Source organism: Scleropages formosus, chromosome 6 (genome assembly GCF_900964775.1).
Source record: "Scleropages formosus chromosome 6, fSclFor1.1, whole genome shotgun sequence".
In the NCBI taxonomy this organism is placed as follows: domain Eukaryota; kingdom Metazoa; phylum Chordata; class Actinopteri; order Osteoglossiformes; family Osteoglossidae; genus Scleropages; species Scleropages formosus.
The window spans coordinates 27756779-28004308 of NC_041811.1; the positions used below are offsets into that span (position 1 = coordinate 27756779).

The 247530-nt window shown below is 38.5% G+C and overlaps 4 protein-coding genes across 6 annotated transcripts; 2 read left to right on the forward strand and 2 right to left on the reverse strand.

Annotated features, from left to right (window-relative positions):
- Nucleotides 1-2480: 2480 nt before the first annotated feature.
- wdr91 (WD repeat domain 91) lies at nt 2481-10989 on the forward strand. Its single transcript, XM_018748349.2, has 16 exons — nt 2481-2558; nt 2881-3013; nt 3218-3397; nt 4053-4260; nt 4520-4602; nt 4725-4831; nt 5572-5737; nt 6107-6262; nt 6709-6881; nt 7106-7256; nt 7804-7898; nt 8308-8467; nt 8630-8738; nt 8863-8975; nt 9903-10100; nt 10594-10989. The coding sequence occupies exons 2-16, from the start codon at nt 2891-2893 to the stop codon at nt 10756-10758; spliced, it is 2187 nt and encodes a 728-aa protein (XP_018603865.1). The 5' UTR covers nt 2481-2558; nt 2881-2890; the 3' UTR covers nt 10759-10989.
- A 1049-nt stretch (nt 10990-12038) lies between these two features.
- On the reverse strand, nt 12039-16785 carry c6h18orf54 (chromosome 6 C18orf54 homolog). Of its 3 annotated transcripts, none has more exons than XM_018748360.2 (8): nt 16738-16785; nt 15166-15479; nt 14143-14946; nt 13875-14028; nt 13310-13403; nt 12705-12895; nt 12349-12407; nt 12039-12116 (listed from the first exon to the last, which is right to left on the reverse strand). In XM_018748360.2, exons 2-6 carry the CDS (start codon nt 15422-15424, stop codon nt 12752-12754), a joined length of 1455 nt encoding a protein of 484 aa, XP_018603876.2. In that variant the 5' UTR covers nt 15425-15479; nt 16738-16785; the 3' UTR covers nt 12039-12116; nt 12349-12407; nt 12705-12751. The 3 variants fall into 3 exon arrangements, with proteins under 3 accessions (XP_018603876.2, XP_018603884.2, XP_029108988.1); XM_018748368.2 differs by having other exon boundaries at nt 15166-15438; nt 16738-16774; XM_029253155.1 differs by lacking the exons at nt 12039-12116; nt 12349-12407; nt 12705-12895 and having other exon boundaries at nt 13315-13417.
- Nucleotides 16786-24749: 7964 nt separating this feature from the next.
- LOC108932651 (netrin receptor DCC) lies at nt 24750-177568 on the forward strand. The gene is made up of 29 exons (XM_018749194.2): nt 24750-25146; nt 84914-85237; nt 98033-98320; nt 98894-99044; nt 99924-100060; nt 113451-113605; nt 113866-113986; nt 131148-131304; nt 131790-131944; nt 134469-134617; nt 135459-135597; nt 138145-138194; nt 144381-144522; nt 145036-145146; nt 145637-145831; nt 151745-151840; nt 153566-153804; nt 154282-154420; nt 155535-155642; nt 156429-156623; nt 157387-157419; nt 160146-160211; nt 162748-162910; nt 164106-164329; nt 165160-165276; nt 167283-167432; nt 169200-169415; nt 174754-174896; nt 176953-177568. The coding sequence occupies exons 1-29, from the start codon at nt 25053-25055 to the stop codon at nt 177040-177042; spliced, it is 4347 nt and encodes a 1448-aa protein (XP_018604710.2). The 5' UTR covers nt 24750-25052; the 3' UTR covers nt 177043-177568.
- Nucleotides 177569-201116: 23548 nt separating this feature from the next.
- Nucleotides 201117-239556, reverse strand: mbd2 (methyl-CpG binding domain protein 2). Its single transcript, XM_018754084.2, has 7 exons — nt 237622-239556; nt 221486-221645; nt 213965-214102; nt 208088-208178; nt 207749-207926; nt 206126-206261; nt 201117-201525 (listed from the first exon to the last, which is right to left on the reverse strand). The coding sequence occupies exons 1-6, from the start codon at nt 237735-237737 to the stop codon at nt 206138-206140; spliced, it is 807 nt and encodes a 268-aa protein (XP_018609600.1). The 5' UTR covers nt 237738-239556; the 3' UTR covers nt 201117-201525; nt 206126-206137.
- Nucleotides 239557-247530: the final 7974 nt, after the last annotated feature.

Genomic DNA, 247530 nt, shown 5'->3' on the forward strand with positions numbered 1-247530 from the left:
ATATGGAAGTGGAAAATGTGTGTATAACTTTAAAGTTATAAAAGATTTATTAGGATAGGTGCCCAATTTAGAAGCAGATGAAGTTTCCATGACAACTGAAACTGTAATCTGTCTTTGCTGCAGTAAAAATATCCGTTATGAGCACCTTAAAAATCTATTTAGCTATTGCCATATTAGAAGTTTTTTTTTAGTTGTGAGCATGTCTCTCAAGTTCTGTGTTACTGAACTGACCAGAGAAGTGTTATGAATGGACTTTTAATAATTGTGTTCATTTTTGTAAGCCTCAGTAAGGTGATGCTACTTTGATCCAAAATATATAAATCAGATGTGAGATCTGTATATCAGCACAGTACATCTGTATGTAGTGAGGTGTAATGGCTTGTGTACTGCTTTCCCACTAACATTTATTGGACAGGACAGTACCATTCCCCCTGGCTTTGTGAGCAGTTCAAGTTTTTTTTTTTCTTTTTTTAAGTGTTGTGAGTCAGACCATACTGAGTTGAAAAACAGACTGCTCCCTCAAGTCATGTTAACCCACATTACTAGGCTATGATGCATAGTCATGACAACATACTGATACATTCTCAACCTGTACACTGGGTCCTCCATTTATAAACACATTTTTGGAAGCCAAAAATCTATAAAAATGTAATACAGACATCAATTTACTATTTAGGTTTTGCAAAAGCCTAACGTATACTTAGAAAGATAAAGTTAAAATGAATTAAATATTTCCTGTAAGACTATTTTTCATCAACAGATGATCCTACCATATTAAAAAGAAATTTTTATGCATGACAATGATAAAACTAACATAGTTTAGAATATTTGTAATAAAACAAGCATTTCTAACTTGTCCTGAATTGCTACATTTTCATTCATTCACACACACACATTTTCGGAACCGCTTGTCCCATACGGGGTCGCGGGGAACCGGAGCCTACCCGGTAACACAGGGCGTAGGGACACACCCAGGACGGGATGCCAGTCCGCCGCAAGGCACCCCAAGCGGGACTCAAACCCCAGACCCACCGGAGAGCGGGACCAGGTCCAACCCACTGCGCCACCACACCCCCCTTCATTCATTCATTCATTTTCAATAACTTCTTGTGCAGTGCAGATTTGCGGAGATGCTATCATACAATCTACAAACTATGAGCACAATATGGTTCCAGTTGTTTTTTAGGTGTTGTAATAAAAAACATCAAATCTAAGACAAGTTTCAAAATTTCTAGTACTCAAGTCCTAGAACACTTGTATGCCCTAGAACAGTGGTGACTTAACCTCAAGTCTGAGTATAGCCAAAAGCAAGTCATCCAAATCCAAAGTATATATCAATTAAAGTTCAAGTCTGTGTTCAAGTCAGCATTGTCTATGTTTTAGTTTGTAAGTCTGTTTTTTTTTCAGTTTTCACTGAAAAAAGGAAAATATTTCTGTGTGGAACTACACGAGGAGAGGAACTAATGATTTATCATCTTTCTATATGCAGAAAAATTTTGCTAAAAATTATAATTAGGAAGGCACAGTGGTGCAGCAGGTAGCATGAGTGCCTCACAGGACCTGGTTTGTGCGATGAAGATGTCGTTTCAATCTGTGTGGAATCTGCATGTTCTCTTCATTTTCATGTGGCTTTACACCAGGCACTTTGGCTTTCTCCCACATTCCAAAGACATTTTTCAGATGAAAAGATGACTGAATTCATATTCAAGGTGTACTCTGCTGTACACTATGCCTCTGAGATGGCTCCACACAGCTGGAACCCTGTGTAATAAGAAGCATGAATATTAGCAGTGAAAAAACTTAAACATTATTTTAATGCCCTGTGTGCCAGTTGGCACAAGAGAATTTACAGAACTGAATGTCATGTGACTCACCATTGACACCAAGAAGATAATTCGACTAATGCCTAAGTAATCGGATGTACAGTTGTTTTTTATTGTTTGAAATTTTTCGAAGGTGAAATGTCCTGGAAAAAGCATTTATGTGGTTGGTTACAGTGTCCATTTGTCCAGTTCAAAATTTTTCATAATCATTCATATAGCTTTTTTGTAAGGATGAGAAAAATTTTACCAGCTAGCAAATTGCTGCCGTGATCATGTGCGTCATTTTCTATTCGATTATACACGAAAATGTATGCACACTAAGATTTCACCGTTACAAAATTATTAAGAAAATTTTAGGCTGTGGCGCTTTCCTCAGAAGCCAAGGCAAGACCATCTCTCGTGGAAAACTACAATTTTTCGTGACTACTACGTTCGTTTCCTTGAATAACGTTACAATGATTTTATTTTTTTAAAGAAAATTAAAGCACATAGCCAAAGTAAAATACTACTTGGACAAAGTACACTACATTCTAGAATAAATAAAAACAAGACAGAAAAAAAAAAAATCCTATTACAGAACAAAAGACCACAGACGCCTCAGCCTCCTCGTTCACGAGCTGTGCACGAATTCGACCACTGTCACGTGAAGGAACATGGCTTCGATCACGTGACAAGCACGAGCGCAGAAACGGGAAGTTAAAGATTCCAAACAATTGGGAGCGCTCGCAGAATCGGGTGAGCTATGATTTTAAAATATAAACTGCGCCCGTATGTCAGTCGAGTTATGCCTATGGTCTTTGTTTCTCCTGTGTTCCGTGCAGTTGTATAACGCATGGCATGCCTGCGGGAGTGGCAGTGCTGATCGTGGATGACTGCAAACAAAAATGTGCCAGTATCTTTTAGAACATTTTTGTGTTATGGACTGTACACGTTTTGCTTTGCATTTTTTTTAAAATAATTTTAAAGATATAAGGGTTCTCTACCTTGTTGTGTTTGTTGTTACTCGATCATGCGCATTCAACATTAATTGTGTGTGTGTGTGTGTGATTAAACTAAGGGATGACACAATGGGCTCAGCGGTGGAGAGAACGGATGATATGGTGAGGGAATACCTGACGTTCCGGGGCTTCACCAGCACTCTCAAGCTCCTGGATGCTGAAATAAAAGCTGACAAGGAGAAAGGATTCCGAGTAAGTTTTTTTTAAATAAAAAAAAGTTAAAAACCCTCAGAGATGCTACCATGACATGTCACATACATAGTGGTTGTTTTACTGGCACTGCTAGATCATGTTAAGATCAGTCTGTCTCTTTGTGTGAGCAGTGATGAACAGTTTTGTTTTGTACTACACTAGTAGAGTAGTGCATTGTAAAACCTAATGCTTTATTCTATGTAGGTGGATAAAATCATCGATCAGCTCCATCAGTTCATCCAGGCTTACGATCTGTCCGCGCTGAAGGAGTACTGGGGTTACCTGGACCGGCGACTTTTCTGTCGGTTAGAAGACGTGTACCGACCCACAGTCAATAAGCTCAGAACAAGTCTGTTCCGCTACTACCTTGTTCATACAGTGCAGGTACTGTGGTTTCCCCTGGCAACTGCATAACAGTGCAGCATTCTGGCAAGCACAGTGACACTGACTTGTATGGTCTTCTACTTCATTATGACTTCTGGTTTTAGCAACATTTCGCATGTCTGTGTGTGATGCTTTTCGCTAAATGCTTGTGTGAAAGTTGAGTTCTGTAGGTCATATGGAGCCGCCTATCATAAAACTTAGTAACGCGTGTAGTAACTTGCTGTGTGCTACATTAGCTCGACATTTAGTGTCCTTCAGGTGGTCGGCTTTTTCCCATAATTTGAAGACTTTATATATAATTTAGTGGATTGCGCAAGACCTGGAAATACAGTATATCCCCCACGAGTACAGTTTATTATTAGCATATCCAGTCAAATTTAATTCAGCCGATATTCGTAAAATCTACCATACGTTCTTTTTGGGATTAATGCTTACATTTCCATTTACTTTATCAGAAAACAAGATTACACAGCTGTATTTGCAATGACTGAAATAAGTTGTAAAATAGGTTCACGCAGGAAATGGGGAAAAATGGAATAGAGTAATAACTGAAAAACAAAGATCCCAATAGTCTGCATCAGGTCGAATTTTGTATCATGTAAGCCACTTATATTTACATTCATATTTTAATTTTATTTTATTTATATTCCTCCAGTCAAACCGCATTGAAAAAACCCAGGAGTTCTTTCATAAGCAAGGTCTCGAGCTACAAGGACATGCCGAGTGGCGGGATTGGTTTATCTTGCCCTTCATACAGTCTCCTGAGCAGAATCCTGTGTTCTCGCCCTATTTTACTCGCCAGTGGGCCGACACCTTTCTGGTGTCATTGCACAATTTCCTCAGCGTGCTTTTCCAGTGCATGCATATCCTTTTTGTCCTTTGTTAGAAGTTTCACTTGCTCTCACTGCACTGAAATGACAACTTGTCTTATATAAATGCTTGTTTTACTTGACAGTATGTAATCCATTTCACATGTTTTTTTTTTTTTTTTTTGGTCTTTGGAGAACGTCATTTTCAAGAAGTTCATGTTTTTGTGGTAATTTAAATAAGTCATTGCTTCATTTTGATACTGGAGCAACTTTTGCGAAATGAAAAGACAACGTAATGCCTTGACAAATTCACCCCATCCTGTACTTCTGAGCTTTGATGCTGAAGTTCAGAGGACCATCAGTCTGCAGGAGGAAAACGAACAGTTGCGGCAAATGGTAAAGTGCGTGATAACGTGATATCGGTAAAACTGCCAAAAAGAAAACGTTGATGACTTCTGCATGTATAAAATCAAGGTATGTAAAATATAAATTCATGCCTTGTCTCCTCTGTCCGTCAGCTGTTTGCTCTGCAGGTGGAACCACGCATGAAGAAAGATGAGGAGATAGTGCATCACAAACTTCCTCCTTATGTACAAAACATGGATCGACTGGGCGACACTGAGCTGTGAGGATTGCTTTTAAGAATGGACTCACTAATGTGGTGGAGGGTGTTGCAGTATTTTACACTGTACACTGGAAAATTCACAAAATGGACTCTGTGCACTTTTATGCATTACAGAAGCTCACATTACAAGACAGGAAACTTGTCATTTTAATATTTGTTGCATTTCCCAATAAATGAGGGAAAATAGCTTAAAAGTAACTTTTTTTTTTTTAAGAAACGTTTTTAGTATTTCTGTCTTCATTTATCTTTTAGATCTTTCATTAGTAAAATCTCTAACTTGTAAAAGTAAAAATTTCACGCATAAAACCTGTCCCTTTTTTCCCTATTTGTCTTGTACATCTGATAATATTTATCTAAAGTGCACATTTTTATCTTAGTCAAGCACTCTGAAGCCAGATACCATTTCATGAAATAAACAACTTAAAGCAGGAAACATGTTTAAAAAAAAAAAAAAAAAAAGGGTGAAATAATACATCATTTGTTTCAAGCCTTTGTTATTCTGTCCAAGCAAGATAACTGTTATACAGGTAAATGTTTAAATGAAGCACACAAAGGTATTTTAGGTCTTTGGCTAATAAGTCAAAGAAAGATTTCATTAGAACCATACCAGTTAAACATGTCTTGCTGTTGTCAGGGAAACCAATTTGTGATATTAAAGCTTTAAGTTCAACACAAGATGATGAAATCTGAATAAAAATGTCAGCCTCAACAGCTCTGTCGTGCTGGTTATTTTACTGCAGGGATCTGGTGTCTAGCCAGCACAATGTCAGCGTGACCACCCAGTCTCGGAACTTCCTGTCCACACTACTCCCACAAGGAAAGCGGGCATCTGGCAAAATAGCCCAGGGGCCTGGTTCTTCACCAACACAGTCCTCCGTCGGGAGGAGTGACACTGGGGCCGGTCAAGTGAGTATGTGAGATCTGCAGAACAGGGAACCTTTCATGGTGAAATCATATGGGTAACAATATCAAGTCAAGAACAATATCAATATCTTGACAACAATATCTTGAGTGTGTGAGGAAGTAAATTGGGAGGTGGTAGTTTAAAAGGCTCAAAAAATTATAGAGTATTTCCTCTGAACTGAGAGCAAAATCTAAAGCAAAAGTGAAACTGGATGTAGAATTTTCTGAATTGTAACAGTATTGAGATTGAATGATAAGTCTTAAGATGGAGATTAAAAGTATTGTTTGGATCTTTTAATATTTAATTTACTGTGGGAATAACTTAATTTTAAGGAAGAATACCTTGGGTAAAGGAACTTCCTCTAATTTTAGTCATTGAAGGCCAAGGAAGTTCCGCTGCCTAAGGAATCCAAAGTTGTGTCCTGTTCAGGAGGAGCCAGTGACCAGCCACCCATTCACTCTAGGCAGCGAAGATACCAAGATCATGAGAAGGAAAGGAAAGAGCTGTTCTCCAAGCCTCTCACTCAGGTGTGACCACCTGTCTTCAAGGAACATGGAAGCAGAGCAAAATGCTTCATATATTCTTGGGATTTTAATGTAGGGATGTTGAGCAGATCACCTCCACACTATTAAGAGTATTTGCATCAACTCAGAATGGGGAAAAAAATTGCAGCTACATAAATTAGTATTCTGAGGAGCCTGTAGATAATTTCAATAACTGTTCCATCCTTGTCTATAGTCAGTAATCTAGTCTTTTTATGTAATTTACATCACACAAGCATGTGAAATTGATGCTGATGGGTTATGCTGACAGGAGTCTATAGATAGTGAGGTAGCTTTAGCTTTGGGATGGAACTATCACACTTGCATGTCTGTAAGACAGCTATAAAGTTGGTAAACATGCAGTTGCACTCCCTGCAAGAATACTAACAATTCATTATGTGGTTTTTATTTTTTTATGGTATCCTCATTAGAAGGGAGAGAGTACTGATACCGAGCCCCAACCAGAGGGTGCAGCTGACACTCCGGATGTGCCAAGCAGTCAAGTTCAAGCTGTTGCAGAAGGTGCTGGACTTGTTGAGCAGCCCTTCATTAAGCTGAGTCAGGAGGAATATGGAGAACATCACTCATCCATCATGCACTGCAGGTGGGTATCAGTGCATAAGACAGTGTTTGAAGAGACTCATGCTCAGATACCCAAGAAGATTCATTATTTTCAGATCTTAAATCTGTCTTGCACAATATTGCCTGTTTGTTTTTAAGAAGAATTGGTCTTATTATTCAGTCTTTGCCATGATGGATGATTCATTCTCTGTCTTTCAAGATTTTACATACTTCAGGTTTTAATACTCCCTTCTATATGTTTTTCAGGGTGGACTGTTCAGGAAGGAGAGTGGCCAGTCTCGATGTGGATGGCGTCATCAAGGTGTGGTCTTTCAATCCGATGATGCAGACTAAGGCCACCATCATGTCCAAATCTCCACTTTTGTCTCTGGAATGGGCCACTAAACCAGACAGACTGGTATGTGTATTACTTGGCCGTCTGTTATCTAGGTCTCATTCATTTGTTCATTTTTTTATAATTCCTCATGTAGTGTTTTGTCAGTCCAGAATATATTAAATCATATTTTTTTATAATTTTATGTTAATACCTCTCAGTTCAAATATATATATTTCAACAGTGGTAACCAAAATATTGTCATGGAAAACATCTTTCCCAGAAAAACTGACTACAGAAGGTCACCTGGGATGACGGTGACAATAGGCAGCATCAGCGTTGCTTTCTATTAGAATGAGTTGCACTGTATAAAAAAGGATATAGCATAACTTTTACATCACAATTTCTGGAAAATATGGTAAAGTACTATTTGACAGCTGAATGTATTTCACAACTCAGTTACATTTTAATCATATGCCACCTGTTTACTGTACCTAAATGTTACTTTTTGTGAGTTCTTGAAATTTTCCAGTTATTTGATTATAATGAATTTTACCATTAATGGTGACACTGTGAAAATTTTGTTATGTTTTTGGTCTGTGGTGCTGAATTTGTTTTTATTTGTGGTCAGCTGTTACTGGGCAGCGGTGTAGGGACAGTACGCCTGTATGACACAGAAGCTAAAAAGAATCTGTATGAGTTGGCTGTAGAAGAGGGATACCCACGGTAAGCATGCACGGTCATATCAAGTTTGTTATTCCACAGTGTGAATCTAGATCAGGAAACTGGTTCACGTTTTTATTCAGCACATCTGTCCAACCTTGATTGTATCCCAAAACAATAAAAAAAAAAAAAAAAAAAATCTGGATAGAAGCCAACAAAGAATGCAAGTTTTTACACTGTTAATGTTACATTTTGAAATGAGCTGGGAGACAAATTATAGATTAACACGTGAAGGGATTTGAGATTGATTGAGTCATTTTCTTTTTTCTTAGGTTTTCAGTGTTTCTGTTCTTCCCTGCTATTTGGAAAAGAATACTATAAAGTTCTTGGCAGCTACATCTTGCTCTAAAAATGTTCTATATCACATAACATGCAATACTGACACACTGCAGTGATTCTTGTGCTTTGTCAGGATCTTATCCCTAGCCTGTAGCCCCAGTGGGACATCCTTTGTTTGCTCTGCTGCTGCACATGCTGCCCGGTCAGGTAGTCTGCTGGAGGGAGCGAACCGTCCCGTTGCTCCAGTGTTAGGAAAGCTTCTCCTGTGGGACACCAAGACTGTTAAACAGCAGGTACTCAGCAAGAGTGGGCATATAAACTGAGAATAAGACTGGATATTAATGAAATAATCCTAATATTACAAACTATAATACCAACTTCGATGCAACTTTTTATATTTGATTATAATTATTTTTCCCTTTGTTGCAAATTTCTGTACTTCAACCCACTCTTAGCTTCAGTTTTCTCTTGAACCTGGGCCTGTGGCCATAAACTGCACAGCCTTCAATCACAATGGGAACTTGCTGGTCACTGGAGCAGCTGATGGAGTCATTCGGTTGTTTGGTAAGATAGATGAATGTATATAAAGGTTTTCATAAGAGCTTTACACCTTGTGAGGAAGAGTCACTCTTGAGGGTTGGGTAAGGTCAAGACCTGAGCGTTGCTCATTCTTCTGCTTGATCCTCAGATATGCAACACTATGAAAGTGCAATGAGCTGGAAAGCTCACGATGGGGAGGTATACAGCGTGGAGTTCAGCTATGATGAGAACACAGTTTTCAGCATTGGCGAAGATGGAAAAGTGAGTAGGAGTCACACATCTCATTCTCTAAGAGAACACAGAAGGTATACATTTCAGAACCTTTAGATAAACATAATCAGTGAAATTGGTTGGCTAGTGTAGACATTTCCTGAAAATCAGTTATAGGGGTCTTGTAAGTCTTTAGTTATTTTCTGTAAACTGAGTGGAGTTGGTGATTATACCGTAAGGTTACTATTCATTCTGAGATGAGGACTAGTGTTTTTGAGAAAAGATTAAAAAAAAAAAAAAAAAAGTTCTTAAAGACGTGAGGGAATTGTTAATGACACATCTTTTTCCTCCTGATTATAAGATCTGTTTTATTACCTACATTTATTCATTTAGCGGATGCTTTTCTCCAAAAATAATATAAAAGTACATTACATCAATGGAAAAACTTGATTAACAAGAATGGAAAATAAAGAAACCAAATCCATTAACAGATATACACATTCATGAGAAACACACACTTACAAAACCATGTTTCATGTATACCTTTACATTTAATTATTTAGCTGATGCTTTTCTTCAAACTTGCAGTGTTAAGCTACATAGAATGATTTGCACATTTATACATCTGGGTAATGCTGACTGGGGAAATTTAGCTTTAGTACTACAGTACAGGAGTTGGGACTCGAACCTGTATCCACTGAGTGGAAGATGGCAGTTCTGTGTTATTCCACTGTGCTACCGCCTGCCCTGTTTCTGTTAATAAATACACAAAATCAACATTATGTCGATGAGTTTGGATATTGAATGGAAATGAAATTTACTATACAACAGTTTAGTTACCTTGTTTTTCTGTGCTTTTTTTTTTTTGTCAATTTCTGTTAGCTGAATCTTGCATTAAAAAACATAACTTTAAAAAATGAGAATCCTCAGAAGTACAGACTTATTTGCTTTACAGCCAGGAATTATTTTTTGCTGCAGTTCATCCAGTGGAACATCCACCGTTCTGGGGTGAAGCAGTCAGAGTACTCTCTGCCCCAAGATGCCACAGGACCCTTTGTGTTGTCTGGCTACAGTGGTTACAGACAGGTACAGGTGCCCCGTGGGCGTCTGTTTGCCTTTGATTCAGAGGGACAACATGTGCTCACCTGCTCTAGCACTGGAGGCCTCATCTATAGGGTAAGATTGTCTTCAACTCTTGTAGTGCTTCTAAAATTGCATTTCCATTAATAGTTTTCTACTGCATCGCTCGCATTTTAATTTTAGTGTATGAGCCTTCATTTCAGGATTCTGCAAGACAAGATGCCAAAGATGGCACAGGAGATATCCAGCCACTCACTGCTATTAGTTATATATACTGTCAGAGCCATGACATGATTTTTGGAAGTCTACTGCTTCAGCATCATGCATTTACTGTATGTGAAATAAGTGATGCAGTTGTGCTTTCCTCATTGTGACTACAGGGCTCATTTGGGTTGAAGGTTATTCTTAAGCTGTGTATACTGCTAGAAATTGGTAAAAGTCTGAATTCTTACTGTTGTAAAATTTATGGTGCTTCAGTAGAGGAGCCGGCGTATTACTGTGAACTCTCTAGCCTCAGTTATGAGTGCCACTTGAAATACATCGTATACACTAAAAAAGTCCTAACCAAACTGTCTGATCCTGCTTTCAGCTTAATGAAGGCGAGAGTGGCCTGGAGAGCATCCTGTCCCTTGGGGGACATAAAGCACCGGTGGTTACTGTTGACTGGTGCTCTGCTGTTGACTGTGGCACCTGCCTCACAGCCTCCATGGATGGCAAGATTAAACTGAGCACACTTTTGGCTCAGAAGAGTTGAGGTTCTTGGGGATCACCAGGGAGAGAGAGCCTAAGTGTGTGCGTGCGTGCGTGCATGCAGCACAAAGCAAAATAGAAACAATGCTTTATAGCAGCAGCCCTCCTGCTTTTAGGTCACCTTTAACCTTAATTTGAACTACACATGCAATTACCACACAACTTTCCTTTTTTTTTTCCCCCCCCTCAATGAGGTTTTCAGTAATAGGGTAATAAAAATGATTGCATAGATACCAGCAAGGATGTCTGCTGTGCATCTCCAGTATTTATTTCTGTATCCTTTTTCCCTACTGTTTTAAAATACCAGATTTTATTACATCTATACATGAGTCACAATAGGGAAACAAGTAGAACAAGATTGATTGTATACAACACACTGCTTATGGCAAACATTAGCCACTGAAGTGATAGAGAATTGCAATTATTAAACTGGTAAATAATTGGTGTCAGCTCCGATCCTGTTAATTTCCTGTTAAAAAAAAAAAAAATCATCCTCAGTGTTTCCATGTCTTTGGTTTATGTATTGTCAGAGCTTATGAATGGCTGTTACTACCCCTTTTCCAATTAGTTTTAATGTGACAGTATTTATACATAGCTATATAGTCTTGTCTGTACTTACATATACACATAAGTTCACACACCTCCTCTGATGTACAAGCAGTGAGCAAACTCATTTTTTTCACTTTATAGGCTCTAAGCTCCACCAGATAATGTCAACACATGGGGAGGAAAAGGCAGTTCACTTGATTCCACCTGTAGGTGTCCCACCCAAGTGTAGTTGAGTACTGGGAACATATGGCAGCTTGGTTCAGAAAAAAGATGCATCCATGTCTTTATAACACTGATCAATATCACTTCACATTCTAATGTCACCGAACAATTGCACTGTTCAAAACAGCACTTACTTGAAAAAGTGGTATTAAAGCAGTTGAGAATACTACATAGCAATTAGGACAAACAACATCCTATGCAAATGCCACTTTGGCAACAGTATTATTTCACTGTAAGTGTAGAATTTTATTGACATCTTGGCAGTCAGTGGACTGGAAGTATTTATATAAGTGGTAGTTGATGGCACAACTGTTCTTTGAAAGATTTAAGACTGTTCATTTGCATGGAATGATAGTTGAAGACAGAAAGAAGAAATGAAACTCAGTTGGTATGCAGTTGATGCCAAGAAAATACTTGCTTCCTGAGGTGTTTCACTAGTGGTATGTTGCTCTGAGTAAACACTGCAACTCAGCTGAGTTAAATCTCTCCTAATTAGGACTGAATTCTACATCATCTTTCTCTTGCTGCAGCACTTTCTTGTTATTCATATCATCAACGAGGCACTTAAGTCTTCCTAAATGATGTAGGGCCCTACAAAAAAGATGCCATTTTAATACCACATTTCAGTATTAAGACACATGAAGCAGACTTACTGAGATACATAACTTTGTAAAGGTTATGGTGCTTCGGTTAACTGGTGCTGATTATTCTACCAATTTAAAAGGGTTAACGATCATTTCACTAAAACTGTACAAAGCAGTAGCTGTAATGGGATACTACTTCAAAAGCTGTACATATAATCACATCAGGAAGAAATATGTACCTTTGTAATGACTGACCAGAAGGAGCAATTTCATAATCATCAATGATTTTTTCAGATTTCTGCAACATGAAAGAATTGGCAAACATGTTGAACAATGCATTTACAGATGTTTAACCAGAGTTTCTGATACACAGTGCTAAAGTAAACCATATTCAAGACTAATCCATCTGAATGAAAACCTTTAAAAAACATAAATGTTCCACTGCAGGGCATTACATTTGCATACCATTCCCACCCTTTTCCTTCAGGACAGGCTCTGAACCACTGTGACCCTGTACTGGACAGGCAGTTATTGATAATGGACACATTCCAACATCCCTACTTTGGCTACAGTATCAGTATAATAGGGTCCTCACCCTTTGTTCCTCCTGATGTGACTCCAAGGAGCCCGAGACTGGTGTCTCTACACTGTGCTGGTTTTCCTTCTCCTTTTCCTCCGGGTGACCTGCTGCTCCACACCCTGAAGGCTGAACAACATCTGCTTTAAGGCCTCCACTGGACCCGGGTGTTTCCTGCTGCTGTAACCGGATGAACAGGAGTGCACAGCCTGTGGCACAGAATGATGACAGTATAAAGACAGTCATCTGGTGTCATCAAATTAGCAATTTAATTTAGGACCATTACAAACCTTTACGTATAAGGATGTAAAATGTTGGAAGATGATTTTCATAGTAAAACAATTCATGAGATAAACATACATAATTTCATAATCCATGGTTGTCAACAATAGTTCAGTGCTGTCACTTAAGACTTACACGGCAGTTTGAAATATACTTAGCCTTTAAATATCAATGCGTATTTATGGGAAACTTATTTTATCCAAAGGTAATGACATAGCTAACACCAAAATTCAATCAGTTATCACATTAGTATACAGTTTGAAAGAGGCAGAATGAAGATAGAATCTAATAAAAAATAAACTGTCATTTCTCAGGTGTTTTCAAATTAAAAATGGCTTCACCTCCGCATCTGACAGGTCGTTTTCTGGCTGTCGACGCACGGGCGTCTTGACATTAAGGTGGTCTTCAGCACCCCCTATTGGTACTGGAGCTTTACTACAAAGAATTCACTTTCCATGAATAAACAAATCAGTTTAGTGAGCAAAACTCATTAAATAAATTTTATACAATAGATTCCACTCCTTATTTAGATGGATTTTCCTAAAAGCAATAAAGAAAGGATTTCTTTCACTGTAAGTTTCAAGACCACAAATATGTTCACATTTATAATTTAGTAACATTATTTTTAGGCTAATGTCTAAGCATGAATTTGAATCACCAGTTATGGCTACTTCACATGAACAGCTCTGCAATAAAAGAACTTTGTACAAACAATGAAATGTTCTGTAATTTTCTGTGGTCTGCAAATTCTCCTGCAGGCTGGTGTATACCATGTTATATTTTGGGGTGTAATAAAAAAGCTAATTTTTCTTTTGATCCATTACATTTTATACAGCTCAATCTGCAGCATTCTATGTGACCCAAGAATTACAATACAAAGTTAAAACTTAACACGTGGACACTTACAAAGTAACTGGAGGATTGTCCCAGGGCCTATCTGCATCGAGAACATCCTCAGTGTGTGGGCTGCTGACAGATTTTGAAGTAAGGCTGGAAAGTCCTAAAGACGGAGACTTCAGAACCTTTTCTGCCTTCAGGATCAGAGACTCAATCTTGTCATCTAAATGAAAACGGACACAATTTGAAGCCCAATTTGTGCATTATTCATTAATACAATGAAAAATATAATTCAAGATAAACCATAATATAAAAGGCTGCAATATGATTTTCTAACCACAGAATGGCTTGTTATACGTAGTTGAATTTTCTTCAGCTGTGGCCACCTGCTCTGCAAAGTCCCGTCTGAGATTCCTCAAAGTCTGATGATCAGCTTCCTCACAATAAGTGCGTAAGTTTTTCTGCTTGTCTCCACTCTGACTCCACTGTGAGTTTTTCCAAAGTTCACTGTAAGAGGCCTCTAGCTCAGCAAGCCAGGAGGGGACTTTAAGGGGAGAGCCCATTGTGTCAGTATGCTGTAGTTTCTTTTGTGTAGTTCTGTAGTCATTTGAATCAGCAGGCATGTCAAAATCCTTCAGCCACATTGGGTAGGTCAAGCTTGGGATGCTGGTGACACCAGAGAAATTCATAAGGGACTTTCCACTGGTTAGCCATCTGGGGTACTGGTAAGAGGTGTTGGCACCGGTAAGTTTCCTTTGACCAGAGTGCAAAGGAGACATAAAACTGGTTTGGAGGTTCAGCCTCTTTTTTGCTCTGTCTCTCAAAGGATAAAAATCCTTCCGGTCTTGGTCTTTACAATGACTCCTTCGTTCCACAGTCTCCTTGGACACCAAGAGGTTCTGACTCTGTTGTTGTAAACAACTGGAACTATTATAAGACCTGGAATAGGACCTGTGGCCCAGTGGGTAGTTTTCAGACTCTGTTAGAAATGCTGAGGTATGGGTGATAGGCAGAGACCCATCTGATGGAAGGACAAGCAGGTCATCAGTTGTCAGGCTTAAGCAATCTGATTGCCTCTTAGGAGACCCAACAGGAAGATTCAGATAGTCCAGTTCCAAATCTGTCAGCTTTTCTTTAAGAACTGAAAATCAGCAAGCAGTACAATCAGTTAAAAGCATAAACATCCAAGCGGAGTATTTCTAAATACAGAAAATGCAGGGTTATTTCAGATGAAACACACAATTATACATCGTACCAATGTTATTAATATTAGGTGCCCTCACTGGAAAAACAAAATCCTACATAAAAGCACTGATCTTGAGATATTATTTTGCTAAGAAAGTTAAGGCATCTGGTTTACCATCCTTGTTTCTGTAACTAGCCTGTGTCAGAACAGATGTACTGGCATCTTTCCGAAGATATATTTCCCCCATGGTAGACTCTGTGGTACCCAAGCTCCTCTGGAAGTCTTCGATGTATGCGTCCAAGGCCTCTGTTGCAGACTCATATTCTCTGTCCTTGTATCTAATGGTTTTGGTCGAGTCATTGAACAGGGAGCTCTTCAGGCGCCCAGAGCTGGCCAGCAGCAGTGTAACCGTAGATTCAGGTGACGATGCCATAAGCAAAGCCCCTTCTGTCAAAGGACGGGAAAGGACATCATCTTATTCCCAGAATCTGAAAGAAACAAGGAAATAAGCAGCAGGTAGAGCAGTGATTATAGATGTCAGTGTGTACAAAACCTGCTACTGCTGCACTGCCCGCTTGGTCAGATGCTATCCTGGAAGTGACGCAAAAAAATCACTCTCTTGACAAGACTAGTTATGTACAATTATCCAACCAACTCCCAAACTGCTACTTTTGTTGATCTCTCAAACTTATGTGTTTTCTGCAAAGTTGAGGAAGAAACTTTGCTTCATTTATTCTACTATTGCAGTATGGTTAAATCTCTTTGGGAGGACTTAAGTTGTTATTTATCTGCGTATATAAAATTTGATTTTAAGTTTTCATTGAAAGATATATTTCTTTATTTTTTTGGCAGTGGCCATGCTATTGATCTTGTTGTTCATTTTTTCGTGTTGCATTGTAAATTTTTTATTCACAAAAAACAAATTTCTCAAGACTTTGCCTAGATTTGATGTTTTTCTTGCTGAGATTTCCCTTATTGTAAACTCTCAAACTCATTGATAAACAATAAGAATAACAAGTTTATTAAGAATTATGATCACATTTCGTATTGAATGAGATGCTGTTATTTTTTCTTCCTTTTCCTTATTGTATGTTATTGTATTTCAATGCAGTGCTGTTCCTTTTCTGCAATAAAATAGAGAAAAAAAAAAAAAAAAAAAAAAAAAACATTTCATAAACCATCTCTCAACACAAAAAAAATAGTTACGTACAATTACAGTACTAGTCTTGTAAAAACGCCAACAGGTAAGTAATTGTACGTAACTAGCTTAGTATACAAACCCGCCCTCAAAACGTGTACTTTGAATCACTTAACATTTTTTTCACACTTTGCAGCTGCTCATCTCACGTCACGTTTAATATTATTCAACTTCAAGTGAAATACTAAGCAGGCAGTCATGATTCAGCAGAACACGGCGCGTCTCCATACTAGCTCGTCTGCAGTTTCTTTAAAGTCAACAAAATGTTCAGTTAGAGCATAAGGAATTTAACACTGACTGATAAACAAGACTAACTTTAACTAACATCGTAACAAACGACAACCCCAACAACTCAGCTGCCCAGAAGTAGCTACGAATGCTACTGCTAGCCTAGCATGAACACTGACTGTCAAACCAAAAACGGCACAATACTCTAAGGAATATAATAATGACATTTCCATGTTAAATAATCCACGCTACTTTTCTTAGAGGCTAATGGTGTATTTAAATATAAATTTACACTTAAAATAAAATTAAAAAAACTGTACCTCTACTTTTTCCGCCTGTGCAAGGAATGCCTGAATAAAGAACCAATCAACCCGAGAGTTTGAAAGAACCCGCCTCTGAAAGCTCTTCTGCTATTGGTCTGTCCACGTTACGTCAGACAGGAAGTCTTTGATCGACATGTTAGGAAACTTCCGACTCGGGAAGTGTACAGCATTAAAACAACTACCCACAACAAACAAACAAAAAAAACAATCCGGCTGTAAATATATGTCTATAGCCTTTTATATTGTAATGTTATTGGGATGGTGTACTCTGCTTATTATTCTATTTTACAGATTTTGCATGTGATGTTTGTTGATGAGGGGGGCGCGGTGGCGCAGTGGGTTGGACCGGGTCCTGCTCTCTGGTGGGTCTGGGGTTCGAGTCCCGCTTGGGGTGCCTTACGACGGACTGGCGTCGCGTCCTGGGTGTGTCCCCTCCCCCTCCAGTCTTACGCCCTGTGTTGCCGGGTTAGGCTGTGGCTCCCCGCGACCTTGAATGGGACAAGCGGTTCAGAAAATGTGTGTGTTTGCTGATGATAATATCAAACAAACTGAGAATCATCGACTGCATTTATGTATCTTTCCCTGCTAGTGAAATGCAATATTCTTTTCTCTCAGTTGTACTTTGCTCTGGGGAAAAGCACTTGCTAAATTAATATTTTGTTTGCATGTTCTCCCTGTGTCTGCGTGGGTGCTCTGGTTTCCTCCCACACTCCAAAGACATGCTGTTCAGGTTCCCCCATAGTGTGTGAGCGACAGAGAGAGTGTGTTCCACTGATGCATGGATGAGGGACCCCTTGTAAGTAGTGTATCTAGCAGTGTAAGTCACCATGGTGAATAAGGTGTGTGGGCTCATAGCACTACATAGAGTTCACTGGAAGTTGCTTTGGACAAAAGCATCTGCTAAATAAGTAAATGTAAAATTATACAATATCTAATAATACACATGATTATATAATAACTATTTTGATACTGTTGTATTATAGATTACTTATTTGATTCATCTAATTGAAAATATATAAAATAGAAATAAATACAAGATGTAATCTAAATATATTTTGCCATTTGTTTTTCCTTTAAAGAAACTATGGAAATTTTACTTGAGCATTGTTTTTGACTACCCACTTCTAAGGGCTTTGAACAGAGAGCCAGTGTAACTCAAAACCTGTTTTTACCCTTTACACCCATCACCTAAGCTAGTGACCACACCTGGGGAGAGTTTGTTCTGTAGAATGGAGCACCAGGTGTTAGCCGAACCAATTAAAGACTCTTTTTGAAGGTTGGAGGTTTGCTGTTGGATTTCGAACACTGAACTCGAAATGAAATGTGATCCAGGGCACAGTACTCATAAGCTAAAGTCCATCAGCAGACACACCATGATTGTTGCTAACAAACTGCAAAACTCTACTGCCTGTCCTAACATGGCACTTCACAGACAATAATACAAGTAAGAGACATGTCAATGATAATGTGATGAAATTACACACTTAATCACAGTGCTAGTAGAATTCGCAAAGGCTGTAATGACAAATTCTTGCAAAAATGGCTGGTCATGCCCTGTGCAACATCAAGAAAAAGGACTGATTTTAGATAAAAGTGGTAGTGTGGTGTAGTGCAGTCCAAAATCTAGTGAGGCTTTGATGTTTTTGCCTGTTTTGCCCATTGTTAGCTTCCTTTGTATGGAATAATAAAAGCCCTTTTCTTTCTTTCTAAGATGCTGTCTGGTCTCCCCATGAACATTAACCTACTGGAATTTTGTATCAATAGCTTTAAATTAACACAATTACCTGCATGTAGATAAATATTACTATGAAAAACATGCTATTAAAATCTCAATTTTTCCTTATCTTCTATGTTCTTTATACATTACTGTTAGATTTCCTCTTAATTTACATGAATGAATGAAGGTTCATTAATCAGTTTTGACTATTTATCTCACCCACCTGCTCCTAGCATACTTTGGTGCCTCTTGTGATGAAGGGTGAACAACATTATAAAATATTTGTAATCATTTTTAAATTTTTGATAATGCAGCATTTCATACATATTTAGATGGGATGTAATAAATAATGTGCATCATCTATCTTGCCATGACCTCTTTTTCAAAGAAGATCAAAAGTCTAAGCAGCATACATGTGAACTGAAAAAAATAAACTCAGTACAGTATTTGCATTTATACTTTAGCATTTTCTCCTAAGCACTGTACAACAGAATAAACAAAAAGAAAAACTATGCCAACTTAACTAAGGTTTTTCAGATACCAGCGTCACACTTTTTGTTAGTCTCCTATTCCACAGCCTTTCGGGGTTCATTTCATGTCTTCATTTGAACTGGTTGAAGCTGTTCTGTCCTTGAAACATCCCCCCTCGCTGTTAAAGAGGGTCTCAGTCAGATAATATCCCCTCCAGTGAATCAAGGCTCCTACAAGGCCATACAGCTGGAAATCTGATGTCTTTTGGTTGGTGTCTCCTCACATGACCTAATGTGAGCAAAGTTCTGGTGGGTTTTTAAATTTTCCCTATTTTTCTGTTCTTATGATCATGGTCTTTTTTGTTCCAAACAAAAAGACCCTTTCCTTACTTGCCAACCTGGTGCTTCAGTCCTTCCCGAGTGCCCATCTCTACATCCAAAGCTGCTATAATTCGATGTGTTAACGCACATGTGGCATTATGGGTTCTCTTTAGAGGTTTTTCTAAGGACTTGTACTCCTGGTACAGGCTGGGCAGAAGAGATCAGTCCCAGTGCAGGTGGACAGTAGAGATTTCTCTTATTCAGGTGGTGAAAGGGAAATTTCTTCAGGCACTACATGGACAAAGACTGTGGTACAGAAGGAATCCGTACACACTGGCCAAACCACGACATGTTAAAGGTGAGATGAAGATTACTGAGGAAGGTAGGGTGGAACAAAGTGTAGAAAGAGGAAATCCAAAGAATAATACAATCTGTATTGGAAATGGTACTTGTTCAGGCTGGACAGAAAACCTTAGACTCACTACACAGCTTTCTTCAGTAGGATCATGGAACTGCAACTTATATTACTTTGAAATTACTTTAGCTTCAAAAAGAACCTGAACAAATGCTTCCATTAAGGCATTTTCTTCTGACTGAACAGAAAAGCACGTACTCCACAAAGTATTATGCATTTGCCTAGACATCCCTATAATTAAGGACAGAACATGTGGCAAGACCTGTAAATCACTTAACTCCAGGCTTTATATTGCACTGAAAAAACAAAATAAAGAATATAAATTCCACCAATACCTCCTTGCGTGCAACACTGCTGACCTGTCACTATGTGGACATCAGCAAAACTGCAGTATGAGCTGTAAAAACAAAGGTGTTACAGAAAGGCCTGGGGTGTGTCGTGCTTTTGCCATGGACCACTAATGGTTCTCTGCCAGCTGTCTGACATTAACGAAGCTGAGCAGAGAAAGTTTTGCGTTAGCACTACAAATAACGTAATGTACACAGATTACAAAGTGGAATATAAATCTAATTCTACTTATTTGGTTTAACTAATGCTTAATTTTGTACCTGCACTACTGTTTTTCTACTACACACGAGTTCCTCTAAACCAACATATGGAACTGTTAATTACACACAATTATAGCAGATGAGACTCATGAAATAACTATTTTGTGGTAAAACTAAGGAACACAGGGGGTTCACTTTCTTCAAGCACCACTGTATATATATTGTACATATCCATTAAAAAAACATGAAACTGAAAACCGGTAACCATATCTGTGCAAGAATATCTTTGTAGAAGCATATTCATATATCAGTACAAAGGTAGCTGCACCTATATAACATAAAAGAACATGAAGGTTATCACCAAAAATTATCAAAAGTTTGTCACCAAAAAATGTTAGTAAATCCACTGACACCGATCAGCCAAAACATTAAAATCACCTGCCTTATATTGTGTAGGTCCCCCTCGTGCCGCTAACACAGGACCCATCGAGGCATGGACTCCAAAAGACCTCTGAACGTGTCCTGTGGTATCTGCCATCAAGACGTTAACAGCAGATCCTTTATGTCCTGTAAGTTGCGAGGTGGGGCCTCCGCAGACTGGACTTGTCTTTCCAGCACATCCCACAAATGCTCGATCGGATTGAGATCTGGGGATTTTGGAGGCCACGTCAATGCCTTGAACTCTTTTTCATGTTCTTTAAACCATTCCTGAACAATTTTTGCAGTGTGGCAGGGTGCATTACCCTGCTGAAAGAAGCCACTGCCATCAGGGAATACCATTGCCATGAAGGGATGTACGTGGTCTGCAACAATCTTTAGGTAGGTGCTACGTGTCAAAGTAACAGCCACATGAATGCCAGGACCCAAGGCTTCCCAGCAGAACATTGACTAGAGCATCACATTGCCTCCCTTGGTTTGTCCAGGTTTGACACTCATGTTCCCATTGTAGGCGCTTTTGGCGGTGGACAGGGGTCAGCATGGGCACTTTGACCAATTTGTGGCTATGTAGCCCCATACACAGCAACCTGCGATGCACTCTATGTTCTGACACCTTTCTATCGTGGCCAGCATTAAGGTTTTCAGCAACTTGTGCTACAGTAGCTCTTCTGTGGGATCAGACCAAATAGGCTAGCCTTCGCTCCCCACACACATCAATGAGCCTTGGGCGCCCATGACCTTGTCATCAGTTGTCCTTCTTTGGACCACTTTTGGTAGGTACTAACCACCATATACCAGGAACACCCCACAAGACCTGCCATTTCAGAGATGCCCTGACCCAGTCATCTAGCCATCACAATTTGGCCCTTGTCAAAGTCACTCAGATCCTTAGGCTTGTCTATTTTTCCTGCTTCCAACACATCAAATTCAAGAACTGACTGTTCACTTGCTGCCTAATATATCCCATCCCTTGACAGGTGCCATTGTAACGAGATAATCAATGTTATTCACTTCACCTGTCAGTGGTTTTAATGTTGTGGCTGATCGGTCTATGACAGGTCTTTCTGACTGCAGAAATAAAAAGCCTTAAAAAGATATCCCCATGATTCTAAAAATCAATTCTATTTTACATGAAAAAATAATGCAGACAGAGGATTTTAACACCATCCATTACAATTGTTCATTCAGTTGTTTGATTTATGAGTTCTTAAGTGAGTGATTATTTTTTATGAATTTGTAGCATAAAAAATGAATTTTAAGCAATGAAAAGTGCACACAGTCTGAAACCACTTGTCCTAAAGGGGGTTGCAGTAAACCAGAGCCTAACTTGGCAGCACAGGGCTGAAGGCTGAAGGCGGAGGGGACACACCCAGGACAGGATGCCAGTCTGTTGCAAGGCACCCCAAGCGGGACTCAAACCCTAGACCCACCAGAGAGCAGAACCTGGTCAAACCCACTGTGCTGCTGCACCACCACACCCCTCTCTGGAATGAAAAGCAGTCTCGGTTTTTAAGCTACCAGTCGTCTTGGTAAAGCAGGTACTTCTAATACAGTGTTAACTCACATAACTCACATAGTAATAAACTATGTGCAAATCATTTACCATTTAATCTGGATACTATGTCTTTAGAACAATATAGTGGAATATCCCTGTGAACATGAGGAAAAATGGTAAACTTCACAGATAGGGCCACAAGTAAAATACTCAACCCTGGAAGTAGGAGTGAATCCGCTGAGCCACTGTATACTCATCTTCCTGCATATTGAAAATTTAGTATTGCGGTTCATCAAAACAGGCACCCTCTTTTGCATATAATGGCTCTTCTGCTCACTCTAGAGGGATTTTTCCCGTTATAGACTGATGTTGTGGAGACATTATCCAGCAGCACATTAATTTTTTCCGCTAAGAATGCTAATTATAATGTCCTCCAAAATTATGGGGTGATTTCACTGATGAAATTTGTCCCCATTAAGTGGGGGGAACATACTACACTATACACTGCTAAATGAATTCTCTGCTTGCTTTAAACCAAATGCCTAAAGAAAATTAACCTATAGCAAGGAGTACCTGTGATTTAATTTAGCAGCCAAGAAGAAGCTGAATATGCACATAAGCTTAAAACTCACACTATTGTTTTCTGCAAATAGTGAGACTTTTGATTTAACAAAGTCTTAGGTAGCTATATGTGAATATTCATCTATCCATCCATTTTCATTAGCCGCTTGTCCTGGTCGGGTTGCAGGGGGTCCGGAGCCTATTCCAGAATCACTGGGTACAAGACTTAAGAGTGATACATGCTGGATGGGATGCCAGTCCACTACAGAATATACATATGAACTGAAAAATCTGAATAATGTTACACTAGCACAATAAATAAAATACTCATTCATCATGTTGTTACAATTTTTTTTACAGATTCAAATATTACGTTTCTTCACTTATCCATTTTCTAAAATTTGTTGGTATGGGACTGAACACCAACATGTTTACCAGTCAAGTTGAGACATTGCAATGATGTGCACCGACACATAGCAGGAGTGAGGGAACAGTTGAATTTAACTCTCTTCCACATTGTTCACAGCTGAGGTCTGGTGTTCCAGAGTATTGGTGATTGTAATACAGGAGTACCAGTAAGAACAGGTGAATGGTTACCATGGTGACCAAATGTGGAGCTAATGAAGTTGAAAGGGAGAAAACAACAGAAGCTGCACATGCTTAGGGAATGGATGAGTCAACAAGGACCATTGAGCAGTAGCTGGGATGCAAGGTATTATTTTCAGTCTGGTTAGTACATTTAAAAAGTCTGCTTTTTAATTTATTGTATTTGTGGGGCAGAGACAGCCACAGGACAACACTAAGGCACAAGGCAGCTGGGTTTCAACAGCACAAAGTGGATTTATTGAACAAATGAGGCCCTTCCGAGCATATGGCAAAAAGTAGGGTAAGAACCAAACTCAGACCACCCAAATAAAACAACCTTCTTTCTCAAGGCAAGGCACTCAGCCTCCTCCCCTCAGATGCTACTCTCCTGAGGCCTCAGGCCAGCTTCCTTTATAGTCCCAGGAATTGGTCCTCAAGGGCCAGCAGGTGTCTGTCATCATTCAGTTAGGGCAGGGACTACCCCCTGGGAGCTCACCATCCCAATGCTCATGTCTCTTGCCTTGCCCTGCCCTGGGTGGACCATGTATATACTGTATATGCATGGCTACAATGAGTAAAACAGCAGCAACAGCTGGCAGTGTAGTAATCACAGATACTGCATTTGGTTTGATTCCCTGCCTCTGGCTGTAGTACCCTTGAGCAAAGTATTTACCTTAAAATTGCTCCAGTAAAAAATTGCCTAGTTGTATAAATGGGTGAATAATTGTAAGTTGTTTTGGAGAAAAATATCTGCTAAATAAATGTAAAGGCAAAGGCAGCAGCCCTACCCACTATTTTACCAGCTGTCCATAATAGTGGGTAGGGCTGCTGCCTTTGTACCCAAAGGTTGCAGGTTTGAATCTCACGTCCAGCTGTAGTACCCTTGAGCAAGTTACATACCCTAAAATTGCTCCAGTAAGAAATTACCTAGCTGTATAAACAAGTAAATAATTGTAAGTAGCTTAACACAGTAGATCGCTTTGGAGAAAAGTGTCAGAAAAATGTACAAGCGCTCCTTTTAAATTCTTAATTTTGACTGAAATGATTCAAAATAACATTACATGGTGTTGTAAGCCCATTCATTTCTAAAGCACGTACAGCTATTGCATAAGCATATGCAATTCTTTTGACGCATATGAGTATATGTGACTTGTGAGTTACGAACAAAACGAATTGCGACCAAAACAAGTTACAAACAGCCCCCCCCCTCTCAATTACGTCTCTAAACAGAGGAGCGTGAGTAATAAATTCGCTTTCAGTGCTGCAAATGCACATGCGCTTCACTTTTTAGGTTCGGACGTGAGATGGCAGAAGAGCGCAGCGCTCTCCGTGCAGCAGCCCGGCGACGACCCCCCGCCCCCCCCCCCCCCCAAACACTGTGTGGATCCCTGCAGGTTCAGTCCGTTCCGGGGAAGTTCTCCCCGTCGTTTACCCCCAACCCCTCCAGATCAATGAAGCCGCGTCTCGCGCTCCCGCATGCACAGCGTCCGTGGACAGCTCCCGTAACAAGTGAGCCCCTCATGTCCTCCGCTCGAGCCGCTCGCTTTATTCCGCTGCTCCGCGCTCGGGATCCCCGCCAACATGGAAAATAATCGCAGTTAAGTCGCGGCTGCATCTTTCACTCGGAAAGTACAGGAGCTTCGCATTGTGCGCGCAGCCGAGCCAGGAGATTCTTTCCAAGTGCTTCTCCCTCCCTGTTCGGCGCTCATGAACTGATGAATTGAATCCCATTCCCAGTTTGTCTGGAGCAAGGTGCGAGACCATGGAGAATACAGTTGGATTTATTTACCCGAAAATAGTACTTCTTTTTCTGTGTGCGTGGCTATCTCTTCTCAGTCTTTCTGGAAAATCCTATGGTAAGTCACTGATCGATTTTTTTTTTCTTTCTTTTTTTTTTACCTTCAGCCTCGAGATATGTGACATGATGTAATTGCGAGACCGCTGTTTTTAATTCCCTTCATTTATTAAAGTCCCTCAGAACAAGCGGACACTTTTGGGGTAATAACTGCACAGAGGAATTATCAATGGAACCGCAATCTGGATGGTGCGATAATAGTGCGTGTGCTGTTAAATTGATCAACGTGGCTGAAAAAGCACCATTTAGATTCTCCTCCGCCAGCACTGCAGCCCCACTGTGATGCTTTTCATATTTACTCGTTAATTTCTATCATCTGTGATGATTTTACTTTGCTTAATGATTTCATATCGACGCGTTTTTTAATTAGCAGATAGGTTCCCCTTATTTGTAGAAACCGAAAAGACAGCATAGTTTTTTTTTTTTTAAATTGTATATACATTTTTTTAGACATGATGTCTAGTATTATTAAATATTTCACAAAAGATATCTAATACAAGTCGGTTATCGATGACTATGCTGTTCCATTTAATAGACTATGAAGGTCAGGGTTTAATCAAAGTATAAATCAAAGTATAAACTGTTCTGCCGATGTATTGCATATTTGACTCTTACTGGTGAGTCGAATCGGTGTCAAAGGTTTACCTGGAATAACCTATGTAGATATTCGGGCTTCCCGACTGATCAGTGAATCAGTGACAGACGTGATTCGCGTTTGTATTTTAACTTATATGAGTACTTCCGAAACCAACGTTATAAACAGGTTTTCCACAGAAAAATTAAGGGTCGCAAAGTAGCATTCCAGAAATTCTAGGCTTCGTGGACTGGACGTTTCACATGAAATAAACTGCAACCGTGGTGATTATATATATACTAGTAGCTCTATCCGTAGTTATTAATGTACTTTGTGCTTCATGCCTGGCTGGTGGCATCTCATTTTTTTTCAGTCCTTTTGCAGTCCTTCTAATCACCATCCACTGGCAGTGCAGGTGGTTATCATGCTGATAAGCTTCACCTAATGACAATTAATTGCCTTTTTTACAGTACAGAAAATGAATGGAACAAAAATCAGAAACACGCAGCACTCTGCATAAACTGATGCTGGGCCCTTTTTAGTCATCGATATCCATTTCTTAGACACGGCCATCGGACAGCCTGTGAACCTCAACACGTTATCTGTATGGTATTGTACCGTGTTCACTGATACAATGGGCCTGGCCACTAAATGGCTGTCACTGTGTGCTGCATTAGTATTCTCCTCTGATACTAATACGCTGCAGATGCTGAGAACTCGTATGGAATATTACTTTACTGGCCATTTAACCATATTCAGGGTAGATGTTTCTTCTTTTGCTCTGAAGGGACACAGAGTAAACCAAAATAACACACAGATTTAAATTGAGTAAACAATTAAAAAACGCCTAATAATAATAATCCTATGCAGTGTTGTTCCAGGCTGCTGGAAAATTAAGCGTGCATGATTCAATTCACCTGAGAATGTTAAAAACAGAATTGCACATAACTGCCCATTAATATTTTACATATTACAAGAATGGCAGTTTTAAGAGAAGACGCGGGCCGCAACGCAAGTCTTTGTGTGTGTGTGTGTGTGTGTGTGTGTGTGTGTGTGCGTGCGTCTGTGCGTGTGCGGGTGGGTCGTTTTCAAATCCAGATGCTCGCCGTGTGTGTGGGCTGCGCCCTTCCGCCGGGCGAGCTGGGACGGGGCTGCTGTGCGTGGCGGGGCCGGGCTACACCCCGCGCGGCCACTGGCGCACTGCAACTGCGCTCCCGCTCTGCGGACGCAGCTTCCGCTCGACTGCGCAGAACCGACCTGGACCTGAGCGGCGCTCGGGAGCCCCGAGGAAGCCTGCTTTTGTAGAACGCGCGGTGGCAACTTACGCGGATTTCGGGTGGAGGAAAGGAGGACGGGGTTCATGTCGCCCGGTGGATTGATCGAAAGCGCTACTCACGTGCGGAGATCCATTTTTTTGCCAAAATATCGGGGGGGCTGGGGGTGGGTGTGCGCAGGGGGGCAGCGCGTGAAGCTCAGGCCGCCTAAGTCAGGTGCGCGTAAGAGATGTGACTGCGCTCACTCAGTGTGTTGCGCGCGGCCGTTCCCGTGCCGCACGCGCATCGCGCTGCACAACTGAACTGTCTCGTATTTGTGCGTCCTCGACGCTGCTGCATACTTTCGTTGTGTTTATAATTGCGTTCAGCGTCGCTGCATTGCTTCACTTGCGCTCCGCGGCACTTGCAGGTGTCAAGTGGTGAGTGGTGATTTCATTGGTTTTTTCGGGACCCTGCAGACAGCGGCCCGTTAATTGGACCTGCACGCATGTCGTCCGCTTTACCCTGACACAGTGTAAACGCGGTAAGGCTCCCAGTGCCTGCCCCGCAAATACGGGCAACAGTTCCTTTTATTATGCTTTCCCCGGCGGTCATTAAAGTGTGGAAAATATAGAACCATTACAACTCCATTACGAAATAACAGAAACACGATGATTTATGGCTTTGGACATCCCGAGTGGAGTGAACTGTACTGCCACAAGAACACGTATTTCTGTAAAAAAAAATGCCATGTGGTGGTTTTTATAAGTTTGCAACAGAAAGTTTATCTCTCCTGCCTCTGGGTTATGCAAATATTGATGTTTGGTACACTTCTAACATTCAAACCCAGATGATGGTTGAGGTCCTTATGGGGCCTTATGTTTAAGTGGGAAAAACAGTAGCGACAGAAAAGAAGATACATTTTTCAACATGCAAGAGGTGGCAGGCCTTCTATAAAAATAAAGTATATTATATAAAGCAAAAAACTGGGGGGCTTCTCAGGTAGTACTGTGTTTAAGGAGGAAACCTTGTAAAACATGCAACATAATCAACCTAAGAACATACATGTCAGCAGAGGAACACACCACATGCAACATGCAAACATTCTGCATTGCATAAATTTATGTGTATTAACCATTTTGGAGGATATACATGCATTCTGTACGGGGAGGCACGAAAAACGATGCACTCTCAAAAGAGCACAGCAGTATTAGTTTAGTGTAGGTCATTCAGTGTTTAGTGTAATCTGATCACCAGTGTAAACATTTGGGATCAATAGATCCTAGTGGAGGGGTGCGGTGGTGCAGCGGGTTTGACCGGGTCCCGCTCTCTGGCGGGTCTCGGTCTCGAGTCCTGCTTGGGGTGCCCTGTGACAGACTGGCATCCCGTCCGGGTTGTGTCCCCTCCCCCCTTTGCCCTGCGTTGCTGGGTTAGGCTCTGTCTTGCTGCAACCCCGCTCGGGACAAGTGGTCTGACTGTGTGTGTGTGTGTGTGTGTGTGTGTGTAGACCCTAGTGCAATATCCCTGCTTAGGATGCCTTTCCAGTTTTTATTGTGCACAAACCTGTTGCAAATGTAATTTCCTGCTGGAAAATATAGTGTGAAACACTGGGGGACAAATTTGTTTTGAACTTCCACAATGCTTAATATTTTTGCTTGTTGATTGATTGACTGACTGACTAACAGATTGATTGACTGCTTACATGTCTGCATTGTTATGAAATATTTAACACTATCTTGACACACTTCTCTCTTTACGCTCCCTGTCAGAGAAAAGTGGGGAAGTGGTGTCATACAGTTCAGCAACTTTCACTCCTGAGCTATTTTAGCCATTCACTTTGTGTGCTGGTTAGTTTGAATAATTTTTATTTTTAATTAATTAACATTAACTGGGCTGTTCATTAAATTAATTTCTTCATTTAATCAGTGATAATGACATTCATTGTCTGAGGACTGGCTCAGTTTACACTCTAACCCAAATTCCTGAAAATATGCTATGAATGTTTAATAACAAATCCAACACACAAAATAAAGCACACAAGATGAATCTCACATTTAAGCAAGCTTGCACACCGTTTTGCAGGAACTTGAGAACTGAGACAGGAGGAAGGTGCTAGCGTGGTTGCTTTGATGTATCTTGCATCCTTTGTGTACATCTCAGCATCGTGGAAGATGGAGATTTGATGGCTCTGATGTTTCTTCCATCCTTTGTGTATTCCTCCACTTCTTAAAAGATGGGAAAGTGGTGGCTGTGTTCTTTCTTGCACTCTTTGTGTATCATTCCTCATCTTTTGTGCTGTCCCAAAGTTAGATTTTTTTGCTTGCAAGATGTTTCTCAATGCTTTGTGCTATACAGCACATAAATTGAACATTAGGCACAAACTGCACTTGCTGGTAGGAGTGAAGTCTTATTAATCTAATGCTCCTGCAACTATTGTTGGAAGTATGTATATAATCTGTGTTTCTACTGGTGTGGACGACAATTATTTAAATTTTTTTAGAAGTTTGGTATAGGTTGGAGTGTAGAGTACATTTACATTTACTTTTACTCATTTAGCAGACGCTATTCTCTAACGCGTCGTACATCTCCTAGAAAATACAATGCGTGCATTACATTAGGAGAAAGAGACATAGTTGCAGATGTGTGATTCTTAAATACAGTTAGTTTGTTTCTTTCCATCATATGAACCAATGTTCATCACAAGAGCAGCTGCATAAAACTCAGAATTTCGACGATTCCTGATTACCTTGCTACTAATTTTTCTTTTTTTTTTTTTGAGAGTATTTGAATGAGATTTTATTTGTGTGATGAAGAAATGGTCTGGCAGCAACACAACAAACAAAAACTAACCTACTCTGTACCTATTCCTTTATATAGAACTCTCATATGACCTGCATTTGTTAGAGCTGAATTTTTCTTCACAAAAATAGTACTTTGTTCATAAAGGCCTACAGAGCATTTTTTTTTTTTTTGGAAGAATGAACAAACAGTTTATTTCTATAAATTCTCTTTGTCAGGATATTTCATACTAAATGTTTGCTACAGCAATCACCACTAAATCCAACCAGTTATTTCCAGGGATTGGTTCATTTCAGCATCTCATGGTAGCTGCTGTGAATTCCAGCCTTAAAAGGTCACTCTGCTCTAACTGGTTTTGAAAATAAAGGCCTGTTTCACACCTTATTGTGGTTCAATATCCTTTTTCGGATTGTTTACATTCTTGTAAAAATACCAGGATTTCTTCATGAGCAATACTCTATACAGGGACATGGACTGGATCTGGCTCGTGGGGTACTAGTTGTTGACCCCAATTTATCGTTTCTCCATATTTTTTCCACCATTTGAAAAATCTACAGATATCGTTGTGGTTGTCTTTACTGAGCTGACTTTTAAGCTTAACTCAACATTAAAAATATTTATTCATTTACTCTTTAGTAGAATGCTTCTCTACCCTTTTCAGGGAAGGTTTGCCAAAAAAGTATCAGTAGGAGCAGTTAGCTAACAGATGCCTCCAGGCTTCCTTCAAATTCTATATGGGATGATATTTTTGAAACCGAGACAGAAACAGAGTGTCAGTGTCCACAGCGTGGAGGTATGTTTACTCTTTCCTTGTTCTATGGATCCTCTTACACCCTGGTTTAAAGACTGTGCTCAGCAATATTGACTTTTCACTTTGTAAGTGCATGAAATTGGGGTAAATCTTCTCTGACCAAGTAAATTTGGTGAGCTGCCCTCTCAGATGGACAACCAGTCCAAGCGAGCAAACACAAAAAGAGCTGTGTGTTCTGCTCTGATTCGATCCGTAACTGGTTCAAATGGGTAAATACACAAAGAGCTGTGCGTACAAAAGTGATGTCCTCTCAGTTTATGTGAAATGATGGTTTGTATTCTGTACACATCAATATTTTCAGGGTTTCCATGTAACAATGAAACTTGTCATGAAATTTTCATTCTGCTGGCAGAAAATCCATAACCCCATAACAATGCTTTATGAAACTTGATAATAGGTGCAGCTAATTCATTAAGGAGGACATTCTTTATAATATAATAAGAATGATAATGAGGTTCGAATAATATTACTGATGATGGTGTATATGTGGGTCGTTTTGGGTGAGCTTGTGTCAGTCTAGGACTGGATTAAAATGCTTCCCATAATAGAAATACTGGGAACAGCATCTTTTGAATTTGGACCCCTGCCTTATGAACAGATTTTCAAGGAAAAAAGAGGATTTGATTCTTGGGGAATATTGTACAAATGTCAGCGAAAAGGCTGTGATTATTACACACGTCTTCTGATGTACCTGGGAGCATAATCAGTGACATTACCTGGGGTCAGTAGGTGTTCCAGGTCTTTCAAAATCAGAAGCCATCAACCAAGGTTGATCAGACCCCAGTCTATATCCAGGTAGCGCTACCTGAAACCCACAGCTCACTTCTCCTCATCCGCAGACATCTAAATACCCTTGTCGCAGTCTGAGTAATACCCTTCCTACTGTGCACTGTCCACAAGCTGATCAATTCTATCACAGCCTTGAGCACCTATGTGTGATGCCAATGTTCACACCCTTCACTTAGCACTCTTGTAAAGCTGTTGAGGATGTCCACCAGTGTCCTTCTCTTTGGACAAAGTAAGCATGAAGGAGAATCACCTTTTCCCCAGCTGAACAGGTTACATGGACTCAGAAGCACGTCACAGACTACAATCATCAAGAACTTAGTACACTGAGGCGCTGCTGTCCCAAGGTCCTCCTAGCTTGTTCATGCTCACTGCTGATGCCTCCCTACCATCCTAGTCATCAGTCCTTCCTCAGTCGCTAATAAAGCGCACTTTCCCCTGAATTAGCTTGTGCTCCTCCTTTCCCTGGGTCTTGCCAAACCTCTGTGAGGGAACACTGCCCAAACAAGCCCTTCCGCTGAGCCCACCATCACACTATGCTATGCTGGAGCCAAGACCCAGCCTGCTGCACTGCTGCCAGCGCAGTCCTTACTTGTCCGAATTTCAGTGGCAGCTCCCAAAACCCTTGGATAATTTGGGTCCCTGTACTGCAGCAATTCCCTTGCCTGCGTTACCCTAAACTCCTCCTGTATGCTCCCGAATGGTAACTTCAGCTTGTTCCTCTGCCCACGCAAGGCAATTAATTTTTAACAGTAACACACCACTTACAGATTAATTCAACAGTTTACCACAAGGTTAAAAATAAAAATTTTGATGGTATATGTGAATGGCTTCTTCAGGAAAAAAGTAGCCTAATTAACTGGTAGTGTGTACTGACGGCATTGTGGATAGAGCTGCTGCCTTTATATTCAAAGGTTGCAGGTTTGAATCCACTCCAGCTGTAGTACCCTAGGGCAAGGTACTTACCTTAAATTGCGCCAGTAAAATTAGCCAGCTGTCTAAATGGATAAATAACTGTAAGTCGCATTACAGAAAAGCATCAGCTAAATGAATAAATATGTCTCATTACAATATCTTTTGCTACATGAACATATTGGAGTGCATTTTCTGCATTACTGACCTTAAAGCAGTTACTATGGCTTGTGTTTCATCCATATTATATTTGTGTGAATTTCACCAGTTATAATAACTGCGAGAGTTATATATTGAGTGCTCATGTTGCTTAAGTTTTGTTGAACAAAAATTCAGTTTTCCCAAGTTCTCAGGCTATTTACACATTATGTCATGTCATCATCTGAACTGCTTGTCCCATTCAGGGTCGCAGGGAGCCAGAGCCTAACCTGGCAACACGGGGCGTAGGGCTGGAGGGGGAAGGGACACACCCAGGACAGGATACCAGTCTGTTGCAAGGCACCCCAAGCGGGACTCGAATCCCAGACCCACCGGAGAACAGGTCCTGTGGGACTAACCCCACTGTGCCACCGCACCCCCCCCCCCCCCCTATTTACACATTATTTCATAGAAAAAAATAGTTGTATGAAGGTTTGTGCACAATTCCTCAGATGTGCAATATTTTTTCCATCTATAAATCCTCGTATCAAATACCCTCTGCGTGACCTCTTCTGCTATCAAGCCTGAACAACATGTTTCAATTTATTCTTTGGTTGTGCACATCAGAGGATTAGGGATACAGGGTCAACTCTGATTTAGTGTGTGTGATTGCTCCACGGAAAGCCGCAGTGCTTAAAAACTTTATTTTAATGCAACTGTGCTCCAAATTTAATAAGCATTTTGTTCCGTTTAACTTTCTGGGATGCTGAAAAACAAAGTCCTCGAGAGTGCAACTTGTATTTTAAAATGTGTTGTTGTAACCCAACTTTGAATAAACATAATTTTGAAACACAATATTTCTTTTCCACATGAGTTGTGGAACATCCAAATATCTAACAAATGTTCTTTTGTTAGATAATGTTTTTCCGACTTTGAATTTCATTTTTTCTTTGCTTAATTGACTGATGACTTTAGTTTGATTTAATCAAATATATTACGATGTGTGTACTAACAGTAATTTCATAATCAAGAGCCAAGTTCTAAAGCCTTGCCAGCAACTGTACGCATTACTTGCGATGAAAGGTCCAGTATTTAATAACAGGAAGCCAGTGAATTCCTGCTACTATAAACTTGAAGCTGAAATGAAACCTAATCAACCACAGAAAAGTTATGGATGAATTAATGTAACATTTATAATGAGATGATGTCCAGCTTGTAATTACAGTGTTTAAGCTCAAAAAATCAAGTTCAAAAGTTCCATGCTTTTAAAATAAACATTGTTTGACAAAGTTTTTGGTAATTATTCACATGCTCCAGAAAGTGTAATTCAATTCAATTTATTTTTATAGAGCGCTCTTCTCACGCGGTAACACAGAGTGCCTTAACACAGGCATAAGGCAAGAAAAACAAATACATCAAATAAAGAAACAAAGAAGACATCTTACTACTGACTATCATAATATAGTACTTTTATAGAACTATAAGTATGCCTGCTGGCCATGGAGGAAAGGAACAAAAACTCCCAACCGAAAATCGAGGTAGAAAAAAAACCTCTGGGGCTCCAAGGGCCAGTGGCTGCCCACCCCTCCTGGGCATTCTAGATTAAATAAGACTTCTAAGCCAGTTTACAAGTAATAATTATAGTGTTGTTGTATGGTAGCTTGAATTCCCAGCTCAGCATGGTACATCTCACATCGTACGTCTCTAATTCTGGCGCTTTCGCTATTTTTCATACCTCGTATATTTATAAACCTTATTTGAGTGTGCTTTAATAGGCTGGATAATTTTTATGTATGCTGCTTGTACAAAAATATATAATAAGCTACTTCCTTTGCCTGAAATAATTATTGTAATTAAATACTGGTCACATTTTTTGAATAGGTTTTCCAGAAATATATTCATTTTGCTGACGCTTTTCTCCATACTAATGTGCAATGATTATTAACTAATATGTGGTTGACACCTTTATCCACTGTGACTTAACACTGATACATGCGCTGCACTAAACAACCTGCAATGATTTGCCCATGTATACTGCAGAGCAATGTAACACACACACTCACACACACAGCAAGCAATTTAGTCCCCATTTTACCTGAAACCTGTCTTTAGAATGTGGGAGGACACTCACATAAACGGGGGGAGGACATAAACACGCCACAAAAAAACTGAGCGGAAATTGAACAGCACGTCACTTTTGGGGCTCAGGAATGCATGAAAAATCTTACCGTTGAAACTAAGTAGTAATTGCTTCTTTGTGTTGTGAGAATTTGTCTTTCAAAGGGAGACTGTACATATCACTGAAATCCAGAAAATAATGTTTGCTTTATGTGTGAGACAGATGTTTAGTTTAGAGCCCATCAATATTTGTTCAGCTTTTTTGCCACATCACACCCTTTCGCACAAAGCATCATTATCCATGACTACAAAAGTGAGGTAGTAGTTACAGTAATCAAATTCAGTGTGCAGTGAAAAGCTATGCTCAGTCATGATGGAAATTACTCTATAAACTCTAGAAACTGAACTAGAAACACCACACAGTGTTCATTGGAAGTCGCTTTGGAGAAAAGCGCCTGCTAAATAAATGTAAATGTAAATTTTGATAAATTTGAGAAGATCCCACTTTTCATCCATCCATTGTCAATAACTGCTTGTTCTAAGGCAGGGTTGTGGTGGTCCAGCACCTATGCCAGAAGTGCAGGGTATAAAGCAGGTTACACTTATGTTTATGTATAAAACAGTTACAAACGTTTTGGAAATAAAAAAAAAGCTTTAATCATTGTTCATTGCATAGTCAGAGTTTTTCACGACAAGCGCATAGTAATTAAAAACCAAGTAATTAATCTGAAATATCTGGTGTGATTTCAACACTCCCATAAAAGCACAGGTGTAGAAAAGGTTGAATTCTCCTCTGAAGAACACATATTTGACATCAGACCTCCACTGTGTATTAATGTGTGAAAAGGGTTCCTGTGTGTGATTCCTAAGTGTCAATCTCAGGATAGTGTAATATCCTGTAAGAATGTTGGCTTTTCTGGTCTATATATGTGGTGGATATTCTGCTGGTAGAGTACAGGTTTATTTTTTATTTTTGTGCTCCTTAAGGTGTTCAGGAGAGCAGGGGAGACAGATTGTTTTGAGGACATCTTGTCTGAAAGCTTTATACAGTGCACCAAAGGCATAGCTGAGACTTGGGTTGCAGTCCACATATAAATGTAAACTTGTCTGCTTTTGGGGGGACCAAGAAATATTGTAATAGTACTTAAAGGAGTTATTTACAAATACCGCAGGGAGCAAATCAAGATTGCTTGGACACTGGGGGGATACTCCCTGCCTTGTTATCCCTATGAACCAAATATTACGTAGATATAAAAATCCGTTTCATTTTGTGCATTAGATACAGGTATCCCCCTGTTATATGGATCTAATTCATTCTTGAAAACAGTCCATATAGCAAGAGTCTGTAAACTGGCCTTGGTGTTTATGTGTTCCTGGATTTTTTGGACATGGCCAAATATTTCCACAGATACCCTCCAAACCCTCGAAAACAGTCTCAAGAAATAGTAAGCAAACCATTAGGATAATAGGATATTGAACATAATCAAAATTTAAATTAACAAAGACTAAATTAAGGCATAGAATATATTTTTTACTAAACTACTGTACAGTAAGTACATGTAAACATGCAAAAGATACATACAGTATATTTGAGTTTACATTTATTCATTTAGCAGACGCTTTTCTTCAAAGTGATGGACATCTCAGAGGGCAATACAACAGTGCATTACATCAACAGAAAGAGAGATCTGGATGCAGAAACGTGTTTTTTCAGTATGAGACCAGGGGAGAAATGAGTCCAGAAGAGGTGAGTTTGGAGACCCCTCTTAAATGTAGACAGGTACGTGACCAGAAAAAAGTTCAAGAAATAAAAAGAAAACATTTCCCAAAACTGTAATAAAACAACTTCAAACACGTTGCAAAATTAAAAAAAGGGTTATCATACATTGTTGAAAAGTCTGTGCCTGATTGACTCATTACTTCTGCATCATCGGGGTAAAGTCTGCCTGAAACACCGAAAAAGTGTGTAATACCGGGAGCAGTTGGTGTGTAGACTGAACATGTGTACATTTTTTCTAGGGCCATTGTTCTGGAAATCTGTAAACCAGGAGTCCGAATACCTCGGTATACCTCTGTTGTTTATGCTTTCTGTTTTTGTGTATTTATATATTTGGATCTTAACAAAATAACAAAATTAACGAAAATGGAAAAATCACTGAAATTAGGTTTAGTATTTTCACTAATGTGCTCATACTATTATGGTAAATGTTGAGAATGTATTTGTTAATAAAGTTTTGAATTAAAATGTTAGCCGTAAATAAGCATCACCCATAGCCAGACACTAAACAAGCAATAGTGAATTAAAAATGATAATAGAATGTATAAGATAGGATATCGGAATTCAGGAGTAAGTTCTGCAGTCACCCACAGTCGAGTGTATAAATGGGTAAATCAGTGCTAGTAGTTTACTGTAGTATATCTAGCTCTGCAAGTCACCTTGGATAAATAAGGTTAAAATACTTCATATGTTCTAAATAAAAAGTGCTAAATACTATGTAATAATCATTGTACATTGCTTTGGAGGAAATTTATTGTAATTATTCTGAATTTGTATGTTAGTATGGCGCATACTGATGATTATGGTGATTTTCTGCATCTCTCCCAACAAACTGACAACGTGGGATATTTTCAATAACTCTTATCATAGCACATTCTAATTGCTGCAAAAGTCTTAGAAAAATGAATCTGTGTTTGCAATATCCAAGAAGGTTGCCTGGTTTGGCAAAAAAAGCAGCAAGAATGTGAGAAATGTACTGGTTCATACTGACAAGAGGACAGTAACTCCAGATGTCTGGATTCACTTGTCTTTATTCTGGGGCTCTTAAGCTGGGTGAGGTATCGGCGAAAAGAATCAGAACTGGTTATTCACTGTCTGTCACTCCAACACAAGTCCTTTCTAGCTATCGAACAGGGGCTTAACAGGGGAGTCATGGCAAACAGATGTTTGTTAACGATAAATGGGTGTATGTACTAGGGCGGCATGGGTACCAGCATGGTAAGCAGGTATAGGTGAGCGCGCGTGCCTGTGTGTATGTGTGTGTGTGTGTGTGTGTGTGTGTGTGTGAGATGTTGGCTGATAACACTACATAGAGTTCGTTCTAAGTCACTTTGGAGAAAAGCGTCTGCTAAATAAATGAATGTAAATGTAATTTTCCATACTGTACATGGTAATGGTAATGTGTTATGCTTTTATTTTTTCATTGTTAAACAGGGGCTTAAACAGGGAAGTCATAGCAAATGATTTTTAATGATCCTGGGGCTTGAATCTGTTGAGACTGCCAAGTGATCCTCCACCAACTGGATCCCTTCAGCCAGAAATATTGTCTGTTAGTAGCGTAATCAGTTGGTGGTCTTCTTTGGGAGCACTGAGACAAACTGATCCGGTACCTCGAGTTCAACAATCCGACACCCATCTGACATTTCCCGCTGCAGCCACCTGGTGCAGGAGTTGCATAGCTGCTGGGTGAAGATAAAGGATTTTCCAACATCTTTGGATGGATGGCCCCTCAGCTTCTCCCTGTAGCGTTCAGCAGTCAAACCCACTTTCTCTATGATCACAGCGTGGAAGGCCCTGCGGTCATTGGCGACCGTGGCGAGTAGCTGACTGGCTGCTATCAGGGCTTTGCTGGTGACCAGGGGGGTCAGGCAGAGGGCCCATTCTTCCTCAGGCCAGTTGCATGTTAGGGTGATGCTCTCAAAGACATCAAGGAAGGTCTCTGGGTCACCTCGAAAGACATTGATAGCTGCACTGAGGTGCCACCCATTGGTCAGCAGGACCAGCATGTCCCTGATGGTCTGATGGTGTTCCTCCAGTACTGATTGTCATTGCGCTTGCTGAGAAGGTATAAGAGAGAAGCATTGTTCATAGTGATTATGTCACTCACGCATATTTCGACACCATTATGACAAATGTGCAGGTTTGTAGCATAGGAGGGCACTGGAGTCTGGATATCTGGATTCAATACTTACATATTCGGGGGCTCTTAGGGTGAGTGAGGTGTCAACAGTGGAGGATTCAGAACTAGTCCCTCTCTGACTCACTGCAGAACAATTCCTTTGCCTTTGACAAGCAGGGGCTTAATTAGGGAAGTCATGGCAACTGGGCACTTGTTAATTGTACCCAGGTATGTGTGCTAGGGTAACATGGTTACCAGCATGGTAAGCAGATGTAGGTGTTGGCGTGTGTGTGAGATGTTCAATATATGATAATGGTAATGTGTTAGGGTCATTTATGTATGTGCACCTCTGTATTCTCTGTATTTTGTAGGCATCCATGCTCTGCCACAAAGGTGCTTCAACCTGATCAACTCATCAAAAGTTAAACACGGTTTTAGACACAGTAAATGCTGTCTGTAAGCCAGTATGGTAAAACTGCTCACAAATCCAATGTATATCAGCATACAAATGTTAACTGTGAAGTCGCACAAATGCAGCATTTTCATAATATGTTTCCATTCAGATTGCATTAACAACAGAGTAAAGTGTGCTTCCAGAAGGATTACGTACCAAGTACTGTACCAAGCACGCTATTCACTGTGCCTTAACTCCTTTGAATTGAAATGAATGTTGTAAAGTTCCCTCAGCTATGTACTGCCATTATTTTAAAATGGGTCAAACACACACACACACACACACACATTTTCAGAACCGCTTGTCCCATACGGGGTCACGGGGAACCGGAGCCTACCCGGGAACACAGGGGCGTAAGGCCAGAGGAGGAGGGAACACACCCAGGACGGGACGCCAGTCCGTCGCAAGGCACCCCAAGCGGGACTTGAACCCCAGACCCACCGGACAGCAGGACTGTGGTCCAACCCACTGCGCCACCGCACCCCCCTATGGGTCAAACAGAGAGGTTATATTACATTTGTGGATCTGTAAAACAGAAGATAAAAATCTGACTTTCTGTAAAACATGTGAAAAGTTAGTTTTACTTTTCCGGCCTTCTGATGTACTTGAAAATCAAATAATTGTTTTGTGGATTAAGTGTATAAAGTGAAAAGGGGAGTACTCTGAATGAATAAGCACCTCACTATTATAAAGGCATTATACGTGCAGTATATGGAATGGTTTTAATAGTTTCGGTACGTGTTCACTTAACAAGGACCCAAAATAATCCAGTACATTTGTTTAAATGCAACAGACATACAGGGCAAACCCATTTTAAGTATGAAAGGCTGAGTTGAATAGCCAACACACGTCTTTGTGGGGTAGCAGAGGCAGTTGATGACACTAGAAAGAAAAAGCAGCATGTGTTGGAGGGGTCAACCTCTCAGCTCAAATTTCCATGACAATAGCTTCTCATTCGCCCATCTGTCCTCCCAGGATTTCTGATATAATGGGGCAAAGCACTGCCACCCCATAGGGCTGTGGCCATGCCGGACGCCTCAGGAAGCTCTAAGTCTGAGAGGACCCCTACATCATGGTTTGAGAAGCACCGTTTATTAAGTGAAATGTTAATTCTCCATCTGATGATTAAGTATGAGCTCAGTACTTGAGGTTAATTTGACTGCAGCTAGAACTTCATGCTCCATAATTACGTTGTGCACCGCTTAAAGAGAAATGGCAAGCACATATTTAGAGCTGATGTTCTTGCTTCTGTTACTAGTAACATAACCATTGACCATCATATATAGATGTTAAACTTAAATACGTAGTTCTTTTTATACCTATTGTTTTTTTTTCTTTTAGATTAGTTTGGATTCTGTAGCCCCTATTATGCTATTTTATATAAACTGACACAGTCAACAATTTAAAATTATATTATTTTACATAGTGAAGGTTATGAGTTTCTGAGTATTACCTTAAAACTTAATTCATCATACATATAGTAATATGTAACGTTTGCCAGTTGTGTTTTCTCAAACCATTCATACCTAACATGACATGTTACCTCGATCCTTAATTACCCAACCCATTTGCTAGATTCTCGAGTGCTGCTTGTTCTACCCATGACGGCAGCTGTTCTTTACTAAGTACAGCAAACCCGTGTCCTGAATGTGCACTCTCAACATGTTGAAAACCACTTTTTTTCAGAACTATTGTTATATTGTGAACCATTTTTATCCTGCGGTAGAAGAAACACAAAGGTTATGTACCATCTGGGATTTAGCTGGCTCAGTGGGAAAGGTGGCTACCTGAATGTCAAAGATTGTCAGTGAGTGAGCTTTGATTCGGGGCCTGGATTGCTTATCTTTAGGATAGGTGACTGGGGTTTGGTTCTTGCCTTGGGCAGCTCTTTTATGTCACTGCAATATTTCAACAGAAGATTTGTGTGTTTTTTTTTCTATACCAAGTCATTATTTATTATGCAATTAAGACAGTGCTTATTGTTTCATGAAACATTAACAAATGGGTGAATATTCAATTTTTTTTGTCCTACCTCCTGCTTTAGAAAATACCACATTTTTATTTCTTTCCGCCTTTTCTATAAGTAGTAATTTGTTGGTCAAGTATTGTTTTCTTTTAAGATGAGTTTTTTATCTGACAGGAATGTACTCAGTACTCTGTTCAGTTTTAAGGATATTTTTATTTTTTCAGCAATCACACTCTTATATACCTTTGCAATTTTGAGTTGATTAATCATGCTTCATGGTTAAATGACATAACATAGAGTATTTATAAGAACTATCCATCATGACAAAGTCTCAGGTTGTACACCTAATGTTTTACCATGTTCAGATCAGTTGTTTGATTATTGCTGGTACCACTCTTTGGTAACCATTTATGGAGATATCTGCATGTCACTTGTATAACACCAGATGGCTTCCTGGAAATGATCTTTAAAGTCTTATATAATTCTCACACTGCCATCCTAAAGTTGCAAAGATTAATTAATTTTTCCATCCTAGATTATTTATCCTGGGTTCACAGTTTGAATGCATGGATGAATATCACATCATTTAAAATTTAGAGCTATTAAGTATTGCTCTATACATTTTACACTGTAATAATTTTAATTAGGCTTTTCTAATCTCTTCAGGAAAGTAAATGGAAAAAAAAAAAAAAAACTGTTTTTATGGAAATGGGGGATGTGGTGGTGTGGCGGCATGCCAGGTTTGGCCTGTGCCTGCTCTTTGGCAGGTCTGGGGTTCGAGTCCTGCTTGGGGTGCCTTGCGCTGGACTGGCATCCCGTCCTGGGTGTGTCCTCTGGCCTTGCGCCCTGTATTGCCGGTTTAGGCTCCGGTTCACTGCGACCCTGCTCGGGCCAAGCAGTTTCAGACAGTGTGTGTGTTTTTATGGAGGCCGTCTAGTCACACAATGTCACAGTATTTTTAGTGTAGCAGTGTACTAAGACACTGTAATATAACCAATTTTGTAAATATGTTAAAATGTTCAACAGCAGGGGTTGATACAATAAATGTATTTTATCTTCTTGTCACACATATGCATACCATGCATATAAACAGACATGTACACACAGTTCTGTACCATCTGGGTCCATAGGAAATAAATCAGATACATAGGCTGAAAGGTGTGGATTTTGCATCAGGTGTGACAGTGTGGCATTATTAGCTCACATGGCTTTTGTAGTAAATTCAGACTGTGATGACTCACTAGTCCAGCTAATAATTGGTGCAGTGCCTTTTTAATGTGCTGCTAGTAGCATATGCGACCCCTTTGTAAGAAAGCACTTAGTTTCAGGGCACTCATTAAGAATCCCACGTAGGGGCAGACCCCATGTGGTCTTTCATGCCGGACTGATCATACAAAGGCTCACTCTAGCCTAATCTTTTAGGCCATATTAATAAAGATGAAAAGGTTTCTGGATTTTTATATTCCAAAACAGGTTTACCTCTGTGATAAATTTTATTGTCAGTTCTGCCCTTGAAGGTGATCATTTTGTAACATTCCATATTGCGCAATCCATTGTTTGCTTGTAGTCCTATAATTTTGTTAAAACTCTTTCCACACAGTGTGATGTACATGTTTGATGCTTTTATATACTTTTACACTTTTGATATACTTTTGAAATTAGTGCACTAATATTTTTGATATTGAGAAAGATTTCCTAGAAGGACAGGTCATATTTTAGAACAAACTAGTTTCCACATATTCAGTTGTTTGAAAACTCAACTGATTAGGTTACGTATAAATAGGCAGGACACAGGAACAAGGACCTTTAATATTTTGGAGAACACCTGCTGGCAACAGATGCGTGTCTAAACCACCAGTATCTTCATTCTACGTTATACGTATTTTCAAACGAAGGAATGCAAACAGAATCCTGTATATCTATGGCAATACTTTTAAAAAATCGGTAATATGCATAATGATACTTGGGGCAGCAGGCAAATAAACCCAAATATTTTGTTCTTCCGGGTGCTTAGACCAGTCCTCAGCTGATAGTGTCAAATTAATTGAGTTATTATGCGTCAAAGGCAATTAATATTAATCCTGCTTCACAGTCCCAATCCGTGCAGTTGTAGCCTGCAGGGAAGAAGAGCACCACCCTGGTAGTGGGTAAAATAAATTGCCTTAATACTGCCATCCCACAGGAGGCCTCCAATGACTCCTGGAGGTAGAACCAAACAACCAGAATGTATCTGTATCCCCAGACAGAAAGGTTTCCATCTGGGGAAGACATGTGTTCCATTCTTTTATTTCATTTGGCACTCCTGAACTCCCCAAGGCTTACCATTGCTTGCTTTGATGTCAAGAGCATGGTATCAGCTGGACCTCCGCAATCATGCCTTTTCTATGTGGTACAGGCAGCCTCCAGTGCACAGTAAAAATTTTTTTATCTACTTTCGCATGCTTTGGTTATTTTTTTACAATTTTTGGACTACGCTGGGCTAAGGATCAAAGCTTAGGTTTCTGTCTGGCTAAGACCAACATATTGAACTGTGCTATCCTGTACAGTTACACTTACCGCACTGCATAATTAAATACTCTCATAACTAATTTTATCTTCCCTGCCTCAGGCTTGGGGAAGAATGAATTATACAATTCATTATTTTGCTGTTATGTTTTGCTGGTAGCTCAATCTCAGTGGTATAGGAATTAACAAATGACTTTGTAATTCACTTAGGGAACAATCAGAACAGAATCAGTTTTAGCTGCATTAGGAAGGAGCAGAGCGAAGCTGTGGGTGTCATCCATGGAGAGGTGAGAATTTGGACTCGGTCTTCAATCAACACGTGATTAATTTGCTCTTTTCTCTGTTGCCCTAATACATTTCAGTGACGAACGAATGCACAGGAAACTTAGAAAGTGTCATGCCAGTTCAATCAACACTCTATTTGCTAGTTACTTCAGCTTCTCTCTGACTGTGCAGTATTCCCACTGATTCTTGTAGCCACAGTTAATAAAGCCTGGGAAAAAATAGTGATGAATAGAACCGCTGTTTGAACGAGGATGCTTCATGGAGTTGGATTTTATTCCAATTTAAATGTAGCACATGTATCAGTGTGTTGCATTAACAAAGCATACAGGCAAGAAACATGCAAACATTCCCATATAACAAGGAATTACTGTGTTTAACTGAAAGAAACATTACCTGTTATAATTCTTTAATGATTTTTATTTATTACATTGTCACTCAGCACTGAAGTAAATATAGTAAATATACTTGTTAATGCCCAGGTTTGTTCTTTTAAGGGAAACTCAGATAGCAATGTTACGTTTTTCAGCGGCAAAAACACATTTATGCAATTTATTTTGCTCATAAATGCACTTTTTATTAGAACAACAGGAAGCTCAGTGGTTTGGGGCCTAGACTCATTAGTTCAGATGCCTTTTGTTGACTTTTTGATGATGGCACTTAACCTTAATTCATTAAAAAGATCCAGCTGTATATATAATCATTTGCGTGTGATTATTGCTAACTACATAATTATATGATTTTTCATGTCTTTGTGATTTCTGAATTTTTCTGTGTGAAGTGTTTAGCATTAAAAAGCAGAAGCAAATAGAGTGTATATATAAGGTAAATATTGTAAATATTTGATTATGTCTGCATATAAATTAGGGTATATTTAAAAACTGAAAAGATGGGATGAGGTAGGAAATGTTTTGTCTCATAATTCCCTATAAATATCTAAGATTTACCCTTTTTTAGCACAACAGGATGTCCAATCATATGATGTCTTAGCTTGTACCTATATGGCACTGTACTGACATCAGTGAGCTTGTGCACTTATGGCTGTTTTTTGGGCTGCTTTGCAGATGTTAAAGTTTTCTTGCACTTTTCTCAGGGATATCCAGCAGGGAAAAAACCTTTAATTAAAATTACCCTAATGCTCATGCCCGTCATCCTCTTCTGTAGCTATAATGTTCAGTCCATTTTCTTTAATTTACCAAAAACTGGGTCTACGTATAAGTGATGTAAATGACAGCTTGAAGCCCACAGACTGGTTGGGAAAATGACCCAATCTTATGCTTGAAAGTAATGCGAGTCTGCCATGGAACTACTCTTTCTTCAGGCTACATTGAGGATAGTAGAACACTGGATCACTTATACACAGAAATCTACAAAAATCCTGGTTATTTTATGCTTCACTTCTGCATTAATCTTTTATCCGACATTATTGCCTTATTTTGTACAGACACACACCCAGTCTCTCACTTGGTTTTAACAAAGCCCCGAAACAGTATACACAGTGCTGCAGTATTAATAATTTTTAAAAAAAATAATTTCCTTAATGAACACCAGTTATATGGTGGTAGAAATTATACAAAAAATTGGGAGAAATTCTGAATAATATATAGACTAGTGATTTATTCGCTGCGGAGACGGTGTCCGACTTAGAGGTTTCTGGAATGCTCTTCTCTTAATGATATCATTTCATAGAAAGAATTAAACCCATTATGTAAGGAATGTGTGCGAATCATTTAAAAAATTTCAAGTTTGTTTAAATGAAGATTTCCTTTAAAAAACAGTGTTTACTAAGATATTTATGAAAGTTTTGGTGGAATGTCAGAATCAAAATTTTATTGATGAATTTTACATAGCTGGGGCTCTTCTTGTCACTTTGCCTAAGAGAGATTTCTGTCCATTACAGACTCCCATTTTGTCCACAGCCATCAGTACTTTGTAGAGGAGAAATGCTGGTTTAGCCTTGTTTGTCAGGTGATTAGAGACCAAAGGAAACAGCCTTTTACAAGGTCCAATAAATGGCTCAGAAAAGACTGGAAATCAGTTAAGGACATATTTTTGATTGTCTGCTTGAAAAAAAGAACGATCATTATAAAAATCTGCCATCACTCGTGAGATGCATATCTTTAGGAAGACTGGTATAGTGTGACCATTCAATCCACAAAGAGAACTGCTGCTCAAGAATCCTTCTAATTGACCAGATGTCCCTCTGTTTTTACTTAATCTTTGTGTGTGTTGTCAATGGACAGTCTGTTGCTCCTGGCCCCTTACTGACATGAACCATGCCAACAGCAGTGCTTTTTAAAGCCTCTGAGACACAAGTGAGGCTTCACTTTTGGCAAATCTCAGTCTGGCTTCATCTGGAACAAGTGTTGGCTGATATTCTTCAATAATTTAAGGGAATTTATAGGTATTTCAGTAACAATAGCAGATGTATCATGCATTGCACTAAATGCACTACTGAATACATTTGTAATGAGTCTCAAAGTAGTTAAGGTATATTTTAGTTTATACTATACATTTTACATCCTGTTAAAGTAACAACTTGCTTCAGTCCATCCATCCATCCATCCATCCATTTTCATTTACCACTTGCCTTGGTCAGGATCATTTTAGTTCAATCAAGTCAAATTACTGCAACACACAATTAGAAAAATTAAATGCGAAACCCCAACAAAGAGTAATTTTGTGACTAACATAGTTTGAAAAGGTGAAATGGAAATAATTCAGGAAATTTCAGTAAATCCAGCTCACATGCTATTTTTATAATTGTTGAAGATATTTTGGCAGATTATTCCTCGAATAGCTTAGATAAGTAATTGTATTGCTGTCTTCTTGACTGTTCATAATTGCTATTTGAGAGGTAATAAGTGACACACAGTCGTAACATGGTTAATGTGCTGGTTAGCTAACTGTAACAAACAATGGCTTGTTCTTTGTGGGAAGATGGGCAGACGGACTGGAAATAGCTATAGTAAAAACAGCAAAAAAAGGTTTTATCATCAGGAGTCACTGGCATAGAGCTCTGAGACCTTGAGTCCTGGTGGTTAACACAGCACAGGGAAAAAGAAACTCGTCACAATACACTGAAATTAACATAACCGGAGCAAAAGTGTCTCTGAATAATTTTCCAACTGTCCTTACTCTCTCTTTAGAGAATTTAAATCAAGCTAGTTGCAAATCTGCATGTACATAATTACTGATTGCTCCGATGTGCACAGTTTGCCTTGACTGCACTGTCGTGCTTTTTCCTGCCTATGCTTCCACACAGCACTTGCTACTCCAAATGTACATATCTAAATATAGACACATTTCCAGTTCCTTACAGAGACTAAACAGAATAAATGTCCATGTGGTTAAATCTCATTTGCCAACAGCATTTGTTTATGCTGTTTAAAAATGAGAAGAAAACAATTAATAGACTTATGCCATTTTTTGACAGTTGTCTTACCTGCTGCTCTTTTGTATTAAAAGAAAAATCCTTTGGGATTTACACGAGAGTGAAATATTAAGCTTATTAGCGACTTATTAAATGTTTTCAGAAGGTTAAAAATGTTAATGTGATTTAATTGCATCAATTTAATTGCAGTCCTTAGGACAGCAAAGCCATGCCACTTATGAGCTGCATTGACTTTTAAATTTGACCCTGCCTAGTTATTTGAATTCCCAATTATAATTATCCTTGCCACCTTAGCAGTTTTCTAAAGGTTCAAAGTAGTGCACATGGTGCAAGTGTGGTTTTACTCTTGAGTTCTTTGTTACCTTGGAGAAAGTGTCTGCTAAATGAATTAATATTAATACAGTATCGTCATAATAATGCAATTAATAATTAATTAATTTACAATCACAATACAATTACAATTACTGATTTATATCAATAGTATAGTGAATAACAATCACAGGAGAAATTCTACGCACAAACAGCATTAATTACACTTTGACAAAGACTGGTGCATTCGTGTGATGATTTGGATAATAGAACTATTAAGATTTGATTTTGCACCACTGCTGGAATCACTAAGGCAGCGAAGAATGTGAAAAACCAGTTTTGTTTGTAACTGGAAAAGAAAATTCTTAGACTGGATGCTTTTTTGCTTTTATAGGAATGGAAAACTGACAATGTTCTGTTGAGGTAGGAGAAGAACATGTGTTTCAAGAGGTGTAACAGCTGGTTAGGTATTGAGGAGTCCAAAATACAATAATGGAGGCATGCATATACAGTATTTTGGGGGGACACATTAGACTTACTTGGAAACATCACCATTAAGGCTGTGGTGTACGTAGCTAACATAATACACGCGTACACACTGTCCAAAACTGCTTGTCCTGTGCGGAGTCTCGGTGAACCGAGCCTAACCTGGCAACACAGGGCGCAAGGCTAGAGGGGGATGGGGCACAACCAGAACGGGACACCAGTCTGTCGCAAGGAACCTCAGGCGGGACTTGAAACCCAGACCGACCAGCGAGCAGGACCCGGCCAAACCTACTGCGCCAACATAATATAGGCAACCCAAATGCTCCCATTCTAAGAATAATATCTGACTTTAATAATTGATTGAAAGTACGATGAAAATTAAGAGAAGTGAAAAGGACATTTTGGAAAAAGTATTTGAAGATCTGTTTCCTGAGTCAGCATTGCAGCTATAGCTGAAATCAGTTCACTCACAATTGGCTAAAGTTTTAGGAACGGTTTATTAGTGAATTTGACATTCACTGAAATACTTTACCTAAACAGAAAGCTCCAACAATGGCAAACTTGCCAAACTACAGGCTTTCTAATTTTTTTTTTTTTTTTTTAAATGAAAACTGATCAAGCTATTGATCACTATAACAGAAGGATTCTGGTTAAACAGACTGGCAGATTTCGATGACGAATATTGTACTGGGCTAAGAACTGGAAAATGTAGCATCTGAGCTAGACACCAGAATATGTACATCACTGAGATTTCATAACAAACTAGAAAGGGCGGATCACAAGGATTTATTTCTGAATGATTTTTCTGTTGGTAAAATGACCATTTAATATCTTTTCTGTGTTTTGGCACTGATGCAGTACACAAGACTGAAATCATTCATTGCAAGTCTCTACATTTTTTGAGTGCAAGGAATGCATTTTTTTGATAGCAGCCCAAGACTTTTCTCTCCAGTGCAAAGGCAACAGTTTTGTATTTCCATAATCTGTGACATTTGCAACAGTTGCTTGGCCAGTCCCTTACCTGAATGGAGACTTTTAGGCTTTACCTGTAGGTTTTCAGATGAGTAATATAATACCATTTCAATTAAAATTCTGCTTCACAATATACTGTCTTATTACAGAGACTGTATGTTGATTTCATGTTTCTGTATCAAATGGGCTCACTAACATATTTCTTATTACATTGATGTTTGGTCAGTGAGGTTTGGTATATGATATAGCCACAATGACTATAACAGATCCACATGAATGGTGATAGCTTGCATCCCCATTAAGTGAATTTAGGTAGGAGACTTTCCATACTAAAAATATGGTCTTAAATGTTTATTTCAATATATAGTACAGCTAATCTAAACTAGATTATGTTCTTTATTACAGCTATGTTATAGTTTCCCTTGAATTCATAAATGAGTTCTATAAAAAACACTTCAGTTCAAATAACAACCTGTGCCAAACAGAAATATTAATATTACAAAGATTTTTTTTTTCAGAGAAATGTACCGCCAAACTAAAACACACACACATTGTACATCCAGAGAATTTCTCCTAAAGAGTGAAATTCCTTTAATCTTCTTAAGACCTTAAACGTATTAAGCATTCCCATAATTCCATAACACTAGGGAAGCATCTTGATTTATGAATAGTTTGTTGAATCATTTACTACATAATACCTTCAGAAATCCTGAATGCAACTATCAATACTGACAATAAAGAGAATGCTATTTTCCAAACTGTAGTTTTCAAACTACACAGACATGAAGATTTTCACACAAAACTTTCATGTTGTATTTCAGTTCTGCACATTAATGCAATTTGTACATAGTATAACATTTTAATTTAGTTCTACAGGAGTACATTGTTCGTCTAATTTTTTTCCCATTCTTAAAGTAAGTTTAAGATTTTGTTGTAAATACAAGGTAACCCTCAATACAGTGTAAAGCTTATTAAATCTGGTAATTCATAGGTTGCTGAAAATCTGCTTAATGAAACATAAGTAAATAAGCATTTGGTTTGCACTTTGAACATATTTGAGGTTGCACTGAAGTGAAACTGATTTACATTTCTCTGACACTTTTCCTTAAAGCAATTTACAGTTACTGACAATTATTTACTACTTTAAATAGCTAGGTCATTTACTGGAACAGTTTACAGTAAGTACCTTGTTCAAAGGAACTACAGCTGGAGGTGGAATTTAAACCTGCAATCTGTGAGTCCAAAGCAGCAGCTCTAACCACTGCAATACCAGTGCAGAACACAAAGTTTTTAGGAAATCAACATAATATAGTTAAACATTAGCTTTTTCCTTCCTTTCATTTTGATATTTTCAGTTACAGTGCAATAAAGGCTTAAATGTGCAATTTACATGTTTTACCAAAATTATTTATGCATTTTCTTATGAACATGGCTATAACCAAGTTAGTTTTTAAACTTCTCTGGAAATTGGTACATACGTTCACTAGTTGCTGTTAACGATGAGCCAAACTGTTAAAAAATTAATAGAAAGAAAGACCTCTGAAGCTAGACTTTGCTCTTATGGTATTACTAAACAAGAGAGTTTGGCTGCCTGAGCAGCACTACTCAAGGTCAAAGAACTGATCTAGTTCCCTAGATCCCAAGGTGTCTTATTCTGGGTCCAAGCTTGTGGTGCTGGCATAAGCTGAGGCCACCTGCTCATATGGGAAGACTGCTGAGTCTGCAGAAGGCTGCCAGGGGTCTGAGCATCACTTCTTGCCTTTAAATCCTGCCAGTTTCAGCTTCCAAAACATGGTTCAGAGGGGTAAACATAACCTTGTTTCTTTAAGTCAAAGAAAAAAAAATTAATGGCCATTTGTTTTTACTCTGAACAGAACTCATCTGATATTCATTCATTTGATATAACAACAGAAGCTTCATTTTATGCCAAATAATATGTAGAAAATTGTAGTGGTACTTATACTGTGCAGCCTGGAGGTAAATCATAAAATGAGAAAACGCAAATTAGTAAAAATAATTTGTGAAAATTTGCAGCATGGTGTCACCAATTAAATGTAAATGGTAATTTGACTCAAATACTACATTATAGTCTTCATCTTTATAAGGCAATTATTTTTCCAGAAAAAACCATTTTAAGGGAATTTTTAAAAGTCTAAGACATAATTTCCATGTTTCATTGGTAAATATTTGCATGAGTTCATATTTTTTGCTTCATTAATACAAAGAAACGTTTTGTAAATTGAAGCAGGTGTATTAAATGACACCATTCATAACGCTGAGTACCGGTGAACCGAATGCTGATGTCTTGGGGGATGACTGTACCCATGTCTACATTTATTCCTTTAACAGATGCTTCTCGTCAAAGTGACATGGAACACAGAGTAAATAGAAGTGCATTTTACAAGCAGTGAAGAGCTTTAGATCCAGATATGCAGCTGTCAAAACACAGTTGGTTTTTCTGACCCAACTGTTTTTGCTGACTCACATTACATGATTAGCTGCCTGGAGAATTGAGTGTGATAAGAAATACAAAGACACTTGTGATGGGGTAATGCAAATTTACGGAGGTGTTATGAAATCATAAGAGAGGTTGGTCCAAAAGAGATTTGTTCTCAGACCCTTCATAAATGCTGAGATGGATTTAGCAGGGGAGAGAAAGCATTCATTTCACCATATTGGAACCAAAACCAATAAACTATGGACTTTTGATTTTGGAACTCTTGTGAGTGGTACTACCAAATGGCTAGAGGTGGAGTAGTGTAGCAGTGTTGCTGTAATATAGAGAGTGATCAGATGTTACAGGTATTCTTCAAAAATCTTATAGGCCGTAATTGCAATCTTAATCTTGATACAGGAGGCCACAAGATATCGGTGGGGAGACATGAGGAGGGGAGATGCATGAGAATGCTTTGACAAGTCAAAAAACTTATGACAACTCATGATACAGCATTTAAATCAGCTGGAGAGACTTGATGGCAGAGGCAGGAATACCAGACAGGAGCCAGGTGCAGTAGACCACAAGGGACATCACCATGGCCTGGATCATTTCTGCAGAATGTGTTGTGAGATATAGACGGACTCTATAAAAAGTAACTACAAGAGTAGGTTATGGCTTTGATGTACTGAGAGATGCAGATACTTAAGTTAATTGTTATTCTCAGGTTCTTGACTGATGAAGCAGAAGAAATGAGCGAATTTTCCAGGTTGATTGAAAGTTCCTGACAGGTGGCGGGACCTACTGGGAGGTAACAGATCTCATTCTTGGAATGACTGAGTTGTAGATGGTGGTCAGTCATCAAAATAGAGGTATTGGAAAGGCAAGCTGTGATGTGAGAGGGTGCATCTCTGGAAGCTGGGGGAAAAGAGAAATGTCCTCAGTATAACAGTGATCAGGACAATCTGTGAGAGGCAGGGACAGGGCAATGAAAAAAAGTATGAAAGGAGAAGTATAAGGGGCCCAGCACTGAGTCCTGCATGACACCATCTAAGAGAGACTGAGGAGAAGACAGGGATGCCAAAATCAGCCATGCCAAAACCACCTGGTTACCTACCCAATAGGTAAGACTCAAACCGTTACAGCAATGATCTTTTCAATCCAAGCTCTTCTATAGAGGAAGGTAGGGTCTTCTGGCTGTCAGTGTCAATGCAAAGAGCTCAATCAGAATGAGGATAAGCAAATAGGAGACAGCTGTAACTTATTGGAGAGCTTCTATGACTGCATTTACAGTAACATTTTACATTTATTTTTTCAGCTGTCGCTTTTCCCCAAAGCAAAGCACAACTGTAATAAAACCAAAGTACATTTCACCAACCCTTAAAAATAGAGATGCAGACACACTGTTGTTGAAGTACAGTCAGTTTGTATGATGTCACCGTTTCATCCATCATACATTACACTTGTAGCTGTAGAATTGGTTGGGAATGTAAAATTTTTTAAACAGATATGTGGCATCATACAGAATTAATAGGCAGCAGATATTACATGGGTAGTAGCAAATAGAATTGGAAATGCAAAGGTAATTGTGAAAAATACAGAAACACACACACACACACACACACACACACACACACACACACACACACACACTGGCTGAAGCCACTTGTCCCGAGTGGGGTCATGGTGAGCCAGAGCCTAACCCAGCAACACAGGGCGTAAGGCTGGAGAGGGAGTGGACACACCAGGATGGGACACCAGTCCGTCACAAGGCACTCCAAGCGGGATGTAAACCCAGGTCCAGCCAGAGAGCAGAATCCGGCCAAGCCTGCTGCGCCACCACGCCCCCTTGTGAAAGATAATGTAATGTAAATTTATAGCGTTGACAGGTGATCTGGAGAGAAATAAGCCTGAAAGAGATGTGTTTTGATGAGACCCTTCTTGAACACTGAGAACAGTTGACTCAGCAGTTCTGAGATGATGACGATCATCCACCACATTGGAACCAGAGCCTACAGGTTTTTGACATTGTGTCTCTTGTGCATGGGATCACCAAGTGGGCAGAAGTAGAGAAGCATAGGCATTGGTTAGGACATAGTAAGTGATCAGGTCCTGTAGGTATCAGGGAACAGATCCATTGATGGTCTTGTAGTTTTTAACAAGGGTGTTAACCTTGATACAGGCAGCTACAGATAGCCAATGGAGAAAGATGAGGAGGGGAGATGCATGGGAATGCTTTGACAGGTCAAACACAAGTCAGGCATAGGCATTCTGTATCAGCTAGAGGCATTTAAAGGAGGAAGCCATGAGGCCATGCTGGAGAGAGTTACAGGACCCCGGGCAACATATCACCATGACCTGGACTATAAGCTGCATAGACTTAGCACTGGGATAAGGGCAAATCCTGAAGATGTCATGAAGAACAAATCTGTAGGACTAAGCTCTAGTACAAATGTGTTGAGAGATGCAGAGATGTAGGTCCATTGTTACTCTCAGGTTCTTAATGGATGAAGGATGGTGAAATCAGCGAGTTATCCAGTTTGATAGGACTGTCTGAAAGGCTGAGTTGTAGATGGTGATCAGTCATCCAAGCAGAGGTGTCAAAGAGGCAGGGAGTGATTTGTGAGGATACGTCTGTAGCTGCAAAAGATGAGGGAAGAAGGGCTGGGTATCATCAGTGTAGCAGACATATAAGAATCAGTGAGAGGAAATGACAGACCCAGTGGAAGAGGTTTAGATGAAAAAGAGTTGGGGGCCCAGCTCTATACCCTCTGGAACACCAGTTTAGAGAGGCTGAGGAGCTATGTCAGACCACCTAGTAAGAGCTACTGATACATAGGGCTCAAACCATTTTAGTGCCACTGCTTTGAGGTCAAGCTGTCAAAGATGGGAAAGTACAATTCACTGGTTCACAGTGTCAAATGCAGCAGACAGGTTGTGCAGAATGAGGATCAAAGAAAAGGAGGCAAAGAGGGCAGTCTCAGTAGAATGGCCAACCTTGATTTCAGAATATCCATGAAAGAAATCATTCTGGCCAAGGAATGCAGCTGGTTATAAGCTGTATATTGAAAAGCTTAGGAAGGAAAAAGGAGATGAGAGACTGGTCTGTAGTTCTAGGATGAGTCTGAATCCAGAGAAGGTTTGTGGGCAGTTTTCAAGGCAGATGGGAAGCAAACAGAAAAGAAAAAGGACTTGATGATGGGAGAGATCAAAGGAATAAGTTATGGGGAAATGGACTGTAAGGATGGAAAAGGGATGGGCTCAAGGTAGCAGGTGTTGGCTTGATATGAGAACAGGAGTTCAGATGTTTCATTTTACTAAAGGGGGTTGAGATGCAGGAAATGAGGCTTTGCTGGGAGTCCTGGCATGGACTGGGGTGGTAGAACAAAGTAAAATTGTCAGCAGTGAGAGTGGAGGAAGGAGAAAGGGAGGAGAAGTGATGAAAAGTTAAAATTTTCTGAGGATAATGAGCTGTGAACTGTAGTTTATTATGAAAAAAATAGTTTTTGCTGAGGAAACAGCAGTGAAAATATGCAAGGTGTACCTTACTGTATAAGCTGTTATTGACATTTTGAATTTTGCCATTTCTGTGCAGCAGCACACAGAATGTGGCCTTATAGTTTTGTGCTAGGTGTGGTAAGGAAGGATGTGATTGTGTTTTTGTTGTTCTGACGATATTAGGCTTTGCTGAAGGATCAGCAATTTTACTGAGATTACAAGGTAACATTGATCAAACATCTCTTTATTACATTTTCAATAGCAATAACAGATGTAGTATGAAAGCACGGAATGGTTTTGCATTGCAGTACACTAATTAGTGTTTAAAATGTTACTTTCCATCGTGTTAAGTAGAATAGACAGGTACTGTTATGACTGAATACAGATTGTGACTTTTTAACATGTTCTCATAAAAACACCTAATTAAGACATTTTATTAGAAGTCTAGAGTGCCTGCGTTTCTCGACCAATTGGATCTGAGTGCCAAAATTTTGTTTCTATACACACTAAAGCAGGAGAAACATAACACTGCATATATACATACACGCACAGACACTGTCTGAACCGCTTGTCCCATACGGGGTCGCGGGGAGTCAGAGCCTAACCTGGCAACACAGGGCGTAAGGCTAGAGGAGGAGACGCACCCTGGACGGGACACCAGTCTGTTACAAGGCACCCCAAGCGGGACTTGAACCCCAGACCCACCAGAGAACAAGACCCGTTTCAACCTTCTGCGTTACCGTGCCCCCCTCTAACTCTATATATTGAATGAAAAATACTTTTTGGAAGGATATACAAACTTCTGTGACAAAGTGTTTTAATGTACTTTGTAATATCTAATGCTGTTGCTTTTGAGGTAGTACTACAGTATTTCAGTAATTGAGAAGCTTATTGTGTTATGACTTTTTTAAGATAATCCATGCCAAAAAGGATTTTTGCCTTCAAAACCCCCAATGGGAAAGTGTAAATATGTGCTTAAAAAGGATGGAGCTTTAAGTGGACAAAGAATGTGAAGGTATATAGTTACTTTAGGTAAGTAACATGCTTATAACATGTAATCCGGATGAGAAAATGGCAATATATGCTCGTATTCGAGAATAAGAGAAACTGAGAAATTAAAAACCATAATATAATTTTTTTTTTTTTTTCTGGAAAGGACAGGTTTTAGTGGAACCAGGGCTTTTTCTGGCCCAGTGTTAGTCGTGATTATTTCTACTGGCTCAGATCTGGCTTCATGCTGGCTCAATTGGGTCTGGCCTGGCTAAAGTCCAGCTGTTGGATTTGGGCCATTGAGCTCTTGCCAGATCTGAACCGTTATTCAGTTTGACACTGGGCTGACGAAACTGCCACATTTGGCTCAGAACTGGGCAACATCTAATGTACAGGTTGGGTAACTTGAAGTTTACAAAATGACAACAGTATGTGAACCAGTGCGTACTGGAAAGAATAGTCATAGTATAGTAGAGGTCATGGCTGTCTTTTAGGAATCCATTGCCTTGTCTAAAATTTTTCTTAAACTCCTTCTGCTCTCCATGAAAAATGTGCCAAATATGCCCATGATGTTATGATAAAAATATTTTGTTGTGGTTTGGTCACAATTCCAGGAAAACAGTAATAAAACACCATATTTTACATACTGGGTGAAAATGTGAATATTCAGTTGCAATTGTTTTAAAAGGTTGACCATATGAACAGATCCAGATTTTTTTTAACTGGCAGGTTTATATGTTACAATATATGCATTTCTTAACTAATTCTTTTGTTATTTTCTGCACTTTAGTATCTTTAAATATTATTTTTTCTTTATTTAAATTAATTACTTCTTAATTTATGTTCTAAATAATTTATATCTGGAGTTATTATTCTCCCTCAAATTTCTTGGTACTTTTTTGTGTTGTGTATAGCAGTAAGTACTGGAGATGAGCAGACATTTTAAAATGTGAAATCTTTTTAAAAGGAATTTTAAAACCTAGAGAGCTGTTCTGCAAACAACATGACCTATATTCAGAGTTCCTCTGTTTAACCAGCAAGAATTTCCTCCTGTTAATCCACAACCATGTAAAAGGTTCAATAGTATACATTAAAAAATCCCCTGAGAAAAAAGGGCATCAATGTGTTGAGAAGTCTGAGAAGCATAGCTAAAGAATTAAATAGAATCAGTGTTTAAAAGCATAGTTTACAAATATATTTACAGCTTATCTGTACAACAATTGCATATCAAGTGGCGATCCTTGTGTTTGGCCTCATTTTTCAACTTTTTTTGAAGCTGACAATGTAAAATATAAAATCATTGAGTCATTTGACATGAGGAAACTCATCTGCATTAGGAAAAAAAATGCCCATTAATAAAATTAACCCAAGATATGTATGGCTGTGAATGTCAGATTAAAACATTTCAGGTGCTTAGTATATGTTGTAGGCTTTTCAATATATTTTATTCATATGGTGGCTATCCAAGTAGAAAACTACTTCTTTGTGTAGTTTGTATTCAGCTTCATATTAAGAATTTGATTGGAAATGAGGATTATACTGAATCCATCCAGCTTTGGAATATTATAGATACTATCTCACTTTCACTGTTTGTAATTACTTTCAAAGTATGGTTCTTTAATATGCAATATAAGAAAATGTGTCAAAAAAGCTGTCATATGACACAATATTATTAAGTTATGAGAATTAATTTTTAAAAAACTAAAATTTAATCTCTTTTCTGAAAATATTCTTTAAATGTGGTTTTGCTTCTTTTCGTTTCTCAGAATTGAAATACTTCATGAATGGGACAAACTTTTCGTAAAGTGTAACCCTGTTATGGACTGGTGTCCCATCCAGGCTGTATCCTGACAAGCCTGGCACCATGTGTCTCTGGGATGGGCTCCTGAGCACAATGACCCTGACCTGGACCAATGGTTACTGATGAGTGAGTGAGCGAGTACAAAGGTCCTTGAGTTAAAGTAAAAGTCTCCTTCTGTGGATTTTTGCTACTTTACTGATGATGTAGGAGTTCATATATATTAATGCATATGCACATTTTTCTTCAGAACATTAAGGAAGGGAGATTTTTATTTCAGTATGTAAAATTTTAGATTAAGTGATGTGTTACTTCAAATATTGATACACCTTGTTAAAGAAACGTAAACAGGCCAATGTTGAAAAAAGAAGATATTTTAGAACTGTCCTCAAAAATATCTGCATATCTAGCATTCACTTTGTTTTAGGGATCATGAGTTCCCTCCTTTGAAAAGCACTTTTGATGCACATGATTACATTTGCCATCCAGTATTTTGGCAAATAAACACAGATGCAATAACCTTTCTGGCCATCCTTTCTGGCCATCTTCACAGTCCGGAACAAAGTCATGTTCGGCTTACCTTTTTGGCACTCCACCAGTAATACCATTTCTGTCATTTTGTGAAAGTGGCATATATGATGAGGACATGTGCAAAATGTTTTTGGCTGTTGCTGGTTGTTAGTGCGGAAATTTTTATCATCAAAGCAGAGCCATTATCCTACAAGAAGGAATGGGACATATGTGATAAAGTACTTTCATTCCAAGGAAAAAAATGAATGTTGCCTTACCTTTGCAGGGTTGAAAGCCAGTTCTGTTGTGTCTCATCCATTTGAACATTAGCAAACTCTACCACCAGGGAGATTTTGAATTGGTTTGACATCATACTGGATTGAGAGGGTCGGGCCACTGTGATTTTACCATTTTATTTTTCTAAAAACATACATTCACAGACTGCACTATTTACCATTACTATTTATTGTACTTGTATTTATCTGTACTTGCCTTTTTGTACTTGTTATTTGTATTGCCTTACTTATTTTCAGTACGTCCTTGTCTAAATATGTGTTTGTTCTTGTTTGTTCCCGTCTAATACGAGCCTCGTCACAAGCATTTCGCTGCCCAGTGTACGCAGTGTAACTGTGCAAATGACAAGTAAACGACTCTGACTCTGACCTACTTTGAGACTCATTCATATAGACCATTTATTTTCTTCATACCAATTATTTACTGATCATGATACCTGATAGGCAATAAAATATAAAAGTAGCTTATAATTGCTTGTCTATTTTTTATTTTTATTTTACATGTGCCTGTGGCAGGCTTCTACAGGAAACACATGTTGTTACAGTTCCATACTACCTAGCTTTAGAACTAGTCTACCTGCTGCCTGAATGTCTTTTTCCTCGAATTCCTGGGTGTTTATACTTTGATCCATTAAACGCCATATTGAAGTACTGTCTCTCCTTGAGCTGTCGTAGGGGAGGTGTGAGCTCTAAGTAATCTGAACACACCTTCTAAAGCCTCTACTTGCTGACCTCTTGTGTTTTCTTTTATTCTTCTTCTCAGTGAGGGAACTGATGGCAGGTGTGGGCAGCTGGTGCAGGTGTTGTTTGGCACACATCTCCCGCAGGCTTTAGCCTGCCACCAGAACCCACTGGTGTGCGTTGTAATTCTCTCCTGGTGCGTGTTGTATGTCTTCAACATATGTGAGAAGCAAGGTGTTGTTTCAGTGTGATCATACCAGACTGATTGGCACTGGCAAAATCTGAGTTCTGTGCTTTTTTTTTTTATTTTTTAAGCTGGACACTGATAATGTGCTCTGCATATCACAAAGAAACCATTGGTATTAAACTAGCATGCTCATATATGTAGTGTAGTGGTTAGAGCTACTACCTTTAGACCCGAAGGTTTGAGGTTTGATCCCTATCTCTGCCTGTAGTACCCTTGAGCAAGGTGATTGCTCTGGTAAAAAAAAATTACACACCTGTATTAATGGGTAAATAATTGTAAGCATGTAATAATTATGACCTTAACATTGTAAGTCACTTTGGAGAAAAGTGTCAGCTAAATGAATAAATGTAGATATATAATCAATAGAATGCAACTTACACCTGTAGATATTCTCTTGCACTATCTATATTGAAGGCCCCTCTCAGAAAAGGAAAGATTTACTGAAGTTATTTCTAGGCAGTGAAGGGCTCACACTACCATTTAACATAAGTCCACAGGAAAGGAAACATCCATTCGTAATCCTGGTACTAAATTCAAATTGTCAAATTCAAATTCAAATTTTATTTGTCACATACACAACCATATACAGTACGACGTGCAGTGAAATGCTTCATACAGCTGTCCGACATAGCAATCTAGAAAGACAAATAACAGGTACTAAAATCTAAAGAAAAAAGATATATCCAGTCTTTTTATGCATATGTAAGACCAAAATATATCAATATCTAATTATAAAAATTTGTGCGGCATTGTACTATTGGTTGTAGATATTGTATAATATGTAGAAAATATGTAATGTTATATGTTATAAGCAACAGTGCTTCATTAATTCCTCACACATCACCATCTTCCCCTCGCTGGCCTATTCTATGCATTCTTCCTAAGGAACTGTAAATTATACAGTATGTATATAATATGTATAAATTGTATAATATGCTGTGTAGCTGAACCTAACTTTTTTCCATTTGTGAGTGACAGTAAGGTATAGGTATAAGGAATATGCGTCACATTAATGTTCAGAAATGTAAACCCTTAGCCCATCTCTGCTTATCATTTGTGGGCCATTTGTTCGCGAAGCTTGTTCAGCAAGCAGCTTTGGAGCTGATGACACATGGTGTCTGAAATAGCTGACATATTTTTGCAAGGATAATCTGCTTATAGACAATACCAAGATATTTGATTTAAAAGTTGCTCTCCTCATGCTAACGTCTCCCAGTTAAATCCTGTGTGCGAGCACAGCTTGTGTCTGGATAAACATTTTTTCACCATCAGTGTGACTTTCAAAATCAGATGCAGCTGATAAAATCCCTTAGGTCCTCAGGAAAATGCTTGTGTAAATGAAAAAGTAGAAACCTGCAGCCCAAAAAAATGAAAGGAGAACATTTGGGGGAGATCGATGAATTTAAGAGAAGGCAGAGTAATAATACAGTAATAGTTGTAGAAACAGTGGTATAATGATATTTCACAGTTTGTTAGTGGAACAAATTCAACTTATGGAGATAGGTGTAGGTGCAATGTAAATTAACATAAGATTAACATTTGCTTTGTTGATAACATTACTTTCCCTCCTCTTGTAACACACCTAGACATGTATCCTGCTGTCACTGGCTGTTTCAAGCCTTTCAGTATCAGACACCCTCCCCATGGTAACTTGATCAGGGTTGATTAGACACCAACCTACATCCAGGTAGCACTACCTTAAACTCATGGCTCGCCTCTCCTGATGCACAGCCATCTAGATGCCATCTCTGCGTTCTCAGTAACAGCTTTAATAGTCTTCCTCCTCTGGCTGCCTGCGATTCCCAACGCAAGATAGTGTTCTGAGCAACACTGCTTTGTTAATTCCTCACACATCACCATCTTCCCCTCACTGGCCTATTCTATGCATTCTTCCTAAGGAACCGTAAAGTCCAGCTGGATGCCTGTTTTAGATGTTTCACATAGTAGGACAGTATCTGGCCTTAGCAATGTTTCTGTGATGGTGGCTGGAAATCTGAGTTATTTTCCTAAGTGGACCGTCAGTTGCCAGCCTTGCTCCTTCATGAGACAGGTGGCAGCTCTGATGTCATTTGTGTGCCAAGTGTTCCTCTTCAACGTGAGGGATGGTGGTGCGGTGTGTGAAAGGAATTTTTCCTTTCCCGCTCAGCCGTAGGAGACTCTGAAAGAAATATGTTCAGACACACAAACACTTTTCACGACAACATCGGCTGATGGGAGCGCCCTGGAAAATTTTCTGCAAGCATAGGATAAGTTTTTCTGCAAGCAACGGTCCCAGCGACCCATTCACTCAACCGTTGCATGACCTCTAGTCTACTAATGCCTCTAAGTTCAGTGCACTTAGTTTAATTCCACAGGTGGCTCTGATGTTGCTCACACACTCTACAGCACTCTGTGTCATTCAATTTAAGATGAAAAATTCACTTGCGTTACAGCAAATTCTTGTTCATTGGGTAATGGTATATTAGAGCAAAACTCCTTGAACTGAAAGTGAATAAACTTGAACTTGTAGTCTTAAGCAGGCCCACCATCTTCTATGTTCTCTTGGTAATCGAATTTATCTCAGTATTTGGCCCTTGTTTTGCTAGTTAAGAAGCAATAATATTGTTCTGTCGAGTTATAATTTTAAGTGGCCAGAATTACTTTGAAATTTCTGAATTTGTGTGATAGAAAATAATAAATAAAAAACTTCCCCATGATAACCTTGATTTAAGATTATTAAGAAATTTTGAGTCAAGATTATTTTGAATTGCTCAAACTTGTTTTCAGTAATGTAGGAAAAAAAGACATCATTTATTTATAGGGCAATGTTTAAAGAGGTAGGGGTCCAGTGGTGCAGTGAGTTTAGCTAGGGCCTGCTCTGTGGTGGATCTGGGGTTCAAGTCCTGCTTCAGGTGCCTTGCAGCAGAGTGGTATCCTGGCCAGGGGGGCTCTCCCCCCTCAGCCCTGCACCATGTGTTGCTGGGTTAGGCTCCAGCTTGCTGCGACCCTGCTCAGGACAGGCAGCTGTAGATGTTGGGTGTGCATGTGTTTAAAGTAGAATGCATCATGTCAGGTTTGCAGAGGGTAATATTGATTTTGTGTCATAGAACATTGTTGTTATTATTAACTCATTGCTTAGCTGATGCTTTTATCCAAAGGAGGTCTTTTTACTGACGTATTTCAGGGTAATTACCTTGCTCAAGTATACTAGACCAGTAGCACAGAGTTGGGCTTGAATAGGCAACTTTCAGGATATGAGTTTGTGTCATTGAACACTACATTACCCACAATTTGAGATGTTAATGAAATCACTGTGAGGGATTAAATGGAGGAGGCAAACACGTGATGTAAAAGTTGGAATGGAACACTGACCATGTCATCGTTTATGAATGATATACCCCAGATTTGAACCGTGATCTGAGCGTGAAGATTTTGCTCATGTGGAATGTGCCTCAGTTGAATAAATAACTCGGGAGCCTCATGCACTACTTTTACAGTATAATAACGGAATATGATTTATTCTTTTACAGTATCTGATTTTCTTCACCCAAGCATATATGGTTTATGTGTTGTTTTATCCTTGATGGAAAAGGCAATTCTTTACAGTTAACTGGTTTTCTAAAATAAAAACTTATCCTTTCATTTTTCTATTAAGTGAACACCTTAAATTCAATTTTTCAGTTCGTAGTTGTTTTCCCAGTAGCTCTGATCTCAGTTTGCCATCAGGCTCTTTTAAAAATAATGGGTTTTACATAGCCTATAGCAGAAAAGGTTTCCAATCAACATTTACAGGCAGCTGACCGAAAGGGCTATGAATTGTTTAGAGAGAAAAAGTTAACGTAGCTTGTCCCTAGGGCAAACTTTCAGGGCCTACTGTGATTCATTTCCTCCTGGCTATGCTTATTGCATGTGTGTTTGTGTCTGTGTTTCAGCTGTATTCATTTCATTCTCTTACATTGATTTTTCTGTCAAGTTTTCCAGTCTACCTAAGCATACAAGACATTAGTCAGACCACATTACAGATGCCTGATGGCTGCTGTGTTTTTGAGCTTTCGCAATGTTTAGTCCAGGGAACATTATGATGCAGGTCACCTCTATTGTGACATAAATTCTTTTCAATTAAAATGTAATTTAATATATGTACTTGTGTGAAGTTACCTTGACATAATTTAGTGTTCATGATAGCTATACATATGATCGTATATGTGAGTCATACAGAGGTTATGCATTTTCTCAGTGAATACAGGCATGAACTGGCATTCATTGCCTAATATTTCCATTATTAGAGTAAGGATAGAAACACAGAATCCTATACTAAATACTGTACGTGCAAAACCTCAAGTGTAACGATATACTTCTAATGTAACATGGATATATATATCAACTAGTCCTCATTTAATGCCTTTTGTATAACATTATTCAAATTGTGCAATTTATTCAGGGAACAGCTTGAAATAAGACAACTTAATTAACAGCTCAGTTTCAACAAAAGCCAGCTTTCATAGGGGGTCCGCAGGACTACGATTGAAAACTGCTGGGATAGACATAACACTGACAATGCCCAGGCAGTGGTGGGTCAGGCACACTCCATCACCACCAGACATAAAATAATTAATTTTGCGGAGTTTCTCTACTGGCTGTTATGAGCTACATACCTATTGCAGCAGAAGCCATTGGAAAAAGCAGTCATGCCCACAGTTACTTGCAATAGTAAAATATGGCAGAAATGGCCAGAATAAGATATATTCATATTTATATTTATAATGGAAAAAATAATTAGGTTAATTAAGTCCCTCTTTTGAGGAGGGCGTGGTGGTCAGGCAGGTTTGGCCAGTGGTGGGTTTGGGGTTCGAGTCCTGCTTGGGGTGACTTGCAACGGATTGGCATCCCGTCCTGGGTGTCCCCCCTCCCCCTTAGGCCTTGCTCCCTGCGTTGCCGGGTAGGGTCCTGCTCGCCGCAACCCAGCTCATGGCAAGGGGTTGTTGACATTGGTTGATAAATCCTTAATTTGAAATTATTTTAATTACAAATTATGTTTTCCCATTACTATTCTTCGCAGCTACATGCAACATAATTCTTATGCATTTTTCTCTTTCAGTTTCAAACATGTATCCAGTTTCAAATGTACAACACGTCCTGCCCTATTCCTTTCTGGAATAGGCTCCAGACAGCCATGAGTCTGCATTAGGACAATCGGTTATCGATAACGAATGCATGGACGAGTTAGAATTTAAAGAAAGGCTGTGCTGACGGCTCCATTTAAGATGTTAAAGTGGAATAGTTTCTCCATCTGAAAACAGCAATATAAGGTTCTAGTCCATTTTATCTATGTGATGCATTTTTTGAAAAGGGATTTTGAATGATACTTATTTTATCAACAATTTTTCACAAGTAAAGGAATTTTACAAAAACCATTTTTCATCATTATGCTTGGAAAATTCTACCTCAACCTGAAATTGAAAATGTCTAATCAAGTGTCTTCATTTTAGTTATTTGATAAAGAGTCAGTCTATGGAATATTTTGCCACATAATTTAATCTGCCATATATAATGGGACCTGCTATATTCCCTTATATACTTGTTCCTGAGCCACAGGTAACACACTGGGCATGAAAATAATTTTACCTGAGAATTCTTATTAAAGTACATTGGTTTGACTACTAAGTAATAGGTAGGTATATTGTTTAGCATAATGAAATAGATGGATCTGAGTAGGTCAACAGTTGATGACCAAAGCGTACTCCTAGCATTATTCCCAAGGGCGCTTAGGTTAGCTTACTGACCCCTGACCTTATTCTGAGCTCCAAGGGAAACTTTCATTAATATTCATGCTGATACCCCGGCTAGCTGACGGAAGCTTTGCTCACTACAGGGCGTTACCAAGGGCAACACCCCTCTGTACAGCCTCTCAACGTTACGCCTGACTGACTCTGAACTCCCTCCCCCACAAACCCATTGCTTACCACCCCCTCGCTTACGTGAAGATAAAAATACAAACATTCTTATAATATATTTTTACATTTAACACATAGTGTACATAAATTTATACCTACATTTGTTTTACCTCAGAGTAATAGGTGATAAATACAACACTATGGTAGATGTGTCCACTTGTAGAAAGACAATATGGTTAGATCCCTTTGTTTGTTGATTTGTCTGACTGTCAGCAGCTCTTGGCTAAATCATAATGTGGTATTCCCCGTAGAATGGAGTCCATGTTTATTCAGCTGTGGGGTGGAAAATTAAAGTATCACGAACACACAAATTAGTGACCTGCAAACGTTCTTACTACCAAGCTTTTCTTTCTTGAGGCATTATTAATTTTACAAGGTATATGAAATACATAATGGCAATTGTCTCAGAAGCTGAAACACTGACGTCCCAGTGTTTATAATTTAAAAATGGGCAGCCTAAACCAAATAAATTGAACTTTCATAATATTTGTGCTGAAACCTGTGCAAATTAATGAAATAGAACCTTGAAAAGAAATGCAGTTTTAACTGACAAAAATATGCATGCATATTTGCTTCTTTAAGTATTAGATCATCATTTAATTAAGACAAGTTCAACACCAAAAGAGTTCAGTCAGATGGGGAATTGTTTAGATAATCACAAAAAAATTGTTACTTAAGACAATGGATTCAGTTCCATCAACACCTTTTCCTACATACATGTCAAAATGAAAATGATTTCTGGTATGAGGGAAATATGCAGTGGCTATAATATTATACGCCATCTTGTATTATTTTTCATATTGTGCTACAATATGAAATCAATATGTTTAATTCGGATGTTTCAACACCGATCAACACACTTGTGGAGATCATTAAAATTATTTTTAAATTAAAAACAGAATACTTACTTCATAGCAATTCATTTCTTCTGCAGTGACCTTCCTAAAAAGTTTGTTTTTCAAAATTGTCTGCATATTTTCATTTAAGGTGTTTGTCATAACTTCTGGGATGCATTTCTGTGTCTGGGAGTTTCTGCAGTTGGTTTTGCAAAACTCCCAACAAAAGTACATCATAAAAATTGAGCAACATTCAAAGCCATTGTGGGACATAGTTACTAAAAACCATTAGAGAGGGAAATGAAATAAGAAAATTTTGAAGGCAAAAAATAAAAAAATCCCCAAAAGCACAGTAAAGTCTATTTGAAAGAAATGGACTGAAAAATATGGCATGACTGAATCCATGTAGAACTGGGCCGCCATTAAAACTGAATACACCGGCTAGAAGGATATGTCATGGGAGTCACTACGATTATTAAGAAAATTCTGAAAGACTTATCTTCATCCATGGCTGATATGGAAGAAACTGCATACAACAGCTGGTTGGGTGTTTCACATACATGAACTTCAGGGTAAAGCTATGAAAGTAAAGGAGCTGGGGGAGGGGGCAAAAAAACTACCTGCTGGAAGGCATTTGGGAAACTGTGAAAATACTATAGACTGATGGAACCGAAACTGACCTTGTTGGTCTATGTTTGTTGGAAGCATAACAAACATGGACTCGAACCAAAGAATACCATCCATACCATGACGTATGCTGATGGCAGAAACATCTTACAGTGATGCTTATCTCTAGTTTTCAAAGAAAGGGCTAAATGGGTACCATGGAAGAAAGAAAAATCCTGGAAGAAAAAAAAAATTCTAGTGTACAAAAGATGTGAGCTGTTTAAAGAAATATGATCTTAAAGTAAACTAGTGAACTATAAAGTATCGCTAAAGCTTCCTTGAGTGGCTAAGTGAAGTCCTGGGCATCTACCCAGTACCCTTGCTATAGGTTGCAGAATGATGGCTCCTTTAAAATGAATTGTGGACTTTTTTGGAAAGACAGAAGAATGAAATTTAGTATCCAGATATCAGAAACTGGTAGAGTCTTGTCCTAAAGGCTGTAATGTCTACCCAAGGTCCTACCAAAGGTTGTTCTACTACATATTATCGTAAATTATATTCTTATTGTCAGATCGGTTTTTTTTTGTCTCCACAATTAATTGTTTGTACAATTAATGCAATGAATAAAAAAAAAAAAAGTTTTTCACTGTCAGTTTGTGTATCAACTGTGAAAAATCCCAATTATTTATGGCCAATATTTAATTGTAGTTGAAAAGCAGTTATGTATAAATATATATATATATATATATATATATATATATATATATATATATATATATATATATGTAACTTTTTCATTAAATGAAAGATGTCACCAGAAAGTGAGCAGTTTTATTTACCATGACAGATTAACATTGCCTTTGTTTAATTTATGCATATCTTTTCTGGCTGATAATTGGAAAGTCAGACACGCTTTGACCTGTGACCAATCGTCTCAGCAGCCACAGGCTTTCCAACTGCTGTGCAAAAGGCGTCTGAGTGGCTGGATAGAAGGGCTGACAGATTGTGTCTTTATGGGCCAAAAAATTGGTAAAGGGAAAAGCAATCCATGAATAGTGCTCTTTGTAGTTCATCAGTCACAGCTCTTACTCAGTGACCAACATAAGGACCTGAAAGTAAGCACAATGACCTAGAAGGCTGACAAGAGAGGTCATCTGGCATCTTGACCCCCACTAGTAGATTTATAAGTTAGATTTTTGAAATGAAAGGAAAAAGCCTACATGGATATTACTGAAGAGGTAGGGACATTGAGTTAATACCCTCTAATCTTGTGCTTCTCAACCCTTTTTTTGTCAACTGCTCACATAAATATATTTTCTCCTTTGGCAGTGACCTAAACCTCATAATAATAGATGTTCTTAGTGTGCTATTCACAGATTAATATATATTATTTACTATTCCAGGAGACTAAAGGTTTAGTATTCTGATACTGTGAGTTTGAATTCTTTACCCTCCCAGAAAAATCAGGATGTTTTTATATTATTATATATTAAAGTAACTTCAACCCACACACTGTTAACAAACATGCTGTGGAATAGTGGCACAGCAAGTAGAGTTGATGCCTAACAGCTCCTGGGTTATAGGTTCAAGTGCAGTTCACTCAGTGTGATTTGCATGTTCTCCACATGTTTTCATGGCTTTCCTCTGGGTGCTCTGCTCCAAGTAAATTGGTGACTTAAAATACCCCTTAATGTGTGTGCATAAGTAAATGAGTGTGTGATTGCCCTGTAATAGACTGGTTTCTCATCCAGGGTGAACCCTACCTTCCTCCCTATTGAGATAGAACCTGCTTGTCCACTGCAACCCTGCACAGAACATCTGGTTATTGATAATGAATACTGTAGACGTATTTCATGTTTCAAAAAAATAAATTTTTGACAGCAACTTTTACTTTGAATGTTCCAAATGATGATTATTGCTATAGCTACATTTTAATATTAATAATGGAGTCTTGGATCCCAGCTGAGATCTTGCTGTGAGAAAGTAATTTGAGAATTGTTTTCAATCACTCAGTAACTTGAATGAAAACAAAAGCACAAAGATACAAAAGCACAAATTATTTAAAAAAAAAAAGAAAAAAAGAACAATTTTCAACATGGATATTGTAACGACCCCACGTCACTGTTTTAGGAGAGAAACTCCAAAACGTAAATAGTTGCATTGTGGGAAATAATGTTAAATGTGGCTGTGTAACCACTGGGGGCACTTAAGGGGAAAATGATGGGGTGACTGTGCCTACCAGTATGATGGGGAGAGAGCCTGGGGGTGCTAAGTAGGCTGGTTGTAGGCTCAGGTCCTAGTGGAAATAGGGTCCTTGTACCAAGAGCATTATTTCCCTTGTGTTGGGGTTCTAATAAGTTGTTTGTAATGAATGCCATTTCTGTGTCCTTCTTTGCCCCATCCAAACCTAGAGTGCTGTATGCCACAGTAGGTTGCCATGTTTCACATTTGTACTGAAAATACAGTATATACTATTTTTCTGTATTTTGAAAATATATTGCAGATACAGCAATAAAAAATGTAATGTTTATATTGCACTTCATATAAAAAGGGTTCATTTTTGTTTTCATTTGACATAGTGGATTTAGTTATCTGTAGTATAGAAGACATTCATTCCCTGTTGCACAGTATTTAAAGAGTTCTTTTGTTTTACAGACAAACTGCTACTTACGTAAATTCGATTTATGTAAATCTGGATTTCCGTAAAAAAATTCTCAGTATACACATTATTTACGGATAGTGCTTTTATTTTACGCAAAACATCTGACGTACGTTACGTGCAAGTCGGCATAGCCAGACAAGGCAGGAGGCTGCATTTTCCCAGTTCTTGAGTGTCTTGAGTCATGAACACATCTCCTCTCCTTAGTGTAGTGCTTTTTTCGCATATTTTCTACCCTTTTCATTATTTATAATGGCTGGTGGTAAACGTGTGCTTGAAGAAAAACGAGAACTGTTTCACAAGCATACAGCAATTGATTTGGAGATGAAATTAAACATAATAAGGAAGTATGAGGTGGACAAAGATTATCGTCTGTCGCACGGGAACTAGATTTAGCCGTATCAACCGTGAATGCAATCAATAGTGAAGGATGCTGCATGTATGAAGGACCACATAAAAGGAACAGCTAGCATGAAAACAACAATAATGAAGAAACGTCAAGGTGCAATAACTGAGATGGAAAAATGATAAATTACGGAATAACAGCACCCTCTTGTGTGCCAGCATACTACTAGATATAAGGTAAGTATGCATAGTACAATACCGTATGCGTACCATATGCAGTAGTCTGTTTTTTTTAATTAAATTTATGCTTTATAGAAATGTAAAAAATTGTTTCATTGACTAGGCGTATGTCTCATTACAGTATCTAATATGTCTGAGATTTACTAGAGAATTATATTGTGTCATTTTTTAGACCCATGTTTGCAACAAATGCAAAGAAATGAGAAGAATGGCTCTGTAATGAAGGGGGAGGGGGAATCTGACATATATAAATTTCAACTTACGTAAGGGGTTGAAGGGATCTATTTGCAAAAGTTGAGGGTTGTCTGTATTAATATTAAATTTTGTGGAAAAGCAACAGCAGAATTATTTTAAATTATAGAACACATTTTCCACCTATTGTATTTGGTCATTGACATATGTATCAATTTATTTATAAATCTTGCTGAAACCTTAAATTCCACAAAACTTTTTTCTTATGACTTAAAATTTGGATCAGTTACCTGTAACACGATGATAATACATTATGGTGTAATATTTACAAACACAAAACTCTGAGGTTAGTTGGTTTCCTAAGGATGATTGCAATTTTCCATAGCTAAAATAAGGTTGCAAACCATATCTTTAAACTGAAGCTGTCAAAGCAAGAAAGAGGTTTTCAAATAGTAGATAAAAGCCAAAATGAAATATGCGTTTTTATACACCCATAACTACTAATAGACAGTCATTATGAAAATCCAGCTATTAGACTGAACGAAGCAAAAAAGGATGGCCCATTGTACATCTGTACATTTGAACAATACCATAATCAGATTCATATTAACAATGCAAAAAGCAGATAATGATGAGAAACAAACAAACAATAAATAAATGGATGAGCTGGCACTGCTGGGTAATGCATACCGGTTCCAAACTCACAATAATTTGCATATTAATTATACAATTAATTATGGAGAAAAAGAATTGCATGTAATGACTATTGGAAGTAAATTATATCCACAGCCAGTCATACTTTAATTATGTTTTGCTCCACAACTGTATTGTCAGTCTTGAAGAAGAGAAGTGCAAACATTAGTTTCTAGTTTTCGGTTTTATGTCATTCATTCGTTTTGTTTTGAATTTGCTGACAAATTTAAAATATGTATGTATAGTATGGCCCAAAAGTGCAACTTATAGCATGATGACACATAGTGGGATGACTTTTTCAATAAGAAATACTGGAAAATTTAGTTCTCATGGAGTGAGTGGTTCTAATTTTCTTTGGCCTGGAAATAAGAGGCAGCATGATGGAAGAGTGAGTAGCGCTGCTGTTTCCCAGTGTCTGGATGGTGCAAGAGGATGTAGGTTCAAGTCCTGCTCAGTCTGTGTAGACACAGGACGGTGAATCAAATACGCTTTCAGCCAAAGGCAACAACAAATGCATACAATGATCCAGTCCAGCCAACATCACTACAGAGAACAACATCCTGCATTGGCAACAAGTATCTCCATGACTTGAGACCAAGAAGCTTCACTACCTTCTCTAACCAACCAATATAACCACAGGGTACCAACATGGGTATTTCATTGAGGTTGTGAAGTGGATGCCTCCCTTTGTTTGTGTTTTGTTGAATTAGGCTCATGACACCTCCAGAAGGCTCAACAGTGCAGTCTGGCATCCCAGACCCACCCCCTTCAGCACGCATGTTAGATGCCCTTCACCCTCAACAAATACCGCAACTCCACAAACTCAACTTGTTCATTTTTCATGTTCTGTGAAAATCAAGGATACAGCTATAATACATGATAAATACTTTCTCAATACTTGTTGCCACTATGTACTCCAGCATATTTTTAAGGTTTTGATCTTAGATAATGAAATTTAAAGAAGCAAATGAGTTATGAAATTGGCTGTCTCAAAATATGTACTGAGAGTGTTAAGCATTCAGTGGTATAATTGCTCGTTTTTATCTCAAGCTGCTACAATGGTGTTTTTGTAATTAAAAGCCCAACAATAAAAACTGTGCCTTGCAGCTCAGAGGAATTTGTTTTTATTTTTCTACAAGCATTTTGTTCATGAACTGTGCAACTGAAGGCTTTTAAAGATCTAATACCTTTAACACTAAGTTCGTTATCAATACTTATATTTATCACGATATCCTGAATTGATTCCATAACTTTAAAAACTACACAGTTATCTGGTGATGCCGTTTATTCAGACTCTTTTTTTTTTTTTCCATTTCAGGTGCACGTGTGAAGTGTTTCACTTGTTTGGTTTTATTTTGTAATTAAAGACAATGCTACTGTACAATCCAAAGTTGTTCAATTATCGCCATTATTGTTTGGCTTTCATATGTACTTGCATATACTATACACATGCTGAAAGTAGAAATCATGATCATAGCGAAAATTACTTGTGATAAAAGGGTTTGCCTGATTAATACGTTAATTAATTATCCTTTGGCATCCATTGTCTGCACTGACCCTATTTGTGTTATTTCCAAACTTGTGAGAAGGGCTTATTGGAATACTGCAGTAAAAATGCAGAGATTATTGATTGCCATCAACACAACTGGCATTAACTTGATTACAAAGCAAAGATTTATTTAAAAAAAAAAAAGAAATTCTTCCTTGTTAACTATTATTTATTCACACAAAAAAATACTATTATAGATATTATCATTCTGCTCATTTTCACTCTTAGATTAACTGTTTATTGTTAAACAGTTTAGTAATAGGGTTAGAGATCAAAAAGTCTTTTACTTGATTTTATCCCTTGCCAGGGTAATTTGCTTCTTGCACATCACAGTAACAAGATTTTGCTTCAAGCGATACTGCTGTTTTCTCATTCCCCTTTTACATCATTGGTGACATTTTATTTCGTTAGTTTTCATCAGCCTTCAGCACTAACATCAGCAGTGTGGGTCGCTTGTACGTCTGTTTTACTTTTTATTCTTTTTTCTACGCCTGATAATGAAATGTTGAGTTTAAAGTTTGATTTTTGTTTTACCGCAGTCCTTTGCCCTTGTACCTGTAACCAGCATTGCAGAAATGTCGCCATGTTTCTTATCACCTGATTGCATTCCTGATAATCACTAGACTGTGGCACGATGTCAGCTGTTTATCTACTTAATTTATTCTAAGACTTTCCTATCAGTGCAGTTTAGTGCATCACCTATGTGAGCAGCGTACACTAACTAAAACAATGTACTTCACTTAACACATTTATCATCATTTGAGTTTTTAAGCTGTTGTGTAGTATTTATGACATTGTTTTACACTAAAAAACTCAGAATATTAAACTTTTACACTTTTATTATTGGATTGACCACAATGAACTGGGATCCCATCATGGGTGCACCTTCCTTAGCCTGGCAGCCTGTGTTTCCTGTATAGGCTCTGGATCACCACCACCCTGACTTGAAAAAAATGGTTTAATGATGTGAAGTGAATAAATACATGAGAGAGGGGTTTAACTACATTGCCATTGTGTAACTTGTTTAATTTTTATTTTTTGGGAGGAAAAGGTTGATATGTTTTCATTAATAATAGGAACTGGTCTGTGAAACATAGCACAGCATTGGAGAATGCATAGAAAATGGTCACAAAGCACTGATTTTTTGCACAGCCTCGGGAATAAATCATACGGTTTGGTTACACCTATTTGTTCATATATTCTTATAACTAATATGTTCAGTATTCAGTGTATTTTTTCCACTTTATAAGTCACAGAGTTGATTAACGGGCTGTTACTAGCCTCTAATTCTAACATGCATTACATATGAGTAATGCAGAAATAGTTTAGCAACCAGTATTATTCATCTGTTTTATATATGGGCATATTAACATGCCCCATTACCATGTTATTAATTCTTAACCCTTACAAATATTTCTTAAATGGCCAAATACACACACACACACACACACATTTTCAGAGCCGCTTGTCCCATACGGGGTCACGGGGGAACCGGAGCCCACCCGGCAACACAGGGCGTAAGGCCAGAGGGGGAGGGGACACACCCAGGACGGGACGCCAGTCCGTCGCAAGGCACCCCAAGCGGGACTCGAACCCCAGACCCACCGGACAGCAGGACTGTGGTCCAACCCACTGCGCCACCGCACCCCCTTAAATGGCCAAATATTAACATTAAACACAGGTATGAGGTGCAATAAAACATTATCTCTTCTGCATGGGATACTGACATTTGTCTGATATAGGGAACTATTTCTGATGAAAACTTTTTTTAAGTAAATCTGATAAAGTAGAATGTAAACTCTGTAAACATACTTATTTTGTCAGAAACCTTCTAACTTATCTTCACCTTTTAATGAAATATCACCGTCATTTCTTATCACCATTTAATAGCAGTAAATTCCCAAAACAACTAAGTTAAAAAAATGAGAAAAAAGTCATACCATGTGTGCTTAGAAATCCTGCTGTGACCAAGGCTCAGATGCATTTGTGGAAAGAAGGCAGTCAATAAAATGTTTTAAAAAAGTGTGATGTTTTTGTGCTGGGTGATTGATGCTTGAATCCAAAATTTTCCAAGCCACAGGGGCACATAGTGAGCCCCATCTGGGGCAGACAGAGACACAGGGACAGCTGGTGTCCACCATGCCAGATGGGGGCCACACCAACCTGAGCCCTGCTCTCCTGGGGCCAGTATCACAGCCTGATCTGCAGATAAGGGTCATCAGTTGTGGCATCACATAAAGCCTGCATCTTATGCTAATACTCTACTACAACTTATGTTGTCAGGAAACAGTTTTTTACATGCTCTGTCCAGATTAATTAGTACATAAGAATGATTAATTTCCTTCTTGTTATACAAATGAAAACAAGCACCGTTACCTAAAAAACCTGGAAAGGTAAATTGCTTACACTCTTCTTGTAACGGGACTCAAATCGTTACCATTAGAAATGCAGAAATATGTGTTTATTCTAGAATTTATCAAAACATCATGTTGCATCTAAATGGTTGCATTTTTGCTTACATTCAAAGATGCAAATAGATCATCCGTCGTGGGTCAATCAGGTTACAGTGATCCATCAGGGAAGGAAGCAGGAACTTAATAATGGTCATCTTTAACTGGAGCTTTATAAAGATAATGTGTATGCTCCACCCTAATGAGTTAAAGCACTTGGTATAATTAATGAAAAACCAGCTAAAGTAAAAAGGGCAGACTTTTCTCGCCCACAGATATCGCCTTTAAAGAATTACTAGTTTATGTGTACTTTTTCATCTTGCACTGGGAGAAGCCAGACCAGTTCTAACCGAATGTTATTTGCTCATGATTTTTATCGCGCCCAATTCAACTAACCTTGGGTTGACATCAGATGTGGCTGTTCTGCAGATTGCTACAAGAAGATGCTCACTCAGCATGGACAGTGTTGTCGTGATGCATGATCATGCAATGCTGCTCAAGCAAACAAATTGAGAAAAGTTAATACTCACATTCACATTAGGAGTATTACTACTCAAGTGACTTGTTATTAGAAGCAGGGAAATAAGAACTTCCTTCAGAGTGACACATATGACAAATATATTTTTTCCTTCTTGAAAAATAAAACATTGGAGTTTGTTGCAGAACCCCATGATTTTTCACTCTTGGTTATCATTTGTTCAGGTCAGCGGCACTGTGGTCCAAAGCCTATCCTGGAAACACAGGTCACAAAACTAAGGAGATACACCCTGGATGAGACGCCAGTCTATTGCAGGGTAGCCACACACTACATGCAGCGTAGAGCATTGCTGTGCTGTCGTGAGGAAGCTCCATACGGTGTGAGCTGGTTTTGAACCCGCATCCAAATACCTTGTGTGTCACTATGCCATCACAGGTACAGGTGCATATAAAAAAAAAAAGAATTTAAAAAAATCCAAAATATCTTCTGATGATTCTGAGTTTTGCACTCTGTCGAGTAGGTTTGAATGACATTTTTTTTTTTTTAACAAGTTAAGTAATCAAGGATAGACAATGAAAAAAATGTAGCTACAACAGTTCCTAAGATGAAACTTGTTTTCGTTAATATGAAGACAAAAGAATGTAATATTTCATTTTTGAAATTTTCTGCATGATTTTACTGTGTCAAATACAAATACATATTGATATATTACTTTTCCAAATCAGCTACATTTGCCAAATCTATATTTTAAAAAATTTAAATTGCATGAATGCACTTGAAAATAATTAGAATTATTTTACATTTATTTGATGTTAGGGGTTCTGGAGTAGACTCTGGAAGAACAGTGACCCTACCCAGGACAAGCAGTTATGAAAAGTGTGTGAGTAAATGAGTGTGTGTGCAATTGCTCCATGATGAACTGGCATCCCATCCAGGTTGCTCCATGCCCCATGCCCTCTCCTAGGGTATCAGCCAGTGAACTGATTAGAGCAATTACCTTGAAAATGAAGATTTCAGATTCTCAGTCCCACTGTAGTATTCTTGAGCAAGGTACTTATGCTGAATTACAATGGAAAAAAAAAATTCAGGTGCATAGCTTTATTATGCTGCATATCTTTACATAGAACTATGTGTGGGTGGTGAGCCCCGACCCACTCAATCCAGATATCAGGTCGGTCGCTGCTGCATCCACGTCCATAAGCTCGTGCGTGAGAAGTCGATGGTTGCGGCACCGAGGCCGCCTGAGTCGATTTTGCAGCCTCCCGTGCCGCCTTCTCTGGGGCACGCTGCTCCCGCTTTCACTGAGCCGGTGTCTTGGCTGGTGTCTTTCGAATCCCAGAGGCCTCGGCTTGCTCCCTAAGTGCAGCTCGTCGGTCGCGATAGTACTTTGCATCGTGTTTCTTGGGCATCTTTGAAATTTTTAATTCAGTGATCTGCCTTCAGGCCCCCTACCTCGGTCTAAATGTAGGGTTAGGTGCTGACGTCAACGCTATGACATGTTGTTCAAACGTGGTGACATGTAACGCAATGCGCACCAACTTGATAACGAGCCAAATGTGGAACATTTTCGCAACATTGCCAGCTCTCTCAGGCTCAACCGGCAGCAGCCCTTCATATGTCGTTTGATGCGGTGTTCCTTCCTCTCTCCAATGGTATATGCACTATCTCTCTGTGTCTTTTCATTCGTGAGCAGTAGCGGTGAGAGGGGGTAGCATTTTAATGTGATGTGGTTGCATTTTTATGTGACGGTCAATTCCCAGGTTACCCCCCCACACCTAGTGAGGAGAAAGACGTGGTTCTACATCAAAAAAAGGCAGGTGTGGTACCATGCAATGGTCTGTCTGGTCCGGAGAGTGACTAGGAATGGGGTGGCACAGAATGAATTTACAGAGGAATTCATTACTGTCCATATTTCCACAAACACAAAACATCAAACAAACCTCTTTCAAAAAACTAATTACACGGAAGTGACCTTTGGCTTCTAAATAAGAATAAAACCAGCAAGGGCTGACCAAAATGAAAACATAATAGTTAAACAGAAACTGAAAGCTTAAGACAATTATGAATCATTTTCATAAGTTCATTTCCTCTGCTTTTAACATTTATAAACAGTTTGAACACAAAAACTACCTATCCTTCTCCCCATCTCATACTCAATCTCCATTAGTCCAGTTTCTGTAAATAGTCTTTAATTGGTGTTATCGGCTGCACCTGGTGCTCATTGCCTCACAACAAGCTGCTCCCAGGTGCAGCCATCAGTCTGGGTGGTGGGGGGTATGGTCAAGGCTCCAGCCTGCCACATGTGATTAACATGCAGTTTTACCATGCACTCTGAATTTTACTCCTTGGAAATCACTGTGGGTTATTAAGAGTCAGTGTCTTAATGGAGGCTGTACAGGCATTTACAGCAGCTGCCAGAAGAAAACCAAAATGTCATGAGTTTCTGGAAACGGATTATACATAACCTGCCTGTGATAGATATGGCATAAAGCCACCATGTGTGAACAAGGGAAAACAGTGGGAGAAGATTCATGCAGAACTGAAGCAAACCCTTACTCATTTAGCTGACATTTCTCCAAATTGATTTAAAATGTTAAGCTACTTCCAGTTACTTACCTATTTATACAGCTGGGTAATTCCTATTGGAGTAATTTAGGGTAAGTACCTTGTGCAGGTATAGTGCATCAGGAGTGGGGATTCAAACCTGCATCCTTTGAGTCCAAAAGCAGCAACTCTGACCATTTTGCCACCCCCCACCTGAGCTGGATTTCTTTTAATAAAATTGTACAAGCTATATGTGGATTACACACATACTGTCTGAACCGCTTGTCCTATATGGGGTTGTGGGGAGCTGGAGCCTAACCTGGCAACACAGGGCGTAAGGCTGGAGGGGGAGGGGACACACCCAGGATGGGACACCAGTCCATCGCAAGACACCCCAAGCGGGACTCAAACCCCAGACCCACTGGAGAGCAGGACCTGCTCCACCCCATTGTACCACTGCACCCATGTATATGTGGATTAGTCTTAACTAGACTTTAACCCTTGAAATAATAATGCTGTCAGCCATATGATGTTTTAGTATGCTTACTGATAAAAAAAGAAAAAGAAAAAAAAAAACTGATAACCCTCTGTCCTGACAATACCATGAAGGATGAATGGCATAAGCTATGTTCTATACAAGCAGTGATTCGGGTGTCCGAAAGCTTGCGTTGCCATGGGATGAAAAAGGAGGGCGAAACAATAGAAGATGGATTGGAATATTTAGAAAAACCATCTTTATCTGCTCCCTACTTTAAAAGAAATTAAACCTTTAAGAGGATTGTAAATTCTTTTCTTTTAAACCCCATGAAACACAAAAAAGCACAAGAAGAGATATAATCAATGTGACAACATAAAACTTGAATTGTGCTTTATGAATTTTCTGGACTATTCCATCAGATTTATGTTCTTGTACAATCCTCAATACCCTTGTCATAGTTTTTGGATTTAATGATTATTCAGATGTTTTGGTTTTTTTAAGTTCATAGTACTTAAATTAGAAAAATTGAATAGGAATCGGCGGACCTGTAACTACAAAAAAAGAGGGCTAAATAAAGTCTACATTGTACATGACATAAAGATGTCAACACAATATGTTCTGCATTTACAGTGAACAATGGCAGTAAATCAGCTGTACAATTTTTATAATAACCTGAACTTGATTGGTAGACAAATCCTCAAATTAGTAAGCCATTAATTATGAAATAAAGTTTAATTAAATAATAGTATTGTTTGAAGTTGACAAGGAGAGCATTTTCCAGTTTTGGTAAGATTTCATCCTCTTATATACGTTTATTCAGTTAACAGACACTTTTGCCCAAAGCAACTTACAAAGGATACTCTGTAGTGTTACTAGCCCACACACCTTATTCACCAAGGTAACTACACTGCTAAATACACTACTTACAAGGGGTTAGTCATCCATGCATCACTGAAACATACTCACTCCATGACACACACTATGGGGGAACCTGAACAGCATGTCTGTGGGAGGAAACCCACACAGACACAGGGAGAACATGCAAATGCCACACGGGCTGAGCAGGGATCAAACCCACATTCTCTCACACCACCCAGGTGCTGTGAGACAGCAGTGCTACTCACTGTGCCACCCCTTTACAGACACTGACATGTAAAAGCTTCAGGAATTTGTACCACTCACCTCTTTATAAGGACTTTCAGTCTTTAACTGCACTAAAATCCAGGTCCATGCTAACTGATTTAGTTGCTAAGAACCTTAACTATTCCCAGCAGATGACCACACAAACAAATCTGTGTGCACTGTTCAGACTGGTAACTAGTCCCAGCGGAAGAGCAAACCAACAGGCTGGGTATGGTGAGAACAGTTAGTGTTTATTTGTCGCAATGCGTTTGTTCATGTTCACGTTTTCATTCGTGTTTATTGCCATTTTCATCGTGGGTCCGGATATTTTGAGAACCCTTAAAGTACTGGGAAAAACTGAAAAAAAAGAAAAGACAAAAATATTTAAAACTAGCATGAAGTGTTTTGTTAAGGGTTGTTTCCTCTGAAGGTTCCGACTCTTGTGATGGAACCCTTGATTACTTGATTGTACTGAATTACAAAAGTAATAATTACCATGCTGTATGAATGTTGTAAGTCATTGTAAGTGGCTTAGTGCATAAAACTAACATTTAAAGTTACTTTAGAGAAAGTTATCAGTTAAATAATGCGTTATAGTTTAAGTATAAAAACCATAGACGTTAAGACTGTCGAATAAAACTAACATACATTTGGGTTTCCAAGGACATACATTGAAATATTACACCATACATGTATGTCTTATTTTTACACCTACAGGTACATGCCAATGTTGCTTATCATTCCAGTATTCTACTAAAAATGGGTCTCTATTTTTGACATGCATGCTTTAATGTCAGTATAACAGTGTGTAATATACTAAAGATACATAACTTTCAGGGCTTAAAATTTCAGCCCTCTTCATATCTTTGTTGCTGAGAAGGTTTTTATTACATCTAGAACACATTACTCCAACACAAAGTATAAAGATACTTCTAAACAGACCAGAACAAAACATTCATAATTTGAGTCAAAAAACACGATGCTGTTCCTTCAGTCTCAAGTGTCATTTTTATGTATTTCTTCATCTTTGAAGTGCTCGCCAGCACAGTTTCAAATGTAGATGCTCAGAATGCTCTGTGAAGATCCATATTTTCCCTCAGAAATAAAATTTGGAACTGAGATCGAAACCAGATCTTGCAGGATTTCATGGAAATCCAAAGTGTCTTTTTGTCTAATTTCAGCTTGGTGTTTGCTGTGCTGTTCCATCAAGGTGTTAATCTGTATGATCAAATGGGCAAACATAGCTGTGAAAAACTGCTATATCACAGCACTGCAGGGCGGCTAATACTCACCCTTCCTTATTGAATTGAATTGAATTGAATTTTTTCTGTATAATTCAGGTGGCTTGACTCTGGCGTCATAACACCTGACTGGTGTTATCTGATGCCCTTCACTGAGGTTTAAGACGCAATGCTCCACACATCCACTATTCTCTGTCTTACTTGCAGTGAAGGAGCTATGGAATATTTACAGATGGGTGACAGCTTTTCAAACTGGAATTTACTGCTAAAAAATGTTGTCAGAATAAGGAGAAATGATGCCAGAAAAATAAAAAGACCTATAAATACTTAATTCACCTTAGAATTTCTCTGTTTTTTACTCTTATTACTGTTTTATTGGTTTTCTTCAACGTCCTCCATTGTCCTGTGTGATGCTAGTATTGCCCAATCCACAACTGTTTGCAACAGTACAAGGTAACATATGATGAGAGTTTATGAAATACTGTACTGCAGTTAGTACAAAGTCAACCTCTGAAGAGAAACAAGTAATGCAAACATAACCGAATCAGACAATTACAGTGATAAACGATATATGCAAGAGGACAGCGAGACTGACATTTTAGCTAAAAGCCACCGAGAGCCCAATAGCTAAACAATCCCAAGGTGTCGCGAGAAGATGTAGGCCTTCAAAAAGTGTCGGAAGATCATTAGACTGGCAACTGATGTGATGTTGACTGCAAGGTTACAGAACAGCTTGGGACTGGAAGAGAGATTGACTGATCCTTTTTAGCGCATCTGGAGAGAGAAAGTGTAGACAGCCAGAGGCACAGCTGAGGTTTCACACTGGAGAGCAGGGAGAGATTTGAGTCTCTGGGTAAAAGCGAAACCTAAAGGCACAGCTGGGATTTGGACCCAGGACCTCCAGTTTACTAAGGAGGAACTTTTACCAGCGAAGTCATAGTGCTGCTTGATAAAGTTTTGATTTCAACCTCTAACTGTTACTTCGTGTTGCCGACATATTGCAGCTGTTTCAAGGACAACAGTAAACTTGAAATCTTACTTTGATCCTCACTTAGTTGTGTGTATTTATATTAGTTTATAATATACAGTATTACACAACTATTACTTTTTTGCTTTTTCAGATTTATGTTCATTGTCCAAATATCACACACACACACATATCGCTTGTCCCAAGTGTGGTCGCGGCAAACCAGAGCCTAACCTGGCAACACAGGGCGTAAGGCTGGAGCGGGAGGGGACACACCCAGGACGGGACGCCAGTCCATCACAAGGCACCCGAAGCGGGACTGGAACCCCAGACCTGCCAGAGAGCAGGACCTGGTCAAACCTGCTGCACCACCGCACCTCTTGTCAAAATATAATTCAGACTTTGAAAATATTTTACGAAACCCAAAGTTTCTCCTTAATATTAGCACTCTTTGATGAGACTGTTTGTAATTTTAAAAAATGTTCTCTGTTAAAAGCATTTACACTTTAAAAAGCGCTTTGCTGAAGAGGTACTTTGGCTTGTCAGGTTTGCAGTGGGACATGGTAAGTTGAAACAGTCAGAGTGTTATTCATACAGGATCAAAAAAGAGAATAACAACAACGTATGAGAAAAAGGACGTTTTAATTGCCAAGATTAATTCTGTTCCGAAGACCTCTTTTAACATGTCATTTCCAGGCAAAGAAATAAAGGTGGAATAATAATAATAGCTAAAACTGATCTGTTTTCAGATACATTTGTCTAAGGTTAAACTGTGAATTGTGAGTACAATGGTATAATAAAGGCTAGGGAGGACAAAAGATTGGATAAAGCAGTCACAGATATGAAGGAAAGAATGTAAGAGGTTATAATGGGGATACATTGAGAGAAAGCTGATAGACAGGGAAGTCGTGGGCAAGGGAGACAAGACTAAGGTGAATTTTGATGCCATGGAGAAGAATGACATGGTCTTAGGTGAAGAGATGCGAGGCAGACGGTCGATTTAAATAACTAGAAGAATAAAGAGCTGTCAGCTCAAAGAGGCTGAATGAAAAGAGAGCGAGAGAGAGGGATGGTCATGAAATGCTGACTGGGAAGGAAGCGAGAAACAAGGGTAGCACAGGTGGCAGTATTAGGGATCTGCAAGGACATTGCCGCGCATTCCCTTGAACAGCTGTGGCAGTAAGAATGTCACAAAACCTGAATGGTCTGGAGACACTAAGACTCAAGAAACATATACACAATAAATCATAAAAACTAAGGGATAAGAGTTGAACAGGATAAGAGTAAGATCCTGCTATCAGGCATCGTAAGAGAATAATAAAACACACAACGGACCAAATATTTTATTTACTACTGTTATGAGCTCAACAAAGCTAGCGTTCACCCGTTACAATGTCCTATCTGTTGATAATATAGTACTGCAGATGTTTTCTTAAGAAAATACCCCACAGATACTTTTGTAATCCCAGTGTATTGTCATTGCTTATCAAAAACAGTATGAACTTTATGTGTGGACCAACCTTAGCCAAAGTGATGATCTTCTCAGATTGTCACTAGTGACACCTGCTCTGCAGACAGTCTGAGAAGATCATATGTGTGTGTGTTTTAATGATTTATTTATTATTTTTTTACGATTTTATATTTTAATGCACAACACTCAGATGTTAAAACTGCTTATACTGCTGTACAATTGTGCTTACCATATGGAAGTTCTGAAAATACTATACAGAACATGCACATCTATCCCACATTGTACCCCTGCCTTGGGCATATTCTCTGTCAGCAGCAGTAACCATAGCATAATCACATGGTTACACAGGGCCCATGAGTTCAGTGCCATTCCCTGAGACTCTCTTTTACCACATCTGAGCAAACCTTCTGAAAGGTTATCTGGGAAGTTGTCGTTTGCATGGATAGGATGAATCCCCCTGTTGGCTCATCACTTTTACATCCATCTCTTTGCCTGGGGACAAGAAAGTTTGCACAAGACAGAATTTCAATTATCCCAGGCATTCTGTGATGATATTGGGTGGATAATCTGCCAGTGTCCCATCCCCCATATCCTTGCATCCATGGTTTTCATGCATCATATTCAAACACCTGCCAGCTAAAGGCATTTCATTGTACAGAGGGGTGAAGGGGCAAGAACAACCAAAGACCATCTTGAAAATATCTTAGAATATAACTTGAAAATGCTTTGGCTGGATTCATCTGGAAAGAATGAAACTTTTTATTATTTGCTGCTTTATCTGTTTTATAAGAAATGCATTTATTTAGCTTTTGGCGACATATATGACAAATTACCTTGAAAAAGGAAGTAAGCCAATGCACATTATTAAATCATCTCTCTGTAGAATTTCACATTAGCATTTTTATTTCTTGCATTCATCACCTCCAACTTGCTTTTGTTTTTTCCAGATTAGCATTTCCTGATTGCACAGAGAAAAACAGAACTAAATTGAATTGAAACCTGAACTCAATGCTTACTGTACTTGCAGCATCATCATATATGGTATGGCAAGCTGGCCAATGAAACATGAGTGCTGTTTGCATCCTTTCCCTCCCTTTTTCGCAATTAAACAGATATACATTCAGTAGTTTCAGTATATTAGTATTAAGTATTATAATGTCTTGTTCAACAAACCATTTTTAAAAACTTATTTTTACAGCTTTACATTTACAGCAGCAATACATATACAACAGCTCCCCTGTTGGCAATGGAACTTTATTGGTTTGTTTGTGCCAACTAATAGACCACCTTTTTGATCAAAGTAAATAATTGTAATTTTAATTAAAGACTCTACAAGTTCTATTGTACCAATGTAATTGTGTTTAGTAGTTGCAGCAGCATCTTCATAGTAATTTGTTGGTTTTAAATGCTGAAAATATATGTAGCCCTTGGTCATTTATTGTAAATGTATGGCAGTTTTTAAATGCTTCTCTTGTCTTGAAAACACTTTACTCTTCTGTAACACAATAAAGAAAAGTGTAATTGCATTGGTAATAATATAGCAATCGTGAGAAAAGTCTATTTAAAAAGAAATATTTTTAAAAAAAATATATTTTTTTAAATTTAAACAACATAAGGTGGATCTCTGTTAAATTTAACAGTATAGTTGGGTGTCATCATCAGAAATTTACTTTAACCAGAAAAGATCCATATTATTGATTTCCGTTAAAATGGACTTGTTGAATAATTACCCTTTAATGACTCCTTAAATTTAAATAATGCTTTGTGCAAGTTTTTGTATTCAGCAATAAAATTTGTGCTTCCGAGCCTCAGCACGTATTTCCTTATATATAATTCACTGTTTCTCCCTTTTGCACAGGTTCTGAGGAGATGAGAAGCTTTGTAGATCTTCGGTTTGTGCAGGAGCCACTGGACACAGTAACAGTGAGGGGGGGAACCATGCAGCTGGACTGTGAGGCCCAGTCAGACCAGGGCACCCCCACCATTGCGTGGAAGAAGGATGGAGTTCTGCTGAGCACAGTGGTGGATGAGAGAAGACAACAACTAGCCAACGGCTCCCTCGTCATCCAGAATGTGGTCCACTCACGGCACCACAGACCTGATGAGGGCTCTTACCAATGCCTAGCCTCCCTAGAGGGGGTAGGCGCCATTGTAAGCAGAATAGTCAAGGTCACAGTCTCTGGTAAGGAAAACAGCCGTGTGGCCACCATGCAGAGCATTTATTTTGTGCAATGCAGGTTATATGGACTGCAAAGCTCTCCACTGATTTCAGTTTTCTCATTCACAGTATAATAACAGTCAAATTAATACTAATATTTTATGCAAAAACTGAAGTGTTGATTTTGATTTATCTGTTAGTTTGTAGTTCTTGGACTGGATTTGTTCAGTTTTTAGTAGAAACTGAAACTTTACTGCTGCTATCTGTATCACAAAGCTGAATGTTAATATTCAGTCAAAAAAATATTGATGTCGACAGGGACTTCTATTTCAGTACTTTTTGGCCCTTAAACTAGTTTACTGAAATGCAGAGCGAGTTCCACACCCCACATACTGTACATTATGCTCTTCCTCAGTGCTTGATGTTAGACACAAATATATTACCTGTGTCTCCTCCTGATTGTACACTTTAAAAAATGCTGTTAAGATCACACCTAGGAGCCAAATTAATTTCTGTTACCAGTGTAATATTGTTCATAGTGTGTTATATTCACTAGTAACCAAAATTAGCATTGAGATTTTTACCTAAATGTTCTGGTTTAGGTTGGACCGGGTCCTGCTCTCCGGTGGGTCTGGGGTTCAAGTCCCACTTGGGGTGCCTTGCGACGGACTGGCATCCCGTCCTGGGTGTGTCCCCTCCCCCTCCGGCCTTACGCCCTGAGTTGCCGGGTTAGGCCCCGGTTCCCCGCGACCCCATATGGGACAAGCGGTTCAGAGAATGTGTGTGTGTGTGTGTGTGTGTGTGTGTGTGTGTGTGTTCTGGTTTACCTGATCCAAACCCAACGAAGTCCCACCTGAGCCTACGCATAATACAAAAGGAAAATAGCAGCTCATTTGCAAAAGCTTTTTGGAAACAGCAGGTGTTGGCAAATTAAACTGAAATGAACACAATAGTGTTGGAATATGCTGGAGAACAGTTTTCACGTGTTTCATGTGTTGCTTCCAAACACTAACCGGTGCTATAGCAACGTAGTTTCCACCAGATCTGGAGTTTTAATACATCTTTAAACAATATAATCATTCTGGTGTTATATTCACCAGATGCAAACAATGCTCATTTTTCACAAATATTCCTTTTTCTTTTTTTTTTTAAATTTTCTCTCTTTATGGGGAACTTATAAGGCCCCAGTAGTTATTAATGTCTGGTAACATGAAAATTCAATGTGCGCTTCAGTTATAAATGATCGAATATGTGTGTATGATTCTGTGTGAAATACTGTAATGGCAGCCTGAACGGGATCACTTGTTGCGATGGGGCTCCTATAGGTCATTTGGACATTTTGTGGCCCAAAGGACCCAATTTGTCTGTGAAAAGCACAGTCCCAGGTGTGCCGTAGTTCTTATTTATGGGCCAGTGTCAACAATAAGTTTCCAGACTAAGGGTTTCGGTGGACTTCATAGGAAGGGTCCTCCCATGGAGGGATGCAAGGGAAGAGTCCTCCTATGGAAGGATGCAAGGTAGTATACACTATAGATACTGCAGCAGATTTATTTTGTGTTCCTCTCACCAGTTCATATTTAAGAGAGTAAAAGAGATAATAGTGGTATATTTAAAATTTAACATACTTACTGTCTCATAACATGCTCTTCAGTTACAGGTAACTTTGGCTTTGAAACTAAGTATTTCGCTATTTCATTATTGAGTGTACTGGAAGGTATATGTAAAAAAAAATAATAATAGTTTGAACATCTTACTTTACACAGCTGGACAAACGTGCATTTCAAGTTTCCAAATCTCAAAAGATTGTATTGTGTAGTTTTGTTAGAATTTGAAGCTTAGCTGTTCCTGGGCTGGCAGCCTATCCAGTAATCATTATTGTTAAATATTTACCTACTCTGAATCATCCAGGATCAGTTTTGTTAGTACCCTATGTTAAAATCATGTACATACACTATTGACTGATTCTTTGAAGAATATAATGTCCTCTTAGACATATCTAACAGAGAATATAATATTTGAACTTCTACAGGTTTCTCTCAAAGAACTGAAATTTTCATTCATATTATAACCTTTTCAGACTTATTTGTAGACTTTCACTGGCATTGTAATTTTTTTTTTATTTGCTGGTGCCTTTTCCAAGATAATTTAAAACATCCGTGTTTCAATTAGAAGAGCTACTAAAGTGTGACTCATTGGTAGTGATCAGTGAATCTTTCCACTTTTAACCTGTTTAAGAAAAGCAATATCAACAGGCAACAAAGGAATGTAGTGTGGGCATCACAAAATGGCATACGGTTGAATTGCAAAAGGTTTTGAGAGGAATACAATGGGAGACCAGACAGACACAATGAACTACAGAGAGTGTGGTAGGGCTCCGGAGGAGATAAAAGGGGTTACCTGAGTTTTTGTAAAAACCCACCCAAGAGGCTAGCACACACAAGGGGTTAGCACCTAGGTTTTGTTTACTAGGAGGTCAACAGCAAGTGAAGCAGAGGAGGAAAGGAATAAGATCTCTTTACAGATTTAGCTTCAGGTGATGCATCAAGATAATGATGCAAGGCATATTTGATTAGCTAGAGGAGAGTTATATAAGGAGAGGCAAATAACAATTTGGATGTCATCAGCATCGGGGGGGTTGGGGGGCGCGGTAGCACAGCGGGCTTGCCCGGGTTCTGCTCGCTGGCAGGTCTGGGGCTTCAGTCCTGCTTGGGGTGCCTTGCAACGGACTGGCATCCCGTCCTGGGTGTGCCCCCTCCCCCCTTCAGCCTTTCGCTCTGTGTTGCTGGGTTAGGCTCCGGTTCGCCGCGAACCCGCTTGGGACAAGCAGTTTCAGACAATATGTGTGTTTGTGTGTGTGTGTGTGTGTGTGTGCCATCAGCATACAGGTGGTAGAATATCTAAACCTTTGAGTAGCAGGTGTAAAGTCTGAAGAGTGGAGGTCCAAGAATCAAACTTTGACATCTGTTGAGGGCAGTAGGGGAGCACATACCTTGCCAAGAGATTTGGAATGAATGATCAGACAGGTGTGAGGTAAGCCAGTCCCAGAGATGCCAAGGTCCCTGAGGGCAGCAAGGGGAATAAAGTGGTTAACCATTTCAAAAGCAGTAAAGAGGTCAAAAAGGATAATGTCAGCACATAGAGAAGTAGCACAAAGAGCATGTAAGAAGTTAGCAACAGTAGATCTGATTTTTTGGAATGACCACTGAAAAAGAGAAATTGTTGAGAATCCACCTGATCCTTAAGGAAAAATAAAATAAAATAAAATGCTTTCTAATACAAGTGTCCCAAGATTTATTACCAGGTATGATTCTGCTCAAACCAATGACATAACTATGAATTAAAAAAAAAAAAACCTTGAATTTTGATGCTCGCATTAACCTTGAGCTGCAATGGAAATGATTGAAAATAAAAATATTGTGTCTCCACAAACTTCTCTTCAATCCTGATTGTTGACCAATTTTACTGGCTAGTTTCACTGCCAGCACTCAGCTGGGTGCATGAATATAGCTCACGTTCCCAACAAGCAGAATTTTTAGACCATAAATAATTGAAGAAAATTCTATTAAAAATTATAAATTGAAAAATATTTGTGTCCTTGAAAATATGTAATTCGATCATTCGTAACACAAGGAGCCAGTAAACACGATAGAACCCTGTGCTTTTTAAGTGCAGCTTTAGAGTGATTCTTACACCAGTAGTGTGTGCAGGACACATTTAAACTTGGTCAGGAATTCTACTGAGAGTAGTCATGGAGAATACTCATCACTTCAGCATTCTGTCCCCCATGGTCTTAAAATGGTGGTAAAAATTGATTTTAGCATGGCTGACTGAAACCACACAAATTGTGTTTGCTATTTACTGGCAAACAGCTGTCCGGTACTCATACAGCAATATTGTGCAACTTCTAAGAATTGCCTTTATTTATCAGTACTACCAAATTGCTCTATGCATTTTTTATGTTTTACCTTCACAAATTTTGGAATATTTCTCCCTTGTTGCAGTAAAAAGGAACATTATTTTGAAAATATTTTTCTACTTTACAATATAATTGCAGCTGAACTTATAAAATACTTAAAAGTAAAAGAAAATATGACACTGCACTATGTTTGATAACTGGTCACATTTAAAATTGGTTTCTTACCTCCCTAATCTCCCTAAATTAATTCTTCTTAACCCAAGCTGACTCTAATGCCCTCTGGGGTTCCTATGAGAGTGAAAGGGCAATTGTTCTTCCTAGGGTGGTGAAAGACAGCCCTGTCAGCCAAGGCTGACCATGCCAGCAGAAAACCAATGTACTGCTGCCAAGTCTTTGCCCTGTTGGCAGAAGGAGAACACACCAGCTCCATGTGTGGGGCTATAAAAGTCGCTGCCTTTCCAAGCTCTTTCCCCCCTTCACAATTAGAGGGACAATGCACAATTGCAGATTATGTTGTTTTGCTTTGTAACATGTCCATTATTGCTATAATGATTGTACTGCAGGAGTGCGTTCTCTTTTCCCCTCTCTCATACATAATATTTAAATTGCATTGTTATATATGAACGGTGGTGCAGTGGGATGGACCGGGTCCTGCTTTCCGGTGGGTCTGGGGTTCACGTCCCGCTTGGGGTGCCTTGCGACGGACTGGCGTCCCATCCTGGGTGTGTCCCCTCCCCCTCCAGCCTTATACCCTGAGTTGCTGGGTTGGGCTCTGGCTCCCTGTGACCCTGTATGGGACAAGCAGTTCAGAAAGTGTGTGTTATATATAAATTATTAAAATCAAATGTCTTATTTTTTAAATAATATGAACAATATAAAACTGTGTATAGTTTTAAATTTGATTAGAACTGATACTGGATTTGGGTGATGCAAATGAGATTAGAGAATTTAGAGCACATGATATAGCACAACAGATGCAAGTGACAGCTTGTCCTCGTCAATTGTTTAGCATATCAGGCTAACACAAAAGCCCATCCTGGCTGCCCTTTGACAGCCCTGACTTTTGCATGACTTGTGAAGCTGGTCTGCTGTAGTGACTTTAAAATCTAGCAAACGCATCTTGAACCTTTTCTATTTGTGATCCTTTAAGACTGTTAATAATTGGTTTCAGTGGATCCTGCTGATCCTTTCTTGTTTAAAACATGCAGCTTATGTTCTTTCCCAGAAGCTTAATAATGTTGTTTAAATAAGCAATTTTTTTTGTGCAATAAATAACGTGGCACATTACAGGGTGGAGCCATGCTAGAGTTACAGGAGAGCTATAGAAGACTTTTCCACTTAAACTAAGTCAATTAGAAAATAGAAATTGCCTCTTTAATGCAAATGTATTACAAAATTAATACATTTATTGGAATTATTAGTACTTTCTACTTCCACAAGCTGCCTTGTCCTCTCATCTTTCAGACCAGCTGCCTAATATCTTGGCTTTGGTTATCCAATTAATGAGTTGCAGCTGGTCTTCATTGTTTGAGAAACTGGCACAGTGCAGGCATTAGAGACATATCCATCAGGACCAATCCTGCTCCATGCCACAGTTCCACTTTCAACAAATTTTAACTAAGCTAATAAAATTATTTTTTATCACCGTGATTTAGTGAAGAATAACATAGGGATTAAGAATTGTGTTTTGTAAAAGATATAGTTGATATTAGATGAAAACAATCTTCCAAGAAACTAAGTAACAGTCGGTAATCTTCAATGAGTAAGAAATAAACAAAGAATGGCTATGCTGATGTTAAAGAATAATGCCTGTTGGGGTGATGATGAGGACTTCATCAACACAATGAAACAGCGAAAAATAAGCTTTAGTGTATTGTATATTTGGGGTGCCTTGCGACGGAGTCCCATCCTGGGTGTGTCCCCTCCCTCTCCGGCCTTATGCCCTGTGTTGCCGGGTAGGCTCCGGCTCCCTGCGACCCTGTATGGGACAAGTGGTTCAGAAAGTGTGTGTGTGTGTGTGTGTGTGTGTGTGTGTGTGTGTATATTGTATATTGTAAATATTGTACTTTTCATTGTTATGTGTGAAGAATTTAAATTGGCCATTTTCTGGATGTTTGCAAGCTTCTACAAAGAAAACTTTTTAATATTACTTTTATGTTCACGATTTTCCGTTGATAGCAAACAATGATGATGGATGCCACTGGACTATGGAGTTTCTGGAGTTGTGTGCAACTACGTCAGAGGATAAATGCAAATAATTATCACTTGATATTGCCATTAAATAGAGATTCATGTTGCGTAGAAAGAGCAGTGTGGTTTGCCTTGGCATTGTGATTTTTGACAACGTTTTGAATGCTTCTTAAAATACTCTGGTTTTCTACGGTGCATATGCGACTGCTCACACACATCATGTTTGCTGAATCTGACAATAGTCATTGCTATAGAGTTCTTGTAATTGCTGCATAGTTAATGACCAAATGGCCATTTTCATTATTTTTCTTGTAGCTGTAGACCTGTAAATTGTGATTAAGTGCTGGTGACCTTTTAGAAAAGACCATGGCTGCTTGCATAATTTAAATTCGTTGACAAACAGGGTAGTAAATTAGCTCTGAGGGGACTGCTCTGGTTATAGTTATGATAATGATTATCCTAATTTATCCTGTTTAGTATTTTTAAATTGTATTTTGATCATGCTATGCTAATTTTCAAATCTTTATAAATAGCTTTAAACTGACCAAATGTAATCCTAAACTGTTGTCATTAATTTACACTGTCATCACATTATCAGTGAAATTAGGAAAATATTTTAAGTTTCATCATGAAGGCACATTTCCATATAAGCACTTCCATCAGGCTTCTGATCAAGTATAGTCTAATAAGTAAAATGTTAGCTTTTTACATGCATGTAGTCTGTCCATTTTTTTTGCTGTAATTCAACATATACATGTTGACAAGCACTTTTAGTTTATTTCATTCAGAATTTTTTTGTGTTTGAGTTTTCAGAATGTTGTAATTAGTATAATGTAAGCACTGTATCTAAAAAGAGACACATTATATATAATGTTATATATATATATATAAATATAGATATTTAAAAACAGAATTTCTTTGACCATATTTAAAAGTATATAATTCAAATATATATTACTAGTTTTTCTAGAACAGAGCTTTTGTCATTTATGTATGTTCACATTTATTGAGCTGTCTCTTTTGTCCAGAGTTATTTAAAATGATTTGCCCACTTATACAGCTTGGTAATTTTTAATGGAGAAATTCAGGGTAAATACCCAGAAGACTAACAGCAGGAGATTCTGCTCTGTATTATGCATTATTCCCTGATTAGACACCTTTCAATATTATACAGATTAAGGAACAAGATGCCATTGCTCTGTTATTTACACTGTTCTTTTCTGCTGCTGCTGACTGACTTTTGTGAACTATAGCAAAAAACACAACAAAATACAAACTACTGAAAATCCACCAATTTTATTTACAATATGCATAGCTAACATGCACTAGTAAAAACGGTGGTATAAAAAACCTGATTGTGTTATGTTAATCTTGTGACTGTTTAAAAATCTTTGATCTATTGTGAAATGCAATTTTGTTTACACTAGTACATACTTTGCATTGGAGGAAAGCATCTGCTAAATGAATAAATGTAAATTGATTCATATACATTTATTTCTACGAGATGTACGTCACTTTGGAGAAAAGCGTCTGCTAAATGAATAAATATTAATGTAAATTTCAGCAACATGACAGTCTGGGCTGGGAAGCAACGGTGGTGTTTTTTCAGATGGGAACAGGGCATCAGACTCTGTCTTCTTCTGAGCAGCTCAGAGACCACATTCACAGACAGCCCCTTGCTCTGGTGGGCCAGGATGCCTCGCGCATGCTTTTGTGCATTCTGAATGCCCTGGAAGGAGTATTTTATACGTTTTGTATAAGAAATTAAAATAAAGACCCCTGGCTAGAACTAGAGCAGGCTGTTTGAAAAACTCAAACCAGCACTAACTATTCGCAATCACTGTCTGTCAGTGTATTGGGTAATGCCTTTTCACACAATTTCAATTGGTATGCTAGGTCTATTTATGGAAAAAATTCTAACCAAAAGATTTCCCAAATTTGTGCGGAATCCTCAGAAATATACTTAGCACCCAGAGTTGTGACTACTGTATATTCTTATATTTCTTAAGTGCTACAGTTGCCTTTGCATTATCTAATTGCTTTGTATTTAAGTAATATATTTAAAACAAATATACCAATGGAATACCTCAAATTCAAGAAGAAAGAAGGGATTAACCCCTTTGAACTTTCAAAATGCATCAATAGGTTGATATAATAGGTTTTTATAATAGGTTGTTTTTGACTGGTAAGAGAAAAGGTGACGGTCAATTAATGGGCAATAAAAGTGCAGGATTGGCACAGCTGGTAAAATGAAAAGAGCTATTGTATGAGGTGCTAATGAGACAGAGGGTGACACTGACTGACAAATTGAGACCTCTCTGTGGTGTCAGTTATTGCACGAATGATAAGCAAAATGGAATGATTAGTTAATAGAATACAGTGGTGGCAAATAAACTCTATACAAGATGACAAAGGTTGAGCAGATTCAAATAAATGTAAAAATGTCAAATCAAGCAAGGTATTGTGGGTTATTTAAGTATCTTAAATCAGAAAAAAAAATCATCATTAATGTTTGAACATTCATGTCTACAAGTTGGTTGGTGTCTAAGCATTTTTTTGTTACTATGTCAAAGTTGACTGGCAAAAATGTTAATTCATTATAAATGATCCTCGGTTTTTTTTCCACGAAGGAGTTGGGTTTTTACATAAATATAATTTAAGTTGTATTTTTGCAAGGACTGATAGTGTAAGGTTATGTTATTAACTCATTAAATCAGTATTTCTGAGTTATGCAGCTGAATTTTCATTAAACTGTTAAGCAATAAACAGAAGTAATGATTTCTTGCTGATATCAGCCCATGTGGGACTTATAATCCATTACATAAAAAAGAATGCATATAGCACAACTGAACAGATGAATATAGGCTACACATATGAAAAAGTTCTAATATACTATAATAAAACAAATTTTATGAGAGTGCAATATAAAGTGACTGAATCCATATTCAATTTTTACAAATTTCTGTGAATCTAGTTGAAGCAGTCTTACAATGGGTACAAAATAAATACTGTATATACACTGACTACTAGTGTTATTACACACAAAGGCATATTGTTTTCTTCACTAATATATTTTCCAAAATTTCTGCCTGTTTATCTGCATTTAGCTGCTGAACTGATGGATGGATGGATGGATGGATGTATGGATTGACTGATTGACTGATTGATTGATTGATTGATTGATTTGCCATCGAGTCACGGTCAGCTCATAGTGACCACAGATGTAGCTTCCTATGCAAAGGAGGAACAAAAGTGATTTTCTCCAATGCCTTCTTCTCTGTATTGGGGTAGGTACAAACAAGGGGTAAAATACCCAAGCCCAGCTGTGCATGCTGTGCCACTGTGTTACACTGAACTGATAACTGGCAGTAAAAAGTACCTGACCAGAATGGGAGTGTGGGACAGCCTCCCAGTTTCCCTGTGGTTACATCTTGCATCTTGTCTGCATACATGTTCTGATCAATAAACCATACCTATATTTGCGGAACAAATCGATTAACATTAGCACTACGTTGCAATTGGTGGAGACAACTTTTTTATTTTCATTTAAAAATTATTGAAATTTTGGTGTAGCTTGAAGGTAATAAATAGAAGCATTTCAGTTATAACTGGTAGTGCAGTGGTTAGTGCTGTTGTCTTCAGACCCAAAGGTTACAGGTTTGATTCCTGCCTCTGGCTGTAGTGCTGTTGAGAAAGGTACTTACTCTAAAAATTTCTCTGGTTTAAAAAAAAACCCAGCTGTATAAATTTTAAGCACCTTAACACTGTATGTCTCTTTGGAGAAAAGCATCAGTTAAATGAATAAACATAAATACTTAGCTAATGTATTGTAGTTTGCACCCATGCATGGAGATGAAGCATCATTCTCCAGAATCTTACACCTACTGTAAATTGTAGACACTGTATGTGTGACAAAGCTGTTCCATTTCTCATTTCCATTTTGACTGTTTGTGAACACTGCATTTTATTCTGAACAAGGTAAACGTCAATTATGGTGATTGATCTCCTAGAATTAATGGTAAAAATGTAATCATGACCGCAGCTGGATTTACATCTCCCCTGACACATACAGGTTTAGAGTTCTGGCTCAATAATGAAATCCTTGCATAGGCACACATGAAGCTGGAACCATTTATGCTAATAGATTTTATCTTGTTTCAGCAAAATAGGGTGCTGACCAAAATGAGGCTTTGAGTTTGTTGAAATGCAGCATCATTAGACTGAGTTCTGCTGATTGAACCTTGCAGGTGCATTTTGAGTGACATATCTCATTGCCTGTGCCTGGCAAAGGTTACAAAGCTTTGAGCTTGGGATTCTTGTTCTAATTTAGTGTGAGGTCAGAAGAGTAATCTTAATTTCATTAAAGGTATCTGGAAGCAGAGCTGCTCTTGTCCATGTCACCTTACAAGTTCTTTAATCACTGTCATTCTTACTTTTGGGAAGCTGCTGAAAAAGCTTTTCAGGTAGGATTTTTTTTTAGATATTAAATATTCAACAGCTTCTAAGCAAAGTGACTAAATCAAGAGGCAGAAAAGACAGGTGTTTTTGTTTGGGAACATTAAAGTATACATTTATCTGCTTGTTTTAATTTTAACTTGTGAAATTTACTGATATTTACTTTAAGAAAAAATCTTTGCCTATATCTGTAACTGAAACTGTGGAATATTATTTTCTTAGGGAAAAATTCAGACTTACATCTATATACACTTTGGTCTTATTTAGTAAATAACTTCTGAGAGTCTGCCACTGCTTAGACTTGTTTAAGTGCCACCTTTAATATGCAGTGCTTTAGGAGACACTTTGCTGAAATAAAGAAGTGTCTGATTATCTCTCCAGCTAGGTGTATTCAGATAAATGTTAGTCATATTTCAAAAATTAAAAAACTCAAGCCCTGTCTGTTGGTCAGACTTGCTTTAGCTTTATTTGTTCCTTAATTCTTGAGAAATCCTAATTGTTGTGTTGTGCATAGGCATTGTGATTTATAACTATTACTATACCATTTATTTTTTTGACATATATTATTTTTAATATTTTTTAGAAGACCTGGGGGGGCAGTGCAGCTGTGATATCAGTACTCACAAAATCACTAAACTGTGTGTCAAATCACACCGTATGATTTAAATTCATAAATTTGAAATATTTCATAATTCTAAATATTCTAAATATTTCTTTGACCAATTAGTATTTGAATATAAAAAAACCATCTACATTACTTCGTCTGAGACTGGCCTGATAGTTGCAGAGTGATATCACCTGACCCTTCTACCTGTATTAATAATTTATGTGGTAACTGGCAGTCAGATATCTATTATGCCTTCCTGTTAGTAAAACAAATTGGGAACTCAGCAGTTTACATATTTTTGGGGATCTAGACCTAAAATTAATATGTTATCCTACACAAAGCTGTCCATTTTGTAGTAATATATCATTAGTGGTCATTAGAGTAAATGGATTTTTTCATATAAAAGTGCTTCTTAGTTTAATTGGCATTCTTTCCATTTATAGACTTAGTCTCAAAAGTATTGCATAAAGATAACATAGTACAATTTTAAAGACTAGTTAGGAGAAGTGGGTCAGAAAAAAATTTTTTTTTTTTTCGCTAAAGAAGTTTAATCAAATAAGTGCTCCATAAGAACTGTAAAATGTATAGAATTAGTTTACCTTAGAACTGGTGTATCCAGTACCTAGGAAATCCTTTATTAGTAGAACAACTGTGAACCACTAAGAAAGTAGGAAGAGAAGTGTGAAAATTTACTGTCTAAATTTACCTTACATGTATTTATTTAGCTGATGTTTTACTCAAAAACAAACTGTTCTGGAAAATTATAACTGGAGCTTTTTGGAGTATGTACCTTGCTTAAGGGTAAAACAGCAGGAGGCTAGATTCACATCAAAGTCCTCAGAGTGGAAGGTGGCAGCTCTAACCACTACACCACCTGCTGCTTACTATTTGGGTTAAAAAACTACAAAAAAATGAGAGAAGTATTACATCAACTGTAAAACCTAGCAATCTATTTTCTACCCCCTACTGTAAACTTTGGAGCCTTTGTGATACATGCTTTTTTCATGTCTTGTTTAAAGCTATAGTCTCAAATGACAGAAAACTACCCTGCAATGGACTGGCATCCTGTTTAGGGTGCACCCCCTCAGCTTAGAGTGCAATGCTTCCAGAATAGGCTCCAGCTCACCATGACCCTGCTTGAATTAGATAGCTAGATAGATAGATGCTTACATTTCTCTGCTATACTGCTGATGAGGATTGCCATTGAAGATGGTTATTTTATAATTCTGCAAAGAAATTTAAAAGAACTGAAAACTGTTAAAACAAATGACACAGCTAGACAGTAAGACAAGTCTGCAGCAATCTGAGAATAACTATTCTAGAGAACTTAACTTCTCAGAGACAGCCTGCAGCTTGCTCTATGTTGTACTTCACTGATTCTACATTTGGAGCATCATAGTGGCTTTTTTGGAGAATACTATAATATACAGTGTAATATAATAAAGCATTCTTTAAGAAATCAGAGCACCATGTGTGTTTTGAATCTGGTAAGGTCTCCTAAAGTTTAAATATGGTACAAAAAGGAGTTCTGGGATTGTTATGATGGTGACACGAAAAATTCCCCTGCCTTGTAATCTGTTTTTCTGAGCATGTTCTCGCGCTCTCAAGTTTGCAGAGAGGTTGTCGTAATCTCTTTGTCTCCCTTTCTCAGGCCCCCTGCGCCTGGTGATCCCCACAGAATCTGTGTCAACCTACTTAGGGGACACGGCTGTGCTGCGATGTGAGGTGACAGGGGAGCCCAGGCCAGTTGTTCGCTGGCAGAAAAACCGAGAAGACCTGATGCTTACCTTGAGTCCCGAGAGCCGTATGGTAGTCCTGCCCTCGGGGACTCTGCAGGTCAGCAAAGTACAACCTCCTGACTCTGCTACCTACCGCTGCTTGGCCGACAACCCTGGCAGCACCCGAACTGGCACGGACGCAGACCTCCGTGTGTTGCCAGGTAACTTGCTTGAAAGCCTAAGCACACACGACGCAGTGCAGGTGGTCCTCGATTTATGATGCTTCGACTTACGATTTTTTTCGACTTTACGATAGTGAGCTGGCGATCAACATTCAGTAGAAAACTTACTTCAAATTTTACATTTAAATTTTTGCCCGGGCAAACGATATGCGGTGGGATGTTCTCTCACGATGCTGAGTAGCAGCAGAGATCTGCAACTCCCAGACTGTCACGCAGAAGTGTGTATTAGGTGTATTAAATGCATTTTCAACGTACGATATTTTCAACTAACGATGGGTTTCGTGGAACATAACCCCATCGTAAGTTGGGGACCACCTGTACGTGAAAAGGACAATGTTAAGTTCTACTGAGTCAGAGCAAAATTTACAAAGCACTACAGGCTGAATTGTAGGTTTGGGTAAAGAAGTCATTGCAAAGATTTTATAAGGAGGCTTACAAAAGTATGAGGAGCTGGCAGAGAATCACAGGGAAATTTTGCATTCTTAAGCGTTTCTATCTTTTTTATAAATTATCAGAATTTTAATATATGTATTTATATTCTTTGATCCACAGAGCCTGGAGTCACACGAAGTTTGATTTTCCTTCAGAGGCCGGTGAAAGTTACAGCTATTGAGGGAAAAGATGCCATTTTGGAGTGTTCTGCTTCGGGCTTCCCAACACCAGCCTTTGTCTGGATGAGGGGAAGTGACATGATCCAGACCAGGTTAGTTGAAGACCAGTTCTTCAACAGAAGGACACCACTAGGAAATACAATGGGCAATATGTTATACTGAAAACCTGTTATATACAGAATACAACCCATCTTGTCCTGTGTATGTTGAATGTATTTTTGTGAATGTATTTGAATGTAGGGGGTGCGGTGGGTTGGACCGCAGTCCTGCTCTCCCGTGGGTCTGGGGTTCGAGTCCCGCTTGGGGTGCCTTGCGACGGACTGGCGTCCCGTCCTGGGTGTGTCCCCTTCCCCCTCCGGCCTTACGCCCTGTGTTGCCGGGTAGGCTCCGGTTTCCCGTGACCCCGTGAGGGACAAGCGGTTCTGAAAATGTGTGTGTGTGTGTGTATTTGAATGTATATATCTGTTTAGACACACATACATGTGTGTCTAAACACCTTTCAGTTATAATTCATCTTGCCTTTGGGAAACAAAAATAATTCTGAAGAAATACATTTACATTTACATTTTTTTATTTAGCAGACACTTTTCTCCAAAGCAACTTCCAATGAACTCTATGTAGTGTGATCAGCCCACACACCTTTATTCACCAAGGTGACTTACACTACTAGATACACTACTAGCACTAATAATTAATTCCAGTCAATTAGTAGTAATAAATAATTCCAGTCAATAAAAAATAAAATGAAATGGGTGAATATTGAGGTGAACTACAAAAGAGGATGGTACTATTACACACAGTTCACTACATTTAAATAACATCCCGATCATTACTATCCATTATTAATAAACAAACATCTTTAAGAGTAAAACATTATTAAATGAGTAAAGAAATTAAATGTCAACAAATGTACAACATATTGGCCTAATATAGTGTTTGTTGTGAATTTTCAAACTGCATTGTTGTTAAAGGTCAAAGAAATATTCCTTACTTGGAGGAAGCAATCTCTTGATCAGAAGTGTGACTGACGAAGACTCGGGGACTTACAGCTGTTTAGCTTTCAACAAAATCGAGAACATTACTGCATCCTGTGAGCTCTCTGTCCTTGGTAAGTTGCAAATATCTGTCATTTTAAAGTTTCTGTGTTATTACAGTTTTATTTATTGTTGATTCCCATGTATTATTTCCATAATGAGAAAGTTATTGTTAAACATCCCACAATAGATTAATAAGTGTAGCAGACATATTTCTCAAAACAATTAATTTTTCAGATCAATTTAAATATGCTTGAGGAAGTCACCTAAATGCTACCTTTAAGCTAACAGTTTTAATAGATTATGTCATAGTTTCATATTGAGTTTCAAAATCTGCTGAATTATCATAAACAGAAAAAATCTCACACTGAGTAGTTGTTGAGTATTAGTAATTTTCACAACGTTTAGTGAAGAACAGATTCTGTTGGTTTATTGTGTGTAAAACACATAAAGCATGAGTGTGTTGTTATGAACAATGGTGAAGACATGGTTGGAAAAACATGAGGCGGCTAGTTTCTTTGAAAAAAGATCAGTCTGTATTTGCTTCTGACCAATATCTTGTTTGGCATCTCCAGCCAAACATTTATGAAATATATTTACTTATAATATGAATTAAGCTTCTATTTCAACATATTCAAATCTAAATTTCTTTGATTGGATAAGTGGTTAAGTGTTCTTGCTTTTAATGGGGCATCAAGTCCCTTTTTTGGCGGTGGGTCATATCGACGGGCAGTGGAGGCTAGAGCTTGTAATATTGCTTAACAGAAGTGTCCAGGTCTCTTAGAAATTTCAAGACTTGTTCCTTCCTTCTGTACTCACAACCACCAGTCCAATTGCGTTTTATTTATTGCAAGCATTTATATATTTAGCTAACGTGAAAAATTGCTCTTGACAAAATATGTCCATGATACACTCTACCATTGTCACATTATCTTTTTCTTTACTCCTGTTCAGACTGTTTTTCCTACTGAGATTCTAGACATGGCATAATAACATAAAGTTTGCATATATACTTGATTGCAGAGCTCTGTGTAATTCTTATCCTGAAGAACTCACACCTTTGTTTATCAAAGCAACCTTTAATACTTTCCTGAATTTTTAAATTTCTCATTTCCAGTGCAACTATACTTAATTAATAGCTCCAAGTCAATCTAAAGATACAGATTTCTCTTCTGTTTTTCAGTATTTCATTGTTATTCACTGACTTCTTCATGACATGATCTGCCGCTGGTGTTTATGCTCTTTCATTCCACAAGTGACATGAGGCCCAATGAATTAAGCATTGTGCTGTGAAAATTCTCCATTTTTCATAGTAGTCTCACCCCTGTCCTCAGACATGTCTAGACAGAACATAACACATAGGAGTTATTCCTTCACCTCTGTCTAAGGAAGTGTGGCTCTGGGCTTGGTGCTATAATTAAAATCAAAGGAGACTATGTTGACTTATATTGAGCCATGATTGTTAGATAATGCAGTGGATGAAAGGCTTGGCTTGGAGCAACCTCAGCTAAGCAAAATCAAAAATGCTTCTTCATGGGAACTCCGTATGTAGCAATCACACAGTATCATTCATCTGACAGTGTATTCACTCATGTAATACATACATATCGAGTGTGACACCACTGCTTACATATTTAATTTCTTGGACTCTGATTTAATTGGAAATGCTTCTTTGCTCTGCTGCTTATATCCTTTTGTTACTTTATCTCCAGGTTTATTTCAAAATATATTTTGCAAATGAAACAATGCTATGAGCTATGAGCAAGGACAAAATGGCCATCTGGTGTGAAAATTGAAAAAGATAGCTCTAAATGTAATCAAAAAGTATTTTATAATTTATATGATTCTCAAAGTGAAACTAAATACCTAAATAAAAATAAATTAAATGTCTTTCTTACGAATTATTTAATTTTAATGTTATACATAGGGGGGTGCGGCGGTGCAGCGGGTTGGACCGGGTCCTGCTCTCCGGTGGGTTTGGGGTTCGAGTCCCGCTTGGGGTGCCTTGCGACGGGCTGGCGTCCCGACCTGGGTGTGTCCCCTCCCCCTCTGGCCTTGTGCCCTGTGTTGCCGGATTAGGCTCCAGCTCCCCGCAACCCCGTATGGGACAAGCGGTTCAGACTGTGTGTGTGTGTTATACATGCAGGTTTTACATTTGTATTCCTCTTTAGTGTGAAAAAATATGTTGAAAGGACTATATTTAGTTTCATATCTGCTGGAGGAAGTATTGTATGAAGTAAATGAAAAAGGGGCCGTCACTAGTGTAACGGATAGAGATGTCGCCTACACTTGAAAGCCCAGTGCTCTTGCTTCAGTACCCTTGATCAATGTACTTACCCTCCATTGATACAGTAAGAATACCCTGCAGTATAAATGGGGTAACCATTGTAAAGTTACTTATCTAACTATAAGTAGCTTAGTATACAAACATACAAGATTTTCGCTGCTTTTGAAAAAGGCTTAGTTATTGAAAAAAGGGCCCCAACTTGAAAACGAATGAACCATACTTATAAAGGCAGCCATCGTGGTAAATAATTTTGAACTGGACAAAGCTGGTAATATATTCCAGTTATCAAAGAAGTCTGACAAGAGGAATGTTTAATATTTTAGTTTCTAAAGCAATATGACACAACCAACAGTTTGAGAAAAGCCACATAACAGAAATAAACCACAAACTGCAAAATTATGATGTGACACAGCAAACACTGTCAAAAATTATGACAAAATTTGCTGAATGTGAAAAAACTGCATTTGTAAATAGGAATAATGGTGACAATTTGAAGCTCACAGACCAGGGCACACAGACACTTGACAGGATATTTGCCTTAGAAATTACCACAGAACTGAATAAACAGCTCTGACAGTGGAAAAAAAAAAAAAAGACATTGTAAGCTTATCAAACCTGATATTAATGATACAGCTGCTGCTCAGAAACAACTTGTATCCAAGGCCAATATGCAAACAATTCATAACCTGGAGTTATGAGCTTTGACAAAAACTGGATCCCTGAACAATCTTCTCTTTCATACATTTGGTAAGGTTTATGACTGTTGAAAGCCAAAGAATGTCTCCAGTTCACATTGTTTGTTGGAAACTGTTAATATCTGTTGTGGGTCTATAGTCGTTGACGGTCTTATTGGGTACAGTGATTTCTCTGCACTGTTGTACAACAGCCAAAAAGCTGACAAATAATATATGCTTAACTCAGCAACTGAAAAACTGTTATTATTAAAAAAATATTATTAAAGTATCCAGGTGTACCCCATTCTCTCACCAAATAGTTTCTTAACCGTGATCCCATTCGGAAGGCTAAGTGGATCCAGGAATGGTTACACAATACATCGTAACAAAGTAAAATGCTTCTGTGTTAAATTATCTAGCTAAATTATCAAATTACTATACATGACTGAATCATTTTGGGAGGTTTTGGAGTACAGAAAGCAGAGCAGTTATTCATCTCCTTCATGCTCCATAGAAGAGGAGGATTTCAGTATCTGTGTATGGCTCTACATGGAACTTCATCTATTTCCAGACTGTCATTGATACAACAGATTTTTTTTTTTTTTTTTTTTGTAGACAGGATTCAGATGTTGTTACTTTTTTCAATAATTGTTTATAATCATGTTAGTTACACATAGGGGGGAGGGATTCCTTCAAATCTTTATATTTGCATTAATCCAGTTACAGTGTGACAGTAATGAATTTATAACAGCGCTATCATGGATCCTTAACAAGTGAATAAAAGCAAATTTTAACTGTGTAAAAATTATTTATAAAAATATTTATAACCACTTGGTGATTGTATGTTAGAATTAGCTTCAAGGTTAACACTGCCCAGCAATTTTTAAATAAAATTTTAATATTTTATGTTAATACTTTTCTGTTTTCTGAGCATGTGGCTTTGTAATGAAATACTAAATGGATAAAAATTTGGTTGTATATTTTGTATTCCAGCAACATTTCAAATGTTTGCTTGAACATTTTTACAACACATGGTATATAAATCCACCATTAAATCTAATTTGAGTTATGCCGTCTCACGGCAACCAGCAAATCGTGAAACAATAATTTAAGAAAGTATTATTATACTATTTAAATGAACTGGAGACATTTATTTTAGCTAATGCCTCCAAAATAAGAGAATGTAATACATAAGAACAGTAACTAATTTTAAATGAATAGTATAGTAAGTGTACTACCACTAACCTTGTGTCTTTCCATTGCATTTTATTGTCATAAACTGATCTTTAGCAAGACAATATCAAAAGCTAGACATATTTCTCCCTTAAATTATAATCTATTATGGGATAAGAGGCAATCTAGTCATAGTAAAGTCCTGTGAAACCCCTGGAAAAAAAACTGTCTATTATGTAATGCATTTCTACCATTATAGGATTTTTGCTGTTCTTAGTTAATGATGTTAACACATCATGCTTACGGTAATTCTTTCACAATTTCAGACAATGCTAGAGCAGAATTATAAAGGGGAAATGTGTCTAACTGAACCGGCCTTCCAAACTGAATAAGACATATCCTATTTTTCATTTACGATACTGAGGAAAAAAAAAATGTATTGCTTCCCTCTACTACTCCACTAGAAATTTTTCTCTGTATGACACTATTGAATCAATAGAATTATTTTCAAACACATCACAGTCAATCAAAATGGCTTCATTTTTTTCTCATTTATTTACTTACTTGCCTCTTAAGTTTATTCAGTCCAATTCAATTTATTAAATTTCCACACTGATGTCACAAACAGCTTATTAGGAGATCAAGTATGAAAATTACAAAGAGACATGCACTTAAGTAGAGTTAGTTGTAGTGCAGTATGCAGTCTTCGTCTGGCTTACAAAGGTAATGCATGAAAAACTGGAAAACCATTTGTAAAATGAACTCTAATTACTGGAAAAAGTAATTACTCTTAGTTTTCATGCTAAATTGTTTAATGTGACCCTGAGCCCCAAGTGTGACACTCATTAAAATATCACCTAATACAATTGCATTGGATACAGTTTCTTCAATAGTAAACATGAGTTATCAAAACACAACACAACAGTTTCCCTTTATCTTAATTGTGCGCTGTAATACTGTATGGCAGCCTGTCTGTGTGTTCAACTCAAAGTTGGTAGTGTAATGGTTAGTTCTGCTGCTTTTGTGCTCAGAGGCTACAGGTTCAATTGTCACTTTTGCTTGTAGTACCTCTGAGCAAGGTACTTACTCTAAATTGCTCCAGTAAAATTACCAAGCTTTATAAATGGGTAAATAATTGTAAGTATCTTAACATTGTAAATTGCTTTGGATAAAAGTGTCAGCTAAATAAATAAATGTAAATATTTCCTCTCACAGCCTTGAAAATTATCAGTCTAGTGCTTGTTTTCAGTGCACCTGTTTCATTTGTGACTGTAAGTTGCTTATAGTGTGTGTTACATTATAAATATACATTTATAATTACAATATAATTACAGTATTACACGAAACTCCTTATAAAGTGAAATTGTTAGAACTTGAATGGGTATATCTCAGAGATGACTGTATATCAGTCCATTAATATTTCTTGGAGCTCAGATCTCACATGGGCAGCATAATACTAAACATTTTTGTGCGATTTATCAAAAAAAGCAAATGATGTCATATGATGACTGTAATGAGCTCATTCATGTTTTGAAAATGAGGAATACTTATGATCACATTATTTACATAGTGGTTTTTAGAAAAGGCCACTATGCTGTTCCAGGATACTGTATTTATTTGCAGATGTATAGAATTTTTCATTATTCAAAACCCGTAACCACATTTTTTGCATATTTTGCACCTTACACTTCTTTAAATGTCATGAAATGTGTTTTTGTTGTTTCTGCATTCAATTCAAACTTATAGTTCATCTTGTTTTTGAACACAGTGGTCCCCAGTGTACCACGAGTCCTTGATGCATTATTACTTCTTAAAAAATCATGCCCAGATTTGTCGAAAGAACAATTATTTTTTAATATTATTCAAAGTTTTTGAATATCTACAAATTAAGGAGACTTTAATTTTACTGGAAAAATGTTTCATTCTGTTATGAAATCTCATCACACTTTATAAGCCCCCCTTATCCCTTAGTCATGGAAATGCATTATCTATGAAGTTCTAACAAACGTGCCAGAAGATATTCATGAATTCGTGACAGTCCATCATGACTTCACATTAACTGGCAGATTTCACAGAAAGCTGTAGGGTCTTCAGCACAGATAGGTATGTAGCCAAGCATCAATATAAGACTGTTTTGAAATAATTCTTTATGTTACCTTAAAGGCAGTCACATTTGAACAGATATTAAAGACATCAGTTGGTATTGCACATTGTTTGTTTTCTGCATTTTTATATATTGTTGCATGCTTCAGTGATGCATCTTCACTGTTTAATTTAAAATCGCAAAACCATGAAATGTAAGTGAAATGAAAGGTTTTGAAATAAACTCTGTTAATAAATAGTAGAATTTGGAAAGAAAATCCATGCTTTTTCCTGGTCAGCCATAATGAGAAATACAATATATTGCAATCGTATAATTTTTACCTGATGTGAAACAGTTACAGAAAAATATCACTGGTGTGTCAGAGTATAATTGCTGATGCAGAATAATCTGGGTATACCAATCTGCATATTTGCACATAAACTGGCTATTATTAAATTAGGAAAGGAAGCAAATATACAGATAACATCATAAAGTGAAATTACATGACTATTTCTGAGGTTTTTTTCACATAAATGGGCAATCATTCCTTAGATGCGTTTACATTATATGAAAATAAAATCCCATCCCTGGTATAAGTGCCATCTAGTTTGAGTCTGGATGTCTACTGAATAAATAAATAAATAAATATTAATATTTCTCCTCAACTTAAAATTGAGGACTATCAGGTATTATGAAACTGAATTGCCATTGCAGCAATCTTAAAATTGTAGTATCATGGCAACCCTATTTGTATAATGTTTTGAAGTCACCTTATTCATACAGTTGTTCATAGTGCTTGTATTATTAAAGTCATCAGCATTCAACAGTATTCATTTGAATTCAGATTGTACCCGCTCTTGGAATTTGTTCAAGCACTTTCTTTAGAATGAAGAAATGCAAACCCAGCAAGGCTTTATAAGTCCCTGATGACTCGAAGGCTGTTAGCAACAATTAAAAGTAAACCCCACTGCCTGTAAGAAATTTAGCATGTTTACACTTTTGTTGAGATTAGTTATAAATGCTAAGTACGTGCTTGATTAGTTGACCTAGTTATAAGAAATAATTAACATGTCATATGTTTCAAATTATAGCCTATTTTTCATAGATGTCAAATGCTGTGTAGATGCACTGTGGTAGCTTTGGATATGATTATACAATACATTCCATAATCCGTTACATTTAAATACGTTCCATAATCTCCTGCTGGGATGAACTAACACCTGATCATAGTCACCTAGTCTACATGTTGTGACAAGATCACTTTGAAGAAAAAATGAGCCAGTATATGATTTTTTTCAAAGATGAAATCAGGCTCAGTCAAACATACTGTAAATGACACTCACTAGTGTGTGAAATGAAGAGGTTTTGTTGAAGATCAAACCCTAGAATTTACTTCCATCTGCTGCATGTGGCTCAGTATAGAGAGTGGTGAATTACAAAGGACAAAGTTTCATCCATCTGATGATTCTGAGATGAGCAATCACATTCTCCAGGGTTACAAGGTTTTATATTGTAATTCTGCTCCTATTTTTTTGTGAGTTCATTATTCAGATAACAGAGCACCCAACTGATTTTTCCCTCTATGAACAGCTAATAATTGGTAATTAGTAGTTGATTTTCTGATTTCTAAAAAAAAAGTATTGATTAAATGAATTGGAATTGACCAGCAAAGCTTTAAGACTTCTGAATAAATTATATATGTATATATGTATATATATATTATATTATGTGTGTGTGTATATATATATTATATATATTTTAAATATTCAAGGAAAATAAAATAGCTAGAATAAAATATATGTGGTTATTGATAGTAGTAGCTCAGTGGTTTGCAGCCAGACAGAGAAGAAAAAATATCAATAAAATATGTGCCATTTTTCACTTCTGAGTAAGGTTAATTAGTTATTTTGCATTTATTTAACAATTGCTATAGAAAACACAAAAAAAAAGAATGAAAATATTTCTTTGCCCTACATAGCAATAGAATTATTGGTTCATGTGCTGATCTGCAGAAAAAGAAGGAAATAACCTTATAATTTGGACTGGTAGTATTACCATATATGTTAAAAGCTCTACTATTAATCTTGTTTTACATTTCTGTATTATTAAATATGAAACTTTAACAGCTTTACTTGGTTTGATTGGACTGAAGATTCAAGCTGACTTCTGATGACTCAGCTCATCTAGTGGTTCAAATTCAGCCCCTGTTAATTACTTCTCTGGATCTGTTGCAATAACAGACAGCTAATGTGTTCAATACTAACTTAATGAGATTTTTAAAAAATGCAAGTCAAACTAAACCAAACTACATTTTTTCTGTCTCATTTCATCAATTCAAGGCATTCTGCTTCCTCCACATGTGTGGCTTTACCCTGTTTATGGGTATTATCTGTTCATGTGATCCCACATGCACCACATACCATTTTATCTTGTTTGTGATGTTATTTCTTCATGGCATCATGGCATTCATATGTTCATGTTATGGATTCCAAGCCTAAGAACATATCAAGTAGCACCAACCAAATGAAATTCCATACTTTGCAAACTTTAGCCCAGTTAATGTATATTTATTCATATAGCTGATGCTTTTCTCCAAAGCAACTGACAACATAAATCTACCTACAATTACTTACCCATTTGTACAAGTAGATAATTTTTACTGGAGCAATTTAGAGCAAGTATCTTGCTCAATAGCTACCACAGTCTGAGGTAAAATTGAAACCTACAACCTTTGGGGCCAAAGGAAGCAGCTCTAACCACTATGCTACCAGCCAAACCCTACCTACTGCCCAAAAAATTGATTTTTGAAAAATGTTTTCTGGTATTGTTTGTAGACCATGCAATATACAAGAATAAATTAATAAAGTTTCCACAATTTTCCAGTTGACCTACTACTTCCCTTTAGCAGTTTAGTTTCACCCAAGAATAATCAAAAACATTTATTTATACACTGTATGCAAAAACAAACTGTTAATATCCTGGAATATAAATGAGAAGTTGAACTGCTAAAATTTTATCTATTCTCAGTTCTTTGACAGATCTGTCAGCCAGTTCCATTTAATATTTTTTTGTAATTTTGTTTTTGAGGATATGTGAATATGAAATTGTAAAATTGCTGGCTTATTATCATTTTATCTGAAAAAACACAAATATGCATAAAATATCCAAAGGTACACTTCTGATCATTTTGAGCACAGTATGTCAATATTCATTTTTTTTTCTTTAAATCTGCTTTAAAAACACTTTTCTTAATCACGTATATCTGTATTTCGGTTGTTTTGCTTTTATATGTGAAGTAATTAGAAAAGACAGCATCCATATATTAGCAAAAATTAAATCTCTCATGACAGGTCTAGAGTGAAGTACATGTCAAAACATGCAGAATAGAGGGCATTTGCTTCAAGGGCTTCAGTTAATGGTGATATTGCACTATGAGTTTATGGTCAGTTACATGTGTCACATTGCATTATTGGAAGCTTTTAAAAAGCCAGTTTTTAATTCCTAGTTATTGACCATGTCTGTGTGGTTCTCTGTAGAAAAAGAGGCATAGCTTTACAGTTGGAGATACAGTAGAGAGTAAATAAATATTGTATATTTCATAATTGTTATTGCTGAAACTCAATAACCGAAGTTAGTCTCCACTATCTAAAGGAAAACAGTATTGAAGCAGATTTAAAGTGCACTCTCTCACTGAAACTGTTGATAACTATTACATCTTGCGTTAGTCATGAAATTACAATATATGCCATTTCAATGATACAAGTACTAGTCATCAGTTACCAGGAAAGAATTACTCACGAATGAATGTGTTAACTGTATTTTAATTGATTCTATATGTTTCCATTTTCAAGTTCAAAAATATATTAAATATAGTATTTATGAAATATTTCAGTGAGAAAATATTTTTAAAACGCATATCACTCATTGTAATAGCTTATGAAAACATATCGACTGGAAAAAATGCCTTTATGTCTATTCTGCAAGGGGAATTTATGCAAAGAATTTAAAATGTATTATGAATATGCCTGAATACTACATGACCAGCTTCTCTGAATGTCAGCAGTCAGTGAACAGGCTGCCATAGTCCCACAGGAGAGCTTCCACTGGAGATAGAAGAAATGCAAAAGGACCAGTCCTCTCTGAAACCCACACAACAGATGTTTAGTCAAATGACTGATGCGGAGATTTACATTTCAATAGAAAGGAAAAGTCATTATTGCCAGCTTATATAAAACTGCCACATAGACAATGTTCCCTTTATCATGCTAATGTATCCCCTGTAACCGTCATATCTCGTACCTTTGTTTTGTTTTCTTGGGGAACACAGCTGACTCCATAGTTTCATGAGAGACTGTAGTTTTCTTGTGTTTATGTATTTATTTCAGATGAGATTCTATATTACAAGACACTGAACAAATAGAGTGGTGACAGAGTGTAACTTTACAACACAGAACTGCATATGTTGTTTTTAGTTTCAAATGAATGAATGAATGAATAAAACAAACAATCAAATAAATAATGAAATGGTTTTTCACCCTGATTTAAAATAACATATGGGTTGCAGTTTATGGGGAATGACTTTAGCATTGTATAAAAATAGTACGTTGTGCTCTTTATACGTACTGTAATTAGTAATTCTCTGGATTCCAGTAGCTATTAGCACCAACATGTAATTGTATGTTTAGTGCATACCCTCTAGTCAAGATGCTGCAAACGCAGTTTAAAGGAAATCATTATTGCTTAATTAGTGTAATACACCACTGATAAAGAAAGCAGAGCTAATGAAATATTGATGCTCTGTTGTAATACAAGACCACAGATTTGGAAACATTCAGAGAAGGTGCAGAATTCCAGCTTTTACTGTTCACCATATGTACATACTCACAAACATACAACATATGTAAGTATTTAAGTAAGTATCTTGAAAAGACCCCTTATTGTCGATAGAATAAATACCTGTGAAGATCATTGCTAAGTATTATATAAACAAACACAGTAGAACCCATGAGACTGAATGATTTACCTTTGGGACTGTGAAAGTGATATTCATTATGCTCATTCAATTACTTAGTCATATTAGTGATTTTGTGTTGTTACTGGTAATGCCATTACTTTATTGCCCTATAATTGTTTGAGTACCATAATAGTAGGTCTTTTTTGTGCTTTTCATTTTGCCTTTTGAAGAAATACTTATATTCATTCATTCCTGTTATAAAAAAGAATGTCTTGGAACATCTTGGTCATAGAAAGACCAAAAAATACCTAGGCTGTATCCATTAAATTTAGATTTAGATTCCATCAATTACAATCACATTATGCCTGTTAGATGTTACACACAGAAATGTTATTTTACAATAAACATCATGATCAGGTATTTCTTTCAGATTCAGTCTTTTTAATCAATTCCTCATATGATAATGCTCCCAAAATGCATTTTGTTTAATCCAGTGGTATAAATCCATTGTAAAACGAATTATTGAATTCCTATTCGAATCATGTTATTTCTTCAACCAGGCCTCTGTTAAGGCACCTTGCCAGGGCTTTCTTCCATGAACCTATGAATTTTTAAAGAAATAATGCAATAATAAAGGCATGTAATTCCTAATTTGTTTAAAACATCACTTTTTACAGTAGGTCAGCTTACAAGTGTGTATTGTGTTTAAAGGTTTCTTACAGTTGCCTCCTCATTATACATTTGTGTTAAGCAGCCAGCTCAGAATATGTGCCATAAGCATTTAAAATCAGTGCTATCTGAAAACTGATAACACAACACCTTATCTGTCATCCCAGTCTGAACTGTCAGTATAGCTGTCTGTTATCGTGACATGTGCTCTTATTGGATATCGCTGATGATTATCCCAGTCACACTGAAAATCACAAGTCAATACAGATCCTTTTTTTAAATGCCACAATTTTCAACATATGGACATATAATTCTCACTTTATGTACTCTATACCAAATTTATTCTAACTAATTTTTCTGATGTAATACGTTTTTCGTGATTTGTAACTGTAATTTGTGTTACTGCAGAAGGCATCATGATTATATAGCCAAGTCAAGTACAATAGAAAATATGTTCGATGTATAAATAAACCTTGTTGCTTGACAATAGGGATGGATGTCTAATACAGTGTTTGCTGTTTAGTAAGTAAACATTCATTGTACATACTCATTTTCTGTGCTTTCCATTTTGGCATTTACAATGGAATGGATTAGCCAAACATTTCAGCATGAACATCATTTATCTACCATTCTAAATAGTCAGAAATGTGAGCCAGTATATTCTACTTAGGTCCTCCAGTCAGCTATCACAATGAAAACATATGTGGCTATGAAAACAAATGAATTAATGACCTCTGGCACTACACATACATAGAAATATGGAGCTGAATCCAAGATGCAGAAGTGAGGTGAAACACCTGTTTGAATGGAACTAAAACCCTCAGAGAAACTGATTAAAATTTAGCATAAAAGCTAGTTAGAAGTACATAAGTGCAGTAGTGCACTGCATACTGAATACTATAGTAGCAGAACTCTCAAGGGTACCTGAAATCAACCAATACATTAGGCAACTGTAAATGACACTTGACTCTTACTGAACTCACATTGTGGGACTAACAGTAGACTGAAAGAGCTGTCCCTTTCAGCATTCAAGAAGGGTCTCGAAACGCATCTCTTTCGGAGCCACTTCTCTCCTGATCTCTGAACTGCACCATAAACTTACATTACCTCGTCTGTCACAACCGCCTTTGTATTTCCTATCGATTTTACCGGCAGCTGCTGGAGTAATGTGTGCTGGCATAAATGGTGACATCGCACAAATGGATATGGCTTGACAATGGTGTGTCTGTGTCCAAAACTCTTTGGCCGTAAAAGTGCACTTTTGCTTATTCTGAGTTATCCTTCACTTTTGAGAAAAACATCTGGTAAATGAATTAATGTAAATTTAAAGAGTGAAAAGAATTGCGAGGAAAATATTTGGACAGACAGCTTAGCTCGTGCTCACAATTGAGGTTTAGTGCTACTAGGACTGTTATGTTTAATAATATGCAAAGCTCTAACATCAAAGAGAGTTAATCTTAGATTCCCAGTGTCATGGTATTATATTTTTAAAGTTTCCATAAGGACACATGAGGCCATTATGCAGAAATTTGGTCTTGAAAAGTTTTTTTTTCTCCATTTGTTTTTTTTTTTTTTTTTTTTTTAAAAAAAACTTGACTGCAATGTCCTTTCCTTCTCATTTCAGTGCCACCAAAGTTTCTGAAGCAGCCCTCAAACCTGCATGCCTATGAGAGCACAGACATAGTGATGGAATGTGACGTAACAGGGAAACCCCTTCCCTCTGTCCACTGGATGAAAAATGGAGAGGTGGTCATTCCCAGCGACTACTTTCAGATCATTGTAAGTGAACAAAATTAAGATGTATTTCCTACATTTCCACATTACAGTTAAATATAATGTTCAGAAATGCATATTGTTTCTTCACAGAAACACAGAGATCTGAGTGTTAATACTTGTTTTTTAATATATTGTATATCAATATACCTTGAGCATAGAACATGTGTAATAACATGCATTGTAATATGTGGCTATATAGTATTTTGTATTTTGTAACCTGTAATCATAATGTACGAATGGATGCTTACAATCTTTTAATGCAGGGTGGCAGTAACCTTCAAATTCTTGGTTTGGTGAAATCAGATGAGGGATTTTACCAGTGTATGGCAGAAAATGACGCAGGAAATTCTCAGGCCACAGGACAGCTTATCCTAAAGGATCCAGGTATTATGCTTCCCGTTATCATTGTCCAGCCACTGCCATCTGTATGACGTGTATGGACTTATAGTGCCACATATGGCTTGTAATGAGGTTAAAGGTCAGTCCTTGAAAAGCTCTAGATCTGGATACACACTGTGCTTTTTGAGGGACACTGCAGGACATGGCAGATGTCGCGTGACACTCCATACGGATGAGCCAGATGTGGCAATTTCAGGGTGTGCATTTAGGCCACACTGAGAATTCTGCTGGGTGGTATTAATTCAGGCTCAAACAATGCTCACAAAACATAGCCCACCAAGCCCCACAGAGAGCCTCAGTGTTGCACTTTTAAAGATTGAGAAGGATGTTGCATCTGAGCCCAGGAGGTGGTAATAGATTTTTAGTTGCATGAAATCAATGTCTCACTGAGGGTCTCTGTTATTCCTAAAAGCACTCCATTAGTAATGTCACGCATATGAAATATCATGGGTTTGGGGCAAGACTGTGACAATTGTCTGTTCATTAGGGGTAACAACAGGAAATGCAAATGTGAAAAAATGTGTTTGGCAACTGTAAGACCTGTATTTCTCAGGTATCCATTTAATTTGTTTTTATTTGCCATGGACAGAGTATCTTGTTTACTCTGCTGTATACTGTGCAGCTGTAAAATCAGGTGTTTAGAATAACAAAAGTACAAACACACTAAGATAACTTTAACTTTTCTATTTCAGTTCCTTAGTCACCTGCAGGATGTGTTTTATGATTATTGTATTTGCAATTATTTGGTGAGCCTTCCCAAACATATTGAAAAGTGTTCAGATTGAGGTGCTGAAAAAGTGTTAGCAGTGTGGTTTGATTTATGTAGTTTTACTTGATCCATTTGTCAGACTGTCAAGGTGTTGTTCAAACAAAGCCTATGGTGCTAGGTGTACACTATACATTTATTTTCTAATCTCAAAATCATGGGCTCTGCTCTGCAGGATATAATTGTACCATACCATTTAAAGGAAAGGTAGAGAACCTTAAAATTTTACTTTGCGACACAATTAAAAAGACTACAGTTATTTTTATTTTTGCTCAGATGAACCATAGAGAGTCTATAAAATTTTTTCTTTGAAAAATGTGTCCAGATAGCTTCAAAGGAGCAAAACAAGTGAAAACTTCTAACTTTTGTGGAATTTCGCTTTCTTTTACCTTATCCTGACACATTGTGGACAGTCATAGTGGTCGCTCCCAACAAATAGAACTTTAATACAGCATATCTTGGAAGATAACCCTTATACTGGTCCCATTTTGACAAAGATAACTGAGTTAAAAATCCAATGCATTATAGAAAATAAAATAGCCTTTTCTGGCTTACAAACACAATGATTTTTCTTCTTGGTAATTCAGTCCATTTAGCATTAACTTTTTGGGAGCTTTAACTGACATTGTCTTGGAGAGTACTCAGTGTTCGAAAATAAAAATGTATTCCAAAGCAATGCACTTTCATCAGAGATGCTACAGTACTTTTTTAATACAAAGAAAACAAAAATATAGAAAAGAAACCTTCTGGTATCATTACTGGTTTTAACTCATTTCAGCTCAAGCAATGTAAATTACAAGGGTGACTAATGTGGTTGCTTACAACTGCAGATCTTTTCACATGAGAAGTACGTAAAAGGTGACATGGTTAGAAACATGGTTACATCACAAAACTTAGAATGAAAAGCATAGTTACATAATAAAATGCAAAATTACTTTGTATTTTAAATAACATTTCATTTGATCAATACTGTAGCCTTTAAAAGCTTACATGGCAGTGTCTTTTGATGGTTCATGATCCTTTGAAATGTGCTTTTAGTTTCAGCAGTCCATAGAAACATATTTACCTTTACACTGACATTTATTCTAAAGCAAAGTACAATCACTAAGAAGTACAATTATTAAGATCACTCTTTTCCAGATAATGACTGTCTTGGGCTGTCCAATCAGTGTTTTAACAAACATACACTATCAGCCTCTGGTTCTATAATTCCAAGAAAAATTACAGGATACAAACTGAATTTTTGGACAATGGCAATCGAAAATATAACAGAACAAAATTGCAAGAGAGGGTATTTTTTTCCATACTTTCTAAAAACAAAAGTTTTGCTAAATAAATGAAAGATAAGGTAAATTGGTACCTCATATTACAAACGTAAGAGGTATGAAATTTGGAAAATACTGTACTAATAGTTCTCCGTATATTTTTTTCTTATTATTGTTGTGTTTTCTTCACCGTTCTACTTGAAATTTCTGCATGGTTTGGAGTGAAAATGGCCTGTGTTTCCAGTTGCCACCATTAGTTGGCAGCAAAATGCACTTAGACACAATAGAAACACAGTGATGCTGTTTGGGCTGGGAACTTTACTCAGCTGTACAGGACTGACTTAATTCCACATGCTTATAACTGTGTTTACAGCTTCTGTGTGGTGTGGCTGAGTTCAGTGACCAAAAACCAGATGAGAAATGATGTCTATGCTAATGGGTCAACAGTATTCATTGAATAGGAGTCTGTGGAAAGAACACAATTTTATTTTCACTAATTTCTAAATTATTTGTATTTTTTACATTGGCTGTAGTTTATAAAATGTTAAAATGAAGTCTTGCAAAGTATCCAGTGTTGAGTATCCTATCTTGAAGATATTTACAGAAGCTTTCCCACAATAACATATGTGTTAAAACTTTAATTATAGCTTAACAGTGAGTAGCCTTCTGTTGCTTATATGTATTTAAAGTGAAAGGGACTAGTTATTTTGCTACCCTGATGCGCAAAAGGAAATTAAGCAAAGAATAGAAAAAAAAAAAACAGAAACAGACTTGATTATGATAACCACACAAGCAAATTCCAGTCCAGTGGCTGTATTCCACACCATGTTTTTTCTCTGACAGCACTGCAGAGATGCTGTCTAGTGGAAGGGACCAGAGAAATAGTACTTCATAGCAGTTAAGCTAAAAGGAAAGTCACAGTAAGCAAGTTCTCCTGCAGATGAAGTAGTCCAGATGTTTGTAGTTTTTTTTTTTTAGGAAATATTAGGTCATAAAGTTTCTCTGTTTTCTGGTCTCATCACATAGTGTTAGCTTGTTTATTGTGATATTCAGCCAGATATGTGGCACCCGAAGACTACCTACCGTTTCGAAATATCGAGTAACTGCGCAATGTTTTGTTTATTCATTCTGAATTGACATTTCAATGTCCATGTGGTAGCTTCGTGTTACTGATTGCATAACTTCAAAAAGCCCCAAACAACACCTGATCGCTGATTCTCTTACAGTACTTGGTTCTGTACTCCATCTGTAATAATGTAAATCCTGCCGCATAATAAACTTCAGTGTCACCTCTAAGGCTTCTAGAAGCATTCCGCAAAGAGACCGTCACACACCATCTCAGTACAGACTCTGTGATCAGAACACCTTACTTTGATTAAATGTAATTCTCACCAACCTATAGTTTGTTTAAACTTCTGTGATGTGGCTGTTCATTAAAGAAAAATCATGCATAAAAAGTGACATTAAAATAGGCTGACAGTCAGTCAGCTGTAATTGCTGTCAGTGTCCCCTCAACATGGATTAGTGCATCTGCAGTGTTTTCCAGCTGATGCACACCGATGTAGGGAGCCAACGTCGAATCATGGATATTTTCTCATGAGACAACAGACGGCTGTTTTAGGCTCTTGTTCAGCGCTCAGAGTTCGGCATTTTCAAAGTTATTTCTCAACTATTCTCAACTTTTTCAGAGACTACCTGTCACGTCACAACCATGTATGCTGAAAAAAATTAGCTCAGAAAAGAATTCTCCTGTGTATTTTAAAAACTTCAATACCATCAAATTAGGACAGACAGGTGTAATATTGTGGTTCTAAACCCTGCTTGTCTTAGTCTTGTTAATTTTTGTTTCCCCTTGTCCATTGAGTGAATTTCAACTACAAGTAACATTTTAGTACTAAAGAATCTTATCGGCTTTCTGTAACAAAAACCTGTCTTTTTCCTTGTTCTACCGTTTCCTTTTTTATGCCACTTCTGTCAGATCAGACATGATAAGAGCATCTTGGGCTCTCTCCTGTAGGAAACTGCTGAAATCTCTTTAGGAATGCAAATAACTTACAAATGATTGACAGGATAAAAACATCTATTTCCAGAGCTCTTTTCCATTCCCATTCTTTTCCACTCTATCTTGTTATATAAAAACATCTACATATTTATTGGTATTACACATGAATTATTGAATAACATGATCTTCAGACTGTTTTCATTGTTAGAAATGAAAATTAACGCAAACAGGAAGCAGTAATTCTTGTTCTTCAGATACAATTGACCCCTGGATTTAATTTGGGGTTGGACTGGGGAGTTCATACGACTACCCAAGAATATGATATTATGCCTTCCAGTTGAATTGTACATACAATCAAAAATGAATTTTATTCTGCAAACCGCACATTTTTTTCTTACAGCAAAAGCAATTTCGATCTGTCACCCCACCCCATTTCTCCCCAGTATGTTATGACCCAGAATTTTGTGCTGGTGCTTATACTGTGACTTCCAAAAAAGCTTCAGAATCCTTTGAATTATAGCTTCCTTTTTTACAATCTCAGTTAGTATTGCCTTCCATCTTATTGTATTCTGTATACAAAGTACTGAATATTATGAAAAGACAACAGACATACAAACAATATGTTGTCATTGCACTTTACAGCACATTATTGATATTTCTGAACCTTGAAACTATATCTGGGTCATATTTACTCTGTATTTAGGATCCCAGGTGCAGAGGAGACTTACAACAATAGAGAACAAAGACTGGTTAGACTCAGAGAACCTATATTAGATCCAACTGGAGGCTGTGTCTGCTCATCATAGTCGACTTTGCACCACATGGGATTGAAAAAACTGAGAAACCACCCAAACAAAGTTCACACATCAAAATGCTTTCAGGAACAAAAGCTTTCATTTTTTGCTGTTAAGTTCCTCTGCAAATAATTCTGAAGTCCAGGGAGCCACCCCAGGGGCCACTGAAAGTCTGATAACTGTAGTCAAGCATACACTCGAGGCTCACAAATAGATGCAGCTCTAAACGTGCTTTTCTACAAAGTATTCCCTGGCCCACATCACTTAGGTTTTGTGGGTCAATAAAAATGTTAAATGCCTTCAAGGCGTCTTTTTTCACATTTGTTGAATTTGCCCCAGCAGAGATTCTGGAACTTGCTCACAGAATAAATAAATAAATAAATAAATAAATAAGAGGCTGATTTCAGTGAATTGAGTAAATAAGCAATCATTGGCAAAATTCATTTACTTACAGAAGCGCAATGATATACAGTACTGTATGGAACTCCATAACAAACTCCTGCTTATTCAACGTGTAAATATAACAAAGTAATGTACTTAGGTTGTGTTAAAGAAAGACTGCAGAATTGTCAAATTTAAAAAAAAAAAAAAATTGTCAACGTTTTTGCAATCAGGTTTAACCTTAGCAAAATAAAAAACAAATCTAGATGAGCCGATCCATTTGATTTTATAACATTATGGGGCAGCAAGTGGTGAAATTTACATTTACATTTACATTGTCAAACATGTAAACATTGTCATTCAAATTGTCAAAGAATTTGACTTGGAATTAAATAACTGCACCATATAATACACAACATGAATTAATTAAACTGCACTAAACAGCTGTTTTCCAACTGCAGTGTAAGAATACATATTTGAATGATGCTTTTTCTAAGGGTTGGTACGACAGAACAGCGTCTCCGTTTGAATCCAGCTCAGTCTATGTGAAGTCTGCATGTTCTCCACATGTCTGTGTGGGTTTCTTCCAGGTGCTCTGGTTTCCTTTCACAGTCCAAAGACATACAGTTCAGGTAAATTGCTGATGCTTAGTTGCCCATAGTGAGGGTGGCTATCCTGTGACAGACTCGTGTCCTGTCCAGGCTATGCTCCTCCTAACCCTGTGCCCAGTGATTCTGGAATAGATTTTGGAAGTTGTTACTGTAAATGAGTGAGTGTTTTTTAACCAAGGAAATTTTTAAGGCATTTTTTTAAAGATAATTAGCCTGCAAGCCATCTAGTATTATTTTTATGATTTTGTGAAACTTACTCGGAACTTCAAAATATTTTTCTAAGTGTGTTTAATTCACTTTAACTCTGTCAAAATAATAGTAAAATTATAATTGTATAAAATATATTATCTTTAGGGGATGCGGTGGCGCAGTGGGTTGGACCGCAGTCCTGCTCTCCGGTGGGTCTGGGGTTCGAGTCCCGCTTGGGGTGCCTTGTGGCGGACTGGCGTCCCGTCCTGGGTGTGTCCCCTTCCCCCTCCGGCCTTACGCCCTGTGTTGCCGGGTAGGCTCCGGTTCCCCGTGACCCCGTAAGGGACAAGCGGTTCTGAAAATGTGTGTGTGTGTGTATATTATCTTTAATTATATCTATCTCGACAGTGGTCATATTTTTTGTCTCTTTTATTTTGTATCATGTATCTCTATTGTGCATTGAACCATAAAGATCCAGTCTCCTCTTTCCGGAGACCCTAGAAACCCCTTTACTAATTAAGAACATCATGATTCTACAAATTTCTGGCTGTTCTCTGTATGTGTTTAGTCAGGGATCTTTGTCCCTAAGTATGATAACAATGACTCATGGATAGACACTAGTCAAAAAAATTTTTTAAAAAAAGCAGAGGAATAGTCCCAGGTGGATCAGCGTGGTCTAGACAGTCCCAGGAGGCTTGGCATGTTAGTATTATTTACCACTTACATCAATGAAACATGAAGATTTATGCAACCAGCCACCCTTTGCAGTTTAATGTTTGTTGATATGAGGTTATTTGATGTTTTTTCACAGGAATGAGGTTTACAAAGTAAAATGATAATCATAGTATATGAATGCATATCACAGATTCTGTGTGTAACACTTGGCAGCCCAGAGACACTGATGAGAGCTCATAAAATGAGTTGTCAGCACAGGTTATTTTCAAACGTGCAGGTTTGTACCCCCTTCTCAGACCGAAATTAATTATGTTGGCCAATGCCTGTATCCAATACATATTGCGGGGAGTGAAAATGCCCTTTTCTTAAAAAAACTCTGTTTTTGCCATGACTTTATTGGTTATACTTAGCAGTTAATATATTCTGGACTTTTATTTTGCGTTTGGAGTTGGACATAGATTCAAACTTTAGTATCGTTAAATTGAATAGCAGGTGCTATTTCACTGATATGGGGACTACTTTCACTAAGTTTGCGGTTATTTGCATCAAGCTCATTGACATTATAATATGAAACAAATGTAGAATGTAGAATAACACAGAGTAAGTAGAATCCCATTTCCAATATAGTAAATAAAAACTCCTCCCCTGTCATTAAAAATGCATTTGAGTCTGATTAGGATATTTTTTTTCTTTGAACTGATGTCATGGAAGCAATTTCCTGGAAAAGGTCTTTACCTTTGAAAAATCAGAATTTTAGATGTGATCTGATATTTTATCTTATATATACCTGAATTAATCTGTTCTGTCACCCATTTCTGCCCTGCTGACTAACTGTTGGAACCAATCCTGTTGTCCATGGGTCAAACAGTGTTCACAGGGTAGCACATGTTAAAATGTCACTGTAGTCTGCGGGATGATTGGAATTCATGGTTGAGTTTCCTTTTATTTCCTTCTTGGCTACTGAGATCAGAGAGAGTGTGAGGAAAAGAGAAAATTCTCCATACATTAGACATGACAGATTTGTTCCAGTTGTGAGTATCTGACCTTACCAGACACAATCTCTCTCCATTCCCATCATGCTTCTCTTTCTCCCCCATTGGCAACTACCATGTTGTAGGCAGAACGCAGAATTTCTGTCTGTCACCTTGGCAACATGTACCCAACCCCTCTGCCACATTTGTATTTTCGGCAGTGTTGTTCAAGTCGTGTCCACCTGCAGTTATGATTGGGCAGTTATAAGACTCTTTTCAGTTCTACTCCAACTGTGTGATTCCACAAAGGACTTGTACCTTACATGTTTCTTACAATTCCTTTTATGTTAGCAGAAAATCTGCGTTGCCTATTTAATTTAACTGATGTCATTATTCCTGTGACTGATATAACAATGAAGCAAAATTGATATGCCGTTACTGCATTAACTCAGTAAATCTGTAAATCTCATTTTTTAAGATGAATAATTTTCAGTCTGACAGTGTGCGTTTAGATCAGTGTTTCCTGACCAGGAACGCATGTCACTGCATTCACCGCATGTTGAAGTGGCAGAGACTTGTTTGGAATGCTAATGTTGAAATATCCATAAAAGTGAAATACTGTGCGAATCATTATTCATAACATTTCATTGGGCAATTCTTATGTGACATACTTAGCAAACCTTAAATATCAAACTGTTGCCCTCTATCTGGAATTTTGTAATTTGGTCTCCTCAAAAAACAACCAGTGAGGGTAGAGGAGGTGTAATTCTGTTCCACAAAAAGCCCATTCAAAGTTGTATTTTATAAGTGTTGTGCCACAATGGATGCAGCAGCATGCATTTCTCAGTGTACAATGTTCAGATATAGACAAACCGTTTTTGAAAATTTGCACTTGTTTACCCACATTACCCTGAAAAAACAGTTTTTTTGTGTTCGGTCTTTATCGTTGTTTCACTCAAATGTATTTTTTGTGACTGGTGTTTTTCAGTCAAAAGAATATGTATAACGTACGATAGATTATATGAAAGTGAAATGGTAACAAAAAAAGATGATGAATGATTATGGGTTAATTATCATCTGTCTCATAATGGAGTGCATCCATTTTTAGCTTAAAATTAATGTTCATACAAAAAAAAAAAAAATAGATTTCCAGAAAAGGTGTTCATTTTGCACCCAGAAGTTATTGCAATTAGGCTTTGTATCAGTCAGTACTGGTTGTCGAGACTGACTGCTGGAATGTGGGAGTGTATATGATCACGCTTCTACAATCACATCTCATAATTACTGGGCTACGCTCTTCGAGTTGGAATGGAGAGTACAGCGAGCCCAGGCAGAAGTACACTGTGTAGCAAACTAGCAAAACAAAAGCACATTTATCAATACCCATACAATTATTTGTTTTTTTGTTTCTAGCTATTTTTTTAGTGTGTAAACTAGACAATTTGTTTCAAAGTCTATTGTACAGATCGAGTATAAAGTAAATTGAGAGTGCGCTGCAGAAAAAGGGCAAGTATACTAGTCAGAATGTGAGTTGTCAGTAATTTATTTCATTATTCATTATTTATTATTAGAGGCCAGCACAGAGAAGAACACTCTTCTGGGTGTAGAAGCAGATGGTAATCTAATGATAATGCAACAGTCAGCCAGTCTTGAGCTTGTAGGTTAAACACCATGGTTTTACAACTGATAAAAAGTGGGAGTTTCATTTCTCTTTGGCCTTCATTTGTCTTATTTTTCCATAGTAGTTAAAACAAAAGATTGAGAGAGGTTTTGAGGAAGGCATGTATTCTTCTAATATTTTCAGAGAAACATCTACGCCTCACCTACTGGTGACTGCTGCTCCTTTGTATAACTGGAAAAGGTCAGTTGGTTGTCACTGGAGACACTTGTCAGTCTGGGATGCTTCCACAGTTGCTCTCTTGGCAGAATTAGAGATAAGGGAGTCAAGGAGTGGAGACTGTCTAGCAAGTATGCAGATGAGCTTTGTCTAGGAGCAACTCTCTTTATGTTGATGGCTATACATCCAGGGTGAGTTGTGAGAAGAGACCTCTGAATCAAAATGTGCAGTGTGCACATAATAAAAATAGGAATTACTGAGAAGGACAAATTTAAAGGCCTGGTTTCTGTAAGAGGTCAATGGCTATTGGGGGTTTGAAGTGCATTAGTGATGGATGATGTTTAGTTCAGACAGGTTTCAGCAGATGTCATTCTGGAAAAGGTGTTTGGTTCTAAGCTGATGATTTTATTCTCTCCATGTTTTAGTGAGCACTATTTTAATGAACCATCTAAGTCAAGGTGTTAGCACTGCTTCTATTTCTGAGCAGAAAGTAAAAACAGACATTGGGTAGTTTCTGGAGATGTCTTCTCAGAAAGGAAGCATTTTCAGGAGATGCTCCTCATAATCCAGGGGGGTGAGATGAAGGGAATAAGAGTCAATGTTTGGGGAAGCAAGGATGATATGGGATCTGGAGCTGACATTGTAGTCGCTGAGCTGGATGTCTGGTTTTGAGAAGCAACTGAATAAGAACTCAGCCACTCCAGTTGATGGTTGGATGATGGTTGGATGACTGAGTGCGCATGGTGTAGTGACAGTAAGATGAAGTGAACACATAAAATAGTTTGGAATTTAGACTGACTTAAAATAAATCTTAGTCAAAATATTTTTGATCGCAAGGTTAACAGGACAGACTGGGCAGAGTAGTACTTCAGTTTTCTCAATTTCCTGTTTGCAGTTTAGAGTTGTTCTCACTGTATACAGAGCTTTAATATGTCATGGGGTGAACAGAGAGTGGTTGAGTTGACATGAAGGAACAGATATCAGGCGGGCCAAGGATGAGATAAACATAGATCCAAGAGAAGTGGCTGCTGCATGGATAGAGTGCTTAAAAAAGGGGAATGAAAAAGAAGCAGGAAGGATAATGTTCTGGTATAGAAGATTAAAGTGGATCATTGTGCTGGTTGGCTAATGGCTCATGGGAGTGAGCAACTACAATAGGAGGATGGAGGTTGTAAGAGAGACCTCAGAAAGCAGAGCAAAATGTAAAATGGAATGCAGCATGTATGTAAAGAAGCAGTCATTCATTTAAAAAAGCTGAAGTAATATACTAATTTTAATGTCAATGTGAATGTATCATTACCTCTGCTGATATTTTTATGAAAACAAAAAATGGTGGTTCAAAATAATCCTTGACTGTGTAAAAACATGTGCTCAGTTTTGCTGAGGTAAGAAATAATTAAAAATAAAATCCAATGGACAGAGACATGTATACAATGTGTATACTTGACTTTCTATTTTATTTTAATTCCATTTTTTGGATGTGTTACTTTTGTTACTGACAAATTACAATTTATGCACAACATGTAATTTTAGTTGCTATTCAGTGGAAATTAAAAGCAATATATTAATATCAGCAGAATATGGACCACGTGCAGGTTGATGAAGAAAAGGTGCCAGGTGCAGCCCTGTAGTCAGTGCCTCCCTACTTTCTGTCACACTTCACGGTTTTAGTATACCATACTGAATTCAGAGAAGATAATTGTGCTTTGTCTGTATTGGTGCAATGCTCTTTACAGTAGTATGTGGCTTTTAATCTTGATTTTATTGATAACACTCAGTTCTGTAACCTTCATATAATACCGATGTCATTGGGATTTAAGCATCTGATCACAAAACAATATGTCCACCAGAATGATTTTTAAAATAAAATCTACTAAATTCACTTTAATTTTCATTGTACTTTGTTCAAAGCATAATGAATTTTCAATTGCAGTATTTTCAAAGTAATTTTGAAAGGAGATTCATAATACACAAAAATGTCTATCTTTGGAGAAGCAAAATCCAAGTTCCAATGATTTTCACAAGGTGAAAGGCTTCTTACACCCTGGATGGGATACGCATCCGTCATATATACACACACTAATATTAGTTTAGAATCACCAGTCCATTTGAACCACATGTCTTTGGGGTGTGGGAGGAAACCAGATGGAACCACCTGGAGAAAGACCATGTAAATATAGGGGAAATTAGCTGAGTTTAGACCTGTGTCCAAAGCCACCAGCAATACGCTGTGTCACCATACACACCAAAACTCATGTTTGTAAAATTGTCATTGTATACTTTCATTACTATCCTTTTCTTCAAACTCAAGAAATTCACTTCAGTTATTTACACTACACTTACTTTTCTTCCTCATTCCAGCTACAGCAAAATGCTAAAGCTATAACAGGGTCAGTAAACCACGTGAATCGGCAGCAACCTTCCAAAGAAACGAAATAACTTTGGAACCAGGATTCTCAGTGATTTATACTTAATAGCATGCGATGCACTCTTTTGTGGTAAGCTTAGCAGAAATAAGGCAGCGGGGACTGCAAATGAACAGGGCAGAGATATTGACCATGTCGGAAGCCAACAGCCCTTGTGTCTGTTCTAATCACTCTGCGTGCAGCTTGCCAGGGTGGTCCACAGTGGATAATGTGGACATTTCACTTTCACCATTTTTTTAATGAACACCTCAGTAATGAAGCCATTAAGCACTGATTAGCTGCATTGGGTGGGAGACACTAATGATCTTGAGAAGCCTTCCTCCTTAGAGAGGGGTGCAAGGAGGAAAGAGGGATGAGGAAAGAAATGCTTTCCTTTTGCTAACAATTTTGCCGCCTATTAAAATGAAATTGTACGTTACTGTAGGTCATATGTGTTTTTTGTTGTTTTTTTTTTTTTTGTGTAATACCAGGCAATTTTGTTGTCAGGAGACAAAATGACCCTGTGTTTCTAGCGCTACTTTAGTGACCGCTAATGACCTTTCTTTATGTGGCCTAGTCAGGAGGAGGAAGATTATTATCCACTCAGGTATGCTTCAACCATGCATGCACTCAAACCCAGGTTATTTGAGTGAACATAAATAATGAATAGGTTAGTCAGGTGAACATAAATAATGGATTCCCTCTGGAAATGTGTTGTCTGGATTTTAGCAGCATTATTCACAGTTCTTGTGTGCATAGATGTAGGTTTACTGGGTGACAAGGACTTGTCCCCTGTTGAATGTTAAATATTATATTGCCACCCTGTATTTTTTATAGGGTTACAATAGTAGTGTCTTGCAGTGTTAAAATGAAAGGTAAGCCCTTGGTATTTACATTTGTATTGGAAGATATGAACACCTGTCAGAGCAAAAGAATGATTTGATTTCTTACATGGTCTCTCAATTTCATGTTTACCGTCTCATGACAGTTTCGAAGGAAAATACAGTTATTTTGAATCTTCCCTGCCAGCATTGTCTCCTGCAAGTGTATAGTCATTGTTCTTCTCATCGGAAAGTGAATACAGTATGCACTGGGAGTCATATATGCAAGGTGTATTGTACTCTTGTAATTGTACAAATTCTTTTTTTCTTTATTTAACAGTATGGTATATTCCTATACCTCTTTCATATTTACTCCTAGTTATACTATTGGAGCTGTTTGAACCATATAGTTGTTTGTTACTTTTCCTTTAGCAAAAACGAATAAAGTTATAAGTATTATCCTTTTCAGAATGCTGTACCATTTATTAGAATCTTTCTTTTCTTTTAATATACAGTCTTTTGTATTCCCCTGGCGCATTCCAGAGAGCATTGCAGAATAGGATCATTAACATTGATGTGGTTTCTATGTGCAAGACTTCAGAGACAAAAAACATACAAAGCCTCCATCTAAAAACTTAAGAGGTGATCCTTGTGACTTTTCCTCGATTTTGCAGTGTGTTGAGGTGGTGAGGAGCACATCTGAGGCAAGGAGGTTGAAAATGAAGTGAAGCAAATGGAATGTATTTGTCCAGTTCAGGTCCACCTGTTGTTTTTCCTGCAGTAGAATGGATGAAGTATAGTGGTCACCATGTGGCCTATCAAGGCTATCAGGTTAAGTGCAATATAATACTGCACAAGTATTTTGACATTTATTTGCAGAAAGAAAATGCAAAGCTATACAAATTGGACATTTTCACTTTGGGTAATAGGGTCAGTTAAGCCTTAAATTGACATTTACTCATTTAGCCGATGCTTTTCATCAAAGCAGCTTACGCTGTTAAGGTTGCAGTTATTACAAGCTTACAATTATTTACCAATTTATACAGCTGTGTAACTTTCTTGGAGCAAGGGTACTACAACCAGAGGTGGGAGTCAAACTTGCAACCTTTGGATCCAGAGGCAGTAGCTCTGACCACTACGACTAAATATAACAACAATATTTCTATTTCCACATCACAAAGGGTGCAAGAATCTGGGATCAAAGGGATACCGTTGATTAATTTTTTGACAGAGCGATGGTTATTCAGCCACATGCAAACATCATAATGATTTTGTGCTCAATACAATATGTCAAAATTTATGTTGGAATTCTTTTTTATAAGCTGAGTGAAAATTAATGTTACTTACCAATCAAATTTTCTTTGGAATCCATTACAAATCCATTTTCATTTGCATCTGGCTTATGTTTCTTTAGGTCAGTTTTGTTTGATAATTTTATTTTACAAAAATTCTGATGGAATTGCATCCATGTTTTGTAGTTTTAGGTATACATTTGTAACATGATTGCAATATCTCTTTCAGGTTTGATTAATATTGATCCACAAAATGTTGACATTCCCTCTCAAACACGACTGTTCTTTGCATCCACTAGATTTTACAGAGCGGTGTTTGTCAAGACAATAGCCTGAAATATCACAAAGAAGGCCTAAAGACAAGGGTGACTGCAGATAGCACTGTTTGTAAAGACATAATTTGTGCTTAATGAAGCTTTAAACTGCAGCAGATATTTATTTGTGAGGGCGATGGTACCCAATTCATGGACCAAGGAGAAATTTAGTGCTGTGTTTGATTCATGGATTCTCACAAAAAGTGTGTTTTTTTTTGTAACTGAAGGGTAAAGATAACTTTTGAAAAGCTTTCAATACAACAAAAATCAAATCATTCCTCAGGTATGACAGAAGACTGTTCATGGAGTGAAAAAATCTTGAGACAGGAGCAGCAGCAGTAGATTATATACATTTGCTTACTGAGAATTTCTGCATAAGTGCTATGACTATACCTGATTATGTGGTTTCATGTTTTGTCATGCATATCTTCATAGAGATATTATTTTCCTTTCTTGTGTGTAAAATCATTTAGATGGTAAGGTCATTGATTTTTCTAGTTTATTTTGTACTAGGAATTGAGGCGTAAAATATTTACCCCATGGTAATTATATCCTTTGCTGATCATAATGAAGATGTACTTTCTTTGGGGCTGTTGCAAGTGTTTTTGATTCATAAAGAATGCAATTCTGGAATAACGCAGAAAATGTGTACATTGTGTCATAGGGGAACTATTGCATTATGTGTGATCCAAATGCACAACAGAACATTGCAGTGGACTCCAGATTGAATATGTCATGCAGGCCAGATCCAGAATGTCCTCAGAAAATTACTGCACAATCAGTGCAGCAGCCTGGTTTCCAAGGGGTCCAGTAGTTTGTTAGCTTATAGAACAAAAGAAAGTCTAATGTACAAGCTAATGGTATGTTCTGTATATTCAAAAAGTAAAGTAAGAAAATGATGGGTAATGGAGAAGAATAAATCCTCAACCAATGGTGTTGTGCAGGACAGTGAGAGTGAATACAAATATCTAACATTAAGGGTAAGGGAGATTGCAGCGACTGCAGTACACCCTGAACTTGCTTTTTGGGTATCGTGCATTCCTAAGTCTGCTCGTAGATCAAATTCTGGTAAACTGGAACTTAAATTACCATTAGTTTTAAAAGAAAATTATAAAATGGCCCTAGGGGAAAAGTTACACTTTTTGCCAAATGTGCTAAATTACTGCTTTATACAAGCAAACACACTCATGTTAAAGCCTAGCATTGACTGTAATTCACAATCTGTAAAGGCAGCACCCTTGGTTTAAGTTCCTGATAAGGCATAACCTACCATAAGCTGATTTCCTATCGAATGTTTATCAAGCCAGAGTGGTGAATGATACTTTTGTAACACTCACTGTTTAAGTCAATGTACCTTTGACACAGGGTCATTTGTAACATGAAGAAGATATAAATTTCACCTTTTGTAACACTTACTGTTTAAGGCAATGTACTATAACAGTGCTGAATGTTATTAGTACAGGTCTACAGGTAACATATTGATTAAAAATTGCAGGTGAACAATCAAGTTGATTAACTGATTACTACCTAATGTTTTTGTGGACATGGTCTCTCTGTCCCATGTTGACTTCGCTGACATGTTCACTGTAGAGCCGATATAACATGGGGTCCAAGCTTTCATGCCCCGTTATAAGTGAGTCCATGCTTTTGCCGAAGGTTGAAGAAAGTTTAACTCCAGTGTGAAGCTGAGAGCAGATTAACGTAATTAAAAGCAACCATCCGCACACGTGTGCGAGTGAAAATAAGTGGTACGTCGCAGCGTACATACTTCGTTATTACTAATAACAGAGAATGAACCACAATTCAACAATTCGTTTTTATTGATGAACCACAATGTAATAAACCAGAGTTTCCACGTGTGAGTAGTTCTGTAACATTAAATGCTATTATTGCTACAGGGCTATTTAACAACAAAGCTGTTTTATTTAACTGACTTTGCTAATTAGTCGCATCTGCAAAGCATTAGTCAACACTCCAGCTTTTTTGTGCAGCACGATAGCAACGTTAAATCAAAAGATCATGGAAAACAAAAGGGTTTTTGCAACATTGTTAACTTGACGGTCTTTGTAAATTAGTCTCCCAACATGTGAATAATTTAACGCCGCACTGCTTTGGAGCAAGAGAGCAAAGTAACACCAAAAGATCACAGAAAAAAGGCTTTACAACATGAGTGATAAAAACAACATAGATCTACTAGGCATCATTCAAAAGGTTTTTCGCAAAATGTCAGCATTTTTTATTTTTCACCATAGCTCTGTGTCCACAATATAGCTGTGTAATCGTTATATTGCATAATTTTACCTTTCAACTTTCAGAAATCTGTTCGGGAACCACCCAGATTTGAAACACGTGGAAAGGAACTGATGGAAAAAAATTGGCGTCCAAGATATGACTGCGCTATATGCGATCCCACGTTATATCGAGTCTACAGTGCAGTATTATTTGTAGGGAAAAAGATAACCATTACAACCACTGTCAAAAGTAGATGTATCATGTGATATTTTATACAAAATGCAAAAACAGCAGACAGATGACAAACCTCTTGCTAAAAGGAGCCATATGGATTATTACATGGTTACTCCAGTGCTCAGATACAAAAAGGGTCATATGTAGGCCTTTTAAATTGACTGAAGTATTTTATTGCTCTTCTTTCTCGGGTCCCTTTTCCCGATCTTTCCACTTCATTTTATCATGATCATGATCCTCTGTTTTTTGCCCATGCTCTTTTTATTAACATTAAAGAGCCCACCCCAGCACCAACCCTCCAAGTTCCAACCCCTGTGTCCCTAGCTTCTTTGACCTACTCCTCTCCTCCTCCACCAGTTGTCCCAAACTCAGATGCCCACCCCTCTGCACCTCGTGATGTGGTCCCTGTCCTAGTATCCAGCCATTTTGTCCGCCTCAGCTGGCGACCCCCTTTGGAGACCCACGGGAACATCCAGAGTTATGGCATTTACTTTGTGCAGGAAGGTGTGAACAGGTATGTATGCATAATGAAGATGGCAGCATATAGTCTGAAGGCCTTTAAGCTGTTGGTCTTTTATTGATAATGAAATGAAGATGTGATTTGCCAAAAAGCTGAAAGCACCAGCTATTTCAAAAGTAATTCAAGCTTCAGCCAGCACAAAAGCTGATGTTTCATGCCTTTTGACCCCTTAATGTTATAGATGCATTACTTTAATTGAATTTATGCTCTCATAAGTTGTGTCAGCCAAAGTGTTTTCTCTCCCAGACATGTTTCATGCATTGTAAATCATGACAAGCCCTTCCATTTACAAAAAGGTTATTACATTACTGCTTAAAGTAAGTTAGTGATTGTTTACCTGGGTCTTTGTATTATTATTTTGAATTCCTCCACAGGATAATCATGTGAATACAACCAAGAGTCTGAAGACAAATGAATAAAAATCTGTTGTAAATAGAAATAATGTTGTCATATCAATGACTTCAATCTATGTGTTTCAGGGAGCGATTTATAAATGTTTCTGAGTCAGGAGCCTTGCAGTTTACAGTGAAGAACCTGAAGCCTGAGGAAATTTACTCCTTCCGAATCGTGGCTTATAATGAACATGGTCCCGGAGAAAGCTCACAACCCATCAGAGTCTCCACACAGCCAGAGTGTAAGCAAATCCCAATTGCAACTACGGTATAAAGCAACAGAATAATGACAAACACTTTTCGTATAAATTCAAAGCATAAAAAATGACACCAAATGCACAAATTAAATTCATTAAGATAGTGAAACAGAAAGTTATGAAAATGATGAAATTCAAATACGCATTGAGGAGTAATCTTAATATATTCAGGTCTTGTACAAAATTTTGTTGTGGAAAATGTTTTCACACTCTCAATTCTTAGGAAGTTAACCTCTGTGTTTAATATATGAAAAAATATTCAGAAGATTTTCATAATTTTCAGACAAACTTTGGATTAGTAGTGTGTTTTAAGTCATTGCGGTACTATTTGCGGATATATCCAGAAAAACAAGTCAAACCCATATTTGCGTTGAAGGGTTTTTTTTTTTTGTTATTGTTGAAAGGCTTAAAATCTCTCACTGAATGTATGAAAGCTAATAGTTTTTGATTTAGTAAAACAAATTAAAGTGTCTGACAAATAATTCACAGAACATTTTGAGCTCAGTACACAACAAATCATGCTGAAAAATACAATAACATAGAAATGAGAGGAAAACTGCTGAACCCCTTGTGTGTTGTGGAAGACTGGTTGTCATGGCACAAAGAAACAGAAATTCCCTAAACAGCACTGCCTACAGCGGTAAAATTAGCTGTTATTTATGCCAAAGGCCTTGCTCTTGTTCCCGCTTTAAAGTCTAAATAAAATATACACAATGGTTAAATTGTACTTTAAAATGAGCATAATAAGAAGTGTATGAACAGTTTAGTTATTGTTCGGAAAAAAAGAGATGAAACGTACAGGAGTGTGTTCTTTATTTGTGACACAACATCCAGGAACGTTTGAGGTACTGCCAAGTATATCCCCTAGATGCTGTACATGGTGATCAATACAACATAGCTTGTTTTTGATTTTTTAATGTGAATTTATTTTATTTTTTTTTTAACCTCTTTTACAGTACAAGTGAAGGGTTGGTGAATCTGTAAATATCAATTTTGTTGAATGTATATTGTTACACTGTGTGACTGATTCCACAGTTGAAACCAACTAGTCAAGTTTACTTCAGTACCTTCAGTACATTTCAGTACCGCTGTTAATCTGGTACATTAAGATTACTGGAACCAGTAACATTTAGCCTCACAAGCTGCTGCCAGGAAATAAGGCATATTTCTGATGACAGAAAGGTGTTGTGCACAGATGGGTGTACACAAACAGTTAGCAGGGTGAAGTAATTTAAAATGTAAACTATAAGTGAGACTGGAAGTCATCCAGCATTTCTGGACCTTGTTAGTCACATATTTAACGGAAAAGAAAAACATTTCTCATGGGCCCAGCTAGTTCTACTAAGCAATAAAAATAATCTTTTCTGCAGTGGTCTGCAACAGCAGTGGTCAGCACAATTGACATGCTTTTACAGCACATAATATGCATGTATATAAATATGGCAGTTACCTGAATGTGCAGTAAACTGAATTTATTTATAAATTTATAACAGCACACAAAAGTGGCATTAGATCAGTTTACAGCAGAAGTACAGAACACCTCAGATGCATTGCTAAAGGTGTCCAAAGCAAGACTTCGGGACTAAAATGCAGTGAACTAAGAAGTTTTCATGGACTGATGTGGTTTAAAATGTAATTAAAATTCTGTTGTCTTCATTTTACTAAACTGGCTTTTATGCAGCAAACTGTGTGCTGCTTTTTTCCATGGTAATACACCAGCCCATAAAGTGCTGAAGGAAAGTGTTTCTAAATCTTTAATAAGAGAAAACCCTCTACCAGAAACTCAACAGGCAATTTATGAAAAGTGTTATACTATTTAATGTTTAAATTAAAGATTCTGAGCAGTGATTTAGTTTTTGGCCATTTCTGGATTTTGAATTAACTTCTCTGTTAAAAATAATATATATTTGGTTCATATATTATATGTGTTTATAAATTATAAATATATTAATCCTAAGAGTACAGCTGGTAGCATATGGGTTATAGCTGCTGCCTTTAGACCTAAAGGTTGCAGGTTTGATCCCCACATCTGGCTGTAGTACCCTTGAGCAAGGTACTTATCCTAAATTGCTACAATAAAAAAAAAGAGAAAATTACCCAGCTGTTTGAATAAATAATTGTAACCTTAACATTTTAAGTCGCTTTGGAGAAAAGCGCCAGCTAAATTAATAAATATAAACCATCAGTATGTATCAAATAGCCATGCCGTTACCTTATTCCTGGTTTAATTCCTCGATGTACCCCTGAGCACTCTGAAACTGGTGCAGTAAGATCACCCTGCTATATAAACAAGTAAGTTGCTCGTTGTACAAGCGTGACATTATCAGCTGCCTTAGACAAAGGTCTCAGACAAGTAAAAGAATAATAATTTTAAAAGAAAAATAATCAAAGGTGTTTCCCTGAAACTGTAGATATACCCCTAATGAAAATGCATAATACAAAATAACAATGGTTTTAAGGTAGGCGAGGTGTGGTTCTGCAGGGCAAAAAACTTCTTATTTTCCCACAGTGCGAGTCCCTGGTCCAGCGGATAGTTTCCAGGCTGAGGCTACCTCTCCCACATCTATACAAGCAACCTGGAAAGCCCCAGCCTTTGGCAGTGAACCCATTGAAGGCTACAGGTTGTTCTGGACAGAGACGGCAACAGGAAAAGAGCAGGTCCGACATTTTATTCTCGCTGTTTGTGCTCTGCTTTCTAGCCAAAAAGATATCTGTAATACTTGGAACCCATATATATTTATATTTTTCTGTATTATTACTATTCATATTAGTACCAAGCTCACCGCAATTTCCTGATAAAATCATTTTAATGTGATTATACACTATCTCTGTCTTCCTGTCCAAACATTAAGCCCATATGTCCATCTCTGAATGTTAATTCTGTCCGCATGTTCACTTTATTCCTTTTTTCATTTTGGGTGCCTTTAACCGTACAGTAACACAGACAGATAGTGCAATTGATCATTTTGGGCATGTTTGCAAATGCCTGCCAGCATTTTACCTGTAGAGCAAAGCATACCTTTGGACTATATCCATGTGGACAGTAGTGTGTGGAATTTGCCTTGGGCAATTCATGTTATAAAAGGAAAAAAATCGTGCCTCAGTTTCACCAGAAAATAGCTACAAATAGTTACAAAAGTGTTTTTCATCATTTCATTTTTTCATGAGCATGGAATCTTCCTGTAAAATCTCGGAGGTTTATTGAGCCTTAGGGAGCTTCAGAAAAGAAAATATTAAAGGACATGTTTACGTTCCTGCATTTCCCCCAAAACTTCAGGTCGTTAAAAATTAATGAGTGCCGAAGAAAGATTTGTTTCTTAATGCTAACAGCCTTTTTCAATAATTTTTGAATGAAATTATAGTCTTTCTGGAATGCGTGATAATTTTTCCTGAGTGTATTCTCTGTCAGCAGACTAAAAACACACGGAATGTGAAAAGAGATTAACGTTTTCCACCATCTATGATGCATTATTTGCTAATATAGTGCCACCTCTTTTAGAACGTGGAAGTGAGTGGACCAAGCTACAAACTGGAGGGGTTAAAGAAGTTCACAGAATACTCTATAAGGATCGTCGCTTACAATCGCTATGGGGCGGGCACACCGACAGAGGACCTGGTCCTTACAACTCTCGCTGATGGTAAGTCGATGTTATGTGTCTCTGAGGGACAGTTCTACAGAGTTTTTATGCACCGTTTCAACATTTCAAGAGCTAAAACAGCAAAACTTCAGAAAACTGTAGTTAGAAAAAAAATATTTTTTAGTTGAAAAATAAACTTTGCATTGATGAATATTTTATTGGCAAAACCTAGTCATGTTACTCAGAAAATCTCATGTTCACAGTCATGCGCTAGTTTTGCCAGCACACATCACATGTAAATGTGGTTGCTTTAATTTCAATTAATCAAGCCCCAGTTTGTCTAGATGCAATAACCAGTATTATGGCAACAGTTCGTTGTTATATTTTCAACAGCTGTCTTACAGACAACCGTTAAAACATGTATATGTTAATCAAAATGGAAGTGTCACATCTTGTAATTTATACTTTTTTTATCTATTTTGTAACCTCTTACTGTTTTTTTCAACGCTGCTTATGTAGTAGAACTAAAATTTCTTTGTGCAGACTTAATTGTAGCTATTAAGTAGAGATAAACTGTTGCAGAAATGATATGTTTGAAGTGTGAGTAATGTGATCTAAAAGTACAATATTTACAACATTGTTCGGTGCTTTAGGTTCCAGTTTGTCCTCTAGAGTAGTAATACGAGATGAAGATATTGACTCAGATATGTTTGCCAAGGAAATTACTGTATAATTTCAAGGACTTAGTTTTGATGTTCTTATCAGTTTTTGACAGCTCAGATATTAGCAAGGCAGCCACTAATGTTTAATTATTAAATTCTGAAATGGTGCTGTTGTATGTTGTAGCGTAAATGGCTTACTTTTTCTTACAGTCTTGCGCCATTGAATAAGAGCTCTATTAACAACAGGAATCAACAAAACAGACATTATAATATATGAATTTAGATTCACCTTTATTGCATAAATATGCAGAAGAATGCAACATCAGATGAAAGTCGTGGTAAATCTTGGTTATGAATCTGTGTTATTGAAAGTCCATGAATATGTTTCTCCAGTCTGTTTCTAGAGATTAATTGTTTTATTGAGACCTGGGTTTAGTAGTAGTTGTAAAGGTAATAATAATAATAATAAGAAGAAGAAGAAGAAGAAGAAGAAAAAATGCAATCATATCTTATAAAAATGTTATAAGGATATAATATTCTATTTTATAAAAATAATGATGATGATGATGACAATTTTTTTTTTTATTCAAAGCAGCTTTTAGTAAACCCCGTTTTTATTCAATTTCATTGCTTTTGTATTGTTATATTGTAGTGAATTTAGTGTTTAAAAAAATCTGAATTTCCAAACAGAACCGCAAAAGGAAAATTCAAATAACTGGAAATAACATACAAAAGTGTCAGTACATTTTTTGAGGTGATGTGCAAACACAGAAAGTCTGTATTTAAAATACATCATGCCATCATATTATTAGCTATCTACAGCCTTCGCTTTTGTGACTTCAGAACATAACTGTTGGATAACTTCTGTAGAATGATCTTAACCCTGGCTGATCAGTGTGTAGGTACTGATTCCACTCCACCCCCTTGGTTTCACCCAGAAAGTAAGGTACTAAGATGAATATGGAGTCTTCCATTCATGTGATACAAAGACTCACTTATTCTGCAAATTGTCTCCTTGCATTACTTTCACTGTATGCTGAGAGGTCTGAAGAATCCATTGTCTGTCAGCTTCCATTAATTTTGGTGTACTGAAAGTTTCAAATGAGCTGCAAGTCCTGATTTTTCCATTTCCCTGCTTAATTAAGGTCCCTTGTGCCCCGTAATGAATTTGTGCACTGTCTTTTCTTTTTTACTGCCATCCTCCCAGTGGTAATTAATGACCTTTTGCCTCCCACATGCTGAGTGTCGACACCAGGATTTTTTAGACAGTCCAAAAAATTATAACCTGGGAGTTATTTCCCCAGGTTCTTTTTTGGGTCTAATGCTTATAATATTGTGTAATCCGGATATTGTGCGTAATCATGGTGGATCATACACTATGCAGGATTATACATCATTATCATGCTGTACCAGTTCTGCCACAGCTTTCAAACAGTTAAATGGTTAGTAGGAGATTGAACATCCAAAACTGTACTGAGATGGAAAGCTAATCATGGAAAGGTCATGCACAATACTTGACACTCCTTTAGACATTCTAAAGAGGTTATTGAGATCAGCCTGAGTCATCTGAGCAGTCCCTGTCTGCCTAAGCAAGTTCTAATATAGCAATTTTCTAACAGTTACCATGTTTTTCCCTGGAGTCTCAATGAGTTTTGTAAGTATAAAAAGAGGCAATTTTCACACACAGCATTTCAAAGCTGTGTCTTTTAGCAAACACATCAAACAACTGAAGACCCAAAATATTTTTTTTTTCTTTTAAGGTTATCATGTGCAACTATACTCAGTACTACTGCTAATACTTTTGATCAAGCAACACCTGACAAATTGTTATGGCCCTGTGTTTGTCGTTGAGGATCACCTCATGTACAAAGAAGAAATCTTTTTATTCTTATTTTGTATGGCTCTGTCAAGCTCCATTAATTCTACTCTTCTTTTTTCTTAATAGTGCCAAGTGCTCCTCCACAGAACATCTCTATTGAGGTTGTCTATTCAAGAGTAAGTAACATAAATCCCTTACAAAATGACCTTTACAGAATTTCAAACATTTAAATCTTGTTTGTGTATAACAATGTCTATTGCATAATACAATTTCTAGGATTTATCTATCTGAATTCTTTTGAGATAAAATAAATAAAGGGCATGTAACTGGAAATCATTTGTTCAGAATCTTTTGCATGGATCAGTTGAAATGATATCCAGTCCAATTCTGTAAAACAATGTTTGCCTTATGACTGAAGGAGAACAAAAGATTTTGAATGACTTTTAGATACACTGATTTCAGGAGGTGGTAACAACAGTGCTTCAATGGGGTACAGACATCCCATTTGGTAGATATGCCATCCTTCTCTAAATATTGATCAGAAATCTGTATATTACCATGTGAAGGGTGTGGTAGGATGCACTCATTGATAGCCCAGCTCTGAAGCTTTCAATTCTAATCAGAAGTTTTATGAGAAAATGTATAGTTTCATAAAAAAACTTAACAACTTGACAGAAAAATTACTTCAACAGTAGTTGGTATTAACGTTTAATGGATTTATAGAAGACTCAGAAAATGTGAAAAACAATGCAATAGTGGCAAGATGGTTATTTTTTTAGAGTAAATACTTGAAGAAAAAATTTAATGTTATTTCAAGAAAAATTATACTTAAAAAAAATTATATACTCTCTGAGACAAATCCGTCTCCCAGTGTATGTGCTAAACTATAAATTATAGTCCCAGTCATTAACGATCAAGTGCAAGTCAAGCATTGAACAATGTGTCTTGAGTCACACCGGAGGCCTGCAACAACAGTTTTAATGCTTTACAAATTCACATTTGTCATATTGCTTCAATTGTTTTGCTCTGTAACTGCGATGCCAAACAACTTTATCTGGTAGTATAGTGGTTAGAGTTACAGCCTTTCAACATCCCACCTCCAGCTGTACTTCCCTTGAACAAGGTATTTACCCTAAGTTTCTCTAGTTAAATTACCAACCGATGTTAACAACCACTTGTCCCGAGCCGGATCGCGGTGAGCTGGAACCAGAGCCTACCCCAGCTGTATACAGTAAATGGGTACATAATGATAGGAAGATTAACACTGTAAGTTGCTTTTGATGGAAGCATCACCTAATTGAGAGAACATAAATTTCCATTAGTCACACTCCAAATGTCAATCTGAATTTGGATATTTGTATTTCTAATGTAATGCACAGATTGTGTTTTCGCTGAGATGTACGTCACTTTGGAGAAAAGCGTCTGCTGAATGAATACATCTAAATGTTTGTAAATGTATAGCACAAAGAATATTAAAGATTGTCTTTTATCAAGAGCTTAATAAATCATAAAACAAAGGCTGTTTTTTTCTTAAAAACACAGGGATCAACAAGAACTATGGCTGAGACCCACTGTCCTAGAGCAAAGTAGTCTTGACCTTTTTGTGTCAGTAATTTTCAGTCTTTTCTGAATTTGCCGCAGTGGTGTTCACTTTGTGCGTGTCCAATTTATTCAGCAGAAGTGTGTTTTTTCTTGAAAGTATGTTGCAAAACAAAATGACACCAGTGTCCACCTAATTTAAAGCAATGGATTTTCCAACGTCGGCACTTTGAGAAGCATTTGGTGCAAACGGCCTCTGAATGACACTGAACAGCAGGCAGAGCCTGCAAATGTATTTCAATCTAATGAAATTGTATGGAAAGCAGAGCACATGTATGCCCTAACAGCCTAATAATGGACCAGTGTTGCATGCTAATCGTTAGTTTATCTCAACAATTACTCTGTGAAAATTAAGGCATCCGTTGTTAATTGTTACTTGCTATTATTCATTACTTTAAGTATGAATGATTATTCAAACTGCTGACACTGTAGTTCCTGCCATCTGCCTAGATAGAGAGAAGTAGTTTCTGTTATAAAACTTGCATTCTTTGACTTTGAGATTCGTTATATGTAGTTCTAGCATGTCTGTTTGGGACCTGATGACACAGTGGGTAAAGCTGATGCCTCATAACTCTTGAGCTGTTTGGTGGGCATGGGTTTGAGTGAACCTCAGGGTGTGTGGAAGTGTGTGTGTTCTTCCTAGTGTTTGCACCTTGCAGACATGTACTGAAGAAGGCACTGACAAACCACATCTGTTCTTCTTTGGCAAGGAAACCATACGAATGGTTGCCAAGAGTTGGGTTTGACTGGCTGGTGTTTCCATGTACACAGTGGTCATAACTGAATTTTTGTATATTATGCAATAGAAGTAATTCTGCACTGACGATGGAAAGTCTGCCCTAGTAATATTCTATGTGGTTCTTCAGCTTTTTTCCTGATAAATTTAAAGTGCTCCTGGTAACTTTCAGTACCATAGATGTCCATATTATAATTAACCGATGATCTAGGCCTTCTCTCAGTGTTTCATGGAACTCATTAGTAAATCCATGTACTCCAGTTTCTTCTGAGATAAACAGTGGGGCCATCTACAGATGAAATATATGGCATATATCAGCTCAACTAATTAAGCAGTTTCATGGATAGCGATAAATACGTAATTAATAGTCAGTAAAGTTTTCAATAAACTCAGTATTCAATTATAGAGATTTTGAAGGTGGGAAGTAATTACTAAAGCACTAAATTCATTGTTTCTATCCAGGATATTAACATAAAAATGCATGGATGGAATCTTTTACTTTCTAAAGGCATGATTTATTATCATTTACACATATTGAGCCATGGTGGCACAGCAGGTAAAGCTGGCACCTCACAATGCCTGAGGTGCTCAGTGGGCGTGGGGCTTGAGTCCAGCTCATGGTGTGTGGAGTTTGCATGTTTCTCCTTGTGTTTGCATCCCCCAGACATGCACAGACGAAGGCACTGGCAAACCTCTCTTGTCTTGGTACCAACGCATGTGGTTGCGATGAGTTGGCCATAGCTCAATGGCACATCTATCCATAGACATTGAATCACAGTAAGAAATGTTAAATAACACTGACTAAAGCATAGCATTTACAAATTTTTATGTCATATCATTTTTGTATCACACCCTGTGCTTCTGGGATAGGCTCCAGACCACCGCGACCCTACCGTGAACAAGCAGGTAACGATAATAGGTGTATGGATGTGAATATTTTACAGCTGTGGCATAAAGAAAAATCATGACAATGATTATCTGCTTATGTACAGCTCTCTCATCTGCTGTTTAAAAGTGTCCATCTCCCTATGAAAATAATTTTTATGATGTAAACTAAGTATCTGGCACACCATGCATTGCCACATCATTGCTTCCGATAAGATAGTTAATTTCAAGTTTATGTTTAGAACAGTTTTGACCTCTACAAGGTCCTACTGAATGAGTCATATGACCTATGAAACAAAATACTGTTGTAAAACTATTCAAACTAAAATACAAACAAGCAAGCAAATACTGTGTTAAATATATTCCTTTTTAAGGAACTTGAAAGGTGTTTTCTACATTTGTGTTTCGCAGTGTTTCTTGTGTTTCTTTTTCTATTCAGTGTTTGCCATCTTAAATCACACAAGATATTCATTTGTCTCATGTAAATTTTACTTATCTAACTCTATGATCCATTACAGCTCAGTGAAAGCCATGTGCCATTTATGTGAATGCTCACATCACCTGAGAAAACACTATGTCTTGCCTACCGGATCATCTGATGCATAAGATAATCTTCACGTCTGAGATACTGATGTCAACATTCTGTGAATACAAAACCCAACTTTTCAAGCTTTTTGTTTACCTGTGAGATTACAAAATGGTTGAAAGTTTGATTTGATTTGATTTTTAAGTTGATCTGTATACCAAGATGAAGATCAACTGGAAATTAAATTTCTGTAGACATTTTGATACATTTGACTACCCATACTAGATACTTAACATACTATGTGTAAAATCACATTTTTTCTTGATCCAAAACTACTGGTTCAACTGTTTTATTGAAATAATAACCACTGTTTATAGATTGTAAGCAGAATAACTTATGACATTTTAATTATTAGTGGTGGTCCTGAAAAATCATAATCAATTTGTTTATTACATGATTATTTCAAAATTTCAATGAATAGCTTAAAAAACAGCATACATAGGATAAAATAAAGACCAGGATTGAGCTCAGCAGCTCTGAGACATGCTCTGTTCTAGCAGGGCAGAATGTGATTTCTGCTGTTCTTTTGTGAAAAAATGAAAGGAGATGCAACTGCAATTGAGGAGACATGGAGGGAGGGAATGGATGCTGATGCGAAGCATAGTAGAACACAGCACTGATTATAAGTTATCTGAAGGTAATGAAGGGTAATAGTCTAATTTATTGCTCTTAGCAGCCTTTGCTCTATAGATGGGTGATGTAGCTGAGTGTATTTTGAGCAGTATTACGAGTAACTGTGCACTGATGTGCTCTGATTTCCAAGGCTGATTATTGATCCCACTTTGCCCCTGGCAGTGAAAGAATATGGGCCATTTCTACACATTTTACAGCTAAAGCCCTGTAATTTTTATAGATGCATCTAGATACTATTCAATCAAAATCTTCTAATTACGTGTATATTCTGTTTGTCGCACAGTAATATGTAAAAAAAATACACTTGATTTTGCACAGAAGACAGAGCTTATTAAAAGAATTAATTAATTTAGTAATTTACAGAAAAAAACTATATATAACAATCGTAGTTCATATTGTATGTAATTTATATACATCTATTATTTGTTGATTTTATTGCATTAAGTTGCACTTAAATGTGAACAGAGGTCCCACAATGAACTAGAAAATTAAAAAGGTTTGTTGTGTGAAATTATTTTACCAAAGGCATAAGCCTTTTACATTTTTCTTTGACAAAATCTGAAATATGTGTTCGCCAGATATTGCAAACAGTACAAATTTAACAGCGACAGTTACTTTCTGGTAATGCAATGTTTTGAATACAGTACACTAAATAATTATACATATTCTGAGCTGTTAATGCAATGATGAGTAATGTAACTAGTTGAACCTAAATTTATACCGTGTGCATCCTCAGTAATAGAACTGCTAACACCCCAAGGGAAGACTCCTTGATGCTTATGCTGACTGCAGCTACCGCCTTTAAGAGACTTTACAGACTTTGTCCAGTACCATTTGTGTTCAGTATTAGAGCATTTTCATTTCAAAGGGTTATATTTAACATAATGTATACTTTCTATGCACTATCCTTTCCATCAGAATTAAAACAAACACAGTCTGTCAGGACTTGAGCCCCACATTATGCTATAGTACTCTTTTCTTTTTGACCCATCTGGTGACTAAAATAGAGTCAACATGAGACCGAATTTAAATTTAGCATTAGAATAATGCAATGTAAGAAATACGAACCATAAATTCACACAGCCATCCCAGCAAACAGACACTGATCTCATGGTGACATTTGCTGACAGGATCGGGAGAATATGCAATTGGCTGTAATCTGGAAAAGCTAAGCCACTAAGCAGCTTCTCTTCGTCTGTCTATTGCCAACATATGATTGCTTTGTGCTTCAGAGCACCGGCAGGCCAGGAACACAGCCATTTATTTTATGCAGGAGCACTTTCTGCAGATGATTCCTTAGGTGCTGTGGAAGTTGATGAAAGAACACATTCCTAAATTCTTATGAAGTGGTTTTCAATCCTAGCCTTTGTGTCCAGTGCATAGCCTGGGCCAGTGATGTGAATCACCTGCTCTAACATCTGAGTTGCTCTCAAGTATTTTATTGTTTTATGGATCGCAAGTTGTCATTTGAATGGAAGTGTAAAAATAGTTTCTCCCTGATCTATAGGCTTAATTAATGCAAAACTAATTGTGATATTGTTGTTCTGAAGGAGGAGGAACATCTGAAGACATTTGCTATATTAGCCTTATTACAACCCCCTAGTTGAAGTCAAAATGTAACGAAACAAAAGTATGAGTCCTATTTTTAATCCACAACTCACATATGGTACTATAAAGATGGACGACATTTCTGATCACATTCAAACAGAAATTTGTTCAGTCTAAAGTTCTTTAACAGCTCAGTGGAAGTAAAAAAAAAAACACTCTAGCACCATTCATTTCTTTTTATAACTTCTCTAAAATTCTCAGTGATAATGTGGCAGTAAATTGTTGTCTTTTATCAATTTTTTTCTTCAGTTTTTTACAAAATAAACATTTTACATGCGTTATTACAAAAAAAGTCTTCCTTCTCCTGTGTTTCAGAGTATTAAAATTAGTTGGCAGCCCCCTCCGCCAAACGCACAAAATGGATTCATCACAGGCTACAAAATCCGGCACAGAAAGACTGGCCGTCGGGGAGATCAGGAGACAATTGAGCCAAATAATTTATGGTATCTCTTCACAGGTATGCAGTTTTTTATTTTTTTCAAGAACACCAAATTATGATGGTTTGTGGGACCATTAAAGGGCTTTGTTATCTGTAGATTTTAATTTTACCATAATTTTTCATTATCATTATAGATCATACTATATTCTACTATAACACAGTTTAGGAAACTCCAGTTTTACATAAATTCACTTCATTTTTAAAAATATATTTTAAATGTATACACTGGAAAAGTCAATCCACTGTGCTAACAGTGACTACAAGCTTTTGAAAAAGAAACAAAGTGACCCTGAGGGTATTAGCTTTTGGGAATGCAGGTCAAACTAATCTTACAAAAATAATTGATGCTATGCCTCTCTCTCCGAGTTGTGCTTGTACTGAGATTTAGATATTTATCATTTAGTATTAATCTTTGAGTGCTCATTCTGCCATAACCACCCAATACTGTAAATGTTATGCCTGGACTTTAACCACTTTATTTTGTACTCAGTGGAGCTCTTAGTGATTCTCAGATAACATTTTGTTTTTCAGGTTTGGAAAAGGGCAGCCAGTATAGTTTTCAGGTAGCCGCCATGACGGCTAATGGTACAGGACCAGCCAGCGAGTGGTATATGGCTGAAACCCCTGAGAATGACCTTGATGGTAAGAAAAAATATATATTTATTCTTTTCTCTAATATGATTTTATTTTGGAGACATCCTGGTGTGTGCAGTCTATGTTAAGCGATAACTGAAGATGAAGTGGAAACTCAATCAAAAGAACATTTACTGTTTGAAGATTAGATGAAGTATAGATAAAGTGTAGCTGATAGCGACTGAATTATTATTTTTTACTAGATTGCTTTTATTCTTTTTTAAAAAGTATTAGACCTTGACTGGGGATTTAACTCTTCTGGATTCAACCTCGTCGTGTAGGACACTGGTTCCAACGTTTCGCTTCCCGTGTTGGAAACATCATCAGGGAGCTGGAGTGTTCGACGAGGGTGGGTGTACACGACGCGGTCGAATCCAGAAGAGTTAAATCCCCAGTCGGCTGACATCAGCCGCAGAAGCCTACGGGTCTGATAAGTATTAGACCTTGCCTGAGTTCATTATTTAAAGGTCTGACAATTATGAATCTTGTTTTATTTTAGAAACCCAGGTTCCTAACCAGCCTAGTTCTCTGCACGTCCGCCCCCTTCCAAACAGCATCATTATGAGCTGGACTCCCCCTTTAAATCCCAACATCTTAGTCAGAGGATACATCATTGGGTACGGAGTAGGTAGCCCCTACGCAGAAACCGTGAGAGTGGACAGCAAGCAGCGGTACCACTCGATTGAAAACTTAGGTAAGTGTCTGTTTACTCACGCATTCGCTCAGTGCACCATTCTTTTACAGTTTTGTGGATTTTGAATTTGTAGAGTAAGAATATCCTGCAGCATAAATGGATATATTTAAGTACTGTACAATTGCAAGGTACAAAAATATTATTACAAAATTGTGCATTTCAAAAAGGTAAAGTAATAAGAATGAAGTAAATTACTCTAAGCACTCAAAAAAATTAAAGCCTGATAAGAAAATATGACAACAGAGCTTTTCTAGGTGGCACAGTGAACACAGTACAGATGCCTTTCCGTTGTTTTGCTACTTTATTTGCCCTAATATGAATAACTCACATTAAACAGCAAAACAGTTTGCTTTGGGCTAATACTAAAAATAAACTTGCAACAACAATTAAAGTATGAGTTGTTAGACACTACTTACTTAAAATCAACCAAACATCTCTAATTAAGAATCATTGTAAGAAGATAAAAAGAAAACAATGAACCAATACCATAAAATGTAAAATGAAACAAATGAAATGGGAAAAAACAGTAGAAGCAAAGAGAGCAGTGAATATTTTAATAGAACCAAATTCTATGGAGGCTTCCTCTTTTTTAACTTCTAATTCTTGATGTTCCCAATCCACTCTGCGTGTGTTGCTGTTCCACAGGCAATGATTTTACAAATTACCGTTTTAAGTTTCATACCAAATATCCTCTCATAGCTCAAATACGTGTTTCCAAACGTTTCCCTGCCTGCACTTTTCACCATACGTGCAAGTCCTATGTAGAGTCCAGCCCCTCTTCCTTCTGGAACCTTATCAACTTTCTTTCAATGCAAAGTCAGAGGTTATTTGAATGGGACTAAATGACAATGGAACCCATGTCTTGTCTAAATTGTTGATGAGCCTGAGGAACACGTGATGTAACTAGTTAACGATTCAAAATGATCTTTAATATTATCTTATAGAAGCCAGTTTGACATTTACTCATAAACAAACAGAGCAGACACCCATTAGATGGAGCACAAATGACCCATTAAAACGAGTAATTTCACTAATCCAGATTAATTGTAATACATTTATATAAGGCTAAGTATTTTTTATTATTGAACGTCAGAGGACATAAGTGCAGCCTGAGTGCCTGTAAATAGTGTGACTGCAGCTTTGCACATGCTGGCTATATGGAAGATTAGCATACTGAAAATTACCACATTATTTTATTAAATTACCACATTATTCGACCATCATTTTATTGACTTATTACACTTAAACAGTTTTATTTCAAATTTGTGCCAGTGGGTTACACATTTAAATAACCTATTGTTAATTATTGATTGTACTATCTAAACAAAGGAATTCTCTACAATTATATCGATATATCTGCCATAACTCAGACAAAGCACAGCTGATAAATCCCTTTTAACCATCTCTGGGGTGGTGCCAACTTGGTGATCTGAAACACTAGAATACTGGCAAAGAGCTACAATTGTATTAACTTTGTAATGCTGTTTATTATTATCAGCTGCCATGTAATGCTGTTCAGTTAACAGATCAATCTTTTTGCAAAGTACAGTTTTATTCTTCAAGATCCTTCCATCAAAACAATATTCAAAAATGACACTACGTACGCAACATATTAAGAGCGTTTCTGCAGGAGTGAATTAAAGAAATTCTAAACAGCATTGACCTAATTTATTTTTTGAAACCGAGAAGATGCAAAATTTGCAAACTAAGGGGCAGCTGGTAATGTAGTAGTTAGAGCTGCTGCCTTTAGACCCAAAGGTCACAGATTCAAATCTCAGCTGCAGTTCTGAATAGCGCCAGAAAAAAAAAAAAAAAAAAAACAGTTGTATAAATGGATAACTAGTTGTAGGTAGCTTAATGTCCTAAATTGTTTCGTTCTAAATGAATAAATGTAAAAAGGACAGATAATGTGCTATTAGTGTAAATAAATACTAGTAAGTGACTGTTTGTGAATACCTAGCATTTGCATTATATTTACATTTATTCATTTAGCACATGCTTTTCTCCAAAGCAACATACATCTCAGAGAAATACAATTTGGAGACATAGTTGCAGACTTGTGATTCTTAAGTAAAGTTAGTTTGTTTCTTTCCACTTTATACATTGATGTTCCTCACATGAGTAGGTGCATAAAACTCAGAATAGACAATTCCTGATCACCTTCCTACAGTTTTTTTTTTTTTTTTTTTAAAGGTATACCAACATTTACATACAATACAGGAGTAGCAGCTGTGTAAAGGCTTATTTGGGCATGATCATAAAGTTATGGTGCATGAACATTTACACCTTACATGAGCACATTTACACATTACATTAAGATCAATGGACTCCCTGTCAGGAATGCCCCAATTACAGTTCTACCCTATGTTTCAGGGATAGGCTCTGGACCACTGTGAACCTAATATGATTGAAACAGCCAAAAACTGCAGCAACTACATCGTGTTCAGAGATTGCTATATTTTCTTTTGTGAAACACTGAAATATTGAAAGGTTTAAACCAGAGTTCTCAACCCTGATTGCAGAAAACTTATACATGTAATGATTTTTAATACATTTTTAGTTAACATCATTTAACTTTCCTGCGATTTGACTGTTGATTGAATTGATGGTTTCAAATTACTTTGAAACAGAGGCAGAACATAATTTTTTTGTTAAATTCCTTTTGATCTATCTAGAGGTGCATTTGTATTGATAAAGCATTTTTAATTTTTTCAATGATTGAAACAATAAAATATTTATTGATTTTCATTTGTATTATCTTGCTAATTAATGCAAAGGCTAATAAATACATAATGATAAAGTTCAGAGTCACTGAAATTCAAATAACTACCGTACTGGTTTTGTCACTTCAGATTTGTTGCGAAATGCTCCATAAACTATTAATTTATAGTAACGATTAAAATTGTCCTTGTAAAATGACAGACATAAGAAATCCATTACTTAATAAATATTTGTCATTTTAAATTGGATTGTTCATAAAATTTGTGATCATTGTCTGATGAGCACAAAACCATAGGAACTGAAATGTTTACCATTCTCTCCAGTCATTTACACACACACACTCTGCCCGAAACCGCTCGTCCCAAGTGGGGTCGTGGCGAACCAGAACCAAACCCGGCCACACAGGGCCCAAGGCTGGAGGAGGAGGGGATGCACCCAGGACGGGATGCCAGCGCGTTGCAAGGCACCCCAAGCAGGCTTCGAACCCCAGACCCACCAGAGAGTGGGACCCGGCCAAGCCTGCCGCACCACTGCGCCCCCTCTCCAGTCACTTAAATAACCTCAAAAATTTATTTAGAACACGACTAGATTAGTTTACTTCTCAGTTACCAGCTGACTCGAAATGGCTACAGTTAATTTAGTCATACAAAGCATTTAGTCAAAAGCTCAATCATGCATTAAATCAAGAACTCTGCTGGAACAAAAAATCAGCATACACAGGGGGTCTCCAGGACCAGATTGAACAGATAAACAGCTTAAACAGGTTTCCTTTTTAGTCTCTTCTATGACAAACTTCGCATATTTCCAGTTAAACGTGGTTCAACTGTTTCATTAAAGTATAAATGACACGAAAATATCTGAAACATAAAAGCAGGTTATTCAGTACTGAGCTTTATCTGAGCTAATTTTTTGCAAGGAGTAATATGCACAAAGGAGTTTGTGCTGTGACAGTGACACAACATTAAACAAGTCTAAAATCTGTGAATTTGACAGTGCCTTAATGTTGCCTTGTAAGTGTTCTACATGTGCTTGTGAACTTACAATGAACAATGTTCAAGCTTCCCCCAGTGGACACCAGCCTTGTTCTCATTTTGTTGAGGACACATATACGTCAGTTGTCCAGGTTCAAGAAATTGTGCAGCACACTGCTTTACATTTAAATTACAAATTTTGAATTTATTTTTTACATGGAAATATTCACAAAGGCAGACAAAAAATTCTATATTGTGGTGAGTACAGATACATTTGTACAAAGCTGCGAATTACATTAGAACTAAATTTATACTGGAATTACAGTCATTAGTGCATGATTCTATATAGAATTAAATTATCATTCATTATTTAAAATAATTTAATAAGAAAACAAGTGAGGTGGAAATTGAATTTTAAAAGCTGCTGCAATTTGCATGAGAAAGAAGACAATAAATTTTGTGTCATTTTAATATTCAGCTTTTGCTGCCTCTTCATAAAGATTAGAACTTTAAACATGTGAAGGCTTCAGGTGAACTGGTTTGCCAAGAATTACATTGCTTTCCTTCTCATCAGTATATTTTCATAAATGCACATTTTAATGAATTTTTTATATCAGTATTTACTGTATATGGCTGCAGACATGAAATACCTCAAAAAAACCATAAAAAAGACAGTTGTTTTCTTAAAACAGGCAATTCTGTGTTAGTATTCTACCATCTATAATAATGTGTAATAAATACACATCTATAATAATATATATATATATATATATATATATATAAGTATCCAGTATGGAAGGCTAGGAGGCTGAGTGCCATTTTATTTATCACATATTGCAAGAATTATATAAATACAGGGGGGGTGAAACAATGGAAACACCAAGTGAGATAGTATTTAAACACTGAAATAACTAAATAGGTATTACCATGGTGAGTCATATTAGGCTAATTACCAGTTACCAGTATGTGTCAGCTATAAGAGAGGTCTGACAGTTAGTATCATAATACATGATACAATACAGTTCAAATGAAGCCAAATTGTAAGGGCCCAAATTGCAAAGTGTCACATAAACTGCAAAATTTTGTGTCAAGGAGAACAGGGTTAAAAACTAAAGACAGCATATACCAAATATGGACAAACTGCACTGGCAAAGAGGAACAGTGGTCAGATATCTAAGATATCTAAGACAAAAATAAATAGACACTTCACAGGAAGGTTGCTAGATGCCCCAAAAGTACAACCTCAAAAATTACTACGGAACTGAATCAGTACCTTTGTGACGCGAACTCAACAAAAGCTGTACGTTGTGAGCGTCGCAAAGCTGGAATTTATGACAGGACTATTTGGAAAAGGCTTGTATCCAAGGGCAACACACAAAGACGCACAACTTGGTCGAGGGTGCATAAAACCTGAACTCTTAAGTAAAACAAAAAGTAATATGGTCCGATGAGACATTCTATCTCCTATGTCTAGATGGGTTTGTGTTTGGTAAAGGCTGAATTATGCTTTCAGTCCACAATGTTCGTTGCCCAGTGATTAATATGGTGGGGATCTGTAATAGAATGGACAGTCATCTACTTGGTAGTCATTGGTCCAGTCACTGCTCAGCATAATCATACGACAGTCAAAGAATATGGGGCCGGTGCACCCTGCATTACCCTATAGTGCAAGCATGGTTCCTTCATGTTCCCTTATTCCAGGATCATAATGCTGCAATACATACTGCCAAGAAGGAGTGAAGTTGTTCTGAAGGCAATGGGTGACACTGATATTAATAATTAACATTTTAAGTGTTCTGTTATTCTTTTCACTCCCTTGTGTGCACCATATATATTAGGATAGGAAGGAAGCAGGTGTATTATACATAGGTGTATAAGTACACTCCATCATAATGGTCCAGGATTATAGATTATGTGTTGCTGGTTGTTTCATTATAGATCTTCAGATATTAAAAAAAGAACACGTCACAGTAAACATACACGACAATACAAATATAACTATTCTCATTTACATACAAATATCTTCTGGATTTAAATACTAAAGCATCTGCTAACATTCATTAAACATTTCTGGCATGCAATTTTAATAGAATAAAAAACTTTCTTTGGACCTTTTATCCTGAAGTACAGCATTATAAAACTATGGTTTACCCAGAGTTTTTTTTTAGGAGAATATATTCTTGTTTTCAGTATTTCTAATGTTCTGTTTTTCTTCACACAGAACCAAGTTCCCACTATGTAATCTCTTTGAAGGCCTTCAACAATGCTGGGGAAGGGGTTCCACTATATGAAAGCGCTGTGACCAGATCTATGACTGGTATGTCAAAAGTGAAATTCTAAAGATTGCTTTACCACTGCTACAGTAGCAGTTTTTGTCCAACACTGGATCACATGTGGTTTTCGTACGTACGCTTAACTGCTGACACAGTTTTCAGTTTGTTGCAGTTCTCCTAGCGGTTTTCAGACTCTTAAATGAATGGTACTAACGCAGCATCACAATATACCGTTCGATGTGCCTTTCAAATTCAAATGCAGTGAATAATATGTGCACGCAGGAGCTGGATAACTGACAGTGCTGACATTGTAAGCATAAATAATAAAAATATACATTGAATGAAAATTATCTTCATCATAAACTCAAAAAATTTACCTTAATGCTTTAAATTAATGAAATACAAATAGTCATGAGGAAAAGAGTGCGTGGAAGGTGCTCTAGGTCGAGAACGCTAACTTTCTTCAGGACTATCCTCTATTGCGGCTTCAAAGGTTCCATGAGCGACGGCGGCGGCCCTAGAGAAACGGATTAGTGTTTTATCACATGCACAGACAGTATGTAGTGTTGCGCAAGAGTTAGGAGGAAGGAGAAATTAAGAAAAAAGTCTTTGTCAAACTCTGCTTCACGGATTCACAAACGTCAAACTTCAAAGAAAATAATAAAGGCATAACAACAAAAAGGAACCAAATCCCGCACTTATGAAAATTAAAGCAGTGCACATTTTTAAGGGTTCTGGCTCGTTCACTTTTGTGTTCAGCTTTTTAATGTGATCAGCATCCTGCCACCATCTGGGAAAACTGCAGGGGTTTTAATGGGACACACCTGGATCATGGCCTACTGTCTACTGTCTCCCTTCCTCTATCTGTCTCCCAGAAAAGAAAAGGAAGAGCGAACGAGCCACATTTTGAGGGTCTTAGATTAGTGACTGAATTTACGATGCGCAATGAATGGGAAACAGCATACAGGAACAAACTGAAGGAAAATGCAGAACATACCCTAAGACATTTAATTTAAAATACATGCTAAATATTAGCATGAGAGTTATGAACAACCCATTTGCAATGTTTTCTGCTAGAAGCTTGAATGAATAAATGTCCTTTTATTCTAATTTGATTCCTGCTAACAGTTAGCAAGATTAAAAAAGGATAATTAACCATTTCATGATATTTCAAGAAATGTTAATATCATTAATGTTACTTAATATTATGTGTCGTCAAGCTTGTCTCAGTATTTTGTTTACACAGTTTTAATCTCACTGCTTTGTATAATGTTAATACTAGCTCCTTCAAAACACATTCGCCTTTCTCCAACAAATTTCTAGCATTGCCTAGCTGTTATTCTCAACGTGTTAAGTGACAAAATTATATTTCCGTACCTGTGGAATCAATTAGTCTTATTAGTCATGTATGTTTTACCTTTCATTCATAGTCTGGACAAGGAAAAGTACATAGTGGCTTGTTCTTAGACCTGTGTGGTTCAGGAATTGTCTGCTTACTAATTTTCTTCTCATTTATACCTAAGGGATGACTCTTCAGTAGTGTCTTTCTTGGCGTTATCACTGTTGTACGACATGTAGGGTAATGGGCTTCTCTTTCTGCCTTTTCTCTGTCACCTTTTGTCCCATATTTTTGTTTTCTTTCCTATCCTCAACTACACACTCTCATTTCCTGGGTTGCATGGCAATTCATGATCCTCGATGGGGTTTCTGGCATGCTCCTCATTCCGACATGTGCTGTTTCTTGTGTGTGCCTGTTTGCGTGACTTCAGACCCTTCAGACCCATCAGACGATGATTTGTTCCATCTGTTTGATAAATTCCCTACCCCAATCCCAGATACCTCCACCCCCATGATACCCCCAGTAGGTGTGCAGGCAGTGGCCCTCTCTCCCGAGTCAGTTCGGGTCAGCTGGGCTGACAACTCCATCTCCAAAAATCAGAAATCCACCGAGGTGCGCTTCTACACTGTCAAATGGAAAGCTAGCCACTCCACCAACAGCAAGTTCAAGGTAACAGAGGTTATTGCTTGTATATCTCTGGGAAAGATTCATGTGGTTACAGCTGCTGGTAAATATTCAAAATATATTCATGCAAAAAATGTCTTCCTATTTTGTCATAAGCACATATGAACATACACACACACACACATTTTCAGAACCGCTTGTCCCATACGGGGTCACGGGGAACCGGAGCCTACCCGGCAACACAGGGCATAAGGCTGGAGAGAGGGAGGGGACACACCCAGGACAGGACGCCAGTCCGTCGCAAGGCACCCCAAGCGGGACTTGAACCCCAGACCCACCGGAGAGCAGGACTGCGGTCCAACCCACTGCGCCACCGCGCCCCCTCTCATATGAACATACAATACATGCTATCTGAAAAAAGACTTCGGTCTTTATTATTTGTTCTAAAAGTTGCCCAACACTCACTGAGTTGTATAAATATTCCTCCATGGACATTTACATTCTGTCTCTGCTCTTATGCAGTCTGCAGATACCACATCTCTAAGTCACAGTGTGACAGGACTGAAACCTAACACTATGTATGAGTTTGCAGTCATGGTTACCAAGGGAAGAAAATCAAGTACATGGAGTATGACTGCTCATGCCACTACCTATGAAGCAGGTAACATCAAACATTTCAGCTCTGTTTGTAACAGATTTTTAAAAATTATTTGTTTAGTGTTTACTAAGTGGTGCTGTTACAAAAAAAGTGTTTTAAAATCCTTTCACTTGTAGCAGTTGTGCTGGAGATATAAATGTGTGCTGTGAGGTGTAAAGATGGTATTTGGAAACAACACATGAACATTTTCTAAATTATGAAAAATACCTTTCCACTGTATTTCTTAGACTAGGGTAAATGTCTTTTTCTGTTAAAATACAGGTATAATTTTTACTTTTTAAATATTTTGTTTCAAACATCTGATGTCTCCAAAAACATTTGTAAATAAGCTTCTAACGTGTAACTATGCATTTCTTGAAATTTATACTATGCAGTATGTAGCATTTACACTTAACAAGGACATCAGGAGTCAAAGTTTACTAAAAAAAGTCTGTCTTATTTTGACTTTTGTGAAAATAATTCCTGAATACTGAAATTCTTTAATCAAGGTAAGATTTCACTTAAGAGAGCTGTTTACAATTCTGAAGAAAAGCAGTGATAATGATCCAACGCTGTGGCTGAAAGTGTATTTGGTATTTACCTTTGAATAAGCTCATAGAGATTAAAAGAACAATGACCTTCTACCATTTTTCTTGTTTACCACAGTTTTCCTCAGATGATTTATGTTTTGTAATGGGTATGTTTTTGTTATAGCATACAAACAAGCAGAAATAACCTGAAAGCCTTGCATAATTTACAAGTGTTATGAACGCAGAAAAAGGTTCCACTTAAAGCTGTAGCAGTCATTTGTTTTTTTTTTTTGGTTTTAATTACTGTATTGTCACAATTATTCGTGATGGATGTTTTCACTGTTCAGTTTCCCCGAATGACCAGATGAAATATTAATTCGAAGAAGATACCAAGTATATTTTGGATCAACACTTTATGAAAAGCTTACATTTCTTTGTATAATAAACCTCTAGTTCCCTTTATAATGAGCCTGTGGCTTAATTGAGGCTAACTCTAATTCAAGGCTTGGGTGAATCCTGGAATGAGATGTATATGATGACAGATTTAGGACCACCCTGGGGTTGTAATTTTGACCTACTGCTGCTCATTGTTTCAACCTGTTTGTCAGCCCCGAGCTCTGCCCCAAAAGATCTGACAGTCATTAGCCGGGAGGGGAAGCCTCGAGCCGTGCTCATCAGCTGGCAGCCACCCATGGAGGCCAACGGCAGGATCACAGGTGAGTTAGCTACCTTCTGGCCTCCTTAATCGACTCTAAGTGCATGCCACCCTCTCATTCTACCTCCTCATGCCATAAGACCTTCTTAATGTGTGGTTCAGTGAAGCTCTTCTGTCTTCTGTTGACCCCATACCTCTGGTTTGACGCTTCTGTTGTAAATCTGGTAAAAAGTCTTTAAAAAAACTCTGAAAGGGCTTTAGTAGACCTTAAGCACAAAATAATCTGCACATGAACCCTCCATATATGCTTGTTCCATATCCACATTCACTCTAAAAAATGCTATAGTAAGTTAAAGTAAGTTGTTTGTTTTCTGCTGTTGTGTAGTGAGTTCCTATGTATTCACTAAGGTAACTTGTTCTGATTCAGTTTATTGAACGAATGTGTATATTTTTCCACAAGTTCCATAAATTGAAACAGCTTAGAAAGCAAGAACTAAAAAGGTTGATTTCAACCAAATTAACTTGACACTTGAGTTGATTTTTAACCTGGTACTTTTTGACTTTTTAAGTCAGTTTCTAGAGTATTTTTTTCTTTTAAATGTACCGAAACTATTTCAGTAACTTTTCCTTGCAAACTCGAATAGCAGCAAAGTGCCACTTGGGTTGTAGCATTTTTATAATTCTAGTCTCCATAAAAAAAGGGTAAACTTAAGTGATCAATATTACACTGGTTTTGTGTTTTATTTGTTGTCAGCATTTTTATGTAGCCTGTATCTGCATTATGGCTTCATACTGTGGTCAGACTGCTGGTTACAGTGCTGTATAAATTTTATTTTTAACCTAACAGGGTATATCCTGTTCTACACACTTGACAAAAATATGCCCATTGATGACTGGGTGATGGAGTCAATCAGTGGGGATCGCCTCACCCACCAAGTTATGGACCTCAACCTGGACACCATTTACTACTTCCGCATCCAGGCCAAGAATGCCAAGGGTGTTGGGCCCCTTTCTGACCCTGTTCTCTTCAGGACCTCCAAAGGTTAGCTAGTTTTTAATCTGGAAGTAAAACATTTTTGTTTATAGTCTCTCCCTTTAACATTTATGATGATATTACCTTGAGATTAGGTCTTGTCCTATACATGTTGTGTGGATGTCTTAAAATTTCTCTTAAAATGAAAAATTTACATAATTATTTTATTGTCATATTTTTGTATGCAATACTACACAGTATGAAATAGCGAATGAAACTGACAGAGTGACAGCTTATAGAAGTACTTCCAAAAATGTAGAAATTGTTCTTTTGCGATTCTTTGAGTAAAATATTTTATCTCTGTTATGTAGTCTAAGTAGATATTTCATAATATTTTAAGAGAATTTTACATACATATTGCTACATCACAGCATGGCATGGTGGTAGGAATAAAGACATTGCGATGGTAGTCTTTGTTTAAAATTAATATTCATCAATTCATGTAATTGAGGGCTGTAAATAGTTTTTAAAATAATTGTAGGTTTGGAGGACCATAAGCATCAGATTAAATACCCTTTCCCTCAGAGTAGTAATTTTCTATGAAATAGTCCAGGAGACTGGCAGCGGTGCTGTGTGCAAAAATGCTGAACAGTAATTCAACAATGTCTTGACAGCTTGGCACAAAGCTACAGAGGGTAATGTTGGAGTATCAAAAGTTTTCCATAAAAATGACCCCTACAAATGCAGCCACTTAGCTAATGTTGGAAATACCCCACCCCTAGGGAGCTGTCACTTTCCACTAACACTGCGTATTTCTTCTACCCCCTTGCAGTTGAGCACCCTGATAAAATGGCTAATGACCAAGGTATGTTGAAACAGCTGAAAAATGTTTGCCTAATATATTATTATGTATTATCATTGCAGCTCAGCTTGCTGTTATAACTGTAATTCATATGTTTTTACCTGAGAGTCATCTCTCATAATAATTAATCCCCATAATGAAGTTGCACCCCATAATGTTTGACATGATGCAGAAATGGTTTATCAGTGTGCCAGCATTCGATATGTCAAAAAAAATGTCTTCAGGGATAAGGGAGTATGTGCCAAATGCAGGTTTTTTTCTCTAAGAGAAAATTCTAATCTCTACGAGTAAGTCACTGCCTTACCCATTTTTTTATCCCTTTTATGAATGAGATTTGCTGCAGTTAATTTGTGTTTTCAATCTAATTTTCCACACCTTTGAATCTGAATTAGAGATTAGTTTCCGAATTATCCATTTCAGCATTGCACTGTCTTAGATAAATGAAAGGGAAAACCATTACTGTTTTTTTTTAAAAAAAAAAATAAGAATGAATGATGAATTTCAATTCAATTTACTGATATCTTTATGTCCTGTGTTGCAACTGCCAGCCCAAAGAGAATGAGCTTGGAGCTTCTGTATTATTGAAGTCTTGACTTTAGGGAGGGGAGAAGTTTGAATTGACATCTCATTAAAATAACTTTGAATAATGGTGGCTCCTCACTGAAAAGAACTGATTGATAATTTCTGAGTGGTACTCAAGGTGTAGCATACTGATATAACCCCTACGCTGGCTTAAGGTGGATTTTAAAGTGTCTTACTGTCTGTATTTTACATAGTATATGTGGTACAGTCTTGAGGAGCTGCACATCCCAGACTGCTAGTGCTGCACATATGCTGTTCTTCCATGGCTCATTCAGATTCAGGAGTGTTCACGATCATGTCAGATTTGCCTGTACACACTGCCATCCTTGTAGCAGAACATCCCTGATTCGTTGTGCCCCACCATAGGGCATGTGCTTCTAAAACTCACACTTCTCCCAGCTCAGACTGTGTGACATTGGTGTGCAGGGGGGCTATTTCCACTTTGAATACTGTTGGATAACTCACTGATGAAAACCAGCATGCCACTGACGTCTTAAAGGTCTGCTTGGGACACCTAAGTGGTCATTCAAAATACTGTGAGAGACCTGCACTCATGGGAGAAAGAGTTTCAAATATGTTTCACCTTTGGAAATTTGTGATAGTAACTTTTTAATGACATATAGGAGTTTGGATGAGAAGTCAGTTTGAGATCACAGCAAAATGCATTGTTACTGACTGACAGGAATGTGAGAAGCAGAGGAGTTTTACTTACATCCGGCAAATGAGATGCCCTTTCAAAATAAGAGTTTTCTCATCAGTAAAACTTGAAATGGAATTAAAGTGAACCTATGTCTCTCCTTCTATTATCCACAACTCATTAGAGATGATGCACGTTTTTTTTCCTCTTTAACTTATAAGTGAAAATGGTTGAGTAGGTAAAGCCAATGCTCGCTGGGTGTCGGGTTCAAGTCCAATTCAAGGTGTATGGATTTTGTATGTTTCTCCCCATGTTTGCAACCCCCAGGTAGGCATTGACAATCTACTTTTGTTCCTCCCTTGCCTTAGGAAGCTATGCAAGTGGTCACTACAAATCAGAGTTGACTTCATGGCACTTCCATGAATCCTTAAATGATAATACTAAACACACACAGACTCCTATCAAATGTTTATGAAAAAACTGAATCATAGCCTACTTGTACTTACACATTTAAAACTGAGTAGTACATTACTTTGGAGAAAAGTGTCTACTGAATGAATAAATGAAACAGTTATTTGTACTGTAAATGTAGGGTACACAAGGAGAAGATCAGGCTCTTTAGTACTCCTTTCTGCTAAAATACTCTTATTAAAGTTTGACTAGAAAATCTTCAAAGGACTTTTCTTGCAGTCACGACAAATAAATTTTCCATCAGAATGAAGAAGAGCTATTCAGAAGATAATTGTGGAGTTCAACAAAATATTAGTTACCAAACTGCAATTGCTAACAGCGTTTCACTAACACATATGTTCTGATGTATCCCAAAAAATCGATATATTTAAGAAATTATGAACTGACTTCATGAAGAAGTCAATTTACTACCATGCTCGTGGCCAGTGTTTTTTTTTTTTTTTGATTTTATGAGTAGTTTATCGTCTATATATTTCAAATTATAATTTATAAAGTTGACACATTTTGGGCTGCACGCTAACAGCATTCATTTGTCAAATACATGCCCCTGTGGATGTGAGTCCCTTTAACATTTAAATCGACTTCGCTGCTAACATGTTACCCAGCTGTAAGACTGTAAGAACAAGATTTATGGGTCTTCATGTTTCATTCCCCTCCAAACGAGATGAACACACTTAATGCAACACATATACAGTATTTGCATTTCACTATCACACAGCACTCTTTAGAAAATAATATAACCAAAACAAAAACCTTGGACAAATAGCGAAATATGGTGTAATAATATTATTTGCATTAAATGCTGGGACTCAGGGTTCATTCTTTGTGTTCTGAGCTGAAAAGTATTTAAAATTCCTTCTGTGATACATAACTCAGAAAATTCAGGATGGATGAAGTTCACCACAGAGCTATTTGGAGATTAGATCTTTGCATTAAAAAGTTTCTGTTTATTAAGTATATCATTCCATTTTCTCAGTCCATTCAGATAGATTCAGGATATGACTATTGCTCCACTTATACCTGCTTGCTTACTTCACAGGTCGCCATGGTGACGGGGGGTACTGGCCATCTGACAACAATTTGATTGACAGGAGTAGCCTAAATGGTAAGCACCTGAATAGGAAAAAAATCTTAGTGATGTAAGAGGATAAATTATTCTATACTAAATAAATTCTTCCTTTGTCATCAACCATGTATGACTGGTCTGGCTGACAAGTCTTCCCACAATTTCCTTTTTTTAACAAAACTGAGGGCAAGACAAATTGTTTTATTCTGAACACAGTGGAAAAAAAATAAAATCCTCAGCACTAGACCATCATAAATTGAGTACTGTATTTTTAAATGAGTTCTGAGCTTGTTAAGGTGAGAGTGGAACAAAAAGGTAAAATGTGAGGGCAGGACGAAAACAGCTGAGTTTCTTATCCATGTGGAACTAAGTGGTCCCTGTTATTTCAGGGTAGCTAGTGGCAAGGTCGTGGCACTTCTCCAATGCATGCCTAGCTGTCAGGCATGACTGCTGACGATTCATGGTGCAGAAAGATACAGGGCGTTGCAGGGGTGTTAAAGGATCACATGTCAGTGTGACTCATGCTGTCTACCGGATATGACATGCCTCTGTACAGTAATAACCCAAGCCAGATTGGGAAAAGAAAAACTGAGAAAATGCAAACTGAAAAGTGCCACATCAGAGATAAAAACAATAATTTAAAAACACCTCTTGCAGTGACCCTTTGTGTTTTTCCAAGATTTGAAAATGCAACTGCTTGCTGAGTAAAGTGTAAGAGATCAAAGCGTGAAACCTGACAACAACATAGTAGAAAGTGTGTTTCACTCGTGTATGGATGAGTGACTCATCGTAAGTAGTGTCTATAGCAGTGTAAGTCACCTTGGCTGAGTAAGATGCAGGTTGATACCTCTACATGGTGTTCATTGGAAGTGGCTTTGGAGAAAAACGTCTGCTAGGCGAATAAATGTAAAAGTAAACGTAGAAACAATAGGGATGTTTATGGCAGGTAATTTTTTTTATAACAGGTAATTTTCCATTAAACTGTTGCAGACACATGAGGTTTGGCAACACCAAGATAGGAGAAAAAATTTTAAAAAATAAAAGGAAGCCACTCGTTACTCATGATTAAAACCTACTTGAGCCTGTAGATACCAGGGATTCCAGATTGCCCTGGTAAATGGGTTGAATAATCAACATGTGCCAGCTGGATTTCTTGGTTTAATTGCCCTCCAAAAAAGGGAAGTACTTGAAGGAACCATACATGCTACATGCTGCAGTGCTACAGTGTAGAATTATGCTGCAACACACCCAAACTAGGAAAAACATGTTATATAACCACTAGATATTATTAAAAATTGTAATAATGTAATAGTTGTTTGTTGTTATGATGGACACTTTTAGGTACGCATTCCTACATTTTTGTCTTTGCTGTAAAAATGTAAGGTTCCTATATGTAATTAATATAAAAATAACATTGTTCCACAGAAATGCAAAAGTATTTACAGTTAATAATATAATTGCATTTGTATGCTTTGTATGTTCATTTGTAGAGATGTAGGTAGCAGTCTAGCTGTTAGAGTACACTCGCAGTTTGGTGAAGGGGTATATCGAGAGCTGTTGGTTGTACAGTGTTAGTAATGGGATTTATATGACAGGAAAGTGCTGGCAGTGCACTAGAATATCCGTCATTTTTATCTGTCAAGCTTGCATTAATGAATCTCTCCATCACCATTACCTTGACCTTGGATGTGTAAATTTAAAAAAAAAAAAAATCGAAGCAAAGAAAAACCAGTAACAGAATGAGAAGTCAACCATTAGGCAAAGCATTTATTTTTTCTCTTTGCCTCATCTGCTGTTATTCTCCTCATATCACTGAGGAATTATAATTATGACCTTATCTATAATGAGCCTGAAAACGAAAAAGCAAGAAAAAATAAAAAGAGAAAAGCTGCAAACTAAAAAGAGAGGATTTTCAAAATAGAGGGACATGCCAGAAACTAAGAAAGAAGAGGTGGGTTGAGAGGTCAAGAAGAATACCCACGCAAAAGTACATGGACAGATCCAATATTGTATTTACATGTATTTATTTAGCAGACACTTTTCTCCAAAGCAACTTCCAGTGAACTCTATGTAGTGTTATCAGCCTACACACCTTATTCTTAGACTACTTACTAGACTTACACTGCTAGATACACTACTTACACTGGGTCACTCATCCATACATCAGTGGAACACACTCTCTCCATCACTCACACACTATGGGCGAACTTGAGCAGCATGTCTTTGGACTAGATTAGTAGTCATAACATGTTATACAATAGAGTAAAAGTAAAAATCAGCTGAGAAAACAACTTGTAAAATAGATAGATAGATAGATAGATAGATAGATAGATTTGTGAACTCAGTAAATTTGAAACTGGAGTTTCAAAAAACCAGGCTACCAATAAAGTGTCTAAAAACCAAATGAGCTTAAAATCCTCAAAAAATTGATGAATGTTTAACAAAGCAGAAGTGTGTTGTGAGACTTCTCCCTGGAGTGTCAAAACTATTGTTTGAGTAACCGTTCATTGTTTAATAGCCTATTGATTGGAGGATCTTGAGCGTTTTTCTGCTTTTTCGCTTTTATTTTTTCTAGATCCCCCCATTGGTCAGATCCGCCCACCCCATGGCAGTGTGACCCCGCAGAAGAACGGTAACCTGCTGGTGATAATTATGGTGTCAGTGGGGGCTGTCACAGTGGTTGTGGTCATCATCGTGGCCCTCATCTGCACCAGACGCTCTTCAGCTCAGCAGCGGAAGTAAGTCAGACATATTTTCAGAACGTTTAGACAGTTTTAACACATTAAATCCCACACAGGTCATCTTGTGGACACCATGTCAAAACCTTTGTCTAAGAGACGGGTTAGGAATTTTCTGATCTGCTAATTACGCTTTTAGCTTGGTTGTTTGACAGGTTGCAGTCCGCATTACCTTTAAGTTAAACTTGACAGGAAATTCGTTGCTAAACTATTGTAAATCATTTCCAATGGTATATAAACCTATACTTACTTTATTATTAGATTTCACTTTTTTTGCTTGTGGAATGCGATCAGATGGACAAGATGATATGAAAATACACCAGATAATTTGCTGATTTTTCTATTTACACCAGTGTCTGCTTTAGCCAACGCGAACACACTGCGCGCAGTTTCTGTGTTTGTCATAGATTGTAAATAAAACAATTTATTCTGACAGGAGTAGGGCACCAGAGTCTGACTCATAATTTATTTAAAGCAAATAAGTGACTATGTTGTTATGGCAAACATGCCTCTTAGTTTTGTGAGTCCGATAATGAAAAAGTGAACAATTGCAAAAAGCATCATTTAGATTAATTGGAATTTATTATTTGCTTTTTACTTTAGGGAGATTCACAGTTCTATGTTTTTCTTTTTTTTATATATATAAAGATATGTATGCTTTCTTGACAAAGGTGTCATTAAGAACAGTTTTTCAGGAATAAAGCACCCAGATTTTTCACACAATTTTCAAGAGGTCACGTTCTCATTTTCTGCATCTAAAGTTTACCATTGTTCTTTTGAGTGCTACCACTTCGAATGCACTGGGGCAAGTGATAGTTTAGTGGTTAGAGCTGCAACCTTTGCATCCCAAGGTTGCTGAATCCCACCTATGGCTGTAGTATCCTTGAGCAAGCTCTTTACATTGTTGTTGCGGTAAATGGGTAAGTAATTGCGAGTACTTTAACACTGTAAGTTACTTTTGAGAAAAGTGCCAGCTAAATGAACAAATCCATATTTGACCAAGCAAAGCTAAAGCAGGCAGTAAAAGAACAAGGTTACAATCCACAGAAGAAAAGTTGTTTTATAAATAAATGTGTAAATGTATCCAACGTAAAATTTCTCAGTTGATATCTATTCAAAATAGTCCGTTAATGTGTTCTAATGAAACCTGTCTACCTCTCTTGAGTTCTTTACTCACCTTGTAACGCTTGTACAGGAAAAGAGCTACCCACAGCGCAGGGAAGAGGAAGGGCAGTCAGAAGGACCTTCGCCCTCCAGACCTGTGGATCCACCATGAGGAAATGGAGCTGAAGAACATCGATAAACCTTCGGGTTCCGCTCCCTCGGCCACGGATTCGCCCATGCAGGGGTGTCAGGAAATCACACCCATCAGCCACAGCCAGTCAGAAAGCCAGATGGGCAGCAAGAGCAGCCATTCAGGTGCATCTCAACACTCACATCCAGTTCTCTGTAGAATGTGTACATTCCACTGCTGTGTCAAGTTCCAATAGTAACTGACAGTCATATAACATATTATGGACAGCTTAAATAGAGGTGTTTCGCGTAAACTTGATGTGATATGTGGAATCTTGCCTAGTGAAGCTGAGGAAGCAGATAGCTTGGACTATTCCTGTAGATACTGTGACAAACAAATCACAAAACATTACCAACATTATTGTTTATTGACCTTAATATTTGCCGTCTTCCATTTTCTTGTTAAATATTTCTTTATTAGATTGTAAATTAAAGCCGAATGCAATATTACAAGTTTCAATGTGTCGAAAATAAATTCTATATATTGTGGGTTAAACGTATAACAATTGTAACTTTCATTTTCAATTAAATGTAGTTAGGTTTGTCAGTTAATTTGAAAAGTTAATTTACTATGTTCTTAAAAATATATAACAGAAAACAAACTTGTATCTTGTTAGCCTTGTTTCAGAATGATTTGCGTTACAGCTGAAATGCAGTTAATCAAAATTTACATTAAATTTAATTAAGCTGTCTTTGCTTTCGATCTTACTCTTGGCACTAACTGGTGAGACTTGCACCAGAAATATAGTATGTCATGTTTGAAACCTTTCTCTGTATGTGTAACCATTTACCACTATCATATGGATATAATAAAGGAATGAAGTCCTGCTGGTAACACCTTAATGCTTGTTCAAAAAGGCATCCTTTTAAATATGCTTAATACAATATGTGTCACAGTAACCTCTCCCCAGGTTTACTGAAGACTGATAATGAAAACTTTCCAAAACACCGAACAGGTGCCGACGCAGACGAGGCAACGAGTAGCATGTCCACCCTGGAGCGTTCCCTGGCCACGAGGAGAGCAACACGCACCAAGCTGATGATCCCGATGGATTCGCAGCCAAGCAACACCCGTAAGTGACACCCTGCCGATCAAACGCAAGACGCTGTCAGTCTCACGCAATCACAATCCCCATTTCAGCCTGTCAAGGCTTCATTTCATCTCAGATTGATGTGTCCTGTCAGGAGATCACATAAATTATTGGTGATAGCCACATGACACTGTATTTACTGGCAAATTCCTATTTAATTTTTAATGCATTCACTTTTAAAACATTCATCTCAATATTTAAATGAAGCAGCAATGAGCACAGTAGTAAAAACATGTATGTGCCGAGGGGATCGTGTTGTTGTACCTTTAGCAAATATTCTTAAGCCTACATCCTTTGACCAGATCATCTAGCTTATCATTAGGGTATCCTGTACTAGTTTTCATTCAAGCTGAGCACCATTGAACTGAAGTTACGCTTAGATTAAATCTAATTCCTTAAAAATTGCAAGTTCTCAGCTCATGTTTGGTTTAACGTGATTTGAATCGTGCGGTGCATTAAAACAACATCTTAATTAAGACAGAGTAATGAAGAAAGCGGCTAGAATGAAAGGCAGTATAAACTGTGGGCTGCAAGGACTGGGACTGCCTGGTCCTGTCCAACAGTGTGCTACAAAATTCGCCAAAATCCTACTGAGGAAAGCAGAGCCTGTTGTTACAGAGCAAAATCAATAAAAAGAGAAGGAAAGCAAGCGCATGCAGTTCCGAAAAAAAAAGTGTTGTTTTTGACTTTTGAAGGTGAGAAGCTCCAGGTGTGAGATTTTAATCAATAATCTCAGAACAGTGCTGAAGCTTCAAACAATCATATCCTTTATTGCTTGTATTAGTTCCTGCTGCATTTTCGCTGGCTTGTCTTGTTTAACACAGCGATGTGGAAGTGTCCCCTGTAGACTTGGAACAAACACAGTCAGGGTTTCTCGTCTTTTGAATTTCCTCTGCCGACATCTACAGGTCATGTCTGGGGATAATGTTTCCAATTCCATCCTTTTTCACTTGTTTCACAAGCCTGTGTCTCTGTCGAGCTTTCATGCGAGTTAATCACCACCCTCTGCTTCGGCCTTCGTGTCTTGCTTCATGCTGGAGTCCACACATAAAAGTGCCCTTACATCTTAAAGCTGAGGACAGAGGAAGTGTCACTACAAAGTGTACGGTTCGCAAATACGGGGTCTCCATCACAGGGCCGAGGACCGAAAGCTTTCTCATGCTATTACATGATGTATCTTTGCTCAAAAGCATCTCAAAGCTACTCTGCCGGCTTCCTGCATAATAGGATGCGTGTTGCCTAGAATGGGATTTTCTCTCGCTTGAAAGTTAAAATCATAACATCAAATGAGAAATGACTGAAGGCTAATCTGACAAGGGAACAAATGAGAAGCTGAATAAGTCTAAATGTAAGTTTTAGAATGCATTACACTGATTTCTGGTTATGTGTGCATAGCACACTTCTAATAAAGGGAAATGAATGTACGCATGTCGCCCATTAACGGAGATTTATAATCAATCATTTTTTATTGTAGGTCTCTAGTGAAAAACATGTATTTTCATTTATTTCTGTTTTAACCTTCATTTTGAGATTTTTATACCATTTTACAATAAAGAATTGCCAGAATAATGTCTGTTTTGCATTTAAAATGTGTATTGGCTTTATAACAGTAAATAATAATAATAATAATAATAATAATAATAATAATACGAAGCATAGCATTTAGGGCTGCCATCTTGGACTCTAAGGATTTAGGTTTGAATCCTACTTCCTGCAGTAGTCCTTCTAATAAAGGTACTTACCATGAATCATTGAAGTAAAAAAAAGACTTTTTGAAAAAAGACTTAAAAAATAAAAGCAAATAATATAAAGAATATAGTAATAATAATGCGATTCGACTTTTGTCCACTTTTCGTTTACTTGGGACACACAAAAAAAATACATTGTTTTTGATCATTTTAGATTTCTGTAACAAAAATTTCTTTTTTTGGACACGTCAGTACACTCTTAGCACTACCATGGCGTTTCTGTCTCCTGTTTTTCTGCAGCTGTGGTGAGCGCCATTCCAGTGCCGACTCTGGAGAGTACTCAGTACCCAGGAATCCTGCCTTCACCCACTTGCGGGTACCCCCATCCTCAGTTCACACTGCGGCCCATGCCCTTCCCTACCCTAACAGTGGACCGTGGCTATGCAGCAGGTAAGTTCATTGACAATAAGGGAGCATGAACAGGATTTTGCTGTTTTTCTGTGATGATATTACCATTTCATCTTAATCAAAGTCTTTCTAATCACTAGGTTTAGTCGCACAAAATGTATTAATACAGAAAAGGTGTAATAATTAAGAAAATGAACAGTAATTGAATAATACTGCGTTTTACTAACCCTTCTTAGTAATTCTGACTGCAGTGGAAAATATACAAGGTGGCACAGTCAACATTTTGCCCTTGTCAGAGAAATTCCAGTTTGTTTTAAAATGCATATAGAATAAAAAGCACAACCAGAGGCACTGTTGTATAAGGTCATGAATTAAATAATTTTGTCTTGTTCTCAGTAAATGGTCCTGACAGTACCCTATGGCAGTACCAACAAGCCTTTTACTTCAGATACAATCTTATAACATTTCTCTTTTTTGCTTTCTCCTAAAGAGCACAATCGAAGTAAATTTGTGCGAAAACATCTCGCAGCTAAAATCTGGTCCCATTGAATTCTTTGTGCTGTACTGTAAACGAATACTGGCACAGTAGGCTGTCTTCTGATGAACATTTAAAAAAAAATCTCTATCTAAAATAGCTGCTTTGCATTTAAGCGCAGGCATTCGTCAAATGATTTGCTAAATTATGTAGTATGCTCTAATGGATGCAGGAGTTAATATGAAATGACCTCTGGTGTTAATTTGACTCGTAGAAGTAAAGAAAAAAAGTCAAGTTACATAAGAACACTCCATATTTACAACTAATTCTGATATAATCAGAACAGTCATGCAATTAAAAATTTTTCAAAGAACCCCAGATATCACTGACTAGAATATTTCTGTAGCTCAAAAAAGGCAATTTTACGCCATATATAAATGTACCAAATGACAGGTGATATATCTGAAGGTACAAAATACCTCTAAGCCTCACACAGGCACACTCACATATCCATCTGTTTGCACACCCTGTAAAATGAAAATACCAGCAAGGATGCAAATGATGTCAGAAAACATCAAATGCATGACAAAAATATTGAAATAATTATAATTATGTTTTTAGTCCTGCATTAATGCCATGGAGCTGCAGCAAAGTATTTCATCCTGTACTTCTTACCATACGTTCTTATCCTGTAACACTGTAAGCACTGTTGTACTGTAGTGTTACTCTGTAAAAATCATAATAAATAAATGATAGTTCTTTATTTCTCACTGCAGGCACTGGACTAAAATATACTTTACAAAATATTTAAATAGATATTTTCTATGCTTTACAATTTTTTCATTCATTCATTCATTCATTCATTACAAATAACCGCTTACCCTAATGCAGGGGCATGGTGGTTCAGAGTTTTTCCTACAAGCACAGGGTACACCCAGGATGTGATGGCAAACCAGTCACAGGGCAGTCATACACACTTACACACACTTAAATACCCACGCTACTGGCAAATTGGAGTCACTGCTTCACGTGAAAAACATCTTGTGTTGTGGGAGAAAATCCACGCAAACGCAGGGAGAACATTCAAACTACGCACAGACTATGCCGGATTCAAACCCACGCCCAAATGGGCAGCTAAGGCGCTGCGAGGCACCGGCGCCACCCTCCGTGCCACCATCCTGCCCACTTTCATTTTTAATAATTCACAAAGTGTCGTTCCATTTTGATGCAGTTGTTGTTAGTATCAGGTCTTAAGGCCTTTTCATTTAACTCGGTATAAAATGTGGGGGTCTTTGGTATGAATGAAAAAGCCAGGTCCATCTCTTCATCAACAGTCACCACTGATGGTTCGACCACGCATGGGCAGCAGCAGACCCTTATCCCCACCTCCCAACCAGAGCATGCGCACACCGAAGAGGCACCCAGTCGGACCATCCCCACCGCCTGTGTCCGACCAACACACCCTTTGCGTAGTTTCACAAACCCCCTCCTGCCGCCTCCCATGGGCACCATTGAGCCCAAAGTGTACAACCCATTAGTGCCGCAGTCAGGTAAGTTTTAACTGCTGGCCATCCCTGATTAGTTTTATATACAGCCAACCTTAGTAACTTTTAAGGCTAACATAGTATGCTCTATATTAAATATATATACATATAATCTGTGTGTGTGTGTGTGTGTGTGTGTGTGTGTGTGTGCACAAAAAAGCACTAATTTATAAAATATAGTAAATTCTAAATAGAAATACCACAGCTCTTATTTGAACCTGCAATATTCTTAATAAAACGTTCATCTCTTGGTATCCATTAAAATCGACAATATCTAATAATGAAAAGTTGTCGTGTATAGTTTTTTTTAAAAAAAAAGACAAACCGCAATTTTTGTGATTTCTTTGTCTACTCATGGTAATAGTAATAATATTATAGTTTTTGTTGTTGTTCTTGTTACTGGCATAAAGGAATCAAAACGAGAAAACTGGACAGATGGTCATATGCTTCATCACAAACAGAATTGTAAATTATTTTCATACACTAGACTCCTCATACACAATTAAATTCAAGTATGTTCCTTGCTTTCAGGGAGCATATTGTACACCACCTGCATGCCATTTATAACACAGTTGTTGTGTCTCTTTAACTAACTTATGAAGACTGGTTTCTCTTCACTCTCAGAGAAAGGGAGAAATTTGCACTGGATGCTACGGATGATATAGATGTTTCCTGACAGATGCAACTGCAAATGTGTTCCCCTCTGGTCAGGATTTAATTGGCTTTTTGTTAAATCTTTAGAGCAGCAAAACATCGGCTCTGGCTGCAGACCATTTTAAATTTGTTCTGCCTGAGCTTGTAGCTGGCTTTATGAATGATGATGGATGCTGGTCAGGCACCACAATTCGTTTTATATATTCATTGCAAATTAGGTGGTGCTAAAGGACGCGAGGCTGTAATTGCAACGAAATGAGATCTCACACTCTTATGGTGCCACGAAAGGTGTTCTACCTGAATATATCTTGGTGTTACCATTTATAAAGGCGATAAAGGTCCAATCTTTTGCCTCGTTTTCCTTGACTCCCTGAATGAACAATCAGTTTCCAGACAGCTTGCACTGCACTGTGAACTGCATGAAGAGTTATGGAATGAATTCACTAAACTTCAGTGTAAACCACAGATTTATTCTAGATAAGCAATTGCAGTTTAGAAATATTTTCAACATGTACCTTTGAGGTTAAGTGTAAGTACGTTTTAATATGTAACACTTTTCTCTACTATATACATTTGTTTCCAGTTTGTTACATGTATATATTTTAGGACTGAATTTGAGTTAGAGTTTACACCTAATTTATAATGCTCCCGAACCTTTCCACAGATTGCTGAAAATCTTTCAGTGGTAATCCAGCAGAAAATAGACATTGCTATTGATTGCTAAAAAAGGAAAAAAAAAAAAAAAAAAAAAAACATTGATTACTTTAAAAAAAGAAATAATAAAAACTAGGTCAGCTTTTTATCAGCACAAAAACCATGTTGTATTTGACTGCCAGGATGTTACCCCTGGTGTCCAGTGTGACGGGATGAGATTAGTCATATATCTGTAGCAACAAGTTCTTAGCGACAAGAAACCTATAGAGTTCATTTGTCCCTCCTCCTGCCCATTGAATGTGACATATGTTATTTACGCTAAAGAGGAGTTCCTTTAATTATCCACTGACTAACTAAGTTTTTGCTGACTTTACACTGTATATGAAGCACTAGTGCGACCTACGTGGATAAAGTACTGTTTATCAAAAGAGCTATAAGGCTTTGAAAGGAAGCCTCATAAGAAGGGTTTTTGCATCAAAATATGGAAATATAGTTGTGTTTCTAGAAATGTATGTGTTAATCCATTAAAATCACCTGTACGAGTTAACAATGACAGCCCAAATAAATACAAATGAATAAATGCAAATGAATACAAAATGTATAAAATAATACCATATTTTACTATTGACAAAAATAATACTATTTTATTGTACAAAATAATACGATATTTTAATACTAAATATTTTTACATTACTATTTTCACAAATTTTTCTCAGAAAATATTTTTGAAAAGGACTATGTACAATGAAAAGATAAGACAGAAAAACTGGAGCTGCCTCTTAAATATGCTTTGGGAATAATCAGTCTTTCCAGAATTACACCTGTAACACCTCTTATTCCCCTGCGTTCATCTTGGAGTCTCACCATGGATATGCCACTACAGTTGCTTTATTCCCTCACAGCTGGCTCTCCTAATGACAAGACCACTGATTGAACTGTTGAGGGACTATGATGCCATGTGGCACACAGTCTGCCAGTTCTGTGCAGCCAGTTATTAACAGCTCTGGATTAATGACCTTTGGATTACAGTGGGACTTTAATCACAGTTTATGTCTATAGCACCGCAGTTCACAGAGAGTTGCTTGTTATTAAGCAGGGACCCTGAGCCATGCAAGATGATCCTAGTTTGGAAGTCACACCGTTCTTCTCTACCCAGAGATTAGGAAATGGCACTTTTTCTCTAATTTTCATGCCAAGATAAATAGGACTACTTAAAAGTAGTACAAGACGAATCCTTAACACAATATAAAAAGTAATTATTACATTAAATAACGTTATACCCCTTGCTAGAGGGACTTAATATTCAAGAATTCATAGGTGCATATTTTAGAAGTCATGTTCAGATTTGTCTTAGATCCATTATGACAAAAAAAAAAAAAAAAATTAAAGGGAAAAATACAACGGTACAATTTTTGCCATTAAATAATTATTTTAAGTATATCTACTCAGTATATGACTTCTTTCCTAATCATGAAATCACTCAGGTATGATAGATAGCGGGCAGTATTTTAAATTCGAATAATGGTGTGCTATTGACAAATTAATATTACTGCGAAACGAAGGAACAAAAGAATGTTATCAGAGAACATTTTTGCAATTTGTGCATTTGCATGACATCTTGTCCAAGGCCTTGGCATTTCTCCATAGCCACTGTTTTGTTGATTTACAGTTATTTTATGTTTTCCTATTATATTTACATACTGTCTCTTTAGACCTATCAAGCTTTATTAAAACTAACCCTGGGAGGGGGTCAAGCTTATCAGGGAGTTTAGCTTTTTGCTCTTCCTGCTGTGATTGGGCACTGAGCAGGTGCTACAATTTAGAGCATTAAATTATGCAGATGATGTATAACCCAGGTATCTAATTAAGATGTGAGGGTGATAAATCCCAGGAACTAGAGAGTCCACTAGTTATAGCGCCATCCCCCACTTTCTTCTGTCCAGCTGCAGCACATTCGTAGAGCCTTGACAATCTTTACCTAAGAGCTATCAAGAAGGCTTATCTCCTCAGTTCTGTCAATAACGTAGTCAATAAACCATGGGCTGTTTCCATTACAGTTCAAGCCTATATCTCAGCCCCCAGACATGCTTTTCCACTCATTTCAGGTCATATCCAAACGTCTAAAGAAGACTGCAGTCAATTTATTACTCTCTATAGTGCACCATTATATGGACCGGGGTTTTGAACCTCTAAGACAAAGAAAAAGAAAAGCACGTATTAGCATTATTCATAGTTGGTCCTTAAAAAATGGCTTACTTGATATGCTTTACACGTTTTATTGTTTCTTTCTCTTGTTGCACCTTTAAGTCTGAATGTAAAATTTGCTGACTTTTGGAACACATGGTAATCTATATCTTCCTATTATGTATGTAGTTACAGAGCTTTAGGGATCGGTGTGGTCGGAGCCCTTCTGAGGAAAATAGGTTTCTTTAGCTATAATAATCTGCAATATTTAACATTACTTGCATTTTTTCATGTTTAAACGTCACAGTATTGATTAAAAAATGTGATATGTTTCAGTCAGAATTAAAAGAGCTCAGATGAGTTCAGGGAGAATTTTGAAACATGAAGCTTTCGCCTAAGTATAACTTTAGTGCTATTACAAAACTCCAAAAGTCAAAATCTAGAGCACTTAAATATGCAGTTATCAAACAATGCTTTCACAATTTTTTTTTTCTCTCTGTCCCACTAATTTTTACTCATATTTGTTCCTGGCAAGTCTGAGAGTGATGGTTTTGGTGGGATGTTGTAATTCAGCAGTAGTTAACAGTTTCAATATTTCTTATCGATACTTCAAAGCTAAAGGAATGTTTGGTTATTGCTGTTTTTAGGGAATAAAACAGTATTAGCTATAGGTAGTTATTTTCACTGATATAAATATAATCCTGTTATTTCATTGAGAGTGACATGCTTTTCATATGATGGTCAACTGTCGTTATCAATGAAATAATAGGATTAGTATGTTTGCCTGTTTTATGGGTCATTTTTAATCATATAGAGATATGTTGGAGCCATTAACTACCATCTTGAAATCAGCCTTCCTTACTTTTCCGTTTATTCATCTGGCAGACAATTTTCTCCTAAGTGAAAAAAATCACAGTATATAAAAATGCTTTTAACAACAGATAAGGATTTAGGTATAAGCATGATATTGTCAAAACACAGTTTGTTTCTTCAATACCAATTTGGTTGCTCTAGCTGTTCCCTATAGAAAAGAGATTCAAACCAGTTATGTTGGAAAAAAATTATGGAGGACACCCACATGCTTTTTATTTCAGTTGTCACAAATATGACCATTTTGTTGCTCACATTTTTTTTTTATTTTCATGTTTTATTGATTTTTAAGCCCAGCTTTTTGGGTCCATGAATACATTATTTTTCTCATAAGAAATGAAAACCATTCAGCATTATGGATGGGTGCTCAGTCCTCAGATCACAAATAACACACTACTAACTAAACACACAGTGGCACAGCGAGTAGCACTGCTGTCGTACAGTGCCTGAGTGGTGTGAGAGGACATACCCACTCAGTCTGTGTGCAGTTTGCATGTTCTCCCCGTGTCTGTGTGGGTTTCCTCCAGGTGCTCTGGTTTCCTCCCATAGTCCAAAGATATGCTGTGCAGGACAGAGAGAGTGTGTTCCACTGATGTATGGATGAGTGACCAAGTGTAAGTAGTGTATCTAGCAGTGTAATTCACCTTGGTGAATAAGGTGTGTGGGCTGGTAACACTACATAGAGTTCATTGCAAGGCTCTTTGGAGTAAAACATCTGCTATGTAAATGTAAACTAATGGGACACTGAGTTAGTATAGTGGCAGAAGATTATCAAAAATACAAATTGTTCAGGGAAACTTATTATGACTTCACCTCCTAAGAAAAGTAATACAAATAATAAGGGTTTGCTTTTTAAACTCCTAATTCTTTAGTAACGTGCCTCAGGGGTGTGGATGTGAAGTTGCATGTGCTCCGTGCATTCAGAAATATCTATATTCAAGGAAGACAAATGTAAAACTTTTAAACTGTGTTGGCTTTTCAGGTGCAAGTCTTCCAAAGGCTCAGGTTAAGACAGCATCCCTGGGGCAGGCTGGGAAAGCAAGGTCACCCTTGCTCCCAGTTTCAGTGCCAACAGCTCCTGAGGTAGCTGAAGAAGGGCACCAACAACCAGAAGACCCAGCCAGTGTAAGTTACAGTATGTTTCTGCAGTATTTTCATGAATGGCATCTCATGGAAAGAGACGTTTTCATCTTTGAAAACAGTGTAAAACCTGCAGTTATGTTCTTAGCAAACTTGAAAAGTTATTCCTAGTTATTAATGTTAAAATGACAGTTAACAATGACAGATACATTTTATATATTTCTTTTCAGCTTTGGTTTATTTAAATTAAAATCAATTTGTTTAACATAAAGTTCCCATCCATTTGCTTTAAATAACTTCAGTTATCAGAAAGATGCCATCAGAACTCCAGTCAAGGCTGAGTAATTAAAAGTTCAGTTGGAACAAAATGAGCAGAACACACAGCACACGAAGACCACAATTTTAACTGTCATTCTGTGTTTTTTCATTTCATGCCACAGGATTTCCAAATCTTGTGTTTCAATATAACAGGAACACCTACTGTTTTACGTTATTAATATTCCTGACTTTTCTTGCTCGCTTACCAGACTGTGCACATTTGGTCTGCATGCCACCATTGTAAAGCTATTTTAGACAAAGATAACAATTAGTCAGGAAATTCATTTTGTGGATTTATATCTTACGCAGGAGCAGATGTGTGGAAAATTGGCTAAAACAAGATTGTGATCTTGCATTTAATTAAAAACAAGTGCACAGTATATTCTAAGTTAGTGACTTGATTTATAGTTGCCCATTCTTGTCAATGGGGTAAAAAATGATCATTTCCGCTCTGGCCTGTTTCAGTGGTTAGATCATAAATGACCAAAAACAGATAAAAACTGTGTTAGTTCCGTTGGATCTGTTCCACCAACTCTTTAAATAAGTAGATTTAACATGGATCAACTCTGATCACAAACATTAAATCATTTTGCATTCAAAGAAGAAATGAAAGCAGTGTGAGTTTTGAGAAAGATAAGTAAAACGATTTGAGACTTTGTTATTGATCTGGCTTTTTCTAATCAGACATGAAGTCAGTAGGATACCTTCAGATAAAAAGCATCCCACAGATTGCCTTCATTGTGCAGTCTTTTATAGAATTGTGTTGTGTTTTTCGAACATTATCCTTTGCAAATAAGAACCCGTTTCCTGTGCTGCTTCAAGATGACAAATTGTTAGTGTTGTTTCCAGTGTAATTCAAAGATATTCTGAAGGCTCAGTTATTCTTGGATTTTCCGTTTTTGTTTTAAAATTCAACCTAAACCAGCACTACCTTTGCAGTAGAAACAAGAAGCAGGTAAACAGTATAGTGACAATGGTATATATATCTTAAAGGAAATCACTACTTTTAAGCTACCTTTTCCAAAGTAAACATGCCTAAAAATATGGAAGGTGAATTCAATACACTTGAGAATTAGCACAAACATTTTCTAGCAATGTGTGAATAGACAACCTGTAACAGAAGTGTTGGCGTTGTTTCGAATTAATCTGTGTAAAGTGCAAGATGTGTGTAATGTTTGACCGTTCAACCCCTTACGTAAGTCAAAAATTAAGTCTCGGATTCCCCTTCCTCCCTCACCATTCAACAGCATTACGTGCTCCTTTATACGTGCACCATCCTTCACTATCGTATTTATAGTCGATACAGCTATACCTGGTTCCCGTACTATAGGCAATGATCTTTGTCCACTTTCATACTTCCTTTTCAATTTCATCTCCAAATCAATTGCTGTACGCTTGCGAGACAGTTCTCGTTTTCCTTCAAGTGCACGTTTATCACCAGGCATTGTGAATAATGAAATGAGTAAAATAAAAAAAAAATGCAAAAAAAGCACTACACTAATGAGAGGAGACATGTTCACGGCTCAAAACATGCAGGAACTGGGAAAAGGCAGCTTCCTGTCTTGTCTGGCTACGCAGATTTGCGCTTAACGTATTTCATATGTTTTGCGTATGCACTATCCATAAATAATGTATATGCTGGGAATTTTTTACATAAATTCGAATTTACGCAATTCAAATTTATGTAAATAGAGGGGTGTCTATGTAGTCTCATTAGTGAAGTATACCATATAGTTTAGATCATGTGTTATTTCTAAGGATGATTTTTTTTTTTTTCCCCCAGGTTTATGAGCAGGATGATTTGAGTGAACAAATGGCAAGCCTGGAGGGACTAATGAAGCAACTAAACGCGATAACCGGCTCTGCATTTTAACACTGGAGAGACCATTGGTGCCCATGTACAGAGAGATGAGAGTACAGCAGAACTCCACAATCAGATTGACGTGGAAGGAGCTCATGCTGAGGATCTCAAACACTCCTTAACCTCAGTTGATGTTTTCTCTGTGCCGTCTTCTCCCAGCGCGTCTATCAAAGGAGAGAGGATGGGAGGGGGAATGACAAAAAGGAAACCTCAAATTGTCAAACACTTTCACATTTCAACAAGCCTCATTGCTCTTTCACTCTTGATTTTTCTCCAACGATTTCTTTCATCTCTGCTTATGTGAAGACATGGCTATCACAAACCCTAACTACTTCCTTCTGCCACCACCTTGAGACCTTCCTTGGTGCTAGTGAAAACACAAAGAATTTGGTTTTTGTTGGCACCAGTGTCATCAAGTGGAACAGAATTTTTCCCAAACCTGTTTCCTGGGGTGGGAAAACAAGGTAGCTATCAGCAGCTTCATGGACTATACAGAGGTTTCTGCAAACTACCAGAGTAAAGTGGACAGTTTCAAGCCATTGACTTTCTACTGTTTTCACATTCATTGTGTGTTTAAATGTAGTTAATGGCACTCTGGTGTCTCTAGGTTGAGTTGGAAGGCATTAAACCATCAAGATTTTAAATAAATGTTAGGGTTCTAACCTTTTTTTAGTGACTATATGGATGAAGGGTTGGAAAACAGAGAGTTTTTAGTCCAGACTCTGGAAAAAAAAACTACTTGAAATTTTGTGTATGTGTGGGTGTGCATAAAAACAACATGCAGAAACACTCTTTACCACATTCCACAGCAGAAATAAGATATCCTTTCATCAGCCTGAATTTGAAAGGGTGAGACTTCTTGTCGTGACCTTTCTGACCATTAAAAGTAGTTAAGCTGATATTAAAACATGGCTCCTATTCATTATCAAAGGCAAACATTCACCTGATCTTCCTCATTTGAGTGGTCGAAGATAACGGCTTAGAAAACCATTTATTTGGCTTTTCTGGGCCTTATTTTTGTAAGGTAACATTTTCAGTACTGTATTTTTATTTTTACACCCACAGTTAAGTCATAGCTTTGCTACTATTTTTGGACAAATTTTATATCTCTGCATTTATCCTTGTTTACTGTATAGGGGGATTCTATTTGATCTGTATTGGTCAGATATGCCAAGACTGAAGATACGTCATTTCAGTCATACATTTTCATTTCATACTATATTAACGACATATTTAAAATTTAGAAAAGCATTCTTGATCAATTAAAAATAAGGAATTAAAGTAAACAGCCAGCAATTATTTTAACTATAATTCAAGGATTTGCCTCAGAAGACGACAATGCACAATTCTGTATCTAGGTATGCATATGATTGATATTTTAGTTCTACTGTCAGTATTAAACATGGAAACGTGTTTGCTTGTTCACTCGCTCACTCTACACAGAATACACCTTTATTTTCGGAAGGACTTGTTAATGTGCTTGTGCAAACCCTTTCATTTCTACAATATGTCCTTAAAACTAATGACCTAAGAGGCTTTAGGGAGCTTTTTATGTGCCTATTTTTTTCTTTTTTTTGTATTGCTTTGGTCACTTTATTTAAACGAAGGTCCTAGTGAAGCAGTGATTGTTTTATCTTGTTTGTCAAGCTGCTTTAGGCAGTTTCAAGAAAGGGTGGATAAAATGGGCAACCATGAACACTGACACCATTTTTTGAAAAACAAACAGAATCCAGTGGCATGGATTTTTTTTTTCTTGTTTGCTGTTCATCTGTATTTCAATGTTGAGAAAGGGATGATAAAAAACAGCATTAAAAGATGCTGTTATTCTGTACAGTTCAATACAGCAACTGAAAAAAGACTGTTGATGGAAGATGGGGGGAGGGGGTGGGTTGTTATGGGTAGTAGGATTTGGGGTACTTTGTACGGTTAAATTTAATATATTATTTAGAGTGTTCTTTTGGATAACTAAGGAAAACAATGTGAGTATGGGAACGTTAGCCTAGCATTATTTACAAATATACTTAAAAACACACATTCCCCATTTAAGGCCACTCATTCACCATGCCGGTCACTGAAAGTAGCCAACTCTTTTTACGGTCACAGCTCACTGCCTGTCAGCATATCAATTCCAGGCACCATCATCTCTCACTGTCATTATTATGGTTCCGGGGCAAAGCAGCCAAAGCGCTTAACGGATCGTAGCACCAACCTCAACTGCCTATTTCAGAAGTGAACTGAGAGCAGGGGGCCATTAATTTATTCAAACTGTACTGCTGACTATAAATCAATGTTATAGGTTTCAAACATCCAAATATCAGATACGTTCAACATTGTGAATCACGCATTTTATTTTTTTTTTCCTCCTGTAACACTGAGGTGTGATTTGAAGTTGTCTTGAAAGAAAAATTGCTATGGTGAAAAGTTCCAGTTAAGCAAAGCAGCATTTGCACCAGGGAGGAGGCTGAGATGTACTGTACCAGTTATCAACAGGCTGCTTGAGCGTTCTCCGACCAGGCTGGCAGATAGTAAATTCTTCTTCACTCGCACAGATTGTTTTACTTCCTCTAATGTCCCTCTCTCATGCCTTAGAATCGGTTCGCTGCTTATAATTCCTTCATAGAAAAATGAGCATGTCCTGTCATCTTTTTCCCGAAGTCATTTATTTAAAATTGTATGCAACCTAAATACAGCTATTCCTGTTAAATGGGTGCTAAAGGGGCTAGAATCTATTCTAATGTGACTGTGTTCAGAAGTAGTACGTCTTTGGAAATCCTGGAAGGAATCATTTCTCGTGTCATGCCTCAAGTACAGTAAAATCGCGTTGATGTTTCAAGTGAACACAGCTTATTGTTCATCTACATAGCGTGACACCACTTTGTAACCGACGCTAACATCCACTTGACCGAAGTCAGAAGTGCCATCCTCTTTTGATCTAGTGTTAACACTACGACATAAGCAAGCAATGCTTTGCTTGAGGCTCTTGCAAAAATAGTTGTTTCAAGAATTTCTTCCCTGTGGAAATGCACGACTATTATGACATCGGATGTGCTGACAAGATAATAGGCTAGTGGAGTATTGGGTTTTTTGATAATTAAGTGATAGTGTGCTGTGTGAACGCAGCAGTCCCATAACAGAAAAATACTGTATTTAATGATCAGGATTATGTGGTTTATCTATGAGGCAACAATTTTGACAATAAACCATTTTTTGTAAACTCTGCAGCCATTTAGATGAATTGAATGAGGGAGTAAAATGGTGTACAAATACAAACTAAGATCAGACTAATGGCTCATAATACATAAGTTTAATTGAACTCCGTAGACAATTTAAAAACAAATTTGTTAAAGGAACTAAATATAGGTATTTTGAGTAAAAATAATTTGTTCTTAATCTGTCACATTCTAGCATTGTCAATCAAAATAGATTAGTGATTGTGAATATTTGTTCCTTTGAGAAAGGGGATGGTGTTGCATACATATATAAGGAAAACATAACGCAGCTGTTTCTACCTAAGAACTTGTATACAATGGCTGGTTTTATAATGCACAGTAGAGCAGTCCAATTTTCCTTTTTATAGAAATGTTATTTCAATGGTGCATTGTTTTTGTTTGATAAATAAAGTTTTTGATAAAAAAAATGTTGCACAATTCATGTTGACCTTCACAAAAATTATATACGTTTCTCCTGGTACAACAATTTCCTCTTCACCTTTTTTCTTTTACTGTTTTTTACATTGTCTTTTTGTTCATCCATAATACAGTCAGAGACCATCACCTACTATCTCACACTGTTTGTGCCATCATTTGATAAAACCCATTCAAGAACACAACAATGCAGCAAAAATATAAATATCAAACAATGAAAAAGGTGTACAGCCACTCTTGGCCCTCAGAACAGTATCAGTACATTATGGAATGCTGTCGTACAAGTCCTGATTTATGTGTAGTTGATTATGAAAACATTTTTCAGAAACAAAAGGTTCCACCATGAACATGGAGGAAGTCGACTCTGCACTACAAAACTTCGCAGTATTTCACATTTTTTTTGGTGCTTGGATAAGGTGGGAAAGGGAATTCATCCTAGCATTCATGAAACTACTTTTCAATCTTTTTGACAGTGTACATGAGGGTGTTATCTTGAAATATGGGAACATTGTTAGGAAAGTGTTTGCACCACAGGATGTATCCGATGACCTAAAATCACTCCAAATTCCTTTTCTCTATTATATGACCACGCAGCGCAATCATGAGATCCAGGGACTCCGACAAGATGGCTGCTCATACAAGTTTTACAGATTTCCGATCCACTGCAATAGCAGAAAGCAACAAACATGAACCTGTTCAGATGAAGGAAAGAATGAAATGTGACTCATCAGAACAGAACTCCTGATTTCTTATTCATTACGAGAAACTGAATTTTTCTGTGCTGGCTTTCGGTACAAGTGGCTTTCAAAATCTAGAACTACTGTCATTGACTTTTGACTTGTGGCTTTTCTTTTTTGACAGATAACGCCTCTCGAAATTCCTTCCCATATTTATCACCAATATTTCCATATGAACTTACATATGGAGATTTGAGTATAGCACTGATTTTACTGCCTTATGCCAAGTTTATGGCTGTAACTCATGTCTACGCCATATTCAGTTAGATTATCCCTTAAAATTATTTCCCATTCCTTCTCTGATTTCTACTCTATATATTTTATACTCTACTCATTTCTACTCTACTTCCAATGGCAGAAATGACAGAAAATTACATAAGTAAAAAATGTAAGGTGTTGCCAGGTTGAGAGTGATCAAATATGAGAATCTAGAGAGTTTTTTGGTAAAAATTTTAATGGGCACAAATCAAGCACAGAACAAACATAACTCACCGTAAAAGCACAATATCTTCCACTTTAGAGGGGTTAGTTGAAAAATGCTTTGTACCCAGGAAGGTTGACCTGATGATCTCAGCCTCTTGTCAGCAGAATGTCTTTTAAATTCACCAAGAATTTTCTATGTAACACTTGACAGTTTCACTGTCAAAGTTAGTAGAAGTGCACTTAGAAGGTCCCTGATGGCCAGAAGCTCTGTGTACAGACCTTCCTCTGATCTTCTCTTATCCCCAGAGTGCAGGTTTTTAATTGGGAATCAAAGCCAAGACCAGAGGGCAGCTGGCACTACAACTATGGAGATCCAAGTCTGGGAGTCATTGGCTGTAATTAACACCTTTAATTAAAGCAGGGCATTGCTCAGCAAGCTATTTTGGTATTTAATTGTATTTGTATTTATTTATGTATTCCTACTGTTCACACACCCAATCCAAAAAGCCATGAGTAGGTGTATAAAATTTGAGTTTCATTAAAGACTAAATTATGCCTAGGTCATCAATAGAGAATACAAAATTCAGATGGACAAAATGTAACCAGAAAGACATTGTTCTATGATTTATTATATGTTTGACCCTGTCCTTCTCTGGGTAGCAGAGGTGCATGGATGGATGGATGGATGGTTGCATGGATTTGCTTCTAACATAGAGAGTACCCAAGGGAAAGAGCAGAAACGTTACACACATGTCTCCACATCACGATGTATGAACTCCAAGTAAGAAAAGTTGGAAATCAAGCGTCTTTTCAGCCTTGGTTCTTCAGACTGTAGAACACCTTCTGTTCCTCAACTAATACTTCAACCACCACTTCAACATTGAATCTCACAAGGTATCCAGCTTGTTAATCTCATACATAAATTTACATCTGCATATGGTTACTTATTGTTTTTTTCACAGATACTTTAAATGTGTCCTTGAAACATGTGTATGTATGTGTATGTCCTTCCTGGATCGGGGTCTTGTCGTGGCTGAAGGGCTTGCGTGATCTAGGGATTTCCAGAGCTATATCGTCGGGAGCAGTATGCCTCTTGGTATGGTCTCCTATGTCAACCAGGTCTGGAATAAAGATCCAGACTAACATGATCCAAAAACCCCAATGGCGAACATAAACAAGTCAACAGTTACCCTGCCCGGAATAGGATCACGGGGACCTAAGTCTGGAGCCAGGCCTGGAGGTAGTGTTCCTAGGCGAGAGCTTGGTGGCCAGGCAGCCCACGTAACCTGGCCAGGCTCATGTGGGCCCACCACCTGCAAGGTCCAGCATGGGGGTCAGGTGCAATGCCTTTTAGGCAGCAGGAGGAGGAAGGATGGCACATGGCATCACGGACCCTTGCGGCAGAAACTGGCTTTTGGCACGTTCAATACGAAACAGTGCATTACACCAAGAGAAGGAGAGATTTGGATGTAGATACATGATTCTAGAGTACAGTCAATTTGTAAGTTCTGTCTACATTTGTTGTCTTATGCTGTCTATCCTGGTTTGATTCTTTTCTAGTCTTTTATCTTTTGTTTTTTGCAGGATTTATAATTTACCTATGGTGGGCTGTGTGGAAGTCTAGTCAGGGGTAATTAGGGTTAGGAGTTAAGGGAGGCACAGGAGCTATCAAGCAAGTTGTCTCCCTTGCACTCTTTATCTCTTTCATTCTCTACCTCACTGAGTCATAGATTCCAGTTTTTGTTTTGATAATATGACAAGCTATTATTGAAGTTAGATTTTTTTCCACCACATGATGTAAAAAAATTGTTTGCTTTTAAAATTATTTCCTGGAATGTTAGCATAATTAGAAGTAGGAGGAATTCATCATTATCAAATGTTTTTCATTGGAATAGGTGTATTTTTAACAATATATCTAAAATTTATGGGGGCTCCTGTTGTTTCCTTTAGCTTTAAGTCAGTAATTTTTTTTTTTAGGTTTAATCTGAATGTAAACAGTGCACACATAACCAAGTGTTGAAGTTTCCTTTACTAGGAAAATTAATCTATAATACATTTTTTATGAACGCTGGAGTTCTCTTTAGATGGTTCAGTTTTTGTTCTTGTGTCATGTATGTGGATGTACTCATATGTTGCTTTGCAATGCATGCTGGGAAAAATGGTGATATTGGACTATGACAAGGTATAGAATCACATCTGTCTGTTGGTGAAACGCACTTTAGTTTTTTCTGAGCTGTGCATCACTTTAAAGAAAAGCATCTGCTATATGAATAGATGAAAATTCTAAAAAGTGTCAAAACCAATCCTTTTTGATTCTGAGCTGGTATAGTGGGATTGCTTGGCTGCACCTGCTTTCGCAGACCATGTTTGAGTGGGTATTTAGCTCCTTCAAGACATGCAGCAAGTAAACAAAACTGAGGAAACAGCACAAAGACAACTCAAATTTTGAAGTAAATACATCATAATTAGAAGAACAATACCACAGATGAATAATGATGAATATCAGTTACCAAGTAAAATATGAATGTGTCGGTTTTCAAGAAATTTTTATGTGTCTGAAGCAACATGAGATGGCTGATGCAATCAGAAGAGGCCAAATAATGAGTACCAAAATTGTGCATCAGTCAAAATTAAGACTAGGTCTTCTGAACATTGGGACAAAGTCAAATACCTTCTATTGACTCCATAATCAGCAGGTCTAAGCACCATTTAACCTTCATATGAAATTCTGCAACACAAGGTGGAGAGTAAGTTGTCACCTCTTTCATCTCTCAAATGACTGGCGGATTTCTTTTTTTTTTATCCCATTCTGCTCAGTTCAGGATTGAATGATAGGGTACTGAAAGTGTTCTCAAGGCAGGTGTGGCACTACACCTTATTAGTTATTCATATATTGTTTAGCATCTCCAATATTTTTCCACCCCCAAGTCATCTGGGGTTTCATTCCCAAGTGAAACCTTTATGTTGTCTGTGTGGATAACATCAGATTACTATTCAAATCTCTAGCCATTCATATTTACATGTACTTGTTTTGCAGTTTCAATGTTGTTTGTTCTTGTACTGGTATTTATTACTGATGTACTGTCTTATAAATTTATGAACACCTATGCCTCACTTCATGGCATTAATTTGCTCCATTAAATCACCGTTGTGAGGGGACTGAATTCACATTATTTCTTACAGAAAAAAACAGGCAGCGATGACAAACCAAACATGACAGAGACAACACAAACATATTTTAGCATTTTTGGTTTATCAGTGTTATGCTTTCTTTTATTCATTATAAATAAAAGCTCATCCAATATAGGCTAGCAGTGTTTCTCTACCACTTGCGTACACACACATTTGCTGAAGCCGCTTGTCTCAAGGAGGGTCACAGCAAGCCAGAGCCTAGCCTGGCAGCACAGGGCGCAAGGCTGGTGGGGGAGGGGACACATCCAGGGTGGGTCACCGGTCTGTTGCAAGGCACTCCAAGCGGGACTCGAACCCCAGACCCATCAGAGTGCAGGACCCAGCCAAACCCACTATGCCACCACACCCCCCCTACCACTCCTGTATTAGGTATGAAATGATACATTCTAAACTGGACGGACATTGTGGCAACTTTGCATGCAGATGCTTATGGTATAAAGAAATAAAGTCAGCCAGCACTGCTGCACAGCATGTAGTGCTGCTGTCTCTGTGCTTGGGTGGTGGGAGAGGATGTAGGTTTGAGCCCTGCTGAGTCTATGTAGAGTTTGTATGTTCTCCTCATGTCTGCATGGGTTTCCTCCTGCAGTCCCAAGACATGCTATGCTGGTTCCCACATAGTGTGTGTGTGTTCCACTGATGCATGGCTGAGTGACCCAGTGTAAGTAGTGTATCTAGCAGTGTGAGTCGCTTTGGTGAATAAGGTGTGTGGGCTGATAACACTACCTAGAGTTCAGTGTAAGTCGCTTTGGAGAAAAGCATCTGCTAAATAAATGTAAGCAGGAAAACAAGTTGGGATGTGAATCAGCTATATGGAGTTGCATGCATGTGTTTGTGGGTGTTCAGTCTCCTGTATCTTTCTTATTATCATGCAAAGCATATTTATGAAAGTTAAATGATCATTAAAAGGTTAAAATGCCACTGTATTGAATCTATAAATCTGTTGCATGGAATAAAAAAAATATTTCCAGTCCAGTTGTATGGGACCCTGTTAAGTAAGGTATGAGTGTACATAGAAACATATGTACACTAATGAATGTGCTGTGAGGGGATCTGAACCGAGTTTGTAAGGGTGAGTTCTGTGATCAGATCAGACCTTAAATGTAACACACAGTTGTTCCTTTGTAGCCTGGACCAGGAGCTGGGTAGATTGTGCTGTAAGTAATGGGTGAATCCACTAAAGGTTGAAGATCACATGTCTGCACTACACGATTCTGGCTGCAGTGAGCTACAAGAAGTAGAGGCTTGAGTCAATTTCTCTTGACTGATGACATTAAATAACTGAGTTGTCCGCATTGAGCTAGTCATCTCCTGCTCATTCCAAAGGGGTAGCTGGATTTAGGATAATTTATATTACAGGGATTGATTGACTGTCACTATGGATTTAGATGAGTCTTTCAGGTACCTGCTAGTTGAGGATATCCAGCTTTAAAAGACCAGGATTTATGAAAGTGCCAATGCTACTTAAATAGGGGAGGGTGTCTATATCATTGTGGCTTAGTTCCTGATGAAAAGTGGCAGGTGAGGGATTTTTTTGCCTTGTGGAGCAGTGTTTAGAGATTTTACGAAGTAGGTGAGGCAAACAGCTTAGCTGAAGGCAGGCCAATAAGTTAAATCTGGAGTGGTAGTCTCCAAGAAAGCATGACCCATATTGTTTTGCACCCCTGCTTCAGAAGGGCACATTAAACTAGTTCATCACTGGAAATTTGAGCTAATGAACCAACTACAAAACTTCTCACATCTAGGCAAAAGACTGTCTTCAAAACCTGAAGGTTTGCAGTTGTTGTTGTCATTTATATCATATTTAGTTGACACTTTCCTCCAAAGCAACTTGCAATTATTTACCCAGCTTAGTAATTTTTTTTAATGGATTTTTGGGTTGGTACCTTGCTCAAGGATAGTACAGCTGGAGGCAGGATTTAAACCTTCAGCCTTTGGGTCCAAAGGTAGCAGCTCTAACTACTATGCTACTCACTGTCCCCCAAACACACAATTCACATGAATGGCAATGCCAATATCTAACTCTGCTTAGTGTGATTTTTTTAAAATTTCACATTTTATAATATCACATTTAGCATTTTTCTTAACACTAGTATGTACTGTGTTACACTAACATGACTTTTGAGGCTTGTCTGAACAAAGATCAAATTATAACACGTTAAAATAAAATCACATTGGATTTTAGTATCCAGCAGAGATTTTATGGTTGTTAACTAGAACACAATATTGAAACAAGATTAAGAAAGTAGTACTGTTGAGTGAGTCAAAGTCAACTTTGTAACTTTAACAATATGTTTCGAACGTACACTCACCGGTCACTTTATTAGGTACACCTTGCTAGTACCGGGTTGGACCCCCTTTTGCCTTCAGAACTGCCTTAATTCTTCGTAGCATAGATTAAACAAGATGCTGGACACATTCCTCAGAGATTTTGGTCCATATTGACATGATAGCATCACGCAGTTGCTGCAGATTTGTTGGCTGCACATCCATGATGCAAATCTCCCGTTCCACCACATCAAAGGTGCTCTGTTTGGTTGATATCTAGTGGCTATGGAGGCCATTCGAGTATAGTGAACTCGTTGTGATGTTCAAGAAACCAGTCTGAGATGATTTGAGCTTTGGGACATTTGGCACGTTATCCTGCGGGAAGTAGCCATCAGAAGATGGGTACTCTGTGGTCATAAAGGGATGGACATGGTCAGCAACAATATTCAGGTTGGCTGTGGCATATAAAACAATGCTCAGTTGGTACTAAGGGGCCCAAAGTGTGCCAAGAAAATACCCCCACACCATTACACCACCACCAGCCTGAATCGTTGATGCAAGGCAGGATGGATCCATGCTTTCATGTTGTTTACGCCAAATTCTGACCCTACCATCTGAATGTCGCAGCAGAAATCGACACTCATTAGACCAGGCAACGTTTTTCCAATCTTCTATTGTCAAATTTTGATGAGCCCGTGCAAATTGTAGCCTCCGTTTCCTATTCTTAGCTGCCAGGAGTGGCACCTGGTGTGGTCTTCTGCTGCTGTAGCCCATCTGCTTCAAGGTTCGACATGTTGTGCGTTCAGAGATGCTCTTCTGCATACCTCAGTTGTAACGAGTGGTTATTTGAGTTACTGTTGTCTTTCTATCAGCTCGAACCAGTCTGGCCATTCTCTGACCTCTGGCATCAACAAGGCATTTTCACCCACAGAACTGCCGCTCACTGGATATTTTCTCTTTATCTGACCATTCTCTGTAAACCCTAGAGATGGTTGTGCGTGAAAATCCCAGTAGATTGAAATACTCAGTCCAGCCTGTCTGGACGTGAATAGTATTTCTCCTGGACCATTTTCTCCTCGAGTAAGATTATTGGAGAACCAGAAATTTAATTCAGATGAAAGGATTTAAAAGTAATATGTCTCTGAATTGATTTACTAAAGTTTTGCTTTTTGTCAATACTGAGGAAGTTTTGCAAGAAATGTTTTTCTCAGACCTACAAGCTTCATAAAATTAGTCCTCTTATTGACATCCTAGGTTCACCACAGCAGAAAGCCTATTAATTTGGAAAAAATGCATCTGTCAATGAGTGCACCGTAACATTTAAAGGTTGCACGTAACAAATAGATTCGAGAAGCCTCGTTAATAGGACTTAATGCATGGGTCATGACAGATCACAATACAGTGATGGAAAAATGACAAGAATTCACAACTCAAGTCAAATAATTGGACTCACAGATCAGAATGGTACAGGAAAGATGTTTTGCTGCTAAGATATAATGTACATTGATTTTTTTTCCCAGCCAGACTCATTCGTCATCTTTTCCAAAAATTAAACAGAGCCATGTTGGACTTCAGGGACAAATATTTGCAGTGCACCATACTGGCACAATAAAGAAATTCAGAGCACAGATACACAGGTGTAGGAATGGGTTACCCAAATGGGCAGTAATGGAAATACTATATACACATACACATGTACCTTTACACCTTTAATGGTGGAAAAGGCCATTTCTGAACCAATTTGGGTCACAAACAACTTGTAAAACTACATTTGGATCCTACTTTTCCCTAACACCACACACGGGAGAAGTTGCCTGCAGGGGCTATAAAAAGTGAATTATTTTAACAATTATCCAGGATGAAGCCTAAATTCCAGAGATAAGCCAGCAGATTTCTCTAAGGATTTTTTTCTAACCAAACAAAAAAGTAAATATCTACAATTTTTGTCTTTTATAAAGACCAAATACTTTTTTTTATAGTTAGTAGTATTTCTTATAAATACTGCTGTAAAAACTGAGTAATGTTTAATTACAAAATGTAATGATTTAAAAGAGCAGCAATATAAAAATGAATAACGTTTGCTTGGCTTCATCCATTTTGCATCATTGTTTTTCAGTTCATTTATATATTGTAGATATTTCCAGCATTTTAATGGAGAAGATATTTGCTATGCAGAAAATTAATTTGCATGATCCATATAATTCAGTTTAAAGTGTGAAATAACAATTACAGGCATGGCAGATGAGCTTAGTGTGTAAAAAATATATTACAATAGGACACCTTCACACCTGTTACGCTTCCTGAGGTTATTGCACTCATGCCCTTTTTAACAGATGCAATCTTTCCCGTTAGATGAATTCTGATTGTGACAGCCTAAGCTGTCCCAGTATGACCACTTACAGACCCTTCTGGAAACATAGCACTATTCTCAGTACAGTGGCAACAAGATCACAACGTTGTGTTTGCTTGTGGGTACACACACACACACACACACACACACACACACAGTGTTTTTGGCCATGATGCTATTGTTAACAGCTTCCATTATTACATTTGCAGTACTACTACACTTACCTTTGGTTGTATCTGCTGTTGTACTTAACTACCTGTTGGTCCTTCCAGGTATTATTTCCTCACTGCCAAACAGAATAGGAGCATTTGGACTGGCTTTATAGTGCAGCATCATGGTAAATGTACACCTTCTAGGGGAATATATCAGTATGGCAGGGGTGTTTAAATGTGTTAAAATTGTTAACAGCAACTGGGAGTGTGTCATGTGTATTTATGTATCTGTTTTGGATATATGTGTCAAAAGAATGTCTGTGTGTATTTTTTTGTGTATGTGTATTTTATTTTAGCGGGGGTCGCAGTGGTGCAGAGGGTTTGGCCTGTGCCTGCCCTTGGGTGGGTCTGGGGTTTGAGTCCTGCTTGGGGTGCCTTGCGATGGACCGGTGTCCCATCCTGGGTGTGTCCCCTCTTCCTCCGGCCTTACGCCCTGTGTTGCCGGGTAGGCTCCAGTTCCCCTGCGACCCCATATGGGACAAGCGGTTCTGAAAGTGTGTGTGTGTGCGTGGTATGGTCTAAGTGGGGTGGAGCTTGTGGCATATAGGATGGCCCTGAGGGTGGGAAAGGGCTTGGTGCAGAGGGTGACTGGCTGCACAGTGGTTCTGCAGTGTGTACTTGTCTTATAGTATTTGTTTGGACTTTAAAGCAGCCTCTGATTTGCACAGGAACATTAAAACCCATCGCTGCCCTTCTGTGGCTCTTATCTGAGAAGTCCAGTAGATTCCACGCTCTTTTTTTTTGGCAACCCTACCCTCATTAAGCAATGGTGGCGGGACTCTGGTAAAGCAGCCATTTATGCTACCATAGGGAAAACTAATGCATTCCCCATGCCCAAGAAGCCATAAAATTATACAAAACTATGAAAAGCAGCTTAATAAATGGTGGTGGTCCATGTCATATAGCACCCATAAACTGTTCCCCAGCTCCTTATTTGTGACTGTTTGTCTATAAAATCCCTGTAGATACTTTACTGTACCTGTGCAGTCATACACTTTAACTTAAAAGTCAGTGTTTTAAATTTAATTTTAAAATCTGCATAATTAAAGGTATATTAAGCAAATACTTTACTGATAAACAGGCCAGCAGACATGATTCCTGCCCATTAACTTAGACTGGGAGTATTTGCCTTAAAATGACAGCATGCCCTTGGCATCAGTTATACTTTGAAATACACCCATTTAAACAATTCCGCTCCTCATAAAGTGGAATTCCCATTTAATACCCTTGCTCTGAGTCACAAGGCATTTCTTTGCATTTATGAAGCTGGAGTTTCAAATCTGTGAGTCTCCTAACTGCTGTGCAGTGAGAAATTTGCATTTATTCATATAGCAAACTCTTCTCTAAATGATATGAAGATCATGTAGTATTTAGCTTTATCCAAGATGCTTTACAATGTTAGATACTGTGCCAAATTCTTTCATTCTTTGAAACATATAATGTCTAGTGTTTATTTTGTATATTGTGTACTTTATACTCTATATATATTTTTTTATCTTTTATTAGCCCACTCTACTTTTATTATCTGTCTTGTCACTGTCATTCTGTCTGTGCTGTGGAAGTTTCTGTCACCAAGACGAATTCCTTGTATGTGTAAACATACTTGGCAATAAAGCTCTTTCATTCATTCATTCATTCATTCATTCATTCACTCACCCATCTATAAACCAAAGCAAAGTAACAAATACCGCCAGCAATTCAGCTGAAACACATCTTTGGACTGGGAGGAAACCCACATGAACACAGAACAAACTCCCCACAGACTGAGCAAGAATCGAACCCACATTGACTCCCACAGCACAGTATCAGCTTGTTAACTGATCATCTGCATTGTCATAGATTTTTTTTTTTTTTACTGTTCTGTCTTGTTTTTCCTATTGCATTAAAGGTTGAATTAATACAGAGATATGTAATGATATGCATGTTTTGTTTGACTGTTGAAGTGTATGGGAAGTAACTGCTACAAAAGAGCTGAACTAGTGCAGAGTAATAGCAGGAAAGTGTCTTTTGCGATCATAAATAATGTTAACTATTGAAGTAATTGTCCATTTTAATGGGGTTTTGGTGATATTTCAGTATAAATGGGAGTCCGTTTTGAGACTCGAACACATTCTATTTAAATATGGCTTTAAAGTTTGAATATTAGATTTGATGTCTGTGGGGAAAAAATGATAACAGTTTCTGTAGTGCACACACTGTACCCTTTCAGTTCACTTTTAAAGGTCTTTAAATGTTGTATTGTTATAATTCTCAAATTCAAAACTGAAAAACCTGTCAGATTTGTGCTGTTAACAGTAAGGAGTTGTCGTCCCACCCCCCCAGCATAAAACCATAAGAAAAGCCTTTGTTACAACATTAGCTGTCAGTCTCAGGGAATTTTCTAATTACTACGGTTACCTTCTCACGCAGGTTAATTAAATGTAATTAGACTGCTGGCAGTTTCTTTTAATGTGTTATGGGAATATTTTTTAAACCTTTTGTGCGGAGCTTTTTCCCTCCTGCACTACCTTTTTAAATTTAATCTTTTAGCCTTAAAATATTAAATGCCTTACAATTTCGGGGCTGTGTGAGTCTTCTTAACTGTTTTTACTGTGATTTCCTTACCTAAGACCTCAGTAAAGCATTCAAGTGTTTTGCAGAGGTACAACTTCTTGAAATTCCTTTTTGAAACTGTTTGTCTACCTGCTTATTTGTAGAGGTGTGTAATAACCGTGCTGTTTTGATGGAAAATAGTGCATGGGAGAAATGAAAGAAAATGTCAAACCATGACCTTATACTGTAATTATTGTCACTTTGTGGTGGGGGGGAGCGTGGTCTATGATTCATCTGGTAAATATAATGCCAATAAGGACAATGGCAACATGTTTCGGTGTGTTCTGCTGTCTAATTGGCAGTGTGACCCTTCAAGCTGATGACTGCCAAGTTTGTAGAGAAGAGGTGTTCGTTACATCAAGGGCAATTCTACACAAGGAGCCGCATACCACTGTGAAAGGGCTAATGACCACTGCAGCACCGGGACTTGAATCCGAGGATTTCTGCTCAGTCGCAGGGCAGGGGCTCACTGTGTGGGAGGAATGAAAATGAAGAGCGGTGTGCTGGTGTAACGGTAAGCAGAGCAAAGCAAATGACCATGACCAGTGAGACACGTCTTTTTATTTCTGAGAAGATGCTTGACAGGGTAACTGAACGCGAATTCTGGCTGAGACATGACAAAGACCTCGAGTGTGAGCTGCTCCCAAGATAATTAGGTGGCTTTTATGGAAGTGATATGTACAGGTCACGGTGCATGGTTTATAAAAACGACTTTCGCTTTATTATGAATCTGATCTAAATATTAGTTTGTAATGTACAAATATCTGCAACATGCTGCCTTATAACGCATATGTCATAGTGCCTTTTTTTAGTGAATGTTTATATCTAGACATGTATGAAGTGAACCTAAGCATTAATCTTATTCTTCATGGCTCAATATTATGTACACAGCAAAAATGGGATACATGGGAGTGGCAAAGCGGAAACCTCAGGTCACGAAGAACTGAACATTAAAGGTCATTTCAATTTTGTGAAAAGCACCTAGATGATCCTCTTCTCCTGGAAGAATCTTCTGTGGATTCATGACTCAAAAGTGATTCTTTGGTATGACATGGGCCCTATTACATTTGGCAAATACCGAAGATATTGCACAATAACAACATTCCTACCAACAGGCATGGTGGTGGTTGTGGGGTCATCTGTGGATGTTTTGCCACCTTAAAACCTCAATTGCTTGTCATCATTGAACAAACTCAAAATTCTGCTTTGTATCATGAACTTATGACAATTTCAGGAGATCTACCTGTGCCACCTGGGTTTCAGCTTCATCTCACATGTAGTTGATGCAAAATACACAAGTAAAACAGCATCATAGTGGCTGAAAGAACTCAAGTTATAGAATAGTCTAGTCAAAGTTTCACATTTACATTTATTTACCAGATGCTTTTCTCCAAAGCAACTTCCAATGGATACTATGTAGTGTTATGAGCTCACACACCTTATTCACCAATGTGACTAACATTGCTAGATACACTACTTACACTGGGTCACTCATCCATACATCAGTGGAACACGCTCTCTCTGTCACTCACACACTATGGGTGAACCCAGACTGTGGGTGGAAACCAGAGCACCTGGAGGAAACCCACGCAGACATGAGGAGAACATGCAAACTCCACACAGACTGAGTGGGGATCAAACCCATGTCCTATTGCACCACCCAGGTGCTGTGAGACAGCAGCGCTACTCGCTGTGTCACCGTGCCACCCGTTGCCTTAAAGCTGTTATGGTAATATCTGTAAACAGCTATTCACTTTGAAAAATCACATTTTGCTAAGCTAAAGCAGAAAATAGACAGGTGGGGCAAATTTCACTGGTTTCTGAGGTTCTATTCAACAGTTACAGTAAGTGCTTAGTTGCAGTCATTGCAGCTAAAGGTGGTGCAACCAGTTACTGGGGGCTATTACTTTCTCACACAAGGGTATTTGATGATGCATTGCTATGCATTTGACTTCTGTGGTCTAATATTAGAATCCGGTTAAAGGTCTAAAAAAAAATAAATTGGGGCACATATTTTATGGCACTATACATACTACAGTGCATTCAATAAATTGCAAGGTACCATAAATCTGAGCAAATGTGAGCAAGCTCTGCAACGTTCTTGCAGGCATCCTTTTCATATTAATATATGGACACAAGACATTTTGGTTAGGGTAAAAAAGTCAAGGAAAAAGAATATTACTGATGCTGAAATATTTCCATACTCTCTCAAGAAAGAATGAAAATACCGGTAATACACCATGTGTAACAGCATTTGTCAGGGCAGGAACTAGCACAGAGATGGGATTTTTCTACTTTAAGCACAAATTCTTTTAGTTTTTTAGGGGCCACAGTGTTTAGTTTGGCTTCATCAGTCTTTCTGTCAGATCAGTGGGGGAAGGGAGGTTTGTTCAGCTGGCTAGAGGATAGAGGCAGAAGAGTTAAAGGATAAAGCTACAATGGAAGCAACAAAGGTGACAGCTGTGTCACTGTAACGGCCCCTCTTTGGGCCCCTCTGCATTTTGTTGCCGTGTCGAAGACAGCAAAGGAGTGAGGATGAATTCTTTCTCTGCTCTTATCTACAAGCCAAGAGAACATATAGGAAATGAAGGTCTGGTAGCACTATCTGTCGGCCATATGTTACTGTATTACTCTACTGTGATTACAGTGCTGTTTGTCGCTAGTATTCTTAGATTTGGAAATTAAAACCTGAATTATAATTTTCAGGGGAGTACGTAGTCACAATGGGGAAAAATCCTGTAGCTCATTCTGTGTGGTTTGTATCTCCACCAGCACATGTTAAGGAGGCTGTAATAAATGACAATGTATGATTCACATGTTAATCTGTTCAACCACCATGTACACTACATAATCCCACTATGTTTAGCATGTACATTCATATGATGCTGCACACATTTATGTGGAAAATAAACTATAATAAATTCCTTTTGTGACCTGCTAATGTTGTAATGTGTAATATTTCATCACCTGCAACATTCTAAATACAATTAACCTGGACTAATCCGGTATAATATAAATAAAACTCTGATATGTCCCATCCATCATCAGGGGTTTCTGTGATCTTCGGAATCCAGAGAAGCAAATTTACTGGTGTAGAGCCAACTATATAGCTGTCAATTTCCAGAAACAGTAAGAAAAACAACAGGACAGTAACTGAAATGCAATTTGTTTGGACAACAGTGAATATGAATAAATTCAGTATTTACTCTTTGAAAGAATATAAACTTTGGTAATACCTGAAAAAAAAAAAAGTTTTTATTTTGCACATTGCTGTGACAGGGAGCTGAAAAAAGGACAATATCCTAAAGGATTTCATTCCAAATTTCTGGTTTGAAAAGTTTGGTTGGTTGGGCTTACCAACCCTGCTACACCCAAATACAACAGGAGTGTGGAATTGCCTTAATTCAAGTCTACAGGTGGTAAAAACCTGCTGTTTCTACATCGTGGTTGCAGCAAACCGGAGCCTAACCCGGCAACACAGGACGTGAGGCTGGAGGGGGAGCGGACACAACCAGGATGGGACGCCAGTCCATCGCAAGGCACCCCAAGCAGGACTCAAACCCCAGACCCGCCTGAGAGCAGGCACAGGCCAAACCCACTGCACCACCACATCCCCCACTGTTTTTATAATGTTGAGTAATATTTTTTGTGTTTGTAATATTTTTACATTAATAAATTTGTTTGAATTTAAAGTAGATGTTTTACAGAGTGTTTTTATATTTTAGCTGAAGGCAAGCTTTTCACAGAACTTAACCCTGAACAATATCAAGGAACATATGCGCTACGTTTTCAAGTTTTAAACAGCCATTAACCTCCAGTTGTGTTTATACTTTGAGGAGTCAGTGTTTTTATGCTAAAAATCACAATCTCCATTAAAGTAAATCTTAGAAGTGCATAATGGTCATAAGATTATCATATCATAATGGTCACTGATTTGGGAACCTTTTTTGTTTACGTTTGCGCTTTTTCATTTTTAAACATTGATACATTTCCCAAACTCCTCTTGAACCTCAAATTGCACAATGTGTTAAAAAATCACTACAGTGTTTCTGATTGCAAATGTGCAGAGTAAACCAATAGGATTGGTTTGTCCATAGGGATTAGGAATGTCCAAATCCTGAAATAGCCCTGAAATGCAACAAACAAAATAGTGATTTTTAGTTGAGGCATGGCCTTTGCAGCAGCCAACAGATGGTAAACATGACTAGAATGAGTGCTCGAGAAGGGATTTCATGTAATTTACTACGAATACCTGAATTTGATTATTTCAAAGTCAAAAAACAAAATTGCCTTTCTAACACACACAGACATGATTTTTAAAGTGCTATCACACACGCATGTTCAGAACCGCTAGTCCCATACAGGGTCACAGGGAACCAGAGCCTACCCGGCAACACAGGGCGTAAGGCCGGAGGGGGAAGGGACACACCCAGGACGGGACGCCAGTCCGTTGCAAGGCACCCCAAGCGGGACTCGAACCCCAGACCCCCCGGAGAGCAGGACCCGGTCCAACCCACTGCGCCACCGCACCCCCCAAAGTGCTATCAGGAGTGTTAAAAAAAGGTTTCTCTAACAAGTGATAGAGGTTCTACCACTACCCAAAGTGTTACTAGCCTAATAAAATAACATTTTAATTACTACATAAATAAAGAAGCAATCCTTATTCTTATTGATCCAATTAAAGTTGCCAGGAGAGCAAAAATTGATTGCCATTTTAACAGTGCCCAGCTGCAAAATACAAAGTGCATGTAAAAACTTTCACATTTATTTGCTTAGCAGATGCTTTTCTCCATAGTGACTTCCAATGAACTCTATATAGTGCTATCAGCCCACATACCTTATTCACCAAGGTGACTTACACTGCTAGATACACTACTTACACTGGGTCACTCATCCATACATCAGTGGAACACACACACTCTCTCTCTCTCTCTGTCACTCACACACTGTGGGTGAACCTGAACAGCATGTCTTTGGACTGTGGGAGGAAACCAGAGCACCCACTGAGCAGGGATCAAACCCATTCCTCTCACACCACCCAAGTGCTGTGAGACAGCAGCTCTGCTTGCTGTGCCACCATGCCATCCCTTTTAAAATGGAATATATCTCTACACACACAAAAGCCAAAAAGTATCCACAATACAGTTATAAAATTTACTACACAATGACTAGTTAACATAGGGGGTGTGGTGGCACAGTGGGTTTGCCTGCTCTCTGCTGGGTCTGGGGTTCGAGTCCCGCTTGGGGTGCCTTGTGATGGACTGGTGTCCCCTCCTGGCTGTGTCCCCTCCCCTCCAGCCTTACGCCCTGTGTTGCCGGGTTAGGCTCCGGCTCCCTGCAACCACGCATGGAACAAACAGTTTCAGGTGGCGTGAATAGTTAACAAATATATTTTTTCAAAATATTCTCCTAGGGTCCTACCACATGTAGTGCAATGTTCCCATATTCTGCTTAGTCCATCATCCAGCGATGAGCCAGGCATGCGTCGCTTCCTTTGCTGCTTGGTTGGTGGACTAAGCAGGCCATGGTCCAAAGGATTAAGGTCTGGACTATCCAGAGAATGCTGTAAAACCTTGAACTCTGGTTTCCGAGCCTGGATTGCTGCATGTGGACTTTCATTGTCATTCAACACTGTACCTTCCCACAGTAAACCTTTGCAGTAGGACAGTAAGTGTTTTGGACTGCAGGCTTCTGTTTCTCCCACAACATCTCACAATAACGAGCACTATTTACTGTTAAACCCCTCTGGACAAGATGTTCCAGTATCAGGCCCTGTGAGCATCACCTCACCAGCTGCTGGTTGCATCCTGAATTTCTTCTTGACATACCATGCGGGATGCTTCCCTCCCAGGCTTTCACATTTGCTCTCTGGCTTGTAGCGGCGGATCCACATTTTGTCTCCGGCAACGACGCGTCTCAAAAAAGCAACGCCTTCGTCACGATCGCGATTCGAACAGCCCTGACAGATTTCCAAACAATGTCCTGTTCTTCGGTTAGCTGTCTTAGAACCCATCATGCACAAACCTTATGAAAACCAAGGTTGTCATGGATGATTTCATAAGCAAAACCGTGACTGATTAGCAGATGGGCCTCTGCCTCACCAACAGTTCACACGCCTGTTTGCCAGAACCATGTCACGGGCACATTCGAGCTTGTCAGCAGTACTGGTGTGGAAGGGCGACCTCACCGCTCGTCATCTGTGACATTTGTGGACCTGCTTGAACATTTAAATCCATTCGTTGACACGCAATGTTGTATCCAGAGTTTATCGCGTGCGCAGATCCGTTGCCGATTTTCAGCACACTATGGAAATAAGAGCACACAGCTCTTCTTTGGCGTATAAAGGAAGGGAAGCAGCCGTGTTAACAACACTAACACATTCACATTGATCTCATGCTTTTCTCCAAAGCAACTATTCCCTATTTATGCAGCTAGATAATTTAGGATAAGAACCCTGCTTAAGGGTACTACAGCTAGAGATGAGACTCAAACCTACAACCTTTGGTTCCAAAGGAAACAGCACTAACCACTATACTACCAGCATCCCTATGCACCCCCCTGAACCTGTTTCACAGCACCTGAGACCAAGGTCACACACATGCTCAACTCTCACTGCAGCCAACAGCATGGAAAAAAAAAAAATTATTCCTGGAATTTTTTGACTTACTCATGTGTTACTACATCATTACCCTCAGTATGTGTATGTATATACGGTGCATTCGGAAACTGTGTAGACCCCTTCACTTTTCTTTGTTTTTGTTGCAGCCTTACGCTAAAATCATTTACATTCATTTTTCTCTCATCAGCCTACGCTCAAAACCGCATAGTGACAAAGTGAAAACTGCATTTTAGAAATTTTTTCCTATTTATTAAAAAAACAAATATCACATTGACAAGTATTCAGACCCTGTTCTTAGTAGTTAGTTAGAACACCTTCGGCAGCAATTACAGCCTCCAGTCTTCTTGGGTATGATGCCACATGTTTTGCACAACTGGATTCTGGGATTTTTTTTGCCGTTCTCTGCAAAGCGAGGGGGTCTGAATCGTTTCTGAATGCACGGTATATACACACATATATGCATGCAGGGACTAGGAAAATTTGCCCAACAGCCTAAGGCATGGTCCTAGGCCAGATTCTCATCCCTGCACTTCCACCCAAGCCACATAAACTGGCCTGAGCGCCCCATGGTGGCCGAGACTGTTGGCCATTCCCCCCATTTACTGCATACTCCTACACCAAAGGTCAGACAGCAGGCTATAGGACTTCCTCCGGAATTAAGGAAATGGTCCCTGCGTGTATGTGCATCCAAATTTCTCCATCTGTTGCCATAATGCACTCTTTGTATTCTTCTCCGAGATGTACGTCGCTTGGGAGAATAGCATCTGCTAAATGAACAGATGTAAACGTACCTTCCTCCAAACATATGACGCTGTCCCTTCAAGTCGGCAACCTATCGAGCGAAAAGCGGCTGCTTGCAATATGCACACGAGGAGAGGTTTGTGCCTGCGTTAACCTTTCCGGATCTAACACGGGTATCCTGCTGAGGCAGTGAGTTAACAATGGCATAGTTGACTCTGACTGGAAAAGGAGAAAGCAATAAAATGCAAAACAGACGGACAGTCATCTGACATGTGCCAAAAGTTCCTGTCTATCATTTGAAACTGTTTGTGTAGTTCCTGCCACGAGTTGTCCAGTGGGGAGCAAAACACTTTGAGTAGCATGAATCGCCCATGAATTATTAAGGGAAAACTCACACGCGGTTTGTCTAGCAGCGGCTCTGTGCTTTGCAGCGCAGCATGGCACAGAATCTAGACAGAGTCTAAAAACATGGTAATTCCCCTGACAAATGACAGGCCAATTACCCCTGTCCTCGGCACGCTACACATTTCTGTCATAGAGCCACAGGAAATTTGCCCTTTAAGTTTCATGCCGAATAATGAAAGGATGTACAGCTGTCTTACTGCAGTATGTAGGTTGTTTTGGTACTTTTGAAAAAAACAAAAACAACAAAAACAGCTGAATAACCCACATACTTCACACAGATATTTCAACTACAAAGAAATGCAAAAACAGCAGAAGTTAACACGACCACACAGAGGAAACCCTGACCTGAACCACAGACATTGTGTATTAGATCAGAGGTTCTTAACCATTTCTAGACCACAGACCACTTTAATCTGATGAACGCTAAAGATCCCCACCTAGAAAAACATCAGTGAATTGGAAAAATATGTATATTATTCAGTGTTTTACAGAATCCCGATTACCATCACACAGAATTGTCATAAAGAGTAACAGCATAGTAATATTTTAATTTTAACTTTACTTCCATATTTTCAAAGCGTGTTCTTCATAAAGCCCATCCACAGACCCCCAAGTAGTTAAGAAGCCCAGCATTAGAGGCAATTTCCAGAAGCTCTGAAAGGCTTGTACATTTATTGAGGTTCAAAGACGTGATTTCTGCATTGGCATTAAAAAAGACTTAAGTTGGATGTTTCACCAAATTAAAAAAAAAAGAAAAGAAGAAATCTTAAATCATGGAGTAAGTGCCTCATTTTTACCTTTTTATATGTATGATGTAAAAGAACCACAAGAAGACCATAATCAATATAATCATTTATTACTCTAAAGTAATGTAAGAATTTACAAGTATTTTCTTTGACAGTATAAATTCTTTTTCTTAAATAAGCAGTTTTCCATTCATAATCAGAAAATGCATTATCTGTTATAAACCCTGAAATTGACAAATCCCTTACAGGCAAAAAAAAAAAAAAAACAAAACATTTAGCAATACAAATCCAGCAGATTGCAACCTGACTCAAAGTTCCCAGAATTCAAATAGTATTGCTCAAGATTTGCCATTATTATAAAAAGAATCTCGAAATTGAAAATTCTGACACAAAATAAGTACTGTTTCTCAAATTATATATAGGTATGTACATCAAAAATATTAGTCAAAAAGGCCTTGGTTTTTGCTACGCATTAGAAAGTAACAAATTGTGCATGGGTGCTTTGAACTTTTAAAGCAGGCTGATGACAGCATCTCCATCATAATCTCTTCCGTGATTCGGAATCTGCCCTGAAAGCAAGAGAGAAAGCAAAGCGTTAGACACAAGAGCAATCCACCATTTACCATTTATAAGTAAAACACATCAACTGAGAAGTGGCTGTGCTTTTCAAAGATGATTCTATTAAGTCCTTTATAAGAGTATAAATGGGCACAAAAACGCTGGATACATTAAACAACAAAATCCATGGTGAAGGTCAGTTGAGAGGTTCTTCTCAACACCTGTCTACGAAGTACAAACTCAAGGCTGCAACACCAACCAACAAAAACCCTTGAGATGATTCGGACTCTTGAAGGGTGCTCTCTGCAAACAAAAGCCAAGGGGGGAGAAAAAGGAGCGACAAAAATCAATAGAGGGTGACTGCTGGTAGGAAATATTCTACAACATGGAGTAAAATATCGTCTGTGAGCCATGGGGGGGCGAGCAGAGGCTTGACTCTTCGTGTCCTCCCCTCTGCGAGGAAGGAATGCTCCGAGGAGCACCAGTAGGAGGCACGTTTGTGATGGAAAGGATGTCTGAGCGCTGGGGAGGACTGGGAGTGCACCGCTTGGGGAGGCCACATCAGACGGCTGTCGGGGAAAAAGGGAAGGCCTCTTTCTGAGAAGCCACAGCAATGCGTCTCTATTAGGCAGGAAAAAGCTACAGGGAGCACCGAGTGTGGAGACCTCATCCTTTTCATGCATCCTTTTCACTGGAAAAACCATCTTGAGACCCACGGAGATGGCAATTTAACACGTGGATAAAAGGCAGAAATTGCAATTATGGCTTCATTCCCTAATCACTAATAATCGGCACATTCTTTACAAATGGCGCAGGGCAGAAATTACCCAGAGTTCGTTTCATCGTAACTCACAACTGTTGACACTCCAGTTCACCTCACGGTATTAAAGTGCCTTTTAAAAACCTTTTAAATTAAACGTAAATAATTGAAATAAGCCATTGAAATTTGGCGCTTTCAAATAAAAACATGCAAATAATTCGCACCCCCATTAGCAGACGCCCCTCTCTCCAGTCCAGTTTTATCATATGGTTCAGCAGTAATTAGAATTACCCCACAATTTTTACTATATGGCTGCAGCGAGAGCATTCATTATACATTCTTGCCGAGCGTATTCAGCAGCAGAACAATTTAATAACATGAAATCTATATAATTTAATCTGTAATCCATACTAAAGATGGAATCAGATTTTTTTAAAATGTTAAAATTAGTTAATATTCAAATACAAAATTGAAATAAACACTTTTCAATGCAAGCTGGAGATTCAGCTTTAGCATCTAATCTCACTTGCCAGACAGCGAGCCCCTCGTTCAGACCACTTCTGGTTAAGAGCGCTATAGCCTTGTGTAATAAAAATTAATATCGCTTATTAATATTTATGTCACTGTAAGATTTATGCGAAGAGTGTTGGATTTTTAAGTACGAGTCTAAAGACGATGAACTACATTTATTTTTAATTTGTTTTTTTCCGCTTTATTTTGGTAAAAATTCTCTAAACGGTATCAAAAGCTTGTAGTTGCAGTTAAGCCACTGCTGAAAAAGCAGAATATTGCTATGATGAATCTAATGCTGTAAAAACGATTAATTTTTCTCAACAGAACAAATGCTAAGACCGTAAAAATTAAGTCTGACTATGCTTTTATAGTCTTCAGTTAGAGTGAACGGTACATATGGCATATCCTGAGAACTCGGTGAACTGCTGTAATGTGTCGAGCACAGAACAATGTCCAGCCACTTAAAAATGATTCAAAAAAAGCCCCAGCTAATGCACAATTCCCGAAAAAAGTTGAGCGAGGGATGCGAGCCGTTGCCGAGACATCCGCTTGTACTGCGGAGGGCGACAAGTGCAGGTGCCGACTGCAAGTACAAAGCTGGTACTTGAGAGACTTATCGCTGCGTAATTACTGTAAGAACATTGTAGTGCCGAATGCAATTAGAGAAAGATGAGGACATGGGTGTCTTTACCATAATCAATTGGCTCAACTGTTTCCCCTCAGTGTTCACATAACGCCCAAATCCGGTTAACCGAGCTGTAATTATTAGTGGCGCATTTGAATCCATAATAACCTAATAATTACTATAATGATTTCTCCCTAGTCTATATGCTCCCCAAAGGGAAGACTAAGAGCATGCTCTCGGAATTACTTTTGCTTACCCATCACATTTTAAAATTATGTTTAACCATTTAATGCCCCACATCAAAACACGTCCCAATTAATTACATCTTAAAAGGCTGAAACATCTTCTGAAGATATTTCGCAAGGACGCGCTCCTGGATAATAGCCCACAGACAATGAATTTCTCCATCCTCAGCGTTTCGTTAAGTTACTGTTTAGGGATTAAATATGGACAATTCGGTTTGTCGGCTGTACGTAACGATGGCTCGTCTTAATGTTTACTTCGCTGGAGCACTTTTCTAGAAGGCTGTACGCTGGTTACGTGCGTGCATACATGCGCGCACACACACGCGCGTGCACGATAAGGAGCGCTGGGAGGCGTCTCTCTTGCCAGGATGTCTGGCAGCAATTGCGGCCGTGAAATGTGGTTTGGGGAGATATTAAGGCGCCGAGGCATGCTCATCTTGCAGGCGCGTGTCCGTCTGCGCAGCTGGGCCTGCGTCGAACCCGACTCTAAATCTCTCTCCTAATTACTGGCCTGTCTTGCCTCCACCTTGATTAGCGTAACACGGGATGGAAATTCAGGCAGGCTGAATGATCAAATTGTTTCCTTTTTTTTTTTTTTTTATTATAAATTACTACTTATCAGTACAACAGCCTGCAGCACCTTGTTCCCTGGCTGTTTTCGTCCATCTTCTGCAAAATGACGGCAGGAGTGGCATTTCTCACGTTAGCCAAGGAAGCTGTCAGCTTGTCGAAGAAGCTCCTCAGAATGGATCAATACGCTATGCTCGTACATATAATAGTATTTTATGCCAGTGAACAAGTGGTACAATTTGGTAATTGTAACACCACATTTCAAATCGAGCCAACGGGACAATTTTACTGTTACATCCTAAAAGTACAGCAGACGGGGCAGAGAGCCGCATTTCAGTCAAAGTATGCATCAGCGGTTTTCAATCAGAGACAGCCGAGCGCATCAGCATTCATAAGGAACGTGAGCGTTTTTAATAGAGGCTATAACGTGTTTTCAAAATGGAGGTGTTCTCAGCCATGTAAGATATTCTACAGTTTAATAGCCAGTGGCCATCTGTGGACGCCGTGTTCATGAAAATTAAACGGGAAGCCTGGTGTAGCCGAAGGCCTTCTTTACCGAGGGTCTTGACAATACCGTTTCAGCATCATTAATGCACCTATATTTCAGTACAAGCCATTGGCCACAACCGTTCTGCTTTAAATATGCATAATTAACCTCACATTTTTTTCTTAAATACAACTACCCCACCGAAAGAAGCCATTTCCACCGCATCCTCAAAAACTCGCAAACGATCGAGGAATAGTGCTAGCAAAATGTAATTGCAGGTCATAATACATTCTTCCCCTACAATACAATGATTGATAATTCTCAAATTAGGAATGCCAGCCAAAAATAAGGGGTTCCTTGAAAGGGGGGGGGGGAATAGATCCAGAACACAAATCGGACTAACATGACCGATTCGCATGCAAAACATTCCGTACCGCACAGTTCTCCTTACAAATTATAAACTCACTAAAGATTCAAGGCCCTCGGTGATTCATATGCAAAAAACTGCAGCTTCAAAGTCGTTCATTCAAAGTACTGTTTGATGGAATAAACTTATCTCCAGGCAATTTCAAATCATACATCTCTATGTAGGGATTTCAGATCCACAAAAACTAAGGCTGAAATGTAAACATTCAGAAAGACTTTGGGGGGGGAGTTTGCAAAGTGCCTGTTTTCCTGTTTCAGAACCAATGTCCATTCATACATCCATTACCAACAATCTCTTATCCGGTGCAGTTGGCCCATCCATCACAGAGCGGTTATGAGGCAGGGTACACCCTGGAAGGGGTGCCAGTCGTTGGGCAACACACACGTACACACACACAGCACAATGCAGAGCCACCAATCCAGCAGAAATGTCTTGGGACTGCGGAAGGAGATCAAAGCACTGAGAACAGACGCACGTGAACGTGGAGAAAAATGTGCAAACTCCACGCAAGCTGAGCTGAATTCAAACCCAGAGCCCAGGAGCCGTGAGGCACCGGCATACCTCCCAATTTAATTTTTTTAAGCAACTAGACATGAACTGAAACTGTGTGGCATGGTGGCCACAAAGAGTAGCACAGCTGGCGGTGTTTGTGGGGGTTTCCTCCCGCAGCCCAGATGTGTTTCAGATGGGCTGGTGACTCAACTGTGTGTGTATGTGTGACTATGTGTGTGGCTACACTGAAATGGACTGGCGTACCATCCAGGGTGTACCCCACCCAGCCTATCGCCCTGTGCTTCCAGAATAGATTCCGGACCACCGCGACCCTGGCTTGAACAAGCGGTTACTAACACTGAGTGAGAGACACACCAAAATGACCTTTCCAACAAAGGTGACAGTGAGCACAATCTGCGTTGACCTTTTACCACAGCGGAAACCTCATCCGCATTCTATTCCCAGAGTCCCAGCAGACCAGTCCATCCTTACCTGCTCCAGCGTCTATGTGCTGGCTTTGCCTTCCGCGCCCATGTCTCTGGTTGATTCGGCGGCCCGCGCCAAACCATCTGCCATCAGTGCTTCCTCCAGACTCTTCCGTGCCTGATGGACTTTCAATTCCTGTTCCCTGTGAGGAGAATACCAACACAGAGTGCTGAATATCATTGTCTTCACCCATTTGGAAATACCCAAAGTTCTGTGCGTGCTTCTGTGTTTTGGCTCCCTTACAAGAGCTGACTGAAATGCCTTAAACGATTTTCAAAGTGCCTTAATTTTCCGGCTTCTACTAAAATCAGAACCTTTTTTTGCCTAATCATCGTTTTCATACCGACTTTCAAAAATCTGCTCACAAATTAAAATAGAAGGAAGGATTAAAATCATCAGTGTTACTTCTCTTGACCTACAGTTAAACATCCTGACATTTAGTTCAATGCTTGGTCTATTATTTCGATGCTCGAAAAGATTAAATTACAACAGAATTCTAATGCTGGTATTTTAAGATTTCTGTATAGCAGCATAGTAACAAAGAAAGGGGGGAAAAGAAAACAGCAGCTCTCATTTTATCACAGTTCCTAATAATGCAGAGCTAGCCATCTGATTTTGAATAAATTTTGTGGATGATAAGCCAGAAGGGAGCATGTTGCACTTCCCAGAACTGTTAGATGAGCTTTCACTTGACCTGGGGTGCCCCCTACTGGTGGAACACTTTTCTAATTAAAAAGGACAGATAGAAGGAAGATGTATGTTACTTATGCATTTTTTATTCGTGAAACAGAACACTAATGAAAGAGAGCAGCGGAACAATCTGTAAAAATTACTATAAGAACAGGCGGGGGACCCTTGTGGTGGCCATAAAAAAAGACATAATCCAATGACTAATGTATTTAGTATAGTCTGTATGAATCTATCAATCTAGGAATACATCTATATATATAGATATATGTAGAGAGACAGATAAGTAGGTAGCACAGCTGCTATAGCTGCTGCCTTTGGACCCGAAGATCACAGGTTTGAATCTCATCTCAGCCCTTGAGCAAGGTACCTACCCTAAATTACCCAGCTGTATAAACAGGTACATAAAGTAACTGAACTTCGTAAGTCACTTTGGAGAAAAGAGTCAGCTAAAATAATAAATACATAGAGGTGGTCCCTGATTTACGATGGTTTGACTTCACGATTTTTTTTGACTTTACAATGGTGAGCTGGCGACAGACATTCAGTAGAAACCGTACTTCAAATTTTGGATTTTTCCCAGGCAAGAGATATGCAGAGCGATACTCTCTCCCGATGCTGGGCAGCGGCAGCGATCCGCATCGCCCATTCTGTCACGCAGAGGTATGTATTAAATGCAATTTCGACTTACGATATTTTCGACTTATGATGGGTTTCGCAGAACGTGACCCCATCGTAAATCAGGGACCACCGGTATTTTAAACATTTGCATATATAACAGCTTCTGTAATCATAGTGATAATACTATACTGCATAAGGGTCTTGACTAGAGCACTTCCACAGCCAAAGACCACGGATCCCCCTGATGACAACACTGTGCACCACAGGCAAAAGCACAATGGTGCATATGGTCTCTATCTCCCCCTCGCAGAATACTCTTACCGAATGTCTTCATCTGTAACAACGAAGGCTTTGCAAAGAGGCTGTGATGTGTTCAGCCAGATGGCTGGGTTCTTCTCTGCCGCTGTTGACGTCTGGCCAGTAATGGGGGCCGAGCTCATGTGGAGCGCGCTGGCAATGGCCGACAGTAGGGTCTCATCTGTTGTGTCTGGCCCGACACCTAAAGAACATCGGGGTGTCAGCAGGGCATCAAAAGGTCACTAGTTTCATCTGTTCAGATTAGTGTTTGTTGGCTTGTTTAAAAGATCATTTTAAAGCAGCGATCCATACATTTCTAAAAACATTAAAACTAGGAAATGTATTTGAAAACGATGCCATTACTTTGTAAGCCTTTGGGAAGCTCCATCGTTCGGAGGACTTCTTCCGTTACGTCTGATGATCTCAAGCCTTTCAACCGCTTCTCCCAGAAAAGCTGCACGCAGAAAGATTTAGGACGGTTGGTGAACAACGAGCCTCGGAGCACCAAATTTCAGTCTAAATTATAACCTATAAAGGTTTTGATTTTGTACCAACACTCTGCACAAAATATAAATCCACAGAGACTGGACCAATGCCACAGGCAGGCCTGATGCACATGTTGTTGATGTCCCTATCAGAAGAGTACAGTTAAAAGCTACAGTAAAAGCTATTCCAGTCATTTCACTATTTTTACACAAAGAAATGAGACATAAGACACTGAGATTTTAAACTATTTAATAACTATTTTATACAACCCCAATTCCAAAAAAGTTGGGACAGTACGGAAAATGCTAATAAAAACAAAAAGGAGTTATTTGTAAATTTACTTTGGCTTCTGTTCAAACAGAAACAGTATAAAGACAAGGTATTTCATGTTTTACCTAATCAGCTAAATTGCTTTTTTGAAGATATACGTTTATTCTGAAATTGATGCCAGCAAAACATTTCAAAGAAGTTGGGACAAGGGTAGTTTAGGACTAATAGCGGTGTGAAAAGTTGAAATAAGGTGATGTGAAACAGATGATGATAAACAAGTGATGCAGTCGTATATAAGGAGTCCTGAAAAAAAGGCCGAATCCTTCAAAAGCAAGGATGGGTTGGGGTTCAGCAATTTGCCAAGAGATGCATCAGAGAATAATCCAGCACTTTGAGAACAATGTCCCCCAGAGACAATCGATTTAATAGGATTTGGGGCATTTCACCCCCTACAGTGCACAATATAATGAAAATATTCAAGGAAATCGGTCAAATCTCGGTGTTTAAAGGGTAAAGCCGGAAACCACTTCTGAATGCGCGTGATCTCCGATACCTCAGATGTCACCGTCTTAAAAACCATCACGTGTCTGTAGCGGATATCATGACATGGGCTCGGGAACACTGCGGTAAACCTTTGTCAGTCAACACATTTACTGCTGCATCCACAGATGCAAGTTAAAGCTTTACTATGCAAAGCAGAAGCCAAACAACACGGTTCAGAAGCGCCGCTGACTTCTCTGGGTTCGGTCTCATCTCAGAAGGACATTAACACAGTGGAATCATGTTTTGTGGTCTGACGAGTCAACATTTCAAATAGTTTCTGGAAAAAACAGCCATCGTGTTCTCCGGGCCAAAGAGGAGAAGGACCATCCAAGCCGTTATCAGCGTCAGGTCCAAAATTCAGCGTCTATCATGGTATGGGGGTGTGTCAGTGCCCATGGCATGGGTAATTTACACATCTGTGAGGGCAGCATTAATGCAGAACGATATGTACAAATGCTGGAAAAACATATGCTGCCATCCAGGCGCCATCTTTTCCAGGGACGCCCCTCAATTTCCAGCAGGACGACGCCAAACCGCATTCTGCCTGGATTACAAGTGCATGGCTGCGTAAACAGGGATTGTGGGTACTAGACTGGCCTGCCTGCAGTCCTGACCTATCTCTGACTGAGAATGCGTGGCACTCTCCTAACTTTTTTGGCATTTGGGTTGTAATTTTTGTTACATTTTATATTTGGCAGCATTAAAATAATGGGCTACATTTTTTTTTTTTGTTTTGTTTTAATACGCGATGCAAATCTGGTCAGTGAGAAATTTTTCAAAGATATTCACCATATTAATTGGTGAACTCCACATCTTAAAATATAAAGCCCTCAACTCATCCTATGCACAGGGTACTTATTACACACTTTTGCTAAAATATAATCCAGTTATCTGATATTTGGTTCACAAGAGAGATGTATTTGTTAGTAACCAAGCTCTAACAGGGCATCTCAAAAGTATTCATCTAAAATACTGATTTTTGGATTACCAATTTGGATTTGATTTGATCACAGGTACCTGAAACCCATCTAACAAGTGATGTTATTTCTTTTTTTTTTACAACAAATCTGAATTTTTAAAACTCCAGTGGGCTACACTGTGACATCATCAAATAGGGAGGAAAGGTGGTGGAGGTGAAATACCAACATTCCCCACATAATCTAGGTCTGAAAATCATCAACATTACATATAATATTAGTACCGAGTGCCTCTGCTTGGCTCTCCTTGGCTGGAGCACAATAAGGACTCTGCCATCCTGCAAAGGATGCTGGGTAAGAGGCAATTAGGGAGTCATGCAAGTCCTTGTCAACCATTGTCATACTGGTTATGATGGGTCATGATGGTTTTGCAACAATTTGCAGAAGTTCCCACACATTCCCTGTGTGTTGGAAGAAGCTGTGCTGATGGTGTGCTCCAACAGTACAAACTTGCCTACACGGTGTTACTGCACACCTGTATTGCTTGCTATTTACAGTGCAGACTGGAAAACTGTTCCCTACTGCTGTAACACACGTTGACAGCAGCAGCATGTCATGTCAACAGTGTTCCCGTCTCAAGATCAGTGTTCACCTACACTACGCTGTAAAATAATAAACCTCCTTAAGGTCCAAGAAAAGAAAATGGCCCAAAGTACCAGTGTGGACCATAGGGAGGCTTCTCCTAGGCTTAGCAGGATTCTACAGGACGTTTACCACATTTCAGCCAACTTAGTTTGCCAGTTTAGCAGCGAGACATGCTCATCACGTTTCCCTCCAGTCACTCCATGTCAGGCGTGTTCTCTGAAAATATGGATGTCACATGTCCTACGGTGGTACACACCGATGCCTCCAAGACAGGTCGAGGCGAAAAGAAAAAGTGCTTCCGATCCTCATTTGCAGCACAATGCACACAAGCTTAGCTGATCTTCTGAAGAACGTCATTAATCAAGTGAACTCAAGCCCCACATCCACATAGAGCTATGAATGAAGAGACCATGTGTGTAGAATGAAGAGACCAAAATCGTATCTCTCACTTCTCCAGATGCATAACTGTTGTACAATGAATTAAGGCAACGCACGTGCTCTCTCGGTCCTCGGTCCACGGCTCGAATCTATGAGTTCAGAGGATGGTGGCAAGAGGACTTAAAGATCCATCCTTTATCTCACAGCACTACAGGATAATCACTTTTTCTTTAGAGAAAAGACTTTAGCTGCAAAAATCAGAGCACTCCACTACATCACAACTGTCAGGCAAGAGCGTGCACAACGTCTCTGTCGATAATCCTTAGTCAATAACCAGACGCCCCTCATGAGAAACACTAGGTAGCTCACAGGACATCCTGCATATCCTACATATCCTACACTCCCAAAGGAGCACGACTTGTATTATTTTACCTCATTATACCAATTAATAATGGAGCACAAACTCAAACAATTAATAAACAAAACATGAGATCTGCAACAGGGTAGACATTGGAAAAAAAAAAACTGAGTTCTCACTACAGAAAGAAATTCAGTTTCTGTTCTTAAAGGGTTGTTAACACCTCCAGGAAGATTTTTTTAAAAAAAAAAAAAAACTCTGACTCCACTGCACTTCATTACCCGGAAAAAGGTTTCTGCAGATAGCGTGTTGCAGGTCCAATGACCCCTCATCTGTCCGTTTCCTAATGTTTAGGCAAAGGGATAATTACGTGAAAAGTCTTCATCTAAACTGAGAAGGAAAATAGCTAATCAAGACTTTTCAGAATACTAATTAAACTTTTTTTTTTCCAAAAGAAATAACAGTATTTCAACTTTTTTTTTTTTTCCCCCTCAAAGAGTCATTATTTAAAAGATAAGGTCAGTAACTGCGTAACTGAAGACAAAATTAGAAAATCAGGTGGTGCTCCTGAAAAGAAAACCAGTGAGAAAGCTGCTATGAGGCCTACAGAGGATATACAGTACTATTTTATTTGGTGATTATTTAACACTTCCACCCAACACAGTTTACAGCATCTGACAACTATCCATGTCCATGTCATAAAGGCCAACTGATATTGATATAATAAGAGAACATTTTAAATGTTTAAATAGACACTGGATCCTCAATTTAAAGGTAAAAGAGTGGAAGTCTGCTCATAAATTGCTTTGTTTGTAAATCTAAAATTACTTTTAACATTAATTCACAAACAATAAAAGACAGATAATACAGATGTCCCTCAATGTATTCATTTGTTACGTTTTGTAAAAACCTCTGATCAGTCTATGACAATTTTAAAAAGTATTCCACAAGACTTGTATTTTTATTAACAAGTCAATTTATATGTGTGCGAATATACACACACACACACACACACACGTATACATTCATGGAAAATATGAGACAAAAAGCCTGATTGTTCACTGATTTTTCATAGCATTGTTGCCACATTCCTCATATTTTTAGGTAACTTTCAAATTTACTAGGTACACAATCAATAAAAGCGTAATAATAGACATCCCTCCATTTGAGAGTTAGGTTTTGTAACAATCTTTTATATCATTGCAGTAAACTAAATCTTCTCTCAAAAAACTCATTCATCATTCAAACATTCTTCATCTTGTTATTGATCATCGGCACTCAGAAGCACTAGACACCAACTGTAAACACCATGGAAGCAAGTTGGATTAATGCTGTGTCACGCTCATATTGGGTTTAAGTCAAATTCGCTAAACCAAAAGACATTTTAGAAAACATACTGGTGAAAAATATAATACTGAAAAAATATAAATTTTAAATTTTCCGTTAATTTTCTTTGACAATGGATTATCCATAACGATCACATAAAGTGCAACTTAAGAAGTTTGTTTACAGGACTCCACTAGTTTAAGGAGTGTTTCAGAGGTGACCAGCAACCAACATAAAAATTAAATGCATTATGGCAAATTACCACATGCTAACTATGCCAAAACAATTCTACAGACATTTCAACATGTTCTTGTGAAGACCTTTCATTAACCTACTTCACTATTACTTGAGCTGGACTTCAATATTGTCAGAGTGAACAGAATACAGTAAAGCAGCTGATGGTTTGGACAGTTTGCTTTTCTTTTCCACTAGTCAAATAAAAGGCTCATCTGGCAAAAAACGTGATTCACTCGCTGGGTTTTACCGGACATGTATGGCATGAGGAACTTGTGTTAAGTACATTTACATATATTGTCCTGTGTATTCACTAAATTATTTTGGTGACTGACCATCTAACATTGATAAATTTTCTACAGTGCCATTTCACAAGGCAAGGATCCAAATCAAATATTGCAGCGTATTTTATTAAATTGTACATCTGTGAAATTTCATTTATTCTTCTTCAATTCTGTGTTACGCCAGCCTGTTAGCCATGCCACCCATGCATGTAAGGATGACTCTAAGGACATTTACACGTTTAATACACTCTCTATCCAGCAGACCTCTTTCGCGTCACATTAAATGTCATATAGTGCAAAACAGTAGCAGTGCCCAGACATCTATGAACCCCGTACAGCTTCAGGCATTTCCGCTGCTCACAAACAGTTTGAGTTGATCCATATATAAATTATCATTAAGTATACAGCTTGAACTAAGATCGTTAAATTCCTGTGTTGGATTTGGAGTCAACCTGTACTGAAATAGAGATTTAACCTGCAAAAGGTGTTTAAATTGATTTTTAATTTAAAACAACCAAAGCCTTTCTTTAGATTTGTGTGTATTTATCATCTGAAGCTGTAGAACCCCTCCTCTGAAAGGGCCATATTGAGAAAGGCACTCCCTAGCAGATCTGATGGAAACAAACAAATTGATGATGAGACCCAAGACTGCATCATGCCTTCATTCTCTTGTTCAAACCACAAAATAAATTTGCTTAGAACTCCTCCAGAGAGAGAATACCTCACTTAAGGAATAATTAAACGACACCCTGATGCACAACAAGCACAGGCAAGTCTCATCCAAAGAGCACAGCCGAACCTGTCTGGGCTGTTCCGTGGCTCTCTGAAGGTCAGTCTTCACTTTGTTGCTCGGATGGTTGACTACTTTGGTGACTGGCTGTTTAAAAATGGAAGCCGTTTGCCTGATTGGAAGTGCAGTGTTCAAGTCAGGTTTTCCCTGGATGGACAGAAGACAGAGAGAAGGATGCAATGAATATCAAAGCATGATGGACAAATGAGTACAAAATGGTTCAGATTTTTTTAAACAGGGACCACGCATAGCTACTGCACATTCAAATGCTTGACCGTAATATACGATTTCCATAAAGAAATTTATGGAATGCTCCGAGACCTAGGTATACAAGCACTGTACCTTATTCTGACATTATGAGGGGCAAACAAACTAGACTGGAACAGAAAATTGACTATGAAATTTGACACCCAAATCAATAACTGATTTCAGAGCAAAACTGAAACTGTAGAAGGAGGATGGTTCCTCCCACCGGCATGCATGATATTGCCTTGTAATGGTTCCATATAGACAGTAACATAAAGCTGGCATGGACACATTGCAAACGCAAAGCAGAGCATAGTCCGCAAGCGAGAGGTTAATTTCAGTCCAGGTCCTAGAGTTGGGGGGGAAAAGATCTGCCCAGACAGTGGTGTGGAGAGCAGTCATCAGTCAAAGCGAATGAATCAAAGAGAAAGCAGCCCACAGCTCCACCTCTCAAACCACACGGGCGCCGAAGACACAGCGAACCAAACGATGTGCTGTGACAGTGTGTTCTCAGTCCTGGTTCTCACTGGGTAAGAGAGTCCATGAGCCAAATTATCAGAATGTCTCCACCAAGTGTGTTGTGTATCGTGTCTCATGCTTGTGAGGCAGACTGGACCAGCACGCCCCTGCACTGGAAAGGTTCTTATTAATGGATGGATGGATGGATGGATATACAGTGGGGTCCAAAAATCTGAGACTACTAGTGAAAATACTGCCCTCAACCCCAGCAAACATTTATGGGGGCACTTGAAGACCAAGAAAGCCAGGCATTCGGTAACATTACAAGATGCTCTTAAGAATGTTCTCAGATCATGCCGGGATAAAATGGATCATCGGGTTTTGCGCAAACTCGTGGAGTGTCTGTGGCACCTCGAGTGCGCGCTGTCATTAAAGCAAAAGGGCAACATACCAAATACTAAAATGCTGAAATTCATGTACATTTTTTCCAAAGCCTCTACATTTCATTCAAATTATTATGCTGATAATTTTACTTGTAATGAGAATTTTTTAATTAAAGCAGAAAATAATGCAAAATAGAAGCATTTTCACTACTGGTCTTATACTTTTGCACACCATTAAAAGGCAAGATGGAATAATTTGTTAATAACATTACAGAATATGTTTGTTGTTGTCATGCATAAAATACCTTATTTTTTCCATTAATTATATGTTACATCTTTTTTCTTCAGGAACCAATTATCTAGCCCCCCCCCATAAGAAATAATGTTAATTCACCTAACGGGGTGACTGTACGTAGCGCATTAATCTCCTTAAGTGAGGGATAAGTGTACTTGAGGGATAGTATTGTTCATTCTGCTATTTTAAGCTCAAGAGCTTTGTGCACAGAAGCTACATTGTGCACCGAGCACAACATCCGCTCTAAGAGTCCGCCTCTCACAACAAGGGAAATCCTACAATGCAAAGTACAGGCTCATGCTAGAAATGAGCCTGAATGTATAGCTTCCTACACACAGCAGAATATAATACTAAGCTCATGCAACTGTCTGATTTCCATAATTTCAATGCATATACTACAAAATGCATTAACTGCCTAATACCCCCACTGTACAATGGTGTGATTTACACCTACATTATAATACTTAATGCAATATCAGCATTGCATTATCGAAGCACATTTGTTTTGACACTTTTCACTTCTGAAAAACCTCCAACAGAGATTGCAGAGTTAAATAAATGTATGGAAGTGGTCATTGATCTGAAGGAAATAGTGCTCCATTCAGGTTCCTATTGCTCTTAAGTTTACAGCCACTTGTTTCACCAGACTGACATCTTCTGAGCACGTATTCTGATCTGATCTGCGGTCGTGCTCAATGCTCTACGCCTGTGTTCAAGCGCTCTGTGTTACTGCGTGAGATGAGCGCTCTCTAAAAATAAACTGAATTGAAAGCAAACCCCTAGGGTTCGAGTCCCGCTTGGGGTGCCTTGCGACGGGCTGGCGTCCCGTCCTGGGTGTGTCCCCTCCCCATCCAGCTTTGCGCCCCGTGTTGCCGAGTTTGGCTCCGGCTCGGGACAAGCAGTTTCAGTCAACATGTGCGAGAAATCAAACCCTGGAAATAAAAAGTTTCACCATAAAATTCAAATCTAAAATCAATAGAGTTAAAAAAAAAAAAAAAAAACTAAAGACTTTCAAGGTCCCTTATGGAAAGCGCCTCTCGACTCCACCGACGGGTGGCACCAGCAAATGCCACTATCTGCAAAGGCAGAGTGGTGTCGGACACGATGATTATCGGCTGCGCGGGGAGGAGCGCTCTCTCCCAGGAACAGAGAACACGAAAAACACGAGTGCGCTCCAAGGTTACTGGCACAGACGGAGTAGATCTACATACAACTTCTAAAAGCAGAAGGCAATTACAAATGTTTCTCAGTCCTGTGGGAAAAGCAGGAGCTGATGCCAACATATGTTTGCCATGTAATAAACACTCTCAACCACAGTGTCAACGCAAGTTAATTACTACCAAACAGAGACTTCTGCTACTTTTTTTTTCCCTAAGGTCTTGTATGGGACAACACAAACAGAAAAATACTCTAACACAAACACAGTAGGCCATACAACACCTCCAGAAGAACGCATAATACTAAAAACAACTACTACAGTATCCAAACTGTCACGGGATACACAGTATTAAAATCCATTTAATAGCGATGTTTGAGAGAAACGTTTGTTAAATTACAGAAATGGGACCATTCACCCAAATTAAAATTTAACACTGGTTATAGAATTGGAGCTATCGCGTTATAAAATATTGGGACTTTTAAAAATGTAATCATACGCACAATGTAAAACATGTTACAACGTTTAAAAAAATAATGGTAAACAAAATAAAAAGCCGTGGAACAAATTTCTTTGAGATAACAGAAGTCATTCACTTTGACTTTACATTTATTTACTCAACCGACACTGTTCTCCAAAGTGACTGACATTTTTAAGCTATTGCCAGCCATGTACCCATTTACACGGCTGGGTAATTTTTCCCGAAGCAACGTATGGTAACTTGTTCAAGGGTACTACAGCAGAAGTGGGATTTGAACCTGGGTCTTTTGAGTGGAAGTCGGCAGCTCTTAACACGATATTACCTGCCGGCCTCCCGGTTTTTTCCTGAAATTAAAGCTTTCCACTTTTACCAGTTTTGCGCAAGTAAAATAGCCCTAAAATGAAAAATAAAACACAGGTGATGCAGAAAATAATAGAAAACATCACAAAAAAGGCAAACAACTTTGAAGTAACCAGTTTGAACAAAAGGCAGTTACATACCCAAGTCGTTCAGCTGAATCGCAATTACCAATAAGCGAGCCTTGAAAGTACTCTCAGAGTATTTACATTTAAATGTTTGAGTTTGTAACAAAAAAAAAAAAAAAAAAGAAAAAGAGTCAGGTAACAAAAGTTTGAAAAAGGCCAAATAATCAATGCCCAAAATTCAGGTGCACTCAGAAAAATAAGATGCAGCAAACAAAAAGTGCATCAGAAAAGTGAGGCAGTGGCTGGAAGTCAAAGATCACCTACCGCTGCCTTTTAAAAAATTGCCTTTATCCAAGGTCATCGAGCAAAACTGTCTGTCCATCTCGTTCAGGGCTGGGACGCTGGCTGTACCTACACCGTCTGTCTGAGTGATCAGGACAATACACACCTTGGTATCATACACTCTTGCTAAAACTGGCCGCATCTGATATTCATGTTATAGGCTGCCAGAATGTACATTTACATCTATTCATTTAGCAGATGCAAGCGACTTCACCCACTCATCCATTGACACACTACAGGCAAATCAGAGTCAGTGATCTCTGTGATTTTTTTTTTTTTTTTGGACTGTGGGAGAAAACACAGAGAACATAACACAAACTGAACAGGGATCAAGCCTACACCTGGTCTGCCTACACCTGGCTACCTGCTCTGCTCTCACACTGCTCTCTTAATGAGGATTATAGATTTACATTTATTTGCTAAGCAGACACTTTTCTCCAAAGCGACTTCCAATGAACTCTATGTAGTGTTATTAGCCTACACACCTTATTCACCGTGGTGACTTACACTGCTAGATACACTACTTACACTGGGTCACTCATCCGTACATCAGTGGAACACACTCTCTCTGTGCCACTCACACCCTATGGGTAAACCTGAACAGCGCGTCTTTGGACTGTGGGAGGAAACCAGAGCACCCGAAGGAAATCCACACAGACACAGCAAGAACATGCAAACTCCATAAAGACTCAGCGGGGATCGAACCCACGTTCTCTCACACCACCAAGGCACTCTGAGACAGCAGCGCTACTCACTGTGTCACCCATACAGTACACACCCTCTTAACCGGTGACACCGGGACCAGACTGCTGATGGCAACAGGATTTTGCTGGTTAACTGAGTAATACTCTGTTATATAGGAATACTAATTGTCTACTAGTTTTATAGGAATACTAATACCCAGTTAAGACACCTCCACAAAATCCCCATCTCATCATTAATGTAAATTTACTCTTCAGTCACATTATGATCCACAACAAGCTTATTAAAATTTTCAGTAGATTCCCTAGTAGACGCTACTGCAGCACTTTTCAGTTTTCCAGAAACATGGAGTTTCCGAATGCCACGACGCCAAGCAAACCAAAAGAGAATCATCTGGAAGCTTCATTTTTTCATGAAACTTTAGCCTTCTCTTGCAGCTTCCGAGCTGAAAGACAAGTCCCTTCAGATATTTTTAAAGCAAACCACTTATATAATGTATGATTTAAACCCTCCCAGCGAGATTGATGAAAAATCTGTCGATTTGAACTTCTGAGAACGGGAATGAGTGTAAAAGAGTTTGCCCCTTGTTAGATTACTGGTTACAGCAGTCTGTACTGCCCCTTGTCCCCCACCACTTCAGTATTGTAATAAACAATCAATCCTCTTAAAATGACATGTCAAGTTTCTTTTCCAACATCCAAACAGGTTTGTTTCTGAAGAAAACAACAAGGACATCTTGAAACCCCCATGTGGCAGTAGTTAACCTGTAGTGGTATGGACACCCATTCTGTGGGAATAACAACATCAAATGATTCATGTTCTACACTATCACGGTGGAGCGACCATCATGGTGACCAGGTGCACCGTTTTCTTCATGAAATTACAAAACACCCTACCCCTACCCATCACCAAGTATGACAATCACTGAACCTTCCTGTGAGAGAAGCCTGATATCCACTCACACCATACCCCAAAGATCTGGAAACTTTCACTGCTGGAATTAACATTTTTCTTCTGACAATCTTAAGCTATAATAGTAGTAATAAAAGCGTGAGTCCATCCGTCCATCCATTTTCTTGCCCGCTCGCCCTTCTAGGGTCACGGTGGCAACAGGGAGAGCAGAGAGGCTCAGCCGCCCCTGTCCCCCGCAACTTCCTCCAGCTCAGCCTGGGGGAGCCCCAGCCGTTCCCAGGCCAACTGTGAGATATAATCCCTCCAGCGGGTCCTGGGCCGACGTCGAGTCCTCGTCCCAGTTGGCCGCGCCCGGTATACCTCCAAAGGGAGGCGCCCAGGGGGCATCCTTATCAGATGCCCGAACCACCTCAAATGGTTCCTCTCAATGTGGAGGAGCAGCGGCTCTACTCCGATTTCCTCCCGGATGTCCGAACCCCTCACCCTACCACGAAGAGCGAGTCCCGACACCCTGAGGGTAAAAAGCTGGTCCACAGCTGGTTCCATAGCCAGGACGGAATCCGCATTGTTCCTCTGCAATCCCATGCCCAAAGCCATGTGGGCCCACCACTCAGAAGGTCCAACATGCGGGTTGGGTGCGATGCTTTTCAGGTGGCAGGAGCGGACAAGGTGGCACGTGGCATCGCGGCCCCTTGCGACAGAAACTGGCTCTTGGCATGTTTGAGTCTCACATTTGAAATAAGGATCTTTACTTCATTATGTTTCAGAGAAAAAAAAAAAAAAACACTTACACCCAGTTTTCTGTGTGCAGCATCTTTAAGTGATGTTAATCCTGCATTTATATTCAGAATGGAGGCAAGTCAGAATTTCTTAATGAGTTTGTACAAAGTACAAGGGCACTAAGCACATTTACTGGAGGGATTTACTGAGAGATTGGATTCCGAATTCATGAGCTGTACTGCAGTTAACCTCACTTTAGCAACACTTTCTTGTGCACTTGATTGATATCCAAGTGTGGCAGTAACATACAAAATACCTGAAAAGTTGCAAGTGGCCAACATGGTTCAGCACTTAGCACATTTAGTTTAATTGTCTTAAATTACAGTACAAGTGGCTTTAAGTGCTTAAGGGATACATTTACTGTCACACACATTATCCAAACTGAAATCTGTAATGCACGGTGCCAAAAATTAAATTGTAGACTAAACAATTTCAAGATTGATGGGGCGAAGAAAATGTGCTTTCACAAGGGGAAGTTACTTCACCTGAGACTGTATTTGCTCTTTCTTACTACAAGAAATGACTTGTGGTGTAAACAAAACATCAGAAATAAAAGAAAAAAAGTAAATTGCACAACAGAAACAGGCTTTTGGATTACAGCAAGAATATTTATGTTTTGAATAATTATGCAGCCTGCAGAGAGATACACACATCACCACTTCAAAGGTATTTAAACATAGCAACACATAACCAAAGTACAACAGCTTCTCAGCATCTGATATGATAATCTTTTTCACAGGCTTAAAGAGCAATAAAATTCAAGCCAAACGAATCCTGGGCCACTTAAGCCTTTTTTTCATACCAAACAATGCCTAGCATCTTCTGTCTGAGTACAACTGTTGAACTGTGATCTCTTTGGGTCTTTGTTCACATGACGTGCAATTTCACTGAATATCCATATAGCTGGACAGACATGTTTGTTGAACGCATTTGCTCCATGTGTTCCTACCCTGATAATAAAATGTTACAGCAGCGCTCCCTGTCATAATGATCATGTAGTAGCCTGCATTTTTAGCCCAATATTTGTTCATTTGCCTAATAACAGCTCATCTCAGCAGAACATTTGCATCACCTTGAAATTGTTTTCAGCTGAAGGCTTAACCTATCCAGCAGTACAAGTTACCATAGTGCTGTAATGACTTTAAAAGGGATTCTGGGATAGGGTGCAAAACAGGTTAATTTGAGCCTTATTCCAGCAGCAGGTTTTGTAATTCCCACAGATAAGATACCCTTTATATTCCAACACGCGTCAGCGGAGCCTGCCGTAAAGCTGTTTGACAGCTCCAGCTGTCCTCCCAGCAGTATGGCCTACGAGGTCTGCTAACTGCTTCTGCTGCAGTTCACCATACCTTGGAAAGGCTGAAGTTCTCGTTGCGAAGCCGCTGCTTGTTTTTCTGCAGCTTGCTTGGCATCATCTTGCCAGTGCGGAAGTCGAAGCATCCCAGGTCTACCGAGTTTCCTAGGTATCGTGACAGCTGTGGTTTACTCCTGAACTTCTTACCCGAGGGGCTGGAAAAGAAGACAAACAAGCATCATCAATTATGTTGTTACATCTGCAGAGGTAACAAAACCTTGTTCTAAAAAAGTTACACTGGCTTGGGGCAAAAATGAGGACTATATATCCATAGAAGTGCTGTGACCATGTGAAGGCTAGACCCCAGGAAGTTCACACAAGGAGCACAGTGGTTAACAGCAAAGACAGCAGAAATACTGTGTGCTTTTCAAGCTGCACATAAGACATTTTTTTTTAGCGTACAACCAAACACTAAATTAGTTTCAATAACTATCGCACACTCCTAAATGACTGCAAATAACTACCACGCATTTGTAAAGCTCTGCTCTCACAGTGCCAATGCTGTCAGAAACTTGACAAAACACAGTTCTGGGCTAAGAATTTTGGGATATCGACTTTCAGGTAAAACTTCTTTGAAGGGATAAAAGACGAGCGACTGAGAACGTGCAGAAACTGCAAACGTACTCTTTTCTACTTCTCCTTCACTTTTTACATAATATAAACAAGAAAGCTGAGACCTGGAGAAGGGTACTACCTCGCTCAAGGGGATAGGATTCGAACCCGAAACCTCGGGGTCCAAAGGCAGCAGCTCTAACCTCTACGCTACCAGCTGCCCTACTCTTGTAGTCACACTGTTTTTGAGGAAGCAGGGCTCACACCAGGTGACCAATAAGAGACTGCAGGGATCCACTGTTCTGCTGCTTGGGCACCACCCTCTTCCACCATATCACCTTCTGCTGTAATTTCCACAACTCCAGCAACAGGACCTGTTTGAAGGGTGTGGGACAGGTCCTGCTCTGGAGCTGCACAACTCCTAAGGTGGCGAACACAACCCAGCACTGAAGTGAAGGCAAAAGCTGGGCCCCACTCATCCAATCTTTTCTTGCGATCAATCATCGTGATTTTTCACTTGTATGCATCTCATTGCAGAAATGAAAGGAACATGCAGCGTTTTTATAGTCATTTGAACTGAGAACGTTTGTACGAACACCTTAAGTCTACAAAATATAAAACCGGATGCAAGTCTGGTTTGATTAATTAATGGTTAAAACTTTGTTCTTAACAGAAATAACACAAACACAGCATGAACTCTGTCCCAACCCAACAACACTTCATCTGAAACACATTTCCCTCCTATGTTGCCATATGTAAAACTTCAAGATATTTCTTAAGCGCAAATGAGTCAACCCCAGCATTATTGAGAGCACTTATAAAAATTAGCAAAATTAATGTAAAATATATATATACTATATGTATATAAAATGAGAAACAGATCCAATTTGAGATACTTTGGCCTTAAACATATGGTGTAGCAACATACTTTTATTTAACCACAATATTTTTCCCCTGCCCTGTGTTACCGGGTTGGCTCCGGTTCCCCGCGACCCCGTATGGGACAAGCGGTTCTGAAAATGTGTGTGTATTTTTCCAAACAAACCTTTTATTTTTTTCACATCCCATTTCCACTGTATTACCCTTGATTGAGATACATACCCAGACTTCCTACACTTAAAATTAGTGCTGTATCAGTGGATAAATCAGTAATTTGAAGCAGCTTAACACAGAAAGCCCCTCTGAAGAAAAAGGTGAAATAATAATAATAATTAATAAATTCTCAATTTCAACTGTGATTTACGTTTAGCTAAACAATGATTGTGATTGGTTGTTAATATTGATTCTCAATGTGATAGAGTGAGTTGAATGCATACAGCTGATTTTACTATGGAAGAAGTATGACATGTGTTAGTAAATTGCTTCAAAGAATATGTCTCTCTATCCAATCCCTATATTGGAGTCCAACCAATAGCACCTGAAGCCCTCTGGTACACAAGGAGTCATTGTTTCCATGGTAATGTAAATAATTAAATCTAGCCAGAAAATAGCTAGATTGGCACCACCGAGGGACAAAAAAGTTTTGGACTGGAGCCACCAGCTGTGTATCTCTGTCCCGTAACACTTGACACAAGCTATTGTATAGAATAAAACACCTGTTGCAGAAGTAAAATGTCAGTCTAAAATGCCACTACACTGAATAATTAAGCCATTACGCAAAAAAGAATACATATTTTCATAAGTCACTGTAGGGATTTTTCACTGTACGGGTTTCCCCTCTTAATGGTCGATCCTTATATGAGAATTTTAAGATTCTCTATTTTGCGCCCGAAAATTTAAGTAACAAGCTGTCAACTGACATTTAAATTTAAAAAAAAAAAAAATCCTAAGTAGTACAGATGTTCCTATCAAAAGTAAGTTTTGACTTTCAACTTAATAGAACTTGGCTTGGTTCTACGCTGTGTCACCTCACAAACTACCTCAGAACCTGGTGATTATCATCTGTAACAAAAATAAAGTGCTAAAATTTGAAAAGAAAAAGCCGTATGTCAAGCTTAAAGCAGTGAAACAGATTCTCTTAAATTCTACCAAAATGACTGATTTCATGTACTAATTTATTAATGCAGATGATATTTAACAAATATCTCAGCAGAGGGTTAGAGCACTGCCAGAGATTAAAGTAATTACAAGAACTGCTTGTTAGGTAGCGTTCTAAATATAATAATCTCTGTTTTATATAGCACACTGAAAAGCATCTTCTGAAAGCACTTTACAGTTGACAGATATACTGTATAACTAAAGGAACTTACAATAAATAAAAGCATACTTAAAAAAAAAAAAAAAAAAAAAAAAAAAATCACAATAAAATAACAGAATCCATGGCCATTAACTATTTGTCCAGCGCATGCATATACTCATATAGACAAACGGCCGTATATAAAACCACCTGAAACTCATACAGAAACATGTAAACTCCACACCAATTAAGACACCTTCAGACTCAGAACCCAGAAGCTGTCCCTCCTACAAACAACACAGAGATCCCTCATACTTCATTAGTGTTGTGCTTGTGCTGTGGAAATTACAATTTGTTCTATTTTTAAAATTACAGCAATATTACTTCCACACTGTAATGTCAACTACCCCCCACCACCTCCACCAAGTGCAGGGGCCTGAAACCCAGCTCATTCGTTTCTGCATGTATCTTAAATTTAAAGAAATGCTAACAAAAAACTAAATAAAAAGAACAATGCAAAAACTGTAAGACTGCCATAATAGCAAGGTGCCGAGAAAAAAGCAAACGTCAAAGCAATTCTACTAAAATTCCTTAAGCCTGGAATTGAAGTATTTTGAAGCAGTTTCGATATTCTGTCCTTAGGCATGAATTAAAATATAAGACAGGAATTTTGCATGTTTGGTATGCAAGAGTATATGCCCTGAGACAGGTAGAAACAGTATACGTTAAGTTTTATTGCTCTATTATAAACTACATCACCCATAATCCTCCTCTTCATTGCGCAAGGCATGCATCATAGCTGCAACAGCACAGAAGTTGTACTTCGAGTTACCACCTGAAATAATGTATTCACAAGCCACCTTTATTTTTCCCCATTTAAATGAATGGTAATCAAAGAGTCATTTTGTGACAAACCTTAAACTGAATTAAACTTTGCATTTCAGCTTAAGCAATGAGTTAGACTCCTAGCTGAGGAAGTAGGCAAAATGAGTGAGTTGTTCAGTTTGATCAACAGATCGTGACAGGAGGACAGGCCAGCTGGGAGATGAGAAATCTCTGTTTTGGAGAGGCTGAGTTGGAGGAAATGATCAGACATCTACGCAGAAATGTCTAATAGGCAGGTAGCAATGCCTGCAGAAATGTCTGATGCTCCAGGTGGAAAAGAGGAAGAGCTGGGTATCAGCAGCATAGCAGTGGTATTTGAATCCATGGGGGGTTATGACCGGGCCCATACTAATGGGTGATCCGGCCACTGGTGCCTTCACAAGATGACCAGGCCGAGAAAGGAGGTGTAGATCGAGAAGAGAAGAGGACCCAGTATCAAGCCTTGTGGGACACCGGTTGAGAGAGGCAAAGGAGAAGAACGGGAGCTCCACCAGATCACTTGATAGGATCTGTCAGATAGGTAGGACTCAAACCATCTTAATGCCGCTCCTTTGATCCCAAGCTGTCTAAGAGAGGAGAGTAGAATCCGGTGGTTGACAGTGTCAAATGCTGCAGACAGATTGAGGAGGATGAGGACCAAGGAGAGCAAGGTGACTCTAGTCAACTGGAGATCATCAGACACCGGCAGAAGCGCCATTTCCATGGAGCGATCAACTTTGAAAGCAGACCGATATCCATCGAGGAGACGGTTCCAGGTAAGGAATTCAGATAGTGGATCACAGGGCCACCCACTCTATAGTTTTAGACAGGAAGAAGGAGAGGGAGACTGGTCTGTAGTTTTGAACCGAGTTGGGATCCAGGGAGGGTTTCTTTAACTGAGGAGAAATGAGAGCAGTTTTGAAGGCAGCTGGGAAACAGCCAGAGGAGAACAAGGAGTTGATGATCTTAGAGATGAAGGTGGAGAGTTGCGGGGAGATGTTGTGTAGGAGTAACGATGGGATCGGATCAAATGAGTAGGTGGCGGCTCTGTATGATATCAGGTGGCCGGAGATTTCAGATTCGGAGAGCAGCTTGAATTTGGAGAGCATGACTTCGCAGGGAGGTCCAGAGCGAACCAGGCAGGCTGATACTGAGAACTAAACAGCACTATACATATTTTTTTCTTTTTTAAAATTTCGTCCATGCCATTATCAATCATTTGGGGTGGACATCGACATTGACTTTGCAATCATGTCAAATCCGTCTCATAAGCTATAAAGTGCATCTTGACAGGATTGATACACCAGACTTTGCTTCACAAAAATCAATGTAAAGTTGATGTGATGCATGACACATGTTCAACAGCTGACAAATCAATATGGTTTAAAGTCTGTTCTATCATCAGTCATTCAACATGTACAGTATTTTTAACAAACTAATATTCTTTTTCCACAGTACTGTCACTGATTTATTATTTCTGTATGGTCATTTGAAATTCCCAGCAACTTCTAGTTGCCAATGATTAATAATATTAGATAAATAAAAATCACTTTTTCAGATTAAACTACATGGGGCTCTACCATCATCACTCATTACTGTTAATTGCTTAAAGACACGCAATCCGAGTAGCACAGCGCTCGAGGCAGGCAGAGTACACTCCAGACGGGGCACCATCCCACTGCAGGGCCGTCAATTCAATTCAATTATTTTTACAGAACGCTCTTCTCCCACAGCGACACAGAGCGCTGAACAAAGAATCAGAGGCATCATACAAATAAAAGGTTAGCTATACATTAAATTACTACAATAACTATATAAATTATTAAAGCCGCAAGTACACCAACTGGCCACAGAGGAAAAGAATTAAAAAAAACTCCCAAACAAAACGCGAGGGGGGGGGGGAGGGTCAAAAAACAAAAACAAAAAAAAAAAAAACTCCTCTGGGGATCCACGTTCCAGCAGCTGCCCACCCCGCCTGGGTATTGTACACACATGTGCACGCACGCACGCACACGCACACATGCACACACAAAAAAAACTTAAGCCAACTTAAACAGCTATTTATAACATTGTCTCTAGACGCTAATAAGTTGACGCCTCAGTTTGCATAGGCATCTCTTTCCACCACGGCATGCAGTCATCAGCTTCCATCTGGTTTCACGGCCGGCCTCAACACACATCTGTACACTATGGTCAGCTTAGAGTCACCAATCCACTCGAAACGGATGTTTTTGGATCGCGAACGGAAACTGGAACACCTGGAGGAAACCCATGTGGAACATGGAGGAGAACACGCCAACTCCCCATGAACTGAGCAGGTACTGCAAGGGACCAGAACTATCGATGCATCACCATACCACCCTGAACACTTGCACAAGATAGATACATCACTCACAGAAACATACACATCTGTTCCAAGCATTGACTTCAAGTGTCACTTCCAGTAAAGGGGAGGAGCTTACAGTTATTGGGAGGTGGCCAATTAATTCACAAGCAGGAAGTCTTCTCATGATTATTTCCTCATTCAGCGCATTTCACTGACCAGCAGAAGATGGGAAATGAGTCTGTGACAGGGTTCAGTGGGCAAAGAGCAGCAGTGACCTTGTGACTCAGCAATGACTAAAGAAATAAACACATCCCTCCTGCACAAGAGACCTTCCAGCATAAAACCCATACGGGAAATTGCTTCAAGAGAAGACGCACATTTGATGTATGCCCTTAGCGTTATGCCTTCAATTTCAAGGAAACGGGATAAAACAGCCAAACCAAGTCTCAAGCTACTCTATTTTGATGCACTTTTTATGTAATGTCTATCAAAACTGAACTGTACAGTCACTCAAAACTGTAGCACTGCCACATCAGAGCTCCAGAGCTGCGGGTTATACTTAGGCCTCAGTTCTGTAAGAGATTTGCATGTTCCATTTGTTCAGTCTTGCCCCAACTTCCAAGGGAGTTCTGTTCTGAAGGCACAACTATCAGTAAAGTAAAAACTGTAGTACATCCGAAATAGTTTATATAGAACATCTCTAATTCACAATCAGAATGAAATTGTCATTATTCCTTACAACCTTGCAACAATTCTAGAAAGATGGATTTTATACATTTTATACATAAGTATGAGAGTAATTTGTTTCAATCTCCCCTAGGTACTTCAGCTTCCTTGTACATTTCACAGGCATGTTGTTATTGTGATGTTAAATCTGTTCATGAATCCATAGTCACCAGTAGTTCATAATCAAACTCATCATCCCAGCTACCAACCTTCACTCCTACCTCTCCTAAACTATGGTTGACCAGTTCATCCCATAAATATGAGAAATAGTTATCAGATTCCAGTCTCTTTAAACTTCCTTATGTATATAACAACCCTTGAGCAAGGTACTTACCCTAAAATTGCTCCAGTAAAACTTACCCAGCTGTATAAATGGGTAAATAATTGCAACATTGTAAGTCGCATTGGAGAAAAGCGTCAGCTAAATGAATAAATGTAAACAATAAGGCTAATAATGTCCCTTTTTCAGGTTAGGTTCTGTGAAAGTCTTGGATAAAGCTATAATATATAATATTACAATGACTTTTTACACTGCTATTGAACTGCTGACCAATTCTACTGTAAATATACACAGCAGCCAGAATCTTGTTAGTGATGAGGTACACTCTGAATATGAGCTTTAGACATATTACTGCTTGCTAACAACTAATTGCAAAAATGCAGACCACTTCTGAAATTCTAAATTCTGAAAATACAATATCTAGTATGGAAAATATCTGAATCCTCAAAAATCTGTACAAACATCCGGAGCATGTGGGGCCAGCGTATTCATTTTACAGAATCAATGTCTATTTATTCACCTAATGGACATCTTACCAGCCACAGTGGGCAAATTGCCTAATGATGGCCAATCCCTCTCCTTTCATGTCATCAGCACTTCTTTAAAAACTGGCTTGTTCATTTCACTGTCTTTAAATAGAAATTATAGATTTAAGTAAATGCCTATTTTACATTGGAATTAAAAGGTTTATCTTCATGTGATGGTGAGATGTGAAACTGTAAGAAACAGTGTGCACAAAGGAAAAGAGGGGGATGCTGATGTGGAGTGAACACAACTAAGACTCGCTGAACTGAATAAAACGCGTCCTTTCAGGTCAGCGTTACTGTGTGCATTTTAAGATACGTAAGGAAGTACAACGTTATGGACCAGCCCTGCTGATGACAGAATCACTGACTTTGGAAAAGAAACCAGTCCAACAACTATAAAGTCAGGTAGCTCATAGTCATCACAGTAATTACCTAGAAGGGTAAGAATCATGTTAAAGGTGTCTGAATAGTTTTCAGACTATTCTTTCAGTGCATTTTTCCTTTACTACATAACAGTATGTCAGTTTCAACATACCCAGTTTTTCCCATTTTGTTTTACATTTAAATTCAGTTTTTGGATGGTATTTTCGCGATCGTGTACAGATAAAAAGAAAAAAAAAAAAAAAAAACCTCTGCGTGGGACTACCTGTTTGGAATTTAGCCAATTCAGCCACATTTCCTGAATTCAGAATTCCTGACACAACCCATATGCAGTGTGAGCGTGCAACTACCCTACGATGGAGCGGCGCCCCATCCAAATTGTACTCTCTCACCCTCTATGCTTCATGGATATGTTATGAACTACCGTAACCCGTCATTGAACAAATGGTTACCGATGAATGAACGAACCCATATCTGTTCGCCCAGTGCCCCATCACTGGCCTTAATATTCATAAACATACACTTTTATAAATAACCTCTTGACCTTTTTGCTGTTCTGCACCTTACTGTGGGCCTGTTTTCCTTGTTTTCCAGTATAAGGAACCTGTTTCTCAACTCTTGGTGTTCTACAGGCATTCAAATCAATTCAATATTTCATATGTAGAACTCTTTTCACATACAATTACCTGATATACCCTGCATACCTAAAATTCTAGTGCTGTTTGTCCCACAAATTAACATTTTTAAACATTGTTTTGAATATCTTTTTGAATAACTTGGGCTGATATGTGGTATTTTTATTTGCATTATCATCAGCATAAAAGTTAGGTGTTGCCTTTATAGTTCACACAGGGCTAGATTCTGCTTTCACACACACACACACACACACACACACACACACACACACACACACACACATTTTTAGAACCGCTCGTCCCATACGGGGTCACGGGGAACCGGAGCCAACCCGGTAACACAGGGCGTAAGGCCGGAGGGGGAGAGGACACACCCAGGATGGGACGCCAGTCCGTCGCAAGGCACCCCAAGCGGGACTCGAACCCCAGACCCACCGGAGAGCAGGACTGCGATCCAACCCACTGCGCCACCGCACCCCCCAGATTCTGCTTTCACGCTTTCAAATTTTCGATCATTCAACAAGATGCCTGCTAATCAATTAACAAAAGTGTGCGTACTAAACAAAACGCTTATATCAGGGCAAAGTCTCATAGGCAGTGTACAGTTGCCCGATAATATCACTGCCCTGGTACACTTGGGAGCTAATTTACAATTGGGTTATGTAATAAAAAGGTGCGCCCCATTATAATGAATGCAAAATCCTCCGTTAGTATCATACACATTTAGCTTTTGGCCAGGGTGACTACCCCTGCTCATTTTCTAGCCCCTGCAAGTAAAAGTCCAGAGACAAAGTCGAATGGAGTCGTGGCTTTAGGCAGTAGGCATACAAGAGGAAGTCAAGCCTGACCAAGTCTTACTCCAAGCATTCAGCGCTGTCTGATGAATATATTCTCCGAGGCCCTTGCTGCCTAAAGGCTCAGCTGGTGTGAAGAGTGGATTTGGCAAAATGCAAGGGCGTAGGGCTGGAGTGTGGTTGACACATGCGGGTGGTTGCGGAGGGGATCTCGCACTCTCCTTCTCACCGTGCCTCCTATGCAGGACCCTCTCGGTACTACATGGCACAGACAGACCCACCCCTAGCGATCATGTATAAAGGAACTGCCTGCATGACAAGGAGAAATGTTAAATTATTCATTGTCTCTTCATCATTCGAGCTAGGGAACCTGCAATTCCAGAGGAAGAGTACGATGACGGTATTTCTCAGATAGGTGCTGATGTGGACTGAATATGAGTTGTTCGCAAAAATTTCCCTTTGTAACCAATCCTGCACTTTGAGGGTAATATTTTGGACTTATGTCAAAGAAAATGGTATCATTACTGATGTACAGAACACAGACTGTTGGTGAAATGTTGCAAGGCAAAAAAAAAAAAAAAAAACTATGGTGTCTTCCTAAATAATTTTGGTATTCCAATAATCAGTGGAGCAAGAGTTATTTGAATAACAACCTTAATAACCCAATGATTTAACATAGAAGGTTGTCTGTTACCCACTTTTGCAAAAACAGTGATATATATACACACACACAAAGGTTTAATTGGGTCTATTAATTCAGCTTAAGAAACTGTTAAAAAAAAACACCCAGGAACAGAATATACAAAGAATTGGTTTTTATATATATATATAACACACACACACACACACACACACACACACACACACACGGGGGGGTTGGACCGGGTCCTGCTCTCCAGTGGGTCTGGGGTTCGAGTCCCGCTTGGGGTGCCTTGCAGCAGACTGGCGTCCCGTCCTGGGTGTGTCCCCTCCCCCTCCAGCCTTACACCCTGAGTTGCCGGGTTAGGCTCCGGTTCCCCGCAACCCCGTATGGGACAAGCGGTTCAGAAAATGTGTGTGTGTGTATATATATGCACACACATACACACACACTTGTTCATCATACAGTATAAGGCATCAGCTTTCATAACTTGAAAGCAATGCTTCAAACTGTCAAAATACACATCCAGTTAAGTCTTGGAGAAAAGTTATGTGCCAAATTCTTAAATGTCAAGTACAGATACCCCTTCACTTACACAAATAGACCATTCTTCAACCCCTTAAGTCAGTCAAAAGTTACATATGTCAGATTCCCCCTCCTTTCCCACCATTCAACATAGGCTGTGTCAGACATATTAAATACTGTTTAAAAAAAAAAAAAAAAAAAAGGCCAAGTCAATTACATAAATGTTTACATTTCTATAAAGCACAAATTTAATTAAAAAATAGACAACTACATACAGTATGAGTACGGTATTGTATGTACTTATTTTATACATACAGTATCCTTCACTATCGTATTCACGGTTGATACGGCTAAACCTAGTTCCCGTGCTATAGACTATAATCTCTGTCCACCATCATACTTCCTTATTATTTTCAATTTCATCTCCAAATCGATTGTTGTACGCTTGCAAGATGGTTCTTGTTTTCCTTCAAGTGCATGTTTACTACCAGCCATTGTGACTAATAAAATGGGTAAAAAAAAAAAAAAAAAGAAAAAAAAAAACGCGTGACAAAAGCACTACACTAACAAGGGGAGGTGCGTTCACGGCTCAAAACACTGGGAACTGGGAAGATGTGGGTTCCTCCCTTATCCGCAGACCTGTGCTTAATGTATTCCAGATGTTTTACATTGGAACACCAAGCAAAATCCAAACCAGAGTGACAAGGATTTGAGCCCATGGCCAAATGGGAGCTGAGCTGCTCACTCAGGTGCTGCGAAGCTCCAGTGCCACCAACTGCACCTCTGGATGCTATCCATCCCAGAAAGCATGCCTTAAAGCACCTGGTAAACCAGGAAGACTGAAGCAGCTTTGGTTCCGAAGAAAAGGTAAAATGTGAGTTTTACTTTACTTTACTAGTTTTACTTTACCTACTAAAATTACTCAAATGTTTCCCCACACAAGAGTGCCCTCAGCTTTCACTCTACTGGTTAGCACTCTGCGGTGCCAAAGAGCAGTCTTTAATTGGACTGACATCTAAGGGCAGTAGACTCTGCAATGGCGTAACGAACAGTAACTTAACGTGCTCAAGAATTTCTCCGAAATTACAAGCAAACGCTCTGGGGCTGGAGCTTGGGCTGGGCATGCTCTGACTCATGACGTGACTCATATCAATATCCCTATCTGCAGTGCAAGACGGAAATATGCAGACACTGTTGAAGAGAGCAACCAAGATTCCGAAACAAACCCCACCTTTGTCCCATGGACAGCCGGTGGCACGCCGAGTAGCACTGCTGTCTCACAGCACCTGGGTGATGCGAGAAGACGTGGGATCGATCCCCACTCAGTCTGTGTGGAGTTTGCATGTTCTCCCCGTGTCTGCGTAGGTTTCCTCCATGTGCTCTGGTTTCTTTCCACAGTCCAAAGACACGCTGCTCAGGTTCACCCATAGAGGGCGAGTGACGGAGAGTGTATTCCGCTGATGTATGAATGAGTGACCTTTGTAAGTAGTGTATCTAGCAGTGCAAGTCACCTTGGTGAATAAGGTGTGTGGGCTGATAGCACTATATAGAGTTCAGGGATAGATAATCTGGATGTAGGCCACAACATCAATGCTTTCTCAACACAGCAAAGTTTTGATGAAAGTCCAAGTTGACAGAAACACAAAAAGACTCAAGCAGATGTGTCCGGCCTCCCAACACAGCGGAACCCTTTGAAATATCCTAAGATCGAAACTAAACAGTGCAATATTTCATTGACCAGGCACAAACTGGACTGAATTTACCTGAATACCTTCAACTTGTGGCAGAGAGCTTGGCGAGTAGCTAAGCAGCCTCCTGACACACCCAAACTAGACATTTACAGCTGTTCCACACTAAACAAAATCTGTGAATAATGAACTTGGTTGAGACAGCGCAACTATTAAGCGTTGCTTGCTCTGACGAAGTGAAATGAACAAATGAAAATGGGCATCGGCACTGAAGTTCTCAGCTGTAAGATTCAGTGGTTAAACCATTTCCTGTCACATTCCGCTAAGCACAGGCATATTATGTGTCCAATTGTGTGTTTTGGGCAGTACTTGAATAGGTCTCATCTAAGGTCAGAAGAAAATGCTTAACTGCTCAATTTACAGTACTACAAAAACTACTGTAGTACTAACGTACTGTAAAACAAATAATTCATAAGAGGAGAAAAATTGCTTTAGTCAAGTCATTCTAAATATCCCAAATCAAGCACTTTTACATCAAAGTGCAACATTTTTTTTTTTTTTTAAATCCCAGAGCAGTACTCAAAAGTCCTTCCTGTTGATAGAACGGGAAACACTGTTTTTAGGTGGGTCATCTTGGAAACACACACACACACATTTTCTGAACCGCTAGTCCCATACGGGGTCGCGGGGAACCGGAGCCTACCCGGCAACTCAGAGCGTAAGGCCGGAGGGGGAGGGGACACACCCAGGACGGGACACCAGTCCGTCGTAAGGCACCCCAGCGGGACTCGAACCCCAGACCCACCAGAGAGCAGGACCCGGTCCAACCCACCGCGCCACTGCGCCCCATCTTGGAAACAGCTATACGAAAAACTTTTGACAAATTGTTGGGCCCCGATTTATGGTAAACTGTAGAGGCGGTAATTAAAATAAAAATAAAAAAAAGGTTCTATGGTCGGGCCTGATTTTCACTTCACTGTATCACAAAGTAGGTGCAGTGAGCCGATCACAGGATGCGAGAAAAAAAAAAAAAAAAAAAAAAATTCATCACACACTCCAGCAAGGCCGCACCGAAGAAGTGGAGTCTAGCTATCACAACAATCTGCACATACTGGCACTTCCAACATGCTGTGAATGCATCATTTCGACAAGAATGAGAGGCATTTTAACAAGGGGTTAACAGCGACAGTCCCAGGATGACAGTGAGCCACACAATCGAGCGCTCTGCCACTGCACACAGGAAGGGTTAGTACCATTTCACTAGCGAGGGCTCAGTCACTTCCGAGGCTCTCCACAGCTGAAGCGAAACTGAGAAGCTTCCCTTCACCTTCTGCTTCATTACTGTACAGTTTTGGTTTTTTTTTTTTTTTTTTTTAAACAATCGATTTACTACCCATTACACAAAAACAACAAACACACAAATAAAAGGAATGTGAAGCACTTCCTAATAATTTCATTTAGATTTCTTATTTATTTTTATATAACGTTTCTGTATTTTATGCATTTTAAAAGCAGGCTTCATTATGTATGGGGACTTCACTTAAATAGTGAGATATATGAAATTTCCAAGAATTGTACATTTGCTCTCTATAATAGGCAAGCGAACAACTACGTAAAGTATATCTGCAGTCGCGAGAAAATTACAAAAATAACTCAAGTTCAAATTAGCTGTGTCATTTTATTTAAAAAAAGAGTAACTGGCTATTAACCGTACGCATTTAAATGTACTGTATATTTGTAAATTCATGAACACCCAAACGTTTCCACACAAATATCAAATCAACAAAACAGGTAAATACTGAAAATCTATCAAATGTCATCAAGCTTTCTTTACGAGGCATCTTACAAAACACAGCAAAAGTGCTGTTAAAATCTGTTCATATATTGCAAGGCACGAATCACAAAATATTCAAAAACTCGCATGATAACCACAAATTCAAAAGGTAGCGACAGAGGTGAGTCATTAAGTTAAAAAAAACAGTCATAGTAAGTTCAATATAAAAGGTCTGAAAATCCACGTTTTAGTATGTGAGACTCTAAAGCAACATTAGATAACTAGCAGCTTTCAAGAGATGCCTAATAGTTCTGCAATAATAGCTGGATCAGTCACAAAATGTTCAGGTCTGTTTAAAATGGTCCGGGAAATGGTGTTAAAAGTCATCGTACAAAGGCAGACTGCAGATGGAAGGAGGACCAGCGGTCAGTAGTCGAAGCTCGCCGAAACGGACGTGCTGGCACTCTTGCCAAAATCAAGAAAGAAAGGCTTTGAAAATGACCAAAGTGAATGAGCCCCTCTGTCACCCAACCACAACAAACATTCTGAGCTTCACAAAGTTGGTTTTTGCTGCAGTTCCGTCTTCTGCACTGCACAATTTCTATGAGCAAAAGCAACGTACCGCGAGGTAATGAGCACTAAACCGTGGACCCCTGAGCACCAGAAAAACGCAATATAGCCGGATGACTAATGTTCTAGTCTACACTTCTTCCTTCCTCCAGAAGCGTCTCTATTTGGAGCACGTCAAAAGATGCCTTCAATCCACGTTTTCTGTCGCCAACTATCAAGCACAGCGGTGGATCTATAATGGTACTGGCAGCCGTTTCGTGGGAATTATTGGGTCCAGCGGGCGCTCTGCACGGTTGCATAACAGCCAACCATTTTAAACAATCAGGTGCACCCTTTGGTGCCAAGAGCGCTGGATCACGACCTTCATTTCTTCACATTGAGCAATGGCTTTGTGGACACCAGGATGAGGTCAAACACCTTCTGTGGCCTTCACAGCTACCGGTGAACTCGTGGAAGGCGGCGGCGCTCCGGAGCGCAATTTAAACCTCCTTCGTCCCTCTAAGGACTCGGGGCTTTCCGTCTTATTCCGCGAATCTGAGCGCAGGATAATTCATTTGCTGATGCATTTCACGTTTCGAGCCGCGCCGCAACCGCACCGTCCGCACGGGTTACGAAAAGGCCGCCGTTACCGCCGAGGGCAAAGGTCAAAGGGGTGACCACAAACACACTTTTGAATAACTACCGTAGCAGACGTGTCGGAATACGCATTTCATTGCGTGCAATCGCACGAGCGGCTGGGAAACTCAGCTTTAAGACGTTCAAGGCCGCGGGCGTGGGGAAAACGAGCGGAATGGACTGAGGCCTGTTCTGAGGCGTCTGACATCATGGGCAAGCGAGTCCTGGCGGGAGCCCGCTCGCTGGGTATTTGGGGTACTTGAAGGAACGAAGAGGCGTTAAAAGTGCACATGAGACAAGCAGAGGAAAAACTGAAAGCGTCTAATACTTCTTTTTTGTTGTTGCTGCTGCTGCTGTCCTGTTTGTTGTTGTTGTTGTTGTTGTCGTCGTCTCCACCCAAGTGGTGTTTCCGAGCAGAAGCGGGGAGGTGACTTGAGGAGCACAGTGAGTGACGAGCGAGGCTGTTATCAAGGTTATCTCTAGAGGCACTTGGTTAAAAAGGCTGCGAACAAGATCGTGGGGCACAGAGAGGAGCTGTCAAACACGCTGACAGAGTCACAGAGGAGCCGAGCGACAAGCCGCTGCCTCGCTGAGCCTCTCTCTTGCCTTGGCGGCGCGGCGACACCACACGGCACGATGCCAACCAGCAACAGCCGCCTCGCTGACGGCGGGGCAGCCTGTACAGTAAGTATGGAGCGCTCGGGGAGCCGTGGGGAGACCACACCGGCCGCCCCCTTCTTCTCATCTGCCGGCTTCCGCGCCGATCCGTCACTTTCCTTTCGTGCCGTTCCGCTCGACTCGAGTTTACTAGTTTGAATCCGGGCGAACCCCGCCGCCGTTAGCTTAGCTACCCGCGCACTAGCCGCGCCGGCTAACTGTGTGTGTGTCTGTGTGTGTGTGTGTGTGTCACCGGACAGGACGGCTGTGCTCGCGCGCCTCCGCCGCGGACTGCAGTGCCGAGGTGACAATTCGCGCTTTTCTTTCCTGCCTTGACAGGTGAGTCGGCGGGCCGCGACCCCCCGCAGAGCCCATTCACCGTTTGTTTCTCCCTTATTTACCTGTAGTAGTAGACGTCGCTCTTGCCAGCACTGAGACCCGACTTCCGGATCACTTCTTCTTTCTTCCAGCCCGGGGGCAGAGCCGGGCAGTCCATCCTCTTCCTCTCCATAATCATTTATTACACTTTGAGCGCACCCCAGCCAATGCTGTTGAGACGGGGGGGGTCGCTCCTACGACACAGCCCCCCGAACAAAACAGACTGCTCCTTGAAATGCACCGTACCTTATGTACCAGCGGAAACGTAAGAAAGTTACTTTGGGGAACAGTGACCTTTACCGGTTAGATCAGGGCTCTTCTACCCAGCGAATTTGGACACCCTCGGTGCCCTTTACCGAGCGATCAGCGCTTGCTCACAGCCCAGACTCTCGAGAGTAACTCTGGAGATGAGCGTGGCCGCGGCGAAGCGAAGCCTGTGACGCCGTGAAATTTCGGCACTTCCCACACACTGACCGAGCGCCTGGCAACCACTGTGGCTCCGAGGAAGGCCCCGCCCTCGTAGCCCCGCCCCTCCACGTAGCCCCGCCCCTCCACGTAGCCCCGCCCCTTTCACGTAGCCCCGCCCCGCGCCGCGCCGAGACTCACCGGGCGTGGGGTCGATCCTTTCTGTGAGTGCTTACCGGGTGTAACGCGCTCAACACTAACTTTAAACATCTTTAGAGCTGAAGCGGCCATAGCAAAATATTCCGGGTAAATACACCATTGACTAATCTCGCTGACACCTCTGACTCCAACCGTATGTCTCCGGCCTGTTATATATTGAACTTCGAAGTTCGCAGTTATATTTAAAGTTATTCATTATTCATTTTATTATTACTTTCTCTATAAGGGTGGGCGTTTTTCATCAATTAAAAAATGCCTATAGAAGTGATTAGGCACTCATGCTGCTTGTATAAACTCAACTTGTGCTATCACCGCCCCACCTCATTGAATTCCGGGAAAGCCCATGGTTGTCCAATGCGAGGGTTACGCGCGGGGTACGTAACGTTCGTAACGTAGCAGTACTATGCGCGTAACCTGGTCACGGCGCAGCGCGAGTGAACCGCGCGGAGGGCCCGCGGTGTGAACACGCCTAGGTGGGGCTCTGCATCGGAGCAGAAATACAATAAAATTACCCAGAGTATGTTCAACAAGTTATGCAGGGCAGGTCAGGCCTAATAAAATTAAACTGAAAATGCGTATGAAGGTAGAAATAGAAGCTTGGGGAGAAACTGAAAGTGAAAGTGGTAAAAATAAAAATGCACTTTCAGAAATATTTATTATTAACCTCCTGCCGTTTGTGTAACCAGTTCTCATCTTAATTACTGTAACGGTTGATAAAACCAAGCGCGTTCTCTTTCTAGCATGATTAAAACAATGCATAACTGACTGGTTGCAAATCAAAAATGTGTAAATGAAAGTGAGGAGGAGGTTAAACTAGACTATGGTATCCAGAGACAACACTGTGAGTGTGAACTTGTTTGTAACTGTCGCTGTAACAGTTTACAAATATTGGCTGAACGCACGTGAATCATAGAGAAAGTAACTTTATTTTGCTCTTAATGAGAAAACGTGTTCTTGGCTCTCCAGTGAGTGCTTGGATGGCAGCAGCTGGCAGCGAGCGAAGGAAGGAAGGAAGGAAGGTGCGATTAGAGAAATCGTCCCAGTTGTAGTGCTGTGGTTACGGGGGATGTTGTCAGATTCATCATATTTTCTGGTAATTGCATCACCGGGAGTTCAATCACTGGAGGAAGTTGTGTCTCGTTTGCTGTCATCTCGTTTCCTCTGCTCGGTGATGTACAGCAGGGCGAGCATGTGAATAAAACCCTGTGCTTCATCACTGATTTTAGGAACACAGCTGTTTTCACTGAGAATTCATATTTATAACGGTTCAAATATTTTGTGTGTATTCATTTCCCGTGCATTTTATACATGTAATGTGGTGCTGTAAATGTACTGTAAATAGGCCTAATAATATATTTCAAATTATCTTGTATATATATATATGGACACACATAATATTTGTATGTATTAATATAAACTGAAAACAAGTTCAAGTGATTTCTGAGGAAATGGAAAAAAGAACATAAAACTCCATGCTCCATGTGGGGAAACATGAATATTTTTCCCAGGCCTTTAAGACAAAGTCAATGAGAACAGCTTCAGGAAATGGGGTAATGGAAAGAGTTATTACAAATTACGAACATTTACATTTATTAATTTAACGAGCACTTTTCTCCAAAGCGACTGACACAAAAATACAATTAGTGCATTACATTACAGGCAAGAGAGACCTGGATGCAGATGTGTGATTTTAAAGCACAGTTCATTTGTACATTATTAAGTGAATTAATCCATTAATGCATATAAACTAAATATCAGATGTAGGACAGGTGATGAGATGACAACACATGGTAACAAAAGCTAAATCTGTGACTGGTTTGAAAAGGGTAAAGCAATAGCCTTGCTCTCATGCAGGTCCCAAGTGCATTGTGGTATCAGATGTTACGCAGAGCAATAATCAGGAGACTCAAAAACCTTATGATTCATTAATAAATAGTGTGATCAAATATCCATCCTGTAAGAACATCTTTCCCAGTGCTATGTGACTCCCCCAGAATTAAGATTTAAAATGTGATTTATGATTTGATTTATTTTATGATTTATTTCAGTAGCACATCCATGTGGATGTTTTTTGGAATACTTTCTGTGCACTTGATTACATTATATCAGTATCATTATAATTGTCATTTTACCATTATACCAATATGATTTGTAAATTATGAGCAAAGTTCATGCATCTAGGCCCACTGTTGTGAATATTGATGTGCAGATTAAACAGTGTTTTAAAGAAATACTGTAACACTGATTCCTGCATTCTGCACCCCGATTACTGTAACTCTCCTACGCTGTGGAAACAGACCATTGATAACTTTCATGGAGAAATGAATGCAGTGAATGTTTGGAGAACCAATGGAAATTGGATTCATTTTTATATACATACAGCTGTTACCTTATAGTAGGATTTTTTCAGCTCTGAATCCTAGCCCTGATGTATTTACTCTTGATCAAGGTACGTATGCACAATAAGTATCTGTATAAATGTGCTGGTCATTGTAAAGCTGTTTAACTCTGTTACCAGGGACAAAGGTATAGTGTATACACTTGAACCAATAATGAACCAATAACATTATTTCCATAAGTACTAAGGTGTAGCAGGTCACACTATGGTTTAGAGCCTTGACCCTTAAAGGTACCAGGCTGGAGTCCATCTCCTTCTGTAGTATCCTTAAATAAGGACTTATTTTGAATTACCCCAGTAAAATTTCCCTGTTGTACAATTGAGGAAAATAACTAAGCAGCTTAAGAGTGTAAATCACTTTGGAGAAATGCATTAGCTAAATAAATCAATAATAATTTAAATAATTAGAAATTGTCATTCCAAATGTCTATCCACAACTTCTAAATCGATTATTTGTTCCATTATGTTTGAATATGATCTGAACATAATTTGAATGCTTCTTGATTAAATTCTGTCCTAAGTTCAACAAAGAAGGCCAGTTCAACAGGTTACTACTATTACAGTATAAAAAACTCTCTCTATACCTTTGTCTTGTGCAAAATATCTCTTGTTTTTTAAACCTAGCAAGAAGAGATAGCGTCTGGTTTCTGTTTTTTTTTTTAAATGAAATTTTTGCCATGGTATTCTCCAGAAAGCATTGATTTATTTTATACATTTAGAATTTTTTTGAAATTAAAAGTTATGGAAATATTATACAGTGCTGTGAAAAAGTATTTGCTCCCGTCCTGATTTTTTTTTCTGTTTTTGTGTATATCTCATACTAAATTGTTTCAGAAATTAAAACAAAATCAAACATAAAACAAGGACAACCTGAGTAAACACAAAATAAAGTTTTTAAATGATAATGTTATTTATTGAAGCAAAAAAGTTATCCAATACCACCTGGGCCTGTGTGAAAATGTATTTGCCCCTGTAGTAGATTTCCCTAAATCTATGTAACTGCATTCATAATGGGTTTCAGCTGGACTAGATGCAACCAGGCCTAATTAATGCCACCCCTGTTCAATCAAATCAACACTTAAATAGAACTTTTTTAACAGCATGAAGTTGGTTAAAAGGTCTTACCCAGTAACACACTATGCCAACGTTGAAAGAAATTCTAGCTCTCATGAGGAAGGAGGTGATTGAAATCATCAGCCTGGGAACTGTTACAAAGCTATTTTAAAGGTTCTGGGATTCCAAAGAACCACAGTGAGAGCCATTATCTCTAAATGGAAAAAACTTGGCACAGTAGGGAACCTTCCTAGAAGTGGCTAAGTTTCAAAAATTTCACCATGAGCACAGCAACAGGCCTCTCTTGCGTCAATAAAGGTCACTGTTCATGACTCCGCTATCAGAAAGACACTGGGCAAAAATGCATCCATGGAAGAGTGGTGAGGTGAAAACCACTGGTAACCCAGAAGAACATTAAGGCTTGGCTGAATTTTGCCAAAACACACCTTAGTGATCCTCAAACCTTTTAGGAGAATGTTCTGTGGACTGATGAGTCGAAAGTGAAACTTTGGGAGACCCCAGATGTGTCCCGTTACATCTGGCATAAACCAAACACCAAATTCCACAAAAAGAACATCATAACCTACGGTCAAGCATGGTAGTGATAGTGTGAGGATGCTTTGCTGCTTCAGGGTCTGGGCAACTTGAAGTAATTGAGGGAAATATGAATTCTGCTCGGGAGGGGGCGCGGTGGCACAGTGGGTTGGACCGGGTCTTCCTCTCTGGTGGGTCTGGGGTTCAAGTCCTGCTTGGGGTGCCTTGTGACGGGCTGGCGTCCGTCCTGGGTGTGTCCCCTCCCCCTCCTGCGTTGCCGGGTTACTCTCAGGCTCCCCGTACGGGACGAGCGGTTTCAGATAATGTGTGACATGATGAATTCTGCTCTCTACCAGAAAATCCTAGAGGAGAATCTTTAGTCTTCAGTCCATAAATTGAAACTGAAGCGCAACTGGATTATGCAGCAAGACAATGATCCAAAGCATAGGAGTAAGTCCACCTCTGAATGGCTCAAAAAAGCAAAATTAAAGTTTTGGAGTGGCCTAGTCAAAGTCCTGACTTGAACTCAATTGATATGCTGTGGCAGGACATGAAACGGGCAGTTCATGCTGGAAAATCCTCCAATGTGGCTGAACTAAAGCAGTCCTGCAAAAAAAAGTAGGCCAAAATGCCACCACAGCACAGTCAAAGACTGATCTCCAGTTATCGGAAGAATTTGGTTGCAATTATTGCTGCTAAAGGTGGCACAACCAGATTTGAAGTTTAAGGGGGCAATTAGTTTTTCACATGGGCGATAAGTGTTGGATAACTTTTTTCTTCAATAAAAAAAAATAAGAATTCAGAACTGTATTCTGTGTGTATTCAGGTTGCCTTTGTTTTATGTTGTATTTCGTTTGAAGATCTAAAACTATTTAGGATGAGATATGCACAAAAACAGAAGAAATCAGGATTGGGCAAATACTTTTTCACAGCACTGTATTTCACAGTGATTAAGAATAACTGCAAATTTTCCCCACAAATTTCGAATGGTGGCTCAAATGCACAGCCTCTACCTACAGGAGGTTTCCATCTTTTCTTTCTCTGAAAAAAGTGATTTTGCTGCAGCAGCTTTTCTGAATTTCTACATTGAGAAACAAACCTGTTCATTTATATATATATTATATATATATATATAAAACATTGAAAAACCTGACACTCAGAGGTTGCCTGTCATACAGATACAAACCAATCAAATCCTCCTTAATTTTCATGATCATAAGTGTCAAGGATAGTTTTGCTGTAAAATGTTGGTCCTCCTGAGCTGTATCATATCCCTTGAAGGAAATCTTTATTTTTGACCACAAGGTGGAATCATTGTCATAGGTGTTAAGTTTTTCTGTTTATTCATAAGAATTTAATTACCATTTTAAAACAATAATATCTTAAAAATTTTGATATTATAGTGTCATTATAGATGTCTGAATACACATTTGTTTTCAGAACTGTACCATAGTACCTTAATGTGATACAAAGATGAAAAAATGTTTATATTCTGTCGGTATGGCCCACTCTTGAATCCACTTTTAAAGGTTTTATGAAATCGTATTATGCATTCAATATGTGTCTAGTATATGTGTTCAATGAACCAGTGCAGGTATTCATTTACGTATCATAAGGATTGGTTTGTTAGGTTTTGCAACAGTTTTTTAATGAAATGACAGTGCAAACAGACCACAGTGGAAATTTGTAATAGCATCTTAGACTGTATGTCATATCAGTCCTGTGTGAAAATTTGATAAAACATGGTCAGAATGGGGTGATGCCGGCTGTCAAAGCCCAGTCAGGTTCAAGTAAATAGGGGTTTAGCACCTTTGTTTTTTGACTTATTGAAAATGAAAATTTTCTAATCCTGAAATATATTATTTTAACAATGCTGGTTCTGTCCCATCTGTTATTATTTCATAGCTTTGCTAACACTTGCAAATCATCTTGCACATTTATGCCGGATATTTTTCAGCAGCATGTAAGATTTAGAATCCCGCTTAATGACACAACACCAGATGTGCCTTTTCATCACCTTGTCCTACTCCTCTCCTTGTCCCATTATCAGGCATGTTTTGGATGTGTTATTATGAAGACAATTGATAAATACACCAGGCGGTATGGACTGAATCTAGGTTCTTTAAAAGGTGCCGTCTGCCTTTTAATATCGGGACTTATTTGTTTCATCTTAAATCAACCAGTGGTAAAAGGGCTGTATTTATGCTTATATCTATCTTGGTGGATTCCAAATTTGTAAATTAGAGGTTAAGAAAAAAGTGTATGTTATATGTAAAGTTTGCCTTCCCCCACCCTGTGTGATGCAGCATAAATCTGATGCTCTTTCTTTGGCGGGCACCGCTGTGCCGTAAATCCACACTGGGTGAGGAGGCTGTGATATACACTCCTGATGGGACTTACATATCCCTTTACCTTTAATCAGGTTTCCTGATGGATGGTTGTAAGACAGGTCCACAATGCTTTGCATCTTGCCATTATTGTCAAAACCCTTTTAATCTAATTGTCTTTATATTGCCCGTCATCATCCCAAAGAGAAATGGTGTTATTTATGTGTCTCGACATGCTTATCTCTACAGTTTCATCAAACCAGCTGACTTTCAATTTCAAAGTAAATGAAATAAATTGTGAACTAGCTTTCGATTGAACAAGGACAAAAATGACTCATAATGCTGTATTACAAAGCACATTGATCACCTTTTTAGAGTACAAAGTACAGCAATGGAGGAGAATAAATTATGACTTGATTAATGGTCCCTTAAAACCAGATGCTGTGATGTGAGCAATACCCCTATTTATAGGTGCTTCTGTATTTCTCTGTGTCTTAGATATAATCATAAATTTAAGGGGAAAAAAATCACAGCGAATGACATTTCTGACATTTACGGCTGAGCAAGTAGATCTGACCGAGTGGTTTGTCACTAGTCTTTCCCATCTGGTGTTCCTCATTGCTCGGTGCTGACACCTTTACTCTTCTCCATCTACCCTTGGCTCTGTCATTGCCTCTCAAGGGTTCTCCTACTGCTGCTACCCTGATGATACTCAGCTCTTCCTCTCATTTCCACCTAAATAGTTACAGATACACCCTATCATATTGCTGCTGGCCTCTCAGACGTTTCTGCTTGGATAACCGGTCTCCATTTACCACTCAGTCTTTCCTAGACTGAGATTTTCCATCTCCCAGCAGTTACACTCACCTGTCACGAATTCTCTGTCAAACTGAACGATTCACTCATGTCACCCAGTTCATCAGTCAAGAATCTGGGAGTAAGAGCCCACTCAAGTCTCTGCTTCTCCCAGCACACTGAAGCCATAACTTGATCCTGCAGATACCCCCTGTATAATATTTACAAGATCTGCCCTTATCTCACAGCACTATCTGCACAGTCCCTGGTCCAAGCCTTGGTGATATCCAACCTGAACTACTACAGCTCCCTCTTCTCTAGTCTTCTGGTGTCTGCCATCAAGACTCTCCAGCTGATCCAGGACGTTGGGTTTCAAGTTGGGCTTGACTTGCTGACACGTTCATATGTGTCTTCCTCATTTTCTCCCCGCTGTCTTCCTCTATCTACCTGCATCAAGTTCAAAACTCTACCTTCAGCCAACAAGATGGTCAAAGAATCAGTACCCCAATATCCACAAGACCTGGTCACTCTGAATGCCAGCAACAGCCGCATTCTCCTCCATCTCTGGCCGCTGGGTGTCTCACGCACGAGAGGTTGAGAATTGAAAGTCCTTCGTTTTTGGCTCCAGTCTGTTTGAATAAGCTCTCGCCCCTCCAGAAGTGCAGAATCCATTTCCACATTCTAGAGGGGTCTCAAAATTCATCTCTTTTGCTTCTGTCCTGATCTCCTAACAGCCCCATAAATTCGCCTCACCTGAGCTGTCACGATTACTTCATATATGAGATTTAGGTCTATAAGCAGGTACTCCTCTAATGTGTCTAGGGGCAGCTGGTAGTGTAGTGGTTAGCGCTGCTGTCTTTGGACCCAAAGGTTGCAGGTTTGCCTCCTACTTCTAGCTGTAGTACCTGCGGGCAAGGTACTCCCCCAAAATTTTTCCAGCAAAGTTACCCAGCTGTATAAACAGGTAAAAGAACTGTGAGTAGCTTAACAGTGTAAGTTGCTTCAGAGAAAAGCATCAGCTAAATACATAAATGTAAGCATGTTCTGGTTAAAAACTCTGGTATTGGGCAAGCAAACTGCTTTAACAATCACGGGTCTCCAACTTCAACTCTTTGCCTGTTGTGTAGATCACTTTGGTTTGCTCTGGGTTGCATTTGGCTTTGATCAAACATACCTGCTTAAGGAGGAGTAACAAGCAGAGACCCAGTGGTTGTAGTACCCCTGAGCAAGGTATTCACCCTGAGATTCTCCAGTAAAAGTCACCCACCTGTATAAAGAGGTAAATAATTTTAAGTGGAGAGACCTGCAATTCCTTCCCTGTCCACATAGCGGAGACTTCAGACAAGAAAGACCCTTCAGCACCAGTGGAGCACCTTACAAGTACAAGTAGGAGTCATCATTCACTCATTTGCTCATTTATAATACTCATTGATATTTGCACTTTCCTGCTGTTCAGCATGATGCTTCGTATGCTTTTAATTTTTCATTTATTCATTCTTTCATTTCATATGGAGGATTTTCCTTTGTTAAATGTGACCGCTAATCCACTTAATATCCAGCGTGACTCTCTAAGAGAAGAGCTGCAGTATATCAGCCAGTGTTGATACGTTTGGTACTCATATTTATTACAGGTTATTGCAGATTCATACACTTGACTGGGAGGTTCTCCATTTGCTTTTCTAGAGCCACTAATTTGGTCGTCTTGTCATAATTAATGTAAATGCATATTCCATTTTTGTGTTGCCTCTGCACTTAGATTAACTATGATTCCAGTCAAAATACACACACACACACACACACACACACACACACACACACACACACAAACATACACTGGCTGAAAGTGCTTATACCAAATGGGGGTCGCAGTGAACCGGAGCCTAACCCGGCAACGCAGGGCACAGGGCTAGAGGGGGAGGGGAAACACCTAGGACGGGACGCCAGTCCATCGCAAGACACCCCAAGCAGGACTCGAACCCGAGGCCCACCAGAGAGTAGGACCCAGCCAAGCCTGCTGCGCTTACCCCCCCCCCGCGCCTGTCAAAATAGATTTTTTAAAAAACAATGAGGTGACTTAAAATTAGGAAACGGCCTGAATTATGTCTCCAGTCTTTCTTCCCAAGCACAAACCCAAATGGAACACTTACAGACATTTTTTTTCTAAATATATTTGGCATTTTTCTTTTTTCATACTACTCATT

Coding starts and splice junctions, on each gene's coding strand:
- wdr91 (XM_018748349.2), top strand. CDS start 2,891: ATGGGCTCAGCGGTGGAGAGAACGGATGATATGGTGAGGGAATACCTG. Junction 3,014..3,217: donor ACAAGGAGAAAGGATTCCGA/GTAAGTTTTTTT, acceptor TATTCTATGTAG/GTGGATAAAATCATCGATCA. Junction 4,603..4,724: donor ACGAACAGTTGCGGCAAATG/GTAAAGTGCGTG, acceptor TCTGTCCGTCAG/CTGTTTGCTCTGCAGGTGGA.
- mbd2 (XM_018754084.2), bottom strand. CDS start 237,737: ATGATTATGGAGAGGAAGAGGATGGACTGCCCGGCTCTGCCCCCGGGC. Junction 207,927..208,087: donor GCTTCCCAAAGGCTTACAAA/GTAATGGCATCG, acceptor GATGTTCTTTAG/GTGTCGGGCCAGACACAACA. Junction 206,262..207,748: donor GTTACAGATGAAGACATTCG/GTAAGAGTATTC, acceptor TTCTCCTCACAG/GGAACAGGAATTGAAAGTCC.
- c6h18orf54 (XM_018748360.2), bottom strand. CDS start 15,424: ATGGCATCGTCACCTGAATCTACGGTTACACTGCTGCTGGCCAGCTCT. Junction 14,947..15,165: donor TAGTTACAGAAACAAGGATG/GTAAACCAGATG, acceptor GCTGATTTTCAG/TTCTTAAAGAAAAGCTGACA. Junction 14,029..14,142: donor GTATAACAAGCCATTCTGTG/GTTAGAAAATCA, acceptor GTTTTCATTTAG/ATGACAAGATTGAGTCTCTG.
- LOC108932651 (XM_018749194.2), top strand. CDS start 25,053: ATGGAGAATACAGTTGGATTTATTTACCCGAAAATAGTACTTCTTTTT. Junction 134,618..135,458: donor CGGCAACAGGAAAAGAGCAG/GTCCGACATTTT, acceptor CACCTCTTTTAG/AACGTGGAAGTGAGTGGACC. Junction 156,624..157,386: donor TCTCTTCAGGACCTCCAAAG/GTTAGCTAGTTT, acceptor ACCCCCTTGCAG/TTGAGCACCCTGATAAAATG.